Source organism: Erythrolamprus reginae, chromosome 3 (genome assembly GCF_031021105.1).
Source record: "Erythrolamprus reginae isolate rEryReg1 chromosome 3, rEryReg1.hap1, whole genome shotgun sequence".
NCBI classification, from domain to species: domain Eukaryota; kingdom Metazoa; phylum Chordata; class Lepidosauria; order Squamata; family Dipsadidae; genus Erythrolamprus; species Erythrolamprus reginae.
In genome coordinates this window covers 85,772,467-86,039,505 of record NC_091952.1, presented here as the reverse complement: position 1 = coordinate 86,039,505, position 267,039 = coordinate 85,772,467, and the positions used below count along the sequence as shown (strand labels likewise).

At 39.0% G+C, this 267,039-nt stretch overlaps 4 protein-coding genes across 25 annotated transcripts; 2 read left to right on the top strand and 2 right to left on the bottom strand.

Moving 5' to 3' along the window:
* The first annotated feature begins 24,583 nt into the window (after window positions 1-24,583).
* DNAI4 (dynein axonemal intermediate chain 4) lies at window positions 24,584-63,036 on the top strand. Of its 2 annotated transcripts, none has more exons than XM_070746118.1 (17): window positions 24,584-24,889; window positions 27,970-28,156; window positions 32,414-32,604; window positions 33,491-33,597; window positions 34,865-35,021; window positions 38,855-38,994; window positions 43,635-43,784; window positions 45,143-45,340; window positions 50,113-50,351; window positions 53,644-53,730; window positions 55,364-55,515; window positions 57,025-57,182; window positions 58,918-59,033; window positions 60,698-60,796; window positions 61,687-61,913; window positions 62,302-62,455; window positions 62,881-63,036. In XM_070746118.1, the coding sequence occupies exons 1-17, from the start codon at window positions 24,828-24,830 to the stop codon at window positions 62,929-62,931; spliced, it is 2,475 nt and encodes an 824-aa protein (XP_070602219.1). In that variant the 5' UTR covers window positions 24,584-24,827; the 3' UTR covers window positions 62,932-63,036. The 2 variants fall into 2 exon arrangements, with proteins under 2 accessions (XP_070602219.1, XP_070602220.1); XM_070746119.1 differs by having other exon boundaries at window positions 24,637-24,889; window positions 27,973-28,156.
* Window positions 63,037-68,243: 5,207 nt separating this feature from the next.
* INSL5 (insulin like 5) lies at window positions 68,244-71,008 on the top strand. Its single transcript, XM_070748980.1, has 2 exons — window positions 68,244-69,284; window positions 70,692-71,008. Exons 1-2 carry the CDS (start codon window positions 69,116-69,118, stop codon window positions 70,883-70,885), a joined length of 363 nt encoding a protein of 120 aa, XP_070605081.1. The 5' UTR covers window positions 68,244-69,115; the 3' UTR covers window positions 70,886-71,008.
* An 886-nt stretch (window positions 71,009-71,894) lies between these two features.
* Window positions 71,895-78,854, bottom strand: DYNLT5 (dynein light chain Tctex-type family member 5). 2 transcript variants are annotated; one of them, XM_070746117.1, is made up of 5 exons: window positions 78,771-78,854; window positions 75,907-76,024; window positions 75,069-75,160; window positions 73,501-73,625; window positions 71,895-73,051 (listed from the first exon to the last, which is right to left on the bottom strand). In XM_070746117.1, the coding sequence occupies exons 2-5, from the start codon at window positions 76,017-76,019 to the stop codon at window positions 72,848-72,850; spliced, it is 534 nt and encodes a 177-aa protein (XP_070602218.1). In that variant the 5' UTR covers window positions 76,020-76,024; window positions 78,771-78,854; the 3' UTR covers window positions 71,895-72,847. The 2 variants fall into 2 exon arrangements, with proteins under 2 accessions (XP_070602218.1, XP_070602217.1); XM_070746116.1 differs by having other exon boundaries at window positions 78,693-78,809.
* A 12,768-nt stretch (window positions 78,855-91,622) lies between these two features.
* SGIP1 (SH3GL interacting endocytic adaptor 1) lies at window positions 91,623-253,573 on the bottom strand. Of its 20 annotated transcripts, none has more exons than XM_070746094.1 (25): window positions 253,497-253,573; window positions 252,054-252,098; window positions 200,764-200,827; window positions 194,591-194,615; window positions 185,923-186,000; window positions 183,323-183,379; window positions 180,169-180,223; window positions 179,196-179,371; window positions 165,055-165,079; window positions 163,831-163,882; window positions 160,585-160,670; window positions 158,373-158,471; window positions 157,520-157,594; window positions 155,032-155,487; window positions 145,517-145,641; window positions 143,523-143,649; window positions 139,832-139,861; window positions 137,472-137,531; window positions 101,428-101,539; window positions 99,138-99,293; window positions 97,478-97,610; window positions 97,154-97,356; window positions 96,423-96,487; window positions 94,521-94,685; window positions 92,102-92,202 (listed from the first exon to the last, which is right to left on the bottom strand). In XM_070746094.1, the coding sequence occupies exons 1-25, from the start codon at window positions 253,510-253,512 to the stop codon at window positions 92,180-92,182; spliced, it is 2,508 nt and encodes an 835-aa protein (XP_070602195.1). In that variant the 5' UTR covers window positions 253,513-253,573; the 3' UTR covers window positions 92,102-92,179. The 20 variants fall into 20 exon arrangements, with proteins under 20 accessions (XP_070602201.1, XP_070602198.1, XP_070602210.1 ...); XM_070746098.1 differs by lacking the exon at window positions 253,497-253,573 and adding an exon at window positions 252,668-252,704; XM_070746093.1 differs by lacking the exon at window positions 253,497-253,573 and adding an exon at window positions 252,503-252,617.
* Window positions 253,574-267,039: the final 13,466 nt, after the last annotated feature.

Here is a 267,039-nt window from a genome sequence, read left to right as displayed (position 1 = left end):
CTAAAAAAGGGAAGATCATGTCAGCCAGAGTAGTGATGCTACCCTCCGGTTTCCAGTTGTGAAAGGATACACTGGAGATTGGTTTTAGTTTTTTAGAGTTTTATTTATTACTGTTAGGTAGTCTTCGACTTGTAACAGTTCATTTGGTGACTGGTTCGAAGTCACAACAATAACATTTAGACTTATGTACCACTTCATAGTGTTTTTACAGCCCTTTCTAAGCAGTTTACAAAATTGGAAAAGTTTTTGAAACTTCAGATCGTGCAGAATGCAGCTGCGAGAGCAATCATGGGCCTCCCCAGATATGCCCATGTCTCATCAACACTCTGCAGCCTGAATTGGTTGCCGATCACTTTCCAGTCACAATTCAAAGTGTTGGTTATGACCTATAAAGTCCTACACGGTATTGGACCAGAATACCTTCGGGACCGTCTTCTGCCACATGAATCCCAGTCACTGGTTAGGTCCCACAGAGTTGGCCTTCTCCGAGTCCTGTCGACTAAGCAATGTTGTTTGGTGGGACCCAGGGGAAGAACCTTCTCTGTGGCGACCCCGGCCCTCTGGAATCAACTTCCCCTGTAGATTAGAACTGCCCCCACCCTCCTTGCCTTTCGCAAGCTCCTAAAAACCCATCTATGTCACCAGGCTTGGGGAAGTTGATATTCTCCGTAGCTACTATGATTTATGTATGGTTTGCTTGGGTTGTGTGATTAATTTTTATGATAAGGGTTTTAATCTGTTTTTTTAATATTGGATTTGTACATTATGTATTGTGTTGTGAGCCGCCCCAAGTCTTCGGAGAGGGGCGGCATACAAATATTATTATTATTATTATTATTATTATTATTATTATTATTATTATTATTATTATCAGCATATCAACCCTGATATGTAATGCTCTCTACATGGGGCTACCTTTGAAGAGTGTTAAACTTCAGATCGTGCAGAATATAGCTGCGAGAGCAGTCATGGGCTTTCCCAAATATGCCCATGTCACACCAACACTCCGCAGTCTGCATTGGTTGCCGATCACTTTCCAGTCACAATTCAAAGTGTTGGTTATGACCTATAAAGTCCTACACGGTATTGGACCAGAATACCTTCGGGACCGTCTTCTGCCACATGAATCCCAGTCACTGGTTAGGTCCCACAGAGTTGGCCTTCTCCGAGTCCTGTCGACTAAGCAATGTTGTTTGGTGGGACCCAGGGGAAGAACCTTCTCTGTGGCGACCCCGGCCCTCTGGAATCAACTTCCCCTGTAGATTAGAACTGCCCCCACCCTCCTTGCCTTTCGCAAGCTCCTAAAAACCCATCTATGTCACCAGGCTTGGGGAAGTTGATATTCTCCGTAGCTACTATGATTTATGTATGGTTTGCTTGGGTTGTGTGATTAATTTTTATGATAAGGGTTTTAATCTGTTTTTTTAATATTGGATTTGTACATTATGTATTGTGTTGTGAGCCGCCCCAAGTCTTCGGAGAGGGGCGGCATACAAATATTATTATTATTATTATTATTATTATTATTATTATTATTATCAGCATATCAACCCTGATATGTAATGCTCTCTACATGGGGCTACCTTTGAAGAGTGTTAAACTTCAGATCGTGCAGAATATAGCTGCGAGAGCAGTCATGGGCTTTCCCAAATATGCCCATGTCACACCAACACTCCGCAGTCTGCATTGGTTGCCGATCAGTTTCCGGTTACAATTCAAAGTGTTGGTCATGACCAATAAAGCCCTTCATGGCATCGGACCAGAATTTCTACAGGACCGCCTTCTGCCGCATGAATCCCAGCGACCAGTTAGGTCCCACAGAGTTGGCCTTCTCCGGGTCCCGTCGACTAAACAATGTCGTTTGGCGGGACCCAGGAGAAGAGCCTTCTCTGTGGCGGCCCCGACCCTCTGGAATCAGCTCCCCCCAGAGATCAGAATGCCCCCACCCTCCTTGCCTTTCGTAAGCTCCTCAAAACCCACCTCTGTCGTCAAGCATGGGGGAATTGAGATATTCATTCCCCCAAGGCCTATACAATTTATGCATGGTATATTTGTGTGTATGTTTGTTTTTTAATAAGGGTTTTTAGTTATTTTAAACATTAGATTTGTTATATGTTGTTTTATTACTGTTGTTAGCCGGCCCGAGTCTACAGAGAGGAGCGGCATACAAATCTAATAAATAAATAAACAAACAAACAAATATCACACACACACCACACACCCCAACAATCTAGGTCCTCATTTTACCCACCTTGGAAGGATAGAAGGCTGAGTCAACCTTGAGCCGGTGGTGAGATTTGAACTGTTGAACTATAGCTAGCAGTTAGCTAAAGTAGCCTGCAGTGCAGCGGTCTTAATTGAAAAAAGTGATGAATGACCATTATTCATGCTTATGTATTATACTTGAGAGCTGACTCATATTTATGATGGTTGTGGTGTCCCGGGGTCGGGGAATCAGCTTTTGTGACTTTCTAACAAGCAAAATCAATGGGGAAACCAGATTCACTTAACAAATGTGTTACTAATCTAACAACTGCAATGATTCACATAACAAATGCCTCTGTTAAAAAAGTGCTATTGCTAACATGTTGTAAGCCGTCCTGAGTCTAAGGAGAAGGGCGGCATAAAAATCGAATAAATAAATAAATAAATGTGGCAAGAAAAGTGGTAAAAGCTTACTTAACACATTTCTCGCTTAACATAAATTTTGGACTGAGTTTTGGTTGTAAGTTGATATCTACCTGTGTACTATTTCGTATGGGTAGTCCTTGACTTAACCATTTGTTTAGTCGCAGAAGTTACAACAGCACTGAAAATAGTGACATGACCTTTTCTTTCACACTTAGAACATTGCAGCATCTCCCTGGTCACATGATCAAAACTCGGATGCTTGGATCATGTCATCGACCTTTGCGACCTTCTGACAAGCAAAGTCAGTTGGGAAGCCAGATTCATTTAACCACTGTGTTACTAATTTAATAGCTGCTATGATTCACTTAACAACTGAAGCAAGAAAAATTGTAAAATGCGGCCAAGCTCACTTAACAACTGTACTCCTGCCGCACGAATCCCAGCGACCGATTAGGTCCCACAGAGTGGGCCTTCTCCGGGTCCCGTCAACTAAACAATGTCGGTTGGCGGGCCCCAGGGGAAGAGCCTTCTCTGTGGCGGCCCCGGCCCTCTGGAACCAACTCCCCCCAGAGATTAGAACTGCCCCTACTCTTCCTGCCTTCCGTAAACTCCTTAAAACCCACCTTTGCCGTCAGGCATGGGGGAACTGAAACATCTCCCCCTGGGCACGTTTAATTTATGCATGGTATGTCTGTGTGTGTGACTGTTAGCATATGGGTTTTTTTTTAAATATTAAATATTTTAAATTGTCTGATTGCTTATGATTTGTTTTTACATGTTGTGAGCCGCCCCGAGTCTTCGGAGAGGGGCGGCATACAAATCCAAGTAATAAATAAATAATAAATAAATAAAGTACTGCTTAGTAACAGAAATTGTGGACTCAGTTGTCATAAATCGAGGACTGCCTGTAGTGAAAAGAAGACTGCAAGTGTCATAGGAAACAAGGACTGAGGGGACAGATTTATGGTTTGCTGTTCTGCTTATCTGCGGGGGAGAAGGGCTCAAGTTGGAATTCAGCAATTTGCCAGACCCCACAAAAGCAAAATGAATTCCTTTTTGGCATTCTTAGAACTGTGTTGGTTGGGTCATCAAAGTTTGGTGACGCCATGCCAACAAAGCAGCTCTTCTGACATTTGGTGGCTGAAAATTTTCCACAGCTGATTAACAATTAAGGATGTAAAGAAGACCCTTTAACCAGGGGTGTTACATGCGACTATCACACTTACCAATAAATATGCTTAAGATTGAATTCTGCTTAATTCAACAGAATTTTCAACAGGACATAAAATGTTGCATTGTAAATGCAAAGATTAAGGCAGTGGAATGTTCAATATAATCATAAAAGTGCATTGCAGTACGATCTGTTCTTTTAATGTTGAAATCCAGGATGTGGTTTTATTCTGTCTTAATATGTTTTCTTGAAGAATTATTCTACAAGTTACCAACTATGTAGAAGGGACATTTGAAGAATGTTATAGACAGTGCTGATAATGGGTAGGAAGTTTAAAAAGATATATCTTTAGATCCTGTTGTGTGCAAGTTATGATACATTGTGTTTCATACACATACAATAAATTGTTATCCCTAATTTGCAATTGGGATGGTGGTGTTCCTTCGAATCAGTGTTGATTCCTGATGACTGTCTGAAAGTCCATGCAGTTTTCTTGGAAATATTTTGGAAGTGGTTTGCCAGTACCTGCTTTCTAGGACTGAGATAAAGTAATGGGCCAAAGGTTGCCCAGCTGTCTTAATACCTAAGGTGGTACTAGTTCTTGTGGTCTCCCAGTTTCTAGCCTGATGGAACTGTCAAATTGTCTCTAATTTGCAACTTACTTGTTACGTACATTTAGTTTTCATGTGGCACATTCATAGCATATTTCAGTAAAAAGGGATAAAATAGAAAACAGAAATAAAAAATAGAACAATAATAAAGCAGTCTTTAAAAAATGTCTAATAATTTTCATCCTCTTCAGGGGTAAAAAGGTGTCTCTTATACTCCCCAAAATACGGTAGTTAGAAGAATGTGTGGTATGATGGCATTGAATGCTGAACTAAAGTCTACAAAGAGGACCATCCCATAGATCTTTGGAGATTCAAGATGTTGTAGTATGTAGTGCAAAGCATAGATAGAATAGAATAGAATTTTATTGGCCAAGTGTGATTGGACATACAAGGAATTTGTATTGGTACATATTCTCTCAGCGTACATAAAAGAAAAAGATACATTTGTCAAGAATCATGTGATACAACACTTAATGATTGTCATAGGGGTCAAATAAGCAATGAAGAAACAATATTAATAAAAATCTTAGGATACAAGCAACAAGTTACAATCATACAGTCCTAAGTGGGAGGAAAAGGATGATAGGAATGATGAGAAAAACTATTCCATTCATTCCATTCTATTCTAGTGCAAAACATCATCTGTGATCTATTTGCCTGGGGTCTAACAGTGGATCTGTGATGTTTGTCAAGTGGGACAACACTATCCTTTCAAAGGTTTTCATAGCTACAGATGTTAGAGCAACTGGTCTGTAGTCATTCAGTTCCTTGATAGAAGGCTTCTTTGGCACAGATGATAGTGGAGTGTTTGAAGCAAGAAGGAACATGGCATATCTCTAGTGATTTGTTGAAGATTTAGGTGAAGATTGGGGCCCATTGGTCAGCACAGACTTTTAAGCAAGAAGGAGTTATCTTGTCTGGGCCTGGTGTTTTTCCTGGCTTCCTTCTGTGAAATAGATCTTGCACTTCCTTTTCTGTGATCATCAGGGGTTACAAACACAATGGGATAGGATAAATTGTAGGATGTTTGGCTGTTGTTGGTGTGTCTGGAATGGAGGTACAGTAGTGGCAATAGAGGGCTGTAGTTCCCTTTCAAATTTGCAGTGGAACACGTTCAGGTCATCTGCCAGTTGCTGATTTCCTTCAGTTTGGGGAGAAGGTTTGCCATAATATTTTAAAGAGTTTTTCACATGTTTGCTGGTTCTTTTGTTGAGAATTGATTCCTTAGCTTTTCAGAGTAGCTTTTTTTTTTTGCTGCTCTGATCTCCCTTGTTAATACATTTCTGGCCCGGTTTGTAGAGCACTCTATTACCTTTTCTGTAGGCTTTGGAACAACATTGCTGCTTGAATTTAGCTGTAGACCAAGGTTTATTGTTACTGTATACAGTAGTACCTCTACCTACAAATGCCTCTACTTACAAGCTTTTCTAGATAAGAACCGGGTGTTCAAGATTTTTTTGCCTCTTCTCAAGAACCATTTTCTACTTAAGAACCCGAGCCTCCGAAATTGTAACCAGAAAAGGCAGGGAGAAGCCTCCGTGGAGCCTCTCTAGGAATCTCCTGGGAGGAAACGGCCAGAAAAGGCTTGGAGAAGCCTCTGTGGGGCCTCTCTAGGAATCTCCTGGGAGGAAACAGGGCCTCCACCCTCCCTGTGGTTTCCCCAATTGCACACATTATTTGCTTTTACATTGATTCCTATGGGAAAATTGCTTCTTCTTACAAACTTTCTACTTAAGAACCTAGTCACGGAACAAATTAAGTTTGTAAGTGGAGGTAACACTATATTTGCAAGTTCCTGGTCGGTACACCAAGGTCTTCACAAAAGCTGACATATGATGTTACAATATCTATTAGTTCATCCAGATCTGCAGAGGTATCTTCAAAAATATTCCAGTCAGTGCAGTCAAAGTAAGCCTGTAGCTTTAACTTTGCCTTTTCAGTCCAAGTCTTCACTGATTTAATTGTTGGTTTCATGTGTAGCAGTGGTCTAAAGCATTCTTGCCTCCAGTAGAACAATTGACATGCTGAAAATATTTGGAAGTTCTTTCCTTAAGCTACCTTTGTTAAAATCACCTAGAATAATGGCTAGTGAATCTGGGTATTTGGCTTCAATCTCCATAATTTGATCAACTAGAGTTCATAAAGCCTTGTTTACACAGACTTGTGGCAGGATATACACTGCAATGAGTAGAAATGATGTGAACTGATGTGCAGAATAAAAAGATTTGCAGTTGATAAGTATGTTATAGTTATATAATCACCTTTGACTAGTTAAAATCTTTTGAAACCATTTTTAAAGCTTTTGTAGAATTCAACTTAAAAGTTTAATATTTGGACTTTTATGGTCTAGATAGCAATGCTGCCTTTGAAATTCCATATTTGTTAAATACATAATGTATTTGAAAGAATTAAGTAAATGGAGTTACAGGAAAATAAAGGAAAGAGATTAAATTAATTAATTCATGTAATATTTGGAGTAATTTGAATGGCCTGTTTCTGAAACAAGTAGAAGATTATTTTAAAGCAGTCATGAACTGTTTTATTTATTTAATCTATACTATATGTTGCCCATCTCACTGTCAAGTAATTGTATACAATGTAATTTTTTAAATATATATACTGTATACAGTATATACATTGGACACCTATAGCAGTGGTAAACAGTCTTGTGATTTTCAGTAATACAGTACACGATTTCTGAAAACTGACCATTTAAAAAAAAATTGGGCAAGGAAACTAAATTAAAATTAAAAGTGTTATCCCTAAAATAGACTCTTAAAATTCCTTAAAATGACCCCACTACAGCCTTGCTTATTTTATAGCCCTTCATCCTGCTTGTATTTAGCGTGAACTTGAATTGCCATCACCCTTGTAAATAATATTCAGTATTATCATCGTGCTATTAGATTGAATTGAAAAAATAATTGAAATGATTTGGACTTTGTCTCACTACTGATTAGATATTTTTAGGATTTTCAGCTTGTTTTAATAATAGTTGCTGCCTGTCAAGGACACTTGACTATACAGTACTTCTTGGCTCTATCAATAAATAGCACTGAACTGACACTTAGCTCGTCATTGTGGGTTATTGATATATTTTGTTTACTAGCACCTTTTTATTTTATAACACGCAAAAAATGATAAGTCATTTTCCTGAAATATGGCGGCACTATCACAATCAGTCCTCTTTGGGGGCAGAGAATGATTGCATCTTATCTAGAGACTCTTAAACTATATACCACTAAAACGCTCATTGTCATAACTTTTACCTGGTTGAAAAAGTGCATCATGAGGCAACAGTTTTTGAACCAGATACATTAAATGGGCTAATATACAAAGTGTAACCAAAACCTGGGATCCATGACTTTTGAGTGAAATTTGGGGAGGTTGTGGCTGTTTCAATGCTACTGGCTTCTGTTGGGTTGCTGCTGCAGTTACATGATCATTTTAAATATTCTAGAAAAGAAACATTAGGACAGGGGACGGAAGGCACTCTGGTGCTCTTATGTACGCCCCTTACTGACCTCTTAGGAATCAGGAGAAGTCAACAGTGGATAATCCAAGGGTAAAGGTCTGGGGGTTAGGTGATGATACTACAGAGTCTGATAGTGAGTTCCATACATCAACTACTTGGTTATTAAAGTCATATTTCCTGCAGTCGAATTTACAGAGGTTTACTTTAAGTTTAAGTTCTGTGCAGTTTCCCAGTGAATTTCACAATCTCCCTCATTCACTGTAATGATGAATTGATTCATCATGTAGCTCCTAAAAAGCAATAACCTTAAGGTGCATGGAGGAAAACCTGGATATTTTTTGTGGATTTATGCCCTTGTCCTCTGCTGACAAATACGCATGTGCATCTAAATCCCACCTTTGTTTAAAAACTCAAGGTAATACATAGAGTTCTATATTATTATTTTTCTTCATAACCTTGTGAAGTAAATTGGACAGAAATTCATGTAGTGAGCAGCTATGACTACAGATGGAATAGAAACTGGATCTCTCTGATGTCAATCAAATACATTGGCTTCTATAGCTTAGTCATTGTCCACCTTATTCATTTTTCAATTGCTTCCTATTCTGAAACTGATTGGTCTCTCCTTCAGCTACTAGAGAAAAGGTAGACCTGTCCTGCCTAAGTGGTCACGTGTTCCCATTTTTAAGCTATTTCTGACAGCTTTGTACAATTCAGTGGAAAAGCTGACAGGGATTCTAAACTGTTCTGAGTTGACAATAGTAATGTACAGTGATCTCTCGGTTAGCGCGGGGGTTACGTTCCAAGACCTCCCGCGCTAACCGATTTCCGCGTTATACTGGATGCGGAAGTAAAAACCACCATCTGCGCATGTGCGCCATTTTTTTCATGGCCGCACATGCGCAGATGGTGGAGTTTGCGTGTGGGCGGCGGGGAAGACCAAGGGAAAGTTCCTTCAGCCGCCCAACAGCTGATCTGCTCCGCAGCGCGGAAGCAGCGAGGAGCCGAAGATGGGGTAAAGGCAAAGGGGAAACCCCATCTTCGGCTCCTCGCTGCTGCCGCGCTGCGGAGCGGATCAGGTGTTGGGCGGCTGAAGGAACCTTCCCTTGGTCTTCCCGCTGCCCAGGCAAAGGGGAATCCCCAAGATCGCTTGCCGCTTGCCGCTTTGCAGCTTGGAGCCTTGCTTCGCCTCCTTCGCTGCAATAGGCAAGCGGCAAGCGATCTTGAGAAAGAGAGAGAAAGGAGGGCGACTTGCCAGTCCACGCCCCCCTGGATGAACAGCCTCGCATGGCCCCAGCGCCGGGCTCCGCTGTTGCCTCCGCCCCCATTTGGCTCTGCAGCTGAGAGGCCTTCCCGGCAGAGCCCTCCCCAACAGCTCCCGCCGCCAGCGCAAAAAAGAAAAGAAAAAAAAAATCCCCAAAAGAGGCAGGCACAAAGCGGGGGCACAAGGGGAGCTGCCCGGCAGAGGTTGCTTTTTTTCTTCTCGTGGGCAAGTGGAGGGGGGGAGAGAGAAGGGAGGAAGAGAGTGTGAGAGAGGAAGAAAGAGAGAGAGAAATGATAGAAAAAAGGGGAGAAAAAAGAGAAATGAGAAAATGATTGAAGCATAGTGACAGGAAAGAAAGAGAAAGAGACAGAGAAGTGACTCTTGGTGATGACGTATGACGTCATCGGGTGGGAAAAACCGTGGTATAGCAAAAAAACCGTGGAGTATTTTTTAATTAATATTTTGTGAAAAACCATGTTGTAGCGTTTCGCACTAATCGAGACCGTGCTAATCGAGGGATCACTGTACAACATTGTGCTTAAAAACAAATAAAATAAAAATAAAATAAAACATTGTCAGCATAATTGCACCATAAAGAAAGAGATGTTTTAGTGATATAATCAAGAGGTGACCCCAAATGTTGGGAAGTGGCAAGGAGGAAGTGAGATGAAGAACTACAGACCAATTTCACTATGCGGCGTCCCATGCAAAGTCATGGAATCAATTATAAACAAATCAATTACTCTCCATCTAGAAACTAATAATTTGATCTCTAACAAACAATTTGGTTTCAGAAAAAAACTATCCTGCAACCTGCAGCTCCTCCACTGCAAAAATATATGGACAACTCATCTAGATCAAGGGAAATCTACAGATGCAATTTATATCGACTTCTGCAAAGCCTTTGATTCATTGGTCCACGACAAACTACTCCTAAAACTCAAATCCTATGGCATCTCAGGATCCCTCCACAGCTGGATTACAGCGTTCCTGTCAAACAGACAACAAGTGGTCAAAATAGGAAGCATCATATCCATCCTCGACCCAGTTAAAAGCGGTGTTCCCCAAGGTAGTGTACTGGGACCAACGCTCTTCATTCTCTACATCAATGACCTTTGCAATTACATCACAAGCAACTTTGTCCTCTTTGCCGACGATGTAAAACTCTTCAACACCACCGATAACACAACTACTCTCCAAAAAGACCTGAACTTTGTTTCTGAGTGATCTAACACATGGCAACTCCAAATCTCAACTAGCAAATGCTCTGTCCTACACATTGGGAAAAAGAATCTGAACTCCAAATACGAACTGAATAATCAAATTATCACAGATAATCCCCACTCGGTTAAAGACCTCGGTATACTAATAACAAAAGATTTAAGTGCCAAAGCTCACTGCAACAACATATCCAAGAAGGCTTCAAGAGTTGTAAACCTAATCCTACGTAGCTTCTGCTCTGGCAATCTCACACTACTTACCAGAGCTTACAAAACTTTTGCCAGACCCATCCTCGAATACAGCTCATCTGTTTGGAACCCATATCGCATCTCAGACATTAACACCCTTGAAAATATCCAAAAATACTTCACCAGAAGAGCTCTTCACTCCTCCACTTGAAATAGAATACCCTACGAGACTAGACTTTCAATCCTGGGCCTAGAAAGCTTAGAACTAAGACGCCTTAAACAAGATCTAAGTATTGCCCACAAGATCATATGCTGCAACGTCCTGCCTGTCGGCGACTACTTCAGCTTCAACCACAACAACACAAGTGCACACAACAGATTTAAACTTAATATTAACTGCTCCAAACTTGACTGTAAAAAATATGACTTCAGTAACCGAGTTGTCGAAGCGTGGAACTCATTACCGGACTCCATAGTGTCATCCCCAAACCCCCAACACTTTACCCTTAGATTATCCATGGTTGACCTATCCAGAATCCTAAGAGGTCAGTAAGGGGCAAGTACAAGTGCACTAGAGTGCCTTCCATCCCCTGTCCTATTGCTCTCCTATATCTCCTATACCTTTCTTCTATACAACTATATCTCTTCTATTCTTTCATTGATATGTTCTATTCCTATATCTTCTTTTCTATTCTTTCTTAGATATATTTTACTATGAGTATCTCTTCTATAACCTTCATCATGTATTTTACTGTGTGTGTGTGTGTGTGTGTGTGTGTGTGTGTGTGTGTGTATGTATGTATGTATGTATATATATATATATATATATATATATATATATATATATATATATATATATATATGATTTCACCGAAACGTCGCATAAACATGCAAAATATTACACAGGGCAAAACCCGAACTCAGAACAATCTACATATATATATATGTATATATGTATGTATATATATATATATATATATATATATGTTTTTCTTATGTCGGATCACCCTGGTATATTTAAGGAACGTCACAGCTCCTTTTTGCCTCTAGGCCCAACCCAGGACCACTACAAGGCAGTTAATATATTTATAGCCGACAACTATATTCTGTATGTGTTATATATATATATATATATGTCACATGTTTAAGCTGAATTTGAAAATATATATATACACACACACATACACACACACACACTAAAACCCTCATTGTGTATTGGACAAAATAAATAAATAAATAAAATAAAATGTAGGATGAAAGGGTTGCACTTCTCCAAAATTACAAGGCAAGATACAGAATGAGAAGGCATGAAAAGATTGAAGAGAAAAGAAAAAAATCAACTTGAAAATAGCTGGCAAACATTAATTATTGTGAGAGTTCTTCAACATGACAACACCACTTTCAACACCTCAACAGAGAAAGAGCAAGGCAAAATGTATAACTTGCACAATATTTTTGATATTGGTGCTATAGCCAAAATCTGCCCTTATTGTGTATTTCTGATTTCTGGGGGAAAGAAAAGCCAGTTTCTGCTGTATGAAGGAGAAGGCAATTTGCAACCTCTACCTATTGAATGCTCAAATTTGTGGGAATAATATTGTAAATTAGTTCAAGAAGAACATTAGATAGTATAACTGCCTCTTCCAAAATGGTATCCTTTGGTGCCAAAGAAATCTTTCCAATGAGCAACAGATTGAATCCTATGATTATTCAAGGGCAAATCCAACATTGTATCAATGCAGCATTTACTTCCTGTTTCTGGAAAAAAAGTGCTTGTGTGGAAAATAGATTTGATTAACAACCATGACATTCACTTAAAGACTTTGGCATTTGCTTAATGGCCATTGTAAAAAATTGTTGTAAGTTTGGAACCAGTCATGTGATGCCTCGTCATAATTCCAAACTGAATTATGTTGTAAATCAAGGATTACATGTGCATAAACTAAATTAAAATGTTAATAAAAGTTTTTGTTTTTTCCATTTATATTTCAACAGTGTTTATTAGGCTTCCTATCATAATATTTTTTACTTTTGAAATGTTGAAATGGGTTGTTGGGGTAGTTAGTTATTGGTTATTCACTGGTCTCTTTGCTGGTTTTATAATAGCATCTCATGTTAAAGGGCTTCTTAGTGTACGGAATTTCAGCTAAAGTGCAAGAGTATTCATTTTAATAAGCTCCTAGAAACAATTTGGATGTTTAAAATAAAGGATAACTACATTACTTCCATTTCTTTAATATTTCTCTTGTATTACAATTGAGAATAGAACAATTAAGATTCAAATTTTCAGTTATTTCAAAGAAAGAAATCCCACAGAATATATTCTAAAAAGGAAGTTATTAACTTCCTTAGGAGGTATAAAGAGTCTGGAAGTATAGCTGATAGGGAGGTATATAAAATGAGACAGAAGGAGGCGAAACAGATAATATATGCTGCTAAAGCCTCAAAAGAGGAAGAAATTGCCAAATCTGTAAAGAAGGGGGATAAAACCTTCTTCAGATATATTAATGATAAGAAGAAGAAAAACTGCGGCATCACGAAGCTTAGTACCGGGAATAATACATGCATTAATGGGAATAAGGAGATCGCTGACCATTTCAATAGCTACTTCTGTTCAGTTTTCTCAAAAGACACCTTACAAAATAATACTATAGAGGGATATAGCATTGCTTCCAGCTGTACGGATTCAGCTCCAGTGATCTTAGAAGCCGATGTCTTAGAAGAACTTGAACGATTAAAGATAAATAAGGCAATGGGTCCAGATGGCATCCACCCCAGAGTTCTTAAAGAACTCAGATCTGTCATTGCTACCCCCCTGACTGATTTGTTTAACCAATCCTTGTTAACAGGAGAAGATCCTGAGGATTGGAGAATGGCCAGTGTTGTGCCTATTCACAAGAAGGGCAGTAGAGAAGAAGCTGGTAACTACAGGCCAGTTAGCTTGACATCAGTTGTAGTTAAAATGATGGAGACTCTACTCAAAAAGAGGATAAATCAGCACATAAAAAACAATAACTTATTAGACCCAAATCAGCATGGCTTTACTGAAGGCAAATCATGTCAGACTAATCTCATTGATTTCTTTGACTATGTCACAAAGGTGTTGGATGAAGGTGGTGCCGTGGATATTGCCTACCTGGACTTCAGCAAAGCCTTTGATACGGTTCCACATAAAGAGCTGATAGATAAATTAGTGAAGATTGGACTTAATCCCTGGATAGTTCAATGGATTTGCAGCTGGCTGAAGCGTAGACATCAGAGAGTTATTGTTAATGGTGAGTATTCTGAGCAGAGTCAGGTTACAAGCGGTGTGCCACAAGGATTTGTTCTGGGTCCTATTTTTAATATATTTGTGAGTGACATAGGGGAAGGTTTGGTAGGGAAGGTTTGCCTATTTGCCGATGACTCTAAAGTGTGCAATAGGGTTGATATTCCTGGAGGCGTCTGTAATATGGTAAATGATTTAGCTTTACTAGATAAATGGTCTAAGCAATGGAAACTGCAGTTTAATGTTTCCAAATGTAAAATAATGCACTTGGGGAAAAGGAATCCTCAATCTGAGTATTGTATTGGCAGTTCAGTGTTGGCAAATACTTCAAAAGAAAAGGATTTAGGGGTAGTGATTTCTGACAGTCTCAAAATGGGTGAACAGTGCAGTCAGGCGGTAGGGAAAGCAAGTAGGATGCTTGGCTGCATAGCTAGAGGTATAACAAGCAGGAAGAGGGAGATTATGATCCCACTATATAGAATGCTGGTGAGACCACATTTGGAATACTGTGTTCAGTTCTGGAGACCTCACCTACAAAAAGATATTGACAAAATTGAACGGGTCCAAAGACGGGCTACAAGAATGGTGGAAGGTCTTAAGCATAAAACGTATCAGGAAAGACTTAATGAACTCAATCTGTATAGTCTGGAGGACAGAAGGAAAAGGGGGGACATGATCGAAACATTTAAATATATTAAAGGGTTAAATAAGGTCCAGGAGGGAAGTGTTTTTAATAGGAAAGTGAACACAAGAACAAGGGGACACAATCTGAAGTTAGTTGGGGGAAAGATCAAAAGCAACACGAGAAAATATTATTTTACTGAAAGAGTAGTAGATCCTTGGAACAAACTTCCAGCAGATGTGGTAGATAAATCCACAGTAACTGAATTTAAACATGCCTGGGATAAACATATATCCATCCTAAGATAAAATACAGAAAATAGTATAAGGGCAGACTAGATGGACCATGAGGTCTTTTTCTGCCGTCAGACTTCTATGTTTCTATGTTTCTAACTTAGGCTTCCTCCACTATGCAGTAAATAATAGTTGAATAGTTGGCCAACAATTATGTGATCAGCAAGATAATATGGGCTTTTAATGAAAATAATACATGGATGGAAATATGATATAGAAAAGGCAACATTCAAAAACTAAAAGGAAAATTTTACTCTGCTGCTAGCTTGCTAAAAAATAACTCTAATGAGAGGCCTTTCAAAGTGACAAGATTTTATCAGCATTCTGTTCATTTAAACTTAATAGATTTTCCTTCTGTTGAACTAGAAGAGCAATATTATCATGAATAGTTGCTGGTTGATTTTATTTGTGTTTTGGATTTGTATAAGTAATTGAACAGATCTTAAGTTTCACAATATTCTGAACCGATTTAATTTATTTATTTTTCATTTGTACTCATACAGAATGCATACATTTAATTTAAACCTGAGCACAGTGTTCGATATATCCTATTTAGTGCTTCTGCTATAATAAAACCATATATTTTAACATATTTCAAGTCTGTGTGTCCATTGAATAACTATAATCCAGTACACACCAGTTTGAAATTTATTGTAGCTTTTTTGTAGACAGTAGAATTGTAAATTAAAAAGGAATTCACAAGTAAATAAACATGTCGTGGAATTGGGAAGCGCATTAAAAATATGATTTTTGATTACGGCTTCATGTGATAATAACCTTTTTAGGTTTTAAACAAATGAGGTCATTGGCTTAGTCTTCAAAGACCAGAGATGAGGGTAAGATGTAATGGGTGGAAGCTTATTAAAAAGAGATTCAACCTAGATACAAGGAGAAATTTTCTGACAGAACAATTAGTCAATGAAATAGCTTGCCTCCCAGAGTTGGTGGGTGTTTTATCCCTGGAGTTATTAAAAACAGATGGGATAACCATTTAACTGGGATGATGTAAGCTCTTGCCTTGATCAGGAAGTTGGACTAGAAGATCTTCAATGTCCCTTCTAGTGCTATGGTTCTATAGTCTAATTGACATGATGCCATTAATTGCAACAGGAATTGACTGACTCGTTGTCACTGACATCATGGGCTGAGAGAGAGAGAGAGACTGGTCCAAAGTCACCTAGTTGGCTTTCATGCCTAAGAAGAAAGTAGAACTCACAGTCTACTGGTTTCTAGGCCATCATCTTAACCACTGAACCAAACTGATTCTCCTTCTATGGCTTAATACAGTGCTAAGCTTACATTTATTCATAAAGTCTATTTATTTAGCAAATTTATTTCCTGCCCACTTCTAATTGGCTTTAGGAGCCAAAAGTATAGTTCTATAAATGCTAAAAACTATATAGGAGTGGTGTGGTGGACTAGTGGTGAAGACACTTGCCTCCCACTCAGAAAGTTGAGAATTTGATCCTAAGTAGTGGCAGTTGTTTGTGGAGTGTACAGAGAAAATATCTGCTGTGAACTCCAGATAGGCATCAAGAAGGGATCTGACCAGTAAATGCTCAGTTTCATTTAATTTCCCCAATTCTATCCCAAGGGGTTACAGGACCATTAAAAGGAAAATGTAAAAATGATATGTGTAAACATTAAAAGGCCTGCAGCAAAAAGTTCCTGAAGTCGTCTGTTAAATTATAACGAGGATAGTTTTAATTCCAGCACCAGTTTTCTGCCTAATAAAGATTTCATATAAAAAAACTTTTAGAAATTCAGTAAGCATGCAAATTGGAAAAACTTTTACAAATTGCTCAGTTGAATAGCTAAGAAAAGATAAATAATGCCCACTTTTGTAGAAATTCATCATCATATGGATTCTGGTTTTTTTTCTTCATCCTTTTTGTTTTCTGCTGGTGGTGTTCTGTGCAGTAAAATGCAAAACAATTAACTGAGGCATAAAACTAGTTGATAATGTAATGCATGGGTCTTCAAACTACAGCCCAAGGGCCACATGCGGCCTACCAAAGCCATTAATCTGGCTCGTGCAGGACCGGCTCGCCTCGCCCTGCCCACCATTTGGCTGAGTGCAGGAGTTACTTTTGTGAGTCCAACGGGCTGGAATTGAAAGGGAAGGCCAACGATTTTGGCCTGTAGAGATGTTTTTGAGCAGGGAAGGGCTGCCCGGCAATGGCGCTACCAGTGCACTACCGGTGGCAGGTGCGGGTGTGTTTGACGGGCGTGTGGGTCAGCATGAGATGGAAGCAAAATACATGAGATGGATGCATGCACGGAAGCAAAATATGCTGAAAATTGGTAGAATCTCACGCACGAGAACATCCTTGCATGAGATTTGGCTCCCTGTGCATGCGCAGAAGCCGAATCTCACACCCACCCGCCAGGTAGCTGGAGCTGCACATGCAACTCCATTTTTCCAACCGCAACTAAGCCTCTGGTGGTACCGGCTGTAGCGCAATACTGTTCTTGAGGCAGAGGAGGTGAAAAACAGAGCATGCAGATGCCCCAGGAGGCCAAAAAAGGGGAGAAAATGGCCTGGTTTTGGCCAAACAATGGCCCATTTTTGCCTCTTTTTTACTTGCAAGATGTTGCTAGAGGCAGGAGAGCTGAAAACCTGGCCACACAGATACTCAGGAGGCCAGAAAGAGATTGAGTCCTCCCCTGCCTCCAAAAGATAAAGAGAGAGAGACAGAGGGAGGGAGGGAGAGAGAAAGAAAGAGACGGAGGGAGGGAGGGAGAGAGAGAGACAGCGGGAGGGAGAGAGAAAGAGAGAGACAGAGGGAGGGAGGGAGAGAGAAAGAGAGAGAGAGACAGAGGGAGGGAGGGAGGGAGAAAGAGACAGAGGGAGGGAGAAAGAAAGAGGGAGAGACAGAAGGAGGGAGGGAGAGAGAAAGAAAGAGGGAGATACAGAGGGAGGGAGGGAGAGAGAAAGAGAGGGAAAGACAGAGGGAGGGAGGGAGAAAGAAAGAGAGAGAGACAGAGGGAGGGAGAGAGAAAGAAAGAAAGAGGGAGAGACAGAGGGAGGGAGGGAGAGAGAAAGAAAGAGACAGAGGGAGGGAGGGAGAGAGAAAGAAAGAAAGGGAGAGACAGAGGGAGGGAGGGAGGGAGAGAGAAACAAAGAGAGAGACAGGGAGGGAGGGAGAAAGAAAGAGGGAGAGACAGAGAGAGAGAGAGACAGAGGGAGGAGAGGCAGATTTCTCAAGCTTGGGGCGGAGAAGAATTGCTGCAAAACTTGAGTTTTCTGAAGTGGACCACTAGACTCCAGAACAACTGAAAAAATGATCTAGTAAAAAAAAAAGGCAAGTCAAAAACAAATAAAACACCCCCATGAGCAAAGCAAATTAAAGTTTCATTTGTGGGCATTATTAAATGCACAGTTCTGTTAAATTGGCCACGTCCACCTACTCACATGGCCTAGCCACACCCACCCAGCCGGTCCAGCCTCCCAACAATCTGAGGGACCGTGAATTGGCCCCTGTTTAAAAAGTTTGAGGACTCCTGATGTGTTAGGTCAGGAATAGGAGTAAAGGTGTGTCTACTTCAGCTCTGTATTTGTTCAGTGTGTTTGAATTACAATAGCCTGATCTGAACTGATAAGTTTTTCACAAAACAAAAAAGAGGAAGAAAGTGCTGGGACTCAGAATCTGAGGGAACATAGCCTTTGCTCCACTCTCTTTACACCCTACTGAGCTGTTGCATTGAGAGGGTGTGTAATTCTGCACTGTTGTCATCAGATGGCAGTTTTATCTGCTTTTTGCTGTTTTGCCCTACCTCTTCTGCTTACTCAGTCAGTAATCTGCCTGGTAGTACTGGAGCTGATTGCTCATTGTTGGCACTGCTGAAGCTGTCTCTGGGTCTGGCTGTCAGTCCCCTCTTCTGATTCCAAATCTGAGCCCACTATGAGCAAACTAGCACAAAAGTTAGCCTATGCCATGTGCATTAATAATTTTAAGTTGCACCTTGATTTTTTTTAAAGGACCGCTGATAGGTCTTATCAAATTTTGTTTGAAAATACCCTGAGTTATCAATAGCATAAGAAAAGTGTTTTCATATTTTCTGCCAATCATTAGTACTTTTCTAGATTTAATACAGGTAAGATCTGGTAGTCTTGGCTAATGAGGTTCCATTTCAAAATGGGTTCCACTGTATAGATTCCATTGCTTCAATAATTGACATATGTCTCCATAACCAGGGATGGGCTGCTGCCCGGACGGGGGGTGGGCAGTGGGGTCGCGAAAATGGAGCTCCACCCCAGAGCACCCAATTTGCACTGAAAGATGTTGAAAGAAAATGCAGGGCGGTCCTGCATAAGCCACACCCACAGTGTGGTAGTAAAAATTTTGGTACCCCTTCACTGTTTACAACCAAATATGGAGTATCTGAACCCAATCCAATTAATATGTTGTTGGTAGTAAAATGTCATTGTTTAAACTATTTAAGTACCCGAGTCTACGGAGAGGGGCGGCATACAAATCTAATAAATAAAATAATAATAGTAATAATATTAAATGCATGTTTTATAGTAAGTTTCACTGAATTGAATACCCATTACAAAATGTCATCAGAAACAAGTGGAATAGATCTAGCCCTATTTCACTTGAAAAACATGACTCTTGAAGAAACACACATAAAAAGGCCATTTGAATGACAGTGCTAACTAGCAAACATTCATTGACAATGTAAAAGGAAACAATAGTAATCAAGAGGGAATTCTCACTGAAGGCAAATCTTTTATAAACAATTTAAATATCATAAATCACAAATTGCTCTTTTGTGATTCAAAGCATAATGTGGGTGCCAGCCCCATTGGAAGATACATTGAACCAGATTGCAAATTATTTGCAGAAAATGAAGAACTGCCTTTGCTTACTTATTCTGAATTTTTGATGCAGTCATATAATGAAAATCTAGAGTTTAACTGTCACTGAAGTTGCTTTAGGTATCATAGCCTTTGTTGAAAACTGATAAATATAAAAAACATGGGAATCTTATGGTTATATTAGTTTGGGAAGGCAGCAATAATCACATCTTTAGAAAAAGTAAAAAAGAAACAATCTTCAGAAATAGGTGCATCTGTAGATGAGCCAATTTTCTGAAAATTATGTGGTTTCGTTGGTGTGGTGGTTAATAAGTTGACCTAGAAACCAGGAGTCTCTGAGTTCTAGCCCTGCCTTAGACATGAAAAACCAGCTGGATAACTTTGAGCCAATTACTCTAAGCCTCACAGGGTTGTTGTGGGGAAAATAGGGAGAAGACATATGAGTGTTAGGTATATTTGTAGCCTTGAGTTATGTATAAAGTAATAAAAATGGGATTTTAAAAAAATCAAATAAAACCAGTAATGCAAGATCTGTAGGAAGAAAATGTATATCAGTTATAACAGAAGAAATAATCAGAGAGAAGTTTATCTTCAGATATGATTCCTGAACTGGCATGTTTGTTATATAAAACTTGTTTCTTGGGATTATTTATTTATGCCTTTATAAATAATTTGCCTTAAATGCATTTAAGAAATATATCATGTTTATAAGTAAGTAGAAAATAACCATTAGAATATAAATCAGATATAATGTACTGTCTCTGGATATAAAACAATGGAATGTAATATAAAATGAGTCTTACTAATATAGATGAAAAAGTATTGTTCTCCAAGAAATATTTTTAAATATAAAAACTCTAAATTTAATTTTCTCTTTCATCATTCTGGGTACTTTCTTAATGGCATAAACTTTAATATTTTTACCTTGTTACAAAAAGCCAAGCAGTGAGGGGAAAAAAAGATGAGTTCGTTTTTTGTCATGGATCAGTATTTATTTATTTATTTATTTATTTATTTATTTATTTATTTATTTATTCTTTGTCCAATATACAATACATATGGAAGAGAATAGACATTAAGTAATATATATGAAGATAGAAAGTAAAAAAGAAGAGAAGTGGATGGGAGGGAGAGGATATATATGATATAAGAGATAAGGAGAGAATATATATGATAGATAGATAGATAGATAGATAGATAGATAGATAGATAGATAGATAGATAGATAGATAGATAAGGAGAGAATATGTATGATATTTAAGATAAGGGAAGACAATTGGACAGGGGACGATAGGCACATCAGTGCACTTATATACGCCCCTTACTGGCCTCTTAGGAACCTGGAGAGGTCAATCGTGGAGAGTCTAAGGGAGAAATGTTGAGGGTTGGGAGTTGACACTATTGAGTCCGGTAACGAGTTCCACGCTTCGACAACTCGATTGTTAAAGTCATATTTTTTTACAGTCAAGTTTGGAGCGGTTAATATTAAGTTTGAATCTGTTGAGTGCTCTTGTGTTGTTGCGGTTGAAGCTGAAGTAGTCTCCGACAGGCAGGACGTTGCAGCATATGATCTTGTGGGCAATACTTAAATCGTGTTTTAGGCGCCGCAGTTCTAAGCTTTCTAGACCCAGGATAGTTAGTCTATTTTCATAGGGTATTCTGTTTCGAGTGGAGGAGTGAAGGGCTCTTCTGGTGAAATATCTTTGGACATTTTCGAGAGTGTTGATGTCTGAGATGTGGGGTGGGTTCCAGACAGATGAGCTGTATTCGAGAATGGGTCTGGCATAGGTTTTGTAGGCTCTAGTCAGTAGTGTGAGATTGCCAGAGCAGAAGCTATGTAGGATCAGGTTAACAACTCTGGAAGCCTTTTTGTACACCTTCACAATAACATGAGCAGAGGCATCACATGTCATAAGAAACCAGCACTCAAAATTTATTGTATTTTTATTTATTGTATTTATATGCCACATAATCCAAAGTGGACTCAGAATTGCCTGGGCTATTGCATTTTGCACCAGTTGAAGTTTCTGCATATTCTTTAACGGTAGCCTCAAGTTTTGACCATTTTTAAAAAATTTTTGATCAATTGATAAAAGTGAAATATACAATACAGTATACATTGTATTTTAAGCAAAACTAGAATAATGACAGGGAAAAATTACATGCAAAATGACCTCCATGCAATGTCTGTGTCAAATTAATATAATACTACACAGGGCCGCCGATAGACGGGTATTACTGGGACTGCTGTCCCGGGCCCGGGGAAAATTGGAAAATTGGGGGGCCCCGGGCCCCGGCGCCCCCCCAAAACTCCCCAACCCCGAAGAGAGCCTGAATAATGGGGGGGGCGGGCCCGGCGCTTCTCCTGCTGAGCCCAGTCTTCTCCCGGTGGCTTTCGACTCCTGCAAGGCTGGCCTCGGCTCCCCTTCCCTAAACCCCCGCCAGCCCCCTCCTTCCCTTCCCGCCCTGCCCTCCTTCCCCGAGGCGTCCCTTGCCCAGCTCTTCCGGCGAGGGTGGGCCTCCGCCCGCGCAGAAAGCATCCTCCCTCACACCCAGCGCCGGCCATGGGGGCTTCCGCCGCCGCCTTCCGCAAGGCCCCCAGAGGAGCTGCGTGGGTCTCCAGACTTCTCCTGGTGAGTCACCGCGGCAAGGATGCGGGCGAGGGAGAAAGGGGAACACGGCGCCTTGCGGTAGAGGGGTAGTTGGTTTGTGGGGAGCGGGGGAGGGAATTGTAAAAATCACAATTTCTTGCGTTGCTTTTTCTTTCTCTCTCTCTTTCTCTCTTGCTCTTTCATTCTTTTTTCTTTCTCTTGCTTTCTTTCTTCCTCTTTCTTTCTCTCCTTCCTTCCCTCCTTCCATTTCTTTCATTCCCCCTCTCTTTTTATTTCTCTTTCATTCTCTTTCTTTTTCTTTCTTTCTCTTTCTTGCTCTTTTTCTTTCTCTCTTTTACCTTCCCTTCCTCTATTTCTTCTTTTCTTTCTCCTTCCTACCTTCTTCCCTCCCTCCCTTCCTTCAGTCCTTCCTCTCTTACTCTCCCCTTTCATAAGTTTCCTTCCTTCCTTCCTTCCTCTGTTCCTGTCCCTTCCCCCTTTCTTTCTTTCTTTCTTTCTTTCTTTCCCTCCCTCCATTTCTTGCTTTCCTTCTCCTTTCTCCCTTCTTTCCTCCCTCACTCCCTTCTTTCACTCCTTCCTCTCTTACTCTCCCCTTTCACACCTTTCCTTGCTTTTTTGCACCCTTCCTCTGTTCCTGTTCCTTCCCTCCCTCCTTCCTTCCCACCCTCCGTCCATTCATTCACCCATTCCTCTCTTGATCGCCCCTTTTACAATTCCTTCCTTCCGATGTGGGCCCGGGCCGGCAGAGTAGTTTGCTTTTGCACCCCGTCTCGAGCTCCCTTGGTGCCAACCCGGCCCTCCCCACTTCAGAGAGAGGGGGGAGAAAGAGAGAAAGAGAAAGAGAAAGAGAAAGAGAAAGAGAGAGATAAAAAGAGAAAGAGAGAGGGAGGGAGGGAGAGAAAGAGATAGAAAGAGACAAAGAGAGGGGGAGAGAAAGAGAGAAAGGGAGATAAAAGAGAAAAAAGAAAGAAAGAGAGATAAAAAGAGGAAGAGAAAGAAAGAGGGGGAGGGAGAGAAAGAGAAATTAAGAGAGAAGGGGAGAGAGGGAGAGAAAGAGGTAGAGAAAGTGAAAGAGAGAGGGAGGGAGAGAAAGAGATAGAGAAAGAGAGAGGTTGGGAGAGAGAAAAAAGAGAGAAAGAGATATAAAGAGAGAGAGAAAGGGAGATAAAAAGAGAAAAAGAGAGAGAAAGGGAGAGAAAAAGAGAAAAAGAAAGAAAAGTAGAGAGAGAAAGAGAGACAAAAAGAGAAAGAGAGGGAGAGAAAGAGAGAGAGAGAGATAGAAAAGCAGGTGGGGGGGCACACCTATTTTGCCAGCCCTCGGATGGGCCATAGGGATCCAGTGTATGTGGAGGGAGAGGTCCCCAGCTTCTGTTCTTCAGAGTGGAAGCCAAAGCCCACGCATGGGTTATGCAGAGTGCCAGTGTTTGGGGCAGGGTGGGGGTCTTCCTTAACCCCCATTTCTTTGGTGGGGCTAAGAGGCCTGCCCAGCAGGGCTGATGTGTTGCGGAAGGTCTTGTTGAGGGAGACCAGTGGAGCCCCCCCCCGCTCCCATCCCCAGGGAAGGGGGTTCTGGCATCACTGCCACTGGCTTTGGAAAGAAGCCCCCGGCCTCTTCAGGGGGTGGAGGGAGGGGTCCGTAGCACAGGGCTGGACAATGGCTGAAGACAGTTGACTGCAGCTTTCAGAATTCCTCAGCCAGGAATATGAAGAAGACAGTTTGAAAATTTAAAAGGGAAGGAAGGAAGGAAGGAAGGAGGGAGAGAAGGAAGGAGGGAGGGAAAAGAAAAAGAAGAGAAAAAAGGAAAGAAAGAAAAAGAAGAAAGAAAGAAAGAAAGAAAGAAAGAAAGAAAGAGGAAGGAAGGAAGGAAGGAAGGAAGGGGAAAAAACCAAAAGAGAAAAAAAAGAAAAGGGGAAGGAAGGAAGGAAGGAAGGAAGGAAGGAAGAAGGGAGGGGGCCCCCAGACACTTAGGCTGTATGGGGCCCCAAAATTCCTGATGGCGGCCCTGATACTACATGATATTTCATATTAAGCCCCAAGTGTGAGTTACACTTCTTAAAGAGTTCCTAAGGAAGATGGTCTATTTTATGTGTTAGCAATATATTACAGATTAACTTCAAAATGCAGCATCGATGTATGAGAGCAAATCTAATTTACAAAGAGATTCAGTTTCATAGTCTCCCCTTTTATTTAGAAGATGGAATGAAAGGCAGATAGAACTTGCAAATATGAAATTACTGTAACAATAGTAATAACATTTCTGGAGTAGATTCTAAGTCCCTGCAATAATAACCAAGAGGGAAAGAATGCAAATAAAGGCTATCCAATCTCAGTTTTCATCCGGGCTTTCTCTTATTGTCAGCCAATCATCTAGCTACAAAGGGAAAAGGTGGCTACCATGGTTACCACATAAACAGTTTCCTCTTTCAACAGTAGCTGTTGAGGGAGCCAGGCTTTGTACCCAATTTGGATTTTAAAGCAGCTATCTATTTGCCTGGGGCCCTAGGCCTAGACATTTGCTGAATCTTATTTCTCAGAGCGCTGGCATACTGGCAATAAGAGCTGCTGCTTATTTGACAGTTTTCAGTGTTCTCTGCCATTGCATTGGGAGACTGATAGTATATTCAGGACCTGGAAACAACTTGATCATGTCAGAAATGACTAGTAACCAAGAAGGCAAGAGCAAGAAGCACAGCATCCTGATCAATACGTAAGTAGCATGATATGGTTGAAGCAAAGGGATGATTTTGAAACAGGGTCAATGGCGAGGAGGCTATCTCCAGTAATTTTGTGCCAAGCTATTATAGGTTTTCCTAACATGCTGCTGTTCTACTGTTTTAGATACATTGTTCATCAAATCAATTTGGACAAGTAGTTATGGCTTTATTTTTATTTATTTTTATTTTTTATTTTGTCCAATACACAATACATAGAAGAGAATAGACATGAGGTAATATATATAAAGAAAAATATAAAATAGAGGAGAAGATATATGAAAGGAAGAAAATATATATGATATATGAGATAAAGGAAAGACAATTGGACAAGGGACGAAAAGCACTTATGTACGCCTTATGGCTTATAAGCATTGCAATCTATAGCAGTCAATGAGGATCAGTTTGTGGGAATACTGTACAGGATAAATTTACCGTATTTCTTCTTGAAATCTGAAGGTGCAATATTCCTAAAACTAAAGTTGCCTGTATAAGACAAGAGACTCAGCAGTGGGACATGAGAGTGAGGAGAAGGCATGGTCTCTCTATAGAAATAGACTTCTGCAGTTTAATTGTCATCTTCAAGTATTTGGTAAGAATACCCTCAATTAAAAACTGAAATGTAAGCCATCATTCTGATCGTAATGTGTTTGTTTGAATTGATTCCATTTCTCATCTGGTTCTAAAAGTTTTCATTCTAAAGTAATGAAAAATATAGCTGGCTAAATGATGCAATGGTAACTGGGTACTCATTGTTAATTGATTCTGGGAGGTGTGATGAATACCCAACTTTTTTTCCTATGAGGAATAATATAGTGAGTCACAAGCAACTGATATTATCAAGTTCTAGCTTGGGTATTGAGTACCAGGACAATTTTTTTAATGTCAAATGCATTGAGTACCAAATACAATAAGTTTCAAAGCAGTAAAGTATTACGATACAACATGTATAAATCAAAATATTCTCAAATGAAATAATTTTAGTATTGCTAAATTAAGAATATTTAACCTTTTTGCTTAAATAACACATTAATTGTGCTTCTGAATTTATGATTCATGGTTTTTTTAACTTTATTTGAAGAGATTGCAAGTGGTTGAAAAAGGTTAATAGGGTATGTGTGTACACAATTTATACTGAACCCTTCCTAATAGCCATGCTAGAAAAAGGAAAGAAAGAAATGGAATTTGCTAGTCTCAAATTCACCTAATATTAAACCATAATGAATAAGACCTATGTCTCTATATCAGGGGTCCCCAAACTTGGCAACTTTAAGACTTGGGGACTTCAACTCCCAGAATTCTCCAGCCAGCACAGCTGGCTGGAGAATTCTGGGAGTTGAAGTCCGCAAGTCTTAAAGTTGCCGAGATTGAAGATCTCTGCTCTATATTGTGTTTTTTATCAATCACTTATTCTTTCAAAAACAATAAAAGTTCTCGCAAAAGAATGGTTCTTGGTCCTACCATCATATATTGAGCATCTATTCTAGCCTACCTTAATAGATTTTGGTGACTAAAAAGATGAAAATATAATGAGAAAATACAAATTCTAAATGAAAGACATTGTGGCATTGAATTCATGTAAAATATGTGTGTGTGTGTGTGAATGCACACAAATACACTAATTTAGAGATTGAGATAGAAGTATCTAAATCAGTCATGATACCTTTTCCTACTTTAGTCCTCTATGAACACTGCAATTTGTCCAGTTTACCCTGTGAGAAAGGATATTTTTAAATTTTAATTTACTTATATAACAGCTGGGTATAATAGAATGATATTTTCACATTTCATGATAACTTATTACCAGATTATAACAATTAGCCATCAACTGAATTCATAAGCATGTGTATCCACTAAAGCACAGATGCACAATGCCAAAAAGCTGTGGAATACAAACTACCTACCATAATTCTGTTTTTCCTTATGATGTACAATTGTATAAAACCATACTTGCAAAACCAGTAATGTCATCTGGCAGGGCGTAGGGGAAGGGCCTTCTCTGTGGCAGCTCTGGTCCTTTGGAACCAACTTCCCCCGGAGATTCGCACTGCCCTCACTCCCCTGACTTTTCGAAAGGTTTCAAAAACGTACCTTTGCTGGCAGGCCTGAGGCCGTTGAACGTTGATACTCTGCACTGGCTGATGACATGATTGTGTTTGGAGTGAATCAGGTTGAATGGTTTTTAAATTACTTGGGTTTTAGTCTTGGTTTATACTTGGGTTTTTAAAATTTTGTACTTTGTATTGATTTTATTATGTAAGCCGCTCTGAGTCCCTTTGGAGAAGGGCGGCCTAGGAATCCAAGTAAATAAATAAAAATAGAATAAAATAAGATCTAATTAAGTTTTGTCTTTGTTTTGTCTTGTTTATGTATATATTTGAAATAAAAATTATTTTTAAAATAAATAAATAAATAAATAAATAAATAAATACTATAGTAATAAGAGATGTTAGGTATAGCAATCTAAACTTCCATTTGCCCATTCATTTTATTATAAAATCATTAGTGTACCCATAGAAAGAGCCTTAATGACCTCAGTCTTGAAATATTCAAAGCATGGAATTCAAATAACATGATACTTTAGATAATGGAGGTTAAGATTTAAAAACAAGATAGATTAAAATAGCTGTCAGCGTATAGAATCCACAGGTAAGACAATTCTTCTACAAAGATGTCCATTGAGAGTGATAAACTAAAGAAAAATTTGAGTGTGTGAACCTTTCCACTATTTAGGTTCACATAGTTCTAAGCCATGTTTTGGTCAACTGTAAATTGTTCAACAAATCACAGTTGTTACATTCATATATAATCCTATGCTATCTGGATTCAACCAAAAATAATTCAACTCATATTTTAACTTTTACCATAGGATACTGTTTGCTATAAAGAGCTATAGCACACTTCACTAATCTGATGTCCTTAAAATGTACTGAACCATAGTTTTATATTTGTCACCAAGTATTCACAGTATTGTTTTGAAAAATAAGTTACAGAAAATGTGTCAAATTTTAAGCGGCAAATTAATTTGAATTAACCTTGTAACCTCTAATCTATATACTCATCTATTTATCACCAGAAGCATCACAAAAGAACAAAATGTATATAAGAAGTTACCAACATCTTCATCATCTGGGAGACGATTGAGCTTCATTAGTGCCATGCAAGGCAGTAAAATTGGTTCATTGGGTCGCAGGAGTTTCGCGATCACTTCAGAACCGAAAACGGAAAAAGGTGCTTTACCAAGCAACAAACCGCTTGTTCAGGTAATCAGGCACTATACGAATCATAAATGAAGATCTAATTAACAATTAAATCTAAGATAAAAGGCTATTGAAGTTGAAAAAATGTTAGAAATGTATTGATTCATCACACAAATCAGCCACATGTTGAGACTGAATGTAACATTTTTATCCAGCTGTTGAATCCTTCCAAAAATCTGGGATAGGGAGATGTTGATGTTTGATGATGTTAGAGCAGGGATTTTATTTATTTATTTATTTATTTATTGGATTTGTATGCTGCCCCTCTCCGAAGACTCGGGGCGGCTAACAACAGTAATAAAACAATGTACAATAATAATCCAATGAATACTAAAAATGATTAAAAAACCCATTAATATAAAAAGCCAAACATACATACAAACATACCATACATGAAATTGTAAAGGCCCAGGGGGAAAAAGCATCTCAATTCCCCCATGCTGCTGCCCGGATGGGCTGCTGCCCGGATGGAGAGGGCACGCAGTGGGGTAGCAAAAATGGAGCTCCACCCCAGTGCACCCAATCTGCACTGAAAGATGTTGAAAGAAAATGCAGGGCGTCCTGAATAAGCCACACCACACTGTGGTGATTAAAAAAATTGGTAGCCCTTCACTGTGTTAGAGGTAACATTGCAGGATGTAAGCTGTTCTGAGCAAAGCTACCTTTTACAACTGGGTTAATGGTGAATTTGTCAATGCTGATGGTATACTGTACAAGTGATACTGCAGTTATTTTATGATTGCATTCAAGGTGCCAGTACTATTGGTACTACCACTGCGTTCTTTTGCCACAAAAACTTCTTGTTGTTATTTCAGATAACATATAAATTAAAACATTCTTCTTGAATAGTTCTATGTGAGAAACATTAGTATGATTTTCCTTTAGTAGCATTTCATCAAATTAAATGACAATTTATTTTAAATGCTAATGCTAATAATAATAATGATGATGATAATGATGATGATGATGATAATAATAATAATAAATTTATTGTCATTGTCAAAAACAACAAATTGTCATTGGCAACGAAAGTCGTATGACAAGATAGTAACATTTTGCTGCATGATGTAACAAGTAAAGTCTCTTAAAATGAGCTATATTTTCTAACCATTAACCAGAGATCATTTGAAAAAACAGTAAGAATTCAAGCAATGGGCAACAATTTCAAAATGGAATTATGATTGAAAAAAGAATATTTAAATCTATTATAAAAATGAATGTAATATATGAATTACATCTATTTCTCAAAAAAATAAAAAAAATATTTCCTGCTCATTTTTATATAACTGGATATGTACCGTAGTTTGTGTCCAAGGTGCCAGTACTATTGGTACTACCTTAGAAACAAGGTAGTACCATTACCTAGGCTGGAAACAACAGCGCATCTTGCATAAAATACTTGATCAAACCCAATATCTGAGCTGCTTAATTGTCTTGTAAGCTGTAGATATAGTACATATTTTTAATGTTAATTAAATGTTAATGTTTTTAATCAAAAGTTAATTATTGTATGGACATAAGTCTGCCATTTAATTATGAGAGTTTATATATGGTACAACATCCACTGTAGACCCATTGAAAACTATTGTAAGATTTTGTATCTTTTTTCACCAGGTCCATATTTTATTTGCCATCAAAAAAAATGTCACCCAGCTGTTAATTATCTGTTTACAATTACTTTACATCTGTTTTAGAATCTTCCCAGTTAGAAACTGACTGCTCTGCAATTTTCTGTATCCTCCTTCCATTCTATTTAAACATAAGTTACATTTGTCCTCTTCCATTTATGTAATAATTAGTGCTGTATTATATAAAACTAATTACATAATATATGTAATTATATTATTTATGTAATGTAGGGAATAGTTAGATGTCCAGCCAGGCTATCAGCAATTTTTAAAAATATTTTAATGGTTTGGGCTTTGAAAGTTTGAATATATTCAGAACTAATAAGTGTCCCCTGACCACACATCAAATTGAAGATGTAGGGGTTATTCCTTCAAACTATTCTTCATAACTAGCTAGTAGAACACAAGTCTCTTATTGAAAAAGACTCAGTCAAAATGAAAAGCTTGGTAGTTCTCCCCTTTCTTTGTAAGTCTGTTAGCCTTGCCCACTTTACAGCAATTGATAAATAGTTTATTTTGACTACATATGAAAGTTTATGCGGTTCTTAGTATCCTGTACTTATGTATTCAATTTATATGGTCATCCATAACAAAAATAAAAATCTCAATTTTTTGTGACACAGGCTGTTTTTCAATTAGTGATCCACAGCATCTTCCAATGTCACCCAGTCTTTATTGAAGTGATATTAAACCAATTCCCATATAACAGTGAAACAATGATGGTTTCATGACTCCAGAACAAATTACAAATTATTAATATTCCCATTCCAGTGATTCTGCTGGGGTTTTTTAATTATTATTCTTGGGGCTTGTCCCAAAGGTGCTTTTTTCAAGAAGCCACTGGGCTTTCTGGTTTTTCTTTGAAGACGTCTCACTTCTCATCCAAGAAGTTTCTTCAGCTGAAGAAAGAAAGTCCATTGGCCTCTTGAAAAAAAGCACTTTTGGGACAGCCATGACCTAGATGACTGAGAATGCCCATAGATATTTTCATTTTTTTTGTAAACAGTCTAGTTATTGGAAAGTAAAATATTTAAACTTTTGTATCTGTTCTTCTGAAGACCATTTTCCTTCGTTTGTTCTGTTATCCTCTAGCACAGGGATGTCAAACTCAAGACCTGGGGGCCGGATCCAGCCCATGGGGTGCTTAGATTTGTCCCGTATGCCTCTGCCAGTGAAAATGGAGCTCAGGAGGGCCACAGGTGGCCCTCCTGAGCTCAGTTTTCACTGGCAGAGGGTTGCAGGAGGCCACATCAGCCGAAAATAGAGCTTGTGAAGGCCACAGGTGGCCCCTCCTGAGCTCCATTTTTGCTGGCAGAGGGTTGTAGAAGGCTGTTGCAGCTGAAAAAGGAGCTTGTGAGTGTATTTTCACTGGTGGAGGGCTCAGGCCATGACAGGCATCCCCGACATGAGTGTCAAACTGGCCAGGCCCACCCCGGCCCCACCCACCCCAGTCCCCTGAGGTCAAACACAACCCTGATGCGTCGCTCAATGACACCCATGCACTAGTTATTCCATATTGTTAACATGTATGTCCTCCTGATCTTGTATTTTATAAAGTGTTTTGCACATTGATACTGCCACATAAAGAAATATATAATCTGGAATGAAGATGGTTTGCATACAAATGTTTCTAGGTTCGGCAGATACTCAGTTGAAAAGATGTAATAGAAGTGATAGGAAATAGCTGGGTTAAAAATACAAAATACAATATGTACCTTGTAGCTATCAGTAAGTTAGAATAATAATTCAACTTGATGTACTTCATCTGTTTGCAAATGTGCACAGTAAATAAGTGAAATGCAGAATCAGACATTTTAATTGGTCCCTTTTCACACATTGGCTGAACAATTTATTCATTTTATAAATCAAACAATTATCTAAAAGTCTAAAAACATAATAAGAATTTTAATGTGCTTTCTGAATTTTTCAGCCATAATGTTATATAGTTTCCATGCTATTTTAATGCAATCTAACCCTTAATATTCTAATGTACTTTTAAAAGTACCCAGAAAGATTTAATGAATAAAAACAGCATATCTGAGCTAATAGAAGACACCGACAAATTTTGAATATTTTAAATCAAATTAATGGGGAAAATCATTATTTTAAATATTGTTAAAATAAAATATTCAAGCATTTTCTTTCATTCACACTTATACTCTTATACAACTATGTATTTGACATTGTTTTTATTTTTGATGGCTTAGAAAATTGTTTTACAAAATGCCATGAGAACAATTTGGATTACACCTCTAGAATACTCATTAATAGTTTATCCAATCAATCAAAGTCAATTTTTAAAAAGCTCTCCTTTTGTCTAATATCTTCTTAAGCTTGGTGATTTCTTAAAAATCAGAGGTTTTTTTATATTCCTCCATAATAAAGTGGTCCTATGAAAAAAGATCTATAATTTGAAATCTGGAACCATGTGCTATTACAATCAATATGTGCCTTGTTTTCCTTTATTCTAAATTTATGCATAGAATATCAGCTCAAAGCTGCAGTGTTGAAATAAGCCACATCATATTATCTTCTTAGTGGTAACAGTTGCAAATCTATTGGTTTCTAGACTGGGGCTGAGGGAAGATAGCCCGCTCTTTTACTGTACTTTTTTTATTTATTACATCTACAGGTTTTTGATGAACATGGAAAAGATGTGACACCTCGTCCACTTTATCATCCAGAACTGACTGTCGCACACAGACAAAGCAAAATTTTATCAGTACATGATTTTGCTGGGGTGACTCAACCTGATTTCCTATCATCTTTATCAATGCAACAAACTTCTATAGCTAGTATTAGTTTAGCAGGTCCATTTTCCAGGTATGGTATGATAACACATAAAATCACTTTGTCAAAACCCATCCTGATTTTTCTCGACTGCAGGGATGTTAAACTCACATTGTCACAGCAGCGTCACGTGACATATCGTGACTTTGCCCTCTTTCGCTAAACAGGACGTGAGTGTGGCCAGCGTGTGACACATCTGGCCCACAGGCTGCAAGTTTGACAGCCCTGCTCTAATATAACATTTATTTATTTAATTATTTATTGATTAGACTTCTATCCTGCCCTTCTCAAGACCTACATAAAGGTCTTAAATACTGTTGTTTATCACATGATTTATCCCAATTGATCTTATAACCAGCATACTTTTTAATATACTGTATTATCTGTATAAAACACAGAAGAGAACTAAAATAGCCAGCTTTCCCCTATAATTAAAGTAATTGAAGCATTCTTTTTTAAAAAAACAATTAATTGCCACGTCCTACAAAAATATACAGATAGAAAGGAACTGCATTCTATTATAAGGCAGTTTAATTTATTGATTAATTATTTTTTTCATGTATCATTCTTTTTGTCCTTATGGCAGGCATTTAGCTAATTTGGAAACATAACTTAATCAGATATCATATTATGAACTAGACTAGAAATATTTTGTGAACTATTTTGTGAAGAATGGAGCATGCTAATTTTAAATCAGTTGTCTCCTCAGTTCTTATGTATTTGCCATTTCTATAATAAAGTCAGTGCAAATATAGTACATGTAAATGTTTTGTCCTCTAGTAGGTAATGTTATAAGCAACTGATAATGACTAAGGTATCAGTAATTTTGTGAATATTATTTTGTTCATATGTAATATTCCTTCTTTGTCATTTGCTAGTTCATTTCCATTACTTATAAAATGTTCTATTGAAACTACAGAACTTATGGGAGTGGCAGTGTTACAAAATCAACAGCTTCTACTGACTCAATGGCAGAAGAGATTGTAGAGCCTGGATCAAGACGAGACACAATTTCTAGTTTTACAGGTAAAAATCTACATAAAGACCAAAACTTGAATTATCATTTTTCCTTCTCCTTCTCCATCATTAACATAGGTTACTGGCCTGTACCAGGACTCATGGCAGCTTGCACTGCAACATGAGTTATACAATATATAAAAAAGGATGGGAGAAATATCTAATAATGGTAGAAATTATAATAATAATAACAATGTACAGTTACAATATTATTATAGTGCAAAAATGTTTTGATGTTTAATAAAATCAAAGGCATCAGTATCAATAAATAACAAGTCCAGTTACAGTCTTGGTGATTAGCCTAAAATGGTCAATACTGCCCACTCTCAATTCCTAGCTGTATGCTATGGGTGCTACCGAACTACATCTCCTCTGTATGTCTCCCTGGCAACATTTCTTTTAAAAGTGGTTGATACCATGTCTTGGCTAGTTTTAAGTATAACTTGCCCATACCCCAGTTTATTGAATAGAATTATATTGCTTACTACATCAAAGCCTTCTTTTACCAAGCATACTATATGTTGCTTTTAGGTATTCACCCTCTCTAGCATGCCTATGTGCCAATGAAGTCTCTACACCAGGGCTGTCAGGCTCCCTGCCCATAGGCTGGATACATCATGCCCTGGCCCCGCCCAGGCCTGGTTTAGCAAAGGGGGGGGGAAGTCACGATACGCCACGTGACGTTGCTGTAACAGTGTGAATTTGACAGTCCTGCTCTACACTTTAGAACAGTGATGACAAACCTTTTTTTCTCAGGTGCTGAAAGAGAGAGTGTGTATGCTTTGAGTGCCCACAGCCATAATTCAATGATTGGGGAGAGCAAAAATAGCTTTCCCTACGCCCTGGAAGCTGTCTGGAGGCTAGAAACGGCCTGTTTCCCAACTTCTGATGGGATCAATAGGCTCGTTTTTTGCCCTCCCCAAGCTCCAAAGGCTTCCCTGGAGCTGGGGAAAATAAAAACGCCATCCCCCATCCCCCCAGAGGCTCTCTGGAAGCCAAAAACGCCCTTCCAGAGCCTGTGTGCGAGCCAAAAATCACATGGCCGGCACACACATGCACATTGGAGCTGAGCTAGGGCAACAGCCTGGGTGCCAGCAGATATGGCTCTGCGTGCCACCTGTGACACCCGTGCCATAGGTTCACCATCACTGCCATAGAAGAAAAGCTTATCATATAAAAGAAAAAAATGTTTATATCCATTATATTCAATAACCTGTATATGACCTGTACGTGCTGTTCTAAATGCAAAGTATCGATTCATTTTCTTTCGTGGTAGATGTCCAGGTTAGAAGAGAGGAGATGTTAGAACAACTGACAAAGCAGGATTTAGAGAAGACTGTGGATATATTACTGACTGAGACAGAAACAATTTGGATATTTAACATGCCAACTGTTATGATATCCTCAGAAGCTGAAGAATCCGAAGATATCCGGTAAGCACAATGCAATGGCTACTATGTACCTAACCTTGCCTCTCGTTAGCAACTTTGCAATGAAATGTGACTTATAAATCCAGAATTTGTTCCTATGATGGTTATATAACAAAATATTCTTTTTGCAGCATCAAAAGAGAGCAATCTATGTTCATTCTAGGTTGAACTGCAATTCCCAATAGCTCTAGACATTTCAACATTACTGAAGAATTGTGGGAATTGTAGAACAAGATTTGAGAGCTACATATTGCCTTCTGCTGTGTTTCCTAGCAACAAAATATTTTACTGTTGCACTGGTTATAGTTTAGCATTATCTAAAGCAGCTTTTGTCTTGTGCATTCCCATTTCCTGTTTCCTCTTGTACAGGTATTTGAAAAAGATAATCTTTTAACTGATTACACTTTAGTTTTATATCTGAACCTGGTAAAATTGCAAATATCAAATCAAATATCCCTTTGAATTTAGCTCAACTCCTGATCACATGGACATAGATTCATGAAACTAGATAGGTTCGTGTAAAGTTCCAGTTTTGAAAAGTGTCTCATGTAACTGGATTATTTTAATAAGCCACAGTTAATTTAGAAATCCAATCTGATTAATTTAAACCATAAGTGAAAGTTTCCATCATGTCACGGTTGCACAGGAAGAAAAGAATGGGCATACTATAGTTTATTATTATATCTTTTCTAGATCAATTTACAATTATTATGTTTTAGGACAGTATTTTCTAACTAGTGCCCTTCAGATGTTTTGAATTATGACTCTCAAATCGTTCCTACAATCTCAAAAGCTACTTTAAAAAGAAAACAAATTATTAAATATTAGGCCATCCAATTATAAGTCCTTTATATATTTTCATTAAATTAGCACTCATTGATAAAGATGTATGGCTGAGATTTTAAAAAATGATCATGTTGCACAGAAGATTAAGGGTCATATTTTCAAGGAGGACATGTATGATTAAAAAAAACCTTTCAAAGTATTTCAATAGCCATAATCACAAAGTCTCTGGCCAGCTTCCTAATTCTCAAAATCACGTCACAAGTGTCTCACTCCACAAGATCCTCTCAATCACTGCCAATTACTGTAGGAAATGATAAGCTAGCAGGCCAATCATCTGTTGCTTGCTATGTTCCCAAATGATTGGTTTCATACTATAAACTTGTCGCCACTAAGGATATCTTTTCGTTATAAATTTATATTTTTATTTTACCAATAGCATAGCTTTTTTATAGTTTTTTCTTATTTTTTTAAAAAAATGTTTTTTATTTTTCTCTACCTTAAAAACACATACATACATAATGACGCATATACCTTCAATGAGCAACTATATGTTTGTAGAGTCTCTTACATAGGAATAATAAAGTATCCGAAATGACATTTCAAATTTCAAATTATTCAGTCTGTCTAAAAAGGAACAAAGATATAACTTCAATAACTAATTTTAATTTAATAAATGACAGACTAAGCCATTTTTCTCACTTTTCAATTCTAGTAGACATATTCTTAAATCTTAATTTCTATTTCCACACTATTCTAGTTTAATTTTTGGTATATGTTACATATTTATCTAATGCTGCTTCTTTTTCTCTGTTTGTCATCCGGGTTATCTCAATCTCATTTCTCATTTCTTTAATATTAAGTTTACATTAAATATTTTATCCATTTTCTTTTTCAATACATTCATAAAATTCCCCCCAAATTTTAGAAAACTCTGAGTCTTTTTTATCTTTAATTTTCATTGTAAGTCTATTCATTTCCCCACAGTCCATTATCTTCCTTAGTACTTCTCTTTCTGTTGATATTCTATTCAACTTCCAATTTTGTGTATATTAATTAATTAATTAATTTATTATTTATTAAGTGGATTTGTATGCCGCCCCTCTCCGTGGACTCGGGGCAGCTCTTATACAATTCTAGTGGCAGTAACTATGTGAACAATTAGGTGTATTTCTTCTTTATTAATTTTTTTTAAAAAAATTCTGGCAATATGCCTAATAAGAATATCTCAGGTTTTAAATCAATACTTCGTTTCAAAATCTTCTCAATCCATTTTCAAACCTCTATCCAGTATTTTTTGGCTTCCATGCAAGTGTAGCACATATGATAAAAGGAACCAGGTATGTGATTACATTTCCAACACTTCATCAATTTATTCTTAAATATTTTTGCTCATCTTTCTGGAGACATGTGCCATCGGTAAAACATCCTATACATATTTTCTTTAAATGCTATTGGCATTGGCATTTTATAATTCCTTTTCCATAGTTGCTGCCACATATTAATGTCTATTGTATCTCCTATATGTCTCATCCATCTTATCATCATCTCTTTCACTTGTTCAAATTCTAGTTCAATGTACAGTAAATAGTTATACAATTTTTTAAATCAACTTTTCATGTTTCTATTAATATTTCATCTAGTTTTGTTTTTTCCAAATTAATTCCTTCTGCTTTACTATCCTTTCCAACTCTTACTTATAGCTGCATCCTCAAATACAAGTCCATTTTTATACGCTGATTCTCTAGTTCTGTTGCAGATTTCAACTTATCTATCTTTGATATAATATTATATCTCAGAATATTATTCCAGTGTATTCTACTTGGGTGTATTAAAATCTCTATTATTGATATCCATTTTGAACAATGATTAGTCTTCACTTTTTCCCAAGGTAAAAGTAACAAATTCCTTACACTATGTCTCTGGAATTAGCTATGTATTTTACATCCTCCATACCAAATAAATGCATGCCATCCAATTTGTAAATTTGGCCTTCTAGAATTAGAAGTCTCTTGTTTCTAAGCAAAATCAATTCCTTAATCCTTGGTCAAAAATTTTCCCTTGCAAGATAAATTTTGTCATTATTTTATTAATCTCGTTTAAAAAGTTTTATCTATTTTTATTCGTATCATCGAAAATAAGAAAAATAAGTGTGGTAGTATGTTCATCTTAATTATTAATACTCATTAAAGATAGTTGAAGATTTTTCCATTTTCCCAAGACTTTCTCAATCTGTTTTTAAAGTTTTAAATAATTGTCTTCCTTGAGTGTTGAACACCTTGCTGATATTTGGATCCCCAAATACCTTACTTTTTTTTTGCTATTTGTATGTCTAAAAATTCTGTCAATTCTGGTTTTTTGATTTTCTGTCATATTTTTTACAATCATTTTTGTCTTGTCTAACTACCTCTCCATAATTTTCAGTTTGATATAAAAGTTTTGAGTGGATCTTCGAGTATAAACGCTAAATCATCTGCAAATGCTTGTAATTCATATTCTTCTTTGCCACTGAGCATGTCTAATGTTTTACAGTCATCATTATATCTATCTGCAAGTGAGCTGTAAAGTTATTTCTTCTAGATAAAGGTGGGCAACTATGGCCCTTTTATGACCTGTGGACTTCAACTCCCAGAATTCCTGAGCCAGCCATATATTGAAATCCATAAGCCGTAAAGGGCCCATGGTTGCTCACCCCTTCTCTAAATCCTAATAATCCGATGGGCAACTGCAGTAAAACAAACCTGTGCAGAAAGAAATATAAAATGTGTAGTGTCAAAAAAGCAAGCAATATTTTTATCTACTGATTCACAGGTGTTAATCTGGTTAGAAAAATGCAAACTTCAGAACTTCCTCAAAAGAATTCAAAAATATTTCACAGTGCAATTCTATCCATATCAGAATTCCACATCCACTGTAGTACCATTTAAGAATTAGTTTCCATGTACAACATCTATGGACATTTTATTTCAAAGATGACATTTGCAAAGGAAAAGGCTATCTGGTTGAAATATTTGCATACAGCACTTTGAATGCATATCTTTTGTTTTCCAAAGGAAAAAGAATATTGCTTATATGGAACTCTGTAAAAACAGACTTGGCAATGATCAATATGCCAATAGAATGATGCAAACATTAAATGGAGCACCAAAGACAAAGGAAGTACAATGTGACAAAATTGTAATGGCCGACAAAGGTAAATTAGTGGGATTTTTTTATAGATCATTGACACTATATAGAAAAGTTTCAACTTTGGAAGCAACACCAGAATATGTATATGGAGAGAGAATGTATGTATGTATGTATGTATGTATGTATGTATGTATGTATGTATGTATGTATGTATGTACAAGCTAGCAGGGACTATGGGTGAACTAATGGGGGCTGGGGGCAGATGCTACAAAGTGCAGGCAGGGGTTTTATGGTGTACCAAATCCTGAGATCTCATACTCCATGTGGGAATCTTTGAGAGAAAAAATGATAGGAGTGATTTACAGGAGTGACCTTCTCTACCAACTTCCCTATTGACTAAGCTTGTAGGAAACTGGCAAGAAAGATCATGAATGGTGATCACATGATTTTGAGGATGTGTCACAACTGGAACTTTGAGAGCAGGTTATAGGTTTATTATTTATTTATTTATTTATTTATTTATTTATTTAATCAAGCTTGTATAAGATTAATATGATAAGACAAAGAATGAGATTAATATGAATATATAAGACGTTTAAGCATGGTTTTGATTACATGGTATCAAGCTTGTATAAGATTAATATGATAAGACAAAGAATGAGATTAATATGAATATATAAGAGGTTTAAGCATGGTTTTGATTACATGGTATTTTACCCATACATGGGGTCTTTAGGACAGGGATGATAGGCATGCTGGTGCACTTACGCACGCCCTTTACATATCTCTGGGGTGAGGTCAATGTTAGATAGTTCTCTCTCAGAGCTTTCATTTATTTATTTATTTATTTATTTATTTATTTATTTATTTATTTATTTATTTATTTATTTATTTATTTATTTATTTATTTATTTATTTATTTATTTATTTATTTATTTATTTATTTATTTATTTATTTATTTATTTATTTATTATTTAGATTTGTATGCCGCCCCTCTCCGAAGACTTGGGGCGGCTCACAACAAGATAGAACAAATCATAAATAATCCAAATAACATTAAAATATTTAAAGATTTAAAAGAACCCCATATACTAACAGACACACACACAAGCATACCATGTATAAATTGAACATGCCCGGGGGAGGTGTTTCAATTCCCCCATGCCTGACGGCAAAGGTGGGGTTTAAGGAGTTTACGGAAGGCAGGAAGAGTAGGGGCAGTTCTAATCTCTGGGGGGGAGTTGGTTCCAGAGAGTCGGTGCCGCCACAGAGAAGGCTCTTCCCCTGGGGCCCGCCAACCGACATTGTTTAGTTGACGGGACCCGGAGAAGGCCCACTCTGTGGGACCTAATCGGTCGCTGGGATTCATGCGGCAGGAGGCGGTCTCAGAGATATTCTGGTCCAGTGCCATGAAGGGCTTTAAAGGTCATAATCAACACTTGCTTTTGTCCTCTTCTTTTCTAGCCAGGAAATATTTTTCAATAATACTCAAGTCTAGAGACTGTGCAGTTCATTCCCAATTTTTTTTTTCCTGGAAGTACTTTATAGTCAACTTGGAGTATGCTTCTGATTATTGTCCTGTTGAAATAATCCCTTTAGCTTCAGTTTCTGCTTAGTGTGGATCATTATTGTTGATCTTGTTTTTATTAAGACTTATATTCTATTTTTTAATTTTAATTAACTCAAAATAAATTTGCCCACATAAACAATTCTGTCAGATGGATTGTGCTGAGAGAGATTGTATCTGACCCAAAGACACACGGTGGGCTATCATGTCTATAGGAGGATTGGAGCTCACAATTTTCCATTTTCTAAGCACCATTCTCCTTTGCTTTCTCCATGGCTCAATTTCAAATCCAAGTGAGCCTAATTTTTAGTCGGTACAACTAAGGAGACAAGTGACTTCCTCTTTTTTGTATAGGTGTATGTATTTTAAGCCTCAGTAGGTGGCAGCAGAATCAAATTGACCTTGGCTCAGAAGTAAGCAGAGTCAGCACTACTTAGTACCAGGGTAAAGGAACTGCCAAGGTTGAGTAGCCATGAAAATATTGGGGGTGGGGTGGGGTGTCCCAGTAGAAGGCAATGGCAAATTGGTTTTTTAATGTTACCAGTAAAATTTCATGGACCAAACCACTAGTGCTCAAGGATGCTTTTGCTTTAAAAAAAAATTCTTAAAACATATAGGGTAGATTTGTGCAAGAATGCTCCCTTTATGAGATGAGTGGAAGCAATTATACACCTCCCTAAAAGATCATTTTAAAAATTACAATGGAGAAGTCTGTTTAGACAATTGACATGACATACAGTGGGGAAAAAAAGTATTTAGTCAGACACCAATTGTGCAAATTCTCCCACTTAAAAAGACAAGACGGAGTGGCTGTGGGTTTTGCCTCCCAAGGACAATTCTATCTGTCCGTCCATTACCCTGGGGGGGGAATTATTGACCCCCTCAGAGAGGGTCCGCAACTTGGGCGTCCTCCTCGATCCACAGCTCACATTAGAAAAACATCTTTCAGCTGTGGCGAGGGGGGCGTTTGCCCAGGTTCGCCTGGTGCGCCAGTTGCGGCCCTATTTGGACCGGGAGTCATTGCTCACAGTCACTCATGCCCTCATCACCTCGAGGCTCGACTACTGTAACGCTCTCTACATGGGGCTACCTTTGAAAAGTGTTCGGAAACTTCAGATCATGCAGAATGCAGCTGCGAGAGCAATTATGGGCTTCTCCAAGTATGCCCATATCACTCCAACACTCCGCAGTCTGCATTGGCTGCCGATCAGTTTCCGGTCACAATTCAAAGTGTTGGTTATGACCTATAAAGCCCTTCATGGCACCGGACCAGAATATCTTCGGGACCACCTCCTGCCGCACGAATCCCAGCGACCGGTTAGGTCCCACAGAGTTGGCCTTCTCCGGGTCCCGTCGACTAAACAATGTCGTCTGGCGGGCCCCAGGGGAAGAGCCTTCTCTGTGGGGGCCCCGACCCTCTGGAACCAGCTCCCTCCTGAGATTAGGATTGCCCCCACCCTCCCTGCCTTTCGTAAACTCCTTAAGACCCACCTTTGCCGTCAGGCATGGGGGAACTAAAACACCTCCCCCTTGCCCATGTTGTTTTGTTGATTGATTGACTGTGTGCCTGTTTTTTATATATACTGTTTTTTATGAGATTATTAATTTAAATTGGAACTGGATGGGTGGGCATTGGATTTGGTATTGTGTACTGTACTGTTTTTTATTATTGTTGTGAGCCGCCCCGAGATTGCGGAGAGGGGCGGCATATAAATCCAATAAACCTAAACCTAAACCTGTAATTGACATCATAGGTAGACCTCAACCATGAGAGACAACATGAGAAAGCACATCCAGAAAATCACATTGTCTGATTTTTAATGAATTTACAGTATTTCCAAATTATGGTGGAAAATAAGTATTTGGTCAATAACAAATGTTCATCTCAATACTTTGTTATATATCCTTTGTTGGCAATGACAGAGGTCAAACATTTTCTGTAAGTCCTCACAAGGTTGGCACACACTTGCTGGTATGTTGGCCCATTCCTCCATGCAGATCTCCTCAAGAGCAGTGATGTTTTGGGGCTGTCGCGGACAACATGGACTTTCAACTCCCTTCAAAAGTTTTTTATAAGGTTGAGATCTGGAGACTGGCTAGGCCACTCCAGGACCTTAAAATACTTCTTACAAAGCCACTCCTTTGTTGCCCTGGCGGTGTATTTGGGATCATTGTCATGCTGAAAGATCCAGCCATGTTTCATCTTCAGTGCCCTTGCTGAAAGGTGGTATGCACTCAAAATCTCACAATACATGGCCCCATTTAGAAGTTACAGGCCTGTGAGAGCCAGAAATCTTGCTTGTTTGTAGGTGACCAAATACTTTTTTCCACCATAATTTGCAAAGAAATTCATTAAAATCACAATGTGATTTTCTGGATGTGTTTTCTCATGTTGTCTCTCATGGTTGAGGTCTACCTATGATGTCAATTACAGGCCTCTCTCATCTTTTTAAGTGGGAGAACTTGCACAATTGGTGTCTGACTAAATACTTTTCCCCCCACTGTATTTTATGTAAACACATCCTTTATGATCCTTTGGAAGAATGTGCAGTTATACAAAGAAAATACGAGAGTTCCATGATATCTAGTAATAATTATCTTAGCTTCTTAAACTAGTTAAAGAAATTCAACCACTTTGTTTTTCTGAAATACAGTGCTCCCTCAATTTTCACGGGGGATGTGTTCCGAGATCGCCCGCGAAAGTTGAATTTCCGCGAAGTAGAGATGCGGAAATAAATACACTATTTTTGGCTATGAACAGTATCACAAGCCTTCCCTTAACACTTTAAACCCCTAAATTACAATTTCCCATTCCCCTAGCAACCATTTAGATTATTATTCACCATGTTTATTTATTAAAGTTTATTTAAAAAAATATTTATTAAAGGTGGATGAAAGTTTGGCGATGACATATGACATCATAGGGTGGGAAAAACCGTGGTATAGGGAAAAACTGCGAAGTATTTTTTAATTAATATTTTTGAAAAACCGTGGTATAGACTTTCTGCGAAGTTTGAACCCGCGAAAATCGAGGGAACACTGTATATCAGAAGTATTTCCTTGTAACATAAATATGTGGTACTTATATAGAGAACAAAAAAAAGCAGAACTAATCATGTCCTCTTTTTTTCCATAGAGATAATGGCCACTACCTGGGATTTATTTGATTCTTTTAATGCTTTGGAAGAAGCAACAGCAGAAACAGTTAATGGAGCACTAGCTACAGTGGCTGGTAAACCAGCTAAAGAGCGTGACAAAGCTGTGTCCCTTGCTTCTATAGAAACAGGTACTTTTACATACTGTATTTAAATTTCCACATCCTCTCCCAACCAAATCAAGATTTACATATTACCCATATATCATGATTATATGTAGAAAAGTATACCGGGGGTGGTTTTAACCTTTTAACTAGATTATATTGTTAAAAATGATTGCTATTGACTTGGGTTATCACAAGTAATGAATCTCTTTTTATTTTTCTTGCAATTTTCTGATATGGGGTCAAATTAGTCCTAGTGAGTAATTCTATAAATTTTAAATTAGACATAAATCCCATTTTTTAAATGGAGTTTACTCTCCAGTGCATAGTGTTTCAGCATTTATTTAAAAATGTACTAATACTGATTTCTACATTAACTCAGCCTTCCATCTTTCTGAGGTGAGTAAACTAGGGACCCAGATTGTTGGGGGCAATATGCTGATTCTGTAAAGTGCTTAGAAAAGCACTATGAAGTGATATATAACTCTAAATGCTATAATATAGAATAGAACAGAATAGAATTTTTATTGGCCAAGTTGATTGGACACACAAGGAATTTGTCTTGGTGCATATGCTCCCAGCGTACATAAAATAAAATATACATTTGTCAAGAATCATGTGGTACAACACTTAATGATTGTCATAGGGGTCAAATAAGCAATGAAGAAGCAATATTAATAAAAATCTTAGGATATAAGCAACAAGTTACAGTCATACAGTCAACGTGGGAGGAAATGGGTGAAAGGAATGATGAGAAAAACTAGTAGAATAGAAGTGCAGATTTAGTAGAAAGTCTGACAGTGTTAAGGGAATTATTTGTTTAGTAGAGTGATGGCGTTCGGAAAAAAACTGTTCTTGTGTCTAGTTGTCTTGGTGTGCAGTGCTCTGTAGCGACATTTTGAGGGTAGGAGTTGAAACAATTTGTGTCCAGGATGTGAGGGGTCAGTAAATGTTTTCCCCGCCCTCTTTTTGACTTGTGCAGTATACAGGTCCTCAATGGAAGGCAGGTTGGCAGCAATTGTTTTTTCTGCAGTTCTGATTATAAATACTGAAGGAATAGTTAGCACTGTATTTCTATTGAAATGGTCTCAAGATGTATATGCAAAACACTCCTAGACACACAGTAGCAAACATATATGCATGCATCCAAATTGTAGATTGAACTGGGATTGAAATGCCACAGAGTAATCTCCTCTGGAAAAATAGAATATAAAATAATATATTGTAACATTTAATACATTATCTATTAATAGGGGTTTATTCTGCCCTTAAAACTCCAAGTCAGTTCAGAAAATGAAAAATTGAAAATTATTTTCCCTTTCCTCTAATGCTTCAAATGTTCCCTTTGTAACATTTGCTGGGTTTTTTTTTCTTTCTCTTTTCAGAAAGCTTTACTTCAAGTTCCATTCTTGATCTTGAAAGTGTAATCCTCTCCCGAATTCAGGAAGAAACAGAAGACCACTCAGAAATTATATTTAAATCTGATAAATTTCATCAAGATCTATTTTATATGGAAAGAGTCCTAATGGAGAATATTTTCCAGCCTAAACTTGCAGCTTATCGGCAGCTTCCTATTCTCATAGGTACATAAGTGATCAGGTATTTACTCCTCAACCTGAGTTCAGGAACAGTTCCTCTTATTGTAAAACAAATATTTAAGTTAGAATACATTACAGTAATGTTATTCTTCGAAGAAAGAGCAGGGAAGGAGTTCTCAAACTCACTGCTTATTAATCAACTTTATTTATACAAGTCCTAATTTGCTTCCTGAAAAGAAAATATTAGCCTGGTTTACAAATGAGGTGTTAGAATGTTTTGACACCTACAATCTTGCATGGTTGCATGGTTTTTAAATGATGGGGTTTTTAGATGCTTTAAAAAAATATTATATTTGTTTACATTATCACACTGTTTTATTATTGTTGTGAGCCACCCTGAGTCTTCGGAGAGGGGCGGCAAATCAAATCAAATCAAATCATAAATCTAGGACAAAGGTCTTCAGTTAGTGGGTTACACCTCAAAGAGACACCAGTGTCACTCTCATTATTTCCTTTTAGTTATTGTTGAAGAATTAAATCAGAGCTCCTCAAGGCTTGACTTTCCCAAATGTCAGGATTAATGTGGTCAGTTACAAAGACCACAAGGCAAACTCAAGAGACTTTATTTATTTATTTATTTATTTATTTATTTATTTATTCATTCATTCATTCATTCATTCATTCATTCATTCATTCATTTAGTTATTTATTTATTATTTAGATTTGTATGCCGCCCCTCTCCGAAGACTCGGGGCAGCTCACAACAAGATAGAACAAATCATAAATAATCAGAAAACTTTAAAATTTATACAAGATTTAAAAGAACCCCATATACTAACAGATGCACACACAAACATACCATGCATAAATTAAACATGTCCAGGGGAGGTGTTTCAATTCCCCCATGCCTGACGGCAGAGGTGGGTTTTAAGGAGTTTACGGAAGGCAGGGAGAGTAGGGGCAGTTCTAATCTCTGGGGGGAGTTGGTTCCAGAGAGTCGGTGCCGCCACAGAGAAGGCTCTTCCCCTGGGGCCCACCAACCGACATTGTTTAGTTGACGGGACCCGGAGAAGGGCCACTCTGTGGGACCTAATCGGTCGCTGGGGTTCGTGTGGCAGGAGGCGGTCTCGGAGATATTCTGGTCCAGTGCCATGAAGGGCTTTAAAGGTCATAACCAACACTTTGAATTGTGACCGGAAATTGATCGGCAGCCAATGCAGACTGCGGAGTGATGGTGAAACATGGGCATACCTAGGTAAGCCCATGACTGCTCTCGCAGCTGCATTCTGCACGATCTGAAGTTTCCGAACACTTTTCAAAGGTAGCCCCATGTAGAGAGCATTACAGTAGTCGAACCTCGAGGTGATGAGGGCATGAGTGACTTATATATTTTTTTTAAGAAATGTAAGTAAAAGGCAGAAGAAGGGTCTAAGCCCCTAGGCCAGTGATGGCAAACCTTTTTTGGTTCACATGCCAAAAGGCTGTGTGTGCATGCACTAACATGTGTGTGCATGCCCATACCTCTTCCCTCCCTTGTGCATGCACAGTGTGCATGCGCACAGGCCTCACTGAAGCCTGAAACAGTGAAAAAACAGCCAAACGGACAAACCGGAAGTTCAGAAAAACAGACTTTCAGTTTGCCCATTGTGCTGTTTTTCACACTCCAGAGACTTCAGGAAGCTTCCCTCAAGCCTCCGAAATGTGAAACAGCCTTCCCCAAGGCCAGAAATCAGCTGGACAATTTATTTTATTTATTTATTTATTGGATTTGTATGCCGCCCCTCTCCGTGAACTCGGGGCGGCTAACAACAGTGGTAAAAAAAGCATGTGACAATCCAATACTAAAACAGCTAAAAACCCTTGTTATGACACCAATCATACATACAAACATACCATGCATAAATTGTAGAAGCCTAGGGGGAAAAAATATCTCAGTTCTCCCATGCCTGACGGCAGAGGTGGGTTTTAAGGAGCTTACGAAAAGCAAGGAGGGTGGGGGCTATTCTAATCTCTGGGGGGAGTTGGATGTGAGTTGGAACTAACATAGGGTAATGTCTCACGTGCCTCTGATATGTCTCCATGTGCCACCTATGTGTCTCCATGTGTCAACGACTACTTCAGCTTCAACCGCCACAACACAAGAGCACTCAACAGATTCAAACTTAATATTAACGCTCCAAACTTGACTGTAAAAAATATGACTTTAACAATCGAGTTGTCGAAGCGTGGAACTCATTACCGGACTCAATAGTGTCAACTCCCAACCCCCAACATTTCTCCCTTAGACTCTCCACGATTGACCTCTCCAGGTTCCTAAGAGGCCAGTAAGGGGCGTATATAAGTGCACTGATGTGCCTATCGTCCCCTGTCCAATTATCTTCCCTTATCTTATATATCATACATATTCTTATCTGTCTGTCTGTCTGTCTGTCTATCTATCTATCTATCTATCTATCTATCTATCTATCTATCTATCTATCATATATATTTTCTCCTTATCTCTTATATCATATATATTCTCTCCCTCCCCTCTACTTCTCTTCTTTTTTACTTTCTATCTTTATATATATTACTTAATGTCTATTCTCTTCCATATGTACAGTATTGTATATTGGACAAAGAATAAATAAAAAATAAATAAATGAATAATAAATAAATAATATGGCACACATGCCATCACTGCCCTAGGCAATGCACATAGGTTTTATGAACTTTCATATTTTGGACCATATCCATTTCACAGAACAGGAATTAAAGTAACTGCCACCATAAAACCATAAATACAAACGAAGAGGTAGGATGATCCCCCGATGCCAGAAAAAACATTTTGCAGAAGAAAAGCTGGTAGCCCTGCCAGAAGCATAGCGGCAACATTTCCCAAAACATGTCTTAATGACATATGACAGCTTAAAACAAAAAAAACCCCAGCTAAAATCCAGACAAAATTGGCTACACAAATCCAGAGAAACGTATCTCTCCATGGACATGTAAAGAAAGAATTCTTTCTCCTTCCTCACAACTTTATAATTCTGTTTCTTTTATTAAAATTATTTGGTTGCTAATAAGTTTCAAAGAAAGAGTAAAAGAATGAATGGATGGACGGATGGATGATCTCCTACCATTCCATTTATTTATTCTATTCCATGTATTTTTTTTCTCCTTTTGGGGATTCTTTATAACAAATTATTGATCTCTAGATAACTACCAGTCTTATTTTTTGGATGCCCTGCTGGAAATAAACAAATCATTCAAAGCTTTTCTTAACACTGGATCCTTGTTTTTCAAAACATGAAAATGTTTCTTGTTAATTCCGAAGAGATATGAACATAGTAGATACCATGACAAGGTCTCTAGGACCTTGGCAGCAAGAGTGGTTCTTTAAGTATCTGTGGCATGCTTTATTTATTTATTTATTTATTTATTTATTTATTCATTCATTCATTCATTCATTCATTCATTCATTCATTCATTTGTATGCCGCCCCTTTCCGTGGACTCGGGGCGGCTCACAACACAATAAAACAATTCATAATAAATCTAATAATATACAATTTAAAATTTAAAATAGTTAAAAAAAACCATTTTTAAGCAGACATACCTACAAACATACCATACATAAATTATATAGGCCCAGGGGAGATATCTCAATTCCCCCATGCCTGACGACAAAGGTGGGTTTTGAGGAGTTTACGAAAGGCCAGGAGGGTAGGGGCAGTTCTAATCTCTGGGGGGAGCTGGTTCCAGAGAGTCGGGGCCGCCACAGAGAAGGCTCTTCCCCTGCGGCCCGCCAACTGACATTGTTTAGTTGACGGGACCCGGAGAAGGCCGACTCTGTGGGACCTAATTGGTCGCTGGGATTCGTGCAGCCTTCGTATCATGCCTTTGCTGTTGGATCTTGTACTCAAAAAAGTTGAGAAAACACTGTTATGTAAATAAATAAGGCCTAATAATTTGTCTTTAGATTTGTGGGTGTTAGTTCCAATATATCTTGACTTGTGAATGTTGAGAATAAGGCATCTAAGCAGGCAGGTGGCTGTTTCAGAAATGGCCAACATATGGAAAGTTTAGTGTCATTTTGAAGGAGGAAATGGAGAGAGGGAGGGAGGAGGAGAAATGATGAATTGTAAAGGAGAAAATATTCTTTTTCTTCATTGATGTAGAATTTTAATTTTGATCAAGAGCTGTTTTCAATTTAGATTTATGATTAAGCTACGAATGCCAGTGTTCTTTTCGTTTTTGAAACTGGAGCCTTGGAAACTATGAAAAGGCAATAATTTAGTGCAGCATTAAAAATAAAACTCCAGTTAGATTGGAGAAAGGAGTTCCCAGGTCCAAAAAAGTTGAAGGCTCTTTGGATCCATCTGGATTTGCTACTGAAGCTTTTCCCACAATGGGAACATTAAGCAGGGCTGAACACTTTTCAAGTATGGGTGATACATACAGTATCTTCCTTGATAGATCGTAATGTGTGGGAATGTTTGTACATTTTAATTTGTAATTTCAATGGAGAAAGCTTCAGTTCCCATTGCCATTTGGATAGAAAATAATACTGGCTAAAACTAGGTTCAATTACATTGTGTTTATCAAACAAAAACACCTCCTACAGAGCTAATCTCCACAGTAGATGACTTCTCCATTTTTATTTCAAAGGGAGAGTGAAAAGTAGAACTCTTGGTGCCCTCAGACCTTTCATTGGGAATTATGGCAGTCATCAGTATCTAGATATTGGTCAGGCTATCACTGACCTGAGCAAGTATAAGCAATGCCTTTTCTTTTGGGGAATATAATGATATCTTGTTTTTGTTCTTATATTCTTAGAGCCAGATGCCAAATCTGATTATAGTGAATCAGAATTTGATAGTACATCAGGAAAGGGAGAGGAAAAGGAGGAGGAAGAGGGTGAAGATCAGCCATCAATGAAATCATCTTTGCTCTTAGAGTTAGGTGATCGAAAAGAAGAAATACCACCACCATTTATGGAACCCTTGTGGTCCTATGGATGCAGTTTGACGAAAGGCAACAATGTGAGCTGCATGGCTTGGAACAAGTTCAACCCTGTAAGAGACCACCACATTTCTGATGATGTGTATTACCTTTAAGAATATGCAGCTAGGCTGGTAGAAGTGAAGTTCCCCACTTCTTTCCACCTGTAAATCTCCAATAAATGGTACAGAGGATCAGAGCACAGAAGTTCAATTCGTGTAAGGCTTCTACACAGTTTTCAGGAATCTCCTTTCCTCCTATACCTACCTCAGTGGACATTCTTGACATTCGATGATATTTTCAAAAACATGAAAAGTCTGCTGAGAAAAGAATACAGCATAGAGAAATATTCTATTTTTCTAAGTACAGTGATACCTCGTCTTACAAATGCCTCGTCATACAAACTTTTCGAGATACAAACCCGGGGTTTAATATTTTTTTGCCTCTTCTTACAAACTATTTTCACCTTACAAACCCACCGCTGCCGCTGGGATGCCCCGCCTCCGGACTTCCGTTGCTAGCGAAGCGCCCGTTTTTGCGCTGCTGGGATTCCCTGAGCCTTCCCTCCATGGGAAACCCCACCTCCAGACTTCCGTGTTTTTGTGATGCTGCAGGGGAATCCCAGCAGTGCAAAAACAGGCGCTTCGCTGGCAACAGAAGTCCTGAGGTGGGGTTTTCCAGCGAGGGGAGCCTCAGTAAAATCACAGCATCACAAAAACACAGAGGTCCGGAGGTGGGGTTTCTAGGACTTTGGTGTTTTTGCAATGCTACGATTTCACTGATGCTCCCTTTGCTGGGAAACCCCATCTCCGGACTTCCGTTGCCAGCGAAGCGCTCGTTTTTGCGATGCTGGGATTCCCCTGCTGGGATTCCCCTGCAGCATCGCAAAAACACAGAAGTCTGGAGGTGGGGTTTCCCATGGAGGGGAGCCTCAGGGGAATCCCAGCAGTGCAAAAACGGGCGCTTCGGCTGGCAAAAGGGGTGAATTTTGGGCTTGCACGCATTAATCGCTTTTCCATTGATTCCTATGGGAAACATTGTTTCGTCTTACAAACTTTTCATCTTAAGAACCTTGTCCCGGAACCAATTAAGTTTGTAAGATAAGGTATCACTGTACATACATCTAAATATGGAACCTGATTCTAAATGGAGTCAGTGAATACTCACCAAGAGTCTTTCTCAACTCAAAAACCTTACATTATATAGACCTGAACTCCCAGAATTCCATAACCAATTGATGTCCACATATCCCAAAGTTGTTTAAGTTGAAAAATTGACTTCATGGATTAATAAGGGCCTTGTATTGTGGGGAAATGCTTCGTTGCACACTACAAATATATATTATTTGTTTCCAACTCTTTAAATCAAAAACATTTTTCCTGGAATTTTCTAGCCACAGGTGCATAACCTCAGGAAAAGGGGTCACCTAAGACCATCAGAAAACACATATTTCTATGGTCTTCGGGACTGAGGCACCACTCCTCTATCCGACTCCAGGCGGGTGCACCCACATGCAAATAGACTACTGCAAAAACAAAAAAATACCTGCCCCATGGGAACTTCTGAGCATGCACAGAAGCCAAATTTCTGGCACTGTGCATGCGTTGCAATCTTGGTTTCGTGTGTGTGTGTGTGTGTTGCATTTTTAAAAATTCAGCACTGTGCATGCATGCGCACGCAAAGCGCACTCACACCCATAAGGCATGGACACGCAGCACAGGAAGAAGTGAATTGGCCGTAAGATAAGTTAGAACCTACCCCTGAATTTCCTAATAATTTTATTTTATAGTTGGGGATCACTGCAACCTGAGGAACTGTACTAAAGGGTCATGGCATTAGGAAGGTTGAGAACCACTGTGACCTAGATATATGTTCCTCAGTTTACATAAAAGGAAAAAAATATGTTCACCAAGAATCACAAAACTTAATGATAGCCCGGGTACAACTTTGCTGCCTAGAGTAGGACAAAAATAATGTTACAAACACTATGATCAGCCTACTTTCCTCCTTTCTACCTCAAATTTCCTAAATTTAATCCCCCTCTGTAACACTTTTTACTTATCAAATTTCCCTTGGATTAAGGCTTGTCAGGGGGATGGCGGGGGCAATGAAGCTTTTCCTGTTTAGAGTTGGTCGAATTATAAACCAGATTTCTGCTTTCAGACCTTAATCATGACAGTAGTTAGAATACATCTACCATTCACTGGCAGAGATTTCTCCATTGTTATCAACCCTAACTACAGCATATGTCATTAAAACAAAATACAGACCATAATAGCAATTTTTCACACCAACAATGTTGAAATAGGGACCTGAATCTTGCCCTTAGTGCAACTGGAACTCAGGCAGCTATTTCATTGTCAGAGTAACTTGGGTAAGTCTACATCTTTATAGTGTTTGTAACATTATTTTTGTCCTACTCTAGGCAGCAAAGTTGTATTCGGACTATCATTAAGTTTTGTGATTCTAGATGAACGTATTTTTTTCCTTTTATGTAAACTGAGAGCATATACACCAAAGACAAATCCCTTGTATGTCCAATCATATTTGGCAAATAAAATTATGTTCTGTTCTGTTCTATTCTACTCTACTCTACTCTACTCTACTCTACTCTACTATTCCATTTTATTCTATTCTATTTTATTCTATTCTGTTGTTTGCCTGCCTTACTCGTAAGGGCTGATAAAACAGGAAGCAGCAGTTCTTACATTGGGGAAGGTCAGTATGTAACCATATCTCAGCCAATTAGGCCAGGAGTAGGCAAAGTTGGCTCTTCTATGACTTATGGACTTCAACTCCCAGAATTCCTGAGCCAATCATGCTAGCTCAGGAATTCTGGGAGTTGAAGTCCACATATCATAGAAGAGCCAACTTTGCCTACTCCTGAATTAGGCTATCAGGTCCCCCCCCTTCCCCCAAGTGCAAAGGGCCAGGGAGAGATGCCTAAAATTTAAACCTTGATGAATGACTTTTTCTCTTTGATCTCTTTGCCTCTTGCAAAGAGTTATTGTATTCATTCTTATCTGCCATAAAGATGCAACGCATGCAGAGTTGGGTCTGGAAATCTTCTGTCAAATCCAAACAACTGTTCAATAAGGAACAAAGGTCTGAAGAATTGTAATTATATTTGTATATATTTAACACTCTCAAGGATGCTTTCTGTCAATAAGACAACTTGTGCAGTGCTCAATTTAGTGCCAAACTGATTGAAAATTTAGATGTGTAGTCTCTATGGATATGGAAGGCATCTCATTGTGGGAAAAGCTCTATTATTTATTGGCTTGCTTTACTGAACTGCTGAAAATGAAAGTCGTGGCAATTTCAATGCTATGTTGGCTGGAAATAATCCACATTCTTGGCTTTTAGGATCTTTTAGCTGTTGGTTATGGGCAGTTTCGTTTTCAAGAGCAGAAGAAAGGCTTGGCATGCTGCTGGTCACTGAAAAACCCTATGGTAATGCACACTTTTAAAATATTAAAAATAATAGTAATTGAATTGGCTGCATTTTTATTTGCAATTGACAATGATGCAATATATTTTTCATGGTTGCTTAATATTAAATTTATTTATAATCTCAGACCAATGCATATCTGAAGCCATAACAAAACATTTGGTAAAATCCAGATAATTCATAGACAACCTGCCTTTCTGGGGCCTATTCTTTTTAATATGTTTGTGAGTGACATAGGGGAAGGTTTGATAGGGAAGGTTTGCCTATTTGCCGATGACTCTAAAGTGTGCAATAGGGTTGATATTCCTGGAGGTGTCTGTAATATGGTAAATGATTTAGCTTTACTAGATAAATGGTCAAAGCAATGGAAACTGCAGTTTAATGTTTCCAAATGTAAAATAATGCAATTGGGGAAAAGGAATCCTCAATCTGAGTATTGTATTGGCAGTTCTGTGTTAGCAAAAACTTCAGAAGAGAAGGATTTAGGGGTAGTGATTTCTGACAGTCTCAAAATGGGTGAGCAGTGTGGTCGGGCGGTAGGAAAAGCAAGTAGGATGCTTGGCTGTATAGCTAGAGGTACAACAAGCAGGAAGAGGAGATTGTGATCCCGCTATATAGAGCGCTGGTGAGACCGCATTTGGAATAATGTGTTCAGTTCTGGAGGCCTCACGTACAAAAAGATATTGACAAAATTGAATGGGTCCAAAGACGGACTACAAGAATGGTGGAAGGTCTTAAGCATAAAACATATCAGGAAAGACTTAATGAACTCAATCTGTATAGTCTGGAGGACAGAAGGAAAAGGGGGAACATGATTGAAACATTTAAATATGTCAAAGGGTTAAATAAGGTTCAGGAGGGAAGTGTTTTTAATAGAAAAGTGAACACAAGAACAAGGGGACACAACCTGAAGTTAGTTGGGGGAAAGATCAAAAGCAACATGAGAAAATATTATTTTACTGAAAGAGTGGTAGATCCTTGGAACAAACTTCCAGCAGACGTGGTTGGTAAATCCACAGTAACTGAATTTAAACATGCCTGGGATAAACATAGATCCATCCTAAAATAAAATACAAAAAATAGTATAAGGGCAGACTAGATGGATCATGAGGTCTTTTTCTGCCATCAGTCTTCTATGTTTCTATGTTTCTTTTGAAAGATAGGCAACATAATAAACTATCTAATTCATATTATCTCAGAAGTCCTACCTTACCTTTTAATATTTAGAAATAATTTCCTTTTTTATAAATTATTTTAATATATTGTGGTTTATTAACATGATTAAAATACATACTTTTAGGTCATAAACTTTTAAGGTATAAAACAAATGTTATTTAAATTAATTACTGGGGCTTATATTGTTTTTATTAATGTGCGTACCATTGTGCATTGATGTTATGACTTTGTATCTAATAGCTATATAATAATCAGCCTGAAAAATAAATAGTTGTCATTGCAGCATGTCTTAAATGGATTTTGGGGGTCTGTGGCTATCAATACTTTCACACACACAAACCCACATACACACATTTCAAATAGGGATATACTTAATTAGAAATGTAAAAGTAATTTTTTAAAATTATGAATTTTGTGATGTTTTTTTAACTAACCTTTTATTTGTTACAATCTCTTCAGTGGCCAGAACGTATCTACAACTGTGTTCATGGGGTAACTGCATTGGATTTCTCCACAGCCAATCCAAACCTCCTAGCAGTTGGACTGTTTAATGGGACAATAGAAGTTTATAATGTCCAATCCCGAAATCAAACTTCAGTTCTAGATAACAGGTATGATATCGTAAGCCTTCTAAGCTCTTCCTCAGACTTCTTATTGTTATCATGAATTGTTTTGAGAAAAAAATACAGGCTTATTATAAGCAGTGCTAAGGCTTCATTTTATAATGTTTGAAAAATGTTCGGAAACTTCAGATCGTGCAGAATGCAGCTGCGAGAGCAGTCATGGGCTTTCCCAAATATGCCCATGTTACACCAACACTCCGCAGTCTGCATTGGTTGCCGATCAGTTTGCGATCACAATTCAAAGTGTTGGTTATGACCTATAAAGCCCTTCATGGCACCGGACCAGATTATCTCAGGGACTGCCTTCTGCTGCACGAATCCCAGCGACAAGTTAGGTCCCACAGAGTGGATCTTCTCCGGGTCCCGTCAACTAAAGAATGTCGCTTGGCAGGACCTAGGGGAAGAGCCTTCTCTGTGGCGGCCCCGGCCCTCTGGAACCAACTCCCCCCAAAGATTAGAATTGCCCCCACCCTCCTTGCCTTTCGTAAGCTGCTTAAAACCCACCTCTGCCGTCAGGCATGGGGGAATTGAGACTCTCTTCCCCCTAAGCCTTTACAATTCTATGCATGGTATGTATATATGTATGTTTGATTTTTTATATTAATGGGTTTTTAATTGTTTCTAACATCAGACTACTATTGTACACTGCTTTATTGTTGCTGTTAGCCGCCCCGAGTCTCCGGAGAGGGGCGGCATACAAATCCAATAAATAAATACATAAATAAAATAAATAATATTTATTTTAATACTTAATTCCTTGTCTGTATGGTTGTGGCTCCTTTGAAAATTTGGCAGGATAACAGGTATTATTTTGGCCTTTCTGTTTCTTTGAATGGTAAGCAGCTGTAAGAATCCAGTGTGCCAGCTGTGCCAGTTTTTTTTTAAAGATATTTTTTTTCAGAGAGATATCCCCATTTTACCTGATGCTGTTCACTAAGAGAGATATCTCCTTGTACTTCACTTCCAAACAGAGTTAAAGTGTATCTCTCAAAAAAGCAGGAGTCTTATTTTCTTTCAAATGTCTATATGTATATTTTATTTAATTAAAATGTGCTGCTGGTGGGTAGGAAACATGTTTCTCTTCAAGTGTCTTAAGGCTAAATCTTTAAGAACATTTCCAAACTGTTTAAGCCTCTCATCCTTCTATTCAAATAAGCATTGTTCAATGTTAAAAATTGTTTCAAGTTACAGAACGTATTTGTTGGGATCTAGTCTAAACCCCAAAAACTTTCACCATCCACCACCAGGGGTTATGTTCTTTTAATTTCTGGATAGTGCTGGTGTGTACAGAATTCTAACTTTATGCTTATGTGTCAGGTAACCGTCCCAAGTTGATAACACATTTTCATAAGCTGCATGTATGCCTGTCTATATAATATATAATATAAAAACAAGGGATATAATATAATTATCTCCCTGCAGTTTTTTTCCCTGTACCATTATGCTTTATTTTCTGTATAAACTCAGAAGTTGTATTTTTATGAAAATATGTTTCAGCGAATCCCACGATAAACATTTAGGGCCTGTATGGCAGCTGAGATGGGTGGAACAAGACAGGGGAACAAGTGGAGAAGACAAAGGGGAGATACTTGTCTCCATTTCAGCAGATGGCAGAATAACTAAATGGTTTGTTCGGAAAGGACTGAGCTGCACAGGTAAATATATTCCCATTATACAATTATCTAAAATAATTCGAGGGTTGCTTTTCAAGACTGTGATTTGTGTTGATTTTTATTTGTGATTAATTCTCTTAATGTTAATGGATTTTATAAAAATAGTTTTATAATAGATTTGTATGTCTATATAAACTTTTTTTTCACATTTATGCAAAAATATTTTGAGGAATATCTACTATCATTAGCAAAAATTAAATAAAGTACTGCATTATTCTTTCATTTTCCTTCTTCATCTTTTTTCTATAGGCAGGCTGGGGAAATGAAAATCTGAAATTGAAAATAAATGTGTTTTTATTTACATAAAAGATTTGATCAAGCTGAACACACCTGCAGAATAGCTGATATCAATGTCATAAAATCTTACATTATCACTTCTTTTCTTGATAACTGAGTGACAAGATCCAGTTTTCTAAAAAGAAATCTCTAGAACTGTAAAGCCTACAACCTGATACTTGCAACATATATTCCTCTTTGGCTTCTAGGTGCTCCCTAAGAAAGAATTTTTAGAAATAATAATACAGTATTGTATTTACATGCTCTGATGCTAAGGAGTTAGGTGTTCTATTCCCCCTCCCCACCTGAAAAGAACTCTATTCCAACTGTCAGTTGCCTTATATTAACACCCTCTGATGCTACTCCTTCGCTAAACCGGGCTTGGGCATGGCCAGCACCTGACTCATCCTGTCTGCAGGCTAAGGGTTTAGACATTTTACTCCCCCTCCCCACCTGCAAAGAACTCTGTTCCAACTGCCAGTTGCCTTATATTAGCACACTCAGGTGCTAAGGAGTTACACATTCTACATAAATTCTAAATCTTTAACTGTCAGTTTATTAAGCCCGATCACATAGTTTCATAGCGAAGCACAGGTATCCAGCTACTAGTATGCTAATATTATCATTCTTGCATCTTGCATGTTTTTTATTCACAAAACTGTTAAAAGCATCTATTCAGCAATCTGCTTCCACATATGTACTGGTCAGTCTTCACAACCTATCCCTCCCAGAAATATTAGACTGAAACCCTTCAGAATTTGGGAAGTCATAATCAAACCCACTCAGATGATATGAAGTTGGGAAAATTGTTGGATAATTTTGTTGAGTTGGGACTGGAGGGGTGCGATAGTATTTTAGAAGTATATAACTTAAATGCATAGAGAGAGTCTTCCATTGCATGAGAGCTTTTCTCTCCTCAATGATTGAATAAGCATGACCCTTAGACTGTCCACGGTTGACCTCCCTAGATTCCTAAGAGGTCAGTAAGGGGCGTGCATAAGTGCACTAGAGTGCCTTCCGACCCCTGTCCTATTGTCTCTCCTATATCCCATATATCTTCTCTTCTATCCCTATATCTTTTTTCTATTCTCTCGTTGATTTATTTTATCCTATATTCTCTCTTCTATTCTTTCTCTAAATCTATTTCCTCAAAGGTGTCCTCTATTACCTTCATTGTGTATTGGACAAAATAAACAAACAAACAAACAAATAAATATGCTCATGATTAGGATTTTGTAGTGGCTTGGCATTGTAGGTGGGGAGGTTAAGCCCTCTTTCATGTTCATCTGGTGCACAATCATTTGTTGCATGTAGTTTAAAAAAAAAGATAATGACATTTCCCTTTTATTCTGGACAAATAATCCTGTACATCCTGTATATGAGAAAGAGTCTGAACATTTCTCATAATCAGGCCTGATATTTGCAATTGTTTAAATTATAGACCTAATGAAGCTAAAGCGAACGACAGCTGAAAGGAGAAAATCAGGAGGAGAAAAGAAAAGTGAAGCACTTATATCTCGACAGGCTCCAGGACTATGCTTTGATTTTCATCCAAAGGTATTTAATTGATTATAACACTCCCTTGCCTGAAATATTTTGTCACTATTCATGTAAGTCATAGCCCCAAATAGCGAAGCACCTGATAGGACTAGCTTATTCCTATCAACTGTTTGGAACAAGCTGAGTGGCACAGCTGTTTAGGTCTCCAAACTAAGCAGAGAAATGGGCATTTTTTTTCAAAGATGGCAGAGCTTTTATGCTCTATCCAATGCGGTAAAACACCTTTGGCTCCTTATTACCTGATATCAGATGAAAAGACCAGAAATCTTGAGTACTTGTGCTTTTGGGGAAATTGAGAGCAGTATCTCCTTTAAACACCACCATATTCTGCTCAATGTATTCCAGGAGGAGAAGCAGTAAAAGAAAGAAAGAAAGCAGGAATTTAACTCATCCATATATCTAAAATCATGCAGGATCCCCCCCCCCTCCTCTTACATATGGTAACTTCCCAAGAAGTGAAAACTGGGAGACACACAAATCTCTTTAGACATCATGGAATATAACACATACAGCATATGAACAAAATATCATATCATGAAAGAAGAGGGTCTCTTTCTGGGAAGAATAATAAAATATGGCATGATTGTAGTAAGTCTGAAGCTAAAATGGAATGTTTCAATAGTATTCATTAGTATTAGTATTACACCAACACTCCGCAGTCTGCATTGGTTGCCGATCACTTTCCGGTCACAATTCAAAGTGTTGGTTATGACCTATCAAACACTTCATGACACTGGGCCAGAATATCTCCAGGACCGCCTTCTGCCGCACGAATCCCAGCGACTGATTAGGTCCCACAGAGTTGGCCTTCCCTAGGTCCCGTCAACTAAACAATGCCGTTTGGCGGGACCCAGGGGAAGAGCCTTCTCTGTGGCGGCCCCGACCCTCTGGAACCAGCTCCCCCCAGAGATTAGAACTGCCCCACCCTCCTCGCCTTTCGTAAACTCCTTAAAACCCACCTTTGCCGTCAGGCATGGGGGAATTGAGACATTTCCCCCGGGCCTATACAGTTATGTATGGTATGCTTGTATGTATGTTTGCTTTTAATAATGGGGTTTTTAGTGTTTCTTTTAAATTATTAAATTTGTTATATATTGTTTATTATTGCTGTGAACCGCCCCGAGTCTACAGAGAGGAGCGGCATACAAATCTAATAAATAAAAATAAAAAATAAATAAATAAATAAATAAATAAATAAATACATTCATTCATTCATTCATTCATTCATTCATTCATTCATTCATTCATCATTCATTCATTAGCAGTTTTCAAACATGGTTCCCAAAGCCACAGAAGATTAATCTGATGGCATTCAAAGTGGAAAGCTGTTCATTGTCACTTGTGCAATTTTGTTATGCTCTCCTGATGTCCAAAAGAATGCTAGAAAATAATGGTAGGTCCCTCCCCACTCTCTCTCATCCTCTGACATCCACCCTTTTTGCCTTTGTAAAAATGGTTGGATATTCCATATTGTTTTAGTAAAATACTGTATCTAATTATGTCAGCTCAGTGATTTAAACATTTGAAAATTCCTCTATACTGTATTAGAATTTAATATTTTCAAATGTTATCTGGAAAGGAGAAAAGCAAACTTCCTGCATTAAAGATTCTCACAAAGGCATCCAAGTTGAATAAAATAAAACCACTTGGTTTTGTTTCAGGACACTAATATCTACATGGCTGGAACCGAAGAAGGTTACATTCATAAATGTTCTTGTTCTTATAATGAGCAGTACCTGGAGACCTACAGAGGACACAAGGTACGGAAAATTAAACATACCCGATCAAATAAACCAATACTGTTCTCTCTCTTTTTTTAAACTCCATCTCTCTTTGATTACATTTTAACTTCACAGAAGCTGGGGATGGAGCTGTTGGCTGAGAATTGGGAAACAGAGAGAGAGAACAAAGGAGAAGGATAGTATAACTATAAATCAAAAATAGTAAAAATACATTCAGAGTTAGTACACTTGAGATTGTGATATTATTTTATTTCAAAATGACAGGATGAGTTCAATGTAACACTTGTTTTATAGCTGTTTCAAAGTACTTTTGCACATTTGGATACTGTCCTCTTTGTAAACAAATTACCAGTGTATGTGGACATATTCCCTTTCTAGAATATCTAATCTGTGCAGAAATTAGGTGCTAAATTCAGTCTTCCCACTCTATTAAGCTGTCACACTATCAGCCCTCTTTACCACAAAGATCCTGCAGGAGAAGGGCAATATGGACCGCTATGGGATCTGGCAGGGTGAAAGCTGTGAACCATAAACACAAAGCTTTTACTGTGTCCCAGCATAACAGATATAGTGCCCTTGCTGATCTTAATAGGGACGGTAAAGTGACAGGTCAAGGTAGCTGTGATAATGATAACTCAAATAAACAGGGGATTGTGGTCCGAGGTGAAGATCTTACATTGCAAAGGGGAAAGTGTGAATCAGATATTACACATCAGTCACAAAAGAGCAGCAAGGTATCCAAAAAGAGAAGCCACCTTCTATTCTATTCTGTTCTGTTCTGCTCTATTCTATTCCATTCCATTCTATTTCTTTGTTGCTCTATTGGTGAATATATCCAAATATGATTATTTCAAAAGATGTACTAACTTTGCATTTAAACCACTGCATTTATCTCACTTTTCCTTAAGGGCCCTGTTTATAAGATTACATGGAATCCTTTCAGCACGGAAGTGTTTCTAAGTTGTTCTGCAGACTGGACTATCATGCTATGGCGCCAGGATTTAGTTCGCCCACTTTTAATCTTTACTTCTACTACCAATGTTATTTATGACATCATGTGGTCTCCAGGTTCCCCCTATGTATTTGCAGCAGTGAATGAAACCAGGGTAGAAATCTGGGATCTAAGTGTGAGCACGTAAGTAACAGCATTTCCTAAAAATGATTTCCAACCAACATTAAATAGAATGAAGAACACAAGCTAACATTTCTATTGTACGGTGCTAGAATTAGACTGTGTTGCGAGCATATTAATAAATTTATCTAACACATTATTCATATTTCTGACCTTGAAGAACTTATATTTTTTCTACCCCCACCCTTCCCTTTTATGTCTTTCTTATGCAATAAGCTTTTGCAAGACAATTATCTGGAAAATAGATACAGTAATTAGAATAATACATAGAAAATATTTTTAGGAAACAATAAATAAATAATATCAAACAATAATCGGGTAAATTATGCCTTGCACTGGAATATGCTAAACAACTTCCCAGTTCTAACTGCACATCTTTTGCTATTTATAGGTTGGATCCCCTGATTGTGAATCCTGCTACAGGCAATTTGAAGTTCACAACTGTCCTTTTTGCTAAAAGTGCAGATTGCCTTCTGATTGGGGACAGTGATGGACTAGTCACTGTTTATGCACTGAGAAATATGACCGTCTCAGACAAAAAGAAGGTAAGTTTCACTGCATGAAAAGTCAGCATTTCTCTGCACCTGATGAAAGCAACTAAATCTCCTGTTTTCTTGATTGTGATTTATTATTTTGAATCTGCTGAACTTGTGGTTGTAATATCGGCCTATAACTGCATAGTTGTTCAGACAGTATTTACTGTGGATGCTAAGACAGTGGAATGAAACTACAGAACAGGTGTTTTCTTAAGGCATTGTTTTTGCCTATAAATTGAAGACAAGTTATTAAAGTATCAGCACTAGGATCACCTAATGTCTTATTTTGGGGGGGGGGGATTTGTGTGTGTGTGTGTGTGTGTATTGCACACTAATTTTTCCGAACAGAGTGCAATAGACACTTCTTAATGTATTCAAAAATGACTTTCAATATTTTTGTTTTATACCTATGTATATATTTATTTCTTTTTCAGATGGATATGTTGCAAGACATGATCGGCTCCAAATTAGCCACTCCAGAGTAGGATTTTTTTAACCAAAATACTTAATAAAAGTGAAGATGATGTAAAACATGGCAATTAAACATTCACCACACAAATGGAATTATTAAACATGTATATGGTTCTGTATGTATATGTCTGTAATTGTTTTCCATATATAACACATCTACAAAGACAATCTGTGTTTTATAAAGCTCCTAAATGTTTTTACGGAAAGTACTAATAATTGATTTCATAAAATCCCTGTTGGGAGTTCTTCCAACTGCAATGATCAACACTTTGAAGAAATAATTGAATAACACAGCAGAGGAAAGAAACTTTTATTGACAAGGAACCAACATGACTGCCATTCAGCAAGGCTTCTTGGCTAGCTAGAAAGATTGACATTCAAACATGAGTTTATATACCCTTTCTGACCTTTGGTCTAAAACTGGGTTTTAGTGAAGTTTAATTCTCTGCTTGGTGATGTTTAATCCTGTGTTTATTGATGGGATAATTTTTCCTATTCAGCTTTGTTTGGAAGGAAAAATAATAATAATAATTAATAATAATTTATTAGATTTGTATGCCGCCCCTCTCCAAAGACTTGGGGTGACTCACAACAATAATAAAAACAATATTATAGTAGAACAAATCTAATATTAAAAAAACATATAAAACCCTATCATTATTTTAAAAACCAAACAACACATTCATACCAAACATAAAACAAAGTATAAAAGAGCCTGGGGGAAAGGTGTCTCAACTCCCCCATGCCTGGTGGTATAAGTGAGTCTTGCGTAGTTTACGAAAGACAGGGAGGGTGGGGGCAATTCTAATTTCTGGGGGGAGTTGATTCCAGAGGGCCAGAGCCACCACAAAGAAGGCTCTTCCCCTGGGGCCCACCAAACTACATTGTTTAGTCGACGGGACCCGGAGAAGGCCAACTCTGTGGGACCTTAATTCATGCGGTAGCAGGTGGTTCTGGAGGTACTCTGGTCCAATGCCATGTAGGGCTTTAAAGGTCATAACCAACACTTTGAATTGTGACCGGAAACTGATCGGCAGCCAATGCAAGCCACGGAGTGTTGTGGAAACGTGGGCGAATCTTGGAAGCCCCACGATGGCTCTCGCGGCTGCGTTCTGCATGATCTGAAGTTTCTGAACACTTTTCAAAGGTAGCCCCATGTAGAGAGTGTTGCAGTAATCGAACCTCGAGGTGATGAGGGCATGAGCGACTGTGAGCAATGACTCCCTGTCCAAATAGGGCCGCAACTGGTGCACTAGGCGAACCTGGGCAAACGCCCTCCTCGCCACAGCCGAAAGATGATGTTCCAATGTCAGCTGTGGATCGATGAGGACGCCCAAGTTGCGTACCCTCTCTAATCTCTGTTTCTGAAAAGAAGCAGCTTCAGAAATCTGACTTCCTGTATCTGGTAATTGGCTTAACAAGCAACAGCTACTGTGTTTGCTTCTTTGCTTCATTCTAGTTAGGCTTATCTTAAGTGCTTTTTCTATCTGGGAAGGGGGTCTCCTTAACTGTTTTAGTGGTTCTTGGTGCAGGATGCAGGCTTAGCACTGATTTTTTTTACTTTCTTTCTGGGGGGCATGTGATCTTTCTTTAAATCTAGATGATTTCCATGGGATATCTTATGAAGTGAGTGGGACCAGCTGGTAATCTTTAAGTGGTGGAAATGGATCTAGCGATTCTTTCTCCTGGGTGGGCTCTTTCTGGCAAGCTTAAATGACCTCTCTGCTAAAGGATTTCACTTTATGAGCAAGAGTTGGCTGCTGATACTGTGTTTCCCTAAAAATAAGACCTGTCTTATTTTTTTTTTGAACCCTGAAATAAGCTTTGGTCTTATTGCCATGCACTCAAAAGCCTGATTGGGCTCATTATAAGGGGATGTCTTATTGTGGGGGAAACAGGGTAGTTATCATTGCATTTTAACATTATTATTATTATTATTATTATTATTATTATTATTATTATTATTATTATTATTATGTCAGTACAACACAGCAAACGAGATCACTATGCTGGATTTCGTATTTCATCACCAGTCGGGCGCTTCCCAAGCACCTAGGACTGTGTGATGTAGCGGCGAATTATGTTTGCCGATCCCAGTAAAGCGGCTTTTGCAATTGACAGATGGAGATTTTGTCAATTCCGATGGTTTTCAAATGTCCGCTGAGATCCTTTGGTACTGCGCCCAGTGTGCCAAGTACCACTGGAACCATTTTCACTGACTTATGCCAGAGTCGTTGCAGCTCGATTTTTAGATCTTCGGATTTCACTAATTTCTCTAGCTGCTTCTCCTCAATTCTGCTGTCTCCTGGGGTTGCGATGTCGATGATCCATACTTTCTTTTTCTCCACGATCACAATGTCTGGTGTGTTATGCTTCAGAATTCGACCAGTCTGAAGTCAGAAGTCCCACAGTAGTTTTCCTTGCTCATTTTCGACCACTTTTTTGGGCTTATGGTCCCACCAGTTCTTTGCCACTGGTAAATGGTAGTTCCGGCACAAGTTCCAGTGGATCATCTGTGCCACAGCATCATGTCTATACTCGTAGTCAGTCTGTGCGATGTTTTTGCAGCAGCTGAGTATGTGATCAATTGTTTCATCTGTTTCTTTACAGAGTCTGCAGTTTGGATCGTCTGTTGATTTTTCAATTCTGGCTTTGACAACATTTGTTCTAATTGCCTGTTCTTGTGCCGCCAGTATTAGTCCTTCTGTCTCCTTTTTGAGTGTTCCACTTGTAAGCCATGACCAGGTCTTTTCTTTATCCACTTTGCCTTCAATCTTCTCCAAGAACTGTCCATGCAATGCTTTGTTCCGCCAACTGTCCATACGACATTGAGCTACATTTTTTCTGTACTGGTCCTTAGTTTGCTTCACCTTGAGAAGCTTCCTATTGTTGACCTCCATCAACGCTGACTCTTTGCTCCCCTTCACATAATCAGCTAATGCATGCTTCTCTTCTTCTACTGTCTGCTTCACTTGCAAAAGTCCTCTGCCACCTATTTTCCTTGGTAAATACAGCCTGTCAACGTCACTGCGGGGGTGTAGTGCATGATGGATCGTCATTAATTTTCTGGTTTTCCTGTCCAGGTTGTCCAGCTCTGCTTGAGTACAGTTCACTATGCCAGCTGTGTATCTAATGACAGGTATGGCCCACGTATTTATAGCCTTGATCGTGTTGCCACCATTCAGTTTGCTCTTCAAAAATTTTCTGGTCCTCTGGATGTATTCTTTGCTGATCACAGTTTTCACATGGCCATGCTTGATATTATCCAGCTGCAAGATGCCCAAGTATTATTATTATTATTATTATTATTATTATTATTATTATTATTATTATTATTATTATATTTGTATGCCACCCCTCTCCGAGGACTCGGAGCAGCTCACAACAAGAGACGTGAGATTGGAAGATTAGAAAGTTTGGAGATCAGTTCTGGGGAATGTTGGCTTTTGTGGGTTCTGGGTTTTTTTAAAGGTATTTTGAAGGGCATACTGGGCTATAAAAATTTGGGGCATCTGGCACACTATAGTTTATTTGTATGCCGCCCTTCTCCGAAGACTCACTAACCTTGTTTTCAGCAATTCATGGTAAGACATATAACTAAATAACTTTTTCCTTTTTGCAAATTCAATTTAAGGACAAATTTAAGAATGGAACTTCTTTTAACCTGGCAACATACTCTTTTTCAGGATTTGCTCTGAATAGTGCTGATTCTTCAAAGTTTTATTAGAAGCAGCACTGAATACTAGAAGGGGAAAGGGCTATTGCTGAAGAAGTTCTCCTTCCCCATCTCCAACAGAAAACCTCAACTGTTCTTGTCTGCAATAATCCGCAGTTAAAAGAAAATCTCCAGTTCAGTGTAGACCAATTCCTCCATATGTAGGACATATGACTTTTCCATTTTTAATTTAAAATGGAATTTTAATTTTTAAATGATTTAAAAGTTCTACATTATTGAATAATTGTAAACCTTGTAAGCTGGGGACCTCTCACAAACAAATATTATGATTTTTAGTTTTATCATCAAATTGGCTTCCCAAGCATGGCAACAAGAACTGAATATACTTAAACAGATCAAATTATAAACTGGTTAGAAAGCATTAACACCTATCCCTAAGTGCAGCTTACACAATTTTTATGAAGAAATTATGTGACACTTATCTCCTGTTGTGTTTCTAAAGAGGGCATGCATTAGAAGGAACAGTGTGTTAATCATTATCTTTCTAAAAGTGACAAAATGATACATCCTTTCTTTTAAGAGCAGACAGATCATTTTTGATTTTGGTTTTGGTAAAGAACTGAATATTTTAATGCTTTTGTAAACTGAAAAATATCATCAAGGTTAATGTATTTATTCTATGTCAAAGTTAACAGTCATCAACACTTATGTCTTGAAGTTGGAGTATATGTGATGTAAGGTTGCAATAAGTTTATTTATAGTACAGCTACTATGTATTTCAAAGAATAAATAGACAAGCAACTAGTCTCAGCTACTTTTTCTAATATAAAAATTAGAAAGAGACCTGTTTTTCTTATAGCTGGCCACAATTTAAGAGATCCTGAGCAAATTACTTTCCATCTACTGTATTTCAAAGGTAAATTATTCTTAAATTACTTTTAGTAGATATTTCAACGAATGTAGGATGGCAGAAGCCCATAAAATAGGTACATATGCCAACCTCCAAAAACACCCTTTTAAAAAAGCACCATATAACAAATTCTTTAAAAATCTCCATACCCAAACTACCAAGTGTGTAATGAACTACAATTACAATTGATCAAACAATACAGATCAAAGGAATTTGTCCAAGGAAAAATGAAGATGATCTACATTTGCATACTGATAGGTTGCTTTTATAAGTGATACAAGGTTCTCTGAGCTAGCTTGCTTCCTTACAGAAAAGATATGGGTGTTTTCTTTTTCCTGAAGGCAAAAAGTAGCTTGCATTATACTCCAAACTGCAATTTTGTGAGTTTCACAGAATAACATAATTGAACATTAACTCTGTATGCTCACTAGTAATTTCTGTCATTGTACTGGAAAATTGTTTCGCTGTTTCTCCTCCAATATTGCTTCTTGCATAATTTACTGCACATAGACTGGAAATAGGCTGTAAACAACTCTCCTAGGATGGTATCTACTGTTCTAACAAGTTACTAGTCTGACAACAGTATTTGCCTTGTGTCCATTTCTTTTGTTTATTCATATCCTGCCTTTATAATTTTTTTACACAACTCAAAGCAGCAAATATAGAGAGTCTTGGGGGGTGGGGGGGGGTGGAGGAGGGGTTTTTTACCCTTCACAGGCTCCAGAGAAGCTTTTGGAGCCTGGAGAGGGCGAAACAAGAACCTACTGGGCCCACCAGAAGTTGGGAAATAGGCTGTTTCTGGCTTCCAGAGGGCCTCCAGGGGGTAGGGGAAGCTGTTTTTGCCCTCCCTAAAGATTGAATTATGGATGTGGGCACTCATGCATGTGCAATAGCATGCACGTACTCTCTTTCAGCATCCGAGAAAAAAAAGTTTACCATCACTGCCCTATGTCATCCTTGCCAGATAAAAAACACAATTTCAGAAACTGATACTATCTTAAAATAGATTATATCAGAGTGCAGTAGAAATATAGAAAAATAAATCAAAACTCAAAATTATTCTCTCTCATTCCAAAATTATTGTTGGTTTTCAAAATCTGTTCAAAATTTAAATACAAAAGATCAATTGCTGGACCAGCACGCATATGATTAAAGCATTGGAAAAACTCAGAGAATCCAATAATTCTGCTAAATGTTCCAAAGCAACCGGGAATGTTCTTACTAGCTAAATTAATCCACTGCTTAAAAATTATAGCAGGCACAATAACTTGCACTTAGTTAAATATCACAAGCAAAACTTTGGGATGTGAGGGTGAAGTGCACATTTATAATATTGATCTAAGGCAGAATAATTCTATAAATGTTCTGGAACACTGACAATACTGCTGTTCTTGGCCAATATAGTGATATCCTGAAACATCAGTAACTATTTGAGAACAGGCACATTAGCTACAGCACTTAAAGCCATCAGGAAAACATTTTACTAGTTCTGCCCACGTCATTCAACTAACAGCTCAGGCACATATAAATTGATGCCTGATCTCAGCATGAACTTCTAGTGGCTCTTTACTTCTTTCCTGCTCAAATTGCTACAAGGTATTTTATCTACAAAATGAAGGTGGTACTAGTAGCGCTGCTTTTCTTCTGCATCATGGCCATACATTCTGAAGCCACAATGATTAAACTCTGTGGGAGAGAATTTGTCAGAGCTGTTGTCTTTGCTTGTGGAGGATCACGGTGGAGAAGACAACTTGGTGACCCTTTCTCAGAAGAGCTCATAGGTAAGCATAAAAACTGCCCAAATTTTGGCAAGCAATCAGTCATTGCAATAAATTTGCCATTATCTTGATGTTACTATCCTATGGTTTAATGAAAACATTTTAAAGATGAGCTATAGTATAAAAGTAATGACACTATAACTTATAAAACAGAAACTACTATGGAGAACTCTCAATGGATCAGAGCTGGCAGTTACCTTCTTTTCAAGTCCCTATGGCTCAACCTGTGCAATCTTCAAAATATGCTACATAATATTGTGAACAATATTGCATAGGATAATACATATTAATCAGTTTTTAGAACTCTACAAGTTATTTTTTAATATTTTTTGGGATTATTTTGTTTTAAGTAGATAGCTTAAATAGATATAGCTAGATATAGATACAGATATAGAGAACTGAATACAGAATATAGAAATTCAAAACTTTAAAGGAGTCTGTTCAAAAATATATTTTGGTGAATGAAGTAACATCTCTTAAGGCTCATTGAAATCAGGTGCATGACCAAGATTTAAAAACTCACAGCTCAGTTTGCTTTTGATCTTTTGAAGTTAATATATAATTTCTATTCTAATTGGAGAAGTACAGTGATACCTTGTCTTACAAACTTAATTGGTTCCGGGACGAGGTTCTTAAGATGAAAAGTTTGTAAGACGAAACAATGTTTCCCATAGGAATCAATGGAAAAGCGATTAATGTGTGCAAGCCCAAAATTCACCCCTTTTGCCAGCCAAAGCGCCTGTTTTTGCGCTGCTGGGATTCCCCTGAAGCTCCCCTCCATGGGAAACCCCACCTCTGGACTTCTGTTGCCAGCGAAGCGCCCGTTTTTGCACTGCTGGGATTCCCCTGCAGCATCACAAAAACACGGAAGTCCGGAGCTGGGGTTTCCCATGGAGGGGAGCCTCAGGAGAATCCCAGCGCAAAAATGGGTGCTTTGCTGGCAATGGAAGTCGCGGGGCATCCCAGTGGTGGCGGTGGGTTTGTAAGGTGAAAATAGTTTGTAACAAGAGGCAAAAAAAATCTTAAACCCCGGGTTTGTATCTCGAAAAGTTTGTATGACGAGGCGTTTGTAAGACGAGGTATCACTGTATTTGGAAGAAAATATAATTTTCTTCATTCTTTTGAAAAGAAGTTAGCTTCAATTTGGGATATACTTTCTGGAAAAGCAAAACTTTTTGAAAGCAATGCAATTGTTCCAGTATAAATTCTTAGACTGAAACTTCCAGGTTGATCTTCTAAATATTAACAACACAGAGTATGCATGAAAAATTAAAAGAAATGTCAGCTTTTATTTGATAACGGTTTTAGATTTTAGGTTTGTGGAGATAAAATCTGAACTTGCTTGTCTCTCATTTTTATGTAATGGAATAAGAAATGCATACATATTTATAATTTAATCTTATTCCACAGATGCCAATCGAAATTACATGGAGAAGTCAAAATCCCAAAACAATGATTTAAGCCAGTACTACGTGGAGTCTGAGAAAGATTTGCAAGACATGCAACTTAAGTCTGAACACAAAAGAAGCAACGATGTTGGGCAGCTTACAATCACTTGTTGCATTATTGGATGCAGTGCAAACACTATAAATTCACTGTGCTAAAAATATTAAAATCCTGCCTTGGAAGTTTATCTAAATAAGAACACATCATGCCCCCAATATAGCATTTTCAAATCTTTTCTGTTACTCTTTGTATTTGCCAGCTCCACAGATTCTCCTAGTTATTGTTTGGGATGTTACACAAATTAGAAATATTTTTTTCCATACTTGTGTATCTGCCATCTGAAGATAGCTGCTTTGTTTCCTAACTTTTTGAAATAAATGTGCAATTCTCTAAACTGATTTCTCTAAACTGTTCTTGTCAATGCATAAAAATAATTTTGGGATGGCAAATTTTTAAAAAAATCTCTGAATATGTTTCACTTTCTTAGGGAGTCAAAGAACAGTTTAAATGAATGACTAGAGCTCTGTGCTTCAGTTTAGGAGCTTTAATATATGATAAAGCTAATAGAAATCCTGACTGAAATCCTGGAGTGACTGCCAGAAGAGACAATACTGATTTAGGCATTTCAATGTTTATTCTAGTTACCTTTTGCCTGGCCTGATCTCAAAATAAAGGTGCTTCTGAGGTTTTTGCAAAGAAAATTATAAATAGTGATGATAAATGCTTGGCAGAGGGGAAAATTACTATTTGGGGGAGGGATTCAGGAAAGAGAACATTGCATTTAAAAAAAACAGATAGAAAAAGACCTACCAACACTTGGTTGAAAAACATTTGGTTTCAAGAAACAGTTAGTGCTCCAAAACAGCTGCAACCAACAGTCAGATGGGCTACACATTTCACATTACTCTCATTCTAGATGCATTTTAATGGGGGGAGGAGAGAAATGTTGCTTCCATTGGACCACAGTGACTGCGAAGTCTCTACTCATAAGCCACAAAGTTTTGTGACTGCCATACTGTGATTCCAACATTTCATCCCTGAAATTTAAATCAGCTTCAAATCAGTTGCTATTATCTGGGCTACTTATTCTTGTGCATCTTGACTTTTTAAGATGTATTATGTACTTACTAATGGAAAAAATATTAATGCAAATAGACAAAAGGTAAATGGTTTCTACATATTTTTTATTTCAAAATGAATCCTTAGATTTTTTTTTAAAAAATACTTTATCCAGTTTATCAATACATTTAACCAGTGATTTATTTACACATATATATTTATATTATTTAGTTGTAGCTGCTTAATAGGCAGCCTCTTAGGAGGTGGACTGTTCCCTAACCAGTCATGTTCTTATCTAACTATTTTACAAAAACAAAGGAAACATTAATGCTATTATCTAATGTGTACAGTACCATATAGTTTCCTACTGCCTTTCTATTAACATATATACAGTACATTTCTCTGAAAAGCCAAATTATGTTTCTAATGGATCAGTTTACTTTTCAAACTTTTCAAATTAATTACCTGTAGAAATATAAACAAATCTGTTTATTATGCTTGTACACCAATTATTATTCAAGAATGTAAACAAGTAATTGGATCTCACATTTAAACGTATTATTCCATCACAGGTAATTATATCAGGGATACTGAATCTCTTCCTGAAAATCTGCAGTGGTACTTAAAAGTTTGTGATCACTTCAGAATTTTCAATATTTCTGCAAAATATTATTTAAAATAGGACCTATTCTCCACATTGATAACAACCCAATTAAACTAATGAGTCAAGAACATTATGCTTGTTCATTTATTTGAGGAAAATTATACCAAACTACATATTTATGTCATTAATGCAAACCCACTGAAAAATCAAAAGGGTTCACAAATTTTTAAGCACCACTGTATTCAGAACCAAATAGCTCTGTGTCATTAGTTGCAACCACAATAGTGGTATCTCAAAAAGTAATTAACTTTTTCTTCTGTAATTAATAGGTTATTTAGCAAATGTAACATCTATGTTCATTGGTTTATTAATACAACTTATCATCATGTACATGTGGACAGAAGTATAATTCAAAAATAAGATCTAGTTTCTTTTTCAGCTCACATTTTTTGCATCATTATTCAGAGTAAAGGCCATAGACATTTGCAAGAGCAAACAATGATTTATTTTTAAAAGAGTATGAAGAAACAGTATCACTTGTAGTGTCCCAAAGGCATCTGCTTCCAATCTGCATGCTTTGTTTACCTAGCTGTCCAATGTATATAATCACAACAATTTTGTATCTTGGTACCATCAGATCTTTTATCCTGGCTTTTATTACCTAGGAAAAAAATATACAGTACTTGCTTAAATTCTTAGTTACTGTTAGAGAGTTAGAATTAGACGTTTTTAGAATACAGTACAAATCTGTTTAAGTATTTAATAATTCCATTCTAATTACAATGTATTATGAAATGTTGGAGATCTGAGGGAGAGGAAAGATGGCGACCGGCATTTACGAGAGCTGAGGAGAGTGAGACCGGAGTTTCCAGAAACACCAGTTGTGAGAGAAGCTGTGAGAGAGTGAGAGCCAACGGGAGGTGGCAAATGTGTAAAACTAACAGTAATTAACAGCACGTTCGAATTAGATCTGAACAGAGAGGGCGACTGGAGTTTAAATCCCATGGCCATGTGAAGTGTTTTTTGCTACAGAGAACAATCAGAGTAGCAAAAGATCTAAGATCTATTCCAAAACTGATTTTAATTCTTACTTTAGTGATAATTTTATACCTCAGATATAGTTTTAGTCATTTGCCTACACAACTCTGCTTCATATTGTTCTTCCTGTAAGTAACTGACTACCACATCCTTCAAGATATTATTCACTGCAGTGCTTGGGAAATACTTCGTAGGACCTGAGAAGCAGAGAGAGGGAGTACATATCATTATTCCATAAGACTCTAATATGAAAAGAAAACCTTGGCTGTAGATCCAACAAAAGCAAACTCGTTTTATTTAATACATGCCTTTCCTTTCTACTCAATTAAAGGGTAGATATCAATTATTTAAAAAGAAATAGGAAAGCTGTGTAAACTGAGTTTAATATTAATCATCAGTTAAAAAGGTCCCTTCTTTATACATTTGCTAAACACAAAGAGAAAATGGGGCTAATGTAATTTCTGAGGAAGTGGTTTCCATAGCCTGAAAAGATTTAAGAATAGGACCTTCTTGCTGATGCCCATTTTGTGATCTTTGCAAAAGGAGAATCTTCAGGGGACCCTCTACTCTTAATGCCCAAACAGATTTACATTCAGTGGAGTGCTCTTTCAAACAGTTGGTCCTGTTTAGAGCAGGGGTTCTTATTTTTTATGTGCGTTCCCTTTGTGAAATCTGTGGAGCCTTTCTTGGAAAAATGGATTCAGTGAAGTTCAAGTGCCCTAAGTCACTTCCTATTTATCGTCAGCATTCCTATCTTGTTAAATTTTAATTTCAACTCACCACCACCACCATTCAGCCGGGGTGGCACAGCAGGTCGAGTGCTGTACTGCAGGCCACTGAAGCTGACTGTAGATATGTAGGTCAGCGGTTCAAATCTCATCACCGGCTCAAGGTTGACTTAGCCTTCCATCCTTTCGAGGTGGGTAAAATAAGGAGGACCCGGTTGTGGGGAAATAGGCTGGCTCTGTTAAAAAGTGCTATTGCTAACATGTTGTAAGCCGCCCTGAGTCTAAGGAGAAGGGCGGCATAAAATTTGAATGAATGAATGAATGAATAAATGAATAAATAAATAAATAAAGTTGTTTATTTATTTATTTATTTGATTTTGGCCATTATTATCAGACTTGTATAAGTTTAGTCCCATTATGGCAAACCTATGGCACGGAGCCATATCTGCTGGCACGTGACCTGTTGCCCTAGCTCAGCTCCAGCATGCATATGCATGCTGGTCAGCTGATTTTTGACTCATGCGGAGGCTCTGGGAGGGTGTTCTTGGTAGAGTACAGTCTTTCCGCCCTTCCCAGGATCCAAGGAAGCTTCTGGAGCTTGAGTAGAGTGAAAAATGGGTCTTCCAGGTCCACCGGAAGTCAGGAAACGGGAGAGGGGGACTTGTGCATACATATGCGGGGGCAGGGGAACGTGGACGGGTCATGTGTGTATGCACATAGGTTGGGTCGCATAGAGGGCATTGAATTATGGGCTTGGGCACATGTATGCGTGTGATAGCAGGTGTGCAGGTGTTTTCGGAACCCAAGGAAAAAAAGGTTCACCATCATTTGTCTAGTCCAACCTAGAGAATATAATAAGTCTTAAATATCTTACGTGGGGGACTGAACAATCACTATGAAAATTATATTTACCTAATTGGTATGTGTTCTCCATCTGAATAGCTGGACGCAGGCTATCCTCATGGTGGCCAGGTTCATCCATATATGAGACAGTACTTACAGAGCTAAACATAATAACCAACAATAATTGCATTCATTGCCATATTATGTTTAAAAATGAACAACCTGTGAAGTATCATCAAGGAATGTAGGAACTACCAGAATAGGGATTCATGGTATGTTAAGCCCCATTGTACATAATATTAAATACTGTATAGCCTTATTATATAGAGTTACCCCATGGCTGGGCAAGTACAACTCCACAAATCTTAAAAGTTGCTGAGGTTGAGGAATACTGCTCTACAACAACTCTGCTCTTTTCATTGCAACCTTTTAATTACTTGGAAATTGCCTTTCTGATTCCCTTTTATTCTGTCTGTTCTTTCCAATGGCATCTTGCAACTGGACAGGATTTCCGTACATGCTCCAATTATGGCAGAACAACGTGCTATGAAATCAGTATAGAATCTTTATTCAATATGGCTCTCAGGACAGTCCAATCTCTTAAAAATAGCTAATATGCTGTTTTATTATTGTTGTTAGCCACCCCGAGTCTGCGGAGAGGGGCGGCATACAAATCCAATAAATAGATAGATAGATAGATAGATAGATAGATAGATAGATAGATAGATAGATAGATAGATAGATAGATAAATAAATGCTGTAGGAATTTTCAACTATCGCTGGGCATTTCCATGGCTAAATATAAAACAGATTTAACCTCATGGTGCCCAAAGGAAATAACCCAACAGAACTACAAAGTAATTAATAAGATGAAAACAAAATAAGAAAATATAACGCTGCTACTTACTCTTTGTTTCTTCCAAAGAAATCCTTCGCTCTGATCTCATGGCTCCCCAAAGAAGATATGCTGCCTCTGTTCTTGGCCAAGCGGGTAGCTTTATCCTTCATGATCTCTGACATGTTTACTAGACATGAATTACATTTTTAAACCTAACATTTAGCTGAAAAGGTATTGGCAGCTGATAAAGAAATGAATGCCATTTTACGAAATCAAGTAACTGAAGAGGCAGTGTATATTTTAAGTCTTTGGGAAGAACTATTACATAAACACTTAATTGTGTGTTTTTTTTCTTTTTTAATCCGCAAAGTGGAATTGAGAACCACCTATGATCACTAAAAGTAGATTAACAGCATCAGTACAAACAAGATTTTGCAACTCCCTAGTTTGTAATAAAAATGACAGGAAAGTGGCACTAACAAGAACCAAGAGTACTTTAGAGAAGATAGTTATGGTATAATTCAGGGATTCAGAATGTGCACTTATTACCATCCAGATTCAACAAGTGACACCTTAAAATAGCAACTTTATTTTTGGGGAAATCCATAGCCAATTATCCTTCTCTCCTACATTCAATGTGTTATTTTTTAAACATACCATAAAAAATACCATGAACATTCAAATCATGATCCATAAACTATACTTTCTTCTCAGGAGATATCCCTATTGATGTTTCCCCCTTTTATTTTTGTCCCTTCAAGCAAAATAATTGTGAATGGAGAAAATTAAAATCTTAACATATATACTAGTAATGTTAGTGCCCATGTCTATGGAGATTCCCAATCATTCAGGTCAGTGATGGCGAACCTTTTTTTCCTCGGGTGCCGAAAGAGCTTGGGCACACGCTATTGTGCATGCATGAGTGCCCACACCCATAATTCAATGCCTGGGAAGGGCAAAAATAGCTTCCCCCGTCCCCCAGAGCCACTGGAGGCTGGAAATGGCCTGTTTCTCAACTTCTGATGGGCCCAGTAGGTTTGTTTTTCACCTCCCCAGGCTCCAAAGGCTTCCCTGGAGCGGGGGATGGTAAAAACATCCTCCTCCATCCCTCCGGAGGCTCTCTGGAAGCCAAAAACACCCTCCTGGAGCCTCTGTGTGAGCCAAAAATCAGCTGGCTGGCACACACATGAACATTGGAGCTGAGCTAGGGCAACGGCTTGCATGCCAGTAGATATGGTTTCACGTGCCACTTGTGGCACCTATGCCATAGGTTCACCGTCACTGATCCAGGTCATAGGTTGTGCTCCTCCCCCTCCCAAAAAAAAGTGCAAATGGACTTTCTTGGTTGTTGTTTTCCTTTGGAAATCTTTTGCTTTCTCATCCAAGACGTTTCTTCAGGTCTTGAATGAGAAGCGAAAAGTCTTCAAAGAAAAAAAGACAATCAAGAAAGTCCAGATGCCTTTTGAAGAATTATTATTATTATTATTATTATTATTATTATTATTATTATTATTATTATTTAAAAAGGGCACTTTGGGGATTTTGATGCCTAATTGAAATGAAATCAGTGAGCCCTGTAATTATTTCAAGCACTATATGAATGAAGCACCCACCGTGTCTGCAGTCCACAAATACTCTTTCTCCCTGGTGTCCCAAAAGAGCTTTTTCAAGAGGCAACTGGACTTCCTTGTTTTGTTTTATTTTTTCTTTTGAAGACTTTCGCTTCTCATCCTAGAAGCTTCTTCAGCTCTGATAGGATAGTGGGGAAACAGTGTCAGAGCTGAAGAAGATTCTAAGATAGAATGGAATAGAATTCTGTATTGGCCAAATGTGATTGAACACAAGGAGTTTGTCATTGGTGAATATAGTCTCAGTGTACATAAAAGAAAAATATTGAGATGAGAAGCGAAATGTCTTCAAAAGGGGAGGGGGGAACCAAAGTCCAGTTGCCTCCTGAAAAAGCACCTTTGGGACAACCATGGCTTGGATGACTGAGAAATCTCTAGTCTTTCTCTCTCAGGGGACTCTGATTTCGACCCATTGCCTGGAGGAGAGATCAAGGGGCTTTCATTCGCCCCCGTGGGACGTTTCCAAGGTCTCCAACTTGAGTCCGAACTCAACCCAAATACTGACAATAAATCAGGCTTTTTACCCCATTCATTCCGATTCTGGAATTCCCGCAAAAAAAGAAAAGAAAAAAGAGCCAGATGGCTCATCTACCCTGCTAGGTTGACTTCCAAGGTGGGTAAAATGAGGGACCAGATTGTTGGGGGCAATATGCTGATTCTGTAAACTGCTTTTGAGAGGGTTGTCAAAGCACTATGAAGCAGTATATAAATCTATATTTTCTATTGCTATTGCAATCGCTATTGCAATATTATAATAATAATAATAATAATAATAATAATAATACCAAGATTCTTGACAAATATATCTTTTTCTTTTATGTATGCTGAGAGCATATGCACCAAGACAAATTCCTTGTGTGTCCAATAGTAATAGTAATAATGATAATAGTAATAATGATAATAGTAATAATGATAATAGTAATAGTAATAGTAATAATAATAATAACAACAACAACAACAACAACAATAATAATAGCTATCGCTACAAATCGGAGTCTCCAACCTTGGCGACTTTAAGCCTTGTGGACTTCAACTCCCAGAGGTCCTCAGCCAGCAAAGCTGGGAGTTGAAGTCCACAAGTAACTCAGGAACTCTGGGAGTTGAAGTCCACAAGTCTTAAAGTCGCCAAGGTTGGAGAGCCCTGCGCTAAGATGCCCTCCCACGCTGCCTTATCTCGACCGCCAACACCCGAACGACCCGCCGAGTGGCATCCAAGCGAGAAAGAACCTTTTACTCCGTGCGGTGCGTTCGGCCAGCTATCCGGACTCCGGCATCCGAAGGACGCTTAAAGCCGCGGCTCCTTACCCCTTTCCCCGCAAGCAGCCGCAGTAGCTCTGGGAAGCCGGGAGGTGATGTTGCTGGTTTCCCGGGCGACAATTCGGGTCCCTGGGCGGCTGAGAGGGAAGGGGCAGTCTCACAAGCCTTGCCCCCGCCTCCAAGAGAGGCGGGGAAAAAGACAGGCTGGCATTTGTGGCTTCGGGAGCCCGTGTGGAGGAGGAGAAGGAGGAGGCTGCCAGCCTAGGTGGGCGCAGCGCGCGCCGTTCAAGCCACCCAAAAAAACAAAAACAAGAAAGTTTAGGACGAAACATCTGCGCGCGCATTCACCCCGTTCGGCCTCAGCTTTTTGCCCGGGTGTGTGTGTGTGTGTGTGTGTGTGTGTGTGTGTGTGTGTGGTCTCTTCAACCTTCGGCAACTTTTATGACTTGCAGACTTCAACTCCCAGAATTCCCTGCTGCTTCTCCGTCTCCTGAGTCCGCGCAAATGGTTTTTTTGGATCCCGTTTTTTTTCTCTCCCCGCTGAGGAGTTGCTCCGCCTCGGAACCTTGCGCTCTGGATGGGAGGATTGTGGTCAGGAGTCAGGACTGGGGGAAAAAACACCACTGGGGCGAGGAAAACCCGTCTGCTTCGGCCTTCTCCGGGCTGCTGCGAGCGCGCGATCTCCAGGGGTGGGGTGGGGTCCATGACAATTTAGCCACGGCCAACAGGCCCCAGGCAATTTCATTTATTTTATTTATTTGTCAGCCATGTATAAGATAGCAGTAGTTTGTATAAACATGAACATAAATAAAAAGTAACGATAAAAGAGGACAGTAGGACAGGGACGGTAGGCACAGTGGTGCGCTTATGCACGGCCCTTACGGACCTTTTACAAACGGGGAGAGGTCGACTGTAGACAATAAAATTTGTAGATAACAATCAAACTTGTAGACCTGTAGAGTAGACAATCAAACCTGCCGTGAGACAATGTATATTGTATTTATCGGCACCCGAGGACAAAAAGCTTCGCCATCACTGATCTAGAGCAGTGTTTCCCAACTTTGGCAACTTGAAGATATCTGGACTTCAACTCCCAGAATTCCCCAGCCAGCATACTGATCTTCTAGAGTGTGCCCTGGTGAAAATTTTACCATCCAAGGGATTTCCTCCCCACCCCATATATCCCACTGGATATGCCCTTATCACCGCTCAATGAAAACTAGTGTTAGTACATTGAAAATAGCAAATATTCAGATTGCTTTCCAGCTTTTTAATATCTTTTTATTCCTCTTCCATGTCTTTGTGTCTGTGGACAGTATATCCCTACATGTATCTTTCTCACCTTTTTTTTTTTCATTAGAAAAACTGGCTGCTCACTAGACCATGGCTACCCAGCTTGGCTTTCCTGTTTATTTAGCTAATTGTATTGGGCTCCTGAAATATATACCGTGTTTCCCCGAAAGTAAGACAGTGTCTTACTTTCTTTTTACCCCCAAAAGCCCCACTACGTCTTACTTTCGGGGTATGTCTTACATTGGAAAAAAATTGAAAGGGTCGCGTTCCCAAAGGCATCTCCCCAGAGTCCAGAAGGGCAGCCGCGGGACAGGAGCCTCGTGAGCCCTTTTCCAAGTTCAACCTCAGGGCTCCAAGCGGCGTGCACGCGTGGAGCCACAGACGCGTGTTGGGGAAGCGTGTGCCTGGAGGGGAGGAGCCGCTCTGCGCAGTTGGGCAGCCCCACCTGCCTGCTGGAAAGGAGGCGGGCGAAGGAGGGCGCAGCTCCGGCCGCTCGCCTCGGAGCTGGTTGGCCTCGCTGGCCGCTTGCAGCCGAGCCTCGGCAGGACTCGGTTGCTGGGACGAGCGCCTTCGCTGCAAGCCGCCGCCCGCTCGGCTCGCTTTGGACCAGCGCCGGCCTTCGCTTTGCCAAGCCGGGGAAGAGGCGGTGGCGCTGCAGCGAAGCGAGGGGGGGCGCGCGGGGAGCTTGGAAGCGACGTCATCGGGCTCCCCCCCGGCAATACCCCCGTGTTTCCCCGAAAGTAAGACATATGTCTTACTTTCGGGGTACGGCTTATATTAGCCGACCACCCTGAAACCCCTGATACGTCTTACAATCGGGGGTGTCTTACTATCGGGGAAACAGGGTATGATTTGCTGAAGATAAAAGTGAAAGAAAAGATCGTTGGGTGTACCTTTCCTTGGTAGTCTTGCAGAACGTAATCATTGTTATCTACTTCCGTTCCCTGCATGTGAGGATAGAAGCAGGCTATGAAACCAGTGGGGTTGCAGAGAAATATACTAGTTGATCAAATTTATTAGAAAAGCAGTTATGCTTGGAATGATCAGTAATAAATAGAAATGAGGCCACAAAACAATGTGCTGGCTACTGTAGATACCATCAAAGCCAATAGCAGCAAAACTATTTTAAAAACTGCAAAAGTCATACAAGATGATTCAAGATCAGAAAATGTGAAAAGAGCTGATCCAGAGATTCACTGAAAACTAACATTATTATTGTCATTTTAGCTGATGTGATGCTTTCACAGATGGTAGTGTCTTATACATTGGCTGATCTCAGAAACTGAGTAAAATCAGAAACTTGTTAGCATTAGATAGAGAGCATTTGGAAATTCCAGGGCTATTGGCTGGGTTTGAAAGGTGAAAAATCATCTTGGAAGAATGAAGTGTACCACAGCAGAAAGCTCCTTTGATAGTTCTACCACAATATAATTACCTGTCAGTATCACTGCTGAGTTGATGCTGTCAGAATCAAGATATGTGACTGCTTACCGTATCGAGAGGCAGAAGCCTCAGACCTGATATGAATTTGTTCTTCTGAAATTATTCAAATAAAAAGCATGTTTAATTGCATGTGCTTTTGAAGAGTTCAATGAGAGAAGAGTAATACCAGCTGCCTCCTTTGAAGCATCAGTTGTTTCAGACTTCCTTCATAGAAACATAGAAACATAGAAGACTGACGGCAGAAAAAGACCTCATGGTCCATCTAGTCTGCCCTTATACTATTTCCTGTATTTTATCTTACAATGGATATATGTTTATCCCAGGCATGTTTAAATTCAGTTACTGTGGATTTACCAACCACGTCTCCTGGAAGTTTGTTCCAAGGATCTACTCTTTCAGTAAAATAATATTTTCTCATGTTGCCTTTGATCTTTCCCCCAACTAACTTCAGATTGTGTCCCCTTGTTCTTGTGTTCACTTTCCTATTAAAAACACTTCCCTCCTGAACCTTATTTAACCCTTTAACATATTTAAATGTTTTGATCATGTCCCCCCTTTTCCTTCTGTCCTCCAGACTATACAGATTGAGTTCATTAAGTCTTTCCTGATATGTTTTATGCTTAAGACCTTCCACCATTCTTGTAGCCCGTCTTTGGACCCATTCAATTTTGTCAATATCTTTTTGTAGGTGAGGTCTCCAGAACTGAACACAGTACTCCAAATGTGGTCTCACCAGCGCTCTATATAAGGGGATCACAATCTCCCTCTTCCTGCTTGTTATACCTCTAACTATGCAGTCAAGCATCCTACTTGCTTTTCCTACCGCCCGACCACACTGCTCACCCATTTTGAGACTGTCAGAAATCACTACCCCTAAATCCTTCTCTTCTGAAGTTTTTGCTAACACAGAACTGCCAATGCAATACTCAGATTGAGGATTCCTTTTCCCCAAGTGCATTATTTTACACTTGGAAACATTAAACTGCAGTTTCCATTGCTTTGACCATTTATCTAGTAAAGCTAAATCATTTACCTTCAAAAACTAATTCTACATTAGTTATTATTAGTATTGCCAGTACTGTTAATAGAGTATTAAACAAATAGAACTATTAGTTAAAAGTAGTGTGAACTGGAAGAAACAAAACAAAAAACCAAAACAAAATGTTATTTTTAGATTTCTCATTTATTTTCAAAGGGAAAAGAAAGTCACATTTAAATTACAGCTTAATTGTTATTTAATATTCTCCTTGTGTATAGAATTTCATAAAGTTTGTTCTGAAATGGGGACCTGATTTGTATAATATGTCTGATAAATAATTGCATATTTTGGGGTTTTGTGAAATGGATGTTTAAGGGAAATTATGAAGAAAATCCATTTATAAAAATCATTATTTACAAAAAAATAGACATTTGTTTTCTAATCTAAAAGGAAAAGAAACATTGAAAATATGTGTTTTTATGATTATCTTCAACAAATCAATAACAACACATTCATTTCACCAGTGGTTTGATCCAGAGCTTTGCTACAGGAATTCTGATGCCACAAACATTTTCTACAATTTACATTTTTTGGGGGGGATACCATTATGTTGGCAGCAATGTTTCATCATAAACTAAGCAGTAAACTGCCAACTAGACTACAAGGATAGTGTATTTCATTTCACACAAAATCTGAGATGTCCAGACTTAAACTTTAATGTTTAAAAATATACATGTGTATTTTGTGTCCACAAATATCTATAAACAGTTTGTACACAGGTTTTTAAAATATAAAATGATACAGTATGATATCTGATAAAACACCATGGAATCTATTTCAGGACTCAAATACTGTATCTTTTAGAACTAAAACCCAGGATTTGCAAATGCTAAACTTGCATGCCGGTAAATAATGTTTTTTTTTTTAATATAAGGTGTACAACAGTTCAACATGACTGAAATTTAATATTAAGTTTTTCTGAGAATCCAAAATACATGCATGCCTACAGTTTATCAGCCATTAAAACATAACTTCAGAAAATCAGTATCTTCTAATGTACTAGTATGACTAGTATGTTAAGGTGTCCAACTGAGATGCATTTTTTAGACTCACAGATTGAAGGTAACAGTTCTCTTATGCACGTTCATCTGAAGCACAATTACACACTATGTAAGATATAAATAGGTGTGCACGACAGGTTTTAGACTTCCACAGATTGCTTGGTCTGCACTGAAATGCTGCTCACAAAACAATCAATAACCAACTTTAATCATTGCCAGTGGGATATTGGACTGGGGAAACCTAAGTTCTAGATCCATTTTGGCTACAAGAATCCACTAGGTGATTTCAGACTATTCACAATAGTGAAACTGGCAGTGGGAATGTGATGTGATGAACATAGAAAAAAAAGAGCTTGTATTGCAGTGCTCGTTGTGTCATTCTGATCCACATTCCTTGCTTTGCTCCTCTCATTTAAATGCTGATATTTAAAGATTGTTACAAGGAAAAATGGGATGAATGATGTCATGTGTGACATCTTGAGCTGAATGAAAGATGGGATGTAGATCTAATAAACATTTGAAATCTAAAAAGTACCCCTCCAGCTACAGAAAATTCTTTTTAATCACTTAAAAAAGAGAAATTGTTCTGAGCGATTTGCATTTCTAATGACTCTGTGGGACAAATTTTTAATCACTTAAGATGATTAACATCACTGGAATTAGCTCTTGCATCAATTGATTAAAGAAAAGTATGTAACTTTAAGTATCTGAGATTTGTACATTTGGAAGCAAAAATGGTTGAATTGTATGACCCAACAACTGAACAGTTTGATTTTCAAGTAATCAAACATGTTGGCCATCATGAAAGAATACCGTGGTGAATTTTTAAATTAGGAATTTAAAATGGGGGGAAATTATGAAAATATGAAATTATAATTATTATGAAAATATAGTTATGAAAATTATAAAAATATGCATTCCTCAGCTAACACATTTATTCTGTCCTATCTAAGAAATGTCTTCTGCCCCCTTCAATTAGATAAGACATAGTCCATACAGATAGATAAAACGAATGAGCAATTTCTTAATAAACTAGATGCGATGGTTGACATTAACGATAACAAGTAGCTCACCTAATTCTCGGGTGGAACATAGGCAGAATAATTACGGCCACATATAACACATACACACACCCTCAACAGTAGGTACATTTTATTTCGTATGTTACAGAGTAGATATTTCCATCCTCTGGAACTATCTTGACACGGGATCAGGATACTGCTTCTCTTACCCTTCATATGCATTGGAGTATAACTCCAGATTCAGAGCTAACATTAGCGATGGCTGCCGTACCTAGGAATCATAATAGAAAATCACACACAGGGAGTACCAAACTTGCAAGATTTTCAAGCTACTGGGAGAGTGCATATCTAAGAACAAGGTTGGTTCACCATGAGCATAGTCTACTCACCAAGACCAAGAAGAAAACTATTATTTTGTGAACCCCCATGATGTAAAGGAACAATTGAAACACATACCTTTCTATACAAAGTGATAGCAACAGTCAATAGCAACAGCACTTCTACACCACTTCATAGCACTTTACTGCCCTCTCTAAGTGGTTTACAGAGTTGGCATATTGCCCCTAACAACCGCAGTCCTCATTTTACTGACCTCACGAGGATGAAAAGCTGAGTCAACCTTGAGCCAGTTGGAATCAAACAGCTGGCAGTCATCAGAATTAGCCTGCAGTACTGCAATTTAACCACTGCACCACCACGGCTCTTGAATGATGTTTTAATATACACATTAAAGCACAGTACAGGTATGACCAATCACCTAATGGCCACAGTTGGAGGGCTCTGAATCTGGACCACATTTATAGTCTTGTAGACATGTGATGGTGTTTTGCAATAATTTTGTGAAAACTGGCAGTTGCTTCCAGTTTTCCCCAAAAATGGCCCCATGACATTTGCTTAACGACCATGACATTCGCTTAATGACCACTGCAAAAAAAGTAGAAAAATCAGGTCCGTCACATGACCAATCCACTTTATAATTGTGACAATTTACAAACATAATGGCCAGGCTCTGTTAGAGTTGTAATTCCAGGACTACCTGTTAAGCAATCTCTCTTTCTACACACACACACACACACACACACACAATCTCCCTTTCTGTGTATGTGTATCTATACACACACACACACACACTGTGTATGTATATATATATGTGTGTGTGTGTGTGTGTGTGTACACACTGTGTGTATATATGCACACACTATATACACATATATGCACACACATACTTTACAGTATAATTTCAAATTAGTATGGTATGATTGGAGAAACTGTCTTATCCTTGAACAATTAAAATACATGTATACACTATTCGAAATACGTAGAGTATTATATTGATGATAAAAGCAGTATTTTTATGGCACCGTGAACAAAAAAATAGCTGAATTACTTCTTAAAATAAAACCAATCTTTCAAACAGAGAGGCACATCATAAATATCAGCCTCTCAAGTAGATCAGACAGGAAATGTGACATGGTGAATTAATTCTATTTTATTGTATGAGTACATTATCAGAATCTTGCAAGTCTGAAAGTACAAATCTCCTGCAGTCACTTTCTACCTTCTGATAACTTCCTTTCTCTGCCCACTTACTCAGTGGTGGATTACTTCCCCTTTACTCTGATTGCTCCCAGAGCAGCATCTCTCCTCATCTCCCCCCCCCCAATTTTCTAAGGACATTCTCTCATTCCAATAAATCAAATAAATCAAATTAGAGAAAAATATGGAAGTGTGAAGCAGGAAGCAAGCCAGTGGAGGATACAGGTAGTCCTCGACTTACTACCATTCATTTAGTGACTGTTTGAAGTTACAATGGCACTGAAAAAAGTGGATTATGGTCATTTTTCACACTTACAACCATTGCAAACTTCCCCACAGTCACATGCTCAAAATCTGAGCGCTTGGCAATCAGCATGTATTTGCATTCGTTGTACTGTCCTCTAGTCATATGACCGTCACTTGTGACCCTCTCATCTGGCTTCTGCCAAACAAAGCCAATGAAAGAGGCTGGATTCACTTACCAACCATGTGATTCACCAAACTATCGCAGTGATTCATTTAACAACCGTGCAAGGAAGATTGTAAAATGAGGCACAATTCACTTAATAACCACCTTAATTTAGCAAAAGAAATTCTGGTCCCAATTGTGGTCCAGGACTACGTATAATGGTTAGGGCCCAGGGCGTCAAACTGGCATCCCATGGGCGAGATGTGTCACGTGCAGGCCACGCCCACCCCAGCTCCGCAAAGGCAAAAAAAGTCACGATGCGTCACGGGATACAACCGAGTTGGACATCCATGGATTAGGGTTTTGAATTAGAAACAATTCAAAATGTTGGTTATGACCTATAAAGCCCTTCATGGCATTGGACCAGAATATATCCGGGACTGCCTTCTGCCGCATGAATCCCAGCGACCAGTTAGGTCCCACAGAGCTGGCTTTCTCCGGGTTCTGTCGACTAAACAATGTCGTCTGGTGGGACCCAGGGGAAGAGCCTTCTCTGTGGCGGCCCCGACCCTCTGGAACCAACTCCCCCAGGATATCAGAGTTGCCCCCACCCTTCTTGCCTTTAGTAAGCTCCTCTGTCGTCAGGCATGGGGAAATTGAAATTTTCCCTTCCCCCTAGGCTTATAGAATTTATACATGTTATGTTTGTATGTATGATGGGTTCTTTAAATTGGGGTTTTTAAGATTATGTTTAATATTAGATTTGTTTACATTGTCTTTTTATTGTTGTTAGCCGCCCCGAGTCTGCGGAGAGGGGCGGCATACAAATCTGATCAATAAAAATAAAGAAACACAAAGATCCAGGTTCTAGTCCTTCCTTAGGCACCAAAACTAACTGGGCAGTCATTCCCTCTCAGTCCCTAATTTGTATCCAGTTCTGCAATACCACCCCTTATGCCAGTGATGGTGAACCTTTTCCCCCTCGGGTGCCGAAAGTGCTATTGCACATGCGTGAGTGCCCACACCCATTGCCTAGTGAGGGCAAAACTGGCCTCCTCTGCCCCCCGGAGGCCCTCTGAGGGCCAGAAATGGCCTGGTCCCCAACTTCTGGTGGGCCTGGTAGGCTCATTTTTCACCCTTTCCAGACTCTGGAGCCTGGGAAAGGCAAAAATGCCTCCCCATCCCCCGGAGGGCATCTGGAAACTGAAAACGCCCTGCTAGAGCCTCTGTGTGAATCAAACATCAACTTTCCAGTGTGCACATGCGTGCTGGAGCCGAGCTAGGGCAACAGCTCATGTGCTGGCAGATATGGCTTTGCGTGCTACCTCTGGCATTTGTGCCATAGGTTAGCCATCACTGCCTTATGCTTTCATGAGCAATAGGTTTTACTAAGCAGTCTCAGTGGAGAACCAACAGACGCTGCAACTAAATAAGACCAAAGACCTTTTATATTCTAATTGCTGTCTTAAATCCATAATAAAAATATAAGTCTCCCAAACCTAGATGGCTACCTAAGCTGTATAAATGACATTTGTTTTCCAAATAGGTTTAAAACCATTTTTACTTTTTCCTGACGTTATTGAAGTCTTTGAAATTAGCATAGTAATTTATGGTGGGTTGGTTTTTAGAAGAAACAAAATATTTAATTTTTTAATAGAAATATATCTTTTAAATAATTTCTTCTATATAGAGCAACCTTGAGCCTGAACCTATCGATATTTGCAAACAGTCCCATCACAGATCTGCTATGAGATTTTCTTGTGAAAAATGTGCACCAGAAGAGGGGGCTGCTTACAGCTATAATGTTGACACGATCCATTTGACAGGCCTTGGACACCGATGTAGGCAATTGCTTGCTTAAAAGTCATGCTAAATATTTCATTTTCTTTTATGAAGAAGGATTTCTGGAATATTCCCTTTTATAAAGATGATTTATCCAACTGCAGCACAGAATTCATATATCTCTATGCTTACCCTGTTGATTAATGTTCTGACATTCATCTAATATATTTTGTTTCCAGCTATGAAGTATCAAGCTGGACACAAAACTCTAATTATAACCTGATTCGAGTTAAAAAGGCTTTGTAAAGTCCTTCCTAGTTTTATAGATCTCGGTAAGACTTTATTTTAGAAGAATAACCGGTAGTAGTGGCTAGAATGAGGAGCTTCGGGAGTAAAAAGGGCGAGCATAAGTGCCTTCCGTCCCCTGTCCAATTGTCTCTCCTATATCTTATATATCTTTTCTCCCATCCATATATCCTTCCTCTACTCTTCATTGATGTATTCTATTCTCATATCTCTTCTTCTATCCCTTCCCCGATATTGACTACTACATGTTTTTATTCTCTTCAACTTTCAATTTGTATTGGACAAAATAAATAAATAAAATAAAAATAAATAAAATGTTCCCATTTAATTGCTAACTTTACTTACATAAAACTAGAAGGGTGTCTGTAAAGAACAATCGTATCACTAAGCAAGAGCAATACTTACACTTTTGTCCATTGTTATATTGTAACTAAGGAACAATGATATATAATAGCCTTTTAACCTGTGTCTTTTTCTCTGCTTAATAATTTATTTTCCAGATTTTAAACGCGGATACATTACAATAGCCACTTTCAGGATGCCCTGTCAGTGGAGCCACAAACCATGCTGGTTAGGAATTCTGTGGATTGGACCTTTGAATGGCCCCAACTTGAGAAAAGCTAACCTAAGCTAAACTTCTACTTGAAAGTTTATTTTTGGTAAATAAGCTCAGAAACAATCTACAAGTGGAATTTTTATAAAGACCTGTCTTACATTGCAGTAATTAATCCTAATTAATAATTTTAATTGTTCTAAGGAAACAGGAATCATCAACAACAAAATAGCCTATAATTTGAGATTAAACACATATATAAATCAAGCTTCAGTAAGAGTTTTTTTCCTATTAAATTTGGTAAAAAAAAAAAGAATTGTGTAATTGGCTAAAGATTCAATAGCTATTTTTCTTTCTTCAGGAGTAAATCAAGACTTTCTGAAGAAATGCCAGTAAGTGTATCTCTGGTGGCTAAATTGTTAAAAAGATGAGAAGTTATTTTTTTACTGGATGCCATTATTTTAGATGCAATGTAAGGCCTATATTCCAATTCATTGCAAGAATAAAAGATACAAATCTATAAGTCATGTTGCTTCTAACCTTTCTTGGAATCTATATAATCTTTCTGAGTTAATCTTTACATTATAGACATAGCAAATTATTTTAATTGGAAACTAAATTTTCATTTCATATTTATCGATGAAGAATTTAAAGATTTTCAGTTAGCTTTAATGTTGTATTTTTGAAAAAAAAAGTGGAGGGGGTTCTCCACATTTAAAATCTACTTACAAGTAAATTATTTCCTTTGCATAACATTACATTTTTAATTCAAATCAGAATATATGAAATTTCTGTTGGCACAGATATATGAAATGGCCAATAGAGACCCAATTACTTGGTAACTGGTATGCCTTGTAAAACAAAAGTGTAGACAATAAACAAAAAAATTCCAGGGTAGAAAAAATGTCTATTCATTAAGGAAGCAGAAATGTGCTTTGTCTAGCTTTTGTGATACTGAGTAACAAATGCTAGCAATAGGCCAATTTCACGTTCAGAGCAAACATGGTAAGATTTATAAAAATGCAAAGTATAAACACAAAGATAACTTTTCCATTTCAAGCCATGCAAAGCTCTAGCAAAAATCAATCTTTATCGTATTTATCAGTGAGATTGAGAAAGCCACTGAAGCTTAAGTGGGGGATATATTTTTCGGATTGTATATTATATTTTCCATAAAATTAGCTCTATAGTTTTCAAATACAAGACTCGTACCAAAAGGAACTAACAAAACAGGGTATTTGATGTATGTGGAATTTCAATTTCTTTCACTGCAAGATATATATTTTTCATACTGGGTGATAAACAAATATATTCATGTCCAGATAGAGCCTTTAGTTTTGTCTGCTTGTTTTAATGCAGACATAGCTGCTTGTCAAGCACAGCTATTTTCACATGCAAGTGAGACAGTTGGATGCCAACCTAGTTAGACTACAGTTTATAAAAATACTAATTGTAAGCACAGAAAATAGCAGAGCAGATACTGTGCACCTCTTTAAAATGACTTCTTATACTGTACAGTATTCCTTATTCCTACTGCATTCAGCTACGGTTCAGGTACCATTTGAACAAATAGATGTGCAGCATTTATAACACATCTAGTACATTAGCAGTGGAGAATCAGATCTTTTGCTTTTTCAGACCCTAAGCAATGTAACACTGACTAGCAACTTGAAACTTGTTTGAAGTAGAGTATCCTGGTGTTTAAAGAATGAAAACAAAAATTCAGCAATTATTTTGTCACCTATTCTATGCTGGTCAACTGGCTTCTTTTCTTTCCTTTTTTTTTTTTAGCTTTTTAGCTTTCAAATTGGCCAGGCTACAAATCTTGATATGTATGGATGATATCTGTGTAATGTGTGTGCACAAGACGCACACACTCACAGATGCTTCTTAACTTACACATAAATTAAAATCTAGTTGAAGAACCCAATGCTGGTCAGAGCCAATTTTTGGCATGCAAATTGTCCTGTAAAAATAAACAAGCATATCCATGAAACCAGAGGCTTGTCTCAGGTAAAAAATAAAACCACCATCACAGGATTTCTCTTCGTTGCTGGTTATTTGTTAGTCAGCTTCCCCTTGTACCAGGTGTAGTGGGAAATAGTATGAAGTGCGCCTTGCTATTTTTTTCTGTGCTTTCCTTCCTTTTTTCTATGCCAGGCTTCCCAAACTGGTGCTTGCATGCCAGCTGATGCCCAGCTTAATTGCAAAGAACCAGGATACGGAAGGCTGCATAGAGCTTGCATAGCAGAAATATTTCTAAACCATTGTGCTCTTCCTTTACCTTCATGTTCACTCATGTTAGACTAACAAAAAGAAACAACTATCTCAATACAAGCTTTATCTCAGCCACAGGTTCTAATAGGTTATCCAAAAGTGTCTTCCCACCCACCCCATCCCCTTTTAAAACTTATTTCAGACATGATGGGAATGTTTAACGCTGAAAAACTACATTTGTACCATATTCACCTCAACAATTTACTCTGAGATGTTCCTAAGTTAAACCAATTAGATACTTAAAGTCATATCTGTTTATTTATGTGACTATATTTGTATGACATACGCTATCAACTGAAAAAAAAAATAACCAAAGAATTTGCAGGTGAGCTAATTTTGACATTCTTTTTGAGGCACTCCTTTTCTCACAGCGGTTAGCATTGTGTTCAAATTGTATACATTGACAAAATGCATCTGCCTCTGAAAGCTTGTCTCATTCAGCATTACTACTATTAAATTTATATATGTCACGGTTTAAATTACACCCATTTCTTGAACGATAAAATGCTAAAACTCAAGTGTCTAACTGCCAAAATACAGCCTTACTAGAATGAGTACAATTTACAAATACAATAATTACAATTTAAAACATGAACAATATTACATCTAGAAGTAAATACTGTAGGACTGATCAACATGGCATTTTCTGAGAGAGAAGTGTTGAATTGCTGATGCCTTCAACAGAAATGTCCTGAATACAGGATTCAGTTAGTTTCCCCTCAACAGCATATAAAAACTATCCAACCACTGCAGTCCTCAGCTATAAGGATTTTCAACATACTTGCATATACTTCGGTTAGTTATCTGCCAGGTACTTTCCTGTAAAAATGATTAAAGGCATGTTAAAAGGAAAGTTAATGACAATTGTATAGCCTAGATTTATTTTTTATAAACACACCATTATTAACTAAATATATTACCAATTAAATCAAAATTAGGTCTAACTAGTTGATGAGACCATTATGAAACATGAACTTCATTGTAGAGGAAGGAGAATAGATTTTTTCTTATTTATGTATTTACTCATATAAAGTTTGGAGGCTACACAATTCCAGGTGTTTCTGGACATTTACATTTCAGAAAAGAAAGAAGCAAAAACTAAAAAATTAGATCCCTGCCTCTGTGGGGCAGGGAGGGGGTACGTATCAAGCAAACAAGACTAAAACCAGTAACAAAAGATACGTTTTTCGCCTATTCCACACTGACGGTGCGGACTGGATTGGTTAGGGGGTGCGGCGCTTTTAGTTGTTTAAATAGGCCTCACTTTGGTCACTGGGGTTTGGCAGGTTGGGGGCGGAAATGGGCAATTAGAAGCAACTGCGCATGCTCCTTTCGGGCATTCTTTAAGGGTGATGGACCGCCTCTCTCCAGGAACTAGAGGTTTGAGCAACGTCGGGGATTGGAGAGGGGATGCCCATGGGAATCATCGGATCCAATCTCCCCCGGGGATTGGAGGGTGAATTCCTCCCACACGACGAAGGGGCGTGGTTTAATCCAGGTGAAGGTGGTACCTCCACCTGGTTCAGCAAGGAGTTCTTGCCCAATGTTGCCAAGGAATGTTATGGTAGGAATTTCCGCCCCGTTAGTTTGGCTCTGCAGGTCCTTAATCTGTTTTGAATTAAATATTCAAAGTTACGTATTTAAATTTATTTAAAGTCATTTAAATTTATGATAATTAATAAATGACCCTTAATCCACAATATATGTCTCAGCGTCTTTACTCCGCCTCTGGGGGGCAAATAAATGTCTTAGATAAAAATGGTCAAGATGTAACCTGTCCACATTTCTCCACATGGTATCCTTCCTTTATCTACGACATTAAGTTGACAAAGTTCTAGTTCACACACAACTGGAATTACAGTGAACATTGGACTGCTTCAGCAAATTGTATAAGATTAATATATTAAACTACTGAACATGGTTGAAACATATAATCAACCAACAATCTGATAATAACTTCATTCTTTAATTATCTCTCTCATCTGCTTAACAGACTGAGAAGAAATTCACGAGAAGACAAATGGAAAAATAAACAAGAAAGAGAAATTGCATTCTTTGCCTGCAAATGTGGAGTTCAATGTTTGATTGACTTGTTTTGATGCCTGAATTATGAACTAAAATATGTAGCTGTCATTGTTCATGAAATCCTGAATTGGTAGATTTGACCTGGCACCTTCTAACACCTTGATGACTAGGTGCATAAGACACTGAACCATATCTGTTGTGGTTAGCTCTTGCCCAGCTCCTGCCCCAAGGAATGTACAGGTGGATGTGGGGGAGACATCCACATGCCACAGGCCTGTTTTACTCCCGATGGAATCTGCCGATGAAGCCTCCTCTGACAAAGGAAACATGAGTGACAGGGAAGAGGGGAGTTTGGCAGACAGACCAGGAGGAGATCAATCATCTGTATCATCCTTGGATTCTGAACAAGAATTAATCACACATCCACGCATGCGTAGAGTGATGCATAGGAGACAACAACTGAAGGATTATTACAAGAGAAAATGAGGCCACCTGTGGTTGGGTGGGGCTCCAGTAATTAGGGCTGCTGCTATAAATAGCAGCGTGTGGGTTTGGCTGTTGTGAAAGAGTATCTGATCGCAGTTCTTCAGGAATCATGTGTTGCTGTTTTCTGGACTTTGTTGATTTTTCACGCCTTTGAAACCAAAGCAGAGCAACGTGTGTGTGTGTGTGTGTGTGTGTGTGTGTGACTTCACTGGACGAAGAAGGGGTGTGAAGTTTCTTCACAGCTGCTAGCTAAGTACTTAATGACTGCTTAAGGGAAATTGTACAGACTACCTGGTTGTCTTGGGACGAGTGCTCTTTGCAATACAAAAAGAGTGCTTAGTTTATTTTGAATTTTGTGATAAAGAACATTGTTTTGAATTTTCAAATGTGTGTGTATCTGCAATTTGTACCCTTGAATTTTCGGGAGGCTCCTACCAGAGAGCCCGGCAGAACAATATCTATTGCATCTAATAACCCAATTCTTGTTGTTGTTGATATAATAATAATTATTGTTGGTCTAAGATGTTTAGACTGAATTTGGCATTTTTTTCTATTGGACAATCTGAGATAGTCTTACCATTATCATTAATATTACCTTAGGAAAATAGAATTTATCTTTTCCTTACCTGCCGCAAATCTCTTTTTTATAAGTGAAAAACGATACCCAGCTCCGATAAGTTCAATATCACAGCTGGACAGAGTGCTCCCTTCGCTGGTGAACTGCACAACCAGGGGTGAAGGTTTACTTGGTCCCTCAGATAACTGGAATCGTGCAAGCAAGGAACCCACCCCTTCAAACAGAAAATTCATTAAAATTCATTAATATAGAAGACAATGCAATTTTGTGCCTAGACTATAGAAGGGCCATTAGTAAAATACTGGTGTAACATTAGATTTGGATTGCATCCTAGTCTTTTCACATGGCAAACATATGCTCTGAGATAATTGAAGTTTGAAACCATCTTGTAATTTTTTTTTAAAAAAAGACATGGGCAACTTAAAGTATTCAAGCTTTAAATCATTGCAAATATTGAAATCATTCAAATATTGCAAATTATGTTTTAAGCTATTTGAGCCACTACTTGATGAAATTAAATTACTCTAAATTGCAAAACAGCAGGGTATTTAATTAACCTAGGGGTTTCCAAATTTAACAACTGTTAGACTTGTGGGCTTCAATCCCAGAATTCTACAGTCAGTATGCCAAGTTTGGAAGCCCTTGAACTAATCTAGGGTATCTTTGGAATTCAGAATTTATCTCAGATACACTGGATGAATCTAATAGTCTTGAATTAGTATAAATTTTCAAAGAAGTTACTACTGTGGTAAACGAAGCTATGATTGAAACCTTTGGAACAGGCTAAAGTGTCTGGTATGATGGAATCAGTCCAAGATTCAAAAATATTAACTATATCTCCTGTTAGTAATAACAGTAGTTATTTTTTATATCTATAGACACTCAGATAATATTGGCTTGTTCAATTAGGGTTCTGTTTTAGTTAATGTTAGCAAAATTGTTAACTAGGTGTTACAAAGATAATTGTTCAACCTATAAATACAGTGGTACCTCTACTTATGAACTTAATTCATTCGGTGATCAGGTTCTTAAGGAGAAAGGTTTGTAAGAAGAAGCCATTTTTCCCATAGGAATCAATGTAAAAGCAAATAATGTGTGCGATTGGGGAAACCACAGGGAGGGTGGAGGCAGCAGTGGGCTACTAGCTGGAACGCTAAATTGTGCTCACTGCTGCAGCACATTAGTGCTTGCGGGGCCCGTGCAATTTTGCTTCTGCACCTGTGGAGGTAGCAAAATTGGTCATGGAGCTGCAGGTGCGCCCATGTTTCGGCATGCGTGGAAGCAAAAAAACCTCACAGAAACACAGGTGCACCAGCAGCTCCCTGCGCGATTTTGCTACCTCCACAGGTGCAGAAGCAAAATTGTGCTGGCCCCACAAGCACTTACGAGCCGTGGCGGGGAGCACAATTTAGCATTCCAGCTAATAGCCCACGGCTGCATGGAGGCCCTGTTTCCTTCCAGGAGATTCCTAGAAAGGCCCCACAGAGGCTTCTTCCCACCTTTTCCGGCCCTGTTTCTTCCCAGGAGGTTCCTAGAAAGGCCCCAAAGAAGCTTCTCCCCACCTTTTCTGGCTCTGTTTCCTCCCAGGAGATTCCTAGAGAGGCCCCATGGAGGCTTTTCCCTGCCTTTTCTGGTTATAGCTTTGGAGGCTCGGGTTTGTAAGTAAAAAATGGTTCTTGAGAAGAGGCAAAAAAATATTGAACATCTGGTTCTTATATAAAAAAGTTCGTAAGTAGAGGCATTCTTAGGTAGAGGTCCCACTGTATATTTTTGAATTATATAACAACGTTGTATTGTTTGTATACATTATATGTTTTCTATGCTTTCTATTCTGTTCTATTTCAAGTTTAATATCTTAACTACTAGACTAACTGGAAAGATATGAGTGATTAGTCAAAGAATGATGAAAGACAAAGAAAGTTTTACCAGGAATATAAACTTGTATGTTTACCTCCATTTTCAGATTTTTGAGAAATATCAGGAATTCTCCACAATATCCTTTGTTGTTCAGTATTCCTGAAAGGGTCGGAAAAATTGCTCAAAATAGAGAACACTGAAGAACATTTCCAGCAAAATTGTATTCCATTCTAGAATATACAGTAAAACAAAGTATCAACCCTAATTTTTTTACTGTCACATTATGGGTGTGGCTTATTTTGTGGGTGTGGCTTAATGGTCATGTGACTGGGTGGGAGTGGCTTACCGACCAAGATAAGTTTTCAAATAGGTGCTTTCAGTTGATTAAGTCACATTATTTGAATAGCCACAATGATAGGCAGAATTATTATTTGAGCATAGTAACATTTAGCCCACAAGATTCAGTATGATAACAGATTAGGCCAGCAGCTCAATTTTCTTTAAATGCTATAAAAATTCCGTTCTAGATAATGATTAAAATGATTAAAGCGTTTATGGGTAAAAACATACTACTTAATTATTTCCATTTTAAAAAGTAATTAAGGATCATACTAAGGTACTGGAAAAGGAAAGACAATAAAAACTATTAAGTATTCAATAAATAGTGCATAAACTTAACTAGCCCCACTGCATACCCCCCCATCGGGGCAGAGCCCATTACTGGCAAGACTATTTCAAGCTCCCTAAAGGTTTTGCTCAACTTCAGTTACCAAGAAAGTGCACTGATGGAATAAGAAAGAGGCAAGGGACACCTCTGGTTCATACCAAATGGCAGGTGGAAGCACAGCTTGCAGTTTTGTCACTCCACCATCGATAGGAACGAGGAACTGCACATTGTTTAAAGCTACTGGTGTAGTCATTGCATCTATATTATACTTGTAGTCAATGCGTAGATCTGTGCTTGTGGGTTCACACCGCCAGTTCACTGCAAGATTCAGTGGAGTAGATTGAATACCCTGCGTTGATACCTTGCAAGAGAGAAAGGACATTTAGTATGTTTATGCGCCATCGGACACACAGAGGAAAAAATTATACTTGATTATAGTGTCTATGATTAGAGACTCTGAAAGATCAGAAAGGAGCTCATACCTGGTATTTAAGCATATCCACATTATAGTATGTTGCTTGGGGTTTCTGCTCAGACACTTTCTTCAAGTGAGTCATCAAATTTGGCATGTTTACCCAGAACTCCTTTGTGTTGGCATCAGCATGAGTGCTGTCACTGCATTGATTTAAAGCAGGAGGAACACAGGCCTTTTGCATCAATACAAAATATTTGTCAGTTTTGTATTAAAGTTATAGTTAATTCCAGCTGCAGAATTTCTCTTTAGGGAAAATAAACACCACAATGTGTGATCTAGTAGTGTAAAGAAGACCGACAGACCAGTAATGGGCAGCCAAAATTTTTACTGCCACACTGTGCGTGTGGCTTATTTTGTGGGTGTGGCTTGATGGTCATGTGACTGGCTAGGAGTGGCTTGCCGGCCATTATTATTAGTATTATTTATTAGATTTGTATACTGCCCCACTCCGAAGACTCGGGGCGGCTCACAACAGTAATACAAAAACAATATAACAGTGAGACAAATCTAATATTAAAATAAAACATATCTAAAACCCCAACATCTGTGACCAGATGGGAGTGGCTTGAATGATCATTATTGTTCAAGTGAACTGTTAAGTCCTCGACTTACAACCTCACCAGTGTCTCTCTGGGTGACAATTTCCCATGCTCTCCTTTGCTCCTGCCTCAGGCAGGGTAGCTAGGTGAATGGGTGCTGATCAGCTGTTGAGAAAAGAGGGGGGAGGAAATGGGCCCCCTGCAATTCCTGCCAGTGCTGGTCACCCTGCCGCTTCCCGAGGAGGAGGAAGAGGATGGGAGGGGAAGCACACAGCTTCATTTCCACCGGTGGAACTGCGGTCCACTGTCCTGCCTGCTGCCCACCCCTGCGACAGGCCCATGTCACAGTCTCTTGGGGTGACGGATTGTTTTCTTCTGATTCTAATCAGAACTGCAGAAAAAACAATTACTGTCCCTTCCTTTGGGAACCTGTATGCTGCATGAGTCAAAAAAGAGGGCTGTGAAAATATTTACTGACCCTTTGCATCCTGGACATAACTCCTACTTCTACCATCAAAATGATGCTATAGAGCACTGCACACCAAGACAACTAGACACAAGAACAGTTTTTTCCTTAATGCCATCACTCTGCTAAACAAATAATTCTCACCACTGTCAAACTATTTACTAAGGCTGAATTATTATTACTCTTCTCATTGTTCCTATCACCCATCTTCTCCCACTTATGACTATAACTTGTTGCTTGCATCCTTATGACTTATATTGATATTGTTTTCTGATTGCTTATTTGCACCCATGACAATCATTAAGTGTTGTACCTCATGATTCTTGACACGTGTATATTTTCTTATATGTACCCTGAGAGCATATGCACCAAAGACAAATTCCTTGTGTGTCCAATCACACTTGGCCAATAAAGAATTCTATTGTTCCGTTCTATTGAAATAATGTTCATGCTTTTTAAAAAAAACTAGATTTAACTTAACCTGAGTATTACACTAGAGTCAGTTTGATTTGGAAGCCTTTTCAAAGAACAGGAAAAAAAAGGTTTCAATGCAATTTAAAAATTAATTAATAAATCAATAACATAAGCCAAAAACATGTCTTATGCAAAACTTGCAAAAATTACTGTTTCCTGTAAAAAAAAAGTATTACAATGATATTTACCAGCAAAGAAGTTGAGGATTTGGCAAAACATGTTCCAATCTGTTGTAATTTGTCACACGAAATGTTAGAACAGCTGGAGCGGGGTTATTGGCAAAATGTCTAGTAATTCCCGCAGGAAATGACAGCACCATTTCTCCGGTAATCTTTACTATACATCTTCAGAATCAAAAGAATGGCAGGCAGAGGAAAAAAAAAAAGCACACAAATTATGTACAACTAGCGGATTTTGAATCAAAACATATCAATGTATAGTTTGATTTCTTATTTTCAACATATTCTACTTTCAGTTCAGACATCCATATAAACTTAATCTATCATATACTCACTTGGAAACATGACAAATGGTGTTCAGAAATTTGTGCTACTGTTAAAAAGGATGCAAGTTCTTCAAATATGTCAGAATTACAAACTGAGCTATAGCCACAATTTTCATCTTTTAAAAAAATGACTACAAAATGCAGTCAAAATGTTTTAGAAAGCAGTTTTTAGGAAGCAAGATCAATGGCAAGGAAAAATATCTGAGGCTACACTTTGATTTATTATAGTCCTCTGAATTTCATGAGTATCTACATTAGCATGAACAGAACTGATATCTGTCCTAAAGATGAAAGGTTATAATATAGGGCCTATTTCTGCTGGTTTTAGTGATTCTGAAAATGTGGTATAAAATTTATTTATTTTATTTTATTTATTTATTTGTCAAACAAGTATAGTATTATAGTACATATTAACATAACATAATGTAAGTAGAACGTAGTAATAGAAAGAATAATAAGACAGTAGGACAGGGACATTAGGCACATAAGTGCACTTATGCACGCCCCTTACAGACCTCTTAGAAAAGGGGAGAGGTCAATTGTAGATAATATAAGGTTGAAGATTTTGGGGTTAGGGGGAGCAACAACAGAGTCAGGTAATGAGTTCCAGGTGGTGACCACTCTATTGCTGAAATCGTATTTTCTGCAGTCAAGTTTGGAGCGATTTACATTCAGTTTGTATCTATTACATGCTCTTGTGTTGTTGTTGTTAAAGGTGAAGTAGTCACTGACAGGGAGTACATTATGATATATGATTTTGTGAACAACAGTTAAATCAGTTCGGAGATGACGTAGTTGTAGTTGTAAATTTTCTAGATTTAGTATTTGAAATCTGGAGGAGTCTTAAGGAAACTATCTTTGGGTTGAATCTGGAGTTGCATAGAGTAGAATTTCAGTGTGTACTTTCCAGGAAGGATAGAAGACAGAAGGAGAAATATGGCTCTTCTCTTCTATTTCCAGCTCCTGAGCATTGGAAAATTGTGATAGCATTGGGGTAGGAGGAGTAAGAGAAAATCTCTAATACAGTTCATTATCTCCTACTCATCTGAAAGTACATTAGGTCCTAATTTGTCATCCCTAGATATTAGCGGATATTTGAAGAATTAAGTGGCATATTAATGCCTGGATGTTAAGGGGTATATTAAGAACTTTGAGAAAATGAGTAGCATTAGGAAGAATATAATTAATCTTGGAAACTATAATTTAAAGGACTGTCTTTTTTTTTTAAAAAAAAATATCATGTCCCAAATGCCATTCTACATTTCCCCCTCCCAACATATGGGTCTGACAAAGGTAAACATTTTCTCTAGATTTGTTGCTATATAGCAGGGGTCCCCAAACTTTTTACACAGGGGGCCAGTTCACTGTCCCTCGGACTGTTGGAGGGCCGGACTATAAAAAAACCCTATGAACAAATCCCTATGCACACTGCACATACCTTATTTTAAAGTAAAAAACAAAATTGGAATGTACTATTTAGAGGGGGGGGGGGAGAAGTCTGAAATTCATATATGTTTATGTTTTGTTTTTAATTTTCTTTTGTTAACATCTGATTGGCTATACAAGGTTTTCTTGGCTTATAGAAAAATGTATAAAGAAAGAAGGAAGCACTTTGGCATAATGGTTAATAATTTAGAAATATAATTGGTGTCGTACTTTTTTGAGGAGGGAATTTAATTAAAAGAAAATGAATATAACTGGATGACAAAATTAGAAAAAAACCCTTTGCAACTTTTTTGATGATTGATATTAGTTACTAACAAAATACCACATTTTATTCATGGAAAATTAGATGTGCTCCTGTCACTCATCCGCGGGCCGGATAAATGGCCTCAGCGGGCCGCATGTGGCCCGCGGGCCGTAGTTTGGCCGTAGTGAACGAATAGTATTCCAAAGGAAATTGGTGGTATAAATCCAATCCTGGATTGCCAATTAAATGAGAAGAGGAAGAGAAGAAAGAGCACAACACTTACTTGTTAGGATCGGCTCCTTTGAAGTATGCATTGACAGTTTCAGTGAAAGCTGCAGCTACAGGGAGGGTGTCTTGGGCACCCATTGTTAAGGGACTGGGTCCTCTAGAAGAGCCTGCAACCAATGAAACCCAGTCTTTTTCTCACTAAATATTTTTTTTAATTCTTTCAAATCAATGTTAAGAAAAGATAGCGATGGAGTTAAAAGTACAAGTAGTCCTTGACTTACAACCACACTAGGGGCCCTATAAGTTTATTGTTAAGTGGTAGAATATTATTTATTATTATTATTATTTATTAGATTTGTATGCCGCCCCTCTCCGAAGACTCGGGGTGGCTCACAGAATAATTAAATAAGGCATCGCATGACTACAAATTGTGTCTTTTCCCTGTTGGCTTTATTTGTCAGAAATCAGCTGGGAAGATCTTAAATGTGACTATAGGATGCTGGGATTTTCATAAATACCCAACAGTCTGAATTACAGTCACACGACTGTGGGAATGCTATGACAGATGAAAAGGCTGATGGTAAGTCACACTTCTTTTTAGCCCTGTTGCAACTTTGAACAGTCACTAAATGAATGGTCGTTGGGCAAGGACTACCTCCAAAAGCAAACTTGTTTGTTTTTAACCACGAAAGATATATACAACATTTATACATTTCTTTAAACAGCTAAGCCCACATCATTCAGACAGTGTCAAAACAAGAGGAATGTTTGATTGAAACATTTTTTAATTGAAACACAGGTTTTTTTGCGTGGTTGTACAGTAGAACAGGACCATTTGGGCCAATCATTTGAGGATTTCTATAATGGCAGTCTAATGGTAATTGAATTTAAGATCTTAATAATCTACTGGTTACAGTGAGTACTCAATGTTGCTTAAAGGACAATGTATATGAAGGGGAAAAAAGGAAGTCAGCAAGAGAAAACCTAAAAATGTGTGCTGGTTGCTCAATTTGATTACGAAAGAAGACTTGGTGTTTAACAGATCTGATTATGATGTTCATAAACATGGGAGAATGGCTGGCTGGTATTTTCTATGCAGGAAGAAACCATATATAATAGTTCAGAAAGCTTCAAGATTCATCCCAGTTTTTAAAAGGTAGTAAACCCCAGCTATTTACTTCTCTAGTGCTTCTATCCATCCCTCTTTAGGAAATTCTGCTTTCTGAGTTCTAGGTTTCCCCAAAATAGATAATTTTTGGCATTGGGAGTAAAAAACCCATTCCACACTTTCTCACTGACTGTCCTTGGGGATTATACATTTTAACGTTTTACTATTCCTCAGTTTTTAAATATACCATTTAATGAAAGTCCTTCATCTCACCTGCCTATAATACGTATACCCAATCAGAGAAAAATGTAAATACATTTAAGTACATTTAAACTTCTAAAATAAATAAAGTTTCATACATACATATAAACATAAATTAAGAAATAAATTAAAATAATTTATTTGTTCCTTTTTAACAATGCAGTAACAGTAATAATCCAAATAATTATAAAAGTCCTAGACGAAATATTTTTCTAATTGGACAGATCACCATCATCATCATCCAAACTATCAGAGAACAAAAGTGTGCATGTAAAAGACAGCCAAGAACAAGCACTGATGCAAATTAAAGACTGGAAGTTACTAAATGTACAGGAAACAAAGAGTGGATATCAAAACAGTGTTAAAAAAAAGGTCTGAACAGAATTCTGGTAAAGAAAAGCATTATATGGTCAACTTCTGCAAAAGATCTGGAGGAAAGTGGATAAAGGTAAAATCTAGCAATGGCTTATAATTGGAACATTAAACAAAAAGAAATCGAAGGCTTAACTTTGGCAAGACCAAGCTATTAGAACTAATGCAATCAAGGCCAGAACTGAAAAATTAAATGATTAAAAATGCAGATTGTGCAAAGAAGTAAAAGAAACAGTAGATCATATACTCTGGTCATGCAAGATGGCACAAACTGATGATAATCAATGGCATAATACAGTTGTCCAAACTGATTCACTGGAACATCTGTAAAAAAAATATGATTTTATAATTATAATTATACAAGTTACAAAAAATTGGTAGGAATATTGTTGAAAAAGAAGTTGACAATGAGCAGGTGAAAATATTATGGGGTTTTTAAGTACAGACTGATAATGTCTTAGCTGATAATACATCTGACATAATTGTGGTTGAAAGTAAAAATGGTGGATAAATTGATGTGGCAATACCAGAGGATAGTAGAATAAAAGATAAAAGAATTGAAGAGGAACATGAAGTAGCAAGATCTGAAAATTGAAACTGAAAGATTATGGCATAAACCAGCTATGGTGATTCCAGTTGTTATCGACATATTGGGTGCCATACGAAAAAATCTTGGTCAGTAGTTAGAAAAAGAAAAAATCCATCTATCAATTGCAAAAGGCCACAATACTGTCCTTGGTTTCATCTATATTCACCAATGCATTATGACATCCTACATTTTTGGGAAGAGCGTTTTGCATATAGATACCAGGACTAGAGAACTGGCAACTCTGACTTCACATTGTTGCGAACAGATGATAATAATAATAATAATAATAATAATAATAATAATAATTATTATTATTATTATTATTATTATTATTATTATTATTTTTGTCATGCAAGTGAATGGAACTGTGCAACAACAGGGTTTAAGCCTAAAGTAAAAAATATCTGATTTAAAATTTGGCCAAGTCCCATCACAACTATGGGCCACCCATCGCTACTCGAATACAGGAACAGATATCATTCTTCACCAACTCTCAGCCCATCAGAAATATAAGCCCTGCCTATGTTCTGAAGCTCTGCTTCAAAGATACTATTTCTATTCTAAGCAATCTTAAGCATTTCCAAGTGATTGATCTATCACATTTCATTCCCATCTAACATACCCCCAGCACTATTTGATTACAGCATCCTGCATGCTCCCCTCATCTCAGCACTAGGTTTCTGCCTCTGATTATTTCATCCTTCCACTTTCCTGCTGCTATTCTTTCAGTTGATTCACTGGTGACTCATAAAGGAAATGAAATCCGATGAAGTCTTCTGGATACCATTTTTGCAAACTAGCTTTCCTCTATCCTTGCATTTTTAGGTGACTATAATTTGAATAGGTTATACTCTTATATCTTTCTTTTTCTGAGTCTATTGTATTGCAAAGGCTCCCTCCTCCACACACCTCTTTTTAAAAGACGTTTAGCTGCAGTGTAGGCATGTTGGAATATAGATACAAAATTTCAGGGAATAGCAATAGCACTTAGACTTATACAGTGGTACCTCGACATACGAGTTTAATTCGTTCCAGACCCGAGCTCGTAAGTCGATCAATTCGCATCTTGAACGAATGCCTTTAGACTTTGTTTTTCGCGCCGAGATAACTGGAAGCAAGGAGATTCTTGCGCTACCTAGTGGAAGCTCGGCTCGTATCCCGAATTTGAGCTCGGGTATTGAACAGAAATTTCGCTCGTGTCGCGGCTCGTAACTTGGAATACTCGCATGTGGAGCAGCTCGTATCTAGAGGTACTATTGTATACTGTTTTACAGCCCTCTCTAAGCGGTCAGCCTATTGCTCCCAAGAATCCGAGTCCTCATTTTACCCATCTCAGAAGGCTGAGAATGGAATTTCATTGCTTCTGTGAATCTCAATCATCAGTTCTTCAGTACTGCAAAATTAATACTTATTCTGGAAGTAGGCAAGAACAAAAAACCATCTAGTCTAAGTAGTCTTCAATTTACAATCACAATTGAGCCCAAAATTTATGTTGCTAAGCAAGGTGGTGGTTGTGAGTTTTGCCCCATTTCACAACCTTTTTTTTTTACCACAGTTGTTAAGTTGCAGATGTTAAGTGCATCATATAATTGTTAACTGAATGTGGCTTCTCCCATTGAGTTCATCCATAGTTCATCAAAATATATAAATATATGCCAGTTGCCAAGCCCCTGAATTTTGATCATGTGACCATGGGGATTTTGCAACATTTGTAAGTATGAAAAGCAGTCATGTATCACTTTTTCAGTACTTTTATAATTTCAAACAGACACTAAACGAATGATTGTAAGTCAAGGATTACCTGTATAGCAAGGGTAAAATGTTCCCAGTTCAGGTATGCCTGCTGGTCATTGGAGAGCCGGTAGCGATCACAGTGTGAGGCTTCACCCACATGTCCGGACAAGGCCATTTGTGTTGTTTTACTCTCTGAGCATGAACAAAATGTTCTGTGCATGCACAGAGAGTAAAAGAAACCAAATGGTGACATCCAGGGAGGTAGGGGAAGTCTCACGCTGTGATTGCTATTAGCTCTCTGCCGACTGGCAGGCACATCCAAACCGGGAGCATTTTACCCCTGCTGTTTAGGGAATCAGGGAATTGACCTTAAGATAAATAGACAGGAATTGCTATATAAATAAAGAAGGACTGAAACTTTCCTGAAGTCTTGGGAATCAAGATAATATCTGGAAAAGACTCAGGCAGGGTTCTCCTTGAGTCACTAGAAAAGGTCATAAGTAGAAGCGTTTGTAGGTAGAGGTACCACTCTACTTGATTATGTCCATCAGGTCATAGACAGATGTTCCACATTAGCACTTTCTTGAGATAAGGTAATCTGATTGTGCTTTTTCTCCCCACCCTTTTCTAGGTAAGAACCGGATGTTCAAGATTTTTTTTGCCTCTTCTCAAGAACCATTTTCCACTTACAAACCCAAACCTCCGAAACTGTAACCAGAAAAGGCAGGGAGAAGCCTCTGTGGGGCCTCTCTAGGAATCTCCTGGGAGGAAACAGGGCCGGAAAAGGTGGGGAGAAGCCTCCGTGGGGCCTCTCTAGGAATCTCCTGGGAGGAAACAGGTCCTCCACCCTCCCTGTGGTTTCCCCAATCGCACACATTATTTGCTTTTACATTGATTCCTATGGGAAAAATTGCTTCTTCTTACAAACTTTTCTACTTAAGAACCTGTTCATGGAAAGAATTAATTTCGTAAGTACAGGTACAACTGTGCAGTTCTAATTTTCTTGGGGAATTGATTTGTTGGTCTGATCCACCCCAAAAGGCTGATACTTTTTTATTCCCATTACTTATTTATTGTAGCATCAAAGTAACAATGAGCTGGGGGCCGGGGAGAGAATAGGCCTGTGTTAATGTTAATGGAGAGAACATAGACTATCTGTACTTGCAAACATCTGGGAAAACACAGAAATAGAATGGGGATCAGTCAAAGGGTAATAAAGGAAAAGATATAAATGGCTGGACCAACCCACAAAGGGCCAGACAATGAGCTTTATCTTCCCAAATGCAGAAGGCAAGAAAGAGGGGAACAACCAGTCAAGTTCTATGGTAGGCCTAGATTGGTCCATCGGTACCACCAACCTGTCCCCATTGATAATCCCGTTATACACAGAGGAATTTGTAAAGATGGCTTCAGAAATGGCCAGGAGCTGTGAAGGAGGCAAGCAGCTTAGATCAGTGGCCCTCAACCTTTTTGGGTACCAGGCAACATGCAAAACCACGAGGCTGTGTGGTTTTGCAAACTGCCTGCATTCTGCAGATGGAGTTTTCCTTTTTGTACCGACCGGTTGCTGGCATTTGAGGACCTCTGGCTTAGATTGTAGAGTTTTGCCTAGTTCATGAAGAACAACAGAAGACAGAAGTTGGAATGTTATAAATTCATAAACATTTAATACAGGAGGCACACCTAGAATTACAGTTTTTCATTTAATTTCCTACAGATAGTCTTTACCGTTTTGAATAAACTCGTTTACTAATATATGGTCTTCTACATTCAGGTTTCTGAGGGTTCTATTTTTCACTTTAAGAATTGTAATAAATTGTCAGTTTACAACTCTTGGATTGTATTGCTATATATTTCCAGTATTTTAAATTCCTTTCATTATTGTCAAAATATAGCAATACATCTGAAATAATTCAAGTGTTCTAAGGTTTTTTTTTCTTGATGTAAACAATTCTAAATAACATGCATTGGAAAACCAGCATTGTAAACACCTTGTTGAATAAACTGTTTGCAAATAGAATCAGCCTCCCCCCCCCCCCGAAGATAAAAAATGTTCTGAAAATACATTTCTGGTCAGAAATCATGAATAACAGTATATGAATACATCTACTATGTAAGCCAATTTCTAGCCTGTCTCACTCTTCATACTTAGATACACAGATAGGTCAAAAGAGAAAAGGTTCATTTTCCAGAATGAATGCACGTAGAATTGCCTTTCATTTCAGTGCATTTATTTTTCAGGATAAATATTATTGCCTACTTAATTAGCATGAATGCACAAAATATTTTATTATGTGCCATAACACAGAGATTTCTTCAGAGCTAGCTTGGTGTAGTGGTTAAGGCACGATAGAAATCAGGGAGGCCATGAGGAAGAAAGCAATGACAAACCACTTCTATAAAGGCTGGGGACAAAAATGCAGGGGCTTGTTCAGTAAATTATTTTATTTATTTATTTTTATTTATTTATTTTGTCCAATACGTAATACATATTGAAAAGAATAGACATGAAGTATTATATACAAAGAGAAGATATAAAAATAGAGAAGATATATGAAGGAAGAAAAGATATATGAGATATGAGAGAAGGAGAGACAATTGGACAGGGGACGAAAGGCAGGCTAGTGCACTTATGTACGCCCCTTACTGACCTCTTAGGAATCTGGAGAGGTCAATCGTGGATAGTCTAAGGGAGAAATGTTGGGGGTTAGGGGTTGACACTACTGAGTCCGGTAATGAGTTCCACGCTTCGACAACTCGATTGCTAAAGTCATATTTTTTGCAGTCAAGCTTGGAGCGATTAATATTAAGTTTGAATTTGTTGCCTGCTCTCGTGTTGTTGCAGTTGAAGCTGAAGTAGTCATTGACAGGTAGGACGTTGCAGCATATGATTTTGTGGGCAATACTTAGATCGTGTTTTAGGCATCGTAGTTCTAAGCTTTCTAGACCTAGGATTGAACACAATCTAAAACACGATCTAAGTATTGCCCACAAAATCATATGCTGCAACGTCCTGCCTGTCAATAACTACTTCAGCTTCAATCGCAACAACACAAGAGCACGCAACAGATTCAAACTTAATATTAATCGCTCCAAGCTTGACTGCTTGATTGCTAAGAATCAAGGCTGACTGGAAGGCACATTAAAAAAAGAGATTTGTTCCTGCAGGATTGGTCACCAGAACCAGATTGTGTGTAGCTTTTTAGATGTAGTTTGGGGTGTTGATGGTTATTAAGTCTGTTGGCTGTTGTTTCCTTGTGATGCCAAGCCCCTGCCTCCTAAGTACTCGATAAACTCAGCACGTCTGCTGAGCAACACACAACAACCACCACATGCACACAATACAGCACACAATAGCCCAATGCACGCACTCTGCTAGAGAGAAGTTCCCTGAAGATGGGGTCCAGTCCAAAAGCTCAGAAGACAAAACCTCTGGTCCTGGGGATTGACCCAAATTGGATCCTGCAGCCAAATCCTAGGGAACGTATATTTGCCTTCATTTACGAGATTTATTCCTGATTCTCCCAAACAGCTATCAAGCATTGCTGTTGACATGATTTAATGGGCAGTCAAAAATTTAATAGGCAGACAAATATTATCTTCTTTTCTCCTAAGTGTTGCTGCTTGTAATAAGTGTCTATTTTCTACTACTACTGCACTTCTATTACTACTAGTTTTTTTCTCACCATTCCTATCACCCATTTCCTCCAATTTATGACTGTATGACCGTAACTTGTTGCTTGTATCCTTAAGATTTGTATTAATATTGTTTCCTGATTGCTTGTTTGACTCCTATGACAAGCATTAAGTGTTGTACCTCATGATTCTTGACAAATGTATCTTTTTCTTTTATGTACACTGAGAGTATATGCACCAAAGACAAATTCCTTGCGTGTGCAATCACTCTTGGCCAATAAAGAATTCTATTCTATTCTATTCTATTCTATTCTATTTTTTCCAATCTGTTCCCAACCTAGATAATCTATTAGCAGTGGCTGGTTATACCACTACTACTATTTCCCTTTGAAGAATGGGACACTGTGGGGTTGCAGTGTTAAGAGGAAAGCAGCAGTTTAATGCATAGGCTCAAGCTTGACTCAGCCTTCCATCCTTCCGAGGTGGGTAAAACGAGGACACAGATTGTGGGGGCAATAGGCTGGCTCTGTTAAAAAGTGCTATTGCTAACATGTTGTAAGCCGCCCTGAGTCTAAGGAGAAGGGTGGCATAAAAATCGAATTAAATAAATAAACAAACAAACAAACAAAACAAACAAAACAAACAAACAAATAAATAAGTGGAAGAAATTATTGTTTGCAGATACCTGGAAAGTACATTGGGACACTGAGTGAAAATTTATTTTTAATAATTGTTTAAAAACAGAAAAAAGCCACAGCACAATTTAGTTTATTTGACTATTTCTGTTTGTTCTTTTTAGGGAGAAATTGCTTGCTTCTGCTAAGCTAAAAAACCATCTAGGTAAATTGTAACAGAAAATATATTTGTTAAATAGATTGCATTTCATTGTTTGTGTGCCTATATACTTTTCTATACACTGTGTTGTGAATTAATTTAACAAACTGAAACATTCTCTTTGTTGAGAAAGTGAGGGTTTTTTCCTGATTCAGTCAATTTTATCCTTTAATAGATTTTTAAGATGTTTTGAAACAAATTTTAGAAACCAACTACCATATTTTTCAGAGTATAAGAGGCACTTCCCACCCAAAAAGACCTTATACACCTTATGTGACCAAAAATGCAAGGCATAGAGTTGGTGATGGTCTGGAGCAACTGATTGGGAGTATCCCGGGAGGCTGATCCACCTGCCAATCAGCAACTTGTGCTGAATCAGGCTGCAATAATGTGCTGAAGCTGAGCTGGCTGTTTGCTATTTGCTGCAAGGATGTGTCAATCACATCCAGAAAATACACACAACTAACTGATTCAGCAGAATTCAATAAGTTCACTTTATATATAATTTAACATATGAAGTAAATATACAATACCAAAAGCAGGTTTTCAACATAGTAGTAAATACAAGCAAAACACAAGCAGAGGAGTTTCAGTTTCAGTTTCAGTTTCAGAACAGCATGCAGCTTTAATACAGAACAATTGAGCTAAGTCACTCCCAGGCTCCTAGCTGTCTCCTTGTTGCTCACACAGCAAATATTGTTTCAGTTTCCAAACAGTCCTCAACTCTCTCACACTCTGACAGGATGTTAGCCAGATGAATACCAAAGGATGCTGGTAGGCAGAGACAGAATTTTCTTTTCTTATTTTCTTCCCCCAAAACTAAGGTGCGTCTTATACTCTGGAGTGTCTTATACTCCGAAAAATACAGTAATTGTTGTTATTATTATTATTATTATTATTATTATTATTATTATTATTATTATTATTATTATTTTGCAATTTGGGCAATGAGTACTAGTAAACATGAACTGTTCCTTTTATATTCTGGCAGTCCCAGAGTGGAAAAACAAGGTGGTCTACTGCTTTCAATGAAATATGGGTCTATATTGTACTGAATTCAACAGAAGATCAAAACAGTTTATGCTGATTCCTATTTATTTGGGACAACAGAGTTAAGATTAATAATGGATTATTGTCCAGAAAGGTAGTGCAAAAGAAGAGTTATTTTCTTGCATCCAAAAATAAACTGTATTTGCAATTAATGTTCAATTCACCCTATATAAAAGAATTTTGAAAGTAATAATTCTGACAATTGTTTTACTTCTCTTTTCTGGACATTCTCTTGTCCTTTGATAATTATAGGATATAATGCAACCTGAACAAATCCTCCCATATCTAAGGAAAGAACAGAAGATATAATTTTTGTATTTTTTCAAATTTAAATCTTTATTGTCACTGCACAAGATACATACAATAAGATTTTTTTCATTTATCTTTCTAAAGCTCAACCCATGTAATTATCTTGGTTGGAATACAAACGGTATGTTAGAAACATTGAAGTTCTGGATCACTTACTTAAATTTTAGATCCTGATTTCAGTTTTATTTTCTCTCAGTTTCTGTTCTACTAGAAGTGGAACTAGCATATATACTCACAGGTAAGCTGAGAATTTTAGATGCCAAAATATACTCCAGAAATAAAATAAGAACTAGGATTATTTGGTGCCTCTCTTGTCTGATCAATATGTGATACATTATTAAACCCATTGTTATTATGTGATTGACTCTCTTGCATTATTTTTTGCAAACCACAAACAGGGCAGTGGAAAATAGCACTAAAACAGTTGAATAATGGCTCATAACTTTGCTTCAAAGTTAAATACAACAAATGCTTATGTATCAAATGTTCTTTAGTTCTTGTTTGAAATAATTTCTGAATTTACATATTTCTATTAATAACGGCTCATAACTTTGCTTCAGAATTAAATACAACACATGCTTATATATCAAATGTTCTTTAGTTCTTATTTGAAATAACTTCTGAATTTACATGCTTCTATTCTCTACTCAGCGACATGCCATAAATATAACTTATATATAATTTATTTAACAGAAAGAGTTTATTATTCAAGGGTTTTCAAATTAACTTCTATTTTTGAGAATAATAAATTCAAAAACTATTCAAAAGCAATAAACCACTGCAGATGCTTTATATTATAGCAGGCCATATTTCCCCCCTACAACAGATGGACCTGAAATACAAGCGTAAGCATTTATTTGTTAACATCTAAGTACAAAGCTGACTCTAAAAGTATTTTCAGATTGGAAATCTGATTGGGGGTGGGCAATACTGTACTACCTATCCCAAAGACATGTCAGTCTCTAACCAAGAATACCTTTTTTGTGTGTGGATTAAATTTCAATTTGTTAAATATTATCCATCTTATTACTGAATTAAAGTAATAAAAGGGCTTAGAATTAGTTTTGATTCATTAGCAGCTCTTGGCTCAAAGAAAACAACCCCAATTACACATGCCACCATATACAGATAATAGGGAATACAGTGTTCCCTCAATTTTCGCGGGTTCGAACTTCGCAGAAAGTCTATACTACGGTTTTTCAAAAATATTAATAAAAAAATACTTTGCAGGTTTTTTCCCTATACCACGTTTTTTCCCACCTGATTATGTCATATGTCATCGCCAAACTTTAGTCTGCCTTTAATAAATATTTTTTTTAATAAACTTTAATAAATAAACATGGTGAGTAATAATCTGAATGATTGCTAAGGGAACAGAAAATTGCAATTTAGGGGTTTAAAGTGTTAAGGGAAGGCTTGTGATACTGTTCATAGCCAAAAATAGTGTATTTACTTCAGCATCTCTACTTCGTGGAAATTCAACTTTCGCGGGCGGTCTCGGAATGCATCCCCCGCGAAAAGCGAGGGAACACTGTACAGTGATACCTCTACCTACAAACTCCTCTACCTACGAACTTTTCTAGATAAGAACCGGGTGCTCAATATTTTTTTCCTCTTCTCAAGAACCATTTTCCACTTATAAACCTGAGCCTGTAACTGGAAAAAGTGGGGAGAAGACTCTGTGGGGCCTCTCAAGAATCTCCCGGAGGGAACAGAGCCAGAAAAGGTGGGGAGAAGACTCTGTGGGGCCTCTCTAGGAATCTCCTGGAGGAAACAGGGTCAGAAAATGTGGGGAGAAGCCTGTGTGGGGCCTCTCTAGGAATCTCCTGGAGGAAACAGGGTCAGAAAAGGCAGGGAGAAACCTCTGTGGGGCCTCTCTAGGAATCTCCTGGAGGAAACAGAGCCAGAAAAGGTGGGGAGAAGACTCTGTGGGGCCTCTCTAGAAATCTCCTGGAGGAAACAGGGCCAGAAAAGGTGCGGAGAAGATTCTGTGGGGCCTCTCTAGGAATCTCCTGGAGGAAACAGGGCCAGAAAAGGCGGGGAGAAGCCTCTGTGGGGCCTCTCTAGGAATCTCCTGGGAGGAAACAGGGCCTTCACCCTCCCTGTGGTTTCCCCAATCATACGCATTATTTGCTTTTACATTAATTCCTATGGTAAAAATTGCTTCTTCTTACAAACGTTTGTACTTAAGAACCTGGTCACAGAATGAATTAAGTTCGTAAGTAGAGGTACCACTGTATTTTCAAATCTTTAGTGCTGCTTTCATATGGGGGCTAATACAGCGATCGGTTCTGGTTTTCTTCACTGCCGGTTCACTGTGCCATGCAGGTGTGCGCACTTTGCATGGGCGCATGTGCACACACAGTGCTAAAGAACCGGCTTCTGCATGTGCACAGAAGCAAAAACCAAGACGCACTGCCTATAGTGCCCCCAAGAGAGCTGGTTCAGGTGCGTGGCAGGCCTGGGTCGCTGTTGGTTCTAGTGACCGACGCCACCAAATTACTACAACTTCCATAGATGCAGTCCGAACTGGGAAAAACCCACTTCTGGGCTAATAGTTCTATCTACAAAACTCAACTTCAACTCAACAGCTGCTTTTTGTAAAAGTGCTTTGCAGAGGCACTTAGTATGAGGCCGTACATCACTGTTAGGGCAAAACGTGTGTGTATGTGCATTTGGTGAGAGACAGATTTACCACGGCATCTGAAAGGCATTTTCATTTCATGGAAATCTACTTAAAATCCCTTCAGGTAAGTTTCCCATTTCAGATGAGAAGATGGCAGTCTATATATTTACACCTGACTTTCTCTTAAAACACTCAAAGTGACTTATAGCGGATGCTGTAAGTTTATAACAGTCGTGATACAAAAGGTGCGAAGGAAAGAGGGGAAAATAAAAATGATTCATTTACCAACTATTTGCACTGTTACCTAAGGGCAATGTGGAACCAGGAAGAAACTTGGGGAGAGAAAAATCTAATGGGGGATTTTGCTAGCAGGTTATAAGAAGCCGTTGTAAGCCAATTGCCAAGAAAGGAAGTTCTGGGTAGGTATGCCAATTTTTAAGTAGGTACACTGGGTACCCAATGTCCATAATTCCTAGTTAAGAATGGCTAAGGAACATGATAATGGTGACCAGCCTGCCTGAAAGGTATAATTATGAAATGATGATTCCTCTCTTTTTCATTGAAGCAATTTTCAAGGAGAAGCAATCTGGAGAGGCTACATGTATCTCTGTTTGTAAAAGCCTAATCTTTCTCTGTTTAAGGCATAACATATACTTTGAATAGAATTAAGGTAATTATCAGTAATGTTTGAAGTTCCAATCTTTTTCATTTTAGGGGAATTAGATTTAAATAATCTAACTATTAGATTTAAATAATCTTTCTAGAATCTGCTATTGCATGTCCATAACAAAACAATTTCAAAGGATTGATACAATTTTAATGATAAAAAGATGAAAAGTTTGTGCACAGTTTTGTTCATAACTAGGATAGCTTCGTTAATTTTTAATTTCAGATCCCTCAAAGGAATTTTTCTTGTTTATCTATTGGAGCTCTCAGACAGAGCTAATATTATTTTTATCCCTTTTAGTTAAAAATTCTTAACTTGTCTGAGAAACTCTTCCAATTTCATTCATTTTAGAGAAAGGACATGGCGGGGTGTAATTAGTAGGAGAGGCACTTTAGCTTCATCAGATCTGACATGTGGATATCCAAGCAGCTTGGTTTCTATTTAATATCTACATGATATTTCAGGCTAGAACCTAATTATTTCTCTAAAACATTTATGAATCCTGTCTTATTTCCAAAGTTATGTATATTCAGAATACAGAATAAATGTAGCCATAGTACAAAAGGGTGTTTGAAGCTTTCTTGCTCTTGTAAAAACAAAATATCTTTATCAGTTACTATATAATTAATAGGAATCTTGTTAAAAATGTAGGGAAAGTATATGCAAGCATATGGTTAAATCGAGCACAGTACTGACCACAATGCATAGATGTCTGTACTTCCCAAAGATTTTGGAAACGAAAATAGATAAATGCTATTAACCCTAACATCAACCAGGCACTGAATCTCAGACTACTGGAACAGAAATAAGAGCTAAAACATTAAGCTATTGTTCTTCCTTAAATTATTCGGTAACGTTCACTAAGATCTGTATCAGCCATGGGTTGCTACCAGTATGGCCCACATCTAGGAACCAGTAGTGTCAGTGGCATGAGGCTCCACCCACCCACCCCGGAAGCTTCTGCATGCGCGAACTGGAATCGATGGGATTTGCACAGTATAGTCAAAGCTATGGTTTTTCCAATAGTAATGTATGGCCATGAGAGTTGGATCTCAAGGAAAGCTCAGTGCCAACGAATTGATGCTTTGGAATTGGGGTGATGGAGAAGACTTCAGAGAGTCCCTTGGATACAGGGAGGTCAAATTAGTCAATTCTAAAGCAAATCAACATTGACTGTCATTTAGAAAGACAGATACTGAAGCTGGGGCTCAAATACTCTGCCCATCAACTGCGAAGAGAGGACTCACTGGAAAAGACCTGAGGTTGGGAAAGATTGAAAGGAAAAGAAGGAGGGAGCAGAGGTTAAGATGGTTGGATAGTGTGATTGATGCAATGAACATGACTTTGGGCAAACTTTGGGAGACAGAGGGTTGCAAAGAGGCAGACACAACTTGGCAACTGAACAACAATTCTTTTAACTATTTCTTAAATGGGCAGAGTGGTAACCTACAAATGTTGAAGTCTGATTCTCATTGATCAATAAATCAGAATAGAGCTGAAAGGGACCATGGAGATTTTCTAGTGCAACCCACTGCTCAAGCAGGAAACCCTATACTTTGGAAAACAAGTTAACCCTCTCTTCTTTGTGGCAGCCCCTCAAATACTGGAATACTGCTATTGTGTCATCCTTAATCCTTCTTTTTTCTAGACTGGCCATACACAATCCCTGCAACCATTCTTCATATGTTTTTATCTCTAGATCTTCAATCATTTTAGTTGATGATCTTTGCACTTTTTCCAAAGTCTCAACTTTTTTGTAATGTGGTGACCAAAATTGGTACTAAAGTGGTACTAATATTTCACATGATTTGGATTCTATGCTTCTGTTTATACAACAAAGAATTGTATTAGCTTTTTTGGTCACTGCTGCACACTTGTGGCTCATGTTTAAGTGATCGCCCACTGGGACTTCAAGATCCATCTCACAGTTACTGTTTTTGAGCCAGGCTTCACCTATTCTGTACTTGTGCCTTTGGTTTTTCCTTCCTAGTTGTGAAACCTTGCTTTTCGCCATATTAAATTTCATGTTGTTGGATAGGACAACATTATTCATTTGTCAAGATCTTTTTGGATCCTGAACTTGTCTTCTGGGGTGTTGGCTATTCCTGCCAGTTTAATGTCATCTGCAAATCCGATGAGTTCCTCTTCTATTCCTTCATTTAAGTCATTTATGAAGATACTGAAAAGTACTGCACTAAGATGGAACCCTATGGTATCTCACTGCTTATCTCCCTCTGTGTAGATGCAGTATCATTAAGGACTATTTGTTGGATATGGTTTGTCAGACAGTTACAAATCCATCTGGTGGTGGTGCTGTTTACTAGTATCCCTCATTTTCCCAGTTTACCAAGAAGTAGGCTGTGGTCTACTTTGTCAAACGCCTTGCTGAAGTCAAGAATGAAATAAGATTGGTTTGGCATGATCTATTTTTAATAAAAATGTGCCATTAGTTATAACTTTACTTGTTTCTCGGTGTTTTTTAAAATTATTTTTTCTAATTCTTCCCAGGTATCGATGTTAGGCTGTTCAGTCTGTAGTTTCCTGGGTCTGATCCCCCCCCCCCCCCGTTTTTGAAGATGGGTATCAATTCTAGGGCAAGTTGCTGTATGACTCTACACATGTATTGGTAATATTGCTTACTTTGATCTACACCAGACAGAAAGCTGTAATTTATTAACATGCTGCTCCTTTCAATGTACATTACAGAATGCCTTGGAGCACAGCAGCACTAGCTCCCTATAAGAGTCTCTACTTTTTCAGCTTGGGAACAATGTACCGCAAAAAAAGTATATTGGTATTGAAATTGGGCTACAAAGCTCTTTAGACAAATCATAAAATATTTATTAGATTATTAAATAAAATTTATTTATCATAAATTTTGTATTAAATTGAATGAATCCCAATTTATTTTTTGAATGTATTTTATATTTTTAATTATGTTATTCAATCTGAAGTATCAATTGCTGATTTATTGAGCTTTTTGTATTTCAAATGAGCCAATTTAGGCATCAGAAAAAACAATCTGAAAATAATTCCCGTGCTGCATCTGAAACTCCACATTTTATAGATTTAGTGCTTATTTAATTAGTATAATGGAATATGATTATTTATTAGAGATTCATCTACCATGCTTAATTATATAAACTGTTCTTGTTTTATCTCTCTTTTTAAAAATAACCATCTCAAATGTTTTGTTTCGTTGTTGCAGGGAGGAAATTTGACATGGTACAGAAATATTGGCACTGGAAATAACAGGTGCTGGCTGTTTTGCTAATCTATAACAGCGGTGTCAAACTCATGGCCCAGGGGCTAGACCCGGCCCACAGGGTGCTTAGATCTAGTCTGGGGGCCACCCTGGAAATACTGAAGGACTGTCCCACGGTGCCTCTGCCAGCAAAAATGGAGCTCAGGAGGGCAACATTAGATTAGATTAGATTAGATTAGATTAGATTAGATTAGATTAGATTAGATTTATTGGATTTATATGCCGCCCCTCTCTGCAAACTCGGGGCGGCTCACAACAATAATAAAAAACAGTACATAATAACAAATCCAATGCCCACCAATCTAATTACAATTCAAAATTAGTAATTTCATAAAACAATCCCAATATATATAAAAAACAGGCACACAGTCAATCAATCAACAAAACAACATGGGCAAGGGGGAGGTGTTTTAGTTCCCCCATGCCTGATGGCAGAGGTGGGTCTTAAGGAGTTTACGAAAGGCAGGGAGGGTGGGGGCAATCCTAATCTCAGGGGGGAGCTGGTTCCAGAGGGTTGGGGCCCCCACAGAGAAGGCTCTTCCCCTGGGTCCCGCCAGACGACATTGTTTAGTCGACGGGACCCGAAGAAGGCCGACTCTGTGGGATCTAACCAGTCGCCGGCCCTTCCAAGTTCTAATTTTGCTGGCAGAGGATCGCGGGAGGCCATTGCAGACAAAATGGAGCTTTGGATCCCATTTTCACTGGTAGAGTACTCGGGCCCCCACAGGCATCCTCGACATGAGTGATGCCAAGCTGGTCACACCCATCCTGGCCATGCCCACTCCACCCCCCCAAGGTCAAACACAACCCTGATGTAGCCCTCAATGAAATCAAGTTTGACACCCCTGATCTAGAATATAATCTGCACCTGTGATTATAATGACAGAGAAGAAATGCAGTTCCCAAAAGAAAAAAGGCTGCAATAGTTGCAGTAGTGTAAGCCACTGTTTCTCAGTCTTGGCAACTTGAAAATCTGTGAACTCCATATTGCCTGGGGAATTCTGGGAGTTGAAGTCCATATATCTTCAAGTTGCCGAAGTCGTGAAACTCTGGTGGAAGGGAATGAAAAGACATTTGTCAAATTATTTGCTTCTCTTTCTTGATTATAGATGATTACCCAACCATTTATTCTACAAAATTAATTGTAAACATAAAATTACCCTGCTCAACATATGAGAGATTGATTTGTCATTGTTTATTGCCCAGATTGTATATTCATTTCATTTTCCAATCCTTTTTCAATCAATACCATTTTCAATCAATTCCATTGAATTCTTAAATACATGTTAAAGCCTAATTGTCCCCAAATAACAGTTACGAAAACAGTCAACCTGATCATTTAATTATTCAATCTAGCATTTGATCTAAATAGTTATGGATACTGTTACTTTAATGGGAAGATATTTTGAACTTATGGAAGAAAGAATCCAGGCTAGAAACCTGCTCTATTTACTACCTCAATATCTTCAACCAACTCTGAAGAAATCAAAGTAGCTTAAGCACAAATATATAAATTATGTACAGTAGAACAGCCATTTATAACTGGAGAAAGCAACTTGATATGGTTGTCTTACTGCAGCATAGAAACAAAAAAAACCACAAGACTATAAAGACAAACAATGAAAAAAACACAATCTTAGCAGAATCATATCTATGCATAACCAGCAATTGCATCATTCTTCCTCTCATTTTTATCCCTGAATAGAACTGAAAGGCCGTGTGGTCTAACGTTGGGGCCGTCATTTGCAGATGGTGCCCGATTCGCTGCAGAATTCTTGGTGAGCCGCACAGGGCTGTCGGGAGGCTTGTGCGGGGCTACCACCCTACTTTAAGGCCTGCTATTCTCCCTTGCCTCTTTTTCTAGCCATGCCCGCTTCACCTGCAGACACCTACCCACCCTCCGCTCATTCCAGGGTGTTTAAATGGTCGCCCAATCTAGGGGCCGAGTAGGAATGTTTTGCAATCTCAGCATGTTTTAGTCCAGATTGTTTTTTCGCCTACTCCATCCTGGAAGACGGGGAAGGATTTTTGGTTATGGGGTGCATCTGTTTGTAAATAGATTAGTGATTCGTCAATTTGTTGCTTAAAATTGGTCGCTACGGGGCAGAAACGGGGCAGAAAGGGTATCAGTAGCAACTGTGTATTCTCCCTTGGGCATCTGTTGGAAGATGATTGGCTCCCCTCTTGCACAACTCATGCTGCCTAACCAGATGGAGGGGTGAAAGGGGGGTGCCCTTAGGGCTCACTTGTGTCATTTCCGGGTTCCAGGTCATGGGGGTAGGCCCTCCCACATGCCTGGGGCGGGGCTTACATGCAAGGGTGCAGGCTGGACACACCTCACCCTGCCGAGGCACGGAGTTACGCCCATTGATTGCCCAAGTATGTTATATTGAGGAAATTCTGCCCCATTTGGCGACCTCTGCAGGTCTCTCTGTTAATAATTTAATAAAGTGACCCTTTATTACCCAGCTTGGTGTCCGAGTGTTCATTTCGTGTCTGATGCAAAGTAGCTTTAGTAAACTAACACTGCATGTGAAGGGAGAAGTTTATTCAGCGGCGGGATTCAAATTTTTTTACATCCTTTTCTAGTAATACCATAATAATGATTTGGAACGTTATTTTTGACATTTTTTCATTGTCAGCGGTCCAATTAGTTACTGACTTTATATGAGAAAATGTCACAAGCTAAATTTTAAACACTTTTCAGCCTCACATCCCTTTTTACCATTACTGCTTGAGCTGTGTACAAGGGAAGAAAAACACTCCACGTATAATTTGTGCATCTTCTCAAATCCAAGGCTGGAGGATCATTTCCTCCCATTCTAAAGCCCCTAAATCATTTCTGCACATACAGCATCTATTACCTTATAATAGGCTAAAGAAAGCTTTAGTTGTTGACTAAAACTTCCTTTTATCTTGTTTTGAACAAGTATTTTAAAAAACGACCACCAATGCCATTAGAATTTGTATTCCTGAGAAAAACAATTCCAGTGCTTTATATCAGAGGTCCCCAACCGCCAGTCCGCGGACCGGGACCGGGCCGTTGGGGTTTTCCAGCCGGTCCGTGGCGCCGCTGCCCTCCCGGCAGAGGACATTATGCAGGACAGGGTGGGGCGTCGGGCAGGGCGGGGAGAATCAGGAGGCTCCTTTGGCGGCTGGGGGCTGCCTGGCTTTGTGATTTTGGCTGGGGGGGAGTTAGGAAGGTCCTACTTCTCCCCCCCCCCAGCCAAAAACTCAAAGCCTATCTGCTGGATACGGGCGATGAGTGGGACGAGCGGCGCCGAAGCCAGTGGCTGTGGCAGCTGCTGCAAGAGGCTTCCGCGCCGCTTGTCCCACTCATCGCTCCTGAGGGAACGGGCGAGGGCGTCGGAGACCCAAAGCCCATCCTGCGTGGAGGGAGACGGAGCCAAGCGGGGCCACCCGGAGACCTTTTCCCATCTTCTTCTCCTTGCTCGCTCCCTTCATAACCATCCCTCCAGCCGCCACAGTTCATCCGAAGCGGGTGCCCCCACTTGCAAGATCTCGGATCGTAACGCGCGCCGAAAAGTGAGTCTTTCTCTTCATGTTTTTCTCCAGGCGAGGGTCAAAAGAGAACAGCAGCCGCCCCGCTCGCGGGGGGATGCCCGTTCGTAGCTACGCCAGCCCGCCAAGCATCGAGGGGGCTTCTGAGGCTGAAGGGAAGCGCCGGAATGCCCTTCCCGCGTTTAGATTGCTTGCCGTTGGGGGAAACGGAGGAGGCGGCGGCGGTGGGGCACGATCGCCAAGTTTCTGGAGCGAGGAGAAAAGAACCGCTCGAGCTTTGAAAAATAAAGAAGGGGGGTTATGGTTGGCGCTCGCTGATTTTATTATTATTATTGTTTGGTGGCTGAGTCTATTGAAGCCTCCCTTGAATGGAAGAGATGGGGAGAAAGAATCCAGCCTTTTCCCATCTACGGGGTTATGTTTTTGTGTGTGCGTGTGTGCGCCCGCGCGCGCCCTGGGCAGCCAAAGAGCCTCTGTTGTTAAACTCTCCCGAGAGCGGAGAGCCTCTTGCAGCAGCTGCCACAGCCACCGGGTTCGGCGCCGCTCGTCCCGCTCATCGCCCGTATCCAGCAGATAGGCTTTGAGTTTTTGGCGGGGGGGGGGAGAAGTAGGACCTTCCTAAGTCCCCCCCCAGCCAAAATCACAAAGCCAGGCAGCCCCCAGCCGCCAAAGGAGCCTCCTCATTCTCCCCGCCCTGTGGAGAAGTGTGGAGGGCTGCGTCACTAAGCTCCACCCCTCCATAACCCCACCCCCATATGACCAAACCCCCCCCCCCACCGGGCCGTGGAAAACTCGTCTAACTTAAAGCCGGTCCCTGGTGCTAAAAAGGTTGGGGACCTCTGCTTTATATAATCAGTACTAGGCAGCACTAACATGTGTCTAGGGCAGTGTTTCCCAACCTTGGCAACTTGAAGATATCTGGACTTCAACTCCCAGAATTCCCCAGCCAGCATTTACTGGCTGGGGAATTCTGGGAGTTGAAGTCCAAATATCTTCAAGTTGCCAAGGTTGGGAAACACTGGTCTAGGGATTATAACTTCTAAATGTGAAGAATCAGGAATGAAAAAAAAATTAGACACATAATTTCTAAAGTTTTCAGAATTATACATAGCAAACGAAACCCAATATTTCTAAATAAATGAACCAGTATCTACTTTGTAAAAATGGACCTGAAGTTTACATTAATTTTTTTTTGTATAATTTGGGAATCTAATATCTGAAGTTGGTAAGATTAACAATTTTAGCAAAACAAGGGATTATCAGAAGCATAACTTTTTTGGAATGGGGGAATAAAATTTGAATTTAAAAATCCTGCAATACGCTTATTATATGAATAGAATTGCCAAAATATAAAACTCTTTTTTGCACTAGTGTGCTATTTACTGTATACAAAAATGCAGTTGCAAACAACATAATCTCCATTTAATGAGATTATATGGTAATTTAATATTGGTAAGGACTAGTAAGGGTGCAAAAGGAAGAGACTAATGTTAATATAAAACATTATCCCACCAGTCAGGATCGCAAGAATATATTCTAACACCTCTTCAGAATACTGGAAGTACAACCAGAATATAAGAAACTATTATCATAGGTGGTGGTCCTGTTCAAAAGCTAAACAGTACTGGCAGATGGTCAGGAGGTGGATTGAGGAAATTACGAATCAGCACATTGAAATGAAACCGGAACTATTTTTTCTAGGAATATTTACAGGAAATCAAGATAAGGAAACCCAATATCTAATTTTACATATCATTATAGCAGCAGGATTATCTTCTGCCCAGGTGTGGAAAAATCACAATATACCAACAGAAGAATGCCTAATCAAGAAAATTCTAGAATGTGTCGAAATGGATCAGCTCACCTAAATACTTAAGGAGGAAGAGAAAACAGACAACTATAGGATCTGGAATGAGTGGTATAAATGGTTAGAAAATAAAGGATATATAGACTAGCAATGATTTGTTTTAAGTACAAGTATGAAAGTGAGGAGTTTGTAGGAAAAGGTACCAGAAGAGAATGGCAGGAATTTATTGAATTTAAAGAACTACTAAAATATGTTAATTATTGCAGAAAAAAAGCCACAGTGAAAATATATGTATTATATATAAAGATTATATATTCACTTGATATAAATGCTAAGAAGAGACAAACAAAACAGATATGTATAAAAAATGGGTTGATTGTCCACAAACTGGAGAGTAAATACTCTTTTAATGTAAAAGCGTAATTATTTTTTTTTTAAAAAAAAACATGATTTTCAAAACCAGAAAATCAAATGTTCAAATCAGAGAGCGAGCATTATGACTCACATTTTTCTTGAGTCATTTTTACATCTGGTTCTTTAAACAAAATAATCTGTAGTTCATCCAGTATAAAATAGCGCTTTTTCATGAGAATCCATGTTGTATAGAGATTAAAATCACAATGGATTCTCCCAGTATATCTTGGCTTCCAAGGACCTGGAGATACAGTTCTGCAGAGCAATTATTGAAACTGTCATTTGCACCTCTATTAAGTGTCTGGTTTGGCACAGCGATATATTTTAACTAGTTAAAACTGCAACTATTTTGCCTTCCATTGAGGACATGTATACTCATGAGCTAGAAAGAAGGCTGTGAGATATCTACAGACAGACCCCCTCACATCCTAGACAAGAATTGTTTCAATTTCTTTCCTCAAGAAATGCTAAACAACAGGACATGAAAACAGTTGTTGTCCCACCCATCACCCACTCCTGCTTCATCCTGTTAAACAACGAATTACCACAACACTGCCTTATACTCTAGGATGTCAAACTACCTATATTTATTTATTAGATTTGTATGCCGCCCCACTCCGCAGACTCGGGGCGGCTTACAACAACAATAAAACAATTCATAACAAATCTAATAATTTAAAACATTTAAAAAACCCCATTATTATACAGACATACACACAAACATATCATACATCGATTGTATAGGCCCGGGGGGATATATCTCAATTCCCCCATGCCTGACAGCAAAGTGGTTTTTTAAGGAATTTACGAAAGGCAAGGAGGGTGGGGGCAGTTCTAATCTCCGGGGGGAGCTAGTTCCAGAGAGTCGGGGCCACCACAGAGAAGGCTCTTCCCATGGGACCCACCAAATGACATTGTTTAGTCGACAGGACCCAGAGAAGGCCAACTCTGTGGGACCTAATTGGTCGCTGGGATTCGTGCGGCAGAAGGTGGTCCTGGAGATATTCTGGTCTGATGCCATGAAGGGCTTTATAGGTCATAACCAACATTTTGAATTGTGACCGGAAATTGATCGGCAACCAATATTACTATTACTCTTATCCTTCTCATCTTTCCTATTACCCATTTCACTAGTTTCTTATGACTATAACTTTGCTGTTTGTATCTTATGATTTATGTTATAGTCTCTTATTGTTCTCTCCCCTCTTTTTCCTTTTTGTTGTCCTTTTTGGTGTATAATTTTGCTTTTATTTTTTCTAGATTTTTCTTTCTTGTTTTCTTTCCCCTTCTGGCTTTCTTTTTCTTCCTTATCTTTCCCATACCAAAGATCTCCCCTTTCTGCTTTGCTACCTTTTTCACCCGCTATATTTCAATCATCCCTTTGTTATATTTTCTTTCCTGCTGCTTGTTTCTTAGTTCTTCTGTTTCTTTCCAAAGTTCTCCATGCTTTCCTCATTTGACTGAACTGCACTTGTTCTTTTTTGCATGATATTTTCCAGTTTTAGTTCTGTACGATCCATAACCTGAAGTATTTATTTCATTCCCACATGCTGCTTGTTTGAAATAATATCCTGAGGTATGCTTTCTATTCTGTTATTTCCATTTGATATCATTTTTGCAACACGTTATTTGTCCAACAAAAAGAAGAGTTTCGAGAGTTAAACCTCCCCCCCCCAAAAAATGGCGCTCTTCATTATTCTGTATTTTAAGTTTTGTTATTTTATGTTTATAAATCCAGTATGTATGTATGATAGTCAATTTCTGGTACGACAGAGACAACTTCCAATTCAAATATCAATGTTTTTTCTTTCTCTAGAATAGAGTATCATTTCGAAACCACATATTCTTTTAAATCTTCCAAGAAAACTTTTTATTTTCCTCCTAGTTCCAAAATATTTTACAATTTTAGCATGCTTGACCTGCTGCTAATCTTTAGCTTCCTTATTTATCCCCCTCATATTTTGGGGGTTGTTTTTAAAAAAGAAACAGTTCTTTTTAGCCCAGATCACAAATCATTCATTTTTCCTCCTGCTTGGTCTTATTGATTCTGATTCTCTTTCAGCTTCATGGAAGCCATATTTGCTGACACAGCTCCGCATCATCAGTTAGGAGCTTGTAAGCTCAAGGAGGGAAGATGTGGCTCCCCTCTATCCTCCTGGTGGCCCACCTACACTACACCACCTCTATGGGGGGGGGGCTTAGGTCCATATTCGGACCCTCAGGTGTGGCATGTTCGGAGCTGCTGCAAAGGTTGCGGTCCTGGCTTCCGATATTGCCAAAGGAAGAACTGGAAGTCATGGTTTATGTTGATTGCTTTAAAAAATGTAATTTTTTAAAATGACAGTTGTGTTAAAAGCATGCCATTAAATATCTTTTGTAAAGATATATCGAATGTTTATTTACATAAATAATTGTATATCCATATTTCTTAATATAAAAGTCAGATACACACTAAATGCATCTTTAATATAAAATATGCCCCAAAACATCATCTGAACTTAGAAGGCATTTCAAACCTTGAACTGATATGCTAAATGGGTGTATACTAATAAACAAATCAAAGAAGATCAAAGTTAGAAGGAATATACTGAAGTAGTGCACAGTAAAGATGCCAACATCCATTATAACACAGAAGTGATTCCCTACTTACAAGAACCCTAGAACTAGACTCCTAGCTCAAACTCCAGTCAATTACTGTTCTGCCAGGCTCTACGGTATGAGTCTCCCGAAAATTCAAGGATACAAATTTCAGACACACACACACTTGCAAGTTCAAAAACAATGTTCTTTATCACAAAAATTCAAAAGAAACAAAGCACCCTTTTTGTATTGCAAAGAGCACTCGTCCCAAAACAACCTGGTAGTCTGTACAATCCCCTTAATCAGTTCTTAAGTACTTAGCTAGCAGCTGTGAAGGAACGTCACAGCCCTCCTTCTTCCATGAAGTGAAACCCCCACACTTTGCTCTGCTTTGGTTTCAAAGTCGTGAAAAATCAATAAAGTCCGGAAATAGCAAGGCATGGTCCTGAAGAACAACAATCAGATAATCTTCCACAATGGCCAAGCCAGCATGCTGCTATTTATATCAGCAGCTCTAATTACTGGAGCTCCACCCAAACACAAGTGGCCTCTCTTATCTCCTGTAATATTTCTTCAATTGGTCTCTTCGATGCATAATTTTGCGCATGCGTGGGTCTAACACTTCCTCATCCGAATCGACTGAAGATAATGGAGATTGGCTTCCTGGGCTGTGTGCCAAGCCTCCCTCTTCCAAGTTACCCCCACCTTCTTCTTCGTACGAGGAAACTGCACTACCTGACTCTGTCGGCAATAAAACAGGCCTATGATATGTTGATGTTTCCCCTGCATCCACCTCCACATTCCTTGGGGCAGGAGCTGGGCCAGAGCCAACCACAACAATTACCAACTTGGAAGGATGTAGGAACTGTTGAATCCTATGTAAATAGTTGAATCCTTGTACAAAGCTGTCTCCGGGCAGAAAATGTAAATAACAAGAGGTCGCGTCTGATTGGTTCAGACGCATGACAGTTCCTTTTGGCGCGAGCCGCAAAAGTATAAATAGAGCGGCTTTTCTCATTGACAGCAGACGCGTTCCCTGCTGAATGTCACTTTCCAAAAAGAGCTAAATAAAGGAACCGTCTTTGAACCTGACTGTCTCGAGTATTTTTCACTGGCGACGACGGACGGAGAAACCACGCGTGCAAGATGAACAACCTTCAAATCGGCCGGGCTCCTGAATACTTCGATCCAGAGAAGTCATCCTGGGACGCCTACATGGCAAAATTCGAAATCTTCCTCGAAGCCGCCGGGATGAGGGACGCCGACGCCGACCGAAAGCGGGCAATTTTCTTAAACTACTGCGGCCCAGAAATCTTTGACCTCGCACAGACTCTAACCGACCCGCTGCCAGCAAAATCCGTTCCATGGGACGACCTACAAGCAAGGCTCGCTAGCCACTTCAAACCCACGAAACCAGCCGTCGTGTTCAGGCACCACAGTTCTCTAGAATGACACAACTCGACTCCGAGTCCATTAACCAATTTGCCACGCGACTTCGAACGGTGCTGTCAAAATGCAAGTTTGACAGCCCGGAAGCTCGCCTCACCGATGCCCTCATTTTCGGCATGAGAAATGCCACAGTCCGCAACAAGCTCCTTACCAAAGACGAGCCTACTCTCCAGGTGGTAATCAAGTTGGCACAAACCGCTGGGGTCGCCGACGCTGCCGCCAAACAGCTAAAAGAACATGACAAAAGAGAAACCGTTTCCAAAATCGTCTCTTCGCCTTCCCGCGCCAAGGCCCCAGACGACCTCAGCCCACCTGCCATCGCCGAGGACAACTGTCTCCTACTGCAGAGTGACCAATCGAGACATCCCAGATACCCTCGCCCCACTGCTCCTTGCTCCGGCTGCCGAGGAAACCACCCGCGCTAACGCTGCCCCTTCTGGGACGCCATCTGCCGCCGCTGCAACCGACGTGGCCACATGGCCGAGGCCTGCAGAGCCCCTCTGCCCGAGGAATCCTTCTCCACTCCTCGTCCTCTATTTTCCAACCAGACAATCCAACCGCGAGACAACAGATTTCCCCAAGGTTCCAGCCGCAGAAACTACCCAACCGCTAACCGCGACTACACAAGAGGTAACGAACAATTTTCTGTAAATAGCACAACAAAAAATGGGAGCAAAATCGTAATCTCGCTGCTCCTAAACAACAGACCATGCAATCTGGAACTGGACACGGGGTCTAAATATACTATTATGCCATGGGAAAAGCTTAAGATGTACATGCCTAACCTCTTAAAATCTGATCTATTACAAACTACATTGGTAATTAGGGATTTTCAAGGGAATATCATACCTGTGTTAGGAAAAGTACATGTACCTGTTGATTTTAAAAATGTTAAATGTCTCCTTCCTATGGTTGTGGTTGCAGGGGCTAAACACTCTCTTCTAGGATTAACTTGGATGGACCCATTGGGTATTGAAATTTTGGGTATCTGTACTGTTAACTCTGATAACATTCCCAATTTTTTACAGGAATTTCCAGAGGTTTTTAGCCCCACCTTGGGAACTTATAAAGGGCCCCCTATATCGTTTTCTATTGACCCTAAGGTCCCCCCGTTCAGACTCAAGCCCCGAAGGGTGCCTTTACCTCTTCTCCCCAAGCTTGACCTACAGCTCAATAAACTCATAGCCCAGGGCATCCTGGTCCCCTTAGAACAAGGGCCTTGGGAAACGCCAATAGTCACACCTCTAAAACCAGATGGCTCCTGAAGAGTCTGTGCAGACTATAAATCCACACTCAACAAAGCCCTCCAACATCACCCATACCCCATTCCAGTGGTGCAACAAATCCTTCACTCCCTGGGGGAAGGGAGGGTATTCGCAAAGATCGACCTCGCACAGGCATACCAACAACTCCCAGTTGATGAACCAACATCTCTAGCACAGACTGTCGTTACCCACAGGGGTGCCTTTAAATGCACCAGACTACAATTTGGGGTCAGCATAGCCCCTGGGATTTTTCAAAGCATAATGGAACGTTTATTGACCGGGGTTAAGGGGACTATCCCCTACTTTGATGATATACTAATTTGTGGGGAAAACCAAGCACAACTAAACCAAAGAATAAGAGAGGTTTTGCATAGACTGCAATCTAAGGGCTTGAGGATCAAACCTGACAAATGCGTGTGGGGAACTGAAAGTGTAGAATTCTTAGGATATAGAATAGATGGGAATGGTATCCACCCCACTGCTGAAAAGTTAAAAGCTATTAGAGAAGCGCCAGAACCAAAAAATAAAACAGAGTTACAGGCTTTTCTAGGCCTTCTTAATTTTTACTCTATCTTTTTGAAACAGAAGGCAACGGCAGCAGAACCCCTACACCGGCTGCTTCAGAAGGGAATTCCCTGGACCTGGGGCAAAACTGAGCACGAAGCCTTTTTTCAAATTAAACAATTATTAACCTCCAAAAGCGTGGTGGTTCAATATAGTACATTACTACCCGTCAGGCTTACGTGCGACGCATCACCTTATGGGGTAGGTGGGGTATTGGCACATGTTCTGCCTAATAATACTGAAGCCCCAATCGCTTTCTTTTACAGAACAATGACCAGCACTGAAAGAAATTATAGCCAACTAGATAAGGAGGCTTTAGCCTTAGTGGCTGGTGTTAAAAAGTTCCATAACTATCTGTTTGGAAGGAAGTTTGAATTGATCACTGACCACAAGCCTTTATTGGGCCTTCTGGCCTCTAACAAGCCAACACCTCCATTTATGTCCCCCAGACTAATTAGGTGGGCCTTATTTCTTTCGGGATACCAGTATGAGCTCATTCACAAAGGGGACAAAACCATCAACCACGCTGATGGCCTAAGTAGGTGCCCTATGTCAGACTTAGTTGAAGACCCAGCCCCATCTGAGGATGTGTTAATAATAGATTTTGAGGAAAATTCAATAACAACAGCAAAGGAGGTGGCTGCGCACACCCAGCAAGACCCAACTCTACAAAAAGTTATAAATTGTGTACTAAAGGGATGGCACGGAGACCCCGAGGAGGCAAAATTAAGTGAGTTTAAAACCAAAAGGTTAGAATTGTCAGTTATTAAGGGTTGTCTATTGTGGGGTGATAGAGTAATCATTCCTGAAAGCCTGAAGACCAAAGTACTCACTATGTTACATGTAGGCCATCCTGGTATTGTCAGAATGAAGAGTTTAGCCCGGGGGCACTTGTGGTGGCCAGGTCTGGATACAGACATTGAACGGTGGATAGCCAAGTGTGACCCATGCCAGGAGTCACGGCCTAATCCCCCCAAAACAGCTCCAGTAGAGTGGGAAAAGCCTGCTGGGCCTTGGTCCAGGATACACATTGATTTCGCAGGCCCAATGGGGTCTCAGTATTTTCTGATTGTGGTAGATGCTTTCTCCAAATGGGTTGAGATAATTGCAATGAGTAATATAACCACTTGTGCTACCATAAGGGTTTTGCACCATTTGTTTGCCACTCATGGTTGTCCTGACATCTTAGTGTCAGACAATGGGCCCCAATTGACAGCCAGGCAATTTGAAATATTCCTCAGTAACTTGGGGGTCAGACACACACTCACATCACCTTACTCGCCATGGGTTAATGGTCTGGCGGAACGGTACGTAAGGGTGGCCAAAGAAGCATTGCGCAGAGCAGGCCCTGGAGAAATTCAGCAACATTTGGACCAATTCTTATTAGTACAGCATATTACACCCAATTCCCTTACACACAAGAGTCCTGCAGAAATCCTAATGGGTAGAAAACTCAGATCACCTCTGGACAGGTTACACCCACGATATTGTAATAATAAATGTCTTGATTATATGTCTGTAACTCCTGAAAGGAATTTGTACCTGGGACAAAATGTTTTTGCTAAAAATTTTGATGGGGGGTTAAACTGGATTAAGGGAAAGATTGTGCAGCAAACTGCTCCCCAAACATATTATGTACAATTAGAGGATGGCCGCATGTGGAAGCGGCACATTGATCACTTGAGAGGACGCATTGAATCCTCCCAGGGACAAACCGCTAATGAAAACTCTTCCCCCCTATCAGACTTTTACTCACAACCCGATTTACTGGAATTACAAATGGACTTACCAAGCCAGGAAAGGTCCTCCAGCGACGCCGAGCCATCTTCGTCCTCAGAGGTCGGTGTTGTGCCTGCCCACTCAACTCAGCAGGCCGGAGCTTAAACTCGGCCCCAGCCGCACTGTGGAGGTACAGGCGAACCAACCTCCACCGTTGAAAGCGAGGACTCAACTGATCTGCGCAGGTCGGAGAGAGCCTCGCATAGACCAAGCAGATTGGAGGACTATATCACATGGTTAACTGATTGACCTATTCTGAACTAAGGAGGGAGGGGTGTTGAATCCTATGTAAATAGTTGAATCCTTGTACAAAGCTGTCTCCGGGCAGAAAATGTAAATAACAAGAGGTCACGTCTGATTGGTTCAGACGCTTGTATAAATAGAGCGGCTTTTCTCATTGACATGAGACGCGTTCCCTGCTGAATGTCACTTTCCAAAAAGAGCTAAATAAAGGAACCGTCTTTGAACCTGCCTGTCTCGAGTATTCTTCAGGAACCAATAGAATACCCACTTAAAAGAACAGTGTAGAGTAGAGTAGAGTAGAACAGAACAGAACACACATGGAATTTGTTTCCGGTGTATAAGCTCTCAGTGCACATACAGACAATAATATAATCAGTTTACATACAAATATATAAACAGTATGTACAGATAATATAAGAGAAGGTAGTAGAAAAGATGAAGGCGATAATAATAATAAGGCCCTACTACAGGGTAAATATTCTTAGACATAAGACAGTATTGTAATAATTAGATACTTAACAGTGATGTCATTGTGTCTAATTGTTTTGGCAGCCAACAAAAGAAAAAGCAGCAAAGTTTCTAGCCAAACTAGGGCAGCAAATTTGGAGAATAACACAGTGGCCAACTGATTAGAGGAAATCACTCTACAGAGCAATATAGAGTCTGGGGGAAGGGGAGGAGAGAGAGAGGGAGAGATACAGTGTGCAAACTATTATACAATATTCTTGATTTCACAAACTTGCAAAATAATGCTTTGGATCAATGGTGGGTTGCTCCCAATTCAGCCCGGTTCTTCCAACTGTTAGTGGTGGCGGGAGGCTGCACCCATTTGCCTGGGACGCTTCTGTGCATGCGTGGGAGAGTCGCACATGCATGTGAAACTATAGCAATGGGTTTTTGAACCCACTTCTACTTTGGATCATCCAACATAGATTACAGTGCTGCATGGGAAAAAAGATGCCAGATGTTTAAGCTGGCTTTAGAAAAAGAAAATGGGATTTTATTGCTTATGCATGTGGGGCAATTGAGAAAGTCAAAGAATGTGAAAAACTCAGAAAAGGTTACATTGATTATAGAAAGGCTTTCAATGGAGTCAATCATGTCAGTGTGCTCAGAAAAATGGGGAAAAGATCAGTAAAGGAGTCAGACCAGGCTGTAGAAACTTCCATTATGTATTTAACCTATAGGAAGTATGTGTACATGTGCACAAACACACACACGCTCACACAGACACACTCATACATACACGCACACATTAAGGGAAGATGCTACCTTGATAGCCAAAATTGCAAAGGATCTGCAAGTTCTAGTAATAAAAGTTAAGCGAACAAATAGGATTAAAATAAAAAGACAACTAATTACAACAGGTATGGCAACAGCCTTAGAATGGACAATTCTGCCGCATGAATCCCAGCGACTGGTTAGGTCCCACAGAGTTGGCCTCCTCTGGGTCCTGTCGGTTAGACAATGTTGTCTGGCAGGGCCCAGGAGAAGAGCCTTCTCTGTGGTGGCCCCGGACCTCTGGAATCAGCTCCCTCCAGAGATTTGCACTGCCCCCACCTTCCTCACTTTTTGCAAGAGCTTCAAAACTCATTTATGTTGCCAGGCATGGGGCAATTAGATAAAGCCCCCTTCCTCTGTTTACGAGATGTAATGTGTAGTTGTGAATGAATTGGCTGACTGATTTTATTATATATGAGATTTTAGTAGTAATTTTTAATTAATTAGATCTGTTGTTGTGTTGCTTTTGTATCCTGTGAGCCTCCCCGAGTCTTCAGAGAAGGGCGGCATACAAATCTAATAAATAATAATAAATAATAATAATTAAGGTACTGAAATGGTAGCTAGCTTCTAGGATCAACCATGAAGAAAAAAAGAAAAAGGTTGAAAAAATATTGACGCTTTTGAACGTTGGTGTTGAAGAGGACTCCTGAGAATATGAAGATAACAAACAAATGGACCCTCAAGCAAATCCATCCAGAGTCCTCACTTATCCTACTTTGGACATATTGAAAGAAAACCTGGCTGCTAGAGAAAGCGATAATGCTGAGAAAAGTGGAAGGAAAAAGAAGAGGGGAAGGATCAGCACTATGGGAGATTGATAAATGCATCAATGGATGACCTGATAGAACAGGTAAGAGAAGATCATCATGGAGAAAATCTATCAGCATGATCAATAAAAGGCAACATCAACTAGATAGCACATAACCTAACAAACAACACCTAATTTTTTGGACGGTTTTAAAATTTACTTTTCCATAATACCCAAGGCAACAGCAATATCATTCTATAAAAGACTCTTAGAAATTTTCACATGTGATGTCAAGGACACTGTCCTGTATGGCATTGTACTGCATATGTAGCACTAAACCATAATTATTAAGTAAATTGGTGGAACATTAAAAAAAATGTAACACTTCAGCAAGCTACATTATCATCAACAACACGTTCTTAGCACACTATCAGTGAAAAGGGTTATAAAGGAAAAGTAAATGAAAATCTTACCCTGAAAACTATATTTCTCTTATGCTATTGTTTTGAAAATACAAAAGAAATTTCCGAAAGAAAAAGCTGATGAACACAGAGACAACAAGGAAGGCAGTGATAATGCAATTTTTTTAATGATAGTACAGTGGTACCTCTACTTAAGAACTTAATTCATTCCATGACCAGACTCTTAAGTAGAAAAGTTCTTAAGTAGAAACAATTTTTCCCATAGGAATCAATGTAAAAGCAAATAATGTGTGCAAATCCATTAGAAAAGAAATAAAAACTTGGAATTTGGGTGGAAGGAGGAGGAGGAAGAAGAGGAGGAGGAGGACAGTCGCTGCTGAAGGAAGAAGGTGAGGTGAGGGGAATGAAAAAAATCCAAAACTTTAAGGCTTAAAAAAAAAAGAGGGACTCTGAGCCGAGTTGATCTGGCCAGGGCGAAGCGCCCTCTTTTGCCTTTCCATGCCCAGACACTCCAGGAGGCAACCTTGTGCCAGATGTACGGGGGCAGCGCGAGGGAGTCACCACAGCGAAGTGGTTTATTCCCTCTCCAAGCGCCCAGACAAAGGAAAACGCTCCATTCACTCAGGGCTACCAAAGCCTCCTTAAGCACCACTGAAAGGCTCATCTGGCAGCCCAGAAAAGCCCGAGATGGCCGGAATTAAAGGGGGAATGGCAGGAAACTGGCTGGGCCTTTCTGCCACTCTCAAATTTCCTGGGAAATTTTTCTGGGCTCGGGTTCTTACTTAGAAAATGGTTAAGTAGAGGCAAAAAAAATCTTGAACACCTGGTTCTGATCTAGAAAAGTTGTTAAGTAGAGGCGTTCTTAAGTAGAGGTACCACCGTATATGCATTTCTAATATATCCTATTAGAAAGTATATCCTGTTAGATAGTTTAAGCCCCAGGCCCAACAGTAAAAATAAATTTTATGAGAATCTGAGATTGCCTGCAACCGCCACCAGCTTGCATTGTTAAATATAATGGAAGGTAAATGAGATAGCAATTATGGATACTTGGAAATATAGAACTCTAATTTGCAAAAGGTTGAAACACAAGATCAACCACACATATGCATGGACAGGAACACATTATTATATTAAGATCTGTTGGATCGAGAACACCTGGAACACTGTAAAACATATAGCAATCTGCCTCCTGTCTTGAAGGCTGAAGCCTTGAACATCTGTTAAAACCAAACAAGGATGTGAGCAATTCAAGGCTAGGTAGGGAACAATATAGGTAGGGCTTTTAACTTTTGTATCTTATTTTACTGTTGTTCGCTGCCCTGAGTCCAGGAAGAAATAGGCATCATATAAATGTAAGTAAGTGAGTGAGTAAGTGAGTGAGTAAGTGAGTAAGTGAGTAAGTGAGTGAGTAAGTGAGTAAGTGAGTAAGTGAGTAAGTGAGTAAGATTGGAAGCAAGGATACAGGTGCTGACTTGACCCAAAGCTTGAATGATTGACACATTATGCAATTAAAATCCCTAGATGTTTTTTAGAACCATTCCATCCTGAGTGGTTTCCAAACTACTGATCACAGAAGGGATATGACATTTGCAATTGGAATAATTGTACTATGTCTAGGCCTCTAAAACCCTGATGTGTTTTCCTGAAAGACAGAAACCCCCAAAGTAAAAAATTAGCTTGACTTCTTAGAATAGGTTAAGGTGGGTTATTCCTAATTAAGGGAAATCCCTCTTTCACATTTGTTGTATCGAGCACATAGATGGAAAATAAAATGATTGATTCATAAATCAACCAAACTCCATTGTTTTTCTTATACGTGCATCACAAATGGCAAATGAGATGTAGCACATACCGGTATATGGAATTACTCAATGTTACATTTAGTTCCTTTATGTTATAAGTTGTTTTTCCTTCAAGGTCAACATATATATATTATTTCAATTTTAAAAAAAAGAAAGCAAGCACAGAACAATTACAAGACTTGTCAACAAAGTGACATTCCTCTGCAAAAAATTAATTGGCTTGATCCTAGAGATTCATGGAAGTAATTGGCTTCAACAGAACCTCTGCCGATAGTCAAAGGAAAGTACAGTGTTCCCTCGATTTTCGCGGGTTCGAACTTTGTGAATAGCCTATACCATGATTTTTCAAAAAATATTAATTAAAAGATACTTCATGGGTTTTTTCCTATACCACGGTTTTTCCCACCCGATGACGTCATATGTCATCGCCAAACTAATAATTTTTGCAAATAACTAACGAAAAAAATAATTACTGTTAATAAATAATTATGTTTATAAATATCAGGTTTACTAAGTGTCTTATTCAATGATGAGTACCAGTAATAATGGTGAGTAAATGGTTGTTAAGGGAATGGGAAATGGTAATTTAGGGGTTTAAAGTGTTAAGGGATGGCTTGTGATACTGTCCATAGCCAAAAATGGTGTATTTACTTCTGCATCTCTACTTCGCGGAAATTCGACTTTCGCAGGCAGTCTCGGAACACATCCCCCGCAGAAATCGAGGGAACATTGTAATTGTATTAGTTTCCCTTCAGGCCCCTTTTTCAATGCCACCTACTTCTACAATGCCACCACTTTAATTCTCTAGCAAGGATTTTATGGAGATGCAAATTAATAATTAACAAAAAGGATTGGAGACCAACCAAGATCAGATATCATGTTTAAAATTCTGGATCATGATTGAACTCTTGATCCAATCTTCTGTGTACATTTCTCTAAGATTGGGTTTTCTTTTTGTTTAGATTGAAAAAGTATGCAGAACTACTATAAAATCCCATAGAAAATGCTATAGATCCCCTAGAAAATGCCATAGATTAAAGTTAGATGATTATTGTTCCAGTTATAAAAAAGGAATAGGAACAAAACATTCATTATAAGGCAAGATGTGAATCTCATTTAAAAAGCTGGAAAAAGTCATACATGATGACCATACATGATGAACGTCATTGGATAATTCTAAAGTATAAATGGGCAATTCATAATTTTTATAAACTGAACAACACTAGTTTACAGGGGGAAAAATTACTTTCTAAAACTGCTAATGTATAATTCAAGTAGTTAATTAGTATAATTAATTAATTACACCGATTAATGGAATAATAGCTTATTATTTAGGAGATTTTCAGTATGATGGCAAGCTCTACAAGTAGTAGCACAAACATTACCTTTATGTATGTATAGTGCAATGACTATAAAATGCAAGGTTGATTGCAAAGCGTACTAGAAGCCTTGGTTGACAGAGTCAAGTTCCTTAGTGATCAGTAACTGAAATTGTTGTTTTTAAAAAATATATATTTATTGTATAAATAGTCTCTCTTTTTACCTTTATAAGAAAATAATCATAACAGTCGAATGGACATTGTAGCAATAACCCAATTTAAAGATGGTTTCTGATTGAGCCTATTATGTCTACTGAGTAGCCATAGCATTAACTATACTGAAAAGTAGAGTAGGTTTCCTTGTTTAGGAGAAGCCGATGGGCTTCTATTAAAATATAAGAAGAAGGATGTTTAAAGGTCCAAGCCAATATGCTATGCACTACTTACCTTCAAAAGTCAAATAAAACTTTCCTCTGTCAAACCAGACGAGAGAAGGCTGTTCATTCTCTGTATGGCCGGGAGTTGAAGCGGAATGGGAAAGGTTAAGGAGAGGAGAGAGAAGGACATAAGTGTGAGTCAGAAAGGCAGGTTATTAATCTCACTACAGGGAAAGAGGAGGTGCTGCAGGCTGTTAATGAGCAAGGAAAATTGGAGAGGATTTTAATCGACAACGGTCTTGTTTTGTTTTGGGAAGAAACAAAAAAAAGCAAGTATGGAATCCTACCAGATTGGGATAACTGTGTACTCTGAAAAAGTGATTGAGATCCCCCCCCTCTATCTTCTTTAATGCTATTTTATTTTTTCTTGGTAGGTATAATATCAATGTTGGTATCAGTTTAATATAGTTTAACCCCAATAGGGTTTTGTGTGAAATTTGCCATTTGCATATCTTTTCCCTTTGAAAGATGAAGCTGCGATCTTGCAAAATTGTTTGAGTATGAAGCATTTCAAAATAGAGAACTAAATAATGCTACAATTATGTCTTAAAACAATCATGGATCAAGGGGAGGCCTGAAAAAATCTCTGGAGCCATGTGCACTATTTGTAAAGGTAACATACACTGTATATCTAATCTTATGAATCCTCAAAATTGATGGGCTTTGCAAGGGGGCATTAGTATCTGGCTCAGAGTTTATCCAAGGAGCAATGCTTAATTAAGATTAATAAACTGGTGGACAGAATTTCTGTAATGCTTGTTAAATGCAGGGTTTTATCCATTCTTTTTACTTCATTAAAATTCCAAACGAAGAAGCTTTCAACATTACTTGTCAGCAGACAGCAATTTATTTGACTTTCATTACTTAAGGATTCGGGCAACATGACTAACAATTGGAACTACGTGATGAACTTCTATTACTGAAGTTAATGCACCCTAATTCTGAAATTCCTGGAAACAATATATGTATCCATATAGGCATATGTCTTTCTATCTCAGATTTGGAAGAAGAACATACAGTATATAAATATTTGTGTGTGTGTGTAATAATCCTTAGTAAGTTTTGTTATTCCTGTATCAAACTATGAAACATTATGTTGCCACTTAGAAACTCATCTGAGGATTCGGAAGGCTGTATTTTTAGGTGCAATATGAGTTTCTCTACATCAGCTATGCATTTAATGCATTTGACTCTTATAGAGTGGTAGTGAAAAAAGCCTTTAAAACACACACAACTCTGCTTGTACGGTACCTGCAGATGTTTCACAGTGCCTTGCAAACATGGACAATTTGTCATTATAAGTATCATCTTCCGAAACCCACAAGCAAAAGAAACGCAAAAGAAAAACAATGAAAACACAAATTCTAAATGAAAACCATGGAGCTCCATATTAACCAAATCTACAAATATTACAATTAAAAAAAAGTTTTACATAGAAATGGTGGACACATCTCTTTTATTATCAAAGTCATGTTCAGTACTTCCACAAAAACAAATACATGAAAGGGCAAATGAATGAATAAAAGCTATGCAGCATTCTTTTGGACACAATATAAATGTATGGAATAAATCTCCGAAACTAAAAGAACAATGCATGATGAAATAATGTAAGACTGAGAAGCATGAAATCTCGGCTCTGATAAGCATTATTCTTCATTTCAAATGAATGTGTGGGCAACCACTTCATATTTTTTTTACATTCATAAATTTAAAATCTTGTCCTTCCCACCTCTTCCTGGCTATCATACCTGTTGATGTGTTATTTTTTTAAAAAAAATCCAAAACCTTAATGGATTTCTCTGTTTTCAAATGTATATCATTCAATCCTTTTTGCAATATGAGTATTTTCTCCAAGTTTATCCCCCATCATCTGTTTTGCTGTAAATGGGAGTAAGTCTCATGTTTTGTGATCCAGCTGTGTTGAAGATCCAGCAAGAAAGTGTTCCTGCTCCAAAGGACAAGTTCCTAGCATGTATTTCGAAGTCTCTGTTGATTGTTCAAATGAAAGGCCCAAACTAATCTTTGTACAACCAAGATTGGTTCAACTGTAATTGCCATTTCATCCCCACAATAGAAACTGTCCATCACATTTTTGCCTCCAGCTAGAAATTATTACATGCTAAGCCATTCAGGATATACAGCACACCTTAGCCAAGCCCATTCCATCTCATTCAATAACCAACCACATTACCAATTTTGACAGCATCAAGAGGCTTTTGGAGTATATTGATGCTTCTGAATAGATGTGATAAGTAAACACTCTTGTTTTTTTTAAAAGACTAAATACATTCTGAAACATTCCCCAGTGTGTGTTTTCCATCCCCTCATCTTGTAAGAAAAATTTAAGGGAGATTGTTAAAATTAGGGTACCTGTGGGAAATACGGTCCTTCCCTCCGTCCCTGCTCAGCGAGAACATGGGGAGAATACAGAATTTGACATTTTAATGATTGTTTTCTTAATTTAGAACAATGAAACAAATTTTTGAGCATGGCCACAAACATCCAACAATATCGGTAAAACAGGACAGCTCTATTTAATACAAGAAAAAAATATACTCTTGCATTCAATAATTTCATAATTCTCATAATCATTTTGTACTACAGCCTGTCTATATCCTATTATAATTTTATCAAAATCTTCCAAGACCATCAATCTACTGTAAACACAACTGGTATATTTTGGTAACTTTATTTTCTGTAGAAGTTTTAATTAAAAATATATGAACAGTTTCCCTAAACAAAATAATTTTTCTAAGCTAAATTATATATGGTTAATTAAACGTGCTTTTGTTTTATCTTTATAGTTTTTGCAAATCAGTCTGCAGGATTTGCAACTGAAATACCCTTGTTGTTTGAAGATTTGATGCATGCTCCTTAAACACTGTCTTGAATAAATTCAGTTTTCTACAAAATGCACTAATGGATGCAACTCAGCTTCATGTACAATACAAACTTTTCAGTCACTGAAGACACAGTCTAATAAAAGACCACATTTTACAACATTATAGCATTAATTGAGTTGCTATTCATTCCACTGATTGATATACACTGATTTTTCACTATGCACTGTTTTATGTTGTGTGTATATTAAACTTGCTAAAAAAGCAATAAAAATATATATTTTTAAAAAAGATATACACTTATAAAACATTCACGGTTTTATTGACCAACAGCAAATAAAAACAGAGATAAACAATGAATTTGCAAGGAAGTCAGAAACGTGCCTTAGACTTTCTTCCCAATTTCACATTATGCATAATAGGTAATAAAATTAAATTACATTTTTCAGAAAGGCAACAGAGATTGTGAAGAACCTGATTAGGCGTTTAACAACTTATTAGTTGAATGCATGCTCTAGCCAAAAGGAAATTCATTTCCAAATCACAAAAACAATCACAACAAAATAAGAGTTAAAAGATGGAAATCTTTCTGTAAAGGGTAAGAAATCTCAATATCCAGTGTGTGAAAAATACAATCATATCAATTTATTCTGATGCAATCAGAATAAAAATACAATTATATCAATTTATTCTGATTTCTCATATTGTCAACTTTGGCAATATGAGAAATCTGCAGAAAAACTGCAACCCCCCCCCCCATTTCTGCCAAACTTCCTTCCATCGAGGACCTGTATACTGCACAAGTCAAAAAGAGGGCCATGAAAATATTTACTGACCCTCGTATCCTGGACATAAACTGTTTCAACTTCTACCCTCAAAACGTTGCTATAAGGCACCACATACCAAGACAACTAGACACAAGAATAGCTTTTTCCTAAATGCCATCACTCTGTTAAACAAATAATTCCCTCACCACTGTCAAAGTATTGATTAAGGCTGCATTACTATTAGTTTTGCTCATAGTTCCTATCACCCATCTCTTCCCACTTGTGACTGTATGACTGTAACTTGTTGCTTGTATCCTTATAATTTATACTAGTAGTTTCCTGATTGCTTATTTAAGTGTGTACCTCATGATTCTTGACAAATGTTTCTTTTCTTTTATGGGAGCATATGCATGTGTCAATCACACTTGGCCAATAAAAAATTCTATTCTATTCTATTCTATTCTTTGATTTATTTTGAAAGAATATTCAAATTGTTGCCATTCTGACTTCAATCAGATAATTAGGTAACCAAAATGCCTTTTCTGTCCACATAGACTAGAAATGAGTTGAGAGAAAATTGACATAAGAAGAGCATAACAGAAATGGTGATAAAGCAGAGTTTAAATTAATAGTAGAATGAGACCAACCATATAAAATAACAGCAAAGAAAAAGAATGTAGCCTAGCAATAAATGAGAATTAAATGCACAAAATTGATGCATAAAAGGGCATAAATATTGATGAAACAAGAAGATCAAAAAGCAAATCTGAAATCTGCAGCAGAATGAACTATATCTTAACAAAAATGTTTTTTTAAATAGTTATGCAACTGAAACGGAGAAGATCGGTGGGAATCATAATATATGATTCAAAAAGATGAGAATGAAAACAAAAGTGAAAGAAGCACAAAGAAAAGGGCAGGAAGAACAAGAAAGACTAAAGAAACAATGAAACAAAAGGATAACTGGAGAACTTATTATTCTAACAATGCAGTTTCTTAAGGGAGAAATAATATTTTAAGTAATTTTTTTTCATATTGCAAATTCTTAGAAGGTTCATATCAAACATTTTAAGATGCTTTTAAAGTTTTATTGTTATTCATTTTATGCAGTTCAATTTTTTTTAAAAAACACCACATCTTGTTCATAACATTATTTTGACAATGTCAATATGTAGCTAGGTCCTGCTTTTTCTACTCACAATTGCATTTCCAGAATCTTGCATATATTCAGCATAAGTATATTTAATTTAGCAATGATTCCTTCAATTATCAAATGGTCAGACTGCTGTTCTTCTTTACAGAGTCTCTTAAGCAAGTATAAACCTGACCCATTCCAGATGTTTTCAACTCTTAAGTACTATGGTCCATTGCTATTACAATAATCAAGGCAGAGCAGAAATATACTTTTTTAAAAAAATACCTAGAAGACACCAAGCTATCTACCTTGTTAGTCTTTCCCAAACAAACAAGCTCTCTCCTGATGAATTGCTGTTTTATTTAGATTGGATTCCTCCACCTGTGGTTATGATCTACAAAAACTAGGAGTTTCTCTCTGCAGGCAGTAAATAGCGGCAATCCACATCTTGTTTTTAATTGGGCATCTCGTGTGGCCATAAGATGAAACCTGACAATTTTCTACTTCCCAATTTCTACATACCCACTAACGTCACAGGGTAGAAGGACATGATTTAAAAGACCAAATTCCATAAATAGTCCACCAAGGGATGTACCACCATGATGACAAGGTGACCTGGTTATTGGTCTGAGCTCCAGGCTCAGCAATTTGGTTGTGGACAGATGAGCACAATTCAAAGGGCACTGCTGATGTCTCTTTGAGTGGTGACGAAATATTTGCAACCAAATTGCCAAGCTCAGAGCTCAGATCAGTAGCCCAACTACCAACCCAAGTTACTTATATTCAAATGCATTTCAGATTACTCCTTTTTTTAGGGGGAGGGGGATGATTTCTTTGATGATAGACACTAAGATAATCTGTATAATGCTTTTTGTAATCTATAAGCATCCCTCAAACTTTCTGGTGCCAGGGAACAATTTTGTAAGAAAAATTATCTTCCTTGAAACACGGGGAGGGATGGTTTAATGTGCAACCTAGATTCTGCACATGTGCAGTTGAATCTTTGCTTGCTTGCTCCAATGTCTCCTAACAGGCTGCAGACCAGCACTGGCCCACATTCTGGGGATTAAGGACCACTGATCCATAAGATCCTTCTATTATGTACATAAAGATATGTAAAAAAAATGTAGTGGTCTAAAGAGAATCACAGCTGCAATCATCTGTTATGATTTCCCTGTTTTTTTCTGTTTCCATGCAGCATGATGATGACAACAAAACAAAGAAAACATATCCAAAATAAAAATAATTTCAAAAACCAAAGGATTTAAGCCATTCTGCAAACAGAAACTATTGTTCAAAAGGAAAAAAAAAGTTGTTACCAATTGTAGGAGTAGTAGCTGCACTCAAGGAATTGGTGGATGAAATAGAAGAGGTGCTTTCGGCACGAGCTAAAGGTGCTATTGGAGGAGGACTAGATGAGTGAATTGGAGGGCTGAAAGGTCTGGACTATAGATAAACACAAAGAATATTAAAAATAACACACAATAATCACTTAATGAACCCACTCAGTATTCAAAAAATATTCATAACTCTACATAGATTTGGGTATAAAGTGAGGATTAATCCATAAATATCAAGTAGATGCTTACTCTGATTTCTCAGCCATTTCCTGGCTACAATTGATCGCAAGTTTCATCTTTAATTAACATAGTCCTTGGTTTGCCAACTTCCTTTCTTTGTCCAAGAAGTGTGTGACGCCAAAAATATGGGCCACTTTTGTTTTGTTTGGAAGGTTTTGATGAATCAAAATGGAATCTTTCCTTTCTTAAAGCACAAAACCATCCATTCATTCTTTAAAAATCCCCAAACCAACCTCAAAACCAGGTATGATTTTATCACATATGAAAGGTCAATAGATGATAAAAGTTACATATTGCAATCCAATATATAGGTTGAGAATTCAGCCTTTCAAGGAAACGGGAATATTGTAATAAGGATTCGCCTGATAGGAGATTTTGACTAAATTGTTAGCTGATTTCCTTTTCAACCCTATATCCCATGCTCTCAGAGAACAGTTTATCAAAGGAGCACAGTGTCCTGACCTACTGACTTTCAGTAAGTTGTAAATTAACTAGGTGTTTTTAATTAATTTGTAAGGAAATCTGACAGTTTAATTCAATTTATGTTCAAGTCTAGAGTTCTATCCCAGGAAATTGGTCTCAAGGGGCAAGGCAAGAAATTGAGAATTCTAGCCTAGAAGAGTAATACTCTTATGGGCCCTTGAAAATAAGGTCATGATAAGAAACTGTTCCAGTTTTAGCTATAATGAACAAAGCATTAATGTCTATCAGTTCTAATTACTAGGGTGTGTACTACTTGAAGATACATATTAATTATAATAAACCCTCCTCGTGCTATAGGTTGTAAATATAGACCGTTCTCTCTATCTTCTATCTCCATGCCCAAAGCTAATGATGCTCCTGTGGGTTGAGTGGTGTCATTTTTGGTGTCTTTTGGTAAGCAAAAATAGTTGTGACTTAAAGTATACTGAATTCTGAATTCTTTGTATCAGAATTGCTATTTGGCTAGACTTCTTTGTAATTATCCAGTAATTTTTCCCCTATTCCTCCTTCTTGGATAAGACTGGAATCATGGAAGTCAAGTTAAGATATTTCAGAAAAAAATCACATGCCAGCTTCATCCTTCAGTCTATTAAGTACAAGTGTTTTACAATCCTATATTTTTAATAAATATGAGATTACCTTGTCAAGAAAGTTATTGATTTGAAATGATAAAACACTACAAATTATAATCATTTCTTTGCATGAGAAAAGCTTGATATTTTTGCTAAAGTACTAATTCAAAAAAACCTTCATGAAAGCCAACAAAATTATCCAATTTTAAATTTAATTCACTTTAAAAATCCAACATTAAATTATAACACTCTTTTGGATATTTTTAAACAAAATGAAGAATTTAACTTGAGACCTAACAAACATAATTTTACATTTTAAAAATTCATTTACTGAATTATTATACTTCTATTTCTCAAACCTACAACCAAACCAGCCCACAGTGGTTAATATAATATAATATACATATCACATGTTTTTTGCTGAAATTTTAAAATTAAGGGACACTAGGATGGCACCATTTCGGCCTTGTTCTGGCCTCATCAGCTAGCCACACCCTTACTGGGATTTGATCCGGCAGCTTCTGCCTTGTAAGGCAGAGAATTAACAGCTGAGCCACCAGACCTGATCCCTTCAGCTCTATACTGTAGATATATATATCTACAGTAGTTAATGTTTCTATAGTAGGCAAGAAACATCCCAACTCAGTGCAGTTAGCAATTTGTAAAAGAAAAACATACCACATCAACACCTGGCTTTCCTGGAGGTAACTTTGGACGAGATGGGGGTCTAGGTGGTGGTGGCGGCGGGGTAGGACTGCTGCAAGAGGTCAATGGGGTCGCAGGGCGAGCAGGTGATGATGACCCTGAAAGAAATGTACACTATCAGTATGGGGGTTAAGCTGCTCCCATCACAGCTCTCCCATATCATTAAAGTATATATCCCACAGGGTGGAGAGTCAACCAAGCTAAACAGCTGCAAGGCCAGCTTGGGATTTGGGTCAGGGGTTACTGAGTAAACATAGGCTTTTATATATATGGACTCAAAGTGGATGAAATAGACAGTTGCTAACCAGACAGGTCATCATGAAGTAGGACATCTTATTTTTTGCTTTTGTGCCAGTGCAGGTTTTTTTTAATTCAAAAGAAACACTGGCTGAACTGCACCATTTTAGATTAAGTGTGACTGCTCAGCATTCCAAAACATAGCCTTCTTCCTTTAATATTAATTTGTAAATAAAGGGACAGTAAGTTATTATTCTGTAAATTTAATGGGGGGACACTGCAACCAATTAATAATGATAAAAATAGATAAACTGCAAAGCTACACATATTTAGAAATATGAATAGACTCCCATGTAAATGGATTTGCAACCTTAGCGAATGGTAAATCACAATTAAAAAAAGAAGAATAAAAAGCTGGCAAATCAGATAACAACCAAGGACGATTCATGAAAACCAGTGAAAATCTGATATTACTCTGGAGAAAAATGCATGTCCAGAATTTAAGAAATTGATATGTTTCTTACTCTTTCCAGGTAATTTTTCCCAAATTGTCGAACACGTTTTCCAAATTGCCACTGACAGTTGTAAAACAAGCTGTTTCATTTAAGTATAATCATTCATTATAAAAGAATAATACTGAAACTGATTTAAGTCACATGCCAATCTAAATCCAACTACCATACAAATTCTTTTTGTTTTTGCTTTTGTTTTGTTTTTTGCCAAACAGACCAGAATGTCTTCTTTGAAACTTAAGAATATGAGGAATCTGTAAAAATTGCCCTGCCAGAGCTTCAGTATCATATCCCAAATGACTTCCAATGACATCTAAGCTATTACGTATGTTTGGAAACAACAAAAGTTTGTTTTAATTGGAAGAATTCAAGCTGTGTCTTCTTTCTACTCTATCAGTATTCTTCCTGGAAACTACAACAGTTGCAGCATGGAAGGAATTCACAGCATGGACTCCTTGTAAGCCCGGTGAGTGTACAACAATGATTAGTGTGTATCACAGGAAGGAAGTATGCTGCAGTTGCTCTCACGCTGCCAAAGGAAAAATATAAAAATGGCCCATCAAACCTGTATGTATACATGCTTATTATATTTATCCATTCCAATGAATAGTACATCTTCTTTCTCCCAAGATGCAAAGTAGAGTGGTACCTCCACCTAAGAACGCCTCTACTTACGAACTTTTCTAGATAAGAACCAGGTGTTCAGGATTTTTTTGCCTCTTCTCAAGAACCATTTTCCACTTACAAACCCGAGCCTTTGAAACTGTAACCGGAAAAGGCAGGGAGAAGCCTCCGTGGGGCTTCTCTAGGAATCTCCTGGGAGGAAACAGGGCCAGAAAAGGCATGGAGAACCCTCCGTGCGGCCTCTCTAGGAATCTCCTAGGAGGAAATAGGGTCAGAAAAAGCAGGGATAAGCCTCTGTGGGGCCTCTAGGAGTCTACTGGGAGGAAACAGGGCCGGAAAAGGTGGGGATAAGCCTCTGTGGGGCTTCTCTAGGAATCTCCTGGGAGGAAACAGGGCCGGAAAAGGTGGGGAGAAGCCTCCGTGGGGCCTCTATAGGAATCTCATGGAGGAAACAGGGCCTCCACCCTCCCTGTGGTTTCCCTAAATGCACGCATTATTTGCTTTTCCATTGATTCCTATGGGAAAAATTGCTTCTTATAATACAACCTTTTCTATTTAAGAATCTGGTCACGGAACAAATTAAGTTCGTAGGTAGAGGTACCATTGTATATACATAGGGCTGCCCAAAGCATTTGGAAGGGATGCTTTGTGAAACAAGTAGTGTGAATGAAGTGCCCCTCCTTAAAAAAGTCAAAGCAGACCCTTCCTCCAGATGGCTTGGAATCAATGCTGGAAGGATTTGGCCTGATTGTTTGAGTCTATTGTGTGCAACGCCACTTTGGGGGGAGTCGGCACAGAAAAAATGCCCCTGCATAAAAATCCACTGGCAGCTAAGAAAGCCTTTGCGAATAGGTGACTTGGATGCTTTCAAGATGAATATTTGCCTTGGGAAAGCCAAATATTGCAATACTTTACAAAGACCCCATTTAAAATATTTGGCACAGCCCTATCCAATGACAAAGATTTATTTCAAGGGAAGAGAGCAAAGAGGTCTCTATTCAACCAATCGGATTTTTGTGGTGTTTTCCTAAGTCCTAAACTGAACCCTTTAGCATCAAACAAGACATTCTTGTCAGGAGGGTTGATCTATCGTGTCAGTATTAGTGAAACTCATAAGCACTGACTGATCACATGCTTCATGCAGTCAGGAAACCACTCAGCTGCAAGGAGAGGGTGGATGGATGGAGCTTTAAAATACAGCATCATACATTATTATGTAATATTTGTTGCATTAATAATGTTCCATTTGCTAAGCATGCTCTGAATAATTTGCTTCTGCAAGATGAGGCTTTGGAAAAAGTTGATAATTTAGGTTTTATTTTTAGTGACCCCTGGAGTAGTACATTTTTTTCTCTAAAACTAATTTTCCTTTCTTTTCTTTTCTTTTCTTTTCCTTTTCCTTCCCTTCCTTTCCTTTCCTTTCTTTTCCTTTCTCCTTTCATTTGTTATTATAAAAAAACCCTGCAAAATTATTGTACAAATATTTATTGTGTACTGTTGTATAGTTCAGATTTCTTTGTTAGTGACAAATGAAATAAAGGGGGAATAGATATAGATGAATCTACTGTATGTCTGTTAGTACATGGTACATAACCTACTTTGGGGTTGCCATATAGTAAACTAACAATGTTGGTCTATGAAAGTAAAGACTGTATCTTTAAGAACTTTGACTGGTTGGCCATAAGGCGGCGCCAGCACCGTTCTCTTTGGGTGGAGTTAATTAGAGATATATTTGCTTGTGAGTTGTATTATTCAAGCTGTGTGTGGTTTGTAATCTATTGTTAATATTGTTGTATATTTGTAAATAACAATATTGTTAATACTAAGTCTGAGTTTTTATCTGGCTAACCCGCATTATCTACACCAGTGTTTCTCAAGCAGTGTGCCGTGGCATGGTCAGGTGTGCCGCGAAGCTCAGAGAGAGAAAGAAAACAAGAGAAAGAAAGAGAAAGAAAGAGCAAGGGAGAGAGAAAGAAAACAAGAGAGAAAGCAAGAGAGAGAGAGAAAGAAAGCAAGAGAGTGAGAAAGAGAACAAGAGAGAAAAAAGCAAGAGAGAGCAAGAGAGAGAGAGAAAGAAAACAAGAGAGAGAGAGAGAAAGACACAGAGGGAAGTAGGGAGGGAGAGAGAAAGAGCAAAAAAGAGGAAAGAAGGAAGAGAGAAAAAAAGAGGGATGGAGAGAGAGAGAAAAAAAGAGGGAGAGAAAGAGGGAGAGAGAAATAGAACGAAAGGGATGAAGATGTGCCCCATGGTTTTGTAAATGTAAAAAATGTGCTGAGGCTCAAAAAAGGTTGAAAATCACTGATCTACACTACTGCAACAACTCTGCTGATTGTATGTCGAAGGTTTTGCACAGAGCTGCGTCGAGACATACTAACAGTGTCTGTGGAGATTTTCAATCATCCAGGTCATGGTTGTCCCCAAAGTGCTTTTTCAAAAGGCAACCAGGCTGTCCCTGGTTTTTCTTGAAGACATTTCACTTCTCAATCAAGAAGCTTCTTCTTCAGTCAGAACTGAAGAGGTTTCATGGATGAGAAGTGAAATATCTTCAAGGAAAAACAAAGTTTGGTTCCCTTTGGAAAAACCACCCTTGGAACGAACCTACACTATGAAACTGGTGGCACCTTACCTTTGGAAATATACATCTACCTTCTGGAAATAGCAAGGAAAGTTTATATGCAAGGAATTGAAATGTTTTTACGGAATCTTCAGATACCTTAGCAACTTTCTAAAATATATTTAGTGTAGAAATTACAAAATAGTTCTGTCCCTATATCAGAACAAGAAATGGACACTTTTAATACAATTGTCAAATCAGTGTGTACGCTGAAGCTGATTTGATTGACAACAAAAAAGACTTTATTTTGAAACTATTTTTTATCTAACGCCAATCAATCATGATGATAATTTTGGTGGTAACTGATGTTTCAACGGGCTGTTCAACACACACACACTTTTTGTTATATTGTATGTTTCCTAGATATGCTTAGATTTTTTTTCTTTATGATTTAACAGATTAACAGAGTTGGAAGGGACCTTTCAAGTTAGCTTTCCTATTTTTTTCATTGTAACCAGTAAAGTAGAGTAGGGTAGAGTAGTAGTAGAGTAAATTAGAGGAGGGGAAAGTAAAGTAAAAAAGAGTAAAAAGGTAAAAGTAAAATGTTCCCTCTCTTTCCGTTTAATTATTAAGCAAATGTAAATGTATTCATCCTTTTTGAGTTCTTGACATACACTGCAGATTTCAGAATGACCGAATTAAATTACATATTTTTTATTGGGACTGGCATGTAAAAATATACTCCTTTCGTCCACTTTAACCCACATATAAAACTTCATGGAAATCTGTTGTGGTAAGTACACAAGAAGAAATTTCCTCAATAGCCATCAACTGTGTCCTTGAAAGCAAAAACACAACAACCCCAAAATATATTGTAATAATTGATTATAGTTACATAGGAAAGGAATTTTGAAATAGAAAGCATATGTGTCTATAGACCCCTATCTTCCTTAACTGTACATGTTATCATATAGAACTGTAAGAGATACTAAAAGCCTGATTAACTTCCAGTTCCAGTCACTTGTGGGAATAATGAGTAAAACAGATAATACACAATCTATTTTTTCACTTGCTTTTTATAAAAAAAGATGAATCCTAGATTGCTGTAAACAGATAATGTTATCATTTGTCTTTAAAGTTATCATTTTCATTTAAAGCAGGAAACACCCTTATTTATTCCAGATATGATTAATGGAATAGCTTTAAGTTATATAAAGTGTATGTGTATGGGTTGGGCCGAGAGGCAAAAAAGGAGCTGTGATGTTCCTTCAATATACCAGGGTGATTCGACACAAAAATGTAACCCTTCCCTGGTACAGAGCTGAAGGGATTGGATACTGTAGCCTAGAGGATAATTCTCTGCCTTACAAGGCAAAGGTTGCAGGTTCAAGTCCCAGTGGGTATCGCTAGCTGATGAGGCCAAAATAAGGCCGAAATAGATCTATCCTAGTCTCCCTTAATTTTCAAATTCAGCTTAAACATGTGACATATATATATATATATATATGACGGTCTTGGTATATTCGGGTTTCTTCCCGTGTAGGATTTGGAAATTTCTGGCGACGTTTCGATGAGGTCTCACTCATCATCTTCAGGCTGGTGTTTCTGTCCTTTTTCTCAGGCGAAGACTGGCAGTCTTCGCCTGAGAAAAAGGACAGAAACACCAGCCTGAAGATGATGAGTGAGACCTCATCGAAACGTCGCCAGAAATTTCCAAATCCTACACGGGAAGAAACCCGAATATACCAAGACCGTCATACCTGTACCCGTGAAAATCTACGAAAACAAATATATATATATATATATATATGTGTGTGTGTGTGTGTGTGTGTGTGTGTGTGTGACATGTTTTTTTGGTGAATTTGAAAATTAAGGGAGATATATATGTGTTGTGGTTCAGCCTGAGGCTGCTCAGGAACCAGCTGTGTCTCTGCTGGCTCCATGCCCGGAGGAGGATGACAGCTAAGAGGAGGGGGCTGAGCAGTCGGATGGGGGAGGGGACAGCCAGGAATGGCATGAGGATGAACAGCATGAGAGCCCCGGGGGGGGGGGGGGGGGCTCTCCCCAGCCAGTAGCTTGGAATCATTAGGGGATGACGCACAAGCTGTCATTGACATGCGACAGAGACGTTCATGCTGTTCATCCTCATCCCATTCCTGGCTGTCCCCTCCCCCATCCGACTGCTCAGCCCCCTCCTCTTCGCTGTCATCCTCCTCCGGGCATGGAGCCAGCAGAGACACAGCTGGTCCCTGAGCAGCCTCAGGCTGAACCACAACAATATATATATACAAATCCCAGTAAGGGTAGGGCTAGCTGATGAGGCCAGAACAAGGCCGAAATTGCGCTATCCTAGTCTCCATTAATTTTAAAAATTCAGCAAAAACATGTGATACATACAGAACATAGTTTGCTGGCCATGAATAAATTAACTGCCTTGAAATGGCCCTGGGTTGGGCCTAGAGGCAAAAAGGAGCTGTGACATTCCTTCAATATACCAGGGTAATCCAACAGAAAAAACATATAGCCCCTCCCTGGTACATAGCTGAAGGGATCATATCTGGTGGCCTACAGGTTAATTCTCTGCCTTACAAGGCAGAGGCCCCAGGATCAAATCCCAGTAAGGGTATGGCTAAGCTGATGAGGCCAGAACAAGGCCGAAATAGCGCTATCCTAGTCTCCCTTAATTTTAAAAATTCAGCAAAAACATGTGATACATATATATATAGACACACACACACACATACAAACCTAAAGCTATTCCATTAATCTTATCTGGAACAAATAAGGGCATTTCCTGCTTGAAACGAAAATGATAATTTAAAGACGAATGATAACATTTGCTCTGTTTCCTAAAACAGTAATGATGAAATTTACTTTAAGGAACAAAATACAACATGGAAGGATAACTTCTAAGACCCCCTAGAATAGGGCGGGGAATTTTTGCCTCAAAATAGTGTTTGAATATACAGTATCTTTCTTTTCCCCTCTCTCAGAGTTCACTCTTACAACAAAAGGCATTATGTAAGTATCAACAGGGAGAGGTTATCAAAGACAAGAGAGAATTCTTCAGTTTCATCTTAGATGAACACATTGTTGATTTCCTATTTGTAATTAGGCAACAGGTAGTTTTCATTTCCTTCCAAAATTGAACTGGGAAACAGAGAAAAAATACAAAGCACATGTTACACAAAGCACATGTTACCCAAAGCAAGTTACTTACAGGACATGCTCAAGGAATTATTCCTATATAAGCTCTTTTTCAGACTCTGGACAATAGTTTTTACTTACAAAGGGGGGGGGGGTGAATTTAACTTTGTTGCCTGTAGAAATAATGGAGTGCATGTTTCACTCTCATCCCTCCATTTTTATTTTCTAAACTACACAAAGGATACATATTAGGAAACATAACAAATTTTAAAAGTATGTGCAGGGAAAGCAAACCAAAGTGTTGATTATTGATCTGAGATTTAACTATTTTTCTGTCTTGCTAAATTCCCATCAGAGCTCCTATTAGTCTGAGAATAGCCAGAAGACCAGCGGTGGGTTGCTCCTGGTTTGGACTGGTTTTTAGAACCGGTAATGGCAGTGGTCAGAGGCTCCACCCACCCACACGGAACGCTTCTGCGCATGCGCATGAGTGTGTACACAAACCAGTAACAAACTAATTCAGAACCCACTACTGCACAAAACAAGTATCATCACAAAGGGTAGGATGTCATTTGGAGCACCTTAGAGTCCATGGTACACAATAACAGCTTCGGAAGTAGATGAATGAATTTCCTGGGACTAAAATAATTTTACATACTACCCATTCTTTGTTTCTTGGGCTATTACAGTCGTTTGTTGTATCCACACTTGTATTTTCAATGAAATGGCACTCTATATAACTTGCTATTTGTCTTACTATATTGGGATTACTGTATTAAGATTAAATTATTATCTCTCTTAAATTGAATTGTCTCCCGATAAATGTATGGAAATGTCCATCCCCCCCCCCCCAATCTCACATCTAGAGGTTAATGAAGTAAGAAAGACTCTTATTGACTCTTTCTATGCTCATTAACTCTTATCATACCTGTTAGGTGATGTTTGGACTGATTCTCATGAGGGTGTAGTACTATTCTTGAATAGCATTATAGCTATCTTTTTAAAAAGAGCTTAATATAAGCTAATTGAGAGGCTTCTTTTGATTGCCAATTAAATTTCACATTCTCCCAGATCCCCATCCCATTTAAGGAGAGTTTGGTTGATGACGTTTGTTGGGAGAGAAAGTAAGTAAGTCTGGTAAGTCCACCAATTTATGCCCTCAATATTTTCTGTACCATTTGTAGACATCATTCTCTGGTGGGACAAAAATCACTACAGTGGATAGAGGCCTTGAGAGGAGAAAAAAAATCCTATTTATACTTTTTATGGAAAGTATAAGCACATATTAATATGTATATTAGTACACGCCCCCCCCCTTCTAACCATTAAATGTTATGTATGGATATGATTGTGGAATGTTGATTGTGTTTTAAGATAATGGGATTTTAGTCGTAGTTTTAATTATTAGATTTGTACATATATTGTTTTGTATTGTATGTTGTGAGCTGCCTCGGGTAATAATAATAATAATAATAATAATAATAATAATAATAATAATAATAATAATAATAATAATAATAAGTGCTTATACTTTCCATAAAAAGGATAAGTATTTCCTAGACAGATCTGATCTTTACTGCTATTGTTTAAGTGCTATCAAATTGTTTTTTCATGACTGCTGATTATAGAAGTCATGAATCGTATAGATGAAGGGCGGGGGCAAATTCCCGATTCTGTTGCTACTGGTATGCAGCGCCAGTAGCTTTCCTTCTGCTGTAGGCATGCAAAAAATTGCCGAAATTTTGCACGCACGTACATCCCTTTGCGAGATTTTGCTTCACGCACATGCGCAGAAGCAAACTCTCATTGGGACATGCGCAAGCACACGCAGCAGAAACAAAACTGCACGCAGCTCAATTTTCACAAACCAGGGCACCGTCATTATCTATACCAGTAGCAACCTGATACTGTTGAAGGGGGAAAGTCCAATTAGACTTCTTCTTTTTTTCTGCAAAAAGTTCAAGGAGGAACTGTGGTAACTTGGCAAAGTACGGATACTTTTCTTATGCTTCCCCCCAGAGGAAAATTGTTGAGTGAAGTAAAATAAAATACTTCATTTCTTGATTCAGAGCTTTAATAAATTTAGAGCAATCCTCATCAAGGGCAACACATTTCCACCTTGACCCTGGTGCTTAAGACATAAAGCTCTCCCATCAACAATTAGACATTCAGCAAATGGTAGTAAAATAAAACATACTCTCAAGGATTCACAGTTGAGTTGGGTCACAAGAGCACGGAATTAAAAGAAAGAAAAAAGAAGAAGGCCACCGGGCACAGTACAATCAAACAAAGGGAATGATTGATGCTAAAAGCCAAAAAACCAAAACCAAAAAAAACAGCTAAAAAGGCTCGTTGTTTCACACGGCAGCATTCATGGCCACACTGAAGCACACTCAAAGCTGTTTAGACATACCACTGGTGCTTCCTGTGCCACCGCCAGGGCTGGGTCCAGGTGATGACACCACTGTTCTGTAGGTAGGAGGTGGAGGGGGAGGCGGTGTTGCTCTCTGTCCCACCCCAAAATCTTTAGGAGATGCTGCTGGTGCTAAGTTATCATCTTTAACGTGGGTCTGCTCTGAAACTTTCTTCTGAACCTCTTCTAAATTGAGTGGAGAAGGAACAGTGCGAGAGACTTCAGCCTCTGGAGGCCCCTCTGGGATTTCGGATGCCACAGGTGGGGACACCACTTTTTCCCTTGAAGTCACCTCTGGTGTTACATTTTCCAGGGCCTGATCAGAAAAACTGATCCATTTATCCTCTGCGTTATCAGCAACAGAACTGGGGGACAATACTGGGCCAAAAATGTTGTCCAGGTCATTGATTGATGGTAGTTTGTCACTTTTGACCTCTGTTGCTGTCTGGTCATTTCCTGTGGTCAAAGTAGTTGATTTCAAACTTTAACATCCACTGGTATAGTTAACTTGCATTATTGCTCTACGTATGTATGGGGCTTTTAACATTCAAGCTACATTCTAGCACAAAGACATTTTGATAACACATTTAAAAGGTGCTTTTGAGAACAGAGTTGTGCAAAGGTATCCATATAACTTCGAAGTACATTCCATGTAAATTATATTCTTCTTTCAAAATCAAATACCATACATTATATATTGAGAAAATCACCTAGATAACACAATTGGCACTCTGACTTTATTACTAGATATTAGAAGAGAAATGGAAAAACAATAAAAAATGTAAGCGACGTGATGTATGTGCACGTGTGAACATGTATACTGCATAATGCATTGGACTATGTGATATGCAATGTGACATTATTTTAGCAAATCAAAAAGAGTATAATTTGTAATGCATTTCTATGCTTCAGCTGAATTGTCACTACAAAATAAATTTTTAGTAAATGTTGCTGGATGTTTGACAAAGCCGCCCCGAGTCTGCGGAGAGGGGCGGCATACAAATCTAAATAATAAATAAATAAATAAATAAATAAATAAATAAATAAATAAATAAATAAATAAATAAATAAATAAATAAATAAATAAATAAAGATATGTTAAGTGACAGGGAAAGATTCTTAATGAAAAATTAATTACGGTAATGGTAATTATTTTCTATATTCAAATAATAGTTGCATTACTAAATTTCAGTGCTTGGGATAATCTGAAATTAAATAAACAGTTTCTAAATTATTTTCCTTCTGTGAAAGAAAATGTTTAAAGTTCAGCATGTATGCTTAGCCCTGCGATTAGTGATCATTCAATAAAAGTTAAGCAAATTTAATTTTCAATGACAACAAGAAATACACCCCCGGCCCTCCATTTTATCTGAAATGGCTGCAATTTTCCAAATCTGCATACAAAATAGAAAACAATGTAGAACTATTTTCTTTTCATAAAAAAGAAGACTATTCCATATATGCAGAGTTCTGGATTGCAGCTAATAGGTTTGTTGATGGAATATAATTTCTGTAACTATTATTCTATAATTATGAATAAATAATATAAAATCAAAATGCTCAATTTCTTTAGGAATGCAAAATTATATGTGTATATATATATATACATTACTCAAAAAAATAAAGGGAACACTCAAAGAACACATCCTAGATCTGAATGAATGAAATATTCTCATTGAATACTTTGTTCTGTACAAAGTTGATTGTGTTGACAACATGTGAAATTTATTGTCAATTGGTGTTGCTTCCTAAGTGGACAGTTTGATTTCACAGAAGTTTGATTTACTTGGATTTATATTGTGCTGTTTAAGTGTTCCCTTTATTTTTTATATATAAATTTCCTTCATTCCTGATTGCTATATTTCAGACTGGAGAAGGCTACATTTGAGAAACGTAATCATTATATATTTTAATATATTTGTAGTCTACCTTTCTATCAAAGTGTAGCACACAAAGGTAGGTAACCATCTACCAGAAGTCTTGTATATATAAATGAAATATTGATAAAAAGAAAAAAAATTCTGATCCCGAATGTTACATATGTTTGTAAAGAAATGCTTAAAAAGTTGAGTTTGCATAGCAGTTTTCCTTACATAATAGAACCACTTGTTGATTGAAAAGAAAACCCTAAATGCATTGAGATTCAAGACAAACATATTTAAGCTTCCCAACTTCTCTTCTTATACAAAATTGAGTCTTGTAAACAAAATTTTACTAATAAAATTACCATTTTTTTTCCCAAATTTGAGTACTTAAGATAGTACAGGTAACAGAAGCATTACAAAATTTCAAGGGTTTGGAAGATACTGTGTTAAGCTTCATCAGTTATTTTTTGATATCTAAGAAGAGAAACAGTATATGCATAATATTAAGAAATTATGATTAAGTTCATATTAATGTTTCATAATGTATACTAAACAAAGTCATCATTATAATGCAGCAAAATAAACAAATATTAAACCTGACTAGTTGTGTCAAATATTCTTACCTACTCCAATTGTTAAAGGAGAACCAGCATGGGGAGGTGTAGCAGGAATATTTTTGGGTGGAAGTGGTGGAGGTGCTGTAACATAAAAGCAACATATCAAGGACAACGACAGACAAAGCTCAATCAGAGAGGGGGGCAGAGCCTTCTCTGTGGCGGCCCGGACCCTCTGGAACCAGCTCCTCCCTGAGATTAGAACTGCCCCACCTTCCTTGCCTTTCGTAAACTCCCTAAAACCCACCTTTGCCGTCAGGCATGGGGGAACTGAGACATCTCCCCAGGGCCTATACAATTCATGTATGGTATGTCTGCTTTAATAACAGGGTTTTTTAAATGTTTTTAAATTATTAGATTTGTCTTGAATTGTTTTATTGTTGTTGTGAGCCGCCCCGAGTCTACGGAGAGGGGCGGCATACAAATCTAATAAATAAATAAACAAACTTGGTCTCATGTAGATGAAGCTGCAATTCAGAGAGTTCATTGTACAAGCAGAAGACATTTCCACTTGTGCAGCAACACCAGTAGTTAGCTTCTGGCTTTCAAAGAACTTCCCATACCATCAGAAATACACGTTTAATGTAGAAGTAGACATAATAATGTTGCTAAACATTATACATTTTAAAACAAACATAGCAATTTTAATGATAAATTTCTCTTCTGGTTTCTGATTAATTTCTTTTTCTAATATATTACATTGAAGTAAAGATGGGTTTTCATTGCACAGTTGAATTAATATCTCTGTTTCCACACAGAAAAATGAGCCATGCATGATCCCTAGTAGATTTACTTCTTTCTATATATCACATTTCCCCAACAAATTAAACCACTTTTTCTATCAAGAATTATTCTAACTTACTTCCAGATGGGAAGGGTCGTGACTCATTTGGAGATTCTACACTTGCGTTCGCTGGTTGAACAGAACCCCAAACTTCACACTGCTCTATGGGACCTGAATCTACATATAAGCAAATATATAACATATTAATCTAGAAGTAACACAAGAACTTGATGCTTTTTTATTTCTAATAAGAGTTTAATACTGAACTTTAGGTATTACCAAATTGCAGCAGCTATTCAAAATAAAAGAAATAAAAACATATTAATCCGAATACTTGTAAGTAGTATTTTGAGTGTTTGTTTTACCATGGAATGTGCAGTACAATACAGAGGTGGGTTCCTGCCAGTTCAGATCAATTCTATAGAACCGGTAGCAGGAATTTCCCCCTTCTCACCGAACTGGTGGCGATGGCCAGCTGGACACATCCCTGAACTGTCTTTCTCAGCGCTATAGGTGCCGCCATCTTGGGTTTTGCTTCTGTGCACATGCAAAAGCTGTTTTTCACTTCTGTGCATGCGCAGAAGCTCAGTTTTTAGCACTATGTAAGCGCCCTCCCACGTGGCGCATCAGGAAGGGAACCCGCAGCGAGGTAAGCCAGAACCCAATCTTGGTACAATATTGGAACCAGTGGCTTCCTGATGCACGTATGCATTTCACATTTCTCATTAATCTAATATGGTATATATTTTTAAAAAAATATCAAAATGCTTGTTAAAAATGATTCAGATAGGAGCAAAAAAAGAAAATTTAACATTGATTTGATTCAATGTTTTTCTTAGATTAGCAAATCAGCACCCCAGGGGAGCATAGATAAACTCACAGTAAGAAAGCAACAGTCAGCTGCATCTGCTACGAGAGCAGGGGACAGAGTAATGAAAGCAGCATTGGAACACACACCCCACCTTTTCTATACCTGCACCGATGGGTTGCATCCAGATACAAAAGAGACAGAACTTGGAGTAAAACTGATTTTGTTATTCCGATTAAAGCAACAAAGCAACAAACTCTGGTGAAACTGGCATAATTAATCAAATGATGAATAGTGTTGGGCGAACCGAACCCACACAATTCGGGTCTGTACCGAATTTTGTGGTGTTCGGCATGCCGGACCCACACCTGATTTTTTTAAAAAATTCATGCTTTGGTTTGGTGTTCGTGCCAAACACCGCAAAAGCTACTGCCCAGCTGTCATCTGCTGAGAAGAGGAGGAGCTGGGCGCCGGTGGAGGCAGAGGAAGGTGAACCCCAGGGAGCTGTCGGCCGGTTGGGAGGCTGTGAGGGAGGCCCAAAAGGAGCTGGGAAATCCCACGAAGAGATTCAGGGGGCGGAGCTTTGACATCACGTATACCGGCAGATTGCTAAGGACACCAAGGTGACCTTGGCATCCTTAGCAACCTGCCAGTATACGTGACATCAAAGCTCTGCCCCCGGAATCTCTTCGTGGGATTCCCCAGCTCCTTCAAAGGGAGGTCTTTTCATGTAAAAATATATATTTTTATTTTTACGAAAAAGAACGCCGCAGTGGCACTGCAAGCAAAGGAAGGTCTTTTCACGTAAAAATTATTCTTACATGAAAGCACCTCCCTTTGCTTGCAGCACCGCTGTGGCGTCTTTTTTCGTAAAAATAAAAATAAATAAAAATAAAAAATCAATTAAAATAAAAAACGATGGGATTCCGGGGGCGGAGCTTTGGCGCCATGAACCGTTCGGGTTCAGGTTCGTGTTCGGCCGAACTTTGTATGAAGTTCGTCCGAACTTGCCGAACCCCAACACCATTGGGTTCGCCCATCACTAATGATGAATCCGATGATTATTTCAGGTGAGCCAGCCTGATGCAAAATCTAATGGGATGTGCAGTGAAGGGCTACCAAAATTTTTACTACCACACTGTGGGCGTGGCTTATGCAGGACACCCTGCATTTTCTTTCAACATCTTTCAGTGCAAATTGAGTGATCTGGGGTCAAGCTCCATTTTTGCTACCCCATTGCGTTCACCCCTGTCCAGGCAGTAGCCCACCCCTGGGTATGCGGATGAAATTGAACTGGAGCAGGTAAGATCCAAATTCCAATCATAGAAGTTAATTGGGTAGCAATCATATTTTTCAATCCAAAATAACACAAGGGCTATAGGAACAAACTCAAATTGGGGGGAAAGCTAGGGGTTCCCACCTGAGCCCCTGAGAGAAAAGGAAGCTATACCTCTAATACATCGATACAATTTAATAATTTACCTTCCAATTTGTCTTCTTCAAATGCAGATTCTAGGGGTGGACCAAATAATGGTGCTAGGACAGCAGCATCTTCTGAAGGTTTTTTGCTACAGGAAAAAATAGTTACTTGATATTAGCAGATGTGACAAATGGGTTAGATTTTTAAAAAGAACACATTTTCCATAAAAACAAATGTCAAACTTTTAAATGTTATTTTATATAGTGTTCCCTCGATTTTTGCGGAGGATGCGTTCCAAGACCACCCGTGAAAGTCGAATTTCCGCAAAGTAGAGATGCGGAAGTAAATACACTGTTTTTGGCTATGAACAGTATCACAAGACTTCCCTTAACACTTTAAACTCCTAAATTACAATTTCCCATTCCCTTAGCAACCATTTAGATTATTACTCCCCATGTTTATTTATGGAAGTATATTTAAAAAAATATTTATTAAAGGTGGATGAAAGTTTGGTGATGACATATGACGTCATTTGGCAGGAAAAACTGGGAAGTATTTTTTAATTAATATTTTTGAAAAACCATGGTATAGACTTTTCACGAAGTTCGAACCCGCGAATATCGAAGGAACACTGTACTGCTCAAAAAAATAAAAGGAACACTTAAACAACAGACTATAACTCCAAGTAAATCAAACTTCTGTGAAATAAAACTGTCCACTTGGGAAGCAACACTGATAATCAATTTCATTTTGTTGTCAGCACATTCAACTTTGTACAGAACAAAGTATTCAATGAGGATATTTCATTCATTCAGATCTAGGATGTGTTCTTTGAGTGTTCCCTTTCTTTTTTTTGAGCAGTGTATTTACACAAGAATTGAGTTTTATTTCGACATTGCTTGCTATAGATCTGCTAATAACATTGACATTGTAAGGAAAATATTATGTACCACAACAATGATGTGGTTTTACGTTATACTGAAATATATACTGTTGTCAATATAGCCATTCCATGCTCAAAAATTTACATATGAACAATTTTATAAAATCTTACATATTAAAAACAAATTAGGTCCTTAAGTGCTGATCTTAAGAAATCAAATACACTATCCAGATTACTAGATTTGAATACTGCCAGGATTTGGACACATGGAAATGAAACTGCTAATTTATTAACCTCCTAAGAACCACTAAAGACTAAATCTGCACAAGGATACAAAATTCTAAGTGTTGGGAGAATGAAATAGAATATAAAAAGTGGTTACCTCAAGAGTGGGTAAATATGGCAACTTTACAACCTACGGATCTTCAAATCCTAGAATTCCTGAGCCAGCCATAAACTTGTAGTTGCCTACCCCTGGGCTACCTTGAATAGGAATACTGTTTACTGCATTTTATTTCATGTTATCCATGTTACTTTCTATAGTTATAAAGAGAAGCTCAGGAACCAGATTTTGAAATAATTAAGGCTAATGGGGCTCAATTTTCTTTAAAACCCCATTCCGACCTTCTGGTTCTGCAGAAGCAAAGAATCATCTGAAAAACCTTCTTTAATATTTAGAAAATTGTGCCCACTCAGTTCTGGAGATCTTAAACGGAGTCTTTGGAATACTATTCTGTTTCTTTATAAATGCAGACACACATATACACATACCAACCAAAGAAAAAATATTATTCTTGTTAAGTAAAAACCTACAAGCCAGGAAATAAATACTGGAAGCAGCATTTCACAACCAGTAGTGAAAGCTCCTTTTTTTTAAAAAGACCCCTATTCAGTTTATTTACACATAACAGGCAATATGATTTAATTTGTTGTTTAAAAAATCAGAAATTAAATGTCAACAGGCCAAAAGTTAGCAGATATAGAAATAGTTTACCCCAATATGCATATTACATCTATCTTTTGTGTATAACATTTTCTGTCAGGATTACATATATTAAAAGGCATTTTGTTACATTTTCTATTCAAGGATTTCAAAATAATAGCATAATAGAAGCAAGAAACCCTCTACAATATATCCCAATATAATATAGCAAGAAAACGTTATAAAACAGATCAAGTGCCTAAAACCTTTATAAGGCATTTTTAAAAATCTGCCTGACATTTAAAAATGCCCGAGTACAAATAACATTTCAACAGATAACAACAATTATATTCAATTCCCACTGATTTCTCTCTATATAAAAGAGAAATGGCTTACTACTTCAAAAACATATAGCTCCTCTACAATGGATTTATGCTGCCAAAAGAATTTACACACATAGTAGAAGAATTTAGGGGATGAAAACAGTTACTATTTTTAAAATGAAATGAAGTAATGTGTCTACTACCTGAAATGATTAAGGCATTTAAAAAAACAACCCAAGATATATTTTAACAATTAGTATCATGACCAAACATAACTATTCTGTACATTGGGTTAATTCTCTCTCTCTCTCTTTCTTTCTCTCCCTCCTTCCATCTCTCCCTCTCATTTTGTGTGTTTATGTATGTGTACATTTCTGAAAATGTATGTGTGTATATAAATATGTGATATCAGATTGCTTATGTATTTGATCCATTATAGCAGATTGGGATAAAAAAGATATTCTTCAAATATTTTAATTCAAAGCCATTTGGTACCAATTATTCCCTGTGTTTGTTCCTGGACATATTTAATAATCAAACAATATTAAAGAAATGTTGATCAACAATACTTTTCCTTTTATAAAATTCTAATGGTTCTTTTGGTATAATTTGTTTCTTTGTTCAATGTTCTGCCTTAATCAATTACACATTTTTTGATAAACACTCAGAAAACGAATACTGTAATGTAGTAAAATAATAAATCAATTATATTTTGAATGTATTTTATTTATGTATTTGGAGCTTTCTGAATATAAATAACAGAGTAAATAAATATAAATAGAAGGTAAGAACTGACTCCAATATTGTAAATTTTGTTTACACATTTCTGCTAATAGGCTGTCTTAATTTGATATTATCTGGCAACTAAGCTATCATATCTCTGTAAATTCAGTCTGATACAGATGGAAGTCTTCCATAGAATCTCTAAAAGTTATATTTAAAATGCATTACAGTATTCTTTTCACACTCAAGATATAAATAAAAAGGGAATGTCATTTTGCATATACAGTAGAGCCACATACAGGGTTGAAAATTGGTGCTAAATTACCTGAGATCATAATTTTATACCTTTTTAGAGTCAATCTTTTAATGCAATCAAGCACAAAACAATAATCTCTCTGCACATGTTTATTTTGGGAATAAGAATTCCACATTTTTGGGGATTCAGTTCTATACTAACCTGAGAAGCTCTGGAGTAGGAGTTGAACGCCGAGGTCTTGCTATTTCTTCACCTAGCACAAAATATACATTTTAAATTGTTTTCTTGGAGGTTTGTACAGTGTAAACAAACTGCCTGCTGAATATAAAATAAAACCAGCTGAACACTGGGGTCATGAAGATGTGCTGATCTGAGACCACAAGTATATGGCAAATATGGTAACTTTTATAAACTTTTTGTAATTGAGCCAATTAATTTTGCAGGAGTGCAGGAGCTATTACTGCAAGAACAATTCTGCAAAGTAACCTCTTAAGGTATGGGAGAACTCTTGTTTTAACAGGAATTCTCAATTTTCCAGCCTCCTGGCTGCTCAACATTTTTCCTATTCTATCATATCACCTTGCCACCATCTTGCCATTAGTTTTAAATTTAACAAAAGGGTATTTTCTTTCTTTGCTCATAAGACAAGGCTAAGGATGGGAGCTAGGACTGAATGAAAGCCTATCTATCGGTCCCATGGTTGGACAACTGGAAGAAACACTAGTAAAATTGCATTGTGTGAAAGGCTATAATAGCTTTGGACAATATTAGATTATAATTTAATATCTCTTTAAAATACAATCATATGGCCAACAATTGTATAATATTAAAATTATAATTAGGCAATTACATTTTTCTACTTAATGCATTCTACCGGTAATACTTAATAAATCAGGCAGAAACCTAACTGGCCGCTTAAAATAATAGAAGATTTCATAAATCATTTCAACTGAGTTTAATTATGTCCCCAGTCTTTCTACGTATACTGCAACATTCCACATTCTAGGGCTACATGAAAAATAAATGCAATGAAAGTATTTTCATTAAATAGAAGTATTTTTATTAGGCATATGAGAATATTCCATGAATTGTGATTGATATTTCACTTATACTCAGAGAAATATATATTTTATGGCCTATTGATATGGTCTGTCCAATCAGCTACCTGCAAATTCTGCATGGGCATTTTGATTTAGAATGTATCTATTGATTATGTTTATGCATTACTACAGAATTTCATAGCAGTATGCAGATTAACTCTCAATATGTTTTGAAGTCTATTTTACTAATGTTCTGACTACAATCTGTCTTGTTAATTAGTTGCTGTTGCTCTTTTAGAATACTGTATGAAAATTGTAAAGGAAATTTACTGAAACTACGGATATTCACCAGTTAAAGTCCAATATGTTTTTAAATGATACTTACTAGATAGGTGCCTCTTAACTGAACCCTAAAATTAAATACAGAAAGCTACAGTTTAGAATTAAAGGATTATATTTACATAAAGAAAGCATTGCTCTGTTTTAAAATGCTGAAAAGCCATAGATAAACAATATTTGTAAAATAAAAAAGAATACACTTTATAGAGTACACTGTGAGTTCCTTTGCCAGTTTATTCATTTACTCATATTTACATAAACATGCAAACTATTCAAACATTTTTTGAATAGAACTGAAGGTAATAGCTACAAATGTATTTCCACAAGAATTTCACATATACTCAATTTGCCAAAAAGTCCTAGACACCATGTTAGTAGTCACAGAGCTGGATTATAATTTAAAAAAAATCTAATTTGCTTGTACATTGGGTTTTTTGTGCTATTTTTTAAAACTAAAAATCTAGACTGTAGCATTGAAGATGAAAAAACCCCATAGAAACAGAAAGTGGAATTTTCAGGAAGTATGAACATAAGCAGGACATATCTATACAAAAGGTGTTCTTACACGCTCTTATACTTTATATATAAGAATAGAGCAGAGGTCTTCAAACTTGGCAACTTTAAGACTTGTGGACTTCAACTCCCAGAATCCTCCAGCCAGCTATGGCTGGAATAGAGGGTGACAGAGGATTGGATCCAGAATTCTGTCCATTTCTGCATGTGTTTTGCAAGGCAATTCTTTTATTTTCAAACCACGAAATATTTTAGCACCAGAAAATGAGACCCAAACATCACATCCAAGGAAAAAGGAAGTTAAAGAAGAACTGAAATATCCAGATTTCAATAGGGAAGATTTTAAAGAGAATAAAACAAGAAATATTTATTAAATCAATGTGATCCTTATTAAGTGCTGCAAAAATTGTTATCTCCCAAACTCTGCAAGACATGTGAGGCATATTCCCGAAATAAATTTAAATTAATCATATAATGAATAACCTGGTGTCATTTATGCAACTATTTAAACATGAATTTATGACCTACCGGGCTGCGTCTCTGTGATCAGCAAAAAGGAAGAGAGATAGATACCTAGTCAGAGAGTGAAAGATCAGTAGTAAAAATGTCTTTGGATGGTAGGAGGTCTTCTAGCTTCACAAAATACCCATTTCAAAAGTATTTTTCTTCATATAGCTCTCTTCCCAAAACCACTTAAGGCCTTGGGACTTGATTTTAAAAATGAATCTATACTAAGATATTTGCAGGAAAACCAGCAACAGAATATCCACATTTGCTTATTTTATCCTGCATATTAATTGCTAAAACATTGTTACAGTTCTAAAATTAATTGAAGTGTTATAGAACTACATTTAATTAAAATTTCAAATTAATCAAAAATGATGTCCTCTTTCTGGGTATGTTTTGGGCAGTTTGGAAGATTGGCCTTTTCATATTTACAATTATTTCCAATACTTATTTGGAAATTCAGAAACATATGCACTGTCTTAAAAATGTCCGGCATATATTTTCAGCTTCTTATATATATTTTACATTGGCAAGTATTCCTTGTTTTGGAAAAAAGCCATACTATATGGAATTAAATTATTCTACCTTTTCTTTTTCTTTTTTTCTGAAATTATTATTATTATTATTATTTATTAGATTTATTATAAATACACAGAGCACACTTTGAATGTTTTCAATATTCATGTATTCCTATTATTTCTCTGATAACTTTTACCTTATGTTTACTTCTGTCTTATTCTATTTATCCTATCTGTAGTTAAGTTTTTGTTAGTCTTTATATCCAGTCTACTCATTGAGATCCCAAATGATGAGAATCTGTGATTTCTGGTCTCCTCAGTGTGGTTTGAGACAGCATGCTTTGCTTTTAGACTATTCTATATAATATAAACTGTTCTTTATATGATATATGTTATGTACAAAACAGCCAAATACAAAACTCTCATTTCTTTTAAATATTGTCAGGTAAGCATTATCTAATAAGTTATTCCTGGAAGAGTATAATTTTGCCACGAGCCATGCTAATATATCTCTTAGTCTAGAAGAGTTTGCGTTTATTAGAATAGTAAATTTGTCAATCTTTAGTAACAAAATTCATTTGGAATTGGACACTTGCTGTGTGAATTCAGTGCAAATTCTCTATAGATTCTGTGCTGTGCAATTTTGAAGCTCGTTGCTTTTCATTTCCTGTCCCTGCTTCTTCTGCCTTTAAAGACATTTAATAAGAATATTTCAATGCTTTATTGTAGGGGTGTGAAACTCATGTTGTCTTGGTGGCATCATGTGACGTATAGGGACTTTTCCTCCCTTTGCTAAACTAGGTGTGGCCAGCATGTGACACATCCGGCCTGTAGTAGAACTTTGACAGCCCTGCTTTATTGCGTCAAACTTTGAACCTAACTGGTTCAAAACCTGCGGCTAAATATTCCCTAAAGCAGTGATGGCAAACCTTTTTTCCCCCAGGTGACGAAAGTGCGTATATGTGTGCTATCATGCATGCACAAGTGCCCACACCCATAATTTAATGCCTTAGGACAGCAAAAGTGGCTCCCCCTGAAGGTCCTCTGGAGGCATGAAACAGCCCATTTCCCAATCTTTGGTGCACCCAGAGGCTGCTCTGGAGCCTGGGAATGGCAAAAATGCCCTCCTCCATTCCCTGGAGACTCTCTGGAAGCCGAAAATGCCCTCCCAGAGCCTTCGGGCGATCTGAAAATCAGCTGGCTGGCACGCACATTCACACTGGAGCTGAGCTAGGGTAACGGCTCGCATGCCAGCAGATATGGTTCCCCATGTCACCTGTGGCACCTATGCCATAGGTTTGCCATCACTGCCCTAAAGGATTTTCTATCCGTGCCATTTTTTATCCCTTTCTCATTGGAAGATTTGCCCAGGTTCGCCTGGTGCACCAGTTGTGACCCTATTTGGACTGGGAGTCACTGTTCACAGTCACTCATGCCCTCATCACCTCAAGGCTCAACTACTGTAACGCTCTCTACATGGGGCTACCTTTGAAAAATGTTTGGAAACTTCAGATCGTGCAGAATGCAGCTGCGAGAGCAATCATGGGCTTTCCCAAATATGCCCATGTTACACCAACACTCTGCAGTCTACATTGGTTGCCGATCAGTTTCCGGTCACAATTCAAAGTGTTGGTTATGACCTATAAAGCCCTTCATGGCACCGGACCAGATTATCTCAGGGACCGCCTTCTGCTGCACGAATCCCAGCGACCAGTTAGGTCCCACAGAGTGGGCCTTCTCCGGGTCCCGTCAACTAAACAATGCCGCTTGGCGAGACCCAGGGGAAGAGCCTTCTCTGTGGCGGCCCCGGCCCTCTGGAACCAACTCCCCCCAGAGATTAGAATTGCCCCCACCCTCCTTGCCTTTCGTAAGATACTTAAAACCCACCTCTGCTGCCAGGCATGGGGGAATTGAGATTCCTTTTCCCCCTAGGCCTTTACAATTTTATGCATGGTATGTATGTATGTATGTATGTATGTATGTATGTATGTTTTTAAAAAATATATTAATGGGTTTTTAATTGGTTTTAGTATTGGATTATTATTGTACACTGTTTTATGATTGCTGTTAGCCGCCCCCAGTCTTCGGAGAGGGGCGGCATATAAATCCAATAAATAATAATAATACTAATACTAATACTACTAATAATAATAATAATACTAATAATAATAATAATAATAATAATAATAATAATAATAATAATAATAATAAAAATTGATGATACTTGGACACTTCCCTGTTATCCTGAATGGTATTTAATCTTCAAAACTTTTATCAAGCTGTACCTCAAAAGTTCAAAATGAATTTTGTTACCTTGGAATCTCACATCTCAAATGCTCACCGATTGCCTATTTATTCTAACAACTTTAGAAGGACAATTAGCTTGAGAGGCAACCAGGTGGCCTACATGGATAACATGGTTCCTGCTTTTTCAGGGAAAGGAAATGAGTCAAATAACATTTTTTATTTTCCATTAGTGCTGCTATAAGTGGAAAAGAACTGTGCTTCCTTCTCAGAGCCTATGTTCCCAATACTGTCCTTTGTTTATTCTCTCTTGTGAAATGACATGAAGATGAATAACCTGACAGCACTACCTCCCAAATATTACATAGTATGCATGCACATACATGCAGAAAATGTTTAGATCCAATAAAATGAGAGTATTAGGGAATAAGAAGACTTCTTACCGGACTTTTCCTCTGCAAAATGCATTAAGATAAAGAAAAAAAAATAGGCATTCTCCACTGTACATAATCCATGGAAAAACTAATGGAATGATACATTAAATATTTTATAGATCATTCCTAAAGCCATCTATTCAGAAATAAGTTGATTTTAATTAAACTTACTTTCAAAAGTTCCCATGAAGATAAATTTATAAATGAAAATGAAAATTTAAAATTTAAAATAAGTTGCATTGTTATCCATTAAATTAAAAAAAAATGGTGACATAGCCTGCTTTGTTAAACTTCCAAATACTCCAACATCTAAGTAATGTAATTGCCCTGATAAAAAGTAAATGCTCACGAAATACCAGTCATAAGATTATTATCCTGGCTAAGAAGAAGAATAAAATATAAAACATATCGGTTTCTGATAACATGGAATGATAAATATAACCATAAAAAGCCCCTGACAGACTGTTCTCAACTTGTTGTAGTTAGCTCTGGCCCTGCTCCTGCCCCAAGGTCTGTGGATGTGGGTGAGACATCCACATGCTGCAGGCCTGTTTTGCCCCCCCCCCGGGTGGAATCTGATGATGAAGGCTCCTCTGACCAAGAAGACATGAGTGACAGGGAGGAGGAAAGTGTGGCAGACAGCTCAGAAGGAGATTAATTATCTAGCTCCTCCTTGGAGTCAGAACAAGAGTTAATGATACAGCCACGCATGCAGAGAGCGATGCATAGGCAACAACAACTGAGAGATTATTATCAAAGAAAATGAGGCCATCTGTGGTTGGGTGGGGCTGTGGTAATTAGTGAGGCTGCTATAAATAGCAGCCTGTGGGTTTGGCTATTGTGGAGGATTATCTGATCATTGTGTTTTGTGACTGCTTTACTGACTTTGACCTTTTGTGTGCTGATTTTTCCCTGCTTTGAAACTAAACCAGAGCAAAGTGTGTTTCACTTTGTGAAAGAAGAAGGACTGTGAATTGCCTCACAGCTGCAAGCTAAGTATCACAGAACTGATAAGGGACTTGTACAAATTACCAGTTTGTTTGGAGACGAGTGCTCTTTGCTATACCAAAAGAGGGCTTGGTTTAAGTGAATGTTCATTATAAAGAACATTGTTTTGAATTTTCAAACGTGTGTGTGTCTGAAATTGTATCTGTGCATTTTTGGGAGGATTCTACCAGAGAGCTTGACAGAACACAACTTAAGCAAGTTAAGATCTTATTTCATATTTGCTGATGCAAGACATATTGTGTTCAATGTAATGCTTGCAAGTAATGGTGCATAGCTTTGCAGTCAGAAACTACAATTCAATTGAGAAGAAAACCTACTAATCATGCATTGGAACAGCACACTTCCTTTCATAATAAAATAGAATCCAATTAAAAATTCAACAGAAGGCTCCAAACACTAATTCCTTCACCAGATATAAGAAATGAAATCTTTGCTGCCATTTCATTTTCAGCCCATAATTACCCGTTTGCCATCTCCACAAGGTATGAGACGAGTTAGTGGAGAAGGTAGTTCTTTTTTTGACAAAGTGCCACAAAAGGCTTTAAACTAACCTGATTTTTTTTCTATCGTGTGTCAATTCATAATTATTTTCCCCATTCTTTTTCCTTTTAAATAGTGTAGGATGTTAAAAATTTTACTTGCTCCCATCCTATTTTTTTCTAGGTTTGAGCAGATGGTCATTATCTAAAGTAGACCTTAGAGTACAGCAAAGCCTTGCTAAGTCTATTAGAGTAAGTAGGAAGAAGGAAGGAGGGAAATAGGACGCACTGATATTTTCTTCTTCATGTAATTATGTTGAATTATTTGGGCTTACATTCTCAATGATGAGGTTAGTTGTATAACCATCTCACAAAAATTATTTTATTAACACATCACCTTGAAGTACAGCCAGGGGTGGGCTGCTTCCCGGATAGGTAGCAAAAATGGAGCTCCACCCCAGAGCACCCAATTTACACTGAAAGATATTAAAAGAAAATGTATAAGCCACACCCACAGTGTGGTAGTAAAATTTTTGGTAGCCCTTCACTGAGTACAGCTCATCAACATTCATCACACAAAAACACACACAATCCTCAGATTTTCTTGGTAGAAAAATAATGCATCATCTACCATAGTGGCTTATAATATGTTACTGAGCTAATCATGATGTTACTAAGAAGAGCAAATAATTGCTGCTATAGCTTTAGTTAACATTTCTTCCATCAGATTTCAAGCAAATCTTTCTAGGGCTAGTGGGTCATTATTTTGGAAGGGTGATGTTTGAGGCAAAATGTTTAAGATGGGCTTGTTTCTTGCATTTGCAAAATAAATTCAACAGCGATACCTGAAAAAATAGTTTTAAAATACAGTAGCTTTGCTGCTTTCTAATCTCTTTAAAGAAGGTTATAATAAATCCCATTATAGAAAGAATTATAGCCAACAGATATGCTGCAATGGTCATCTATATATCCCCCTGAAGTCATATAAAGTAGGAATGATTTATTGTTGAGCAACAAAAGTAATATATAGAATATATGCCTTGTACCAGCCTTTCTTTTTACATTTTAGAAACATAGAAACATAGAAGTCTGACGGCAGAAAAAGACCTCATGGTCCATCTAGTCTGCCCTTATACTATTTTCTGTACAGTATTTTATCTTAGGATGGATATATGTTTATCCCAGTCATGTTTAAATTCAGTTACTGTGGATTTATCTACCACGTCTGCTGGAAGTTTGTTCCAAGGATCTACTACTCTTTCAGTAAAATATTTTCTCATGTTGCTTTTGATCTTACCCCCAACTAACTTCAGATTGTGTCCCCTTGTTCTTGTGTTCACTTTCCTATTAAAAACACTTCCCTCCTAGACCTTATTTAACCCTTTAATATATTTAAATGTTTCGATCATGTTCCCCCTTTTCCTTCTGTCCTCCAGACTATACAGATTGAGTTCATTAAGTCTTTCCTGATACGTTTTATGCTTAAGACCTTCCACCATTCTTGTAGCCCATCTTTGGACCCGTTCAATTTTGTCAATATCTTTTTGTAGGTGAGGTCTCCAGAACTGAACACAGTATTCCAAATGTGGTCTCACCAGCATTCTATATAGCGGGATCATAATCTCCCTCCTGCTGCTTGTTATACCTCTAGCTATGCAGCCAAGCATCCTACTTGCTTTCCCTACTGCCTGACTGCACTGTTCACCCATTTTGAGACTGTCAGAAATCACTACCCCTAAATTCTTTTCTTTTGAAGTATTTGCTAACACAGAACTGCCAATACAATACTCAGATTGAGGATTCCTTTTCCCCAAGTGCATTATTTTACATTTGGAAACATTAAACTGCAGTTTCCATTGCTTTGACCATTTATCTAGTAAAGCTAAATCATTTACCATATTACAGACACCTCCAGGAATATCAACCCTATTGCACACTTTAGAGTCATCGGCAAATAGGCAAACCTTCCCTACCAAACCTTCCCCTATGTCACTCACAAACATATTAAAAAGAATAGGACCCAGAACAGACCCTTGTGGCACACCGCTTGTAACCTGACTCTGCTCAGAATACTCGCCATTAACAATAACTCTCTGATGTCTACGCTTCAGCCAGCTGCAAATCCATTGAACTATCCAGGGATTAAGTCCAATCTTCACTAATTTATCTATCAGCTCTTTATGTGGAACCGTATCAAAGGCTTTACTGAAGTCCAGGTAGGCAATATCCACGGCACCACCTTCATCCAACACCTTTGTGACATAGTCAAAGAAATCAATGAGATTAGTCTGACATGATTTGCCTTCAGTAAAGCCATGCTGATTTGGGTCCAATAAGTTATTGTTTTTTAGGTGCTGATTTATCCTCTTTTTGAGTAGAGTCTCCATCATTTTAACTACAACTGATGTCAAGCTAACTGGCTTGTAGTTACCAGCTTCTTCTCTACTGCCCTTCTTGTGGATAGGCACAACACTGGCCATTCTCCAATCCTCAGGAACATCTCCTGTTAACAAGGATTGGTTAAACAAATCAGTCAGGGGGGTAGCAATGACAGATCTGAGTTCTTTAAGAACTCTGGGGTGGATGCCATCTGGACCCATTGCCTTATTTATCTTTAATCATTCAAGTTCTTCTAAGACATCGGCTTCTAAGATCACTGGAGCTGAATCCGTACAGCTGGAAGCAATGCTATATCCCTCTATAGTTTTATTTTGTAAGGTGTCTTTTGAGAAAACTGAACAGAAGTAGCTATTGAAATGGTCAGCAATCTCCTTATTCCCATTAATGCATGTATTATTCCCGGTACTAAGCTTCGTGATGCCGCAGTTTTTCTTCTTCTTATCACTAATATATCTGAAGAAGGTTTTATCCCCCTTCTTTAGAGATTTGGCAATTTCTTCCTCTTTTGAGGCTTTAGCAGCATATATTATCTGTTTCGCCTCCTTCTGTCTCATTTTATACACCTCCCTATCAGCTATACTTCCAGACTCTTTATACCTCCTATAGGCAGCCTTTTTTTCATTGACTATAGCCCTTACATCATTGCTAAACCATAGCGGTTTCTTCTTCCTTTTACCTTTAGTTATTTGTCTTACATACAGTCCAGTGGCTTTTAAGATGGCCTTTTTTAATACAGTCCACTGGGTGCTCGCTCCTGCCATTTTATCCCTCCCCTTTAATTCATTATCTAAATATTCCCCCATTGCATTAAAATTTGTTTTTCTGAAATCCAATACTTTGGTTGCATTATAGGATTTCTCACAATGCGTTTTTACATCAAACCACAAACATAGATGGTCGCTGCAACCTAAATTTTCTCCCACCTTGACATCTGAAACCCAATTCCCATTCGTAAAAACTAAATCTAGAATATTCTCCCCTCTAGTTGGTGTCTTAACCAGCTGTGCCAGAGCTGCTCCTGTAAAGGCCTCTACTATATTCTTACTTTTGCATGTAAGGGCACTGGGGATATTCCAGTCAACATCAGGCATGTTGAAATCACCCATAACCACAATATCTCCCTTTACTGCCATTTGGGTAATTTCATCCACCATCTTGTTGTCATATTCCTCGGATTGCCCTGGAGGCCTATAGATCACCCCAATTCTAATGACAGAACCTTCTTTATTTTGCATGCAAATCCAGAGAGTCTCTAGATCTTGACATGTATTTTGAATTAGTGTTGTTTTTAGACTTTCTTTAACACCTCCCCTTCTCTCTATTCTATCCTTCCTATACAGTGTATATCCTGGTATGGATATTTCCCATTCATTAGAATCCTTAAACCATGTCTCAGATATGGCAATCAGGTCCAAATTATCTCTAGATATTATGGCCATTAATTCACAGAGCTTGTTGCTCAAGCTTCGAGCATTTGTGCTCATTACCCGAAGAACATTATTTTCATTATTAGTTTGCCCCTTATCATCAACAACTACATCTGTTTTATTTGCAGCTCCCTTTTCATAAGCTTCCAAAAACTGCTTTATCCTCCTTGGTCGGGGACAGAAATCACCCACATCAGTTACATCTTTGTCCCCTTTACCTAGTTTAAAAGCCTGTCCAAAAAAGTTCTGAATTCCTCACCGAGTACCTGGGTACCTCTGTATGATGGATGCAAACCATCCCTCTTGAACAACTCCCTATTAGACCACCTACTGACATCATGACTTACATAGCCAAAACCTTCAGCTTTACACCACTGCCTTAACCACACATTAAACTCTCTGATACACGTTGTTTTATCCTCTTGACCACAAACCGGTAACACCTCTGAGAAAGTCAATGAATCTGTTATTTTACCCAGCTCCACACTTAGACATTGAAAATCTCTTTTCACTACATTGACATTTCTCTGGGACAAATCATTTGTGCCAAGATGCACCACCACATCAATGTTATTACCTTTACTCACAGCCTTGACAATGTTTGTAATCCGCCTCCTGTCCCTGCTGGCAGTGGCCCCTGGGAGACACCTCAGCACCTTCACCACGTCCTTACTCTGTCCCAAATCAACACCTCTAACAGTCGAATCACCCACAAGAAAATGTGTCCTCTTTAGATGTCTCATTTACATTTAGATGTCCATCATTTAGATGGACCAGAATACCTCCGGAACCGCCTGCTACCGCACGAATCCCAGCGGCCGATAAGGTCCCACAGAGTTGGCCTTCTCCGGGTCCCGTCGACAAAACAATGTCGTCTGGCGGGCCCCTGGGGAAGAGCCTTCTCTGAGGCGGCCCCGGCCCTCTGGAATCAACTCCCCACGGAGATTAGAATTGCTCCCACCCTCCTTGTCTTCCGTAAACTACTTAAGACCCACCTATACCGCCAGGCATGGGGGATTTGAGACACCTTTCCCCCAGGCTTATTATAATTTATGTTTGGTATGTATGTGCTGTTTGGTTTTTAATTATGATAGGGTTTTTAGTTTTTTAAAAAAAATATTAGATTTGTGCCTGTATAATACTGTTTTTATCGTGTTGTGAGACGCCCCGAGTCTTTGGAGAGGGGCAGCATACAAATCTAATAAATTATTATTATTATTATTTTAACAGTGCAAATTTTCTCCATTTCTGTCCTAATGCTGCACAAAGGTGCAGATTAAGTCATTTCAGTCATGCTATTAGTTTGGCTCTAATCTTTTCAGGTACTGCTTTCCAGCAAGAGACTCACAGTGGATTTTCAGCTCATGACACATCTAAATCTTAAATTAGCATCACTAAGAGTCATATATTCAGAAGCAAAGGAAGAAAATGTTAGTTATATAATCATCTCTGTGGGGCAAAACAACAGTTTGGATTATAGCATTTTAATTTGCTTCAAAAATATAGCACTTTTAAATTTAAATTAGTTATCTCTGGACCTTTGTGGATGACATGATTTTATTTCTAAAGAAAACTAGCATTTTAAAAAGAGTTCTGTTAGATAACAGTGGTTCTCAACCTGGGGGTTGGGACCCCTTTGGGGGTCGAATGACCATTTCACAGGGGTCACCTAAGACCATGGGAAAAGACAAATTTCCCATGGTGTTAGGAACTAAAGCTTCTATTGTGGCACGTTGGAACATATTTTTACAAACTGACCAATCAGGCATTTACAGTGAAATTACCTCTGTGACCTTCCTGCCAATCAGCTTAAAGCTCTGTTGGAAGAATTGGTGCTAGACTTATGGCTGGGGGTCAATACAACATAAGGAAATGTATTAAGGGTTCGTGGCATTAGAAAGGTTGAACAAAAGGTGGGTTAACAATTTTGAGACATTTCTTATTTCCCCACTGTGTTGTTCTTATGCTGTTTTAGGTAGCTTTTCAATCCTTAGAGCAGTTTTAGAAGAAGCTGCAGGGAAAGGAGAAATCAGCAAAAAGTGTTCCCCCCCGAAATATATTAAATTTTGTAATACTACCTGAACAAACTTCTTTTGAAATATTTTAAAAAGGGTATCATTTCTCCTGAAATTTTCTGCAACCATCTATACTATTACAGCTACGAAGAGAAAACTGCTCTAAGAAACAAAACAAGTTCTTGAAAAAGCTGATTATATTCTGACTAGAAACACTAAAAAAATATAAGGATTTCAATCCAGCATATCTAACTTTCTGATCAAGGTAGCATGATGGCCAACAACTCACAGAAATTTTTGAAAAACCCTCTTTCTGCCAAAAGCAAATTCCAAAATAAATATACAGTTGCACATGAAATTGAATTTAAATGCTGCTAATAGAAGAATATTACTTTTCAAGTCAAGAGAGCACAATATTTGCTCCAGAGATTTTACGTTATTATGCAAACAGTTGTATGCAAATACATCTCACTAATATAAAGTATAGCCTTACTCAATTTAAAGAAACAACACATTCTAAGGTTTTGTAGTATAAAGCCATTTAAGTTATTCTTTTCAGCACCCTGCATTCATGAAAAGCATTACAGCTCCAGGAGCTTCCTTAAACTGTATGGCATCACTTGATTAGGAAGCTGCATTATCTCCAGTGCAACAAAGTCATCATTCTGATTAACAGCTTCCATGTCTTCCACAGTCCAGGAAATCAGTGTTACAAATCACCTCTTGAACTTGATTTCCATATACTACAATGTAACACACTGTTGCTTTCAAACCCAGCTGCACTAGCCTTGTGAATTTGTTGCAAGGCTTATTTACTGAAATAAAGGCCACCAAATTGCAATACACATGCAATGCATAAAAGTTGGAACACCATGCAACGGTAAATGATGAAGGCATAGATGTTACCCCAATGTTAAAAGGGACAGTGCCCATTTGTCATGCTTAATAATAATACCAAATCATTCATATTTATACTGTCTTCTACAGAGATGGGGTGGGGTAGAAATAAATAAATGCTACAAAGTTCATTCAGTTTGAGATGAATTCCTTTGGAATTTTTTAAAAAAACCACCCTGATCCCCCATAAGGATAGAATATTTCAATAGGATATTTATTTAGGATATTTCTCCTTAGTTTTTTATTTTTTCAATCAATATCAACTTTATTTGATTAGTCAATCGACCATATCAAAGCGAGGAAAAGGACCACATTGGTCGTCATAAAACTGTGACTGGTTAAAATACAATAAAATTGGCTAAAATAGAGGGAATTTGAATAAATAATAAGTTAAAATTCAGTATAATATGCTAAAGGGATGAATAGGTAACTGGACACAAGCATAGAACGTGTTATTAAGCCATAGTGATCAAATAGTTATACAGAAAACTTGTATTCATAACAATATTTTGGTAAAGACACTAACAGTATTAATCTCAAGGCAAGAGAGAAAAATTGAAGGCTTAATTTTAAAGAATAGGGATACAAAAGTCTCAATAAAAGCCATAGAATGCAGCCATCTCTGAACAGATAGATGAAAGGAAGGACATACTGAGATAGCGCTATCATAGATAGCATCATGTCATTTTAGACATTGCCAACAATTTGGCCAGAATTACTCTGACTGAAAATATCAGGTCTTGAAAATTTGCACTATTGAGAGTAAAAGGTACATTATTCAGTAATGCATCCATCATTTCTGCATCCCCAAAAGACTTATATCTCTTATCTCTGACTTCTGCAAATTTCTAATGACATTCTTCATCTTTTTATACTGGATCCCTTTTGGAAATTGGAAACTCAATTTCCAATAACTGACATAAAAATGGGAGAGCAAACAGCTCAGTTTAATTTTTTGAAAAAAAAAACAATCTCTGAATTGTGGCCATTTCATGACTATTTTGAATAAATGGCCTCTTATTTCTCTTTCAAATGCTTTTCAAAATGCCTTTGAAAATATAGATCCTATCCATGCCACATATTCATTTCTAAAACCATAATAGCAGCACGCAGAGAAAATTGAGATAAATGTTCTCTCTTTAAAAGATCTGTCAAAAGCACGAAGTAGCTATGGAAGTCATGATAAGTCTTGAACCTAAAATGGTGTGTAGGAAGCCCTTATGATTTGAAATACTTGACAAATTTGGGGGAGATGAATAACCTGTCAATGACTACTTCAGCCTCAACCGCAACAACACAAGAGCACGCAACAGATTCAAACTTAATATTAACCACTCCAAACTTGACTGTAAAAAATATGACTCATTACCTGACTCAATAGTGTCAACCCCTAACCCCCAACATTTTCCCCTTAGACTATCCATGATTGACCTCTCCAGGTTCCTTAGAGGTCAGTAAGAGGCGTGCATAAGTGCACCAGTGTGCCTTCCGTCCCCTGTCCAATTGTCTCTCCATATCTCATTTATCTTTTCTTCCTTTCAAATTTGTTCACCTATACTTTTATATCTTTTTTTCCATTCGTTTCTTTAGTTATATTACTAAATATCTATTCTCTTCAATGTGTATTATGTATTGGACTAAGTAAATAAATAAATATAAACTGATTGTATGGCACACCTGGAAAATAAGCAAAATATAATTTGGGAAGTCTTTAGGAAGTAGAAAATTAAAAATATGTTGCTTACCACTGGTGAAGGTGAAAGTGCAATATTGCCTATAGAAGCTTTCAGTTCATCAACAGTTGCTGCACTCTTAAGAGTGTCTTTAGATTGCAAAGGTTTAATCTTAATGTTGAATTTCTTGTGGGCCTCCTCTTCCTCTTCAGATTCACTTGAAGAATAAAAGTGCTTTCCTTTGGTAGGTAGATCACAGTTAAAGAGAAATGCAACCACAGAATAAGTATAAAACAAAGCATATAGAATAAATCTAATACTGTATATTAAAAAAGTACAACTAAAAACCCTATATAACACTCAGTCTGACAGTCCAATCACACCATACATCACATTTATTGGTCAGAGGGGCAAGGTCTAATTGCTCCAAGCCTGGCGACATAGATGAGTCTTAAGACCCTTGCGGAAGGCGAGGAGGGTGGGGACAGTATGAATCTCTGGGGGGAGCTGCTTCCAGAGGATCCCCCCCCCCACAGAGAAGGCTCTTCCCCTAGGCCCCGCCAAATGACATTGTCTGGTTGATAGGACCTGCAGAAGGCCAACTCTGTGGGTCCTAACCGGCCGCAGGGATTTGTGAGGCAGAAGGCAGTCCCGTAAGTAATCTGGTCCGATAAAGAAGCTTCTTGAATGAGAAAATAAACATCTTCAAAGAAAAACCAGAAAGTCCAGTTGCCTCTTGAAAAAACTCCATTGTAGAAAGTTCTCCATTATAGGAGCAGATGGCATTTGGAATCAGGCAATCTCTCCCCAGTGGCACAATATATATTTACTGGGATCTTAAGATTAAAATTTTGATAATACTGGAATTCTATTCCTTTTCTCTCTGTTGGATTCTCCCCCCCCCCGCCAATATCAGAAGAATTAGACATTGGGAAGATTACACTACTGAGTTTGAGAAGGAACTGGGAATTCTGACAGGTGCCACTAGAACATCTGTGAGCCACCTGTCTAAGCAAGGAAGTTGAAAATTAAAAATAAAGGATATAGCCTAGTTCTTCTGGTCTGGTGCTGTATCCTTCTTCATCAAGTTCAGGTGAATTCTGGTATAGCAAATATAGTGAAGGAGTCAAAAGGTAAACATTGTTTTCTTTCCCCCTTTTCCTCAAAACTTCATTAATTAGGCTTTTACTTATTCATTTTGAAAATTTATAGGGCCTCCTAATTCAAAGAAATTACTACAACGGAAATAATCATTAACAGAAAAAGATTCGGCCATGTATCATTAAAAAGTAATCCGACATATAAAGTGTAGGCACAATCGTTCATACCTTATTTGGACTGTTGCAATTAATTATACATATGGGACTGTTCTTAAAGCTACAGCTCCCCCCAAAAGTGGGAGCAAGCAATAAGTCTATGTAATACTGCTGTTGTATTAGGTGCAATGGATATCAGTGGGTTTTCAGATACAATTCAAGGTGCAGTAGTTATCTCTAAAGCTTTGCACAGCATAGACATTGGTGATTTGAAGGACTATCTCTACAATTTCTGCCTATTCTACAAAAAATGAGAGAATTTACATTTTTGAAATCCCATCTACTGTGTGCTATAGAATATTCTCCCATCCCTCACCAAAATTTAGCTGGTCCCAAATCTGCTGCTCTTTAAAGATTTGGCTCTTTTCCCTGGTACTGGGCATAGGAGCCTGCTAGTATTGTAATATAAATATATTTTATATTGGCATTTGCCAGTCCTTGCAACTTCCAGTTCACTGAACCAAATGTAAAATTAGCATCAGGTTCGCCCAAAATGGTCAGAAACAGGTGAATCTCACCCCTGAAATTGCATGATGAAAGATTAAACAAAAGGAGATACTCTATCTTGATTAATTCAGCTCTGCAAATACTAAAGTGAAAATTATGAGTGTGCAACTTCTTTTTCAAGTCAAAACATTATTTATTTATTTATTTTGTTTGTTTGTTTGTTTGTTTGTTTATTTATTAGATTTCTATGCCGCCCTTCTTGAGGCGACTCAGGGCGGCGTACAACATTAAATATAACAATATATACGAAATCTAATAACTATAAAATATGAAAATTTACTAAAACATTTTAAAAGTCCCCATGTACACTCACACTACATTATTACATTGTTAGGTGAAATTCACATTTCTCATGTGAGGATGGTTTTCATATTAGCATTATGTCTGAAACCGAGCTTCCCTTTTGTTGTGGTTGGCTCTGGCTCAGCTCCTGCCCCAAGGAAAGTGGAGATGGATGCAGGGGACACATCAACATGTCATAGGCCTGTTTTATTGCCGACAGACTCAGGTAGTGAAGTTTCCTCGGAAGAAGAAGGTGGGGGTGACTTGGAAGAGGGGAGTTTGGCAGACAGCCCAGGAGATCAATCATCCTTATCATCCCTGGATTCTGAACAAGAATTTATGACACATCCACGCATGCGTAGAGTGATGCATAGGAGACAACAACTGAAGGATTATTACAGGAGATAAATGAGGCCACCTGTGGTTGGGTGGGGCTGCTGTAATTAGTGCTACAGATAAAAGAGCAGCCTGCTGTTTTAGCCTCATGGCAGTTTATCTGATTCATACGGTAGTTTTGTCAAGATCATGGTTTTTGCTGTTCAAGAATGTGTGTGGACTTTCTGGGCTTTAGAATTGGACTCAATTTTCCAGTTATTGGGTGAGAATTTGGATTGCATTTTACCTGTGCCTTGTGTGTACCAGAAAATCCCTTTGCCATTTAAAAAGGGAGCTGTTTCTGTTTTTCTGTTGATAAAGACTTTTGGGTTTTCCTTCTATCGTGTGGTGTGTGTCTTTCTGGACTAATTACCCTGTAATTACGGGCAGTTGAGACACGCCGGCAGAACACCCTTCCTTCAAATGATTTGCAATATTTGTTTTCGTTTCCAAATCAAATGGTCCAAGTGTTCATATACATATTAAATGCTAGGTGGGGAAGACTAACCATTTTTTTTCTGTTTCTGTGGAGAGAAAGCAATATTCTTTTATAGGTATGCCTCTGATAAACTGAGAGAATGAACAAGGTCTCTGGTTATTTCCAACTTGGAAGGATAACCAGCAAGCCCTGACCAGAGGTAAAGAAACATTGAAGTGTTCCCTCACAGCGATATAATAAACATGACTGCACTTGTATTGGTTTGGGGTCCAAATAGAACAGTGAACACAGGTCAAATCAACCCTGGATACCTTTTAAACTGAACTGAGTAGATTTGGGAGACAGAAAGTTGGTTATATAGAAAAGTTCTAAATTTCTGCTCGAGTGAAGCTAGATTTATTTACTGTATTTATCGGAGTAGAAGACGCACCATTTTCCTTCCTAAAATAGGCTGAAAAATTGGGTGTGTCTTCGAATGTAGCCTTTTTGAAGCTTTTTACCCTAGGCCTAACTAGGTGCTAACAATCTTCCCAACTTCCTACTCCCTCCGAAGAAGGGTTTTTTTCCAGCCATAAGTCTTTGCAGGCTTGCTTTCATTCCTACTCCCTCTAAAAAAAGCTTTTTCAGCCCTAACCAGGGGATAAAATAATGTGCTGAAGCTGAAGAGACTAAGGACACTAGCCAGATGAATACCTGGTAGGTAGATTTCTTCCCTATTTTCCTCCCCCCAAACTAAGGTGTGTCTTATACTCCAGTGCTTCTTATACTCTGAAAAATGTGATATGTATTTGGTAAACGTGTACAGCCACCCAAGTCACATATTTCAGCTCCTTCTAGCCTTAATTTTTGCTGGAAGGTTAAAAAAAGTCTCACTGACCACAAATCTGGGGAAGATAATAGATTCCATTGCTATTTCTTTACTTTTCAGTGCTCCAAACAATCAGTAGAAGTTACAGCAGCACCTACATCAGTAGGTGGAGATTATTAGCAAGGGCAAAGATGGCTGTTCTATACATAACCCATTAGTTTCATGGGGGGAGGGGACCCATCCAGGCCAATTGCAGGGATGTATCTGGTAAATAGATGTATCAGCGGAATACTTTACATGCAGGTGTTGTTATTGATTTTGTGCTGACATGATAGGATCAGCTAAAAATATAATTCATAGTCACTAGGACACAATAATAAGCATGCAAATAAGTAACCAAGTCTCACTGGAACAAATAATGTTTTAAAAGACTGCTGTCAACATCGTTTTTTAAAAAAATACTATTACTTACATATCTTTCCCAGTCAATCTCTGAATAAAATCCATTCGGCGCACCATTTGTTCTCTTCTGTAACATATAGTTCAAACAATGTTTTTGCTTTTGTTTTTATAAGAGGGAAGGGGAAATTAAAACTCTCTAATTTCTTAAAAGACATGAAACCTCAATGTTTTCAACGGAGGAAAGCCCCAACATTGATCACTCAATTACGAATAACTAAAAAGGCCATTCCAGGTTCTTCACATTGCATCTGGAAAACAACTTTCTATTCTTGAACCCTTGATTACTCTGAAGCTTACAAAGCAGTGTAGGAATTGTAAGAAAATATGTTAATTTTCATTGGCAAAGTACAGAATAGCAACAGCAATAGCACCTAGACTTATATACGGCTTCACAGTGCTCATCAGCCCTCTCTAAGCGGTTTACAGGGTCAGCATATTGCCTCTAACAATCTGGGTCCTCATTTTACCCATCTTGGAAGGACGGAAGGCTGAGTCAACCTTGAGCCTGATGAGATTTGATCTGCCAAATCGAAGATAGCTGGCAGTCAGCAGTATGCTGCAGCAATGCATTCTAGCCTCTGTGCCACCACAGCTCTTATAAGTAGAAGACAACTATACAAGAGATGATAACCCAGTGGCAAAATTCCCAGATTTAATTTCTGCCACCCCACATCATCGGCTCATATAGCAGGTTTTTAGATGTCTTAGCCTAAGACCCTTAAGTCATTGGGAGAAAGAATGCTAAGTTATACTGTGGGATATCCAAATATAAACTGATGAATTCTTGGCTCATAACATACCAGACCTAATTGTGATTGAAAAGAAGAAAGTGTGAATAATTGATGTGGCAATATTAGGGAATAGTTGTAATAGAAGACAAAGAATGGAGAAGATCACAAAGTATAAAGATCTTTGATATTGATTTAAAACCAGAAACATTTCTGTTGGGTATTCTACTGGCTAATTATAATAAGGGAAATACATATTTGATCCTACATATAATAATTGCAGCCAGAATTGTATTTGCACAACAATGGAAAATTGAAGAGATCCCTACAGATTATAATGTGATTAAAAATATTAGAATGTGCATAAATGAATAGATTAATATTTGAAATTAAGGAAAAGGAACAAACTGAATATTTTATGATATGAGATTTATTTTATCAATGGTCAGATAACAAACACAGAAGTTAGAAACATGGAAATATAAGAAAAAGGGAGATTTGTTAAAATAGAAAAGTAAATATTATGATTACTATTTTTATTATTATAGAATATTTATGTAATATTTTGAGTGTCTATGCGACGTTTCGGTGAAATCACATTCACCATCATCAGGCTGAAGTTTCAATCTTCGTGCTGTTGTAAATATGGAATGGTGAATGTGATTTCACCGAAACATCGCATAGACACTCAAAATATTACACAGGGCAAAACCCGAACTCAGAACAATCTACATACATATACCCGTGAAAATCTACGAATATATATATATATATATATATATATATATATATATATATATATATATATATATATACACACACACACACAAAAAGCAAAGTATAAAGATCTGAAAATTAAAATCAAAAGATTATAACATAACCAGTGGCCCCAACTGTTATTGGCACGCTGGGTGCAATACTACAAAATATTACACAGCAATATTACACTGTGCATTGAGAAAATTTCCATCTGTCAATTGCAAAAGGTCATAATGCTTGAATCCACACATTTGCTATGCTAGTACATTATGATATTTCCCAACGTTGTATATATAACAATAACAACAATCCTAGAATATTTAAAGGTGGTTTTTGGTTATAATATATATAATCAAGATGCAGTGTTTCGTTTCAAAATAATGTATTATTAACCTAATATAGCCAAGGTTTTCTTTTATAAATACCATTTTAAGCCAAGCTTCATGAAACAAACATTCTGTTTTCCATCTAATCTATATGAATTATTATTACTTAATTACCCCCTCCAAAAGCTTTCTATTACAAAACACTAATTAATGTCCATGATTAGGTATATATATGTGCTTCAAGGTGCTAGTCTGGAATGTGGGAGACTGAGTTCTAGTCCCGCCTTAAACATGAAAGCTGGTCAGGTGACTTTGGGCCAGTCACTCTATACTAGCCCAACCCACCAGTAGTTGTTGTGGGTAAAATAGGAAAAGGGAGTATTAGATATGTTCACCGCCTTGAGTTATTTATCAAAATAATAAAGGCAGGATCAAAATCTAATAAGTAAATATGAATATATATTATAAATATGTCAGAAACATCCATGGTTGCTGCAGTGGCTATTGGCCCAATGGGTGCCATACCAGAAAACCTTGAACTGCACTTAGAAAATCAGTTCATTGACAAAAATCCACCTGCCAATTACAAAGAGCTACACCACTTAGATTGTAGTTTGTGTAAAAGTGAAGAGTTAGTTATCCTAAGTAGAGCACCAATGGTGAAAGTACACTGAAATAAGTAACACGTGAAGGATATCAAACATGCATTAGTGTATTTTAAGGAAAAAACAAAACTGTTGCAGTTTTTACATTATTGTAACCCACTTGAAGCTTTAAGCCAATATTCACATTCTTACCGAAACTGCTTTTCCGCCTTCCTGGGTACATTCTGGTTTGCTATTGTAGGATGGATCATGAGGATGAGGGCTGGGTGGCTAGAATGGATTTTGGTTTTTTTGTAGAAAAAGGGTTAAAGTGTTTGGTGGTTTGACTTTAAAAAAAATACATGAAACTACATGGAGTAAGCAAGCTGAAAATGCACTTCCTGAAGGAATTATTTGCCAAAATAATGTTGCGATCAGCAGACTATTTTGGAACATAGAGTATCACTCTATTCAGCAGAAGTTAGGCATTGTAAGGGAATTCAGCTGACAACTATCATGATTTTAAAATATCATTTCATGGTCTATTAACAGAACATTGGATTGCTATGTATTTCAAAACTACACCTTCCTTCTCTCTCTTTTTTCATCAGTCAATAGCCTTTTCAATTTCGTGTTTCAATGCAGTATATCTTTTCCAATAAAACTGGACAGATCAATTTTAGGAATAATTTAATTAAGCCATTATTGAACTGTATGAAAGGGAAGAGATCCTAAATTCATCTTGTTTGTAAGAAAAGAGGTCAATAGTATTTTGGTGTTCAGTAAGTTTTGAATAGTTGCAGGAAAGAAGGTATTTTCTTAGGACTAGAAACTGTAGTCATGGATTGTATTGGGTTGTTACTCCAAGATGGGCTAAAAAATATAAAAATGAAAGTTTGTTTTGTAATAATGGAGATGTCACATCCAGAAACTTGCAATTAATCCTTGAATTTACAAAATAATTCTAAATCTTCTTAGATTTAGGATTATTTACAATATCAAACTTTGAAACTAGGAACAAAATTCAGCCTGATGGAAAATCCACTGACTAGAACATAGCCCCAATCATTCTAGTCAGAGTAAACATGTCCCACAAAGCAAGAAGATTTATTATATCATTTTAAGAGACGTTAAACATATTTTGCAAACTATGGAATATAAATCCCAAAGGTGCTTTTTCAAGAGGCAACTGGACTTTCTGGTTTTTCTTTGAAGATGTTTCACTTTTCATCCAAGAAGCTTCTCAGAGCTGACAAGATAGTAGGGAATGGTGTCAGAGCTGAAGATGATGGAAGATCATAATTCACTTGGATGAAAAGCAAAACATCTTTAAAGAAAAACCAGAAAGTCCAGTTGCTTCTTGAAAAAGCACTTTTGGGAACAACCATAACCTGGATGGCTGAGAATCTACCTAGACTCATAGAAAAGCAAATAATGTTATTTGAAAGAATGCAAAATTCTTCAATAAAAATAATCTTCAGTTTCAGGCTTCAACAGTACTGAAACCAAGAAGAACAACTAGGTGCCACAGACAATGAATACACCAGACTAACCGTAGTAATGGTGAAGCCAAAGATGAAGACAGAAGGCAAAGTTGTAAGAAAGTTGCCTGCTTGATAAGCCCCCTTTCTCACTTTAAGGTTCTCGCCGGGCCGATAGTTGCAGTGGCGGGGAGGGGCGAGAACGCCGCCTCCCAGCTGGGCTGGCCAGTGAATTTGTCATCGCTGGGCCAGGGAGGAAGAACGAGACCGGCCCAACGTCCCTGCCAGCTAGGAGGGGCGGGGTGCCGCCTCCCAGCTGATTGGCAATTCGCCAGTGCGGGAGAGCCCCTTGAGCCATAGTTGGCTCGCAGGGGACGCTGGGAGCGAGGGGAGGGATCTGCAGTCCTATTTCAGGGCCTGCACTTCCCCCCTCTCCCCTTCGCTCCCTGCTCTCCTCCTGATCAGTCGCCCACCCACCCTCCGCTCTACCCAGGGTGTCTGTCAGAGGTCACCCTTTGGGGCCGAGAAGGAATTTTTTGCAATCTGGAAGCATTATGGCAGATTGTTTTTCCGCCTTCCGCATCCTGGTCAGGTGTGAGGTTTTAAAGGGCTAGGGGGGGGTGTATCGGTTGTAAATAGGTTGATTAGAATTTACTTTATTATTGGTCACTAATGGCAAAAACGGGGCGGAAAGGGTGCAGCACCAACTGTGTGTTCTCCCTTGGGCATCTCTTAAAAGGGGATGGGCTCCTTCATCACACAACTTATGCTTCCTCCACAGATGGAGCGATGGGAAGGAGGAGCCCTTGGGGCTCGCCTACGTCACTTCCACTTCCGGGTCATGGAGGTGAGCCGTCCCACATGCTGGGCGTGGCTGTTCCATTTGGGTGAAGGCGTGGCACGCTTCACCCTTACCAAGCAAGGAGTTCGCCCATAGGTTGCCCAGGTATGTTGTGTTCAGGTATTCTGCCCCATTTAGTTCCCTCTGCAGGTCTATTACTGTAATCAATAAAGTGACCCATTTTCATCCAGCTCTTGTGTTCAAGTGCTCACTCCCTGTCCAGCGCAATACGATTTTGCTTGAAAATGGATGGGAGGAATGGAAATCTACACTCCGACACGAGTCTTCGGAGAGGGGCGGCATACAAATCTAATAAATAATAATAATAATTATCAGTATGGCAGATTTAATGGAAACCATATCTGTGTGAATCAATGTTGGCCTGTGACTTTAATAAAGATTTGGTTTGATTTAAACTTGGTATGAGCCAAATTTGTGTGAAAAACAAAAGACACTTGACTATTAAAAATAATCCACTAGCCAATATTGCAGAAAGTGGGGAGAAAAAATAGATCAAGACAGCGAGTAATGGCAGGGAAGACTTACTCTTTCTTCCTTTATTTCCTCAATATAAACTGCTGGTCTCCCCAAGTTGCTAGTAAGATACGGCAAGAGCAAAACACAGATTTTAGAATATTGGTAGGAGGATAACAAGGAGAAAGGACAACACATCTGTCATGACATCATCATGCAAATGATCTGGCTTCTGTATTTGCTTCAAACACTAAGATCCAAGAACACAATTATTTCATCTGTGTGACAAAGTCATGGTGCACATGCCATGTGCAAAGACCTATGGGCTCCTCTTTCAGAGTGATGTGTTTAAAGAAAAGCTAGGATGTGTTTAAAGAAAAAAACATCTGTATTTTGTTGCCTCCATCTAATAACAGCTCTAGGAAAGCTACCAAGTCTTTCTTGTACTTAGACCAGTGGTGGTTAAACCAGGAGTGATTACCCAGATTGACAATTTGGCATATCCTGGGACAATGGAACAATTCATAATGGCTTGTTTGTGAGTTGAAGATCTGGATTGGCACAACTATTACTGAGATGTTTGTGTAAAACAATAGAACCTTTTGTTCTGTGGGAGTAATGACTCCAACTGGTGCAGAATGTGGTTGTATAGATAGTAAATGTTCCCAGATATTTAGCACATGTAACATTACTGCCATGTGAGCTGTGCTGGTTACTGGTGTGTTTCCAAGTGCAATTCAAGGTACTATTCGATTGCCTTTAAAGCCTTACATGGCTTAGGACTGGGGTATCTGAGGGATCACCTTTTAAAAGAGTTTGTACCTGCCCAACCAGGTTGAGCAAAATGGTCACACTGCACAACGCATTCTGCACCAGTTATGGACACATTACTCCCCCAGAAAAAAAGGCTTTATTAAGAATTGTTCCATTTTTCCCAGGATATGCCAAATTATAAATTTGGGTAATTAGCTCCAGTTTAACCACCACTGGTCTAAGAATGTCAGCTGGCAGGACCAGAATGTGAACTTTTTCTGCAGTGGCCCTTGCTGTATGGAACATTTTTTTTTCAGAGATCAGAATGGTTCCAACCATGTTAACGTTTAATAATACAGTAGTACCTCTAGATACGAGCTGCTCCACATGCGAGTATTCCAAGTTACGAGCCAGGACGGGAGGGAAACTTCTGTTCGACACCCGAGCTCAAATTCGGGATACGAGCCGAGCTTCCACTAGGTGGCGCAAGAATCCTTGCTTCTGGTTATCTCCGCGGGGAAAAACAAAGTCTAAAGCCATTTGTTCCAGATACGAGTTGATCGACATATGAGCTCCGTTCTGGAACGAATTAAACTCGTATCTAGAGGTACTACTGTACCTTAAATATCTGGCTATGTACTGGAGCCTGGGCCACCGACTGTGTCAAGGCCCCCATTTCTTGGCTATGTTGCTCAATAGCCATGTATCTTGCTCCTATGTATATTTCATTGTACAGGTCTTGTATTTTTATTGGTTTGACTCAGGGGTGGGTTCCGGTTATCTTTGCTATTGGTGCGCATTGCAATATTTCATCACGCATGTGTGCACATCCTCTTGTATGACTTTACTTCCGTGCATGCTTAGAAGGACATTTCAGCCCAAAACACAGCTGAGGAACTGCTCAGCTGTGCTTTGGATGAAGAAATAAAAGTCGGTGTTAACTCGGGGGCAGGCAGGATGTCTTTTCTTCAAAGCATAGGATGAGTAGAAGCCATCCAAAATTGCTGACAATTCCACAAAAAAGATAGCAGCATACACAAATTGGCATAGACAGTGCTGGAACCGTCACACCAAAATTACATCACCAGTGGGCCACTACCAGTGTGCATGTATTGGTCCACACTGGTAGGAACTCACCGCTGGTTTGACTGTTTTTATTGCTTTAGTGTTGCCCAAATTCTTTGACAAAGATTGATGGCCATAAAATTTTGATTGATTGATTGATTGATTGAATGAATGAATGAATGAAAACCCTAGGAAAAGATGTAATTCATCAAGCAGTTCAAGAATCTCTACTATTTAAGATGTTGGATAACCATTTGTCTGAAGTAGTGTAGGGTTTCCTGCCTAAGCAGGGGGTTGGACTAGAGGACCTCCAAGAAGCCTTCCAACTCTGTAGTAGTAGTAGTAGTAGTAGTAGTAGTAGTAGTAGTAGTAGTAGCTGTTGTTGTTGTTGTTGTTGTTGTTATTGTTATTATTATTATTATTATTATTATTATATTATTATTATTATATTATTATTATATTATCAGTACAGAAGAGACTGCACAATGAATGGGACCAGAGGAATGAATCAGCTTGCAAGGTAGGAAAGTCTATGTCTTCTTTTTCTTCTTCTGCTGAACAGAGTTTTGACCAAACTGTTATACATAAGTGTTCCAGGTATGGTCTACTTTTGTTTTTAAAAAAGGGGTGGGTGGGTGGGAAATTAAATGTAATGAGGGGACGTAAGGGGGATGCAGGATGATGTGTAGATGCCAGCTTTTTTCAACCTACAATTGCAACTACAAGCATTTCTACCCAATTCAGTTTTTTGGAAATCACTGCTATTGGGCTGAAAAGGAATTATGTTAAGGTTTTATGTTAAAAGGAATTAAGGATCTTGGGTCAGATGTTCAAAAAGTTAGGTCAGCAAAAATTGTATTAGGACCTTTCCAGAAGACTCTCAACTAACAGCAATAGTAAGAAGTGTAACTGTAAGGAAATAGAAGATCCCTTACTTCACAGAAGACACTTTTTAAAAAGTACTTAGAAGACATATACATTGATACCTTGTCTTACAAACTTAATTGGTTCCGGGATGAGGTTCTTAAGGTGAAAAGTTTGTAAGACGAAACAATGATTCCCATAGGAATCAATGGAAAATTGATTAATGCGTGCAAGCCAAAAATTCACCCCTTTTGCCAGCCGAAGCGCCCATTTTTGTGCTGCTGGGATTCCCCTGAGGCTCCCCTCCATGGGAAACCCCACCTCCAGACTTCTGTATTTTTGTGATGCTGCAGGGGAATCCCAGCAGGGGAATCCCAGCATTGCAAAAACGAGCGCTTCGCTGGCAACGGAAGTCTGGAGGTGGGGCAGTGAAACTGCAGCATCACAAAAACACCGAAGTCCTCGAAATCTCACCTCCAGACCTCTGTGTTTTCCATGGACGGGAGCCTCAGGGGAATCCCAGCAGTGCAAAAACGGGCGCTTCGCTGGCAATGGAAGTCCGGAGGCGGGGCATCCCAGCAGTGGCAGTGGGTTTGTAAGGTGAAAATAGTTTGTAAGAAGAGGCAAAAAAATCTTAAACCCTGGGTTTGTATCTCGAAAAGTTTGTATGACGAGGCGTTTGTAAGACGAGGTATCACTGTACTTCTATATTAATAAAACCTCCTGAACTAAGAATTCAGTTACAAATTTTTTTTATAATAGATGACTACTTTTTAAAAGGAAATAAAAACATTGCAGTGGTACCTCAAGATACGAACCCCTTGTCTTACGAACAACTCATGATACGAACCCGGGGTTCAGAAAACTTTTGCCTCTTCTTACGAACTTTTTTCGAGTTACGAACCAGCGTTCGGAGACAGCTGGGAAGCCGCGTGGCTGTTTTAAAAGGTGACAGCCGGGTGGCGGGGCTTCCCAGCAGCCTCCCGAACGCCGGTTCGTAACTCGAAAAAAGTTCGTAAGAAGAGACAAAATTTTTCTGAACCCCGGGTTCGGTTCGGGAGGTAGCTGGGAAGCCCCCCAGCCCGGCTGTGACCTTTTAAAACAGCCGCATGGCTTCCCAGCTGTCTCCGAACGCTGAACACAGAAGTTCGGCTTTGGCGTTCGGCTTTGGGAGACAGCTGGGAAGCCACGTGGCTGTTTTAAAAGGTCACAGCCACGCTGGGGGGCTTCCCAGCACCCCTCCGAACCCCGAACCCGGAAGTTTGGCAAAAGTTCGGGGTTCGGGGGGTGGTGGGAAGCCCCCCAGCACGGCTGTGACCTTTTAAAACAGCCGCGTGGCTTCCCAGCTGTCTCCCGAAGCCGAACGCCAAAGCCGAACTTCTGCGTTCGGAGACAGCTGGGAAGCCGCGCGGCTGTTTTAAAAGGTCACAGCCACACTGGGGGGCTTCCCAGCACCCCCCAACCCCGAACCCGGAAGTTCGGCAAAAGTTCGGGGTTCGGGGGGTGCTGGGAAGCCCCCCAGCGTGGCTGTGACCTTTTAAAACAGCCGCGCGGCTTCCCAGCTGTCTCCCGAAGCTGAACGCCAAAGCCGAACTTCCGCATTCGGCGTTCGGAGACAGCTGGGAAGCCGCGCGGCTGTTTTAAAAGGTCACAGCCGCGCTGGGGGCCTTCCCAGCACCCCCCCAACCCCGAACCCGGAAGTTCGGCAAAAGTTAGGGGTTCAGGGGGGTGCTGGGAAGCCCCCCAGCACGGCTGTGACCTTTTAAAACAGCCACGTGGCTTTCCAGCTGTCTCCCGAAGCCGAACGCCAAAGCCGAACTTCCGCGTTCGGCGTTCGGAGACAGCTGGGAAGCCGCGCGGCTGTTTTAAAAGGTCACAGCCGCGCTGGGGGGCTTCTCAGCACCCCCCCAACCCCGAACCCGGAAGTTAGGCAAAAGTTCGGGGTTCAGGGGGGTGCTGGGAAGCCCCCCAGCACGGCTGTGACCTTTTAAAACAGCCACGTGGCTTCCCAGCTGTCTCCCGAAGCCGAACGCCAAAGCCAAACTTCCACATTCGCCGTTCGGAGACAGCTGGGAAGCCACGCAGCTGTTTTAAAAGGTCACAGCCACGCTGGGTGGCTTCTCAGCACCCCCCCGAACCCCGAACTTTTGCCGAACTTCCGGGTTCGGGGTTGGGGGGGGGGTGCTGGGAAGCCCCGCCGCCCGACTGTCACCTTTTAAAACAAGGTGACAGCCGGGCGGCAGCGGTTTTTTTTGCTTGGTTGCACGGATTAATTGACTTTACATTGTTTCCTATGGGAAACAATGTTTCGTCTTACGAACCTTTCATCTTACGAACCTCCCCCTGGAACCAATTAGGTTCGTAAGACAAGGTTTGACTGTATTTATTTCTGTATTTCACAAACTTTATAAAAGAAGGAATGAGAGAAACTTTCAATCAGGAATAATAAAAGAATAGGTTGAATATGCTGGTCATTAATGATGAGACAGATTTTAGATGATTCAGTCCATAATTCAACCAATACAGCTTTCTCCCCAAAATAAGGCTAAACTAGCTAAAAGAACCCACATTCACTAGTGTCATAAATATGCTGGGGAAATGCTTTTATCTGGACATCAATTAGACTTCATGAATCTAGCTCATAACCCATGTACTAACTAGAAGTTCATTCACTGTTCAGAAAAGTATCTTCTGGAAAGGCCCTTAGGATTTATAATTTCTAAGTCTTCTTTCTTTTTTATATAATATTTTTATTAGATTATTGAATAAAATACAATAATATGAAAGCAAATAATGGGAAATTTCTGGGTCTTCATTCTGTTTCTGAAGATCTATTGAGCACACTCTACAATTACCCACATTTTTTTCCTCACCAAATAAAAATGAAGAAGTCTTCCGAAATCAGGAATTAATATAAAACAAAGTTAAATTTGTATCTGAGCCCAACATTCTTTATTGCAAACATAAAGTCTAATAGCTGAGGTAAGTTTCTTTCTAAAATTAATCCTAGTATGTATGAAAATCCTAAGATCATAAATGAAAGCAATAATAATTTAAGAGCAGCCTTCTTTCTTATTTCTATTTTCTCCTGGGTCATTTCTTTGGTTGCTGAAACTGATTTTCCAGTTTTAAATCTTGATATAATACTTTAAACTTTTTGAAACTTGAAGAGGAGGTAAAGGGCTTAGACTGGATTCAAGTAAAATTAGAATATATTGAAATTTATTTTCTAAATTTAAAAAATAGAATATTCTATATTAACTATAGAATACTGTTAATATATTCAAAGTATTAAAATAGAAATAGGAAAGAAGATTTAAGAATGCTTAAGGCATATTTTCTATTGAATACACCTAATTAAAAATAAAGGCTAATTTCAGAACGAAATATCTTTAAAACTTACAGTTCCATCTCGGTCTGGTGATCCTCTGTAATAAAATTAAAATAGGTGCTATTACTATAAGGAATAAAAAAATCTACATTGATTTAATTATCACCACTGCTTAATAAAATAGCTGCACTGAAAATGATTATACAGTACTTAAAATCATATTTTTGCTTCAAATATTTCTAACGAAACACTACTATACTAAAGAATAAAGCAACAAACATATCCCAAAAATCAAATTAATAATAATAATAATAATAATAATAATAATAATAATAATAATTTATTAGATTTGTACGCCGCCCCTCTCCGAAGACTCGGGGCGGCTCACAACAGTAATAAAAAGCAGTATAGCAATAGAACAAATCTAATAATAAAAAGATATATAAAACCCCAACAATTAAAAACCATACAGCATATACATACCAAACATAAAATATAAAAGCCTGGGGGAGATGTCTTAATTCCCCCATGCCTGGCAATATAGGTGGGTCTTGCGTAATTTGCGAAAGACAAGGAGGGTGGGGGCCGTTCTAATCTCCAGGGGGAGTTGATTCCAGAGGGCCGGGGCCGCCACAGAGAAGGCTCTTCCCCTGGGGTCCGCCAAACGACATTGTTTGGTTGACAGGACCTGGAGAAGGCCAACTCTGTGGGACCTTATCGGCCGCTGGGATTCGTGCGGTAGAAGGCGGTTCCGGAAGTATTCTGGTCCAATGCCATGTAGGGCTTTAAAGGTCATGACCAACACTTTGAATTGTGACCGGAAACTGATTGGCAGCCAGTGCAGGCCACGGAGTGTTGTAGAAATATGGGCTGCACTGTTGCCTTTGTATATTAAGCTGTACTGTTGCCTCTGTATATAAATCTCATATCATAAATAGGATTTTTCCTCACTGTCTCTTTAACCTACATTCCCCCCATCTTTAATTGGCAAAAATTATACCGACATCAATTCTGCAACCCCCTTTTCCCACTGGACTTCACTTTTCAGATTCCCCGATCAGCATGGCTACAACTGAGGATTCTGAGTTGAAATCTGATAATGTGGAAAATGTCAACACTGGGGAAAGCAACCGATGCAAAATGTCTGTTTCCTAGAATGCTTGGAAAATGTCTTTCTCACTAAATAAAAAGCATTATTTTTGTCCACGATATTTATTTCAGAATTGATGATGGAGCATCACCAAAAAACATGAAATAATCAACAATGGAATTGTTTGACGTGCCTGTTGATATCTTTGTTAATTCATCTGTTTCTAACCTATATTTTGATTAGCTCATTAAAAATTAGACACATTTATTTATTTATTTATTTATTTGTTTGTTTATTTGTTTGTTTGTTTGTTTGTTTGTTTATTTATTTATTTATTTATTTATTTATTTATTTATTTATTTATTTATTTATTTATTTATTTATTTAATTTGTATGCCCCCCCTCTCCGTGGACTCGGGGCGGCTAACAACAGTGATAAAAACAGCATGTAACAGTCCAATACTAAAACAACAAAAAACCCTTATTTATAAAACCAAACATACATACAAACATACCATGCATAAATTTTAGAGGCCTAGGGGGAAAGAATATTTCAATTCCCCCATGCCTGAGGGCAGAGATGGGTTTTAAGGAGCTTACGAAAGGAAAGGAGGGTGGGGGCAATTCTAATCTCTGGGGGGAGTTGTTTCCAGAGGGCCGGGGCCGCCACAGAGAAGGCTCTTTCCCTGGGTCCCGCCAAACAACATTGTTTAGTTGATGGGACTCAGAGAAGGCCCACTCTGTGGGACCTAACTGGTCGCTGGGATTCATGCGGCAGAAGGCGGTCCCGGAGATAATCTGGTCCGGTGCCATGAAGGGCTTTATAGGTTCTATTTCCACTTTATTTGGTGATTTCAGAGTGCTTAGGAAAGGTCCTTCTTTAAATTATTCAGAATGCCAGCATTTAGCTTGATGTACCTACAAGGCTAGATGTCATTCATTATAAGTTCCTCCTTTTAACATTTCTGTTACTGGATTGCTGTAATTGAATTTCAGCACTGTTATGAAATTATGAGTGTGACTGTCAGGCAAACATCTGGATAATTGACAACACAAGTTAATTCATGTTTACATCTCCTATTCAGATGTGTTCCTTTCATGTAAAGTTCATATTTCTATTTAATATAATCTAACCTAATCCAATTTGATTCCTTGGCAGGATGTGATGTGATGCTGTCAGCAGGATTCCCAGGAGGGATGGAGTGTATTCCAGAGGAGTAAGAGACAGCTCAGTTCAGTGAGTTAGTGTGAGAGAAAGAGGGTGAAGGCAGTTGCTCCTTAATAGTTCTCAGATCATATCTTTGATGTTGATAGTAGGAGGCTTCAGTTTGGCATGATTCTCTCTATAGGTGTGGAACAATAAAGAAATCTGCCACGTGTCTTTCTTAATTTTGGGAGCATGACGAGTCTATGTTAGATTACAATTTCAACAATTTTCAGTGAATGTGGCTACTGTTGAGGAATATGTCAACTAAAGGATTTTTCTTCATGGCCATATCAATATACATCCTTCCAGTCTTTGAAAAAATATGTCACAGCACAATTTGCACTGCCCTGAACTCTGAACCCTAATCTGTCTTATTAAAGGTTGTAAATGGATGTCTGTGGTGAAACATAGAAACATAGAAGACTGACGGCAGAAAAAGACCTCATGGTCCATCTAGTCTGCCCTTATACTATTTCCTGTATTTTATCTTACAATGGATATATGTTTATCCCAGGCATGTTTAAATTCAGTTACTGTGGATTTACCAAACATGTCTGCTGGAAGTTTGTTCCAAGGATTTACTACTCTTTCAGTAAAATAATATTTTCTCATGTTGCTTTTGATCTTTTCCCCAACTAACTTCAGATTGTGTCCCCTTGTTCTTGTGTTCACTTTCCTATTAAAAATACTTCCCTCCTGAACCTTATTTAACACTTTAATATATTTAAATGTTTTGATCATGTCCCCCCTTTTCCTTCTGTCCTCCAGACTATACAGATTGAGTTCATTAAGTCTTTCCTGATACGTTTTATGCTTAAGACCTTCCACCATTCCTGTAGCCCGTCTTTGGACCCATCCTGGTTTTGGTTTGGCTGCGAGTTTGTGGTCTGGTCATACGTTTATGGTGTGTTTCAGTTTGCTTTCTGTGCGTGTCGGGGTGGTGGTGCAGCAGTTGGAGGAGAATATGCCAGAAACACGAATATGCCAACGCCTTCATAACTATATCCGTGAAAACGGATTGGTAAATATATATACTGGTCAAAAAAATAAAGGGAACACTCAAATAACACATCCTAGATCTGAATGAATGAAATATTCTCATTGGATACTTTGTTCTGTACAAAGTTGAATAGGCACAACAGCATGTGAAATTGATTGTCAATCAGTGTTGCTTCCTAAGTGGACAGTTTGATTTCACAGAAGTTTGATTTACTTGGAGTTATATTGTGTTGTTTTAGTGTTCCCTTTATTTTTTTTGAGCAGTACACTGGTTTCACATTTTTGGCAGGACATAACAGAACTTACCAGAACCATTGACAATAGTAAGGGTTATTCCCACATTTGGATTATTCCTTTAACCTTTGCATATACTGTACTTAACAAAGCAGAATAGAAATGGAAAGTGGGACATTGGCTGATAGTTCCTCTGTTCTGCACATTTAAACAATTTAGTGGGGGAAGTGATGCATCAAACAGATTTGATTAATTACTCCATAAGTCTAATCTACATAAATTATTTTATTTTACACATAATTCAAAAACATGGTTTAAAATGTGTCAAATAAACATAATTAAAGGAGAGGCACTTGATCAGCAGTAATCACATTACTCTAAAAAATTGGTGCAGGATGATCAAAAGCCTTTTCACATATGTCAAAAATGGAAAAATTCTTGTGAATTTCCTTGATCTCTCTACTTTCCAATTTTTATTTAGCTTTTCTGATATTTGCTGTGAACCTTCTCAGGGGGAAAAAGGTGAAAGAAAGCAGCAACATAGTTAAAATATTTTTCCCTCACACATCAACCAGGAACTATTAAGTACCACACCACGGAAAACAGTTTCATTTTAAAAACTCTTGTAATAGAATTCTGTGATATAACTGAAAATCCAACACAATTTTTCACAGACATCAGAAAAGCTTTCTCTTTTGAGAATTTGGCCTCTACCTTTGGTAAATCTCTATATTCGCAGTGTTGAATGAATTCAATCAAACTTGAAAGCTTCATCTCCTTTACAATTTGGATACAATAGAGTCATCCTATCAGGGAACTAGAGCAATGAGCAACTGTGCTTTCATTGTTGGCATAAAACAGCCTCATGCATGAAACAGCTCTGGTTATATATGTGTGTTTATTTACAATTCAGATTTATAGGCCACCCATAGAAACATAGAAGTCTGACGGCAGAAAAAGACCTCATGGTCCATCTAGTCTGCCCTTATACTATTTTCTGTATTTTATCTTAGGATGGATATATGTTTATCCCAGGCATGTTTAAATTCACCCACCCAACTAAAAAATGATTTTGAATGACAATTAAAAATAAATTCAAAATCCCCAAAGGGAAATGTGTTGCATGAGATAAACAGCTGAGAACACCACCAACTAAAATAATCCATGGCATAATAAAATTGCCATTAAGGGACATACTCCCAACTCAGGACCTTGACACAGTATTGGAGGCACCAAGGTAGAAAGCAGGAGACCACAATTTCATGCCCTGCCTTAGGCATGAAAGCCAGCTAAGGTTCTTTGGGCCAGTCACTCTCTCAGCCCAACCCACCTGACAGGATTGTTGTTGTGGGGGGAAAAAAGAGAAGGAAGGTGTGCTAGAGATGAATTTTATTTATTTTTATTTTTTTATTTGTAGCCTCAAGTTTTATTTGTAAAAATCATGAAAAACAGGGTACAAGTCACTGAGCGGCAGCAGCCAGTGTTTCCAGGTACACAGCTCCGGTAGGAAATTCCCAGATGCACTTGCACCTGTGCGCCCCTGACTCACCCCCATGTGAGATTTATTTATTTATTCAATTTTCATGCCGCCCTTCTCCTTAGACTCAGGGCGGCTTACAACATGTTAGCAATAGCACTTTTTAACAGAGCCAGCATATTGCCCCCACAATCCGTGTCCTCATTTCACCCACCTCGGATGGATGGAAGGCTGAGTCAATCTTGAGCCGGTGATGAGATTTGAACCGCTGACCTACAGATCTACAGTCAGCTTCAATGGCCTACAGTACATCACTCTACCTGCTGCGCCACCCGGGCTCATATGCAGTAAGCGAAATTTCACACAAGGATGCGCACGAGAGCACTATTTTTGCTGATTTTTTGCTTCTGCACATGCGCAGAAGCCAATATATAGTTGAAAATAGCTGAAATCTCACTCTCACGTACGGCCTCGTGTGAGATTTGACTTGTTGTGCATGCACAGAAGCCAAGTCTTGTACTGACGGGCACAGGTGTGGCCAATGGGTGTGCGCCCACCTGTGGCAGCCTCCAAAAAAACTCCAGTAGCAGAGCGGCTCTTCACTGGTACAAGTAGAAACATAGAAACAAAGAAGACTGATGGCAGAAAAAGACCTCCTGGTCCATCTAGTCTGCCCTTATACTATTTCCTGTATTTTATCTTAGGATGGACATATGTTTATCCCAGGCATGCTTACATTCAGTTACTGTGGATTTACCAACCACGTCTGCTGGAAGTTTGTTCCAAGCATCTACTACTTTCAGTAAAATAATATTTTCTCACGTGGCTTCTGATCTTTCCCCCAACTAACCTCAGATTGTGCCCCCTTGTTCTTGTGTCCACTTTCCTATTAAAAACACTTCCCTCCTGAAACTTATTTAACCCTTTAACATATTTAAATGTTTCGATCATGTCTCCCCTTTCCCCTTTGTCCTCCACAATATACAGATGGAGTTCATGAAGTCCTTCCTGATAAGTTCATTAGATTGGATGTAGCTGCCCGCCCCAGAGGACCCTGTGCCTTAACAGATGGTTTTACATCTGTTTTACATATATACATACTGTTCCAGAGGCCAGGAACCATGAGAGGAAAGGCATGCCTTCTAGATCTCATTAGGGGGCACTTTTTTAAGGGTGGGACTGGATTCAATCTAACTCTGTTTTACTCTTCAGACTGTTAATTCACAGTACATACTTACGTGGAATCGGTATCCTTTTCTTTCTTCCGTATTCCGAAGGCTTTCCTTGTACGCTTTTTCAATCCTGTGGAGACAGGAGAAAAAAAATAATTGACTACATCAGGCAGCTTTAAACTGGGCTAAGTAATTCAGTAAATCAGTAGTCCCCAACCTTTGGGGCACCAGGCACTGGTTTTGTGGAGAGAGGTTTTTCCATGGACTGGAGGAGGCGTGGTTTCACATGCTGATTTCATCTTGCGGATAGGGTTTTGTTTGTTTGCGGCCCGGTTTGTGGCATGCCATGCCCAGTGCCAATCTACAGGTTGGAGGTTAGAGACCCCTGCAGTAGATGGCTTAGTGGACAATCCGATTCAACAAATTTGGAAGTTAAGTCTTACTGAAGCATATAGAGTGGTGGTTCTCGATCTGGGAGTTGGGATTCCATGGTGTTAAGAACTAAAGTTTCTATTCTGGCACCTTGGAACATATTTTTACAATCCGACCAATCAGGCGTTTACATTGGGTGTATCCCTCTGACCATCCTGCCAATTAGCATAAAACTCTGTTGGGAGAATTGAAGCTAGACTTATGGCTGGGGGGTCACCACAACATGAAGAATTGTATTAAGGGGTTGCGGCATTAGAAAGGTTGAGAGTTGCATTTTAAAAATAAACGGTATTGTCATATGATGAATAAAAAATTATAGAGGACTTTATATTACACAGTTTAATTAAAGCATAGAATGTAGAGGGCTTTTTTTCCACACAAAAGGAATTATGGGGTAATTTACTATTGAGTTTTACTGGCTTAATAGACAATTACAAGTGAATAATAGTTCTGTCTAGGACTAAATTATAAATGGCAAATTCCCTCAGCAGAGTAAATAAAACTAAATATTTTAAGAAATAGATATACTTTTGTTGTGTTTTTACAAGCTGTTCGGAAAATACTATTTTGATATTCCTGACATAATTTTCTACATTAATAAATTCGCACACACACAAACATACACACACACCTAAAGGCAAAGAGTTTTGATTAATTGACATTACTTATATTCATTAAATTACATTACTTATATTTGTCAAATACTGAAGAGAATCATATCCAAAACTTCCCCTCAGAGGAGAAGAGCCATTATTATTGTTATTATTATAATATTATTATTATTAATTAGATTTGTATTCCGCCCCTCTCTGCAGACTCAGGGCGGCTCACAATATGGTCTAGTGGTGAAGGTGCTGGCCTCAAAACTATTGTACATACTCCTGATCAGTTGGAGGATGATGAAGATATTGAGGACTTGGATTCAGATAGTGTTTATGAATTAGTGGGGGGCTCAGGGTTACAGGTAGTAGAACAGGTGGGAGGCCAGCCACAGGATGGGGCTATGAGTTCAGGATCTAGCGAGGGAGAATCAGGTGCTCGCTGGGTTAACCCTAAATTCAGAAGGGCCCAAAAATGTAGAGAACAAGTGTCTGGAAGAAGATATTAAGGAGAGGAATGTATTTGGCATGTCAGGGTGTCAGTGGGGAAGAAGGGTGGAGTTTCAACGTTGCAGAAGGGAAAAATTGTTGTTTTTCTTGCCGCTCTCAAGTAAGCAAAAGTATTCTGTGTTGATTAACAGTCAGTTCTGCTGTTTTTAGAAATCATGCTGTTAGGAAAATAAATCTTGTTAAGTGGAGGAGAAGGAATGTGAGAAATACAGTTAAGGGAGATAACGGACCGAGTGCCTGTATGGAATGTGTTTGAATTCCAGAAGAGCAGAGAAATAAATGGAGTTTCTTTATTCATGATATAATGCATTTAATAACAGTTATTTGTAATTGCTAAATTTCTACCAGAAACCAGAACAAAAACTAGGAGACTGTGACTTCTAGTCCTGCCTTAGGTGTGAAAGTCAACTTGGTGACTTTGGGCCATATGACTTTTCTCAACCCAATCTACTTTACAGGGTTGTTGTTGCTGGGAAAAGAAGAGGAGGAAGAATATTACAATAGGTATGTTGTTAGAAAGTAATTAAGTTATGCTTACTCTCTTTGGGGAAAAAAAGATAAATGAAAAAAAATTATTTTTCTCAAACTGGAGGAGAATAAAAGAAAACTAAACACAGAAGAAACTCATAGGAATCTTCTACAGCTAAAACATTTCATGGACTTTTCATTTGGTAGATTATTGTTTTTTAAACAACCTGCCCGCAGCAGCTTGTTATTTAGTCATTTTCTTACAAATCTATTTAGTTTCTTAACTAATAAACTGTAGGGGCTATAGTACAATTGCTATTTTTGTTTTGCACTTATCAGTCTTTTAGATTTATCACACGGATAACAATTGTATTAACATAATAACGGAGGAGCAAATGTTATATTGTATGATTTATTCTGGTCCTTGTTGGATTATTATTGTATTTACTTGCTTCATTTTGTTTCTGTTCTTATACATTTTTGCTGGTGAGTGATCAAATAAATATTATTGATTTCTACTATCAGTTCTGCCTTCATTGCAATCCAATGCTAGGAACAGAGGCATTGCACCTGTCTTCACCTAGCTTAGGGCTGCAAGCAATTTTATAAGCTTTTCCCTGTGGTGTAATCCATCTCCTTTTTTCAATCCTTGGATGAAAATAAAAACCTCCCCCGAAACCTCCCTACCCACATTTACATGAACATTGTTTATTTGTTTGTTTATTTATCAAACAAGTATAGTATTATAGTACATATTAACATAACATTACATAAGTAGAACATAGTAATAGAAAGGATAATTAGGCACAAAAGTGCACTTATGCACACCCCTTATTTTATTTATTTATTTTGTCCAGTACACAATGAGGGTTTTAATGTGTATATATCTATATACACATAGTAAAATACATGATGAAGGCTATAGAAGAGATACTCATAGTAAAATATATCTAAGAAAGAATAGAAAAGAAGGTATAGTAATAGAACATATCAATGAAAGAATAAAAGAAGAGATATAGGAATAGAAGAAAGGTATAGGAGATATAGGAGAGCAATAGGACAGGGGACGGAAGGCACTCTAGTGCACTTGTACTCGTCCCTTACTGACCTCTTAGGAATCTGGATATGTCAACCGTAGATAATCTAAGGGTAAAGTGTTGGGGGTTTGGGGATGACACTATGGAGTAATGTAATGAGTTCCACGCTTCGACAACTCGGTTACTGAAGTCATATTTTTTACAGTCAAGTTTGGAGCGGTTAATATTAAGTTTAAATCTGTTGTGTGCTCTTGTGTTGTTGTGGTTGAAGCTGAAGTAGTTGCCGACAGGCAGGAAGTTGCAGCATATGATCTTGTGGGCAATACTTAGATCTTGTTTAAGGCGTCTTAGTTCTAAATTTTCTAGGCCCAGGATTGAAAGTCTAGTCTCGTAGGGTATTCTATTCTTACAGACCTCTTAGAAAAGGGGAGAGGTCAATTGTAGATAATGTAAGGTTGAAGATTTTGGGGTTGGGGGAAGCAACAACAGAGTCAGGTAATGAATTCCAGGCGGTGACCACTCTATTGCTGAAATCGTATTTTCTGCAGTCAAGTTTGGAGCGATTTACATTCAGTTTGTATCTATTATTATATAAGCCAGAACAGAACAGCATCTCTTAGCTTTGCCGAGCTAGCTCACAACTTGTTGCTACAGTGACAGCCACCCATTTAACCTCCAGAGGCCAAAGTAATGATTGTCTTGCTACTCAAACACACCTTCGTTTCCTGAAAGTATCTTTAGAGAGTAAAGTCTGCACAACTGTGTTATTTTGCTGGGGCAACAGGGTCATCCGAAGGACAGATGCATAAGGACTGAGAGTGGAAGCAGAGAAAATCTGATATCCTAGGCATTGTGTAACCAGACCAGGCTACTGCAAAGATAAAACTAAAACACACATATTTTGAACAGTCTTTCCATTCAACTATAGGCTATGTCAGAGATAATAATAATAATAATAATAATAATAATAATAATAATAATAATAATAAATTTATTAGATTTGTATGCCGCCCCTCTCCGAAGACTCAGCGTCAAATCTAAATCTGCCATGGAATTTGCTAATCATTGTAGCCAGCAACAGCCGTTCTGAGTCTTTATACATTATGTAGGTAATCCTCGATTTAAGGCCACTATAGAACCCTACATTTCTGTCGCGTTGTAACTCTGATCACTAAACGAATGGTTGAAAGTCAAGGACTACCTGTATAATAAAGGTACCTTCAAAGGTACTTGTCACTAAACATTTTTAGAAGGAATAACAATAACAACAATAATTGCATCTAAAATACAGTGATCCCTCGATTATCGCGAGGGTTACGTTCCAAGACCTCTCGCGATAATCGATTTTCCGCAGTATAGTGGTGCGGAAGTAAAAACACCATCTGCGCATGCATGCCCTTTTTCCATGGCCGCGCATGCGCAGATGGTGGAGCCGGGGAGCGATGAAAGTGCGGAAGCCGACAAAGATTGCTTTGAATGTCGGCTGCCCCCGCCCCCCCCAGCGTGTCCGACGCCCTCGCCGCTACCGCCCGCCCGCCCGATCCACCCCTCTCACCGGCTTTCGGACACAGGTCCTCCTGCAGCAGCGCTGCTGAGCAGATCAGCTGCTGGGCGGCCGAAGAAACCTTCCCTGGGTCTTCCCCACCGCCCACGCAAAGGGGAAACCCCGATCTTCGGCTCCTCGCTACTGCCGCTCTGCCGAGCAGATCAGCTGCTGGGCTGCCGAAGAAACCTTCCCTGGGTCTTCCCCGCCGCCCATGCAAAGGGGAAACCCCGATCTTCGGCTCCTCGCTGCTGCCCGCCCGCCGCTCGCCCGCCCGCCCGCCGCTCGAGAGCAAGAGATAGAGAAAGAGAGAAAAGGAAAGAAAGAGATGAGAGAGGGAGGAAGAGAGTGTGAGAGAGGAAGAAGCAAGATAGAGAAAGAGAGAGAGAAAGAAAGATGAGAAAGGAAGGAAGAGAGTGACATCATCAGGTGGGAAAAACCGCGGTATAGCAAAAAAAGTGAACGTATTTTTAATTTATTATTTTTTGAAAAACCGTGGTGTAGCGTTTCGCGAAGATCGAGATCGCGAAAATCGAGGGATCACTGTATAAGGTAGCCTCATTGTTCATATGAGATACTTTAATTGCAGTTGCCTGATAAATTCCTATTAGAAACCCAACATATAACAGTCTATTTCTTTTACTTCCTTTCACTAAAGATGCTTAAGTGACCATTTTAATTTTGCAATAGGACAGGTAGTTTAAGCAGAAAATAAATAAGAAGCCAAAAGTAAGGTCTAGGACTAAATCAGAATATTCTAAAATACAACGGTGTTGTTAGTGAAGGGCTACCAAAATTTTTATTACCTCACTGTGGGCGTGGCTTATGCAGGACGCCCTGTATTTTCTTTCAACATCTTTCAGTGCAAATTGGGTGTTCTGGGGTGAAGCTCCATTTTCACTACCCCACTGCCAGTAACGGTCAGCCAAAGTTTTTGCTGCCATACTGTGCGTGTGGCATATTTTGTGGGTGTGGCTTGAGGGTCATGTGACTGGGTAGGAGTGGCTTGCTGGCCATGTCACCAGGTGGGATTGGCTTGAATGATCATCATTGTTCAAGTGAACTGTTAAGTCCTCGACTTACAACCTCCCCAGTGTCGCTCGCTGTAGTGACAATTTGCTTTGTGTTTCCCCTGCTTTCCTTCCTCGGTCGCCCCCCATCTCAGGCTGGGTGAACAGGTGCCGATCATCTGTTGAGAAAAGATGGGGGAGGAAAAGAATCCCCTGCAACTCCTGCCGGTGCTGGTCTCCCTGCCGCTTTCCGAGGAGGAGGAAGAAATATCGGAAAGCCGAGGGAGAGTCACAAGGTTATTATTGCTGCATGATGCATTTCATCTCAGCTGTGGGCGGAGCGAGGGCTTCACGAGGGGAAAAAGACCGCAGCCCAGACTGCTTTGGCACAGCTCAGCTCTCTTTTTTTCCCCTGCTGCTGCTGCTGCTGCATGCTCCTCGCTTTTTTCCTCTTTCCTCCTTCCTGGCCTTGGCTGTATGAGGCTGGAAGGGAGCCAGGCAGGAGAGAAGGAAGATCATCTGAGGCTAGGAAGGAGGAAAGAGGAAAAAAGCGAGTAGTGCGCAGCAGCAGCAACAGGGAAAAAAGGAGAGCCCAGACGAGACCGGTAATCCAGGAAGTGACTGCCACCAGTCAGCTGGAGCTGGGCATGCAGCTTCATTTCCGGTGGTGGAACTGAGTTCCACCCCATCCTGCCTGCTGCCCACCCCTGCTCACTCCGTCCCCCCTCCATCCGAGCAGTAGCCTACCCCTGGGTATTGTCTAACAGTACAATAGCATGCACAATATAAACTTCGCGGTTGGCTCTCCTGGTGGAGAAATTTGCTTCATAGTACAAAGTGGAATTTTAGAAGAATCCTTCCACCAATGTAATCAAGAGCTGCACTTTGTTACATAATGTTAACCGAAAGCACTAATAATATGAATTTATACACATTTTCATGTTCTGTACATTTTGAAAGATTAAATCGGAGTGAGCAGACTATGCTCTGTGTTAATTCATTAGCTTTCACAGGAATCAAAATCACTGTATTTCAATCTTTGTCTCCACTGTACAAGGTGACAACATACATTGGGTGCTTTTTGCTCTTTGAAAATATTACTGTGTATGCTGATTATTCAGCTTAGGTATTTGAAAAAGGTAAAAGAAAGGGTTTTTTAATTGCAATAATTTCTGGTTCCAAATAGCAGTCTAAGGTTATGTGCCATGCCATTCTGTACATCAATATAGTAATGGAAAAAATATTGTAACCCCAGTGGAAAGTGTTATGGTCTTGAAAGCTCACTGATTATAGTTATTATCTTTGAATATCCACAGTTAACTATAAGCAGGAAACAGAAATTAATTATATTAATTCTTCAGCTTTGAATACATGTGTTCTTTTCTTTTGCTTTCATTTTTATCTACAATGCAATTTCATTTTTCCAACACGTTTCTCTTATCGTTGTTCCCTAATTCAGGTATAAGAATTTTTGCTGCAAGCTAGAATGGAGACGATGGCAAATATATGTATGTATAGGTTCATTTAATACTATTAATTAAATATATTTTATTTTTTGTACTACACCAGGAATCCAGGTATTTAATCCATTCCCAGTATTTTTACAACTTGAATGAGACAAAATATTTTGTGTAAATTTAGTGTGAAGGCAAATAAAGTTTTGTATTTTTCTGACTTCTTCAATGTATTTCATTGTTGGAGGAGAAAAGGGGAGAGGAGACAATTGCCTTCAGAGACACAAGAGCAATTTGATTGGTTGGCATGGCAATTTGATATGCTCATTAATATTTTACTGAACTCATTTACAAGAAAGAATTGCAGATGTCACATAGAGGGGACGAATGTTAAAATGCTTAGAAATGCTGACATGAGACAGTAGACTTTTAATGCAAAGTGAAAATACCTAACGTTAGAATGTTGGAAATCATGGGTGATGGCTAATAGTTTAAATATCAAGATCCGGATTCATACAGAATTGTAAGTAAACATAATGAAAGCCAATTTGGTGTCATTAAGGTACCAGGCTAGAAACCTGGAGACAATGCCATAGGCACAAAGCCACCTGGTTAACCTTGGGCCAGTCACTCTCTCTCAGCCCTAGAGAGCAGAAACTTCCAAAATTGTGCCAGAACTGCAGGGAACCAGGCACCAGAAGTCAATGTTGACTTGAAGGTATTATAAACAATAAAAAAATAATGAAGACACACCATATTTGCAATAGAACATTCAAATTAAGCACAGGTATCATACTCCATCCAGATTAAACAGATATTTTCTTTGATATCACCAAGTTGTCAAAGACACCGTCAATAGTGAGATATTATGACCATCTAAATGTTTCTATGAAGGCAGATGGTCGTTTTGCAATGGATTCTCACTTACTTATAAGAGGAAAACTGTTAGACTGAGAATTATTTGAAGGAAAAGTGATAAATTGTGATGTTTAAGTGATCAGAAAACCATCCCTCAACTGCAACATTTTAGAGGAGAAAAAGGAAGAAGAAGAAAAAGAAGAAATGTTCAAAAATTCCCTTAAACAATGGTTTGCCACCCACTCTTGATGTATTATAGCAATGCTGCTATATTTTTCCTTAGAATCAGAAATGGTTAGAATAGTTAATTTACAGGGAGGTTATTTTCTTTTATTATATTAGCAGTTTATTAGTTATTCCATATTATTTATTTGTTTATTTTGTCCAATACACAATACATATAGAAGAGAATAGACACGAGGTGATATATATAAAGAAAAATATAAAATAGAGAAGATATATGAAAGGAAGAAATTATATATGATATATGAGATAAAGGAAAGACATGGGATGAAAGGCACACTGGTGCACTTATGTACGCCCCCTACTGACCTCTTAGGAACCTGGAGAGGTCAATTGTGGATAGTCTAAGGGAGAAATGTTGGGGGTTAGGGGTTGACACTATTTCAGATTAGAGGTAGAGGAAAACATTTCATGAAATTCAAGTGAAATGATAAAAGTTGTTTATAGTACATATATTCATATATCTATATAATCTCTGCACACCTTTTGCATATTTATATTGTTTCCACAACTACTGAGTAAGAGATGAGATATGGACACACACTCTCCCGTCAGAAAAGTATACGTTTCTCTTGTGATTCAAGTCTAGACATGTAGTTGAATTTTCTGGAATAGCTCCTCTAACTTTCAGGGGAATTTTGGGATGTAGAAAATGCATCTCTTAATTTTCTGTCTTTGCCTCTGCAGATGCTTTACATTCATTTATAAAATAAAACAAAACAACTATCTTACCTCCATCAATTAATATATTGCCCTTTTCAGGATTAATTTATCTTTCCTGCAGTGCTTTGTAGATTTTCTTACCCTAGGTATACACAGTCTACTCATCTTGTTAAATATTTGCAAGATCAGCTATGGATAAACCAGTAATCATCTGAGGCATTTTTCACTACAGGATATAGAATTATGACTTTTTCTGATCAAGTAAACCAGAGTTTTATCATTGCTGCTTAAAGACAGTTATGCAAGGAAAATAACACCTGATTTTATAGTTGCATATCACAGTATTAGATCTCAATCTGGTATCCCCAGATACTGATATGTTAGGTACTGTAGACAGTAGAGAAGGTGACTTTGAGACAAATATGCAGGGTTTGTTGCCAAGAGAAAAGTGGCCAAATCATTTTAAAGTCCAGAGTAAAATAACATTGAAGTCATTTTGAAATAACATTTCAGGCAGTCATCTCTCTAATTTACTAAACAATGAAAGGAGGAAGAGGTGCAGCACAATCAGACTTGTGAGATTACTAAGCAAATCTCAATAAGAGTGGTTTTTAGTCTTCCTGTGGAATTGATTTCCTGCTCTAGCTTACCTTGTAGAGCTAATAGGTTATTTGCACTCATAGTCACCTCACCTCCAGAAGGATATAATGGAACTGGAAAAGGTGCAAAAAAGGGCAACAAGTATGATCAAGGAAATGGAGCACCTCTCTTATGAAACCAGGTTGGTCTCTTCAGCCTTGAAAGATGGCATTTAAGGGGTGACTTGATCGAAGTGTATAAAATCATGCATGGGATAGAAAAGGGGGATAGAGAAAAATTCTTTTCTCTATCACACAATACTAGGATGATGGGGCACTCCCTTAAGCTCATAGGTAAGAAAGTGAAGACAAATAAAGGGAAATATTTCTTCAGCCAGAGGGTCATTGGTTTATGGAATTCACTTCCAGAAGAGGTCGTGACAGCTGTCAGCCTGGATAGCTTCAAGGCAGGATTAGACAGATTCATGGATGCCAAGTGTATCAGTGGTTATTGAAACGGATGTCCATGTGCCGCCTCTATGTTGGTTGAGACAGGTAGGATTCCCTTGAGTGCCATTTGTTGGGGGTCAAGGGAAAGGGAGGGTCTTGCCTTCTCTTTCTGCTCAAGATCCCCATGGACAATTGGTGGGTCACTGTGTGACACAGAATGCTGGACTCGATGGGCTTTGGCCTGATTCAGCATGGCTCTTATGTTCTTATAGATTGCTATCAAGTAAATAAAATATACAATGAGCTACAAAGTTTCCAATTCAAGCCTTAGCTCAGCTCAGCCTGAATAAGATATTATATACCATAGGGCAGTGATGGCAAACCTTTTTTTGTTTCGCATGCCAAAAGGTTGTATGTCCATGTGTTAGCTAGCATGTGCACATATGCCCACACCCATTTCCTCCCCCCCACTTGCACAACCCCCCCTGCACTGGTCCTGCGCATATGCACACACACCTACATGTGCACAGGCCTCACTGATGCCTGGGATGGTGAAACAACAGCCCAACGGGCAAACCAGAAGTTTGGAAAAACAGACTTCCAATTTTCCCATTGTGCTGTTTTTCACACTCTGGAGCCTTCAGAGGAGCTTCCTTGAAGGCTCCAGAGTGTGAAAAATGGCCGGATGGGCAAACCGGAAATCCATTTTTTTCAAAATTCTGGTTTGTCTGTTGTGTAGTTTTTTGCACTCTGGGCCAAAAATCAGCTGGCTAGTGTGTGCATACACCCTGGATTTGACATAGAGCAATGCCTCCAATATGGCTCAGTGTGCCACCTGTGACACGCATGCCATAGGTTTGCCATCACGGCAATAGGGCATATCATTTCAATCAAATTTCATCCATATGATTTAAGAAGAAGATACTTACAACAGAATCCAAATAGGTTTAAGCATCCCAATGTTAATTTAGTTCAGATTTACAATTGTTCTTATAAGAGCAGTGGCACAGCAGGACATTGCCACATGGTGGCAGAGAACAGAAGCCAAGACAAGTCCCAAAGATGCTTTTGCAAAAGGCAACTGGATTTTGTTTTTCTTTGAAGATGTTTTGTTTCTCATTCAAGAAGCTTCTTCAGTTCTGACTGGAGATTGTTTAAAAAGTTCCCTTAAAAAAAACATCTTTGGGACAACCATGACCTAGATGATTGAGAAGCTCGATAGATATTATGATGGTTCCCTTAGTGATTTCATTGGCACCTATGTGGACTGCTATGGATTGGTTGACTGGACATGCATTTCGCTTTCCTTGGCCTGAGAAGATGGTGAATGGGGCTATGTTTGCTACTGAGATGCATGCCAGGTTTGCTACTGAGATGCACACCAAGACAACTAGACACAAGAACAGTTTTTCCCTGAACACCATTATTCTGCTAAATAAATAATTCCATCACCAGTGCCAAACTATTCACTAAAGTTGCATTACTATTACAAATAGTCTTCTCATTGTTCCTATCACCCATCTCCTCCCATTTATGATTGTATGACTGTAACTTGTTGCTTGTACCCTTACAATTTATTATTAATATTGTTTTCTGATTGCTTATTTGTACCCTATGACAACCATTAAGTGTTGTTCTTCATGATTCTTGACCAATGTATCTTTTCTTTTTATGTACACTGAGAACATATGCACCAAAGACAAATTCCTTGTGTGTCCAATCACACTTGGCCAATAAACTATTCTATTCTATTCTATTCTACTCTACTCTACTCTACTCTACTCTACTCTATTCTTTTCCATTCCATTCCACTCCACTCCACTCCACTCCATTCTATTCCACTCCATTCCATTCCATCCTTGTTTGTGAGGTGGGAAGTTATATAAATTTGACAAATAAAAAAGTCAACAAAGATGAAAGCCTGGCTTTCATCCAAGATGGTTGTCTAGTCAGTTAGGCATTGGCTTGTACATCATGTATTAATAATAGTGTGCTAAATTTTATTGGATGGAATCTATTTTTGAGTCCTTAAATAACTCTCCAGAAAGCTCTGGCACAAAGGTGACAGCCACAAACCATGAGAGAGAGATTAAATCTGCCCACATAGAGAAGAGAAGGATAAACAACAAATTAAAATTATCATTAATTTTGTTAACTACCAAACTGGAGGTGGCTGAGAACAAGCTATCTCAGCTGCAAGATCACAAGAAACCTGTTAACACAGCTATAAATGATTTAATGAAGTCTAATAATAGCTTTCAGGGTATATAAAATACTTAAAATGTCTTGGACCCAATATATGCATAGTAGGAATTCCCAAAGAAGAGAAAAAATGCTACTGTGTGAAATATTAGTTTTTTAAGATTACAAAGATATTGGGAAGGGCCATTTTCTTCCAGTTTTTCTTTTACTTTAACAGCTGAAATATCTTGATCATTTATTGTGAATCTTCTCAGTTGTGCTATGAAAAATTCAATCCCAAAGCCAATCTATTGGTAAATGAGCAAGGAAAGAATAAATCTCACACTTTCATCTCCCCAGATATAGAACATGTGTATATGCTCAATTACTCAGTATTATAATGTGACTATTTTGCACATTGCATTGTTAATATGCACTGTGCTTAAAGTGAACTAGCTAATGAATCATTGAACCACAGAGTTGGAAAATATTATTTAGGTCATTGAATTTGCCTTGAAAGAGCATAGCTGAACATAATATCTTTCTCCCAAGATGAGCATGCTGCTGAACCTATTAACTCACAAAGTGAAAAACCAAACATTAGTACTAATGGGAAACTGTGACCATCCTAGACCAAGGCAAATGCTGGAGAATTCCAGGAAGCTTGGCGCTTTGACAAATTGGATATCAACAGGTACATTGGAGATATACAATACAGTGATCCCTCGATTATCGCGAGGGTTCCGTTCCAAGACCCCTCGTGATAATCGATTTTTCGCGATGTAGGGTTGTGGAAGTAAAAACACCATCTGCGCATGCGCACCCTTTTTTTCATGGCCGAGCATGCGCAGATGGTGGAGTTTGCATGGGCGGCGGGAAGACCCAGGGAAGGTTCCTTCCGCCGCCCAGCAGCTGATCTGCTCGGTAGCGCAGCAGCAGCGAGCAGACAAAGATCGGGGTTTCCCCTTTGCGTGGGCGGCGGGGAAACCCCGATCTTCGTCTGCTCGCTGCTGCTGCGGCCGCCCAGCAGCTGATCTGCTCGCCCACGCAAAGGGGAAACCCCGATTCGGCTCCTCGCTGCTACCGCGCTGCTGAGCAGATCAGCTGCTGGGCGGCCGCAGCAGCAGCGAGCAGACGAAGATCGGGGTTTCCCCGCCGCCCACGCAAAGGGGAAATCCCGATTCGGCTCCTCGCTGCTACCGCGCTGCCGAGCAGATCAGCTGCTGGGCGGCCGAAGGAACCTTCCCTGGGTCTTCCTCGCTGATGCCCCCGCTCGCCCGCCCGCCGCCCGCCGCCCGCCAGCAAGAGGGGGAGAGATAGAGAAAGAGAGAGAAGGAAAGAAAGAGATGAGAGAGGGAGGAAGAGAGTGTGAGAGAGGAAGAAGCAAGATAGAGAAAGAGAGAGAGAAAGAAAGATGAGGAAGGAAGAGAGTGACGTCATCGGGTGGGAAAAATCGCGATATAGCGTTTCGCGAAGAACGAGATCGCGAAAATCGAGGGATCACTGTATCTATATAGATCATCACTAAACCCAAAAGGGGAAAAAAGACCAGAATACCTCCTTAGAACCACCAAGAGCTTTTCCACAAACACTGTCAAGGCAAGCCGCTAGAACAGTGATGGCGAACCTCTTTTGGGTCAGGTGCCAAAAGAGTGCGCGCACATACGTAGCATGCATGCACGTGCCCACAAGGTAATGCCCTTCCCCCATTAATGTGCACAACCCCCCCATGCTCCCCCAGTGCATGTGTACAGGCCTCATTGAAGGTTCCAGACTTCCAGTTTGCTCATTGGGCCGTTATTCTCTGTCTCCAGGAGGAGGAGGGCAAAAAACAGCCCAAAGGGCTAAAATGAAGTTTGAAAACAAGCTTCCTGTTGGGCCATTTTTTTGCCACCCTCAGTGTTCAGGAGGCTTTCCTGAAGCTGCGAAAACAGTCAAAAAGAAAGTGAAAAATCAACTGGCCAATGCAACGCACACATGTGCACTAGAACTGAAATACAGCAACACGTCGCGTGCCCTCAGATATGGCTCTGCTATAGATTCGCCATCATTGCACTAGAATATAGAACGACAAAAAAACCCAAACTCCATTCCCTACTACTGTATTCTAGAGGGGCGGTATACAAATCTAATAAATAAGTAAGTAAGTAAGTAAGTAAGTAAGTAAGTAAGTAAGTAAGTAAGTAAGTAAGTAAGTAAGTAAGCAAGCAAGCAAACAAACAAACAAACAAACAAACAAACAAACAAACAAACAATTGTATTTATATGCTGCTCATTCCGAAACGGACTCAGAGGAGCTAGTCCAGTAATACTTTGGGTAAAGTTATGTAATTTGGATAAAAAAAACTGCAAGAAAACTAGCAAGCTCACAGACCACCAAGGATCCTTCATTCCAACGCTGAGCTACAAATATTCTCTTCCATCAACATGAGGGATTGTGAGCAGTCCAGGAAAGAATGCAATTGGCACACTAGACAAATCTGTGCAAAGGCATACTAAAGGATAACCTTCCCTAACAAAAAGGGAGTGATGTAAAAAGGAGAAAGTTCCATGACCTGGCCAGTAATGGGCAGCCGAAATTTTTACTGCCACACTGTGGGTGTGGCTTATTTTGTGGGTGTGGCTTGATGGTCATGTGCCTGGGTAGGAGTGGCTAGTCGGCCATGTGACCAGGTAGGGGTGGCTTGAACAATCATCATCGTTCAAGTGAACTGTTAAGTCCTCAATTTACAGCCTCACCAGTGTCGCTTGCTGAGCTGACAATTTGCTTCGCATTTCCCGCTTCTTTCCTCCTTCCTGGCCTCAGGAGGTGGCCACGGGAGGCTAGATGGGAGCTGGGCAGGAGAGAGGCCAGGAAGGAGGAAAGAAGAAGCTCATCCGAGGCCAAGAAGGAGGAAAGAAAAAAAAAGCGAGGAGCTTGCAGCAGCAGCAGGGAGAAAAAGGAGAGCCAAACCAAGCCCGGTAATCCAGGAAGTGACTGCTACCAGTCAGTTGGAGCTGTGCACACAGCTTCATTTCCGCTGGTGGAACTGCATTCCACTCCATATTGCCTGCTGCCCAGCCCTGGACCTGGTGTATCTCACATTCCAGGGGGTTAGGGATTTATCGCTTTCCTCCTACCAACCTTGATTAGAACCAATCCCCGTAGGCTGCGCACGTGAGCACGCGCGCCCCCCAAAATATCCCCCTGTGCACCCTTTTCCACGGCGCGCAGTCCCCATCCCCCTGCTAGCCCGGGGGGTCGGGGGCGGGGGCGGGGAGGTGCCGGCAGTAGAAGGCGCTGCCCCCCCCCGCCCGATCCGCCCCCTCTCCTCCTCTTCCACCAAAAGAAAAGCGCGGAGGCTGCCTGATTGAGCCTCACATTGCTGCACCCCGCTTTGCCCTGCCTGTCATCCTCCATTGTGTTTTCGGGGGGGGGAGTGGCGGGAAAGCCCTGTGCCAGCCAGGAAAGCCGGTTTTGCTTTACGGGAAAGCAGCGCGCCTTTTAAACACGCTGCTTTCCTGACCTCTTTCCTGGGGGGGGGGGTGGCCTCCTCCCCCCCCTTTCCAGGAAAGAGTTGCAAGAAAGCAGGCAACAGAAGTCCGGAGGTGGGGTTTCGAGAACTTCCTTGTTTTTGTGATGCTGCAATTTCGCTGAGGCTCCCCTCGCTGGGAAACTCCATCTCTGGACTTCCTTTGCCAGCGAAGCACCCATTTTTCCACTGTTGGGATTCCCCTGCAGCATCACAAAAACAGGGAAGTCCGGAGGTGGGGTTTCCCATGGAGGGGAGCCTCAGGGGAATCTCAGCAGTGCAAAAACGGGCACTTTGGCTGGCAACAGAAGTCTGGGTTGAGTTTTGGGCTTGCATGCATGAATCGCTTTTCCATTGATTCCTATGGGAAACATTGTTTCGTCTTACAAACTTTTTACCTTACAAACCTCGTCCCGGAACCAACTAAGTTCGTAAGATGAGGTATCACTGTATATACATATACATACTCATACATATACATACATACACATATACACATATACATATACATATAAACCCATCTATGTCGCCAGGCTTGGGGAAGTTGATATTCTCCTTAGCTATTATGATTTATGTATGGTTTGCTTGGGTTGTGTGATTAATTTTTATGATAAGGGTTTTAATCTGTTTTTTAAAAAAATATTGGATTTGTACATTGTGTATTGTGTTGTGAGCTGCCCCGAGCTTCGGAGAGGGGCGGCATACAAATCTAATAAATTATTGTTATTAATTATTATTATATCTCGCTATGGTGAAGGCACATATTTGCGACGAATCCCCACTGCTGCTGCACAGAATCTGGCCACCTGTGCTGTAATTATGGCCACTGGAGATAGGTAGTGCCTGAATGGCCAGGATATCTTGCAATTAATGGCAAAATATGTTTTTTCCTAATGTCTGTATAAAAGGAGCATCTCAGGAGCACGTGTCCCTCGGTCTCCACCTCTCCTGATCCGCAAGGGCATCTGCAGCATTTTAAACATGAAGAAAATTTGTTTTTTTAATCTACCCTTATGTTTCTTATAAAATCAAATGTCATTTTAAATTAAAGCCAACCAGGAACCAAACATAAAAATAAGTTATAATATCTATGTTAATATTTAGATTTTTAGTGATCGTTGTGTTCATTGGATTATTTTTTTTTAGTGACTACTGTGTCTATTGATTAATAATTATGTTTCTTACAGATGGAGGATTATGCATTTGAAATACAAGTAATAATATATATTCGCACAGACACCACGTATGTCCCTACTATGTATGGACATACATATTACTTAATCAAATCAAAGAATGTCATCTTTTAAATCAGTGTTTCCCAACCTTTTTTGAGCCGCGGCACATTATTCATATTTTCAAAATCCTGGGGAACATTGAAAGGGGGGGGCGGGCTAAAGAAAAGTTTGGACAAAAAACCCCTCTCTCTTCCTCTCTTTCGCTCTATTTCTCCCTCTTTCTCTCTTTTCCTACCTTCCCTTCTTTCTCTCTCTCCATCCGTCTTTCTTTCTTCCTCTCTTTTTTGCTCTCTTTCTCTCTCCCTCCTTCCCTTCCTCTGTCTTTCTCCCTTGCTCTCTCTCTCTGTCTCTCTTGCTATCTCTTTCTTGCTTTTTTCTCTCTCTCTTTCACTGTCTTGCTATATGTCTCTTTCTTTCTCTTTGCCTCTCTTGCTATCTCTCTTTCCTTCTCTTTCTCTCTCTCTCTGCCTCTCTTGCTAAGTCTCTCTTTTTCTCTTGCTATGTCTCTCTTTCTTTTTCTCTCTCTCTGCCTCTCTTGCTATGTCTCTCTTTCTCTCTCTCTTTCTCTGCCTCTCTTGCTGTCTCTCTTTCTTTCTCTGTCTCTCTTTCTCTGCCTCTCCTGCTATGTCTCTCTTTCTCTCTCTCTCTGCCTCTCTTATATGTCTCTCTTTCTTTCTCTTTCTCTCTCTCTCTGCCTCTCTTGCTAAGTCTCTCTTTTTCTCTTGCTATGTCTCTCTTTCTTTTTCTCTCTCTCTGCCTCTCTTGCTATGTCTCTTTCTCTCTCTTTCTCTGCCTCTCTTGCTGTCTCTCTTTCTTGCTCTGTCTCTCTTTCTCTGCCTCTCTTGCTATGTCTCTCTTTCTCTCTCTCTCTGCCTCTCTTATATGTCTCTCTTTATTTCTCTTTCTCTCTTTCTCTGCCTCTCTTGCTATGTCTCTCTTTCTCTCTCTCTCTGCCTCTCTTATATGTCTCTCTTTATTTCTCTTTCTCTCTCTCTCTGCCTCTCTTGCTAAGTCTCTCTTTTTCTCTTGCTATGTCTCTCTTTCTTTCTCTCTCTCTCTGCCTCTCTTGCTATGTCTCTCTTTCTCTTCCTCTCTTGCTGTCTCTCTTTCTCTGCCTCTCTTGCTATGTCCCTCTTTCTCTCTCTCTCTCTTGCTATGTCTCTCTCTCTCTCTTTCTCTTTCTCTCTCTGCCTCTCTTGCTAAGTCTCTCTTTTTCTCTTGCTATGTCTCTCTTTCTTTTTCTCTCTCTCTGCCTCTCTTGCTATGTCTCTCTTTTTCTCTCTCTCTGCCTCTCTTGCTATGTCTCTCTTTCTCTCTCTCTTTCTCTGCCTCTCTTGCTGTCTCTCTTTCTTGCTATGTCTCTCTTTCTCTCTCTCTCTCTGCCTCTCTTATATGTCTCTCTTTCTTTCTTTCTCTCTCTCTCTCAATTGACCGCCACGTCAGGGCTCCCACTTGCAGTCAGCTGAGAGAGAGAGAGAGCGCTCCCTCTCGCCGCCGCCTGGAGCTCCCTCTCACCGCCGCCATCTCCCTGCGACTGCCTGCGGCCGCTGCAGCCCCCCCTCCCACCAGGCCACAAAGGACATTTGCCGCCGACGCCAGTGAAGCTTCAGCTGGGCGGGGTGCTGCCGGTACTTCCCTCCTGGGGCTCCCGCTCGCAGCTGTCCCCCGGCTTCTGCTCGATGCCGCGGTTTTCGGCACTGTCCTGCTGTGCCCCAAAGAAGGAAGGCGGGAAAAAGGCGAGAAGAATGGAGCTCTCCTCCTTCCTGCCTTCCGTCTTTGGGGCCCAGCAGGACAGCGCTGAAAACCGTGGCATCGAGCAGGAGCCAGGGGACAGCTGCGAGCGGGAGCTCAGTGCAAGGAGCCGCTGACTGCGGGCCCCAATTTGCCCGGGGCCCGGTAGCGCGCTCCCTGTAGTACCCGTCTATCGGCGGCCCTGGCTTTGCGCCATGAAGAGAAAACGGCAGCAGGGAAAAGTCGGCCGTTTTCTCTTCATGGCGCAAAGCCACACAGTCCCGGACTCTCGGATTCCTCGCCCCAAGGCAGGAGGCGGTGGCGGAGAAGAGTGGGCGGATCGGGCGGGCAATGGGGCAGGATGGAGAAGCCAGGGGCGCGTTTGGCCGGAGGCACCGTGGGGAGCAGGGGCAGGGTGGTGCGGCAGTAGGAGTAAAGGGAGCCGCGGCTGCCCCTGCCTCCCCACGGTGCCTCCGGCCAAACGCGCCCCTGGCTTCTCCGCCCTGCCCCATTGCCCGCCCGATCCGCCCACTCTCCTCCACCGCCTCTCGCCGCGGCACACCTGACAGTGTCTCGCGGCACACCACTGTGCCGCGGCACACCGGTTGGGAAACGCTGTTTTAAATGCTAGAGAGATTACTGCTGGAAGGACATACAGTGTTCCCTCGATTTTCACGGGTTCGAACTTCGCGAAACAGCTATACCACGGTTTTTAAAAAATATTAATTAAAAAAATACTTTGAGGTTTTTTCCCCTATACCATGGTTTTTCCCGCCTGATGACATCATATGTCATCACCAAACTTTCATCCGCCTTTAATAAATATTTTTTTAAATAAACTTTAATAAATAAACATGGGGAGTAATAATCTAAATGGTTGCTAAGGGAATGGGAAATTGTAATTTAGAGGTTTAAAGTGTTAAGGGAAGGCTTGTGACACTGTTCATAGCCAAAAATAGTGTATTTACTTCTGCATCTCTACTTCGCGGAAATTCGATTTTTGCGGGCGGTCTCGGAACACATCCCCCGCGAAAATCGAGGGAACACTGTATACCTTTAAACCCACTTTCTAAATATTTGGAAATATTCATTTTGCTGGCTTAAGCTTCTAACTCATTTATGAAGTATAAATACTGAACAGAGAACATTGCAATCCAGCTGCTATTTAGCCTCCAGAAAATATTATACGCACTAGGTATTTTTAAAGTACACGTTGCAAAGCACCCATCTTTATATAGTTTGAAAAATCACAGCTTTACAAGTTGGAGGTAGAGTTTGAAATGGTGCTAGTTCATCACAAGTAAACCTAAATAATGGAGGGAGGATCGGAAGCACAAATAAGTCTCCAACGATAAACAAAAGTCTACACTACTTATCAATAATAATTATTATGTCATCTAAAATATAGTTAAATGTTTTCAGACTAGCATGTGGTTCTTTTTCAGTTTATGCTCTGTTGCTTATTTCTATATGGCCTATTGGGCTAAATATGATCAGCAACTAGATGGCTTTGGCTGATCTTGAAAGATGCTAACCAGGCTCAGACCTGATTGGATGGAAAATTATTTTATTTTTTAAAAAGGCACCTCAGCAGAAGCTACCCTTGAGAAACCAATATGTAGTCATCATACATTGAGTGGAAGTCCAAAGGGATTTTCAGAAAGAAACCAATTCATCAATTTATGTAGAGGAAATTAATTCTATCAGATCATCAATAGGACAGGCTACTTGCAACCAACCAGCCCTATTAATTCTAACAGAGTTTGTGTGGTTACTTTAAGATGAGGAATAAATAAAATTAGGAGCAACAAAGCAGAAACTCTTGTCAATTTCACAGGTTAAAAAAGAAAAGGACCAAAAGGGCCAGAAATTCCTTCTAATGAAATTTACTGTTGTAAAAACAACACAAACATCCAATGTATCACTGCTGATCTTGGAAAATCAAAGAGCGGACTTTCTCTCCATGATCCAAGGATTGGAACTATCCCCATATGTGGGAGGATTACAACTTTGGGGGCTTTTGCCTAGAAATATGGGGGGGGGGGGCTGTAAGGTAGAGGTACAGTGGTACCACTACTTAATAATGCCTCTACTTAAGAACCTTGCTAGATAAGAACCGGGTGTTCAAGATCTTTTTTTTGCCTCTTTTTAAGAACCATTTTCTACTTAAGAACCTAGCCTGGAAAAATTTCCCAGGAAATGTGAGAGTGGCATGAAGGCCCGGCCAGTTTCTTGCCATTCCCCCTTTAATCCCGGCCATCTTGGGATTTTCTGGACTGCCAGAGTAGCCTTTCGGTGGTGCTTAAGGAGGCTTTGGCAGTCCAGAGTGAATGAAGCCTTTTCCTTTCTCTGGGTGTTTGGAAAGGGAATAAATCTCTGCCAGCGCCCAGAGAAAGAAACGCTCCCTACACTCTGGGCAGCAACTGTCTTTCTCCTCTTCTTCCTCCTCCTTCTCCCACCCAAATTCTGAGCTTTTATTTCTTTCCTAAAAGCATTACAGTGTTCCCTCGCTTTTTGCGGGGGATGCGTTCCAAGACTGCCCCCGAAAGTTGAATTTCCGCGAAGTAGAGATGCGGAAGTAAATACACTATTTTTGGCTATGAACAGTATCACAAGCCTTCCTTAACACTTTAAACCCCTAAATTGCAATTTTCCATTCCCTTAGCAGCCATTCACCATGTTTATTTATTAAAGTTTATTTAAAAAAATATTTATTAAAGGCAGACAAAAGTTTGGCGATGACATATGACGTCATCGGTTGGGAAAAACCGTGGTATAGGGAAAAAACCCGCAAAGTATTTTTTAATTAATATTTTTGAAAAACCGTGGTACACTTTTCGCAAAGTTCGAACCTGCAAAAATCGAGGGAACACTGTATTTGCTTTTACATTGATTCCTATGGGAAAATTGCTTCTACTTACAAACTTTTCTACTTAAGAACCTGGTCACGGAACGAATTAAATTCTTAAGTAGAGGTATCACTGTATATAAAATGACTTAGAGTATGGAGAATATTGTCCTTCTCTCCAATCACTGAATGAGAAGACAAATCCTTGAATTTTTTGGGAAGTGATTTGCCCATGGTCACTCAACTGGCTTTGTGGCTAAGGCAGAACTAGATCTCATGGTCCTAGGTTTTTGAGCCACTACACCAAACTATTTCTTAATGCACATACATGAAGTATTGGGGGAAGCATGATATTTTTGAATGGCTTTTGTTGTTGAGTGAATAACCCTTTATCTTCTTATTTTGGAGTATTCTAGCCATCTGTCTGACAGCTGTGAGAAAGAATGCTAGAAAAGATTAAGAACATAATTTTTTTCAAATCTGTGAATTCTAAGAACATTTCATCCTAGAGTAGCAACCCATAGAAAACATTGATGAATTGAATACACACAAGATCTGACCATTTGGGAAGTTAATTAATGACACTACGATGCACTTCAAACTGAAAGAAAATAGTATCTGGCATTAGATGGCATTAATCAAACTGAATGTAGAAATATAATTCTGTACATCTCTTTTTAAGACCCTGTTTTAGCAAATAAAGCTGGAATGCCCCAATATAAAACAAGGGAAATAGATTCACGGTAAATATGAAAAACACAAAATTAGTCTCTCCTTTTCAGTTCTGACATTTGGCCTCAGTTTTAGTATTTGGGTAGTTTACAAATATCTAATTATACCGTCACAAAACTGGGCATAATTATCAGTTAACAAAAACATGTCACAGCTCTCTGGGTATATTCCTTAAACCATCTACATAGCCACTTTACACTCTCCATTCACCCTGCTGTTTATATGAAAATAATAACCTTGCTATTATTCTAAGATCTGTTTAAGCTATCAGTCTGAGCAATGGGCTGTAAATTTTATTAATATTAAGATATACAATATTATTGTACATATCACAGGTAATTAAATACCCAGTGTATCAAACAGACCAAGATAATAGCCAGGAAAAACATAAGTGAATTTTCCTGAAAATTTCTGTTTTAAATAATAGCTAATAAAGAAAACACTACAACATCCAATGAAATATTTTCTTTTAAGTTAAATTATTGGATGGATTCTCTAGTAGTCAAGGGGACAAATTAGTTAAGAATGTTTTGTCTCTCGCAATGCCAGAAGTTGTGATCTGACAGGGTTTGTTAGCTTCCGCTGATATGCAACAAAAAGGAACCGAAGTTACGTACCATTACTGTTCTACCGCCATGTGCCAACTGCCCTTAATTACAGGTTAATTAGTCCAAGCAGACACACACACATGATAGAAGGCAAATAAATGTTCTTTATCAACAGAAGAGAAGGAAAAACTCCCTTTTAAACTTCAAAGAGATTTCTTGTAGCAACAAGGCACAGTTGGAATACAATACAAAAACGAAGTCCAATTATTAACTCATTAACTGTGAAATTGGGTCACAGCTACTGTTGTCCAAACAGTGATAAACACTCACAATGAAGTATAATCCAAAGTCCAGGAATCCAGGAATCCAAACACAGTCTTGAATACAATCAGGAAACAACAATTCACCTTCATGAACTACGATCAGATAATCTTCCACAACGGCCAAGCCAGCACCCTGCTATTTTATCAGCAGTTCTAATTACTGGAGCCCCACCCAAACACAGGTGGCCTCTCTTATCTCCTGTAATATTTCTTAAGTTGTTCTCTCCTATGCATAACTCTACGCATGCGTGGGTCTGTCATACATTCCTGATCTGAATCCAGCGAAGATAAAGATGATTGATCTCCTCCTGAGTTGTCTGCCAAACCCCCCTCTTCCATGTCACCCACACTTCCTTCGTCAGAGGATAATTCTCTGGCAGACTCTGTCGGGAGCAATACAGGCCTGTGGCATGTGGATGTTTCCCCCACATCCACCTCCACATTCCTTGGGGCAGGAGCTGGGCCAGAGCTAACCACAACAATTACTGCCTAAACATTGGTCACGTCAATTTTGGGCAACTTAGCACATTCATGATCTGACACCAATTATTTTGGTTACACCTTTATATATCCGACAGACAGCAAATGAAGCATCAGGCGAGAATCAGATTAAATGTCAAAATCCTTTACTTTCAAGTTAGGGTTTAGGGCAGGCCCTTGGCACCTTCCATAATACATTCTTACATTATGTTCTATACTTCATTCCATTCAAAAGAGCCTTCGGACCAAAGAATGGTTATTATCAGCAAACAACTATAAAAATCACTGCCACAGAAATAGCTGCCAAAATCAGATTTAAATATTTATATTGAAATACATATATTGAAATTAAATATAAATTGTGGTATTATTTATAGATGTTAGTTGCCTTTCTCATAGTGAAAACAACTAACAGTTTAAAGAGTATTGATAAAAATGTTCCATAAAATAAGCCACTGTATTCTACTTTGGGACAAATAATGCCATTTGGAAAAAGGTTTCCCCTCAGTTATTTATGTCTGCAGGCAGGCTCAAAGAAAAAAGAAGTATGCCCTGAAATATTCATGCATTTGTTGATTTGTCTATTTGTATTGTATGAGTAGTGTTCTGTCTGGGTCCCTCCAGCAAACACCAACCCAAAAAGAGAAGCCAGACACACTGGTAAAAAGCAAAGGCAGTTTATATAATTCAAAGCAAACACAGGTAACAGAAAATGTCCTTACACACAGGAACACGCTGAAACTTCAAAGATGTTTCATGAAGGCCATGAAGTAAAACAGGATTCTTGCTGTCAAAAACAACGCTGGAGATAACAAACATACGCCTCCCCCAAGTCTTCCAGTCTTCTAGGCCACAAGCCAAGATCATAGACGCCGAGAAGCAAAGTAGGGTCACAGAACTTTCAAGTTGATAACGCTCCACATGGCTAAAAGGGCTTGCCTGCCTTTTAAACCCTGCTGAGGAGAACCACACCCAAACCCAGCTGTTGCCAATTCAGTGATGCCAATACCTTTCTAATTGGTCCCGTCTCTGAGCTGCACGTCTCTGTCTCATGTCAATTATAGCCTGTGCTTCCTCATCCAATGAAGCCAGGCTACTGGCTGGGGAGAGCCCCCCCCCCCGGGGCTCTCAGGCTGCTCCCCCTCATTCTCTTCCTGACGTTCCTCTCCCCGTCTAATTGGTCCTCCCCCTCCTGTTCACTGTCCTCCTCCTCCGGGCCTGGATCCAGCAGAGACGCAGCCGGTCCCTGAGGAGCCTCAGGCTGAATTACAACAAGTAGGCGGCTATATACATTTTCTAAATAAACAAATAAATACTGCGGCATCGACATAAAGTTACACTGGTTTATGAAACAATCAACAGAAACATCCCTAATAGTTTAAAAGAATCCACACTAAATAGAAATAAATATAAACAACCAACAACAAATCAAAGTTGCAAAATGCAAGGATATTAACAGTAATGAAAATTAAACAGAATCAAAAAACATTTCATGGAATAAATCTATTTTACGTACTAATTCAAAATGAACAAAGACAGGAACATAATCTGTTCAACTGCTATTGAGGAAAGTTCTGTGTTCAGTAATTTTGCTGAATGTTAGAAAAGAGGCAGAGAAAGAAGTTTCCTCTGAATCTAGAACATCAACATCTTCCAGCTTCTATTCCTTTTACTTCATGAAAATAGACATGACCAAAAAATGTTCATACAGGAAAAAACAGTCTTAAAAGTACCTGGGCTCTAACTCATATTCAGAACTCAAATAATTAAGACATTTTGAAAGAAATACAGTAAGTAGCTCTAATAAACAATATTTTTCTAGGATGCCCTGAGACAGTATAGTATAACCATTACATTTCAATACATTATTATGGGATTATGGGGAAAAACAGCTTTTTGTCAAGTTACAACTATTTATTGGTTCTAAGAAAGAGGTTAGGTAAATTTAAGACAGCGTGCAGGCCCTGAGTAATTTAGGAGAAAGGTTTTTAAATTATTAATTGCAGCTGAAAGTATCTATTTCATGACAGTTTAAGGAATGTATTTTGGACAATACATTTGGTACTGTGATTAATCAATGTTTCAACTTCCTCCCTCCCTCCCTCCCTCCATTATTATTATTATTATTATTATTATTATTATTATTATTATTTATTAGACTTGTAAGCCGCCCCTCTCCGGGGACCTGGGGCAGCTCACAACATACAATGCAAACAATCAGTATACAAATCTAATACTTAAAAATATAGCTTAAAACCCATTAATTTAAAAAACAGTCAATTTACTCAATCATACCCACATATAACATTAATGGTCAGAACAGAGGGGGGGCATATACTAGTTGCCCCACGCCTGCTGACATAGATGGGTCTTAAGGCTTTTGCGGAAAGCGAGGAGGGTGGGGGCAGTACGAAACTCTGGAGGGAGCTGATTCCAGAGGGCCGGGGCCGCCACAGAGAAGGCTGTTCCCCTTGGCCCCACCAAATGACATTGTCTGGTTGACAGGACCTGGAGAAGGCCAACTCTGTGGGACCTCATCGGTCGCTGGGATTTATGCGGCAGAAGGCAGTCCTGTAAGAAATCTGGACCGATACCATGTAGGGCTTTATAGGTCACCACCAACACTTTGAATTGTGTCTGGAAACCAATCAGCAGCCAATGCAGGCCACGGAGTGTTGTAGAAACATGGCTGTATCTGGGAAGACCCATGATTGCTCGCGTGGCCGCATTTTACATGATTTGCAGTTTCCGAACACTCTTCAGAGGTAGCCCAATGTAGAGAGCATTGCAGTAGTCGAACCTCAAGGTGATAAGGGCATGAGTGACCATGAGCAGAGACTCCCTGTCCAAATAGGGCCGCAACTGGTGCACCAGGTGAGCCTTCCTTCCTTCCTTCCTTCCTTCATTCCTTCCTTCCTTCCTTCCTTCCTTCTCTTTGTCTCTCTCTCCCTCTCTCTGTCTCTCTCCCTCCCTCCTTCCCTTCCCTTCCCTCCCCCCTCCTTCCTTTTTTTTTGAAAGATTTACTACATTGCTAAAGCCATCAATCAATCAGTCTACCTATAAATGTTTCAGAAGCAGTCTCAGTGCCTATGTCTTCCTTCACCACATGAAGCAATTGTAAAACTGCATTGACTAATTAGAATAGATGGCTTCGCTATGTTGAATTTGAGGCTTTTTTTGAAGGGGTGATCCTTGTTTTAAGCACAGGCTTAAACCCCCCCACCCAATAACTAGATTGGCAGCTGTCAGATAAAGGCATCCCTGCTCTCCTCCATGAGAAAACTTTCCTGGTGAGGAGGATAAAGATAAACACAATTCCACACAGGCAAGATTGAGAGCTTTTTTGCAATGGGAAAATAGAGTTCTTAAAATGCTTTCTTATCAATCCCACAAGAAAAATTGAGCTTTCATTACATGCATGGAGGCTTAGAAATGATTTTTTTTTTTAAAAAAAAAAATTCAATAATTTGCTTTTCCTTGCTGATTCAATTCTAGAAATATTACAAGCATATCTCCCAGACAATGCTTCTAAGATAGAGTACTAAGTATCTTATAGCAAAATTTAAAAAATTTCAAACATTAGGGTTTTGTTACGAGAAAAAGGATTATTTCCTTTCACAGCATACCCATTACAGCTTTATTACACAAATATAATGACCCTGTGGCTATTGAATATCACTAATGACAAGCAACACAGCTCTCTCTACCATCAGATGTTATGGTGTTTTATTATTAATATTAACAAAAACAACAACAACAGAGTTGGAAGGCACCTTGGAGGTCTTCTAGTCCAACCCCCTGCTTAGGCAGGAAACCCTACATTACTTCAGATAGATGGTTATCCAACATCTTTAAAACTTCCAGTGTTGATGCATTCACAATTTCTGGAAGCAAGCTGTTCCACTGATTAATTGTTCTAACTAACTGGACATTTCTCCTTAATTCTAAGTTGCTTTTCTCCTTGTTTAGTTTCCACCCATTATTTCTTGTTCTACTTTCAGGTGCTTTGGAGAATAGGTTGACTCCTTCTTCTTTGTGGCAACCCCTGAGATATTGGAACACTGCTATCATGTCTCCCCTAGTCCTTCTTTTCATTAAACTAGACATACCCAGTTCCGGGACTCACTGCTCACAGTCACTCATGCCCTCATCACCTCGAGGTTCGACTACTGTAATGCTCTCTACATGGGGCTACCTTTGAAAAGTGTTCGGAAACTTCAGATCGTGCAGAATGCAGCTGCGAGAGCAATCATGGGCTTCCCTAGGTATGCCCATGTTACACCAACACTCCGCAGTCTGCATTGGTTGCCGATAAATTTCTGGTCACAATTCAAAGTGTTGGTTATGACCTATAAAGCCCTTCATGGTATCAGACCAGAATATCTACAGGACCGCCTTCTGCCGCACGAATCCCAGTGACCGGTTAGGTCCCACAGAGTTGGCTTTCTCCGGGTCCCGTCGACTAAACAATGTCGTTTGGCAGGACCCAGGAGAAGAGCCTTCTCTGTGGTGGCCCCGACCCTCTGGAACCAGCTCCCCCCGGAGATTAGAACTGCCCCCACCCTCCTTGCCTTTCGTAAAGTTCTTAAGACCAATCTCTGCCGTCAGGCATGGGGGAACTGAGACATCTCCCCCAGGCCTATACAGTTTATACATGGTATTTTTGTGTGTATGTTTGCTTTAAATAATGGGGTTTTTAGTGTTTTTTAAATTATTAGATTTGTTCTTATATTGTCTTTGTTATTGTTGTGAGCCGCCCTGAGTCTACAGAGAGGGGCGGCATACAAATCTAATAAATATTTATATATTTATTTATATTTATATATTTTTATATATATATATTTATTCCTGCAACCGTTCTTCATATGTTTTAGCCTCCAGTCCTATAATCATCTTTGTTGCTCTTGTCTGCACTTTTTCTAGAGTCTCAACATCTTTTTTGCATTATGGCAACCGAAACTGAATGCAGTATTCCAAATGTGGCCTTACCAAGGCCTTATAAAGTGGTATTAACACTTCATGTGATCTTGATTCTATCCCTCTGTTAATGCAGCCTAGAATTGTGTCGGCTTTTTTGGCAGCTGCTGCACACTGCTGGCTCCTATTTAAATGGTTGTCCACTAGGAATCCAAGATCCCTCTCACAGTTACTACCATTGAGCAATATACCATATATGCTGTACTTGTGCATTTTGTTTTTGTTACCTAAATGTAGAACCTTAGTTTTTTCACCATTGAACTTCATTTTGTTAGATCGCGCCAGTGATGGGCCCCAGCCTCAATGGTGGGGAACGCCGTTCCAATGGCAGCCATCTAGTGCATAGGCTAGCGCCAGTGGTGATTTCATCGGCGCTTCCCCGGATCTACGCCTGCCCTGTCCCACCATGAGTATTGCCTTCCCCCGCCATTCGCCCCTTGCTTGCCTCTCTCGCCGGCTCCCCTCACTGCCTGTGCTGCCGCTGTTCACCCCAAGAGCAAGAGGCAAGCGCAGCAAGCAGACGGTGGGGGGGCAAATAGCATCGGGGAGCGGCACGCGGGCACTTACTTCTTTGCCCATTTCCAGGTTTTTTCGATTCTGTGCATGTGCAGAAGCGAAAAAAACTGGAAATTGCACTCGCACGAGATTCAGCTTCTGCGCATTAAAAGTTTTATACACACAACAAAGCATCACTTAGCTGACATCCTGTTTTGTATTTCAGCCGCTAATTCACAGAAATCAGTAACCTAACCATAAGTCCAGGAAAGGAAGAAAAGCAAAATGGCATCCCATGGTTTTAAAAGCAGAAAATATGTCGTATTCAGCTCATTTGCTGCTCATTCTAGAGTCCTTTCTATTGTTTATGTTATGTTTGTACCTTTAAATAAAAGCGACCGCTGATTGGCTTAAACGCAGCCAAGGGAAACCTTGGCGCAAAAGTTTAAAAAAGAGGAATACACTGCTTTCCCCGTGCCAAGCAAAGGTATATAAGGCGCAGCTTTGGCCGTTAGCCAGCAGTCACTTTCCTACCTGCGAGCTGGTCACTTCTGCTGTTCCTGTTGCCTAATAAAGAGCTGTTAACCTTCCTCGGCCTTCTGATTTAACAGTTTATACTTATTTTCTCCATAAATATGTCATGTATAATTGAATTTAGTTGGTGTGATATGGTTGAATTTACAACATATAAAAATGTAGTAAGCCAATGGTTAAGGTACCAGGTAAAAAACTAGGATTTGGAGAGTTCTAGTCCTGCCTTAGGCAGAAAACCACCCAAGTGACCTTAGGCCAGTCACTTTATCTCAGCCCTCATGAGGGAGCAATGGCAAACCACTTCTGGAAAGCCTTGTCAATAAAACTGCAGGAGGGGTGTGTTCTGCCCCGAGTCTTCGGAGAGGGGCGGCATACAAATCTAATATATTATTATTATTATTATTATTATTATTAATAATAATAATAATAATAATAATTTGATTTTTGGGATATGTTTGTTGCTTTATTCTTTAGTATAGTAGTGTTTCATTAGAAATATTTGAAGCAAAAATATGATTTTTTATGGGGGGAATCTACACACATCATTAAATTGCAAAAGGATTTTAGACAATGTTGTTGTTGTTGTTGTTGTTGTTATTATTATTATTATTATTATTATTATTATTATTATTATTATTATTATTATTATTCCTTCCGGTTCGGACCAGTTCGCCCCAACCGGTAGTGGCCTACTGGTGATGTCACAATGAAATTCGGTTGGTGCTGGTCTGTGGGTGTTGCCATCTTTTTTTAAAAAAACGATCCCCCCCCCCGAATTAAAAAAAAACATTTGTTTTCTTCTGAGCATGCGCAGAAGCTGAGTTTCCAGCACTGTGCACGCAGACGCCATCTTGTTTTCAATGCCCGCCCTGACTTTTGGGCACTGTGCATACGTACACTTGCAACCATGCCCACGCGGTGTGGGAGGAAGTGAACCGGCTGCGAGGTCAATAGGAACCCACCCCTGACTGCAGGGACTCGACAGATCCTGGCAGTCTGTGAGAACTGGACACGAATGAACAGAAGGAGGGAAAAATAATTCCTTTGGCTTTTCTTTTTGCTTTTCTTTTGCTTTCGGAAGCCTAAGAAGCGTAATCAATTCCATCTCTTTCCATCTGGAACTTACGTTCATTCCTATTAGATAATGAGCCATCATTTTCTTTCTTTGCATTGCTGCCCTGAAGCCCTGCAGTCCTTGTCTCGTGTGGGATATCATCAGCTGGGTCTTCCATCTGCACTTTGGATTGCAGGGAATGTAAAAAGGGCCACTACCCTCTGAATCTGCAGTATTCAGAGAGTAGGGAATGGCGTTGAGTCATCAGCCTCCATCTTCCCCATCTTTCTGAGAAACAGGAGAATAAAATCTCCCTCTTTAACTGGCTGCACTGAATGCATCTCTGACAGCGCCATGGCAACCAGGTGGTGAGGAAGTGATGTCTCAGAAGTCTATTATGACTGAAAAGAGTCTATGACTAATAAAAATACTCCTCAGTTTACCAAAACTCTCCTGATCTAATTGGAAAGGGGGGGGGTTCATTTTCATTCTTCTGCAGAGGCAAAGAGAATTTCAATCCACGCAGCAAACCCACAATTAAGACTATAGATCTTTCCACATCATCATCACTTCCATTCTCTAGGCCAGCCATGGTGAAACTTTTTTTCTTTGGGTGCCGAAAGAATGTGTGCCTGCACTATTGTGCATGTGTGAGTGCCCACACCCATAATTCAATGCCTCCGGAGGGCGAAAACAGCTTCCCCTGCACCCGGAGGTCTTCTGGGGGCCAGAAATGGCCTGTTTCCCAACTTCTGGTGGGCCAAGTAGGCTCATGTTTCACCCTCCCCAGGCTCCAAAGGCTTTCCTGGAGCCGGGGGGGGGGGGGTAAAAATGCCCTCCCCCACCCCCTGGAGGCTCTCTGGAAGCCAAAAACACCCTCCCAGAGTCTCTGTGCAAGCCAAAAATCAGCTGGGCAGTGCACACATGCACGTTGGAGCTGAGCTAGGGCAATGGCTGGCGCACCAACAGATATGGCTCCACGAGCCGCCTGTGGCGCCCATGCCATAGGTTCGCCCTCACTGCTCTAGGCCTTCGAAAGACGTTTAGGGTAAGCCTTCAACAGTTATTATGGAATCAGGGCTATCTCAAAAATTGAAATATTAATTTAAAACTACCCATCTTCAAAGTTATCAGATTTAAAATCGCTGGAGGCAGGGAGAAAGTCACTGCCCAACTGAGATTCCAGATATCCTGAAATAACATAAATGTCCCGTCTCCCTCTGTGCAGAACAGTCGTCAAACTAATTGCTTGTACATCTGTTATCTCTCCCTGACCTTTCTTCCTGAGTGTTGTGGATGTAAAGAAAATGAGAGCACTTCCTACAAAGGAGAGCTAGACAGACAACAAATCAACTTTCTCTTGAAAGATCTGAGACCCAAAGGAGAGGAGTTCCTTCATTTTGGGGGAGGGGGAGGGGAAGAGATTGCCCACAACTACCCAGAATGATGATAAATTGGCCTACGGTCAGTTTATTTATTTTATTTATTTTATTTTATTATTTAGATTTGTATGCCGCCCCTCTCCGCAGACTCGGGGCGGCTCACAACAAGATACGGCGAATCATAACAAATCCAAATAGCTTTAAAATATTTTAAAAGATTTAAAAGGAACCCCATTTACTAACAAACACACACAAAAACATACCATGTATAAATTGAACATGCCCGGGGGAGGTGTTTCAGTTCCCCCATGCCTGACAGCCAAACCTGACTGGAATCAAAACCAACAGACAGGAACTTCTAATAAGGGTCTTCATCGGGTTTTTTAAAAAAAAGCAAAATGCTATTCTAAAAGAATTCCTGAATATCAAAACAGTATTGCAGGGGTGTCCCATTCGATTTCATTGAGGGCCACATCAGGGTTGTATTTGACCTCAGGGGGGCTAGGGTCAGCATGGTCAGGGTGGGCATGGCCAGCTCGACATCACGTGTTTTGGGGAGGGGTACCTATGGCAGCCCAAATGCTTTGCCAGCAAAAATGGAATCCCCAAGCTCCAGTTTTGGCTTGGATGGCCTCCTGCAACCCTCTACCTGTAAAAATGGAGCTGAGGAGGCCCACACATGCCCCTCCTAAGCTCTGTTTTTGCTGGCAAAGGCAGCAGTTTTCAGGGTGGCCCCATGGGCCAGATATAAGCACTCCATGGGCTGGATCTGGCCTACGGGCCTTGAGAATGGAATGGAATGGAGTGGAGTGGAGTGGAATGGAATGGAATAGAATAGAATTATTTATGGGCCAAGTGTGATTGGACACACAAGGGATTTGTCTTTGGTGCATATGCTCTCAGTGTACTTAAAGTAAAATATACATTTGTCATGAATTATGACCTGCAACGCTTAATAATTGTCATAGGGTTCAAATAAGCAATCAGGAAACAATCAATATTGATATAAATCATAAGGATACAAGCAACAAGTTACAGTCATACAGTCATAAGTGGGAGAAGATGGGTGATAGGAATGATGAGAAAAACTAGTAGTAATAGTAATACAGCCTTAATATATAGTTTGACAGTGCTGGGGGAATTATTTGTTTAGCAGAGTGATGGCGTTCGGGGAAAAACCTGTCCTTGTGTCTAGTTGTCTTGGTGTGCAGTGCTCTATGGCATCGTTTTGAGGGTAGGAGTTGAAACAATTTATAATAAATAACAATTTATGTTCAGGATGCGAGGGGTCCATAAATGTTTTCATGGCCTTCTTTTTGACTCGTGAAGTATACAGTTTGACACCCCTGCTGTAGCATATGTAAAATGCTCCTTGTATTCAATTCAATTCAATTCAATTTATTAGATTTGTATGCCGCCCCTCTCCGAAGACTCGGTGCGGCTCACAACAATAATAAAAACAATATTCCAGCTAAAACAAATCTAATATTAAAAAGCACATAAAACCCTATCATATTTAAAAAAGCAAACAACATATACATACCCAAACATAAATATAAAAAAAAAGCCTGGGGGAAAGGTGTCTCAACTCCCCCATGCCTGGCGGTATAGATGGGTCTTGAATAATTTACAAAAGACAAGGAGTGTGGGGGCAGTTCTAATCTCCGGGGGGAGTTGATTCCAGAAGGCAGGGGCTGCCACAGAGAAGGCTCTTCCCCTGGGGCCCGCCAAACGACATTGTTTGGTTGATTGGACCCGGAGAAGGCCAACTCTGTGGGACCTTATCAGTCGCTTGGATTTGTGCGGTAGCAGGCGGTTCTGGAGGTATTGTTTCTCTGCCTCTCTCCCTCCTGCACACTGGGTTGGATAACACTCTCTTTTGGGCTGAAGGCTGCATTTCCATCTACCAGTCATTTTGATAAAAAGGTTGGTTCATGTTTACTACATGAGCGCTGATTCTCACACTCACCTCTCATCATAGCTAAACTTGTGGAGTCATAGCGGTCCAGAGTTGCTTTCATAGTAGCATTGAATCCTTATATGGAACTGCCCTTAATGGTCTCTTGGGAGTCCCTTTTAAGTTATTACATATTGCTCCATTATGATGTAAACCAGTCTGTTGTGTCAGGGTGCATTTGTGTGGGTTTTATTACTTCTTTCCTGGATCACAGCTCTAAATTTAATTCATCAATATTGTCAAATATGCGCATATCAATGAAGAAAGGGTACCCAAGGTTCTATATTTGCATGTTGGCCTCTGATTGGCTGTTTGTTCTGGCGGGAGACTTGTTGCCATGTCAAATGGGGTTTGTTACTTTGCGAAACATATAAATAGTTACAGACACGCCACTTTCCCTCAGAGAGAAATTCCCTGCACAGTGATACCTCATCTTACGAATTTAATTGGTTCCAGGATGAGGTTTGTAAGGTGAAAAGTTTGTAAGATGAAACAATGTTTCCCATAGGAATCAATGGAAAAGCGATTAATGCGTGCAAGCCCAAAACTCACCCCTTTTGCCAGCCGAAGTGCCCGTTTTTGTGCTGCTGAGAGTCTCCTGAGGCTCCCCTCCATGGGAAACCCCACCTCCGGACTTCCGTGTTTTTATGATGCTGCAGGGAAATCCCAGCAGTACAAAAATGGGCGCTTTGCTGGCAACAGAAGTCTGGAGCCGGGGCATCCCAGTGGCGGCGGCTTGGGCTTGTAAGGTGAAAATAGTTTGGAAGAAGAGGCAAAAAATCTTAAACCCCGGGTTTGTATCTCGAAAAGTTTGTATGACGAGGGGTTTGTAAGATGAGGTATCACTGTATTTTTGACAGCTCTATTTCCTTTGCCTGTATACTACAGAAAAGTAAAGACTGCTAATTCACCAGTTTTGCTATCTTTAAGTACTTTTCAAATATAGCACCGCAAATGCTCCATTTTTAATAATAAATCCTATTGACACTGCTTAATGCAAATTGGGCCCAACCGAGTAACACTGTCCCCTATGTTGGCACATTACCTAACCTTTCACTGCTGTGTGCCTCTACAGCATAAATGTCTGGAAAGTAGTGGCCTTGTGTTTGAATTATTCAGAAGATTCCCCATGACCCAGAATCTATGCAAAGCTGCAAATATGGTACCAGTCTCTGCAGATATACACTCTGTATTAGCTGTATTAATAAATACTTTAATATAGAAATATAGAAACATAGAAGACTGACGGCAGAAAAAGATCTCATGGTCCATCTAGTCTGCCCTTATACTATTTCCTGTATTTTATCTTAGGATGGATCTATATTTATCCCAGGCATGTTTAAATTCAGTTATTGTGGATTTACCAGTCATATCTGCTGGAAATTTGTTCCAAGCATCTACTCCTCTTTCAGTAAAATAATATTTTTTCATGTTGCTTCTGATCTTTCCCCCAATTAACCTCAGATTATGCCCCCTTGTTCTTGTGTTTACTTTCCTATTAAAAATACTTCCCTCTTGAACTTTATTTAACCCTTTAACATATTTAAATGTTTCGATCATGTCCCCCCTTTCCCTTCTGTCCTCCAGGTTATACAGATTGAGTTCATTAAGTCTTTCCTGATAGGTTTTATGCTTAAGACCTTCCACCATTTTTGTAGCCCGTCTTTGGACCCATTCAATATGGTGTGTATGTGGGGATTTTTTGTTTATGTATAATATGGCTCTCAAAAAACAGAAGAAACTTATCCACTTCAGATGAGAAGTGGCTAAAATCTTCTAGCTTCCCAGGGATTAAATTTGATGTACCTTCTTGATGTGGGAATGTTAAGAATTATGCCTCTACTTGTCTAAAACAGCCTCTGGAAAGACAAAACATGTTTCCTTCAAGCAGCTTCCAGTTAAAAGCAATAATAACTGAAGCCATTTCTAGCACCCACACACAATTTGCCTTGTACCTTTTTCTTTTCTAATCAAAAAGCCACCTCCTGTATTTTACGCTCAAAATAAAATAGCCAGATGTAGACATCATGCTGCACAGCTGCATTAATTATTGTACTTTGAAATGCATCCAAGCAACCACTTTGCATGGCCCAAAAGGACCATGCTGCCGGGTTGCATGGATTATTGGCGCATGTGGAGACCAACTCACCGTCTGTTCCTTGTTGCCTGGAGGCTCCTCTGACTATAGGTGGCCTATAAATTTTTCAAACAAGGACAACAGAAAGCATCCCGTGCACTCTACAGTGTGTAAAATAAAAAGAGGAAGAAGGAAAAAAGGAAAGACACCCTTGAAGTGGTTGGGGGAAAGAGATAACATGTCAAAGGATAATGTCTTGGGGAGCATAAAAGATGGGAGAACTGAAAAGACCAAAAGTGATGGGAAGAGATGTATTTCATTATGAGGTCAAGTTAAGAAAGCAAGCAAGGGGAGTGTTTACTTCATATGCAATACTTTTCTTTCAGCATTTTCAGAAAATAATATTTCTTCCTCCCTGACTTCATACATGGAATTCATCATGGCATTGGCAGCAAACGACAATGTTTTTGTCTTGGAGACCTTTATGAATTATTTTAAGGAGTTCCATTCATTTAAACAACCGCACAATGTTCTCCCCTTTGTAAAACTACCACCACTGCTTCTGGGTTTAGTATTAAAAAAAGAAAGAAAAGAAACTGTGCTACCAAAGGCTGCCAACAATTGCTGCCAACCTGCTTTCCATTGAGGACCTGTATACTGCACGAGTCAAAAAGAGGGCGGGGAAAATATTTACTGACCCCTCACATCCTGGACACAAATTGTTTCAACTCCTACCCTCAAAACATCGCTACAGAGCACTGCACACCAAGACAACTAGACACAAGAACAGGTTTTTTTCTGAACGCCATCACTCTACTAAACAAATAATTCCCTCAACACTGTCAGACTTTCTACTAAATCTGCACTTCTATTCTACTAGTTTTTCTCATCATTCCTATCACCCATTTCCTTCCATGTTGACTGTATGACTGTAACTTGTTGCTTATATCCTAAGATTTTTAATAATATTGCTTCTTCATTGCTTATTTGACCCCTATGACAATCATTAAGTGTCGTACCAAATGATTCTTGACAAATGTATATTTTATTTTATGTACGCTGAGAGCATATGCACCAAGACAAATTCCTTGTGTGTCCAATCACACTTGGCCAATTTTTTTTTAAAAAAATATTCTATTTATACTGATTTATTGATACTGATTATCTACTATATAAAGTGTATGTACACATATGCATGCACAGCTCTTCTAATATTATACACATTCAACCTCATTTACTGCCATAGGAAAAACATACCCAGCGCCCAGAAGGGAAAAAAGGGGGGGGGGAAATCAAAATTTTGCTACCGGTACTGTGTATTTGACCATACCTGTAGGAGCCCATCACTGGACATCCCACAAAGAAATGATTGATACAGAAAAGCTCTTACGGTGGCGTATAAATTTTGGAACACTCTTTAGATCAGAGATCTGGCAGGGCCTTATCCTCTTAGTCTTCTAGAAAGCATTGAACAACTGGGTTTCCCCACAAGTGGGGGAACAGCAAGGCTGGAACCCTGTAGAATTGGTGTGGATGTGTGGGTGCAGGGTGGGTCCTTTGGGAGTTTAATTTTTTTTACTTGTTTGCTTGCAGTTTTTATTATTGTTTGTAAGCGGTGCCAAAAAATAGGCAGCTATACAAGTCTGATAAATAAATATATTTTATATTTAAAAAATACCCCAATTAAATTATCAACAACATACTAAAAATTGCACCTTTACTTAAAATGTTTTTAGTAGGTCTATCTACTTTGAAATGTTTTCAAAGGTCTACCCAACAAGCAAATTTTGTATTTCTCTGTCTATCTCTTTATCCATCCATCCATCTATTAGATTTAGATAAATATATGAATATCTTCTCCCATAAACAGAAAAGCAAATACTGTACACTTTATTTATTTACTGCTTGGCTACGTTAATCTGCAGCAGGAAAAAAAAACATATTTAATTGTACTCTTAAGGTTAATGTTAGAATGATCTGATGCCATTCTCCCCCACATATAGAGGAGAAACAGAAATTGAGCAATTCTATGGCAACTTGTATTACTTTGTTTTCACAGAGCACACACACAAACACAAACACACATGGGAAGCATACTAATTATAGAAGTTTGAAGCAAAGCAGTATCTGGAATAATAGAAAATAATGTACAAAATGAAGCAGACTAATAGAATTTTGCTGAGACAAATTCATGATTACAGGAAATGCTTTCTTCCAACAGCCTGTAAATTAATTTAGATCTGGAACTACAAAATGAGCAACTCCAAAAATCAAACTGACTATATATTCTATTAGCAAAGATGGTCAGGTAACCCAAAACCTAATCTCAGATCACAAATTTCAGCTGAAGAAAACAAATTATTAATAGTGATAGGCGAACTGAACCCGCACAATTCTGGTCCGTACCGAACATGAAATTTTTTCAAACTTCGGGCAAAGTTCGGGGTTGTGTTTGGCGTTCGGAGCTTTGACGTCACCGGCAGGTTGCTAAGGACGCCAAGGTGATCACTTCCTGGATTCCATGGAATCCAGGAAGTGATCACCTTGGCGTCCTTAGCAACCTGCCGGTGACGTCAAAGCTCCGCCCCGGAATCTCTTTGTGGGAGGGATTCCCCAGCTCCTTCAAAGGGAGGTCTTCATGTAAAAATAAACATTGTTATTTTTACGAAAAGGGATGCTGCAGCGGCGCTGCAAGCAAAGGGCAGTCCTTTCATGTAAAAATAAACATTAAAAGCAGCAGAAGAACAGCAAAGGCGACAGAGACCTAGAAAAATTGTTCTGGTAAACAATGCCCATGAAGAGACAAGCAGTGACAGTGAAAACAGGCCCATTCAATTTATCCATAATGTAACATGTTCTGATGTGTAAGCTGCCCATTGACAACGCTCTGTACTCCTTAGTTGAATCACATGCCCTGAAGTATCTCTAACTGGCAAGTGTTTTTTTTTCTTTTTTGCTTCCAATCACTTCTGCTTGTGCTGAGTTTAAATTTGGAGTGCTATTTGTTATATATTCAGAGTACAGCAAGTAATAAACTAGGGGGAATAAAGCTAAAGATTTACAGAGATATAAAATGCCTTTGAAATTAAACCCTGAGGGGTACCTACTCAAACTGCAGCCCATAGTGGGCTGAGTGCTTTTAATGCCCTCGGAATGCATGAATAGGGAAGAAAAATGGATAGTGTGTGAACGAAAGTCCTGAAATACTCTGCAGAAGAGACAAAAGAAACTGCTTTAATGCGTCAAACTGTCCAAATATGATTATAAAATAGGGAACAAAAGTGTACTGAGATCAACACAGGAAGGAGCAATTTGATGTATTGGTTAACCCCCATAAAGTCCTTCCTGCTCGGGTCTGGCCATCTCCAGGATACCCTCTACATGGGGCTACCTTTGAAAAGTGTTCGGAAACTTCAGATCATGCAGAATGCAGCTGCAAGAGCAATCATGGGCTTCCCCAGGTATGCCCATGTTTCACCAACACTCCACAGTCTGCATTGGTTGCCAATCAGTTTCCGGTCACAATTCAAAGTGTTGGTTATGACCTATAAAGCCTTTCATGGCATCGGACCAGAATATCTCCGAAACCACCTTCTGCTGCACGAATCCCAGCGACCGGTTAGATCCCACAGAGTTGGCCTTCTCCGGGTCCCATCAATGAAACAATGTCATCTGGCGGGACCCAGGGGAAGAGCCTTCTCTGTGGCGGCCCCGACCCTCTGGAATCAACTCCCCCCAGAGATTAGGATTGCCCCCACCCTCCTTGCCTTTTGCAAACTCCTTAAAACCCACCTCTGTCGTCAGGCTTGGGGAAATTGATTCCTCTGGACCGTTTCCGTTTTATGCATGATCTGTATGAGATGTATGACTGCTTTTTATATTAAGGGTTTTTAAATTGTTTTAATCATTGGAGTTGTAGTGTTTTGTTGTTGTGAGCCACTCTGAGTCTCCGGAGAGGGGCAGCATACAAATCTAATAAATAATAATAACTTTATTCCAAATAAAATCAGCTTTCTCTTGCTTGTTGAGTCCGCACATTCTTGCTGCTTCCAAAGGAGTAGATGTAGAAACAAGGAAGTCTCCCACCAGATAGAGCTGATGGCTGGGGGGATTCTAGGGGTTGAATCTGCCAGACCTAAAGTTGCCAAGGTTGGAGACCCCTGAGATAGAGGAACCATAATTTCACTTTTGATTTATAGGAAGTTTCCCAAAACTCATTGTATTGAATTTGCATCTGGAGAAAGAGGTAAAAATGGGCAAGCTAACTAAGCAATCATGCTTCTTTTGAAGATAAAGGTAGTTCTCCACTCACAACCACTCATCTTCTGACTGTTCGAAGTTACAACATCACTGGAAAAAAAATGACTTATGTTTTCACACTTTACAACAATTGCAGCATCCCCACATTCACGTAAACAAAATTCAGATCAAATTGGTGACAGGCCAGTGAAGGGCTGCAATTTTTTTTACTACCACACTGCGGGCATGGCTTATTTTATGGGTGTGGCTGGCTGGCCATGTGACCAGGTGGGAGTGGCTTGACGAACATGTGACTGGGGGTGGCTTAAAGGTCATGTGACTAGCTTAAAGGTGGCAAACTTGACGTCACTCAAGTCAAGGGTTTGGGTTAGGGTGCCTGGCCTCTCCTCGCCTCAAAGAGATACAATTTCCCTATGTGTTTACTATTACTGAACATCCAAAATATACTATTTAATTCTATGTATATATGCCATGTGTGTACATACATATTGCACACAGGCACACAAAATATACATTATCTACTATATAAACTGTACGTGGTATGTACACACACACACACATACACATAAACACACATGCCCATGCACAGCTCTTCTAAAATTACACCCATTCAACCTCATTTACTGTGATAGGAAAAACATGCCCAGAAAGGGGAAAAAATTCAAAATTCAAACTACTGGTTCTGCATACCTGACTGTACCTGTAGGAGCCCATCACTGCGACAGGAATGAATTTATGACACTTGCAATTTCTTGGGATCATGTGGAAACTGGATTCATTTAACAACTGTGTTGCTAAGTTAAAAAATTCACTTAACAACTCTGGCAAGAAAAGTCATAAAAGATATCAAAATTCACTAAACAACTGTCTTGCTTATCTACAAAATTTGGGGGTCAGTTGTCATCCTAAGGTGAAGACTACCTGTACTGCATAAAGCAGTGCTTCCCAAACCTTAATAAATTAACCAAAAGTGGATAAAGGTACTTTTTGGAAGGAAATAATGACACACAAGCCTATTAACCAATGACAACTGGGAGATTTAAATGGACTTAGTGTTTTTCCTACATTGGGTAAAATGAACCTTCAGATAAATGGTTTGTGGTAATGAGAAATTTGGGAAGCACTAGTAGAAGGTGACATGATTTTTAATGGCTACAACATGATTTATGAGGCTTCTGTTTATACATTGCTTTTATGTTAATTCTATCTTCTGATAATTACTATGATGTTGGGCATAACGTGTTGCTGCTTCTCCCTGCCATTTAGAATCTGTTCTGTCTGGGTGCCCCCAGACTTCAACACCAACTGGAAAAAGCAGCCAGACACGCTGGTAAAAGCAAAAGCACTTTATAGTTTGAAAAATAAACACAGAGAAAAACCTGTTCTTCCCAACAGGCAGGCTATGAGGCTTCACAGCAAAGTCCTGACGGCTAGACAATACAGCAGACTTCTTGCTGGCACACCCACCACTGTAGAGAATAAGACCCACACCTTTCCCCCCCAAGGTTTCAGTATTCAAAGTCACAAACCAGAATTCCAAGACACCAAAGATCACAGCCAGGTCCCAGGACTCCCAAAGATAATACTCCACAAGCCAGGAAGGGTGGGTCTGCCTTTTCAGCCTTTCCAGAGAGCACCACACCCAAACCCAGCTGTTGCCTCTTTAGTGCTGAAAGTACCTGGCTAATTGTCCCCTTCGTTGTGTTGCTCTTCTCTGCCGGAGATCGATGATTGCTTGTGCATTTTCATCTAAGGAATCCAGGCTGCTTGATGGGGAGAGCTCCCCCTCGGGGGACTCTGGCTGTCCTCCCTCTCCCTCAGCCTGAGATTCCTCCTCCCCGTCTGCCTGAACCTCCTGTTCCTCATCCTCCCCCTCTGAGCAGGAAGCCGGCAGAGGATCAGCCGTTCCCTGAGGGGCCTCAGACGGAATCACAACAGAATCAGAGGACTGAAATAGCATAAAAATATTTGTAATGAATAGGCCCAATCTGTGTGCCATTAGATTGTGCAGTGGAAATTTACTTGTATAACGCTAGATCCTGTTAATAATAACCTTACCATATGCAAAAAACAAATCTCTAACCAGAATGTGTTGTACATACTCCTGATCAGTTGGAGGATGATGAAGATAATGAGGATTCAGATTCAGATAGTGTTTATGAAGTAGTGGGGGGCCTGAGGTTACAGGTAGTAGAACAGGTGGGAGGCCAGCCACAGGATGGGGCTATGAGTTCAGGATCTAGTGAGGGAGAATCAGATGCTTGCTGGGTTAACCCTAAATTCCGAAGGGTCCAGAAATGTACAGAGCAGAGGTCTGGAAGAAGATATTAAGGAGAGGAATGGGTTAAATATTGTTGTGATGTATTTGGCACATCAGGGGGCTAGTGGAGAAGAAGGGTGGAGTTTCAACGTTGCCGAAAAGAATAATGGATGTGTTTTCGCCACGCTAAAGTAAGCCAAAGTATTTTGTATTGTATTTAGTCAGTGCTGCTGTTTTTTCAAAGTTATGTGGTTAGGAAAATAAATCTTGTTTAAGTGAAGCAGGAAAAGGAATGTGAAAAATGCAGCTAAAAGAAAGATAACGGACCGAGTGCTGTATGGAATGTGATTGAAGTACAGGAGAGCAGAGAAATAAACAGAGTTGCTTTATTCATGAAATGATGCATTTAATAAGAGTTATTTGTAATTACTAAATTTCTACCAGAAACCAGAACAGAATGCACATATGATATGCTGCACAGATAGCACTTTTATGTCAAACTACTTTCAAATAGCTACATTTCTCATATATAACATATATTTCCTGCTTTTCAGGTCAGTCATAGTACCCAGATCTTCAGCAAGTCAAAGGCTTCAGCAGTAGAGACTTGGTCTAGCCAGTTTTACATTGAGTTTCAGCAGTACTACAAAAAAATCCCCCAACATTTTTGGCAATATTTTGATCTACTTTCAAACCACTTTTCTTGATTATCATCTTCTGCTACATTTCTGCTTTATTTTATTTGATCTTCAAGTCTTTTTAAATGGATGAAAATGGATTACCCGGAGCCCAAGGCTATTTTTTTTCCCAACATTGTGATCTCAGCTTACGTGGCTCGTGGCCAGTTCATTATTTTACTCATCAGTTTATTTTCAGCTTTCCTGTTTTCTTCCATGGCATATTTTCCTTTAAATCTCCCTGTTTCCCTTAGTTCTGGCTTCCCTAGGTTTGAATTTCTCCTGCTTCTTTCTTCTAGAAATGCTTCAAAATATTTTATTTCCTTCTAGCATCTAGTCTGCTTCTCCATCAAACAGTAAGAGACACTAGTACATAGAAGGCTTCATAATAAAATGGAGGTTCGTTCAGTCTATTCATTGGTTGGCCAATACTTATGTTGATGATAATCAGTAATATGCTATTTTTAAGTAATGTACTTGTAACTATATATCCAACACAGGTTTAAAATGTTTCTGTTAAGGATTATATAACTTAATTATAGAACTATTATTTTGTCTTTCCAATAAATTTGTTAGAATAAACTTTGAAAAAATGATTACTAACAATTCTAAATAGTCTTAAAATGTTTAAGTTATTTTGAGCCAAAGAAGTTTCACAGGATTATTTTGTGTATGTTTAAAATTATTCTGAAATCCATACTTTGGCATGTACCGTGGTACCAATTAAATAAACAGTGCAGAAACCACATTAATTTGTCCATTGATTTCATAGGTTAAGTCCATAAATGACTGTGTAGAACTTCAACCAAAATACTTTATATTATTTGAAATACAGAAATTATAAAGTAACTCTCATGGTTCTTCCAAACGGGAACTTTTTTGTATAGAATTTGAAAAGCCAATCTCCGTTTTTCTAATTACTGAACTTCAGTTCTTTAGTCTCACCCTGAGAGTCTTAGAAAAATGAAGATTACGATTAAGCTTTAAAAAATAACCACAACAATGTTCTAACAGTGTTCAACCTGGTCAATCACAATCAGACTGGATAATATTATTACCTTTCAATTCTTCTATGTTCTGGTCCTCCATAAAGTATTATGCTAATTGGAAGCCAGGTAACCAATGATCAAACTTGTTTTAATGAGAGCATATATACATATGTCCTTTTCACAGCTAATATAACATTCTTTGATCTCCAATAACATCAATTCATGTGCCTGTAGATATTTTGTAGTACAGTGCACTCAAATTATTATTATTATTATTATTATTATTATTATTATTATTATTATTATTATTAATTAGATTTGTATACCGCCCCTCTCTGAAGACTCGGGGCTGCAGCCCAATTCTAGAGTTATTTAAATTCTTTTTTTTCTCATTAATCTACACTCTGTACACTCCATAATGACAAAGTGAAAACAGAATTTTAGAAATGTCTGAAAATTTATTAAAATGAAAAAACTAAAATATCACATTCGCATTCATACCCTTTGCAACAACCATTTCCCATTTCTCTGGATCATTGCAAACATGTTTTTATACCTTGGAATTCACCTGTGGTAAATTAAATTGATTGTACATGATTTGGAAAGCCACACACCTCTCTATAGAAGGCCTCACAGGTGAAATACATACTGTAGCAGAGCAAACTGCAGAATTGCAGAAAAAACAATGGCTGCCAACCTGCCTTCCGTTGAGGACCTGTATACTGCACAAGTCAAAAAGAGGGCTGTGAAAATATTTACTGACCCCTCGCATTCTGGACATAAACTGTTTCAACTCCTACCCTCAAAATGTCACTGCAGAGCACTGCACACCAAGAAAGCTAGACACAAGAACAGTTTTCCCCTGAACGCCATCACTCTGCTAAACAAATAATTCCCTCAACACTGTCAAACTATTTACTAAGTCTGCATTACTATTACTACTAGTTTTTTCTCATCATTCCTATCACCCATTTCCTCCCACTTATGACTGTCGCTTGTATCCTTAAGATTTTTATTAATATTGATTGTTTCTTCATTGCTTATTTGACCCCCTATGACAATCATTAAGTGTTGTACCTCAGGATTCTTGACAAATATATCTTTTTTAAAATTTACACTGAGAGCATATGCACCAAAGACAAATTCCTTGTGTGTGCAATCACACTTGGCCAATAAAGAATTCTATTCTATTCTATTCCATTCCATTCCGTTCCGTTCCATTCCATTCCATTCTAAAAGCCACTCAAACAACCTGCTTACATAGCTCAGAGACAGAATTATTGAAAGGCACAGATACTTCACCAGAAGAGCCCTTCACTCCTCCACTCGAAACAGAATACCCTATGAAAGCAGACTATCAATCCTTGGTCTTCAAAGCTTAGAACTACGATGCCCAAAACATGATCTAAGTATTGCCCACAAGATCATATGCTGCAACGTTCTACCTGTCAATGACTACTTCAGCTTCAATTGCAACAACACAAGAGCACACAACAAATTCAAACTTAATATTAACCGCTCAAAGCATGGAACTCATTACCTGACTCAGTAGTTTCAACCCCTAACCCCCAACATTTTTCCCTTAGACTATCCACGATTGACCTCTCCAGGTTCCTTAGAGGTCAGTAAGGAGCGTGCATAAGTGCACCAGTGTGCCTTCCGTCCCCTGTCCAATTGTCTCTCCTTATCTCATTTATCTTTTCTTCCTTTCAAATTTGTCTACCTATACTTTTATATCTTTTCTTCTATTCGTTTCTTTAGTTATATTACTACATATCTATTTTCTTCAATGTGTATTATGTATTGGACTAACTAACTAACTAACTAACTAACTAAATAAATAAATAAATAAATAAATAAATAAAATAAACAGATCTGGGGAAGGCTACAATAAAAATTCTTGCTGTGCTGAAGTTTCCTAAGAGCATAGTGGCCTCCATAATTTTCAAATGGAAGAGGTTTGACACAACCAAAACTCTTCCAAGAGCTTATTGCCCAGTCAAACTGGGCAACTGGGGGTAGGGTAAGGGCCTTAATAAGAGAAGTGATCAAGAACATGATGGTCACCTTGACTGAGCTCCAGAGATCCTATATGGACAGAGTTCCAGAAGGACAACCATCACTGAAGCCCTCCACCAATCTGGGCTTTATGGCAGAGTGGCTAGATGGAAGCCTCTCCTCAATGCAAAACACATGAAAGTCTGTTTGAACTTTGCAAAAGGTCTATCAGACAGTGAGGAACAAGATTCTCTAGTCCAGGGATCTCAAACTCACGGCCCGCAGGCCAACTGCAGCCCTCTGGACAATAGTTTGTGGTCCCCACCTCAATATCAAAGTTTAATGTTAGTGAGGTCCAAGTTTGATACAAATGGCACTTTTCAGTGTTGCGTGTGGAGCTGAATGAGGTTTCTTCAGTCTTCTATATCTGCTGCATTACCATTACCATTACCATTACCATTACCATTACCATTACCATTACCATTACCATTACCATTACCATTATCATTTTATTTATTTATTACTGATTTATTTATTTATTTCTTATGAATTTGTTAATTTATTTTTGTATTTGTATTTGTATTTATTAGATTTGTATGCCGCCCCTCTCCGAAGACTCGGAGTATAAATTCTATAAGCCTAAGGGGAAGGGAAATTTCAATTCCCCCATGCCTGACGACAGAGGTGGGTTTTAAGGAGCTTGTGAAAGGCAAGGAAGGTGGGGGCAACTCTGATATCTGGGGGGAGCTGGTTCCAGAGGGTCGGGGCCACCAAAGAGAAGGCTCTTTTCCTGGGTCCCGCTAAATGACATTGCTTAGTCGACGGGACCCGGAGAAGGCCAACTCTGTGGGACCTAACTGGTTGCTGGGATTCGTGCGGCAGAAGGTGGTCCCGGAGATATTCTGGTCCAATGCCATGAAGGGCTTTATAGGTCATAACCAACACTTTGAATTGTGACCGGAAATTTTATTTTTTCACACAAAATAAGATGAAAAAATAAAGACATTCGATAACAATGGAATGTTTTTGTAAGAGCTTTTCTTATGGAAAACCTGATGCGGCCCAGCCTCACCCAGACTCTACCTCCAGCGGCCCTCGGGTAAATTGAGTTTGAGACCTCAGCTCTAGTCAGATGAAACCAAGATTGAACTGTTTGGCCTCAATTCTAACATCATGTCTGGAAGAAACCAAGCACAGCTCACACCTGCCCAATATCCCAATAGTGAAGCATGGTGTCGGCAGCATCACGCTGTAGGGCTGTTTTTCAGCAGCAGGGACCGGGAGACTGTTCAGGGTTGAGTGGAAGCTGAATGGAGCAAAGTACAGGGATATTCTTAATGAAAAACTATTCCACAGTGCTCAGGACCTCAGAGTAGGCCGAAGGTTCGCTTTCCTACTGTTCTGTCGGGCTCTCTGGTAGACTCCTCCCAAAAATTCACAGGTACAAATTTCAGACACACACACACATTTGAAAATTCAAAACAATGTTCTTTATAATGAAAATTCACTTAAACCAAGGCCTCTTTTGGTATAGCAAAGAGCACTCGTCTCCAAACAAACTGGTAATTTGTACAAGTCCCTTATCAGTTCTGTGATACTTAGCTTGCAGCTGTGAGGCAATTCACAGTCCTTCTTCTTTCACAAAGTGAAACACACTTTGCTCTGGTTTAGTTTCAAAGCGGGGGGAAATCAGCACACAAAATGTCAAAGTCAGTAAAGCAGTCACAAAACACAACGATCAGATAATCCTCCACAATGGCCAAACCCACAGGCTGCTATTTATAGCAGCCTCACTAATTACCACAGCCCTACCCAACCACAGGTGGCCTCATTTTCTTTGATAATAATCTCTCAGTTGTTGTTGCCTATGCATCGCTCTCCGCATGCCTGGCTGTATCATTAACTCTTGTTCTGAATCCAAGGAGGATCTAGATCATTGATCTCCTTCTGAGCTGTCTGCCACACTCTCCTCCTCCCTGTCACTCATGTCTTCTTGGTCAGAGGAGCCTTCATCAGCAGATTCCACCGGGGGCAAAACAGGCCTGCAGCAAGTGGATGTCTCCCCCACATCTACAGTCCTTGGGGCAGGAGCTGGGCCAGAGCTAACCACAATACCTACATGACAACAATCCTAAGCACACAGCCCAGACAACACAAGTGTGGCTTAGGGACACCTCTATGAATGTCCTAAGTGTGGTCACTATGGACACCTCTATGAATGTCCTAGTAGTGGCCAGAGCCCTAACTTGAACCCTCTTGAACATCTCTACAGGGACCTAAAAATGGCTGTCCACTAACCATCCAACCCGACCGAGCTTGAGAGAATTTGCAAAAAAGAATGACAGAAAATTCCCCAATCCAGATGTGAAAAGCTTACTTAATCATACCGAAAAAGACTTGAGATTGAAATTGCTGCTAAAGGTGTTTCAGCAAAGTACTGAAGGAAAGGTCTGAATACTGATGCCAATAAGCTATTTCAGTTCTTTAAAAAAAATAAAAATAAATTTATAGCCATTTCTGCAATTATGTTTTTACTTTGTCATTGTGGGATACTGAGTGTAGATTAATAAGGGGGGAAAATGAATTTCAACATCTGTAGACTCAGGCTGCAGTATAACAAAATTGACAAAAGTGAAAGGGGCCTGAATACTTTCTGAATGTGTTGTATATACCACCAAAATCATTTGTGTGTTTAGTTATTTCACATATTTTAAGTTAAGTACAATGGTAATTAATCCTAATATTATATAGGGTACTCATGTCTGTTATGAAAAAAAATATATTTGTAAATGAAAAATGAAACCTAAATTATTAATAAAATATATTAAAATATCAATAGATCCTCCTATACATCCCTCCCGAAAGAATAAAACTTGGCTTCAATTATGTATACTCATCTCAAGTTAGGCCAGAAATTTAAAACACACAGAGACAAATAGATCATGAAAAGAAATGAATGTAACTGTGTTCAAATCACTCAGCTCCACACTGTATATCCTATAATAGAAAAGTCTGATCAATTTGAGGAATTTTAATCCTTAAATAGGCAATGTCCATTGTTGGAAATTCCTGAGTTTATAAAATGGCAAACGGTAATCTAATCTCATTAAGATCAGTGAAAAGATTTGGCATGGTCAAGGATAGGCTGAAGGTAGCGTTTTCATGATTAGATAAAAGAAAGCAACATCCAGGCAGATGTTCAAACAGGGTTTGAAGTAGGGTGGGTGGGTGTTGAAATGACAAATCTGTAATCAATAAGCACCATAGGTGCCATTTTCAGGTTTGAGATGCAGGCCTTTGCAAGTGTCAGTCAATTTTTGCCAAAAGTATCTCTGCATCATCTACAGCTTGGAGATCAAACGAAATGGAGACTTAGTACTCTATTTATGTACTAAGTGCTCTATTTATGCGCTTAGTACTCTTAAACCTCATCACTCCATCTGTCATTCTGATCTGTGTACCATCTACATTTCAGAATTTTTATCGTAACTCCATTACATGTTTTCTTTGGCCTGGACTTGAGGTGCTTAGAACATACGAAATCAAAACGTACTCAGACGGCCTTAAATTCTATTACATGCTTAAATGTATGTAAACTCTCATCCACTTCACTCTAGTAAACTGTTGGGTGACTCTGTCACCCCCAAAGTAGTTGCCACTTAAAACAGTGAGAAGTTTTGTTCTGCTTCCTGGGGTGGTGTCCACCAGCTGCCCACAAGACAGATAGCAGTGGCCCTAGGCACCCTCTTTCAAGTGGAAGTTGTTTTGCTCCTAAGCAATTGTGGGAACTGGGCATGGATAGCCTAGAAAAAAGGAGGGCCAGAGGGGACATGATAGCAGTATACAGGTATATGAGGGGTTGCCACAGAGAAGAGGGGGTCATTCTATTCTCCAGGGCACTAGAGGGTCGGACGAGGAACAACAGCTGGAAGCTGACCAAGGAGAGATTCAACCTGGAAATAAGGAAGAACTTCCTGATAGTCAGAGCAATCAACCAGTGGAACAGCCTGCCTGCGGAGGTTGTGAACTCCCCAACTCTGGACACTTTCAAGAGGAGATTGGACTGCCATTTGGCTGGGGTGCTATAGGATTTCCTGCTCAGGCAGGGGGTTGGACTTGATGACCTGCATGGCCCCTTTCAACTCTAACAATAATTCATTAATCTGGAAAAAAAAATCAGACAACTAGGTGAAAAATCCAGACCACCACTAGATGACACCAGAGAGTTAAGGCTGTCTCTGTTTCTTTGCTGCCATCTGCTGTTGTCCCTAGTCAAATTGCCCCGGAGAGCTGCAATGCAACCTACCTCCTGTCCTGCTCCCACCCATTGTCTTGACTTAGCAAATATCAGGTTCCAAGGTGGCTATGTGGTGGGCCTGTAGCAGATAATAGACAGGCTGGGTGGCTTCAAAGCCTGAAGGCCCAACCGGCTCACCCTATTCTGTACTGCAGGCCCAAGGTGGCTGTCTTGACTTCTTGTACTTTTGCCTATAAGCACCATAACCTATGGCTACAACTGCTGCCCATGCAAGCCATGATTGCAACCTCCAGACTTCTGAACCCCAAACCTTATACAAGCAGATAAATATCAAAAGGCTCTTCCTGTAACCGATTTCCACCAAGTATTTGAAGGGCATACAATGAAATAAGGATAAATTAAATTAAATTAAACAAAATAATAAATCGAATTCCATTACATAAAATGAAATCTTTCCTCTGAAAAGATTGCAGAACATCTGCTCAGAAGGATACTTGACATTCTATCTCTTCTCTACCCTTATTTTTTTAAAGTGACAATATTCTCTCAAGCATCAATTTGGACTGGGGGAAAGTGGTGGTGGTGGGGGGTGAGCGATCAGACCAAAGCAAATAATTTCAATCTTTCTGGACAACTACTTCTCTCTTTCCTTGAGCTGAGGCGATTTTTACAGGCCACAGACTCCTGAATTTTATTTTCCATCCTGCAAATAAAAAGCTCCATGAATAATAATAATAATAATAATAATAATAATAATAATAATAATAAAAAAATACTCAAATGCACCAAAAGAACTGACAATTTGAGCACCGCAAAGGGTATCCTGAAAGACAACTATCGTCATAATCCAAAGATGGGCTTTTTTAAAAAAATAAAAAAATAAATCCTCATATAACTGAGACTAAATGACAGAACCTCCAGCATCCTCATTATCTGCTCTGCAAATGCTGCCTTTAAGAAACAGCATCGGAAACACCAAGCCCGAAGCAGCCAAAGGACCTACCTTCCATCATGGTGGCAGAATTGCATTCCTCAGTTTCCACAGAGGCTGAAAAAAACACGGGAAATTATGACTCCAGTTGAGCAGATGCTTCATGTAAACTCTCAGTGCCGGGATCTCAGATGTATCGCTGGTGAAGCTGTCAGAGGAAGGGAGGGAGGGAGGGGGGGAAAAGGAAGGGAGGGAGAGAGGGAGGGGGGAAAGGAAAAGAAATGTGAGGAATGAAAACAGAAGGAGAGTGGGCTAAGGCAAAAGGCAGGCCATGGATGCTGCTGTGACTGTATCACCTACAGAACCACAGAAAGATGCTGAGAGAGAGAGAGAGAGTGCGCGAGAACGGGAGAGAGAGAGCAGAGAGGAGAGAAAGGGAGGGAGGGAGGGGTGGTGGAGGGAGCCAGCTTAGCTCACACACTTGCTGCTAGCATCTCAACCAATCCCTCCAGCTTTCTCACTCGTCACATGGTCCCTTGCTTGCATCCCCTGACACAATACCCCTGGAGAACACAGGAACCAATTTTTTCTCCCCTCTCTTTGCCTGCCTCCCTTTCAACATGCATATGCCCAGCCCCTCTAGATCTGTCTGTCGTGATGCGTTTCCCATCTCTATCATCTTGTACCAGCTTCTGGAGCAGCAGCACGTTTGATCAACCAGAACCTTCCAGGAAAGTGTGTGTGTGTGTGTGTGAGAGAGAGAGAGAGAAATCAATGGAATTTTTTTTTAAAAAAAAGCAGCTAGCAAAAAACCAGCCTGAGAATGATAGACTGCAATGCAATCATCAGGCTTGGAAAAAGCCAAGATGTCAGGTTCTCACAACACACAGAGGAGCTGTAAATGTGGTCTCAGATTTATGTGTTAGCTGATGAGCTCCTCCCTCCCTCCCTGTCAATCTCTCTCCTCCCCCCCCCCCCAAAAAAAAAAACCATTCAGGAGAAAAATCAATTCATATGACGTGACATCCCAGTTGTCCCCAGGAGGTGGATGCAGGGAGGGAATTTCATCGAGGCCATCTTCCACGGGGAATCTTGAAATTCATTTCACTCCTAGTACATCCGTGGCAAAGGGCAGGGAATTGCCACAGGGGGGGGGGAATGAAACAAAAGGCCCAGAAGAAGGATTTTTCACACCGAGAGCATACGTTCCTCTGCAATGTCAGTGTAGTAGAGGAACAAGCCACCCCTAATAAACTCACTCTTCATTCTCTACTCAAAAATGGCTTATAAAAACAAAAAACCTTGGATTTCCAGCTAAGCTTTTTACGACCACCAGCTCTTATCCTGCAAAGAGCCACTACAGCCTCCTCTAATTTGGAAAAAATTGGCACATACAAGGGAACAACAAACAGGTGATTGTTTTCCTACTGACAAGCCAAACTGTTTTCAATTAGGGAGGAGAGGGGAAGGGAGAGATGCAGAGCTGCTTCTAAGCATCTCTAGTTTCTCTTTTACCTTCTTTCCATGACATCCATATTTAATCAAGCCCGATAGCATTTCTCTAACCGCTGCTGTTTCACCCCCACCCCTCTATGGAAATTTTTGGATAGAGCCGGAGCACTGTTAGCCTGGGCAGTGGCTAGAAGAAGTTAATGTTTGGTTCAGAGAGATTTTGATTGAGATGCTCAAACTGATTCGGAAAAGCAAACAGCTTCCAGATGACACCAGGATTAGAAGGATTGGGTGAAGCTGACAGGCAAATAATGCTTTTTCCACTCATTTAACTGTATACATTTTGTTAGAGGATCTAGCACACCAAATCCTACATGTTTCCAATGACCTGTCTTGCACAAAAGGTTTTGAGGTCTTTTTTATTTTTATTTTGCTCTTAATCTGTAGATATCTTTAAATAACACAAAGCCCAAGCAAATCGTTTCATTGGGGTTTGAAAATTCAGGTGCAAGGAATTTGAACTTGCAAATTCTCATTTAGGGGAAGATTTGACAACTGAAAGAATTTGAGATGCACTTTATATTTCAAATCAACCCCGGTTGTATCTTAATAGTTTACAGAAGAAGAAGCAAAGAAAAAACCTTTGCTTGATGCTGAACCAACATTTTGCAAGTCAGAATGAGTAAAATGTTCAGTTGGGATTATATATATATATATAGAGAGAGAAATTAGGGCTGCTAATTCAGGACTGGTTGGTTGGATTGGGTGATTGATTATACTATTTATTTTATTTATTATTTTATTACTTAGATTTGTATGCCGCCCCTCTCCGAAGACTCGGGGCGGCTCACAACATGTAAAAACAAATCATAAGCAATCAGACAAATTTAAAATATTTAAATATTTAAAAAACCCCATATGCTAACAGTCACACACACAGACATACCATGCATAAATTAAACGTGCCCAGGGGGAGATGTTTCAGTTCCCCCATGCCTGACGGCAAAGGTGGGTTTTAAGGAGTTTACGGAAGGCAGGAAGAGTAGGGGCAGTTCTAATCTCCGGGGGGAGTTGGTTCCAGAGGGCCGGGGCCGCCACAGAGAAGGCTCTTCCCCTGGGGCCCGCCAACCGACATTGTTTAGTTGACGGGACCCGGAGAAGGCCCACTCTGTGGGACCTAATCGGTCGTGATATCCCATCACACTTTCACAATTCTTAATCCTTTACAGACATATGCAAAAATTAAAACATCCATAGTGTGATTGAAACAACAAAAATAAACTGATATAAAAATGAATGTGTGATTTATGATTTCGATGATTTAGCAGGAGGGACTATAGAAAGAAGAGAATCAGGATGCAACCTTAGAGAGGGAAGTTAAATTACAAATGCACTTATAATTGCCATGAAGAAAATCACAATCCACTTCTTTAGAATAGAATAGAATAGAATTTTATTGGCCAAGTGTGATTGGACACACAAGGAATTTGTCTTGTCTTTATAATTTTTCTTCTCTTTTTCTTTTTTCCACTTTCAGCTTTTTATTTTAGTTCTCCTTTTTTTCCCTTCCTTCCTTCCTTCTCATTCTATTTTGGTTTGTGTTAGTACAATTAACTATTGTTAAAACTTCCAATAGAAATTAAACACACACTTTAGAAATGTTAACATTACTGTAATGACAAAAAGAGAGCATAGCAATAACAAAAAAATGTAAGTGTTGATGCAGCAGGCAAACCATTAAACATTTAATGAAAAGTTCAGTTTTCTAAACAATTTTCTGGACACCATCATGTAGGTAGAGTAGCCAGATCTTCAAAGTGAATCTAAGTTTATACACATACTTACCTGGTCTCCTATCATGTAACCAAGGGCAAGAGCTATACTGTTTGATATTAAGGGAGAAGGAACTGACTATCAGACAGAAAGAACAAGGAATTAAGTTGCGAAATATGAGCAGAAGAGTATAAAAGGTATGTATTGAAATGAGTTTGGGACCATTGGCCTTTATCTGACCTTGCTGGACCAGGTAAAGGCGGCCCTGACCCTCTGGAATCATCTCTCCCTGGAGATTAGGATTGCCCCCACCATCCTTGCCTTTTGCAAACTCCTTAAAACCCACCTCTGCCATCAGGCCTGGGGAAATTGATTCCTCTGGGCCGTTCCCACTTTATGTATGGTCCATATGAGATATATGATTGTTTTTATGTTAAGGGTTTTAAATTGTTTTAAATATTGGATTTGTACTGTTTTCTTAGTTTATCAGTGGATCTAATAATGTAAGTTGTATTACGATGATGGTTTATGTTCCAAATTATTACTGAAATAAACCTCAAAGTAAGAATTATTGGTATGTATGTATGTATGCATCTATGTATTTATTTATTTATTTATTAGATTTCTATGCTGCCTTTCTCCGCAGACTCAGGGCAGCTCACAGCAAATAAATACAAAAATACAATATATGAGAAATCTAAATTTTAAATGAGATATAAAACCCCAATACGTTAAAAACAATCATCCACATTCATTCCACATACATTTCAGTCGATGGCCAGAGTTAGGTGCAACGCTCAACAGCCCCAAGCCTACTGGCAAAGGTGAGTTTTAAAGCCTTGCGGAAGGCCAGGAGGATGGGGGGTGGTATGAATCCCTGGAGGGAGTTGATTCCAGAGGACCGGGGCTGCCACAGAGAAGGCCCTTCCCCCAGGTCCCACCTAGCTGCCGAGACCTGGAGAAGACCAACTTTGTGGGATCTATCGGGCTGCTGGGATACATGAGGCAGAAGGTGGTCCCATAAGTAATCTGGTCCTAAGCCATGTAGGGCTGGCTTCTGCTTCTTTGATTGGATTTTTCCATGACAATTTATTTATTTATTTATTTATTAGATTTGTATGCCGCCCCTCTCCGAAGACTCGGGGCGGCTCACAACAGTAATAAAAACAATATAGCAGTGGAACAAATCTAATATTTAAAAACATATAAAACCCTATCATTATTTTAAAAAAACCAAACAGCACATTCATACGAAACATAAAACAAAGTACAGTATATAAAAAAAAGCCTGGGGAAAAGGTGTCTCAACTCCCCCATGCCTGGCGGTATAAGTGAGTCTTGAGTAGATTCCAAAAGACAGGGAGGGTGGGGGCAGTTCTAATCTCCGGGGGGAGTTGGTTCCAGAGGGTCGGGGCTGCCACAGAGAAGGCTCTTCCCGTGGGGCCCACCAAACAACATTGTTTAGTCGACGGGACCCGGAGAAGGCCAACTCTGTGGGACCTTATCGGTCGCTGGGATTCGTGCGGTAGTAATATCTTTTAATGCTATTGTAGACAGTGATAATTCTTGTCTATTGCTGGTCTGTTACTGTAATAAAGTTTGTTTATTTATTTATTTAGATCTCCAAAGTGGGATTTGTGACCATCAGACTTGGTATTCAGCCGGTTCGTACTGATTCAGGCAAACTGATAGTAGCGACCTGCGGGACGTACGCCCGGCCTCCCCACCGCAGCGCTATGCCATCCTATTTAGGCATGTTTTGAAGATGCACACAGGTGTGCAAGCCATGTACATGAGCAAAGCACATGCATGGGAGCATGCACATATGCACAGAAGGCTCATGCGCAACTGAAGCGAGCATGCACATGTGCGCTCATATTTGCGAACTGGTGGGGAAAGTAAGTGAATACCAACCTTGCCTATCATACATGTTTTTCATCACTTGGATGTGTGAGACTACAAGGAACTTCTCCCCCAATGCTTTAATAAATAAAGATGAGACGGGTGAAAGAAAATTATCTTGTATGTTGCAGGTGGCACAGAGTTTTTCTAGCAATGGTGGTAGGCCCATGGTGCTCCCATTGCTTAAAAAAATCCCCATTTTTCACCTTAACGGGTCCAAAGACGGTCTATAAAAATGGTGGGAGATCTTAAGCATAAAACCTGTCAGGAAAGACTTAATGAACTCAATCTGTACAGTCTGGAGGACAGAAGGGAAAGGGGGGATATGATCGAAACATTTAAATATGTTCAATAAGGTTCAGGAGGGAAGTGTTTTTAATAGGAAAGTGAACACAAGAACAAGGGGGCACAATCTGAGGTTAGTTGGGGGAAAGATCTGAACCAACGTGAGAAAATATTATTTTACTGAAAGAGTAGTAGATGCTTGGAACAAACTTCCAGCAGACGTGGTTGGTAAATCCACAATAACTGAATTTAAACACACCTGGGATAAAAATATATCCACCCTAAGATAAAATAAAGGAAGTAGTATAAGGGCAGACTAGATGGGCCATGAGGTCTTTTTCTGCCGCCAATCTTCTATGTTTCTATTAGGGAAGGATGCCGTAGCAGGTGGCACTTGGTACGGGTGGAATCAGCAATCCGTTAGCGGAAATGGAATTGTGCACGCATCTCGAGGCCCCCGACGCATGCACGCACATCCTCATGCAAGATTTGGCAAGATTCTGCAGGCGCAGAAGCCGAATCTTGCATGAGGATGCACCCGTGCCTGCATTGTTTTCCAGGAACATTCCAGTAGCAGCGAAAGGTAGGAACCCTCGTCTGGAGAGATGGTACTATTAAAGCTATGTAGTCTAAGACTAACTGCTTAATAGCTATTGCCCTTGAGTAGCTGTCTCCAGACTCCACTCACAATACAGTTATTTGGGAATTACCATATTTATACAAATTTGGGAATTTGGGAAGCAACATGAGAAAATATTATTTTACTGAAAGAGTAGTAGATCCTTGGAACAAACTTCCAGCAGACGTTGTTGGTAAATCCACAGTAACTGAATTTAAACATGCCTGGGATAAACATTGTAAGATAAAATACAGGAAATAGTATAAGGGCAGACTAGATGGACCATGAGGTCTTTTTCTGCCGTCAGTCTTCTATGTTTCTATGTTTCTTATAAGGCGACACATTTTTCCTTCAGTCACTTGCAAATCTTTGCCTTCTTTTTGCACAAGTATTTGTCAAGTGGATCCATGCGGTATGAATGTGTTCCACATTTATTTATTTTATTTATTAAATTTGTATGCCGCCCCTCTCCGTAGACTCATACTCATGTATGAGTATGTATGTATGTAACACTATTCATACATTCTAGATACGTAGTAGAGAAATGTGTCTGTAATGCTATGGCTTCCTTTTTAAAAAGAAAACTGTCATTTTTCAATAATCAAAAACATTTGGATTTTTGAACGGAGGAAAAATAAACTAATAAGAAACTAAAAAAGAAATATAGACAAAATAGAAAAGGGGAAAAAAGAAGGCAGCTTCCAATTTTTTTGACAGAAGCTATTTATACACTGCTCAAAAAAATAAAGGGAACACTTAAACAACACAATACAACTCCAAATAAATCAAACTTCTGTGAAATCAAACTGTCCATTTAGGAAGCAACACTGATTGACAGTCAATTTCACATGTTGTCAGCACATTCAACTTTGTACAGAACAAAGTTGAATATGCACAATAGCGTGTGAAATTGATTGTACAGAACAAAGTATTCAGGGAGAATATTTCATTCATTCAGATCTAGGATGTGTTCTTTGAGTGTTCCCTTCATTTTTTTTGAGCAGTGTATTTTCTAAGGACTCTCTGCATTAAAATCTCTTATTCAACAGAAAGTTAAGGGTCTTATGTCAAATTAATTAAAGAACAGAAGGCATTTTAGTAGAATAAAGGTACAAGCGTTGAAGAATCTAGATACCCGTTGGAAGCAAAGAAGCTTAGACAAATGCAAGTTTTTAACTAGAAATGCCCAGCCTCTCTCGCCCTCTCCTTCCCCCTTCTCCATTTTCCTCAAAAACGTGAAAAGAACCTAACTGGACTTTCCAAGTGAGCCAGCAAGAAAGGAAGATTATTTTGCAGAATGGTGTGCTATGTGAGTCATATTTAAGATTTTGTTATTAAAAGACGAAACCAGGATTAGCTGCTTAAACATCAATATAGGAAAATATTTTAGTGACATACATTTGAAACATTGCTTTCATGGAATTTACAAATATTTTATTGTTGTTAATTAACTTAAATAAGAAATACCTTTAATTTTAGGGATAATACATATCTATTGTCTAATTACAAAAAATAGCAGGTGTTCAACTCTTACATGACAATAACTAACCAAAATTATGGGGGGAATCTACACACATCATTAAATTGCAAAAGGATTTTAGACAATGTCGTCATTGTTTTTTATTTTATTTTATTTTATTTTATTTTATTTTATTTTATTTTATTTTATTTTATTTTATTTTATTTTATTTTATTTTATTTTATTTTATTTTATTTTATTTTATTTTATTATTCTATTCTATTCTATTCTTTTATTTTATTTTATTTTATTTTATTTTATTTTATTTTATTTTATTTTATTTTATTTTATTTTATTTTATTTTATTTTATTTTATTTTATTTTATTTTATTTTATTTTATTTTATTTTATTTTATTTTATTTTATTTTATTTTATTTTATTTTATTTTATTTTATTTTATTTTATTTTATTTTATTTTTATAATAATGAAACATGCACACAACATATAATAATGTGCTCAATGTTCAAAGTGCCCGCCACCAGGAACATTCATACCCCTCCACCAAAATGGGGGCATATTTTCTATATACTGTTTTAACTCAAGAGCAATATATCTAATTACTGTACATATTATAAAGTAATTCTAATTTATTCTTTATAGCTTGATCTTGAATTCTACTGACCACATATCCTCTTACCTTGTCCCATCGTCCCATCAGTTCCCGCAGATTATTTTCATTGGTCGAATTCATCCTCTTATCCATAATCTCAAAATGAATATGATCCACCATGTACTGATACCAATTTTGTATTGTCCATTTTGTCGCATCCTTCCAGCCTAGGACTATTGCCGCTTGAGTGCTTTCTATCACTGCTTCTTTTATTTCTCTAAATTCTCCCATCTCGTTCCTTTTGACTATTACCACCATTTCCTTTGTAATTGTCCATCATAAAATCATACATTATAATGTACTCCCTGTCAGTGACTACTTCACCTTTAACAATAACAACACAAGAGCATGTAATAGATACAAACTGTATGTAAATCGCTCCAAACTTGACTGCAAAAAATATGATTTCAGCAATAGAGCGGTCACCACCTGGAACTCATTACCTGACTCTTGTTGCTTCCCCCAACCCCAAAATCTTCAACCTTACATTATCTACAATTGACCTCTCCCCTTTTCTAAGAGGCCTGTAAGGGGCGTGTATAAGTGCACTTATGTGCCTAATGTCCCTATCCTACTGTTTTATTATCCTTTCTATTACTACGTTCTACTTATGTTATGTTATGTTAATATGTAGTATAATACTATACTTGTTTGACAAATAAATAAAATAAAATAAATAAATAAAAAAAATGTTTAACATCCTATTAGTGTCCTCTTGCACTTATTTTCAAAAGTTCTGCACTACTGGGTATTGATGTCAGACAATGATTCTGAAAAAGGAAAGTCCAAATATTTTAAAAAATCTCTTTTCACACTATTACTTTGATGGTTGTGCCTGCTGCTGCTGTATTGGTGTCAGAAGCATCTTCCAAGGGGTTCCTGGGTTGAAGGATTAGCCAGTGACATCATCATTGCCCAAGGGATTCTGAAAGGACTTCCTTTCATGTCCTTGTTATTTTACCACTGAAGTGGTACCTATTTATCTACTTGCATTTGCATGCTTTCCAATTGCTAGGTTAGCAGGAGCTGGGACAAACTAAAGGAAACTCATTCTGTCATGTGATGTGACCCTCTCAAATTTTGAACTGGCAACCTGCTGACTTCTCAATGGTCTTCTGACTCAGTCTCCTAACCACTCAAGATACCATACTCCGAAGACTGAGTCTGTTAAGAGCCAAAGGTCCACTTTCTCATCCTCAGCAATAGCCTTAAATTCCCAATTTATGTTAGCCACCTCATCACAAGAAAAGAAGGAACAAGCCACAAATGTGCACACTAGGTTTCTTATTAAAAGTTGGGGCACTACTAAGTATCTATTTATAGTTCCACTTTAGTTTCAGTCTCTCATCTTTCTTTCTTCATGAATTTCTAATCTTCACTGCTCAAAAAAAAAATAAAGGGGACACTTAAACAACAGAATATAACTCCAAGTAAATCCTTTGCCCCCTGTTCAATAAATGTGTTGAATATGGAGTGAATGTAATGATTGGGGGTTTTAAAATGATTTCTGGAGAGTTTTCTAGATTTTTAATTGGATTAAAATATTGGATTAAATATTTAATTAATTGGATTAAAATATTGTGTATTGCTAATTTTATATGTTGTGAGCCGCCCCGAGTCCTCGGAGATGGGCGGCATAGGAATCCAATAAATAAATAAATAAATCAAACTTCTGTGAAATCAAACTTTCCACTTAGGAAGCAACACTGATTGACAATCAATTTCACTTGCTGTTGTGCACATTCAACTTGGTACAGAAGAAAATATTCAATGAGAATATTTCATTCATAGAAACATAGAAACATAGAAGTCTGACGGCAGAAAAAGACCTCATGGTCCATCTAGTCTGCCCTTATACTATTTTCTGTATTTTATCTTAGGATGGATATATGTTTATCCCAGGCATGTTTAAATTCAGTTACTGTGGATTTATCTACCACATCTGCTGGAAGTTTGTTCCAAGGATCTACTACTCTTTCAGTAAAATAATATTTTCTCATGTTGCTTTTGATCTTTCCCCCAACTAACTTCAGATTGGATTCATTCGGATCTAGGATGTGTTGAGTGTTCCTTTTATTTTTTTGAGCAGTGTATATTTCAAACCTTATAAAGATGTAATATGGTGGCGAAACATGGGCATTAACCTCACAATTGATTCAAAAACTATAAGTGGTACAAAGAGCATGGAAAGATACATACTTGGCAGTGCAAGAAAGGACAGAAAGACCCACACATGAATTAGAGAAGAAATGAAAGTATACAATGTTATTAATAGAGTAAATGAATTGAAATGGAAATGGGCTGGTCACATAGCAAGAGAATTAATGGCAGATAGACCAAGGCAGTCACAAAATGGATCCTACCCAGTAGCGAGTTCCTATTGGTACAGATGAAGATGCCGCACCAGTAGCAAAATTGGAGCTGCATGTGCAGCTTTGGCCCTCTGGCATGCGTACATGTGCATCCCAGTGAGATTTTGCTTCTGTGCATGTGCAGTGTTGTGATTGGCTATGGCCCAGCTCCTGCCCCAAGGAATGAGGAGGTGGATGTGGGGGAAACATCCACAGGCCACAGGCCTGTTTTGCTTCCGATAGAATCATGAAGGCTCCTCTGACCAAGGAAGCGTGAGTAGCAGGGAAGGGAGGAGTTTGGCAGACAGCCCAGGAGGAGATCAATCATCCTTATCATCCCTGGATTCTGAACAAGAACTTATGATAGACCCACACATGCGTAGAATGATGCATAGGAGAGAACAACTGAAGGATTATTACAGGAGATAAGTGAAGCCACCTGTGGTTGGGTGGGGCTGCTGTAATTAGTGCTACAGATAAAAAGAGCAGCGTGCTGGTTTAGCCTTGTGGAAGTTTATCTGATTCATAGTTCGTCAGGATCGTGGTTTTGCTGTTTCCCTGTTCAAGACTGTGTGTGGACTTTCTGGACTTTGGAATTTGGACTCAATTTCCCAGTTACTGGGTGAGAAATTGGATTGCATTTAACCTGTGCCTTGTGGGTACCAGAAAATTAAAAAAGGAGTTTTTTCTGCTTTTCTGTTGATAAAGACTTTTGGTTTTCCTTCTATTGTGTGGTGTGTGTCTTTCTGGACTAATTACCCTGTAGTTACGGGCGGTTGGGACACCCCGGCAGAACATGCAGGAAGCAAAATCTCATGAGAGGACATATGTGAGATTTCGGCAATTTTTTTGATTCTGCACATGCGTGGAAACAACAAAAAAAATCACCGAAATCTCATGTGCGCGTGCATCCCCTTGTAAGATTTTGCTTCATGCGCATGTGCATCTCTGGGATATGCATGCAAGATGGACGTCAGCAAGTATTACAGGCCCGATGGGTAAGAGGAGAGCTACTGTATATAGAAGAGCAAACAAAGGGACTAAACAATAATTTCTGTAAATGAAAAGGCAAAGAAGATAAAAGATAGTTCTTTAAGACATAATATCCAATATTTAGGGAAGGAGATAAAGCAAAAATAAACATGTGGAAGGAAGGAAGGAAGGAAGGAAGGAAGGAAGGAATGAAGGAAGAAAGAAAGAAAGAAAGAAAGACAGGACTGGTTGTGCTGTTGTGATGGCATGTGGAAATGACCTTAGGAGAAAGGGAGAAAGAGGGATTCTGCCAAGGGAACAAATAAAAGGCAACTTTGTCTGGAGTAGGAAGGTGGGTAGGGCAAGCACCTCAAAATTGACCCTCCCTAATTTCTTGGGCTGTAAAAGGGAGGGAGGGAGAAGTATACAGTACTTTCAGACTGACAAGATTCTGTTAATGTAGCCTTACACTAAAGTAGAATTTGCTGATATGGCCATGCTTCCTGTCTGGTTCAAAGTGTTGGTTATAACCTATAAAGCCCTATGTGGCATTGGACCAGGTTATTTACGGGACTGTCTTTTGCTATATGTATTGCAACAGCTGGTTAGGTCCCACAGAGTTGGCATTCTCCAGCCAGGCAATGCCGTCAAGGGGAAGAGCCTTCTCTGTCGTGGCCCCAGCCCTCTGGAATCAAATTCCTCCAGAGATTCGTACTGCCTCCACCCTCCCAACCTTTTGTAAGGCTTTAAAAGCTTACCTCTGCTGATGGGTTTGGGGCCACTGAGTTTTAACATGTATCGTGGCCAATGATTGAACGTATATGTATGATAGGATGAATGTGGATGATTGTTTTTTTAATGAATTGGGGTTTTAGAATTTGGATTAACCTAAATTTTTATATATTTTAAAATTGGGGGTTTATAGAGTATGTTTTAATGTTAGATTTCTTGTATGTTTTGTGAAGTGGACCCAGAGACAGGGTTTTGAGCAATCGGTACTTTTATTCAGCTCAGAGAACAAGTGACAGCTCAGCAAGGTAAAGTGACAATTCAGCGAGTACCGACTGACTCTGCCTGGAGAAACCGCTTCTTTTATACTTTTGCGGTTCCCGCCAAAGCTAGAGCCGGCCGCGTCTGAGCCAATCAGGAGCGACTTCCTGCTTGGGCTCAGACAGCGCTGGAAAGAGGAACAAACTATTTACAGAGTTACAAGGTAGCCATTTCAGGATACAACACCCCTCCCCTCATAGTTGGACTCATCCATCAAGAAAGCCATGTGACGAAGTCGTCCAATCGGTGAGGCCTCCGAGGCTCTCGCGCTGACCTGCGCAGTTCAATTTCTCCTTCGCCACTGACTGTGGAGGATGGCTCGCCGCTGTTCTCCCGGTGCGGCGGACTTGGTCTGGCAGGCCCAACGAAGGCTTCGGAGGACGAGGATGGCTCGGCGTCGCTGGATGGTTCCCCCTGGCCCGATAAGTCTCTTTGCGTGTTTCTTAGTTCGGGCAATGTACTAAAGTCTGTTGAAGGGGGAGAGTCCATGTCAGCGGGTTGTGGCAATTGATTTTCAGCTCGTTTCCGAATGTGGTCTATGTGTCGTTTCCACAAACGACCATCCTCTAGTTTAACAACATAAGTCTTGGGTGCGTTTTGCTTAACAATAATTCCCTTCATCCAGTTTACATTTCCATCAAAACATTTTACATATACATTTTGTCCCAAATACATTTCTCTTTCTGGTTTCATACACATTTGGTTATTATTAACACAGAACCTTGGATTTAACCTGTCTAATGGTGACCTCAACTTCCTTCCCATCAATAACTCTGCAGGGCTTACATGTGTGTGCGAGTTAGGGGTAATGTGCTGGGTTAGTAAGAATTGGTCCAAGTTTTGTTGCACATCCCCAGGGCCTGACCTGTGCAATGCCTCCTTTGCCACCCGTACGTAACGTTCTGCCAACCCGTTAGCCCAGGGCGAGTAAGGCGAGATGAGGGCATGCCTGACCCCTAGGCCATCTAGGAATAATTCGAATTGCCTGGCTGTTAGCTGTGGCCCATTGTCAGACACTAAGAGATCAGGGCAACCATGGGATGCAAACAGTCTGCTCAATACCTTGATAGTGGCACTTGTGGTTATGTTGTTCATTGCTATTATTTCCAACCATTTGGAGAAGGCATCAACCACTATTAAAAAATACTGAGACCCCACTGGGCCAGCAAAATCAATGTGGATCCTAGACCAAGGACCAGCAGGCTGTTCCCACTCAGCCGGAGTTGTTTTGGGGGGACTGGGCCTTGACTCTTGGCACGGGTCACACTTTGAAACCCAACTTTCAATATCAGCATCTAGCCCTGGCCACCATAAATGCCCCCTTGCTAGGCTCTTCATCCTGACAATCCCAGGATGGCCCACGTGTAACATTTTGAGTACCTTTTCCCTTAGGCGTTTGGGGATGATCACTCTATCCCCCCACAGCAAACAACCTTTTACATACGATAATTCAAGCCTTTTGTTTTTAAACTCACACAATTCAGGTTTAACAATATCATTTTGCCATCCCTTTAGAACACAGTTCACCACTTGTTTAAGGATTTGATCTTGCTGCGTGTGTGCAGCTACCTCTTTTGCTGTGGTTAGTGGATTTTCCTCGAGTTCTATCATTAGCACATCTGTGGAAGGAACAGGGTCTTCCACTAAGTCTGCTATTGGGCATCTGCTGAGGCCGTCTGCATGATTGATTTCCTTCCCCCCCTTGTGGGTGAGCTCATACTGATACCCTGAGAGGAAAAGAGCCCATCTGATTAGTCTTGGAGACATAAAAGGTGGAGTGGGCTTGTTGGGGGCTAGCAGGCCTAGTAGGGGTTTGTGGTCAGTGACTAGCTCAAAGCTTCTTCCAAAAATGTAATTGTGAAACTTCTTCACCCCTGCCACTAATGCTAGAGCCTCCTTGTCTAACTGGCTATAATTCCTCTCTGTGCTGGTCATGGTTCTTGAAAAAAATGCTATTGGGGCCTCTGTCTTATTAGGTAGAACGTGAGCTAAGACTCCTCCTATGCCGTACGGCGAAGCGTCGCAGGTGAGCCTAATGGGTAGTGAAGCACTATATTGGACTACTACACTTTTCGAAGTTAATAAATTTTTTATTTGAGAAAAAGCTTCACGTTCAGTTTTCCCCCATGTCCAGCGGGCTTCCTTCTGGAGTAAACGATGGAGAGGCTCTGCTACTGTTGCCTTCTGCTTTAAAAAAACGGAATAAAAATTAAGGAGGCCCAAAAATGCCTGCAACTCATTCTTATCTCGTGGCTCTGGGGCTTCTCTAATTGCTCTCAGCTTCTCTGTTGTGGGGTGGATACCTTCTTTATCTATTTTATACCCAAGGAATTCAATACTGTTAGTTCCCCAGACACATTTATCAGGCTTGATTCGTAACCCTTTGTCCTGTAGCCTCTTAAGTACTTCCCTTATTCTTTTGTTCACTTGTTCCTGGTTTTCCCCTGCAATTAAGATGTCATCAAAATATGGAATTGCCCCATTTACTCCTGACAATAGGCGTTCCATGATGCTCTGGAATAT

Bases quoted from the DNA above. Each gene is read 5' to 3' on its own strand.
- DNAI4 (XM_070746118.1), top strand. From the start codon at position 24,828: ATGTCAGAAATGACTAGTAACCAAGAAGGCAAGAGCAAGAAGCACAGC. The intron at 33,598-34,864 runs GTAAAAATCTAC...CTTTCGTGGTAG, and splicing joins CACAATTTCTAGTTTTACAG to ATGTCCAGGTTAGAAGAGAG. The intron at 61,914-62,301 runs GTAAGTAACAGC...TGCTATTTATAG, and splicing joins TGGGATCTAAGTGTGAGCAC to GTTGGATCCCCTGATTGTGA.
- INSL5 (XM_070748980.1), top strand. From the start codon at position 69,116: ATGAAGGTGGTACTAGTAGCGCTGCTTTTCTTCTGCATCATGGCCATA. The intron at 69,285-70,691 runs GTAAGCATAAAA...CTTATTCCACAG, and splicing joins TTTCTCAGAAGAGCTCATAG to ATGCCAATCGAAATTACATG.
- DYNLT5 (XM_070746117.1), bottom strand. From the start codon at position 76,019: ATGTCAGAGATCATGAAGGATAAAGCTACCCGCTTGGCCAAGAACAGA. The intron at 73,626-75,068 runs GTAAATATAATT...TCTGCTTCTCAG, and splicing joins GGAGAACACATACCAATTAG to GTCCTACGAAGTATTTCCCA. The intron at 73,052-73,500 runs GTATAAAATTAT...TTTTTTTCCTAG, and splicing joins TGACTAAAACTATATCTGAG to GTAATAAAAGCCAGGATAAA.
- SGIP1 (XM_070746093.1), bottom strand. From the start codon at position 252,527: ATGCAAGCAAGGGACCATGTGACGA. The intron at 163,883-165,054 runs GTAAGTATCATT...ATTTTGTGCTAG, and splicing joins AGTTAAGAGGCACCTATCTA to GTGAAGAAATAGCAAGACCT. The intron at 92,203-94,520 runs GTAAGGAAAAGA...TCATTTTTACAG, and splicing joins AAAAAAGAGATTTGCGGCAG to GAAAGTACCTGGCAGATAAC.